Source organism: Calonectris borealis, chromosome 27 (assembly GCF_964195595.1).
Source record: "Calonectris borealis chromosome 27, bCalBor7.hap1.2, whole genome shotgun sequence".
NCBI classification, from domain to species: domain Eukaryota; kingdom Metazoa; phylum Chordata; class Aves; order Procellariiformes; family Procellariidae; genus Calonectris; species Calonectris borealis.
The window spans coordinates 4,888,760-5,119,345 of NC_134338.1; the positions used below are offsets into that span (position 1 = coordinate 4,888,760).

Sequence of the window (230,586 nt, forward strand, 5' to 3'; positions counted from 1 at the left end):
ATAGTATAATTAATGTGGAGCAATACGGATCTATGGAAAAGAGAACTTGTCCAATTAACAGAATAATGAATTTCAGCTTGGTCGATAAATGTAATCATTTGGATGCAATATTCTTTGTCTTTCATAAACTATTTGACCTCACACTAACATGACATTTTGATTAAGGAAAAAAAAACCCAGAAGGATACAAAGCCAAGTTGTCACACATCAAACAGACAAAAACCTAGAAACTGATAGATCCCACAGCAACTGTAAAGAGGGAAAGACGGAGACGATGCATTTCCCGTGGTGCTCCACAGGGACCAGTTCCCAGCCTTCTGCAATCCGGTATTTTGCCAGCAGCCTGAAGAAACTATAAAAATATCACTGGTAAAGTTAGGGAGTGACACAAGCTGGAGGAGCTGGCCGTGAGCTCTCCCCTAACAGCGAGTCCCAGGCTGCTGGGCTGGCCAGCAAACGGGACGCATTTGCATGTGGCTAAAACTGAATTACGCATCTGGGCACAAGCAGCACTGGCCACGCGTGCACGGGAACCCTGCCGCGAAAGGCTGACGCAGGAGGCGTGAGGGTGGGGGATGCTCGGCTGAACGCCCCTGCAGCCGGGGTCCGCACGAGGCCGGAGGCACGGGTGGAGGCAGCCCCCTCTGTCACTGGCCCCGCAGCCGCGGTGGGGCTGCCGCACCCCCGAACCGGGCAGGGCTGCGAGGGACTCAAAGGCTGGAGAAGGAGCAGGACGGCGCCGGGCTCGAGGGGCTCAGCCAGCTGGGCTCGGCAGAGGCCAGGGCAGGCATCCCGGCGACACGTTCCAAGAGATGCTGGTAAGGGAGGGCTCCCCGATCCAGCTGATCAATGTACCACAAGGACCCCAGGGTTAAGGCTTAAACTAAGCAGGTTTAGACTACAATGGGATTTTTTTACAGTCAGGGCAATTAGCTCTGGTTCAAACAGGAATTAATTTAGGGCGATCCTGCAGCCATGAAGATGGGACTAATATCATCACAAGGGTCCTTTCTGCAATCGTGTAATCTCTTGACATAACTTCACACCCCTCCGCTTGCCCTCTTAACCTGACAGCTGCTATTTAAATGAATGTACGTATCTGTACAGCAATAAGTCTTTGGATATTGTGGATGTAAATCGCGTGTGACCACAGCAATGGTTTGGTGCACGCGCATCACACTTGCACGCCCAGGCGATCAGGAAAATGCCGGCAGTGGGGAGGTGGGAGGACAGGGGTCGGCAAGGGAGGCTCCGAGGAGCACGAGGGAGGAGCAGGAGGGCTCGGCTCCAGCATCCCCACTGCAGAGGAGCGAGACCGAGCTGCTGTGCCGGGCTGCGTGAGGTCCAGGCGGCGGCTCTCCCGCCGCCCACCGCATCACTTGAAGACGGACGGAAACGTCGGGCAGTCAGGAGACTTCATCTTCTTCATGAACTTCTTGAACTCTTTGTTCTTCTTGTCCCACTTGTAGATGGCCGTCAGCAGGTACTGGGTCTTCACCTGGCGGCCCATGATGAGGAAGTAGTGGCCGAGGTTGTCCAGCTGATGGCAAGGGCAGTCGGCCCCGTTCTTCAGGAACAGCACCAGCTTCTTCAGGTTCTTCTTCCGGATGGGCCCCAGCTTCAGTGCCTTCCTCTTCCGCGGGACGATCATCTTGTCCCCGTTCTCCTTCTTCACTTCCTTTATGGTCATCTTAAGAGCTGAAAAACAAGCCAGAGAGGGGAAAAACAAAACGACTCCTGAGCAGCCTTTGCTGGCACAAAGCCTTTGCTAAGCGAGGCTGGGGGCGAGGGGGCATCGGTGCCCCCGCCCCAGGATGGCAGCAGCACTCTGCGCAGCTGCAGATGCCCAGCGACCCGCTCCGCACCACTCCCGCGTCCCCCTGCTCCCCTCTCTGCAGCATCGCCCCAGCAATGATGTGGCCCGCTGACGGCGACACGAAAACCCTCGTGCCTGAAGCAGAGCCATCCCCGCGCCTGGGAGAGCATCAGGGTGAAACACTGACGTCTGTTTCCCTTCCCCCCAGCAAAGCACGCCAGGTGCTTTTTATTTGAGAGGGAGATTTGTTCAGCCAGCAATACGCTCTTTGCTAGCAAAACGTTAGCTGAGCAAACAAGGTGATTTCCCTGCTCTAGACGCACGGAGAGACTCTTGGAAGGGCCATTTAAAAGGTCAACTTGGCTTCTCAAGCATTTGTTTGCGGTCACTCCCGGCCCTCAGGAGTTTCTGAGCACTGAGCATCTCCACATTCGAGCGGTGAAGCCCCTAGCAAACAGCCGTGCCTACGGGACCCGCGCGCAGGAGGCAGAGCCGCATGGAGCTGCCACACGCCTGCACCTTCCCCAGGAGAAGGGGAGCTCATCCGATACAACTTCCTCAGAAAAAAAAATTTTCCTCTTTGGGTTCAGCATTTTCCTGAGTTAATCGCAACCCGAATAAAAAAAAAAAATTAATGTTCCTTTACCACGACCATGAAGAGGAATTTAGTATACATGGGAAAAATTATGAAAATGTGTTGTACATTAAAGTATCACTTCTGTGCCATTTGGCTCTGCCTCATTTTTGGGGAAAAGCACATATGGCCAAAAATTACTAACATATTTCCATCATTTGGGAGTTTACTTCAGAGCTGCAGATAAATAGTGCTCAGATAGGTGATTAATTGTCTGCTGTCCCTTCTCATTTGACTCTCAGAGCGTGTGCAGCAGACGGCATGCAGAAGCCTCTGGCTCTGGCAGGGAGAGGGGTCCCCGCAGCATCGTTCCTTGAAGTTTTGCTCTGCTGGAACTTGTAGCAATGAACACACGTTGCTTTCTGGACGGCAGCTCTGCTCACCGTTCCAGACACGAATGGCAGCAGGACAGTGCGATGACAATCCTGAGAAGGCAGCAGAGTCTCTGTATTACCCTCATGCTCCCAGCCACTGCACTAGCAACAGGAGTAATGGTATTTATCTGCCCGTGTGCCAAAAACGCCTGCTGTGTTTGCCAAGAGCCCTGTTGTGTAATACTGTTACTGTACAAGAAAGTAATCCAGGACTGGAAACCTAAGTGAAATTTTCACTCCATCTGCTTTCCAAATTCAGGATGTTTAAGGAGCAAAAGAGACTCAAGCTTTAAGGAGCTAAAGATGCTGAACCAGATCAATTTGCAACAAATCTGGAAAATGAAGCAAGTCGTTTTCAGGCAGCTCTAAGCTCCATAACATTCATTGGGCAGCAGCAGCAGCATCCCTCAATGTGAACCTCAATTTCTTTATCCGTTCTGACTTTGAACTCTTGCACTAAGCACAGTAGTTGCCAGTGCATGAGGAATGGTATAATACCAGTAATAAGAGACTTTTTCAAAATGGCTTGTTTGCAAATTGCTTTGCTGTGATCGCTTCAAGTTTAGAACCTTGTTGCTAGAGGAAAAAAAACAATCTGGCAGCTAGTGGAACTTGCTGTTCTACTCCAAGTATCACAGTCTATGGAAGACAAAGAGGGTCTGGTAATCCTGTGCCGTGGGAGCTCACAGCTGCTCCCTTCCCTGCACAGCAGCAGTTATCTGTTCGCAGGCCAGCAATGAAGGTTCAGGGAGCATGGGAGCTGCCCAGGTGAACCATAAATCCAGATGTGAACTAAAAACTCATCCAAACCTCACTCATGCAAAGCAGCGCACAGAGCCAAGATCAGATAACGCCAAGGAGGACCAAGGAGGAGGCTGACCAGGGGTGGAAATAGTTTGTGTAGAACTCTGCTCTTCCCAGCAACGATGCCCTTCTTGTCATCAGCAGAGAGAGTTTGCAGTGCTACCCAGGTAAAATGCAGCCTGGCTCAAGGACTACCACGTTTCAGCTGCCTTGCTGTGGACCAAGCAGTCACACCAGCAAAAAAAAAGAAGGCATTATAATCACTGCTCAATTTTCACCTCTCTGGCAGTGACCTGGCTCCCCCGGCCCCCCGTGCTCCCCTACTTGGGCAGCGTTCCTTAAGCTCAGACCCGCTTTCCGAGCGAGGCTCCCGGGCACAAAAGGCACGTTTCACAGCAGCGGGGCCGGACACGCAGCTCTGGCCTTTTCCACGCACATCAGAAAAGCGGCGCCTGAGGGCACGTTCGTTCCCGGCTGCACACCCAGCTCTGAGAGCACACCACCACGCAGCGGGAGGCAGCCCCTGGGCTTGTGGCTTTCCTAAAACATAAATGATTTGGCAGGGGGGACCATCGTGCAACTCGCCGCTGCTGCAGCTCGCCTGGCATCCCCCTGGCCCTGGGAACACCTCCACCCCAGCAACTGGCAGGCAGTGGGGGAAAGGCTCGAGCGGGACAGATTGAGTCTTGGCTCCAGGATCCAGCTGAGCTGCCAAGGCAAACAGCTTCCTCCCTGGGAGCCCTGGCCTTTCTGCTCCTGCCACGCCGCACCAAATCTGTCTCAGCACTGAGCGGGAGAAGAGCCGAAATTGCCTCCGAGACCCCAGGACGCGCTTGCTCGCACAGACTAAATCTTCAGCTGTCGCTGCCAGAAAGGAGCTGACCCCAGGAAGAGACCTGGAGGGTTGTTCATAGCGCCTGAGCGTGTGCAGCCTTTCCAGCCCTGCAGCTGCAGCCTGCCTGCACCACGGCTACAGGACTGCCCCAGCATCGGCTGCAGCGCCAACCCATGCCACCCCGCATGCTGCAGTGGCTCTGTGTCGCCGCAGAGGAAGCACGCCAGCCACAAGCTCGTCTTCCCCTTTGCTCTCACATGATACACACATGTTCCAGCACAACCTCTTATCAAACCTGTGCTCCCTCATTAAATTGCAATCACGCCTCCTCACCTAACACACTCAACACCTTCCATTTTCATCCAAGGTCCCATTAATCGAAGCGTCCACCATATTCCTGAAGATGCTGGCTGACACGCTCACACGGAAAAGCCCTCGCTCCCTCCACTGCGAGCACCCGTAGACAGACAGCAGCCTCGGGAGCTGCGGAGAGACCACGGACTTTCCTGTGAAGGGGAGCACCGATGGAACCAGAAGCCGACTCCCAGCCATACGACGAGAGAGACGATGGCAGAGGAGCCCCATTCTCTGCCGTCCCAGCAGCGCTGGTGGCCGGCTGCAGCCAGGACCACCCATAAAACCAGGAAAGCCCTTTCCAGCCAGGCATTGTCTCAGCTCTGCTTGCAACATCGCCAGCACTGCCGAGACGCAGTGCCAAATCCGGCGCAGCATGGTGCCAGGGCTGCAGCCCCTGGGTGCCGGGGCGGGAGGTGAGCCGCATCCCCAGGGATGCTGCACACCCCTCTGGGACATCCAGGCCCACAGGGACAGGGACGACCCTCCCCGCCACGCAGAACTGGCCAAGCGGGAGGCTCACCCCTCCACTCCCCTCCGGCAGCGAATGCGCCCCGGGGCCATGCAGCTGATGGTGCTCAGGGCAGAGGGGGACTCCTGCATGGCACAGGGAGAGGTTTTACTTTCGTGCCACACGTGGTTCCACACCATCCTCCCTGTGAGTGCTGCCGGTACGTCTGCTCGCGGACAAGTCATGGCAGGACACCTCTAGCACAAGCCAGTGTCCAGCCGCCCACTTCAAACGCTCTTCCCAGAAAACACAGAAGTGAAAGCATTACCCAGGCTGGGAGGGAAAAAACAAAACACAACAAAGGCAGATTTCAGGATTTAATTTGGGACTCAAGAGCTCTCAGCCATGTTGTGTTTACAACAGCAGAAATCCTCCTGGGACACTAAACCCACACTTGCCCTTGCTCAACCCCAGCATCAAGAAGCTGATGTCTGCCCAGGCACGAGCCACTCACCAGTGCTTTGCCACGGCCGAGAGAGCTGGCACTGACAGCCCAGCACAGGCATGGACCCTCTTACCAGATCCTGCCCGCTGCCACAGCGAGCTGCCAGCACGAGAATTAGACGTAGCTGCACCGCCCTTGAGCAGTGCAGAGACTCCTGCAAAGAGCCTGCACGCACCAGCCGGCAGACACGACCAGCTTTCCCCCAGTGTCCTTGCTCCTGACGCAACACTGCGGCATCAACCAACCCTTCCTTCTCCCAAGGCGTCATCCAGCAGGACCATGCCACCAGCAACCATCGGAGTCGGGAAGAGAAGGCCAGCATGGGCAGCTTCATCCCCTCCAAGGTCCTCCTCTCCTGTGGCCCCAAGCCACCTTGCACTTCCCTCTGGATTGCTCCGACTCCGGGACGCTCAGAGAGGACACACAAAAGGAACAGTGGCAGCTCTGGATGCGCAGCTGCCCCATCACCAGCCACAGCTGCCATTTGCAGAGGGTCAGACCCTGGCCCGGGGTGATGCACCCCCGTTAGACCAAGCCATGAATTCGGCCCCAACTACAAACGGCTTGTATCAGATGGTAGCATAGCTCTGCTATCTCTAATGCAGAGAGATTAGGGAGTGCTGGAGATATAAAAATGTCTTTTTTTATTTCTACTAATATGAAACAGGGTATATGAAAGTGTTTGCTCACTTGGAGTGAAATTACTCTTGGCAGCAGCAGCTCCAAGAGCAGCAAAGGCCCCGCAGAGCTGGTTGGGGTCCAGCCTGACAAAGCACAACTCGCATGTCATCACTTGAAACAATTCTTATCGACGTCTCTACAGCTCCAGCTTTCCAGTCCCACCCCCAGCATGGGGAAAGAGGAAACCCAGTCTCCCAGGCAAACTGGGAACACCGCATTAGTGCTGCCTGAGAGCGAAGCACCCTCCTTCCCCGACACCAGCACCAGGGCTCAGGTGCCCTCTCCGCATTTCCGACGACTGGTACACCAGGGGCGGCCACAGGCTGAGACGCACGAGCCCCTGCATCCTGCTCACCATCCACCACCATGCACCCACCGTGACTGTGCCCCACAGGCAGCTCCAACCCCTCTTTTTCAGCACGCAGGAGCCTGGGACCGGGACGCCGTCTCTGCTGCTCTCCTGCCTGCACAGGCAGGGGCCCCACTCCAGCACCTCAGGGGCAGGGAAGGGAACGTGAGAGAAAGGAAAGCTCTGCTGTTCCTTCAGCCTCATTGCTCCTTCCTTTAGAAATCACTCAGAAGGAGGAAACCTGCCAGAAGACACATTAGGGCTGTAACAGGAGAAGGCTGCAGGCAAGGAGCTGTCAGTCACGGGGAAAAATAAACAGCATGTATTGATTGTACTGCAGTCTCCAGTGCAGCAAGAGCCCGTTCAGCAGGATCCCCTTAGACCCCAGAGAAAGGGCAGAAACAATAAATAAAATCACCAAGAGAAACAGAGAGAGGAATGAACTCCAGGGCCAGCCCAGCCTTCACGAGGAGCAAGGAACAAACCCTGGCTGCAGCCGAGGGAGGCTGGCGGAGGCAGCTGCAGGGGCACAGGAGGGCAATCTCACACTTCATCATGCATCCGTCGCTGCCCCCAGCACACCAGAGCTGCACCAAAATCTAAACTGCAATTAGCCCACGCATACCTGGCCCAGCCCCCGGAGCTGGTCTGTGCCCCAAGCGAGGGTCCCTGCACCACTTGCTGACACCCTCTGCTCTGCACTCCCACAGCCCCGCTCCAAGCCATGGGTGATGCTTCTGCTGCCTGCTCCCAGCCTTGGCACCCAGGCAGGCAGACGTGGAGCAGCACTCACAGCCAGAGGTGCCACAGGACCTTGCTGCGTACCACAGGGACAGGGGACTGCTGCTACAGCAAGTAACTGAGCAGCAAACCAGGTGCAAAGCTGGGAGCTGCACGCAGAGATGCTGGGTCAAAAAAGTTCTCCCTTTCCTGGAGGCACTTGGCTGGCACTTCCAAGGAGAGAGCTAGGGTGCAGAAGAGGAGGCAGCTCCTGCATGCTGCTGAAATAAAGGAAGGAGAGGCTAATCTCCAAGTGCCTCCAGCAGTGCCGACCCAGGTCCCCTCCGCCTACAGGCAGGATGGCCACAGCAGCAAGCAGACAGGGCCAAACGCTTTGACGGGGGTATGGGAGCATGCACATCGCTCCCACCGTGCGGCTATCGTACGGCGAGCCCCAGCCAGAGCCATGCAGCCAGCAAGATATGCTGCTACCCCAGAGCCATCCTGCTCTTGGAGGAGCTGCCAAGCTGCTGGCAGCCCAGCAGGGAGCAGAGCTGCCTCAATCCAGGACCCAGGAGCGCACATTCCCTGCTGCTCAAACGAATGCAAGCCCAGAGTCCTGCTGGCCCACGAGGCTGCGGTCTCCTGGCACCCCTCCGCGCCCCAGCATCTTGTCCAAGGCCCTCTCCGGGCCCAAGGAAGAAAGGTCCCTTTTCTCTACAGTCTTCCCGTCTTCACAGCTGGATGCAGCTCTCTCCCTTCGCTGTCCTTGAGACCGACATAGCTCCCAGGGCTACCTCCCACCCTGGCACAGCTACACATCAGTGGTGGGCAAAGTGCTCCTCGCATCTTGTCTATAGCGAGCCACTGGGGTGTAAGTGAAACCCACAGTAACGTTACCGCAGGAATCAGTGAGGACCCACCAACAGCTGCCCCATGCAGCATGCCTTAGTTTAAACATTTATTGTACATGTCTGGCTTTGATGAGGATCTGTAACCTGTCAGCTGCCAGTGTTTACCTTGGTGGATGTGCATGAGAAATTTCAGTCTGAAGGGTCGGGAGTTTATTTTAGTGCCAGATAAACAGCTCTCCTTGAGAAATCGCCCCACGACAGCAACCCCCCAAGACTAAACAAAGATCCAAGGGCCACGCACTGTGCTTTGAGAAAACTTCCCAAAGTCAATGCCTCCTCTGCTGGCTCCTCTCCACAACTGGGACATCCCCAGGAGCACCCTGCACTGCCCCCCTTGCAGAGCACAGGTAAGGCCTGCATCGCATCTCTTCCCTTGCTCCAGCTCCCCAGCTGGCTACAGACTGGGCACATCTGGAGGCAGCGCTACGTGCACCCAGGACCCTCCTGGATGGGGAGGAAAAACACAACAGAAGGAAGAAAACACCAAATGCAGCTGCATGAAACCTACACCACTGAAAACCCATGCAAGTGAGCTTCCCACCGCGATTGAGTCTGGTGACAGGGAGGAGCAGGGGAACAAAAGTATATCCAAGACACCACCAGCTTTCCAGTGTGAAGACAGAGTGATGGTTCACATGCAGCAGATGCCAGCTGTGTCCTGCTCAGCTGCCTCTACAGTAGAGAGGTCATCTCGTTTTCAAATGAAAAACCTCTTTCTGAGACAAAAAGAGAAAGCAGGAGTGGGAAGGAGGAGGAATGGGAGCAACCTCAGCATCAGCAACAGCTCTGACATGTTTAAAAAATAAAGTTACATGTTGCAACAAAGAATGATCCCAAATTCCTTGCAATGGTCAGAAAAATCATCAGACTCCGCTTTCGCAGAGAAAACAAACGACTTTATACAAAACTGGAAAAACGTGGTGATCTGGGCGAGTCAGGTGGGTGTGCCGACAGTTGTCATACCTGACATTACAACTAAAGCGATCCCAAGAGGTCACACAAGACGGTTCAAATCTAGCCGCGTTTGTCTAGCGAGCTGCTGTCACCTGGACGTGGGCATAGGGCACTCGGTGACACAACCGAGCTCCCTGACACGGCAGAGAGCAGAGCTCCTCCTGGCGAGCCAAGCCTGCAGAGATAGCTCCCATTTCTCTCCCTCCATGCTGGGACCCCGCACAGCTGGCCTGGGAACAGGGACCCATCCCCACCACCCCAAACCACAGCAGGAGGAAGGCATCTGTGAAAACCTTCACAGCCGTTTTGGATTGATTGAGGGCAGGCATGGGGGCTGAGGTCTCCTCTACTTGCTGCTCCTCTGCTGCTCGCGGTGTACGGTAACACTATATCTGGCCACCAGCCACAGCACTACCCAGGGAGCCGCCTGCCAAGAAATATTTCCATCCTCTGAACGCTGTCACCACAAAATTTCCCAACAACCAACTTACTCTGTGGGCAAGTCAATGGCCCAAGCCGCTCCACCGAGGCCATGAATACTTCTGGTTTGGCCTCTGCTCCCCGTTGTGTAACTGTCCCAGAGCACAGGGAGGATATTTAGCAGCAGTGGCTGATGGCAAGCATGCAGTTAAACTTGTATTTCCCTTCCCAGCACTTGCCCACCAGCAGGATGCCACCTTGGTTTGCTCCTCGCGCGCCTCTGGGGAGGCGACAGGTATCGCAGCAACCCACCAACAACGGAGCTGCCGCTGCCACCCGCCCAGCACCCCTCACTCCTCCTCTGGGATAGAGGTCCCCAAGCCCAGAGCCCCTGGACCGGAGTGATGCCTCTGCGTCACCGCAAACCCAGGCATGTAGCCCCTGCCCAAACCAGGTACGCTGGTCGCAGAGGACGCTTGCTCCCTCCCTGCTGGCTGGGAAGCTCCCTCCAGTCTCTCCCCACAGACGCAGTGGGGCAGGGGAAGCTCCTATTCATCTCTCATCTCATGCCGGCCCTGGGCAGAGCTCAGAGCACTCCGGCTCACCCACCTCCGAGCGCTCAGCCCAACAGTCGGGTGAACAGCACATCCCGCTCCCCAGCCAGGCTGCCGTGCCGAATTCGTGCGTCTGTTACCCAACACAGCTCGAAAGACGCACATTCCTGGGAAACTATTACATGGGTGTTCCCGTTGATGCTTTTGCCTGTTAGAAAAAGTCTGCGCTGAACTTAGAACTTTTGGCATACCAAATCTGCAGGAGAGTTGAGAATTCATTTCCAGCAGAAAGCGTAATACGCCAACATGCAGAGCAGGTTTGGGTTTGCATAGTGTGCTCTGGCACAGGGCACATTCAAGTGCTAATCCCCGAGGAATGCACACCTTGTTCAATATGCCTTTAATAACCTTCCGGGAAAGTTACATATACCAACAAGGATGTCAAAACCAATTAATTCTGGGTTTGATCTGAGAAAGCCAATATTTTTCTCTGCGAGACTTTTTTTTTAAATGAAGTTCTGTTTACCTATGATTGTCTGACTCACTTACTCAGTCATAACATATTTAGGACACAGCTTTCAAGTAGCTCTGCATTTTTAAGCTCACTGCTTGGCCCTAGCTAGACAAGGACTGACTTTGGGTTTTTACACCTAGACTTGACAAGAGCAGTATAACTTTGCTAAAAAGAAACCCAGTGGTACAAGCAGTCTGGGGGAAGAAGGAAGCTGGTTTGCTCCTTCATGACTGCAAGCAGAATAAGGGTCCATCCTATGCATCATTCCTGCAAGCACACAAGAGCACGGGAACACCAGGGTTAAGTTACGAACGCCACCGGGTTCACCAAAGAACAGGCACTGCCACTTCTGCCCCATCCCCAGACTCCAGACCAACACCATCCGGTTCTCTGCTTGCAGCTGGGGCTGACGGCAGCAGTGGGGCCTCGCAGCCTGCAGCATTGCTGCTTCAGCGAGTGATCCCGCGCTTGGGGGCCTCGTCCCACAACACATTTCACCAGGCGGGGCAGGGGAGACGCTCAGCACCGCAGCCAGGGCGATGCAGGAGCGCAGGCACTGCCGCCAGGACCCCGCTGTCCCGGTCCCCGGGCGCGCTCAGCTGCAGGAGCCGGACACGTCCCGGACACGTTCAGTCCCGTCCTGTCCCGCCGCCCGCCTCTGCGTGCCGACACTGACATCTAGAGGCACGCTCGCCTCGCCGCAGGGAAGGACCGCGGTTGCCCGCGGGCAACGGAGCCACACCGGCCGCACCGCTGGCCGCACCACTCTCTTGGCGGGCAGGGAAACGCAGTGGTCCAGGATCCGGCCCACACAGGAGCCGTGCTGCCCTGCACCCCCCAGGGAAGCCTCCCCGTGCCCCCAGCGCTCCTCCTTACCAAACTCGCTGGCACACAGGTGCTCCACGATGGCCTCCGACTTCATCTCGTTGTCACAAGGGGGACACACAGTTGTTCCTGGCAAGAGGAGAGAAGAGGTGGTGAGGAGCCGGCTCAAGCAGCACTGCAGAGCTGGGCTGCCCGTGCTGCCCGATCACTGCCCTCGAGGGGGGCATGCGCTCAGGCACCCTGCCATGGGGTCCCAGGTCCCAGCCCATGGGATGACACCCTGCCAGGGGTCAGGAGCCGTCCACCAACTCACAGGACAGCGCTGGCCGCGGGCAGCCTCCTGCCAGCCCCGCTCCAGCGCTGCCAGCGGCCCCAAGGCCGGGCACAGGCAGGGGCAGGCAGCTGCCAAGAGTGGGAGGACAGTGCTGGCAAAGAGAGGGGTTTTCAGGGCCAGGCACTCAGCTGAGAGGAGCCGCGCGCCGTGGGGCATGGCCCACAGCCCACTGACGTTCCCTCCCCGCGGTGTGCCAAGGCAGGCACGCAGTGCCCAAACCCCGGCACGGCAGGAGGACGGTGCCCAGGGACGGCTCACGTGCCAAGGGGCTGCCCTGGCCAGGAGCCGCCCCGGAGCCAGGCAGGCGGGTTCAGGACTGGCACAGCCCAGCTCAGTGCAGGTTCCCCCTCGGTGCAGGGGAACACCCCGCAGGGTGCCCAGGCATCGCATGGCAAGCCCCTCACCTCCCTCCCTCCCTGCCTGCCCCTGAGCAGCACTGGTTGGTGACGGACCCGCACACCTCTCACGTGCGCCACCCCCCTGCAGAAGCCCCTCCAGCATGACCCCGAGAGCGGACGTCTTCTCATTTTTGTTTTCGGCCTGGCTACACCCTGCAGGCCTGCGGGACAGCCTCGCGGCTCCAGCGGGGGAGAGCTGGCTCTGCTCGCCAGCCGCTGGCGGGAGCCGACATCCTCCTCTTGGGAAACGCCAGACCAGGACATTTCATTGGGATCTGTCCTGGGAGGAAAGCTCACTTCACCCAGAGAATAAAAATCTGTTTCCAGGTTCCTGTCTCCAGCTGGAGCAGAGACCACCCAGAGCACAGACGCAGATTTGTGCTACTGGCGGATGAATTTATTGAGCTGGGAGATGCTGCTTCTGTTCCTGGTCCAGCAGAACGGAGGGCTCTTTCCCACACAAGGGAGTTATTCTCGGGGATGGCGCTGCAGCGAAACATCTGCTGGTCCCTGCGTGCAGACGAAGCACTCGCCCCCTTCCAGCCCTCAGCCAGGCCAGCAAAACCCACAGCGTTGCTGGACAGAAAAAACAGAGAGGTCTCCCAGCAAGAGGGGTGCAGAGCCAGAACGGCTGGTTAGGGAGGCACGGCCACGACGCATGCTGACCACAGGGTCGAGTCTCCTCAGTCATAGAGGCCCCACAGGGTTTCAGGCAAGACATTTGTTTCCTGTGGCTTGTTCTTCCCCTCTCACCCCCCAAAATGTGTTCTGTGCCAAATGCTAATTCCTGGGGTCATGCACCATGTCTTTAATAATCCCACATGGAGAGCAACGGGCCTTCCAATCGCCCCGACGTGCAAGTCACAAGGCAACCTTCACAGCACCCAACAGCTGACTTAACAGTCCCACTCCTGGTACCTCGGCACCTGTGAGAGCCGCCCATGACCTACTGCTACATCAAGAGGGTAACTTCCTCTTCCAAAATCCTCACATGCAATTGCCACTTTTACCTTCTTAACTTAGAGTGACAGAAGCCAGCCTTTGGGGACATGATGATGTCCCCAATACTTTATTTTTAAAATCAGCAGTCAGAATATTTCCATCCAGGCTGCACATTTAATGAGTTCAGGATGAGGGAAAGGGGATGCTGGCGGGAGGGTGACAGCCCCAGCCGTCCGTCTCTGCTGCTGTGCCAAGAGTTAGTTACTGTGCTGGGGACCACCCCCAGGAACAAGAGGGGATACCTGCCATGCATTAGCTCATCTCCGCACGTTCCAGTGTGCAAAGCACTTTGATGTGCCTCAGCAGCCAAAGTGCACGCCAGGAGACTGGCCGAGCCCACACGGCCAGACAAACAACGTGAAAGTCACCTCTGCGTCCACCCTATGAGCTTTCCAGGCAATCAAAGAAAAAAATACCAAAAAATGGAAAATAAGACTCATTGTTCCCTGGTGAAAACACAGGCTTTGTTTTAGCTGTGCTACAGCAGCCCATGGGAACGCTCTGGCACACCCAGGATGGCAGGGACACCCACCTCGCTATGGCCAGGGCCCGGAGCCAGCAGCCATCGTGCGCAGGCTGGGAGCCGCTGCAGCCGCGCTGGGCAGCCCCTTCCCACCCGCGACACAGCGCACGTCTGCCAGCCACGCTGCAGGCATGTCCTGCCAACGCTCCTCTCGCCATGGAGAAGACACTTCCCTGCGGCTTTGCCGATGCCCTGGGCAGGGTGAGCACTGCCAGCCGTCCAATGCAGCACGAGCAGCAGCCTCACCCACACACGCATCCTGCTGCCAGGCTGCCGCATCCTTGCACCAGGGCCAAGCCCCTGGCATGCCACCCTGTGCCGGGAGGACCCCCATGGCCTGGCGAGTGGCAGTGGGCACCCGGTGCTCACCCCAGCTGCGGGCCAGGCAGCTCCACGTGCGGGGACCATCCTCCAGCCCTGCCTCCCGCAGTCCCATCGCAGCACGGATGTGCCTGCAGGGCTGCCAGGGGACACTGTCCCGATGGGACACCCCATCAAGCCAAGGTCAGGAACACGAATGCCAGGGGCCCAAACAGCTCCCGCACAGCTCTGCACCCCAGGAAAACCGCTGTTTCATGGAGCCACAGCTATCCCGAAACTGCCTGCCCTCACACCCATCCCCAGGCACCATGGCCAACGTCTTCCAGCCCACTGCACTGCCCAGGACCTCATCTTCCCCTTCCCGATGATCCCAGGCTGAAGGAGCCAACAAGAAGCCCAGCCATGATTCGGGTCCTCCACCTCAGGCAGTCCTCACTGCAGCGGCCCAGAGGCAGCCATGCCGGCATGTGCCTGGCCAGACTGCACCCCGCGGCACCCCGCCACAGCTCACGGTATTGGGCACAGCCGCCTGCCTCCTAGCCTCCTGCAGTTCGGCTAGGGCCCATCTTCTGCAGTTGACAGCTCTACCCCAAGCACAATCTTAGCCTGCTTCCAGCTCGCTTTTTCCCTGCTGACCATTTTCTAATGCCTGGCTTTAGAGCCAGCTTACTCCAGGGGCAGGAGAAGGAATGTGTAATGCTATATTAATCTGCAACTCCCCTGATGCATCCTGCGGGCCTGCAGGCTTTACCGCCTTATGCTTAAGGAGAAAGGAATTCAGCAGGTCAGCTCTTTGAGAGGCAGAAACAAATTCCAATTTTGAGGTGTTAATGGGGAAAAATACTGAAAGGGCTCATTCTTATTAGTGCCCAGAGAAAAGAGGGGGCACTGGTAGGTTCTGACCCCCTTTGAATCAACAGGAAACACACCTCAGTGCCCGCGACCGAAGGGGCTCCAGGAGCCGGCGCTCACGGAAGACGCAACCAAACTGCAGACAGGGTCTCCCGTGGCAGAGCCCCGGGCAGAGGGAAGGGCCCGGCCCGCACAGGGACGAGGGCTGAACCGCAGCGGCACAAGCGGGCTCACACAGACGCACCCCTCGCCTGCACAAGCTGGCAGCACTGGGCGCCTCGCCGGGTCCGGCCCCTGCCATCACTGCAGGCCACAAGTGGTTCTTCTGCAGAGTGTGGGAGCAGGAGCACCAGCGCAGGAGACCCAGCTGTGTTGGTTTACATTACAGCAGTGGTCACAATTAACTTTAAGTTTGCTCTGTTCACTCTAAGCCGTTCGGGGCAAGAGCGTCCCAGCACACGGCGTATGCGGCACACAGAGCTTCACCAACCGAAGGTTAACCATAGGAGAACACACACCAGATCCCTCTGCCGCAAACCAGCGTTAACGCCATGAAAGCTGGCACACCTACAGGCAGCAGGTCCAGCCCAGCAGATTACCAGGGGCCTGGCCTTCTCATCTTGAAGAAGCGTTTTCTAGCAAGATTGCTTGTCCCCTCACAGAGAAGTGCCCCAGCCGGTGCAATGGGCATTGGGCGCTTGGCCTGACACCTCTGGAGCTGCTGAGGCTCAGCTACAGCACGTGCAAGGGTTTATCTTGAAATACTTTCAAGCAGCCAAGGGATGTGAAGATGGCTGCTTATACTTTTCCACTGAATGCTGAAGAGAGTTCACATTTGCAGGACAATTTTAGAGACTTACTTTCTGTAAACATCCTTGCAAACAACTTGCTCATTTAAAAGTGCTTGGGATGTAAGTTTTGCAAAGCCATTTAGCAGACAGTGGTTTATCTGAGTGGCTGCAATACTTCCTTGCAATACTCACCCAGCTCTGACTTACAGTTCACTCAAAGAACAAGTCAATACACCCTGAAGTGTGCAGAATGAGGCCTCTCTGCATGCCAAACAGGACCAGCAATAGATCCACAAAGGACTCAAACCTGAGCTGATGTAATTCCTCATAATAAAGCCAATTTAGCGATGCCTGTGAACAACAGCATGGTGCCCAAATACTGTGCTGATGGGCATGTTAGCAGCACCAAATGAAAGCGGTAATGTCCCACCCCAATGCCGCTGTCAAAGAGGTGTGAAAGCTGATCAGAAAGTTAGTTGTTAGGGAAAACTTAGCAGACGTTGCTCACCTAGAAGACTGTTCCCAAGTCTTGGGTCACTAATGTTTCTAAAATGAATGACCTGCAAATAGCTCAAACTCTGTTTCAGACCTGGGAAGAGGCAGCTCTATAGCAAGCTGCTCAGACCCAGCTGCCCCAGGAGCACGCTTGGCTGCAAGTCCCCGGGGAATAAAAGCAACCTTTGTTCCCGCAAGACAGGACACGACTGCAGTTTTGACCAAGGGTCTAGGTTCACACAGGACAGATGATTTTAGAGTCTTCCTGGAAAACAAAGAGCTTCCTCCAGCAATCACATCAGTAAGCACAAACCACGGCAAGGAAGCCAGTGTGGCTGCGCTGCTGTTGGCGCCGCACGGGGAGAAGCTGGGTCCCTGGGAGCGAGAGCAGCCAAACCTCACGCCCCGGCGTGGGTACAGGCTTCGCACCGAGACACGACAGCATCTGCCACTGCCGAGACACGACAGTTTCCCTGTACAGCTCCAGCGGGTGTTGAGCTCAGGCGTCCCTCCCTGCCTGCCCCCGGGCGGACTGCCTGCCTGCAGCAACTGCCCTGTCCCGCTCAAGCCATCGCTCTCCGCTTCTTCCGCGTGCCCCCACGCTCCTGGGGACACCCCCAGGTGTCACCCCTCCGCTGCAGGATGCACTCCCTTCCTGCCCCGTAACTGAAGGGCTCCCTGAAGTACGAGTCCCGCTGGGATGAGCGGGATAACGCTGCACAGTCCCCGGCAGGCTGGGTGAGGGCTCCCAGGCAAGCACAACGTAAAGCCTTTGTCTGTAAAGGTAACCGCACACGAGCGGCCGCTGCAAAGGGCGACCTTCCCTCCAGATGAGCTCCAGACACAGTGTGGAAGCCATGGGAATCGCTCAGCCCCATGCACGGCTCCCCCGTCCCTGAGCTCCTCCCGAGTGCCTGCACTATCCCCTCGTGAAATCGGGAGTGCCCGTCCCTTTCAATGAAGCTCTGGACGCAGGAAAGTATTGCGCTCTTTTATAGCCCTCTGCCTTCTCCCTCTAGAAATCTCCCTCCTGCCAGCCTTTCAAAGCACTCCGATGCAGAATGCCAAGGCAACACCAGGATACTTATTTATTTTAAAAGTTTTCAGCAACAAGCCAGACTCATTGCAACTCGCACAAACAAGCCAGCCTGGCACCAAACAGACCTGCCGCACGTAATGGAAACAAACAAAAACCACATCCACATTCCCCAGTCATTTCTTGATAAACCTCTTGCCCCCTCACCAGCACACAGCCCCACCTGAGACGGGAGGGCTGGATTTCCACGGCACACGCAGCCACCAGCTGCCCAGCCTCTCGCCCCAGGACTGCTCGGGAAGTGAGGTATCCCACGAGGATTGCTGTCACCATTTACTCCAGTCAGGCAGTGCTTTCTGCCCTGGGGGACCACGTGTCCTATTGCTGCCAAGAACGGCCCCGCAGGACTTGGGCTTGGGAGAGAAACTGCTGCCAGTGCAGCACCTGGAGGACGGAAGGTCGGAGCCCTGGTCCATCAGGAGCCAGAGCCCGGCCCTGGTGCCTGCGCGGGGATCAGAGCAGCCACACACCCGCCGTGCCCCGGCACCATCTAAGCCTGGGCTCAGCTCCGGGATAGAGGCGAGGAACTGGCAGGGCGTCCTGTCTTCCTCAGGACAGGACCGCCTGGAAGCTGAAGGAGGACTGCTGCCAAGAAGCAGAGTTCAGGTGAGCCTCCTCCTGCTGCAAGACCCCCTTCAGTGCCACACAGCCTCTCCTGGGCTAACACCTGCCCCATCAGCTCAGAGAAAAGCGCCAGGAGCAGGGCCGTGGCACTGGTCACGCCTTACCTTTGGGCCTGGAGACGTCGGTGGCGTTGGGAGCCGTCATGGCAATGCAGACATCGTCCTGAGGAAACTGGTCACACTTGAGCATCTCGGGCCAGAAGAAGCCAAAGAACTGCATGACGGGCTCGCAGGAGTCGCGCACGGCCTCGCAGAGCCAGCGGCATGGGTAGACCGGTCGGTCCAGGCAGACGGGGGCAAAGAGGGAGCAGAGGAAGACCTGGGTGCCCATGTGGCAGTTCTTGTTGAGCAGCGGCACCCAGCTGCTTGCCTGGTGCTTCACCTCGGCCATGGTCTCGTGGTCCAGCAGGTTGGGCAGCACCATCTTGTCGTAGCCCACGCTGTGGCAGAGCCGCAGGTCGGCGGGGATGGCCACGCACTGGTGGGGCTTGGCGTAGAAGCGCCCACCCGGGTAGGGGCCCAGGTCGGACTGGTAGCTGACGTAGTCATACTCGCTGGCCCCGCCGCACGCCAGCAGCCCGGCGGCCAGCGACACCAGCGCCCGCAGGGCGGCCCCGCGGGGCCCCCGCACGCTTCCCATCGCCCCGCCCGCCGACGGCGGCCCCGACGGCGCCGCCCGCCGCTCCCCGCCGGGCGCCCGCTGCCGGCGGCAGCCCCCACCGACGGCCCCCTCTGCTGCGCCCTGCCTGGGGCCCCCCAGCACTGCCCGAGGCGCCGACCCGCCGCCCCCCGCCCGCTGGCGGCAGCCCCCCCCGTCGGACGTCGGGCGGGCGGGCAGCCGAGCCGAGCCGAGCCGAGCCGAGCCGAGCCGAGCCGAGCCGAGCCGAGCCGAGCCGAGCCGAGCCGCCCGCTCCTCCGCCGCCCCGGCCCCGGCCCCGCTCTGGCCCCGCCGCGCCGCGCCGCGGGTTTGTGAGCCCCCGGCAGCCAATCAGGGCGGCGCCGCCCGCCGCGCGTTCGCCTGCCGGTGTCAATCAGCGGCCCCGGGAGCCAATCGGGCTCCGCCCCGGCCCGCCCCGCCCCGCTCCGCCCGGGCGGGCCCCGACGGCGCCGCGCCTCCGCGGCCGGGCGGCAGCTCCGCGGCCGGGGGCGGCCCGGTGCGGGCGCTCGCGCCCGGCGGCGGCTCCGCAGGCTGCGGCACAGCGCCCGGCGCCGCCCCGACGGCGCTGCGCAGCCGGGCTTGCCCCGGCGCGGGAGCGGGCGGTCCCCCGCGCCACCTGCAGCGCGGGCTGCGAGCGGGAGAGGGGCGGCGGAGCCCTGGCCCGACGGGGTGCCGGAGAGGTGCCGTGGGCGGCCGGCGGGGGCGCGGGGGCACCGGGAGATCCCCGGGCCTGGCCGCGTCAGGGAGCCCGTCAACGCCTGGCACCCCGGGAGCCGGAGCCAGGGCAGCTCTGGGAGGCCCCAGCGCTCCTGAGCGGCTGTTCCAAGGTTGCAGATGTTTCTGAGAACCTGGACTGGACCATGCAGACCTCATTTCCCTGTGGACAAATTCCAACAAAAACTATGGTATTTGAAAAAAAAAAAAACACCATGAGCGAAAAAGAGTCGGTCTGTTTCTTAAAGAGGTATCGCGCCTGGAGACTTGGCTCCAGTCCTGCCAGGGGGGCAGAAGCCGTGCAACAGCAGCATCCACTGTTCCCCCAGCAGCAGTGCCAGCACTTCACCAGGCCGTGCAAGAAAAGGGCACGTGTAAAGCAGACCAGCAGTGCTGCCTGCTGCGGGTCTGGAGCTCCGTGGAGCGACTGCTCCCGGCAGCTTTTCAGAGCAGGAGCTAGGCCACAGCAAGCCTGACAGCTTGCAGCCACAGCACGCATCCTGCTCGGGGACAAGCGGGAGATGCTTGGCACGGCACGGCTCTGCTGGGGAGACAACAGGAGCGCAGGCCAGCCCTGTTCCCCGCAGCAGGCAGGCACAGGCTGCTGCGCTCCTGAGGGCCTGCAAAGACTTGCTGCCCTCCAAAGCCAGGAGCTGGACACCTTGAGGTTGGTGGCCGTGAACCTAGCCAGGTTCCAGCGCAGGCACAGAGTCCTACGGCCGCTCTGTGGGCAGAGCAGGGTGCCCCTCAGCGCAAGCCAGGCAGAAGAAGCTGTCTCGGTCCCCATGTGCACAAGACCTGGCCATCGAGCAGCTCTGTCCCCCGTGTGCCCACGCATCCACATCCGAGGGACCTCTTCTGAGCTCCCTCCTCTGCATTCATACAAAGCTCCCGTGACTGCTGCTGCCTTTTTGCTTAAACAGCTTGTGCTATTTAATACAGGAACTACACCTCATTGAGAGGTAAATGGAAGAGGCTCTGCAGCCTGGAAGCGTGAAAGAGCCACTTTCACCTGAGGGCCAACAGAAGAGAGAAGCCAGTTAGCACTGCTAATGAAGTGGAGAATTCAGCAGTAAACAAGAAAAATCTTTACCATAAGGTGCCAGTAGCTGAATGAAAGAGGCAATTGGATGGAGCAGGCCCTCTCCTGCTGCTTGGGCTCAGGAAATTGTAGCAAAGCACTGATCACTGCACCAAGAAACAGCTGCAAAAGGGACTTCTCATCCCTTGGGAAATTCTGACACCCTAGAATTTGCATTTACCAAACATTTTCATTTTGAGAATGTAGAAAATACCACAGCGTCCCAGTAGTGTGCTATAATGCGGTACACAGAACAGGGCACTGATCTGCTCGAGGGCTGTTGGGCTAAATTTCTCTCAAGAACCTTTATTTGCACCCAAGGTTACATCAGGTATGAGTCTCTGGTCCGGAACATGATCCCTGCTCATGTGGGGCACTGGGAACCAAATTGTACAAGTAACTCTCCATTTTCGATTGCAAGATCATAAGAAAGTCTCAGAGCCTCTCCATTTTCAGAGTGGCAATGGGCGTGTTTTACCTGGCAGTGCTGTAATCTTTCTATTCCAGGCTGAGTAGTGTGATAGAAACATTAGAGCTAGGCAGGCAAGATGGGAACTTAAGAAACTCTTGTTCGAAAGTTGGGGAACTCTCCAGAGGCAACAGCAGTAACACTGTGGTAAAACTACAGTCAGGATTCTGGTTATCCCCAGCTCAGCAAATACTACATGGAGCAAGGTAAATGTCCTGCCATGCGCACTCCAGAGATGTGTGCCACCACGTACCTGGAGCATCCCATGCTGAGTACTGGGCTGGTTGCAATCCTGACACACCGTACAATAGTCGCTGAGCTCGAAGCGCTGCCAGCCACAGTTCAGCGCGCTTGATCCAAGCAGGAAGGCTACAAGACAGCATGCCTTGGCTGCTAAATCCATCCACACTCAAAGCCTGGACAGTTCTTGAACTCAGCCCAGGGAAGGTCTTTGCTGGCTCCCTTCTCTCGTCTGTATCTGATACCCACATTCACAGCAGCAGCACCTGTATGGGAATCCAAGAATGAATTGTAAACTGAAATACACTTGCCCAGCAAACCATTTTTTCTTCAAAAAAAAAAAAAAAGGAGAAGGGGGAAAAAAAAGAAAAAGCCAACAGCTCTGGTCTAGGCCACTAAATTGCTTAATACACAGTAAAAGGCCTCTTAAATAGCAGCTGCCCAAGAAGGGCTGCTCTTCCAACAAACCCCTTCCAAATTGTGCATTAACTTTTCTGATTGAAGCCTGTGCAGCCATTTCCATTCATAATTATGTAGCCCACTGCTTCTTAAATCTCTGCATAGTCTCTAATGTCATCATTTAACTTTGCTTTATAGCCATTTATTGCTGCCTGTCCCACAGGGGCTAACATATTCTTATTGAATAATGAGATGCTTTGCAACATGCACAATTTCGGCTATCCCCAGTTCTCTCCTACCCTTTGAAAAGCCCAGCCCAATTAACCGTGCTTATTTCTGGCTCCATTGTTCGTCCCCGCAGCCTGCGGGACCACGCGCTCTGCCCCCCACCGCAGCTTCCTCTGCTTGCTGTGGCTGCTCTCCTCCACAACCAGCCGCAGCGGGCACTCGGCGTCGAAGGGATGGCTCGAGGCTGATGTGCCCCCACGCTGCTGACACCCACCTCGCCTGTTCGCAGCAGTGCCCTCCTGCCCCTTCCTGGCCTCCCTGGCCGCATTGCCCGCTGGGCAGTGCCACGGGGCCGGCAGGGCACGCTCTGTGCCGGCTGCCCGGCACTGGAATGCGCGTTCCCCTCCACGCCACCCCGAGGGAAACAGGCAGGCGTAGGATAATAGAATATATTAGCCCTGAGCCCATTCAGCCCCAGGCTCTTTACGAACAATGCCTGCTAACTGAGCTGATTTTTGCCAAATGACTGGCTTTCGTGCATGAGCAGCAAAGTGGAGCCCCCAAATAGTCCCATGCAACAATCCAGCAAGCGCTATTGCCCAGGGTCCATTGTTTTACTGCTGCGTTTGAGGGCATGGAGGAGTCATGGCCTTGCCTGCCCTGGCATTTCTTCCCCAGTTTCCCACCACTGCGCTAGCCCCGTCTCAGCCCCAACAGAGGCAGCAGCGATGGGGGAGTTGAGACTGGCTGGCCACAGGCATCGCTGTCCCTGCCCCAAGCGGGGCGACACAAAAACCACCAACAGCTGCTCCATGCCAGGGCTTGTGCTGCTCCTCGGTGCCCGTGCCCCCACCGAAGAGGGAATGGGAAGCGCTGGTGGAGGCAGCCCACTCCCCAGGTCCCCGCATGGGGAGCCCACTGAGCTACCCCTGCAGTGGTGCGCGGCTCCTGCACCACCTCCTGCAGCAGGACAGCTCCTGGACACCCCCAGGGAATATTTGCTTTAGATTAGACACCCCCTCGACCAGCTGAGAGCTGATAGCCCCTGCTGGGGTCAGCCTGCCGAGGAGGATGTTAGTTTTGCCATGTTTGTTTTCTGGTTTTCTCAGCGAATAGCTCCACGGTTCCAATAACACAGATGCAGCCAGGAACGCTCCCTCGCCCCGCGACACACGAGGAGGTTTTGCAGCTGTGGCGACCCGCTCCGCCACCCCAGCCTGGTGCCCGGCACCGCCTGGGCTGCAGAGGATGCTTGCACCAAGAGCCAGCCCGCAGCAGGGCCAGGATCAAGGCACGCAACAATTCCAACTGATGTCTCCCGTTAGTGTGAAATTAGCACCATTAAATGCTATAACTAAGCACAATCAACAAAGGGTTTACTAGCTGAGATAACATATAAAGAACTACAACAGCTAATGCCTTCAGCACTGCTGAAACTCTGACCGTCTGCCCCTAGTCCCAGGAGGGAACTGATGGCAAATATTTACAGGAGCTTATAAATATTTATCCTGTAATAACTTGCTGCATTACAGCACATTCTTCTCTATGAGGCTCAGCTTTGCCCTGGACCAGGTGCAGGCTGCTGAGAGGGTCTGTAGCATATATAAAGTTTGTCTGAATAACATACAGCGAGTGCTGGCGTTCAATAAAATAGCCAGCAGCTGAGCTGCTTGCGTGAAATGCACTGCAAGTCATTTCTTACCCAACAAAAGAAAAATGTGGCTGGGGAGCACAGGTGTGCAGGCACCTCAGTGTGGGTGCAAACCCCTTCTGTGTTGCCAGAGTAACCTGGGAAGTGCTGCAAGTCACTGGGGAGCTATAAATCACACCGCTGGGCCGACATGATGGGGGCCTCAGCCCAGGAGCAGCCCCGTGATGACTGAGAACACAGGGACCCTTGGCTGCTTTGGTGAGGACCCCAAAGGAAAGGAGCTGGAAACTTGCCCACCACGAGGAAATGTCTCCTCACGCTTCTCGCTCTGTGGCAATCCTCTCTCCAAGGAATCAACGTACCGGACCCCAAAATCACCAGAGATCACCAAGATCTGCTCTGCATGCAGCCGTTGGGCAGCAGCTCCCCACAGTGCTGCGCCTGGAGGGGTCCTCTCCAGCAGCTGAAACCTGCAACATCAGCAGGAATCACAGAGGGACCAGCCCATCACGCCTCTTCCTTTGGTCTTGCAGACCTGGCAGACCAAACCCCAAGGGGACCACAGGCTCCTTAACAGGCACCCGCATCGGTCACCGGGCGAGTATGTGAGTTATCTGAAGGGTCTGAGAGCTCACCGGGTCTCTCAGCCTCGAAGGAAAGCCGGGCTGTTGGCTGGGGTTTCTGGGAGTTTTTCTTTGGACCCTCCATAACAAAAAAACAGAAAATAAATGGGTTTGTAATTTTTCCCTGACCTTCCCCAAACGAAAGCCCCTCTCTGCTTCTTCCCAGCCCTCCTCTGTGCTGTGTAACGAAGTGCAGATGGTACTGATGCAGGTGTCCAGAGCGCAAGCCTGGAGCTGGCGGCGCGGCAGCACCCCAGGAGTGCCGGCTGCCCATGCCAGGCACTGCCTGACCAGCGCCGCACAACCAGCACCGCGCAGCATCCCTTCCCCAACCTGTGGGGACGATTTCTAGCCCTGGCACGAGCAGTGCACTCTCTTTGTCTGCTGCCTGGTGCAAACTTGACTTGCTCAGCAGTGAAGAGAGCCTGGAACCAGCATTTTGTTGTGTTGTTGTTTCATTTGTTTGGAGGCCAGATATTTATCTTCCCTTTAATAATTTTTTGAGCCATCTGTCCACTATTTAAATCTTTCTCATGCTTAATGATTTGCAAGAGCATAAGCAGCCTGTGGTTTGGAAACCATGCGACAATCTCCGAGCAGCACCAGAGATGGAGTTCTGAACTACTCTCTAACACGAATAAATAAACAGCGTGGAAAGGCTCCATTGTGTATATTCTAGGTTGCTATTTTCTTAACCCTGTCTCATTAAGATGGATGGAGTTTCTGCTTATTAGTAATTTGGCAAGTTCCTCTTTGTGTACACTCTGCACTTCTCACTAATGATGCTTTGCTTCAGTGATTAACAAAAGAGACTTCCAACACAGTCAGTGAAAACACAGCCACGCACTTGGGGCACTGGGACGGAAACCCAATGTTCTGGAGATGTCGTTTGTGGAAGACAAGAAACTGCAGGGAACCCAGAAAAGGAAAAGCTGTTGGTCATAAAACCTTTCCTGACATTCAAATAATTTTGACCTAAGGACATTGGTTCTTTGATTTACATGCACAATTGCAGAGCTGACAGAGCCTATAACAAAGTGATTCAGAGCCCTTACACTGCTGTTCCTAAAACACGTCCCATGGAGATGAAGCTGGCACTGCTACTGCCTGGATTTACAGCTGGCCATTAAAGTATGTTTACAAGCCTTTAGTACAGTGTACACATCTGGTAAATCATTGATTGAACAAATAGCTCCTGGTGTCATGCTCCCTCTGTCAACTTTTTCCACTACCACGTTACCCAGCACAGAATCATCTGCTCCAGACCCTGTTTTCTGTGGTGTCTGCCAGCCCGCGGGCAGGTGTGCGCACACGTGCCCAAGCAAGCAGCCGTGCACATACCCAGATTTGCACATGTAGCCTGGGTTGTCACTGCGATCTAGATGCCGTTGGACACAGACCTACACAAAAAAACCCGCACAGGTCTTTGGCACACCCAGTGATCTATACCTTACCTACAAGCAGGGAAAGTGGTATCACCTGCACAGGACAGAGTCCCAGCTAGCTACGCAATGGCAAGAAATGCAAGGAGGCTGTTTCTTCCTAGGGGTACACATCAGAGAAGAGAAGGCAATCAGGAGTGCCTTCGCCAGCCTGTCGGCTGCCTTCCAGCAAGCTGGCCACCCGGCGCCCGCACGCAGGACGCGCACAGCTCCTCGGCACTGGCCGGTGCCCCAGCTGGCTTCAGGCTGGGCTGGCAGGCACACTCAGCGGGGCAAGGGGGAGGTGAAAAGCAGCAAGAGAGTAATCCTCAACTGGAGACGCTGCAGGCAGACCAAGACCCTGGAGCCTCTCCAGCAGGCAAGATAAAAGTCCTAGATGAAGGCAGACCTAAGAGGACAGCTCTTCTCCGCCTGCAGCCGCACGTCAACCGAGCGACACACACAAACGTCCCGTCAGAGCCAGGCTGCACCAGCAGCACAGGCACTGTCCCCCCCATGCCGGCTGAGAGCTGCCAGATCCACCCCAACACCGAGGGCTCGCACCAAGGAGTGAAAGCCAGGGCTAGCAGGGCCGCGGGATTGCCGCATCAGCACAGGCACAGTGGAAGAAAAGCAGGATGGAGAAGGGGTACAGCACCAAGAATGCGGGGGGAAGCAGCATCCATCTCCCCTGGCACTGGGCATTGCACACAGCCCTCGCGCAGGACCCACACTGAAGTCTTCCTTGCAGCAGGAGAAAAATGCCGTGTTTGGTGTTTCACCAAGCATGCCAGTGCTCAGGGCCGGGGAGCAGGAGGAGCTCCGAGCCCCGCCACGGCTCATCGTGCATTGTGAGAGCATCTGGCCAGCTGTGCAGTGATCTGTGGCCAAACCCCCACTCTCCTGGCCACGGAGCTGGGCAAAGGCCAAAGGGTAAAGGGCAAACCACAGGAGCAGAAACAAAGCTAGATCAGCTCATTCATGCAAACCTTTTCAAGAGCTTTTGGGTGGCTGGACAGACAGACATGGGAGAGCAGGGCTTACCGTCCGTGTGTGAATCACCATGGGGCACACTGGCTGCCAGGTCCCGTGCAGTCACTTTGCAGCAGTTGAAAAGGAGGTGCAGGATCCTGCACGCACAGCGGGCTTTTAAGAAAAATGAGGGTGCAGGGACTGCTCCTAGCTAGAGACAGAGCTCAGGAAAGCCAGGGGAACAGTAAAAACCTGGCGCTCTGCAGGGAAAGGCACTGCATCCAGTCCTGCACACCTGGGGGGCAGCTCCCGCAATCTGCTGCGAGGACAGCTCAGCCCTCCCCGACGCAGCACAAGTCCGTGTTTGCAGGGCCAGCGGGGCATCTGCCAGGGCTCGGCCGGCTACAGATAATGGAAACCACGTGAGGGAAGGGGGAATCGCCACAGACCGAAGGCAGGAGGTGAGGAGAGTCCATGAGGGCAGCTTGGAAAAGGCGAGACAGAAGGCAAGCAGGGGAGAGTTGCCCGCTGCCACCCCACTGCGAGCAGTGACCCAGGGGAACGCAGCCTGGAGCAGCATTTAGCCAGCTTCCACCCTGCCCGGGTCACTCCTGCAGGCAAAGTACCCATTCCCCATCCTAGTCCGTGCCCATGGACACTGGGGGACGTGGGGACCGGGAAAAGCCAGCACAGAGAACTGAGGCAGATTCTCTCCTGGGCGTGTTTGAAATTACATACGGGACAAGCACAGCTGCTACAAACAATTTTAAAACAACAACAAAAAAATGCAGTCAGATTTAATTGTTAGCAATAACCTCTTAAAATAGCAGCTCATTAGCCCGAGTGCAAACAGCTTAAAAGTGTCGGCATGATTTGTGGGATCCTGTGGGGTCTTCTGGGACTTTCTGGAGTTCCTGTAAAACTAATGCAAAGAAGAAACACGGCCCCTGAGTCCTGAAGAGAAAAAGATGGATTTGACTTCACATTAGCACATGAAAAAGCGGCTCTGATACGTGGTAGGCTGCCATTTTGTTGCAAACCCAGAATCTCAAGGGCTGCGGGGACGGCCGTGCAGAAACACCAGCCACCACAAAACAGGGCAGATCCTTTGTGCCGTCCGCGGCGGGTAAGGAGGATCCTGCGGCGCTGGTGACTGCGCCAGGCCCCCCAGGAAAGTGCGAGCTTTCAGCCAGGCGCTCTGCAGCCAGGCGGGAGCACGGGGACGAAGGACCACCTGGCTTAGCCCCCTGCACCCACGTGCTCCTTCCACCCTGCTGACTCCAGCTTCCCTGGGGCAGAGCCACGGGACCTGCCCCGCTTCGCGCCGTCACCCCGCTCAGCCACCCGGGTGCAACGTCCACCGGTGTCTAAATCCTACCGCAGCAGGGAACTTCGGAGCATTGTTGAAGTTAAGGTCTTGCTTAAGTGCCTTCCTGAATAAAAAGTGCCTGCAGGGCAGGAACAGCCCTGCTCCTGCGTCCTCTCTTTAAGGGGTGGGAAAATGTGGTGGCTTTGCCCCGAGGCAGCTGTGCCTTGGGGTGGGAAGGGAAGAGGCTGGGCACTCTCCCTCGAGCCCTGTTGCACCCAGCTGGTGCCGGTGCCGGCTTCTGAGGGAGACTGGGAGATGTTGGCTTGAGGTTGATTTCCTGGGGCACAACAGCCCCTGGATTTCAGCTTTTAATGGGCTGGCAGGGCATCCGGGAGGGAGGAGAGGGAAACAGACTTTTCCTTCCCCAATAAATAATTTTATGGAAGATTTTAAGAGAGATTTAAAGAAGAACCTCTTCCCTCCTTCCCCCCCCTTCTTGACTGTACTGTGCATTTTAAACCATTTGCGGAAGGGAATTAATTAGCACAGGCAGCAGAGCCCAAAGCTCTGCAGCAGCCCATCCTCTGCACAATGGAGATCCTACTTTTTCTCCCCTGCCTGAGAACCACATGCCCAAAATCCAAGTACATAAATTTTTTCTAACCTAATTCATTTTGTAGATTGATGGAGAAAATCCATAACAAATATTTATGACTTTGCAATAAATAACCCTCACAGAAGTTACAAAGAGCTCTGGCGAGTCTCAAGGTAACTTTCAGCGAGTTCCAGGGGTCAGGGCAGATCGGGATACTAAGTCTATAGTGTTTGAGCCTTTGGCTCATCTGTTTTGAATTATTGGTATTACTCAGTTGAGCAGCGCACTCAATGGAGTAGCTGTGCTGTGATTCCATGCCATATTTTATTTCTATGGTGGGAGAGAGGCTTCAATAATTATTAGTTGTACTCTGTTGCAGCCAGCAGTTAGTCCTGCTGGTGTTTGCAGGCTGAGCTGTATCGGCTGGAGGAGGAAGGTGCCCGTGCCTGAGCAAGACCTGCCTGGGACGGGATTCAGGGCTGGACATTGTGCATTTTGCTGCCAGTTCAAAACTTGGACCTGCCGAGATGCTCATGGGTTGTCCGGTGCGAATGGGTCTGGTGCTGCCTAAAAGGTGCTTGTGCAGCCACTGCGTTTGCACGGGCAGTGGCCAATGCTGCCGGCCAGGCTGGCACCAGGCAGAGCTCGGGAGCACCGAGCAGATCTGCCCTGCACAGGCTGAGGTAGCTGTTAGCCCCCACTTAAAGAGATGTTAACGGCGTTCCAGCTGCAGCCTTTGCTGACTGCAGTGATGCCTGCCTAGGGAGATGCTGCACCTCAAAATGCCAAAACCACTGGTCCAAAGCAAAGGGGCTGAGGCACAGCGGTGAGACCGCATAGCCAAGGACCACGTTCCTCAGCCTGTTTCAGCCATGTAGACTTTGCTTTCTGTTTTCCCGTGGGATCCTCACCTTTTCACCTGTGCCAACCCTAAAGCACACCCAGCGCTGTGCTGGGGACCACCGCCCGCCTTCACCGTGGTGGGACAGAGCCATCGCCAGGACTGCACCTCCACAGCCGTGCACGCTTGGGCAGCAGCAGCCGTCCGCCCTGCGGAAGGCAGCCGGGCGACGCATCGGGCACCGCTGGAGCTGGCGAGGGGCAACAGGCACCGCAGGAGAGCTCGCCCTCGCGGCACCGCGTGCTGGCACCTGGCACCGAGCCGCCGCCGAACCCTGGCACCCGCTTCCCGGGAGCCAGGACCGGGGCAAGCAGGGAGCAAGCCCGTCCCCGCTCCTTCTTCGTTAGCTCTTAATCATCACAACGGAAAGAGAAACCGCTGGCAGCGTCACGCTGCTCTCCCGGGTGCAGGCTCCTTTCAGGGCTTTCATAAAACAGGGTCAGACGTGTCTTCTGACCTGTGACCTGTCGCTTCCCTCCTCGCCATAATTATCTAATACAGCGCTCTCCCTGCCAAGTACAATGAAACAATTTGTCACTTCAATTGTCTGTCAGTCAACACTGGGGCCTTTTCAACAGGCCAACACATGTTTTTTGAGAGCTTGTCAGCAAGGGCTGTCTGGCCAGGCACATAACCATGGAAAATGGAACCTTTGTTAATTCTGGTTCTTAGAAAAGTAAATCCATTCACTTGCTTTTTTCAGGCCTTCAGTTTGGAATTTGCACAAGAAGCTGAATTGCCCCTGATCCCTAAATGATTGGTCAGAGGATTTGCATGAGGAAGCAGAAATTAATTATTCTTTTCTTTTCTTTTTATTTTCTGTAATTGTGTGTTTAGAAATGAGATTACATTCTACAGCAGCACGAGGGGCTGGGGGGGGAATTGCTTTGCATTTGTTTAGCTCCTTAGAGTTAAGATCACCTAATCGTTTCAAGCATTTCCTAAGATTCCCTCTCTCTTTTTCTGCTTTAATGACCAAACAAAGATTGTGCTACTTCCCGGGGAACTTTTCTGGCAGCTGAGCTCAGCAGTGGGAGCCAGGGGCTTATCCCTCTGCTGAAATGGTCGTCTTGCTGCTTTGGCTTGCAGGGCACAAAACGCATCCTAGAGCTCACGGGCTTGGAAGCCATGGTGGCTCCTCACGTTGGAGAAAGGGTGAAATGGATTCCCACCAGCCCAGGAGGAAGATGCTGGTTGCTCAAGTTGTGCAGCCGAGCAGCATGAGATGGAGAGCGCAGGCAGCGGTCCTGGCTCGAGGAAGGGTGCTGGGAGCATCTCAGCGGGTTCGCCTGAGCCAGGACTGACAGACCCGCCAGCTCCAAGCCCTGCAGTCAAGCCCCTTTTCAGACCACCACCAAAACGCTGTGGTCCCTCACAATGCTCCGGGGCTCTCCTTCCTCACAGGCAACGGGAGGAGGGAACACTGCCGCGGCTCAGAGGGACTCGGGGGAGATGGTGGAAACCAAATGATCACGAGCTGCCACCAGGTCTGTGTGTGGTTCATGCTGACACATTGGATGCAGCGGGTCCCACGGGACAGAGCGCGCTGGGGATCCATAGGCTGCACGGGCAGAGCAGCGGCCCCGGTCCCCGGGAGCAGTGAAGCGCCAGAACCACGATGGCAGTGGAGCTGGGAGAGTCACCCCGACGTGCGAGGAACATAAGGGAGGAGGGCCGAAATGGAAAAGCTTGTGGTGCGCTGCACTGCCACGCCGTATTTTTGCTGTATGAACTGGTAGAAGGTCTGGTTCTTGGACAGTGGCTGCATTGCACAGAGACAGGAGCAGCCAAAACACAGTCCCTTGGAAACTTCAGATGAAAGTGGCTGCGCCCTTCATATGGCCTGGTGGAGCATCTCCCCTGGTCGACCCTGCAATCTGCCCGATAAAGCTTTTTCACTGCTGAGGTTTCACGGAACAGCTCCGTACAGCTTTTATGTTTTGCACAGACAATAAAACTGATAACCTTGTTAATAGCATAGATACAAACTGGTAGAGAAAAAAAAAATCATTTTTTGGTGCTACTTAGAGCTTTCTTCCTTTTTTTTTCTTTTTAAAGCGGCTCCCTTTGAAATTCCCGCTTTCTCTCTTGATACACATGTGGAATCTTATTCCTAAATACTTAATATGAGAAAGACCTCCATTTTCAGGTATTCATCATTTTCTTAACCATGCGGAAGCTTCATTTTTGGGGCAGACATGGAATATTTTATATGAAAGCATTGCAGAAATGCTAGATGGCCCCTACTCAATTACAAACGCCCTGAGTGAAAACTTCTCCAGATCTAGCTTTCCAGAATATCACTATCCAAACCTAATTCAAACCATACAGGGAGCCCTGACTTAGAATCTTTCAAGCCTATAAAATGAAACAAATTGGCTTTGCAAGCATATCGCCCAATCTAAGCTATGCCTGTAAATTCGATTTGTCCTCTTGGATCTATACTGCATTAGGTGGCCTGAAAGACTCTTTGTTTCAAAGTCCTTCTGTCTCCTACACGAGCCCCGAGTTTCTGCATTTGGTCACGTCAGGCTGGAAGACTCCATGCTCATTAACAGCAAGGACTTGGTGACCCTCCGGGATCTCAGCTTTGCCCGCAGGTCTCGGCAGGAGACGAGCGGGACCATGCAGCCCTGCAGCACGCAGGACCGTTGCCACGAGCACCTCACACGTCAGAGCGGCTGCAGAGGGTGCCTGGGAGCGCCCAGGCACTCTTGGCCGAGGAGACAGCATGTATCGTTGGCTTTTCCTGGAGAGGTCCCTGCCGGAGCAGCGTTAGGGTCAGCACCCGAGTCCGCCAGGCTTTTCTGAGCCTCGGGCTTTTGGCGTCCCAGCTGATCTGCAAAGCTCCTGGCAGCTTCCCCGTTCTCCGAGCTGCTCCCAGAGCAGGTACCGCTGGCTTCCCACGGCAGCACTGCGGCATGGGGCTCCCTGCGGCAGCGCTCCGGCCGGGCTCCAGCAATACCCAGCAAACGGACAGCGGGGGTTAGAGCCAGGGGAGCCCAGCCTGCGGTGACGCAAGGAGAAAAGCATCTGCAGGCAGCAGTGACGTTCGGTGTTTCTCAGAGGCAGGATCTGCAGCCTTCAGATCGCAGCTGGTTTGACTTACAAATAACAAATACAATCCATTTCTTTGCGCTTGTTTTTCCTTTGTAAACACTGAGCGAGATACCCACCGGTACAGGTTCAAATTACCTTCCCCAGGCAGCGCCAGGGTGGGAGCCTTGCTCCCCACACCACCCGTCCCATGGGAAACCTCCCAGAGTGGGGCCAGGGGCTCCTGCCAGCGGGGCTGGGGACGCCCCGCAGCTCTCGGGACCCGAGCGGGGCTGGGGGGGCCATGGGTTTGCTTTGCTGACCTCTGCACACTCCTCCGAGGCGCTTTGCCTCCGCCAGCTCCCTGACCTCTCCCCAGCGCAGGGAATAAGCTGCTGCCCTGTTTCCCTGGCTGTGAAGCAATCATCACGGCACTGGGGGACTGGGGGGGGGCAGTCCCTGAAAAACACCATCACGAGACAGAGGTATGGGCAGGTAGGCTCTCTAGAGCCCCTGGCTTTATGCACTGCTGTTTTCCTTGGAGTTGTGTGAGCTAACACGACTGTTTAAGTTTCCCAATTTGGAAATACACTGCTGCGTGACCTTCACGGGGTGTCCAGGCTGAAAGGCCTGGGTTCGGTACAAGCGCAAGACAGGGTTTCCCTTCCCTCTGTTTGCAGCAGCGGTGCAGGTTCCCAAAGGTGCAGCCCTCGAAAGCACCGTGGTTTTGTTGGAAGGGGCTGAGCCACTTCGGGTTGGCTGACGGTGTGCAGCTTAGAGACAGAGCCTGGTTCTCTCTCTTTAAAGAAGTAATTTACTACCTTTCTTTATGATTTCATGTACACTTGCTATATAATTTTAACAGGCTTATTCTAATTCACCATCTTTAAATAGGAATAGGCCTGTTAAAATTATGAACTACTTATGCATGGAATCATAAAATGCTGTAAGGCAATACATGGATCTTTCAGAAATGGACAGATTACATGATCAATATTTCCATGCTTAGCCTTCATGTTCACATGGCAATCCTAGAAGATTCCCAGTGATTACAGTGTTTGCCGTCTTTTCTATTCCAAACCCACAACAGTAGATGTTGTTAAATGAACATCCATTAAATTCCATTTATCTCCTTTCTTGATTCAGGTTTTCAGTTAAGCCAGGGAAGAAATATATTCTCACTTAACATCTCCGGAAGCCTGCCTACAAGAGGCTGCAGTCGCCATGCAGGATAAGAGAGATCTATTCTTACACTTGCTGGGAGATAAGCTAAGCAACCTAGTCCATTGAAAAGTTGCCCTGAGCTCTTAAGTACTTTTTTAGTATCTGATTCAAATCCATTTAGGTCTGCAGAAGCCAAGCCTTTAGCCCCCGACAGAAAGCAAAAGAAGGTTTTGGTGCAGAGATGGAACATATTTATTATTAACTGTCCCTACGTTAATTGTTTTCAGAGGTGACCAGATACGGGACTGAAGAATTAGCACATTTACCTAATCATAAAAATTCCAGAGACATGTACCATATAGTAGCAATTATATTCCACTGCAAGAGCTCCAGAGTTTACTATGAAGGCCAGAAGCATCTCAGACACCCTGAAAACATATTTTTTATGTTTTTATAAACTCTAGTAAAATTGTAATTGGATAAAACCTTGCATTCAAAAGCACATTCTTTGAGAATATTTTATATGCACATAAAACATCTGAGAAAATGTTAACATTATGATCTTAACTGTTTGCACATTGGAACCAGCAAAAGGTTAGGAAAATGCAGTCCATCTGGTACAGTATTTTAAACAGAATATTTCTGAGTGCATTTCCTTCAGCGCTTGGGTTCATAATACTGTACAAACCCAGCTACGACAGACTGCAGATGTATTGTGACGCACAGGCCAAGATGCTGATCACAGCGTTCGCAGGAAGAATGAGCCCAATTTGTCTTCACCACACTTACGACCCCGGTCCCCAAAGAAGGGACAACACCTGACGGCATCACAGGGTTTCTGCAGCTTGCACTACGCTATGCTTGCTGGAATACGCAGCCCTGCAGCCTGCCTGGAGCTTGTCCCCAACAGCTCCTGGTCAGGGCAGAGCGGGGAAGGTCTGCCCAGCACCGCGCTTGTGCTAGGAGCAAAAGTCCTGCTGAAAGCACAGCGCCCTGCCAACAAAGCTGCACGGCTTTTGGAGAAGAGCTGGCTGCCACCCAGCCGGCTGGCAGCGCCCTGCAGGGCGGAGGTCCCTCCGCCGCGAGGGGACCGAGCCCTGCGGCTGGCGGTGGCGAGCGGGGCCGGGAAGGACCAGCTCTGGAGAAAGCCACAGGCACTAGGGCGGCAAGCAAGGCAACTCTGACCAGGCAAGGCTGCGAGAGGAGCAACTGCAGGTCTGCAGGGCTGGCAGCACTCTCGACTGACAGTTGGCGCAGCAGGAACCCCCTCTGGAGCAGGAGAAGCCCGGCCGGCGCGGGGAGCCCAGCTGCGAGCAGCCCAGGCGCAGCGGGACCGGGCTGGGGGATCTCCGGCTCAGGTGTGCGGGAGGGGAGAGCCGGGGGCAGCCCCAGCCCTGCGCTCCCTGGTCTTCCCCCACACCACGCCATGGGACTCGGGGTTTCCTATGGCCTGTGCGGAGGTTGTTTGTTCAAGCAAACCCATTAGGTGTTTATTAGCCTTCATTATGGAGTGCTAGAGGGTTAATTAGTTCAGGCTGTTCCTGTGGGAGGGGGTGGGGGGCAGAAAGGTGAGGCAAGATCAGCAGCAGCCAATATCGAGGTTCCTACAGCAGCTCACCACTTAACCTGGTTTCTTTATTGTCTTTTTTCTCCCTCTTTATCTCTTCCCTAAGCAAATTAGGAGTGTCATTATCACATCTGCAAACTGCTTAGCACAAGAAAGAGTGGCTGGGCAAGAGGAGGCTGGGGTGCCCAGCTCCTCTCAAAGCCAGGGAGCAGGGGACGCGCAGGCAGCCTGGCTCCATCTCCCACTGGGGTGGTCCGGAGGCACGCAGGCAGGCAGGGCAGCAAGGGTCCGTAGCCAGGTTGCAGGCTTGAGCCTGGCTCTGGCTGCCAAAAGCCTCACAGGGCCCAGCTGGCCATGGCCATGGCCAGCCAACTTCTGACAACCTTTGAGGATGGCAAGAACCTCTCCTAGAGGTGATGCCTGAGCAACCAGGCTGTCTTTCAAAGGTGTCCCCTCCCTGGTTTGCAGCAAAGCCCAGCCTCCGCCAGCCGGGGCACAGGCTCGGGAGACCTCCCAGGGAGCTGGCTGGCACTCATGAGTCCCTGGAGCATGTGTTTGGGGACAGTGACAGCATTGTTTATCATATTATATTATTGCAAAATTGCTGCTTTTGTCCAAAGCATGACATGGAGGCTGCTTATTATATTCTGTAAAAACTAAACTAAATAAATCATTCTTGTGTTTATTTCTTCCCTGTTGAATTGTGGTGCAGGGGACAACAAATGATTCATCAGTCTCAGCACGGGACAGGATGTAAGGATGTTGAACCCTTGCAGATCAGAGAGCCCACGCAGGGCTCCCGCACTGACCCACCACTTACAGCCTCTCAGCCTGGAAATAGGGAGACAAGGGGTGATGGAGAATGCTTGCTGGCCACCAGCAGGCTCTTTCGACATTTAATCACCCTTCCATTAAAGCCTGTGTTCATCTGCCTTCTGCTTCCAGCTGCCCTCAGTATATGTACATTTTTGTCTGTTTTTATCAGAAACCTACTCTCTCTGTAAATACTTACAGACCATGGGAGAGGGATCACTTGTAGCCTCACAAATCCAAATCAGCCATGCTATCCTGACACCTGCAAGCCCTTGTGCCAACTCTTGGCTGGGCATAACAGAATCCATCCTTTCTCCCTAGGGAAGGCTGAAATCGATTTGCAACAGTGGAGAGAAATCCAAACCCAGAACTGATTTGCTAGAAGGACAAGCCTGGGTTCTTCTTCCTTGCTTACAATAGGGGGTAGCCCATCACTAGCTGCGCCTTGCCGCTCTCTGAGGCTGCTGGTGCTGGACACTGGTGGGGCAGCAGGTCTGGAAAAAGTGTCCCTGAGCCTGAGACCATGCAGCCCGGGCTGTCCCAGTCCTCACACGTGGACAACCAAGGGGGAAGCTGCAGACCCCTCCCTGGCAACAGGGAGTCCTGCCACCCCGACCAGGGTCCTCTTACTGCTCGGTGGCCACCCTAGCAGAGGATTAAGGGTTAATGTTTCCTGCTGCTCCACTGGCATTGAATTCATCTTGGCCATCAAAAGTCCTCTTGCAGAGGAAGGACAATGCTGCACCAGACTCTGGTGTGATGTGAATGAAGCAGCCCGGCTCGGCAAATGTGCAAAGGGAAATTGCAAATGCTAAAAACGTAGCGTTCATGGAAGTCTTAGAAACTCCCAGGCTGGGCCCCCCAGCTCTCTCAAGCCGTGCTCAGCATATGACGAGAGAGGGATGGTGATATCCACCCTTGCTGGATGCATCCCCTCCCAGTAGCCTTCCCAGCCTCCCAGATGAATTAGAGCAGTTTCCAGTTCAAGAGCAAAAAGACAAAGGTTAAATGCAAACAGAAAAATGTATTTTTAAAATGGTGGTGTGCTGCTTCCTTTCCATAGGCACCCAGACACCCACAGGCCCAGTCTGCCACCCCTCCGTATATTCTCTGTTTAGCCTTGTAGCCACTCCTGGGACTTATTTGCCCACAAACTCCACAGACTGAGTTGGGGTACAAGAGCAGCTCCTCTGAAAACAGACTTCTATATCCCTTGTGATGGGAGGAGCAAACATTATCAGCTTTTTAGCAAAAGACAATGAAAAACTAGCAGACGAGCACAATGAAGTAATCCCTGCCAGACTGAACTCTGGCAATCAGGTAAAGATAACAATGGCTGTGGCCCTACTTAATTATTTCTGCTCCACCTGATTGTGAAAAAACAGTCATTTCCACTTAAAAGACACTCTGTGTGATCTTTAGGGGGGTGATTCCCCTGTGGAGCTGCAGCTTCCACAGGGGAGTCACAGCCGCAGCCCCACGAGGGCTTTGAAGAGGGATTCCCTGGAGGGTGGGCATTAGGCATTAGCATTTTCCAATTACTGTGTGGAGAAGTCCATCTCGGCAGGAACTCTGCCCTGAAATCAAACCGCTGCTGTCCCGTACCCGGAGAGCTGCCGGCAGGAAGGGAGTCACGCTGCAATTGGACCCGGGCACCATCGGGTCTGGGATCAGTATGTCTCGCTTGGAGTGCCCTGGTGGGGGGTCTCGGAGTCCCAGGACCTCCCTGAAAAACTCCCATGGGTCTCGAGAGGGCTGGTCCAGACCTTGCTAATTGTACAGCTATTATGCACGCAATGTGCAAGTGCTCAGGGATCCAGCTCTCCTGATACTTCCAGCACGAAGTTTAGAAACAGCATCTGCATGTTCAGGAGTTTAAAGGAAATGAAGCTCCCAAGGGGATGTCCACAGAAAGTCCAAACTGTCTGCTCTTCTCTCCAAACCCCAGCACTGCAAACCCAGCTCCCAGCACATGGCCAAAGCACAGTCCCCTCCGGCTCCCTCCTCCCCTCGCTGGGGGTGTTCAGAGGTTTATCCTCCTAGAAGGGATGAGGATGATACCTCAAGGCCATTTACAGCACTGCCTCCCGATGAATGTAAGAAAGCCCGGCACCTACTCACCTTGTGTTGCAACACACTTTCTCCCACTGCTGTGTTGTATTTTTAAACAGTGAGTACAAGCTGAGTTGCCGTGGTCCTGCAGGCAAAAGCTGAGCTCAGGTAACCTGAGATTTACCATTGCTACGTGTGTCCAAATTTGTAACCAGTTTACATAAATCCTGCGGGAAGACAAAGCGGTTTTTGGCAGGTGTGAAAAACCAGAAGATGTCCTGGGAAGCTGGATGTCAGTTCCCTGCACATCATGGCATGGCTGCAGTCTCCATTCCAGGGTGGCACTAGGGGACACATAGCAAGGACAAAAACCATCTGTGTTGACAGGAAATAAAGTTAGTCCTGGTTAGTCCCAGTCTGATGTCTGGGATCTCCGTAGCCTCCACACCCAGAGAGACCTATTACCTGTTGTTTCCCCACATGACCAAAATGCGCTGACCTGTTGATCTGGCACTGCTGATGCTCCACGCTCATCTTTTCTCATCAGCCAGCTGCCTACAATAGCCATGTGCTGCAACCACCTGCACCACAGTACCTGCCTTCACTGTCTTTATCAAATCTGTGCTTTCTGGGGCTGTTCAGCCCTTTCCCTTGGGATGATTTACAGTAGCTACAGCTAGAGATAAAGCCACATGCAAAAGTCTGGGCTAGGTCAAGCTTTTCCAAATAGTTGCAGAGCTGAGAGGCGATCGTCACTGAAGGTAAATATGATCAAATGATTTTCCTCTCGCAGCCCTGAGCCAGGGAAGGCCGTCTCACACCATGGGGGGAGAGACGTTTCAGCTGGTCTGGGACTGAAAAGGCATCAGCATCCCTCTGGGCTGCCAGAGCACTAGTGGTAGTACCGAATGTGAAATGGCACCTCGAGAAAAGGCTTGCTTGAAGCACACAAAGGAAACAAGCAGTGAACAGTGGGGGATAGAAGAGCCCTGAATATGCTGCCGTTATTCTTCTTCCAGCACTGGCCACTGACGTCTGTGCACGTGCCCGCACCCGAGGGCTCCCGAGCCCTTTGCTCTGCTGCGCACGCATCTGCCCAGTTCTGCAAGCTGTTGGTTTATTACCTTCGTAAAACAAGTACAACATTGATTTGATGTGCTTACAATCTCATTCTTAGCCATAAAAATGTACAAAAGTATGTTCAGCAAAGGGATAAAGTTGAACCCTACAGTCAGATGCCGCGGCTGCTTCTAAACAGGGGCCAGCCTGTGGAAAAACACACAGCCGCACTAAGCCAGGCCAGGTTACCCAGCCAGGAGCATTTTCTGTCTCTAAGAGCATGAATTAGAGACCACATTTTACTACCAACATCTGGAATTTCAAATGCCCTTGCAATAGATAGCATCTGGATTGAATTCTCCTTCTATTTTTTATTTAATAAATAATAACAGTTTACTACTGCACTGTAAAATTTCATAATCCTTTTCTCAGCAAGAATGAAAAACATTCAGAAAAAAACAGAAAGTGCTTTAAACAGGATGATGCCAAGAACTAAGGAAGACAGAGCATTTCCTAAAGAGAGATGGGTCAACTCATTCTTGCATTCATGGCACTCAGCTCCGTGTACATTTGCAGATGTGCCAACAAGTGCACCAACAATTCCTAATAAAATCTTGGCTCACATCAGTTCAGAATGGCAGAACATGCTCCACGCCTGCTCTGCTGCAGGACTGTACAGGCTGGGTTGCCTCCAAATGCATCTCTCACGCAGACGTGCTCAAGAGGGCCTCACAAGCAAGTTTTGAAACATCAGACATTTTTTATTTATTTCCCCATTTGTAATCATTTCAGATCCACACTGAGAGTTGTTAACAGAGCTCCCATCAACTGAGACAACAAGAGTTTTGGAGGTAAAACGTAAGACTGATTTAACCAGTGAAATGATATCTTTTCTCCCAGGCCTTACTCCCCTGCTTTACCGGAAAGCTTCGCTCTCTGGAGGTGTGCCCCGTCCCTTACCAGGCACAGGCACGTCTCTGTCTCGCTCCGCAGCTGGTAGTACTGCTGTGAGAAGGAGCAGGCAGAGCAGTGCTGTGGCTTATGAGAGCCCGGTCCTGCAGCCAGCGAGCCTAGCAACCCACCTCCCTCCCCACACAGCGTCCTGCAGGTCCCGCACAGCCGTGGCACACGGCCTGGCAGCATGTCCTCCCTGCTGAGGTCCAGGGACGCCTCTCCGTCTGGCACAGCAGCCTCAGTGCCCAGGTTCGTGGGAAGCAGGTCAGGCCCTCCGGTCTGCTCTGACACTGACCCGGTAGAGATGGAACGTGGCCCAAGCCAGCGTGTCTGCACTGGAGTTCATTCCTCCTTGGGATGCCTGGGAACTCTTCTCCTGTATATCATCTTCTAAGTGGAAGCTTCAGCAGACTGAGAAGGAGCAGCTGCAGTAAGCAAATAATGAAACTCAATGTCCCAAATGCTTTGCTTCCCTTTACTTTTTGTTCACCAAGTGATGGTTTCCAATAATTGTTTAAATAAACATGTCACTGATTAGCTAACCTCTGAACCTTGGAACAGTATCCTCCAATCATCTATGATTTCACAACTTCCAGATGAGAAAAAGTCTCAGGAATGCTGAAGGCAAGAGATCAGCTTCATTTGCACAAGTCACAGAATCAGGAACAAGGATTACACAGGCAGGATCCAACCAAGACGTGTTTCCTAATTCTGGCTGATGGTGTGTCTGTAAGACTTCGTTGCCACTGGACCTCAAGCTCCTGCAGTACATCTGTGAAGTACTTCATGAATTAACGCATATACTAAACTCACTGACGGCTTTTGCAGAAAGGCTTGCTCCTAGTATCTCTCATGTGTGACCTCAGAAAATACTTGCTGAGGACTGTGCTGCAGCCCAGGCTCAGTAATTGTGGCCGTATATTAGTGTCAGCTTTTTTCTTGATCCTGTGGGCACAGCTCGCCATAGAGACCTCAGAAATCTTCAATTAGTTGTATCATTCTCCAGTTCCCCTGGTTTCTGAATTGGCTGAAAGGGTGCTGTAATTTTTCAGGGGTTTTGTGGAGGCCATGGCACTTGTTATACTGAACAGTATTCCACCTCCCGAGGAGGTTCACCTTCACCTTATGTTTTTGTTCATTTAAAATGTTTTTAAATAATGCCATTAGATCCAGAGGTCATTTAGCTGCAGCATGTGAATTTTCCCAATGCCTAAAGAGTTTTCAAACTAAACTGTCTCTTTGCAAATCTGATGTCCTGTTGCCCACAACACACCCCGCTGGGCTCCCAAAGGCTCTGGAAAACGCAGGGTGCCTTTCAAGCCCATCACTGCAGCTCTGAAGCTGCTCAGCAATGCAATGCTCTACACGCAATGGGAAAAGACCTCAGCAGAGGGGTGCTGCTCACGGAGTCCCCATCTTGCTGCTCAACACCTCGGATCCATGAGTCCAGCCCTGTCCCATGTAGGCCCCAGTTAGAACAAAGCAGCTTCATACAGTGTTGCACTGAGACAAGCAGGAGGAGGCAGCGAAACTCCATGGTGAGCCCCAAGAAGCAGGACATCACCCCAAAACGGCGTTCAGCCTGGAGGCCCAGGTTAACGTGCCAGCTCCTGTACAGCCCTGCAGCCCCTTCCCGAGCCCCAGCCGACAGCAACCCAGCAGGGACCCTCTCAGCCTGCCCATGCCCAGAGCCGGCGGGGCTGGGGACAACCCAGGCTCAGGGTGGCAGGCTGCCTCTGCGGGGTGCCGGAATCAGCAGCAGGGCCATCCAGCTCAGCCGCACACCAGGCTGTTTCCCCAACCAACTGCCCCCACGTCTGACGACGACATGCCTCGGGGAAGGACAGAGAAGGCACAAAATTCTGGTTTGAGATTGTCAACAACTCCCCTTGCTGCTCGCCTGGCTTTGCTAAGAATGGGTTTCAGGTTTTCCTTAAACTAAACGATTTTTGACCTCGCTTACGCATTGCAGGAGCAGGACTCCCAAGGCCGAACGTTAACGGGCCTGGGAACGACCCTACGTTTATCAGCAGAACCAGCCGGGACTGAAGCTGGCGCGACGGCCCCTCTGCTCCCGCGGACCGAGTTCCTAAGAAAGCACCCTGAAGTAACTCGCGGGCAGTGAAGGCCGAGGGAGCTGTTATTTTCTCAGGCTGCCCGGCAGCCCGAGCGCCAGCTTCGCGGGCGTGCTTGCGGCTGCCACCGCCGCGGCCGACGCCGTGGGCGGCGCGGGGAGACCGCGGGACCGGCGCGGCCCCGGGGCCATTCGTACGCCGGGCCGCAAACTCCCGGCCGAGCGTCTGGGGAGGCGGCGTGCCAGCCCCGGCGGGGGCCGCGGGGCCCGGGGTCCGCCCGCACGGCGGGGCCCGCAGCCCGCCCGGGGCCCGGCCGCGAGGGCGGGGCTGTACCATCTCTGCGCGTGGGGGGCAGGACTGTACCGTATGTTCGGGGGGGGGCGTCACGCGGGCTGTACCACGTGACCTGTGATGGGCGGGGGAGTCACCACGCAGCCAATGGGAGGCAGGCGGTGTGCACACATGCGTGGGCCCTGCCGCTCAGCTTCCTCGCGGAACTGCGCCTGCGCAGTGCCGCTTCCCGCGGGTCGGCGAGGTGGCGGCGCCTGCGCCTGCGCCAGACGGCACTTCCGCCCTTTCCCCAGCCCGGAGTCGTCCCGGCACTTTTGCGACAGCCGTAAGTGAACGGCGGCGCCCGGCGGCGCGGAGGGAGGAGCGGCGCGGAGCAGGCGGCGGCGGCGCGATGAGGCCGCAGCAGGCGCCCGTGTCGGGCAAGGTGTTCATCCAGCGCGACTACAGCGGCGGGACGCGGTGCCAGTTCCAGAGCAAGTTCCCGGCCGAGCTGGAGAACAGGGTAAGGCGGGGCGGGCCTGCTCGAGCCCTCCGGGCAGCCCGGGGCCGGCCCCCGCCGCCCGCCTCGCCGCGGCCGGTGGGGCTCGCAGCCCGCGCCGAGCGCGGCGGGAGCGGCGCGTTCCAGCGCGCTGGGCGGCGGGGAAGGGAAAGGGCTGGACCCCGCGGCCGTTGGGCGCCAGGGACCGGCTGGCGCCCGGGCGGCGTCCACGAGTGACCTGACAGGCTCGCATGGCCGTCAGCCGGTTCTGCGTCTTTCCGGAGCGCGTGGTCGGTCTCTTGCACAAACCTCCGCTCCTTTACCCAAAGCCGTCCTTTTAGGTGTAGGAGGGAGGCGGGATTCTCCCCCGCGACCCTGTCCTGGGAACAGCTCTCCCTCCGGCGCACCCACGGGTGCTAAGGTCTCGTATCTGTCTTTAAGGATGCTGGCGCTTTCTAATCCTTTCTTTTTGTTACAACCCTATGCATAGTGTGAGAGAGGCATGACTTTAAAGCTTAAAGGCGTATCCTGCTTTGGATATTGTTTATTTTTTGACATAAAAGCGTTGTTTGTTGTCCAAATGGCATTTCTGATCGATTGTGGTAAGAAAATACTTTTAATTTGCAGTGAAAAGCCACGTGAAAAATAGTTAAAAATGCTTCTCTTCGGCGTTTATGAAATGCTGTTGTTTTGTGCTTTCTTCAATCCCGGGGAAGACAGCTGGCTTTTGTAGCAGTGAAATAGTATGTGTTCATTACGCTGGTGAGAATAAAGCGTGCGTTGTTGTACTGTGGTGCATTATCACTGTCCTCTCCTGTGGAGACCAGCCAGTTCTGCTGAGCATGTTCAGTAGCCTCACAAGTACTGTCTCAAGTACTTTCATTTTGTTTAATGCTGTCAGATGTAATATCTTCAACTGATAACAAAACAAACACTTTTTGCTAACTCTTTCTCACTGCACTTTTCTTCTCTTCCCCTTATTTTGTATTGTTTAATTGACAGCTTGTTTGACCGGCACTGCAGCAGCAGCAAAGCATTATTGATATTAAGAGTTAGGTCTGTCAATCCACTCCCTAACTGCTCTTTTTAATCTAGCAGATCTCTTTTTGTGTGAATTAAGCTTCGCGCTCCGCCCCCCAGTTGAATTGCACATTGGTTTTATTATGTTACTCGTTTTGTGTTCACATCATATTGGAATTCAGACTTGGTCTAATCACTTGGCAGATATTTAACCAAGAACTACAGATCTGTAACTCAAAGTGTCCTTCAGACTTTGGCCCTAAACATAGCGGCTGCAAGTGTGGGAGTGCAAATAAGCAATAAATGAAGGTAGATATCTGATGATACCGGTGAGTTCTGAAATGTGCAGGGCATGAGACCTAAACTTGACTTCTCTTGCAGATTGATAGGCAGCAGTTTGAAGAGACTGTCCGAACACTGAATAACCTCTATGCAGAAGCTGAAAAACTTGGGGGCCAATCTTACCTTGAAGGGTGTCTCGCCTGTCTGACTGCCTATACCATCTTCTTGTGCATGGAAACACATTATGAAAAGGTGCACTTCTCTTGTTTACCTTGTTACTTGGAAGGCAGTATGTCTCATAGACCTTCAGTCTAAGACTTATTTCTTGGTAGGATTTCTGTGACTTGCACCATTGTCGTACAAACTCCATATAGACTCTGGATCTTACTGCAGAGTGATTTCACATATACATCAGACAGACTTGTCTATATTAGTCAATTTGAGTAACATAATGATTGCTTGTACTTCAGAGGAATCATGCAAGTTCTGTCTCTAGTTGTGTGCTAGGCTCTCCTAACGTTGCTATATCTGTGATGTTGCTGGGCCTCTGACTCTAACATAGGGAAACCTGATTAAGGAACTGTGACTTCTGTGCTGTTCTATTACCAGGTTCTAAAGAAAATTGCCAAGTTCATTCAGGAACAGAATGAGAAGATCTATGCTCCTCAGGGCCTCCTTCTGACAGACCCCATTGAAAGAGGACTAAGAGTTGTATCCTTCTGTGGTTTCTTAGCCTGTCTCCTGGTTTGTCCATCTATGATGTGCTATCTGTTTATCTCAGTATGGCACTCTCTGGTCATGCTTGATCTGAGGTGCGGCAGAATATGTGATTAGTCTTGTTACTCTCCATTGCGTACTGTTCTCTGGGCAGATTTTAGTACATTAGGATTTGTCACATCAAAAAACAATGAAAATGCAATATTGGAATCTGTCCTTTGAGACTTCCTTGAAAATGCAGTATGTATGAACAGAGTACTTCCAACACTTTAGATGCTTCCTCTATTTTGGTGACCTCTACAAATCCAGTTTGTCCGATTGGAAAAAAGTGACCAACTTGGTAGGATAGAAATTGGTAACATGCAAGCAAGACATGGCTGTTTAATTTGCAACCCTCAGCTTCAGGTTCTGAAGATTTCGCCATATGACATCACTTAAGTTGATACCAGCCTAGCACTTGCTCTTGGTTCTAGCTTGGCTTATTTTAACCTTTTTTTTTTTTCCAGCTCTTGAACCACACTGCAGGCATTTTATCTAGTTATTACCTTAGCAGTTGTAAAGACGTTGCATAGCAAATCTAGGGGTAGAATGAGTAACACGTATCATTTTTTGAGAATGTTGAAACCAAAGCAACTTGAAACACAGAATGCCAATTAAATGCATGGTAAGGCTAATTCCTTGCAGTTGGGTTATCTCTGTATTTCTGTAAATAGTTTATAGCTGTCACCTACGTGACTTCATTATTCTCAATATGTTTTCCACATTTTTCTATGCATACACCTCCTGGAAAAAAAAACATTCAACTTGAGTAAAAGCATTTTCAGTTTGGTTAGTGACTTAGTAGCTGAACTGTAGAACTGTTAACTTTTGTCTAGTGCATAGCTGTTCCTGAAATTTAACAGAAGGTGGCAAGGCTCACAGACCGTCCAAGCACAGCATCTTGTGTTCTTGTCAGAAAAGTCCTGGGCTGGATAGACCACTGATCTGACCTGATAAGGGGCATGTCTTATGTGTACTGTTCGGTTTGCTTTGTAGCCTGAAGCTAGCCTTGAAACAGCAGGTATGAAGCAGAAAGATCCAAAGTTCTAATATCTTAATGTTTTTCCACTTTTTTTGTTCATGTTCATAATCTTTTTATAGTATGTTTTCTTAACAGCTTTTCTGTGCAGATTGAAATTACCATTTATGAAGACAGAGGTATGACCAGCGGAAGATAAAACTGTGGAGTCTCAGGTACAATGTTAACCTTATATTAGGTCAATCTCAACCTGTTTTCTGTGCTCAGAGGGGTAGATTCTGTCATACTGAGACAGAATATTTATCCCACCACTGTATATAATCAAAGGCTGTTCACATGTATCTTGTGTGGACTAGGTTTTCTGAATAAGTAGGAATATCAATACTTGGCATTATGCAACTGAATGTTAATACAGATCAGATGATACCAGATTTACCTTCAGAGAAATTCAGGTCTGGATTGTGTAAATAAGCATTAAACCTGTATTATGCTGTATTATGTCCAAAATTGTTCTCTGTTCTGTAGATAAAAATCTCTTATTCTCTTGAAGTTTTTCTGTCTTAAGGTTCCAAGCAGACAAACTTAAGACTAACCCTTAAATCTGGACTTTAAAATAGGTTACTATTTAAATGCTTATTTTGGATCTCCAAACAGTTTTCAGACTAATAGCATGAGAGAGTAATATTCAAGAAAAATCGTTGATGGTGCTTTACTGGCACCTGCTCTTCCTATACTGCTGTGAAAGATACAGCTTTTCCTTTTGAATGTTTTCCGTGGTACCTCAGACGAGGGTCTATTTTAAAAGCTTCCATGTTTCAAGCACTTGTGCAATCAAGGTCATAACCACAGCATGTTAAGGATCCCCTTGTATTTTGCCTAGAATTCAATGTTATTAGCCCCAGAATCCTGAACAAATCAATGTGAGTAATTACATTTTGCCTTCTTGGTTCTAAGTATATAGTAGATTCACTTCTATATACTGTTGAATGGCAGCTTTTCTGTTCCAGAAGGGACTGAACAGAGAGCTACTGTTGCCTGGGGTGACACTTTGGTTTCATGTGCCAAGTGGTGGGATTCTTTCAAACCTCTTCTGCTCAGAAACATTTGATAAGATATACTATATTTATACAGTATATCTTATCTGCTGTGCTGAATCTTGGAATATGGCATATTCTAAGAGTCAAATCTTACACAGCCTAAAGGGAAAATGCAAGTAACTTACTTGGTAGTATTACTAAATTCTTTCAGTGCTTTTTCTTACATGCCTCTGCTACATGTCTCCAGGATTTCTCTTTTGGTGGTCCACTTATGATTGACCCATATTTACACTGCATGTAAACCAGCTTAATCTCCTGCAAGCTGGAGCAAACCATGACAAGAAGTTCTGGTAAAGCAAAATGGTGAAGATTCTTGCCGATGCATACTTGTTTCTAAACAACTCTGGCTTGTCAACTTGGCATTGCTTGTAGATGCCAATTCTGTCTCAAAATATCCTTCTTTATCTGGTTATTAGCACTTGAGAATCTGTTGTATTGCATGGCACTTGCGTTCTGCTGCTGAAATAAGTTTGTGCTTTATCAACTGCATCTGCATATATTTGGTACAAGCCATTTGTCATGACTCATGTCACAGCAATTATTGCAGGGTGTTTTTGTAGGTGATGTGGGTTTTGAGCGATTACTTAAAAGCTAGTTCTGTCAGTGTCCAAACAACTGAAATTTCTAAAATGAAGAAAGACTTGTATCATGAAGTTCTGGATAGTTTGATGAATTGCAAATATTTGTGGTTGGTGAACGTCTGTTTTGAAAGCAGTATGAGTACCCCAGTAAGCCTGATCTGGAACTGGAACTTTATTAGGTATTTATCTGCTCAACTGTAACCTAGTCATTTGGAGCCTGCACACTATCCTGGATGATCTGTTCATGAATGCAGCCTACATGGGCTCTACAAAATGTGGACTGTCTTTCTATCCTGTGTAGTGGGAGAGGATATGACTCTGGCTAGGAACAGGTGGCATATCTTAGGACTTCTAATGGTCTCTGCAACACCTGCGTGTAAATTCAGAGGAACTCTTGAGTTCTGCTACTGCATTTGAGATCTTAACCTACCCAATCATTTTAAGTGGAAAAATCTTTGCATGACTATGTCCCTGAGTGTATTCTAGCATACAAAAACTTTTTATTGCAGTTTTTCAGCTGGATGCTATTCCAGTTTTCACTGCGGTATCTTTACTCGTTATCCTTTCAGTTAAGAGTGGCCAGCAACCTCTAGCTTTGGTAGCTTTAACTGGAAAAAGTCGCTGAAAGGCACTTAGTTTTCACGATACTGGGTGGCAGAGTCACAAAGTGAAAAGAGTGCTCAGAGTACTTGAAAGAGAGAGGCTAAAATAAAGGATCATGCTAATTGCATGCAGTATAGAACTGCAAAATTACCATCCCTGGGTTTCCAAAATGAAACTATTGAAGTTTCATTAAGCTTTGCTTTTGAAAAGTTCAAATTTGAACTGGCTCCCCTGTCTCAGGTACTCTGCAGATCCTGGGATCGTAGTGTAAGTCTAGGTTGTTGGCAATGTGTGCAGAAAAAAGATTGGAAATATTTATGCCTGTTATGCAGAAAGAAACAAAGAAGTAAAGGTCTTTATCCAGACTGTTGGCTTCTGTTCTGCTACTCTCATCACAGCACATGGAATCCTACCTTTCCTGCTACATACCTTCTAAGATAACAAATATAGCTATGTAAAGGTTTGTATAGGGTTTTGTTTGTTATATTTAGTAATAGTTTCTAATAATATGAACTTCTTTTCTAGCAGATAGCTCAACAGTGGACTTGCTGTATCGAAGTTCCCCTACCTCCTACTTTAAAGCATCATTCCTTTCTCTGCTGCCAGATCCACAGTGCCATCTACTAAAAGGACTAACTTCCTAAAACTGCTCCACATGGGGTGACCTAGCTGGGGGTCAGCATCCATTTTGTGGCAACATTTTAAGCAATGAGATCACTTTTTAGGTTTTGGGTTTTTTTTTTTCCTTCTTCAAGAAAAAGCAGAAGTGGTAAAGCTACGTACTCTTCTGAAAGAAGTCTAGTTTTAGTCACGTAAGTGCAGTGCTGTTCCTCCCTAGTTCTTAAACCCTCCTGTACATCAATCAGGCTTTGGAAAGCTACAAGTCAGAGCTGGGAATTTTCCAGAAATGAGGCCTTCCCTCCAGTTCAGCATTGGAGTGAGGGGATACACAGTGCCTCTGCCTGGCAAGAAGTGACTCAAGGCAATGAGTGTTTTACGTTTCCTGTGCTGATTCTTGTGGAAAACCAGAAGGCAAAGTGTTACTTGTTTTGATGTTTTGGTTGTTCCTAGAAGGGGGAGGAATAGCCGGACTTTAATACTGGTGTTTTTTGTACTACTGTATCTGTGCTGTTATTGCATCTGTCAATGCTCACCAGAAGAGGGGGTCTATTCACTCATAAAACAGTAAGTACAATAAAATGGATGCTGAACCAATAAACATAACAATTCCTACCCTACTCTGATTAATGTGAAGTGTAAAACTGTTTCTTTATGGATTTATTATATATAATTTATAGGAAAACATTGATTTGACAAACTGTTAGATGTTGTGTAAGATGGTTTCTTCATTCTATCTGCTGGCACACTATTGAAAAGTAGAACTGTGCATTATTTAGTATCCCCCATGCATCGACACTCCTCAGCAATACCTGCAAAAGTAAAGTTCCTACAAACCAAGCCGGCTTAAAATTTTTCTCCTGTAACCTTTTCCCTTATCAAAGCAAGAATGTCCTGGTTTAGGTTCTGAGTGTCATTGTCCAATTGTAGAAGGAATTCAAGAATTTAGAAAAGACGACCAATGCAGAACAGATCAAGTGTTTCGGCTTTTGGTGGTACTGTAGGTGCTAATACTGGATCTGAAATTCCAGGCTTATTACTCAGCCACTGATAATTTTTTTTTGAGATTTGTTTAGTATTTTAACTGTATAAAACTTGTTTTTTCTAAACTGTAACAGTGTTTGCCTTTCACATCTGTTGCAATATTGGTAGAAGTACTAATGGATTAGTAAATTTTTTCTTAAACTGTGTCTGTGTCATATTTGATAGCACTGCTTTGCATAAAGTAGCACTATCCCTGAGATTTTTACTCCTACGGTAGCAGGGTCTTAGTTGTGAACAAACAGAGCTAGCATCGTTTCAAGATCAGTTGCTAAGCCGCAACGGCGTTGTGCGCTTTTAATACAGCTTTGTTTTCCAGCAGCCTTTCACGGCTCCTGGCCGGACAGAGCTCTGCCGGGGCTCTCCACGCCGACGCTCGCCACAGCCCCGCCATTTTCTTCGGCCGCACGGGGCGCCTGCGCAGTGGGGTCCCTTGGGCCGCGCGGGGCGCCTGCGCAATGGGCTGGGGCGCGCATGCGCGGAGGGCTGTAGCTGTTGGCGGGAGGCGGTGGCGGCATGGCGGCAGCGAGCGGTGGGGGGACGGAGGCGGACTCGGATGGGGGCAGTGAGGAACTGGTGCTCACCCCGGCGCAGCTCATCCGCAGCCTGGAGCAGGTAGTGTGGGCTGGGGAGAGCGGCTGAGGGCCGCGCCTCTGGGCTCACTGGGGAGATCTGGGGGCGACTGAAAGCTGGGCCCCGGGCTCTCTGGGGAAGATCTGGGGCGGCTGGGGGCCAGGCCCCTGGGCTTGCCGCAAGAGGTGGGGAGGGCTGAGTTTCTGGCCTCTGTGGGGGCTGGGGCGTATAGCAGGTGCGTTCCTCGCTTCTACTTACAGTGTGCCTTCTTTTCAGGCCTGGCTGAATGAGAAGTTTGCCCCAGAGCTGCTGGAGAGCAAACCTGAGATCATTGAGTGTGTTGTGGAGCAGCTGGACCATATGGTAGGTTCTGCTGGCGAAGGCGGTGGTATGGGCAGGCCCTGGTTGCCTGGCCTGGCAGATACATGCTTGGGTCCCTCCCTTGCCAGGATTGTCTGCTTCTCTGTCCCTGAGATGAGGCTGTTCTGAGTACCTTCTTTGAGCTTATCTTGGAGAGGGGACTGAGAGATATAAGGAAACAGTGTGCTTTGTGTCACCAAAAGCAGCTGCAGACTGTTTTTGTGGGCCCTGTGTACAAGACCTATCTTCCTCTCTGTTTCTTCTTGTTTGATATTTCAACTATTTAATTTCCCTTTGCCTTTCCTTGCAGGAGGCAAACCTGAAACGGGCAAAGAGAGGAGACTTGAAGGTCAGCGTTCACCGCATGGAGATTGAAAGGATCCGTTACGTGCTCAGCAGCTACTTGCGGTGTAGGCTTGTGAAGGTAATACTTGCTTGTGCTGCCCAGGGGATGAAAGAGGGTGACTTCAGGAGTGATTTTTACCCATACAAGGCCTCCTGCTTCAGGAAGGCACTTAGTTAAAGCATGCTCTCTTTCTCTGTGTCGTCCAAAGTGCAACCTGAAGGAATTCATTCCTTGGACATACTTTTCTGTTATGATGAGGCAGGATCACAGCATTGCTATGAGTGTTTTCTTATCTCATCTAAGCCCAGGATGGCACAACTGAATGCTGGCATGTTCTGCCTGGGTCCTGCCACGTATACAGATGGTTGTGCAGATCCCAGCTGACCATACTGCTGTTAATTCAGGAGCAGGTATTTGGGCAGGCCTGTGGCTGCTGCATACACCTGTACAGCAGTGCACCGCTGCTTATAGGGGAAGCCTCTGGGGCGTGGGTATTGTAGGCACTGAACTACTGGGAGAGGTCTGTTACAATCTTTGGGATTTTGTTCCAATATCAGATAGAGAAGTTTTTCCCCCATGTCCTGGAGAAGGAGAAGTCTCGAGCCGAAGGGGAACCTTCCATTCTATCACCAGAGGAGTTTGCCTTTGCTAAAGAGTGAGTAGGTTTTGGATGCATCTCCCTCCCTTCTTGTAGGTTATAGAACTCACCCGTGTGTTACGCTGAACAGTTCTGTTCAGCCTTACTGTTAGCCTTAGACAGACTTGCAGTAAGAATCACGGGTCTTACTGGGAGGTTTCCTTATGGACAAGGAAAGAGGTGAAATAAAACAACTCTGCTAACTCTGAGCCAATTACCAGGGCAAACCATTAGGCTTGTCTCTGACCATGCCTGTGGGACCAGGAGATGTCGCTTGCTGGCGTTTTGAGTCAAGATCTCCCTGCAAATTTGTATTTGATTAAACCAGTAAATGCTCCAATGATTTGTTTCAGGTACATGGCAAACACAGAGACTTATCTGAAAAACATGGCCCTAAAACACATGCCGCCCAACCTGCAGAAAGTCTCTCTCCTAAAATCAGGTGAGTACATCCAGATTCCAGGGTAATCTGAAAATTATAGCAGCAGGGGTATGGGGAAAGCTCTGGGGGGCACGCAGTGTTAAGGGCTAGTCCTCCAGCTGGTGCTCAGTAGAAGCAGAGATGATGTGACAACAATGTCGTAACGCTGCTCTGCTGCATGGTACATGGCTTGATGCTGCTGTCCCGCGGTGCTGCTGTCAGAGGGTCGTGCTGGCCCCTGCCATCGAGTCTTCTCTAGTGTGCACTTGAGGCAGTGCACACTACATCTGATCAGAAGTGTCTAGCATTCCCTTTACTGGCCATGAGTTTGCTGTCCCTTGTACCCCTCTGTTAGCTCAGTGTCCTGCAGAGGAACATAAGCGAGTGCTGAGCTTGTGCTCTGGATCTGTTGTCTGCAGTTCCAAAGCCCAACCTGGATTCCTTTGTGTTCCTGAGGGTGTTGGAGCGTCAGGAGAATATCCTGGTCGAGCCAGAGAGGGATGAGCAGAGGTAGGTGGGTGCTTCCCCACGCGGTGCACGTAAATAAGTTAGTTTCGCAGAAGTGTGGGTTAAAGCGAAACAGGAGAGGCAGCTTAACTTCCGTCTCTGGCAGAGAGTACACCATCGACCTGGAGGAGGGCTCGCAGCACCTGATCCGGTACAAGACCATTGCCCCACTGGTGGCCTCGGGAGCGGTGCAGCTCATATGAGGGGGAGCGGTAAGTGCAGGGGCCGGGGGACTGGGGGCCCAGCCGCTGCAGCCCCCGCGCCGTCCCGCGGCCGGCAGGTGGCGCCGGGGCGGCATGGCGGAGCTCGCCGTGGGGCCGGGCCGTGGGGCTGCCCGGGCCGTGTCCCCTTCGCACGTGGCGTGGCTGGGCAGGGCAGCAGCGGTGCTGGAAGGGGTACCCTTGAAAGCATGCAAATAAAGCAGCAGGACATCTCTCCCTCTGCTGGTGTAGAGGGGCTTATTGCCCCCACAGCTCATCAAACTCGTAATTGCTTATGACATGCCTGGAATACAGCCAGACTCCTTTCTCTGGTGCTCCTGAATGAGGGCAGTCTGTGTCACAGCACTCCCTCCACCAAGGCTTTGCAGCAGCCTTGCCACAGTCCCCTTGGATTCCCGAGGGAAGGACGAGTGTTGCTACTGCCTCTCCAGATCCTAGGCTGGCTTGACAGCAGATGTGGACAGAGCGCATCTATCCTCAAAGGCAAATACAGCCTTTGTAATAGCAGGGAGTTCTCTTTTTAAACGTGCAGCTGTATGTTCATTCCTGTTACAGTTTAGCACTGTTCTTTAAATTAGGCTATCGGGTGGAAACTGACTGACCGAATGGTGTGGCAACCAGCTATGTAAACTCCACCTTCCCCCATCAGCTTTGATCTCGTCAGGTCTGTGCAACCCTGCATGTTGTGCAAGTGGCCAGTTGCTCTGAGGTGAACCAGGGGGATACTTCTGCACCATCTTTGCCACATGATCCATTAAGGAAAAAAAAAACACACGTAAAGGTATTTGCTGGCAGAGCAAATCTTGGTTCTTGCAGAAGGAGCTGGAGGGATTGGGAACATGTTAAGGATGGAAACTGCAGTTCAGAGCAAAGGGAATCTCATGGGCAAGTGGGGGAGAGCCATAGGGTCCTGTGTGGGGTGTAAGGAGCACCAGCTCCTTACCTGCAGTGAGAAGGGCGGGCGAAGAGTTTACCAAATTTGTTCCCTTTGTCTTTCTGACAATATCAGCTGGGAGATGGCGATGAGCTTAGGAATTCAGGGTTTCTACGTGCTTCAAGTTTCTCCCCTGAAGCATTGTTATGCAAGCCAAACAGCAAGTCTGTCCTTCCTTGGAAAGGCCCTGCCTTTGGGGAAGGCAGGCTGCACAAGCTTTGTTCTGCCTATGCAGCTTGTGTCCCAGTGTGGATGCATTTGTGTCAGTACAGCCCCTTCTAATATGGCCAGAGAGGAGTTGTGCTGCGTTTTCCTGGCATTTTGGTAATAATAGCACTATCTTTGTAAAATACCCACCCTTGCCATTACAGGTATCTGAATTTGCCTGCAGAGTAGGCCTGGATTTGGAATTGCTACCTGGACCTTGTGCTCATAATGGCATTTCTTGCCCTGGGCCAAGGAGTGAGTGCCTCCAGAAGCCACGGGCAGCTGTGTTTTCTCTGATCAGATTGTGAATGATGCAATCCTGATCAAAGCTTTGGAAATGTCAGGCAGCATTTGTAGGTTTGTCACAAACCTCTTCTTAACCAGAGCAACTGGTTCACACTCAGGGTGTTTGTGCCAGAACCATGGGGTCTTCATACCGTTTCGATCTGTGGTTCTGCTACGTGCACAGACTTTGCGTAAAGCCAACACCAGAGCAGATCCTGCACAGAGGATTTAAGTGCTGCTATTTCACCTCTTGATATTCTGCATGTAGATCAAGTCCAGCAAGAGGGGTGAGAGGCCTTGCTGCTTTTCCAGCCTTTTCCAACCTACTTCCTTGGACTGGCTGACTTCAGGGAGATTGCGTCACTATTGCAGCTAATCCTTAAGCTCAAGGCTGCCTTGGTCAGTGAAGTCCAGAGCAAGTAGGGCCTTTATACAGGATGGTCTGCATGATCAGCAGCTGAGCACTGTGGAAGAGCTCTGAGGAATTTCTAGGGGCTTGTGGTGCCTTCATGTTGTTTAGAAAGATATTGGACATGAGGCTGGCAGAGCTTTCCCAGAATGGTCTCTTGCTGCAGGATGAGAATAGGAGTCTTGTTTTTGCCTCACCTTCTATGCTTTGTGTGTTATTTGTGCTGCTTCCTATCAGGCCAGCATTCTGTATTTGATTTCTGCAGCAGAGCATTCTGCTGCATCCCTTGTGCAGGGAGACTTGGATCAATAGAACAAATGCAAAGTGCTGAGCCAGAGGGCATTTTCTGGAAAGCTTCAGTGTGTAGCTGCTGGGATGCCTTAAGACCAGTGGCGGCCAGTTTCACTAAAACGGGACAACTGGAATCATGGGCTCAGGAGAAAGCAGCTTTCTGCTATGTGTGATCTGAAGACCCTCCCTCCACAGAGTGAGGGGTTCTGGTACAGCTGATTGCGGTTGTGAGGATAGGAAATGTCAAACTCCCTTCTACTGAAACAGCTGCTGGGGCAAAGGGATCAAGCAATTCCTTTGTGCTCATCACGCAGAGGAAAAGCTCCTCTGGTCCTGTTGACCTGTGCATGCCTCTTCTAGCTGGAGGAGAAGCCAGGGTGTCTCGTGCTACCTCAGCTCAGTGCCTGTTAGGTGCGTGGACAGACAGTGGCTTGTGCTCCTTCACGGCAGGGTGTTCCCTGCATGGTGGTCTGTTTGAGGAACAGCCTGGTGCTGCTCTGACACTCCCATTCCTCTGCCAGGCTGGGGGTGACACAGTGCATCTTGTAGTGTGAGTGGCTTTGCATGTGTGGTTTGTAGTATTCCTAATGAATCCATTCAGGTAAAGAAGATTCTTTTAAGTATAGACGTTAAGAGGAGGCTGGTTTTAATCCTTAGGAATTATGCACATACCCCTGCACAGCCCCTCAGGAAGGGCTGTGGATTGTCCCCTGCCTATATCTCCAGCCCAGGCAGCTTCACAGAGGTGACTAAAGCTCCCAGCCAAAGTCGTCGTTAATCCGCTGCTGCAGAAGCGTGCTATAGAAGAGCTGCTTGGAGAATGTCTAGGTGGCACGTCTGGCAGACTTTCTCCTTGGCCCTATTAAGTTTGACTGAACAATTGTCCAGACAGCTAGTACTTGCCTCACCGCTGCATCTCGCGTGGCTGCAGCAATGTGAGCATAAGGGGTGCCTGTCCTCTTCTAGCAGTTGAATCTTAAGTGGATCTGATTCTTTCCAGAGTGCTTTCACTACAGCTCCTCTCTGGAGTCTTGACAGCTGGCACGTGGCTGCATCATCACAGGCTGTGCAGGATTTTTGAGATGGCTAGTAGGCTGAAATCAGTCAGGCTAATAGTGAGATTCAGTTTTGTCATACCTGAAAATACTACTGTCTCCTTTTTGTGTCCTTCTGTGACTAGATACCGAGACACTTCTGGGACTGGATACTGCCTCACTGCTAACACTGTGCCTCTCTTCTGTCTGTGTTGGGGGAAGGGGAAGCATCCACAACTTTGTCGAGGAAGTGATGCTTTTGGCTTGTACTTTTAGATGGAGGAGAAGACCCAGCCGTCCATCCGCCTTAATCTGTGCCTCTGGAAGAATATGCAGAGCAGGAGCAGCTTTTTCAGCTTCCATGGGGTCTGCTGTAAGGCTTGAGCTCAAATACATCCCCTGTTCTCTGCTCCCTCCAAGGTGGAGATAGCTTGGGTTTACTGACAGATTAGCTCTAAACACAAAGTAGGTGGATGGTGAAAGAGGTCGTAAGGAGGGCACTGATGGTGAGCTGTGATTTCCCAGCCTGAGCCGGATCTGCTTTCCTGAGTGCAGGAGAAAGATGGGGCAAGTGGTTTCATTGCTAGGAAGCCTCTTTCACGTGTGTGTTGACTCCCCCAAGCCACTGAGGTGGCGGGGAAACGCGCGGTCAACCTGTGAGGATGTGATGAAAGGATGGTTCTCGGAAAGCAACTGCTGAAAATTGACTCATTGCCTGCATTGTATGTGCTGGAGGGCATCTGTGCTTGTAAGCATGTCGGGTCCTCTAGTACGCCACCCATCACAACAGTGCACAGGGGGACTGTCTTCCCTTGGGCCCCAGTCGTGTGTGAAATGTAGAGTGTGGAAAACCTGTCCCTGGTATTTTTCTGTGGGCTTTCTCTTCCACTGCCCTGGTTAACCCTGGCTGTAGGCTGCTGTGCTTCTGGGTGACAGCAGCTTTCCCAGAATTGAGAAATACCTGCATTAGAGCTGGTAGCAAGGGAGTTGTTCCTCTGGAAGTCCTGTCTAGGAAAAGTAATCCAAAAATGATTCTATTTCTTTTTTCCTAGCTATGTACAGGAAAATGACCTCAAATAACATGTGATTCAGTGAGGATGATTATTCCTTAGTAGCAGTAACTACCTACACAAACTTTCCTACATAGTAGGGAAAAAAATGGAAATTCTGCGGGAAAAAATTTCAAGTATTCAAAGGTTCAAAAGCAGACAACTTGCAAGACCATGAGCAAGAGCCCTTAGTTCAGAGAAAAGGGGGGCAGTTCGCTGTCACGACCTTGGGAGGTGTCGCTTGGGTTTGTAACTTGGGCAGTTGCAGCCACAGTTAAACCTCGTAGGGGTGAGTACACTGCAGCCAATGCTCCAGCTGGCCTCTGTGGAAGGATGTGGCGCTGCCTGTCTCGGAGACCAGCCTCAGGAATGGGGAGCGCTGCTTCCAGCCCGGACCTGAGCATGGTCACCAGCCAGGGCTTCAGTCGAGGCTTCTGGCGCAGCATGTCAGCTGCGTGCTGACAGCAGGAGGCCTGGCCTAGCCCCAGCGGACGGATCTGCTCTGATGCTGGCCAGGCTGGGGGCTGGTACACAGGAGCACTGGGCAACAGCAGACACCTCCAGCTCCTGCAGGCCCAGCCAGACGAGTGCATCTGGCTCCTGGTCACCCACAAAGATCGCTGTCCTGCTCCTCCCCAGGCAGGAGTGTCTGGCCAGCAGTGACGCCAGTGCCACACGTCCTTCTAGGGGATGGTGCCGCTTTGACTCTCCTGCTGCTTTTTCTGATGTTTTTGCTGACTGAGGCCAGGGCTGAACTGCAGATTTTTGCCAGCCAGGTGCTGGGTTCAAGCTCCCTTCTCCTGGCCATATTAGAGAGGTGTCTTGCATTGTGCTGGAGACATTCAGACACAGTGGGGATGGAAAGCCATGTATGAATACTGATAGGTAGGTTGTGTCATGAGCTGATGAAAATCTGTGCTGTCAGCAGGAACAATCAGGGCTACTTAACATAAATGGCTAGACAGCTCTGGAGAGATTAGCAGGTAGTACAGGGCAGGGGTGATCTGATTTAGGTGACAGTCTTTTCTGTCAGGGAGTCACATGCGAGCTAAACAGTGAAGGTGATTTTGAATATAAATGTCAGGCACACCACAGTGTCTCTTGCCTGCTCAGGTGTGAGTGAATTTCTTTTTCAGGGCAAGGAACTGCGGTAAGAAACTTGAGTTAGATTCACTTTTGATAGAGGATGAGTCTAGAGCCTGGGATTTTCTTTGCGCTTAAACACCCTGGAAATAGCTGGTTTTGAACAAGCACCTGAAAAGGGATGCATAAAACCAGTTCAAACCTTGCACCGCTAAAGACAACGTGAGAGGAACACGTTCCTCTCCTTCCTGTAGCTTCCTCTGGGCGTTGGTAGTTCAGTAAACGTTCATCTTCTAGAAGCACCCGTGTTTTTCTGGCATTAGGGGCTTTTTCTGTGCTGCTCCTCCTGTTAGCCCGCTTCATAGCTGAGCTCGGCAGCGGGAAGCTGGGCTCCCGAGGAGAAAGCCGCAGCCAGGAGCGTTACCCGGCAGGGAGAGAATGGTCCCGCGTCGCTGGGCTGGCTCGGTGTCTGTGCCCCCTTCCCTCGCGGGCTTTGCCGGCCCGGCCCGGCCCCGTTAATGGGCCTCGCTCAAGAGGGCTCCTTTGCGGCACAGCATGGGGGGCAGCGCCGCCCCCCCTCCCCCCCCCGCTGTCCGGGGAGGTGCGGGGCTGGCGGGCAGAGGCCGGCTGCGGCGGGAGCAAACGGGGCGGGGGTGGCCGGGGGAGACCCAGGGGCGTGTGCTCAGCCCGGCGGGGCGGGGCAGCCCCGAGCCCCTATTGGCCGCTCCCGGGCGTGTCTCCGGCGCTGATTGGCTGCCGCCGCGGCCGCGGGGTGCCCCGGCCGCTGGCGCTCCCACGGCTCCATTGACAGCGCGGAGCCGCCGGCGGCGGGACCGGAGCGGGTGGGACGCGATGAGCTGCGGCGAGTGAGCGCGGGGCGGGGGCGGACAGAGGGGAGGGGGGCCACTGGCCGGAGCCAGAGGCCCGGCAGTCGGGGGTACGCCGCCTGACCCCCCCCTTCGCCTCTAGGCTTTTCCAGGTGTATAGCGCAAGGGCTATCGCCCCCCCAGCCATGCCCGTGGACCTGGCCATGCGGCTCTGCCTGAGCCACTCGCCCCCCATCCGCAAGCTGCTGAACTCCTATGAGGAGCTGCGGGGCAACCGGGGGCGCAAACCCCTCCGGTCCTGTCTCAACCAGAAGCTGAGCGCAGAACCTGAGCCCGAGCGGCGAGATAGCACCAAGAGCTCCAAGGGCCAGAAGAAGAAGAGAGTCGTCTTTGCTGACATGAAGGGGCTCTCGCTGACGGCTGTCCGCTTCTTCTCAAAGATTGAGGAGGACCTCTGTGACTTGCAGCACGCCCTGTCTGACCTTGCCTGCTTCCGACCTAGACTGCGGGACTCATGCCCGGAAGTGTGCAGGTATGTGCTGGACTTCCCACAGCCCTCTGCGGACTACATGACTTTCCGCAGCCGCCTACACAGCAACCATGTCTGTCTGGAGAACTGTCTGATCCAGGACCGTACCCTGTCAGGGACAGTGAAGGTCAGAAACATCGAGTATGAGAAGAAAGTGATGGTCCGCATCACCTTCGATGGCTGGAAGAGCTTCCGGGACATCGCTTGCCAGTACATGCATAGCACATATGGCTCGTCGGACACAGACACCTTCTCTTTTGAGCTTGCTCTGCCCAAGCCGTCTGTTTCCCGCAGGGCCACAGAGTTCTGCATCTCCTTCCAGTGCGGACAGAAGACCCACTGGGACAACAACCACGGGAGGAACTACAAGATCTGCCACGTGGGCATGATCTGCCCTCCCCCCCATGCTGTGAGGCGTGCCAGCGGGGCCTGGGAGCACCTTGGCACCTCTCGAGCTGCCACCCTGGTCCTTTCTCACCTACAGACATGGCGGCGCTCAGAGACCCAGGCTCCTTACTGGTAGGAGAGCAGTGTGTGGAGAGGTGTAGGTCCCTGCCATGTCCTGACTGTGGCACAAGGGTCTTTGGGGAGTGGTCAGCTGCAAAAGACGCTGCTCACAGTTTTGTCAGCTCCTCTGTGTGTCTGGCCTGCTGCTGTACAAGCAGCTGCCGGTCTCCGTGGAAGCTTCTTCACTGCTGGCTCCTGGAAGCTGCTGCTTGGTGTGACTCCTGCCTGTAGGTTCTCGAGGCAACACTATTGCAAGAGAAGGGGAGCAACAACGGAACAGCTGTGGCCCGTGGGCCGCGTCCACATCTGTCGGCCGCTTCGGGTGGGAGCCAGCCACACAAGCTGCGGGTGTCCTGGTGCTGCCCAAGTGCCTTGTGCAGAGCTGCTGGGGAGGAGGCGCGCACCCGCGCGGGGCGGGGGGGCCTCCGCAGAGCTCGCGCTCCCGCGCTGCGACAGCGGCGTGGCAGCAGCCGCCAGCGCTGCCCTGCCGGCCTCCCGCTGCGGGCGCTTCCCGAGCCGCGGTCCCGAGGAGGGCTCACCGCGGGGGAGACCGGGCGCGGCGGGGGGCGGGGGGCGCCTGTGGTCGTTGCTGCTGTAACGGGGAGTTAATAAAGCGACGGCGCTTCGTGAGTCCTGCCTCTGCCTGCGCTACGGGGGCGGGGGGGGCGTCCGCGGTCGTTGCTGCTGTAACGACGAGTTAATAAAGCCTCTGCCTGAGCGGGGGCGCGGGGCGGGGCCGGGGGCGCCGGCGGTCGTCGCTGTACGGGCAGCGATGAGGCGGCGGCGGCTGGCGGCTCCTGCCTCTGCTCACAGGGCGCCCTCTGCCGGCAGCGCGAGGCCGCCGTGCGCTCCTGCGGGCGCGGCCCCGCGGGCGGCGTGCTGACGTCAGCGCACGCAGCGCGGGGCGGAAGCGCGCACGGCACGTGGCGGGGGCGGAGCCGGGGCCCGGCGGCAGTGGCGGCAGGTGAGTGCGTGACCGGCCCGGCGCGGCGCGGCGCCCTCCTCCTCCCCGCCTCCCCGCACGGGCCTGGGGCCACCGCCCCCCGCTGCGCCCGGCGGGGTCGGGGCGCCCGGGCAGGGCCCGGCCCGGCCGCGGACCGTTAGCCGGCGCCCGCCTCGGGGAGCGCGGCCTCCCCGCCGTGGTGCGGGCCGCGCCGCAGCGCCCCCCCGCGCCGGATGTGGCCCGGCCCGGCGCGCGGCTGCGCCGCAGCGCCCCCGCCCCTGGTGCCACAGCCCGGTCCCCGCCGCTCGGCCCGGGGCCGAGCCAGCCGTCCCCGCCCGGCGCGCCGGGGCGCCTCCCCGGCACGGCGGGCCGCGGGCTGCCGGCGGGCACACGCCGAGGCCGAAGGTCGCCGGCCCTGCCCCGGTTCGCTGCGCTCGTGGGCCATGTCCCGGTGAATGAAGCTGGGAACGACGCTCGCCGCTGCCGCCGGCCTCGCTGCAGCCGCGCCCGGCCCTGGGAGCGCTGCTGGGCGGATCTGCGGTTCGCGTGGAAGGGGTTCACCCGCCGCCGCCGGGTGCTGAATCTGAAGCTGCAGCCCGGAGGCAGCCGGCGCGGAATGCGATCGCTGTGCCCGCTGGGCCGCGGCGCCGGCAGCCGGGTTCTGCCTCTGCCCCGGGGCGTCAGAGCGGTGGGGCCGGACAGGCGTCCTGCCAGCCCGGGGGCGTCAGCAGCGTCGTCCTGGCGTGAGCCCCAGAGGTTGTAGCCAGCAGGCAGGGCTGCCTGCGCTTGCCCGGGGTTCATCACACGTGGCTGCTGGCCGTGCATGCTGCCTGGTGCGTGGCCTGCCCTGACGGGCCGCAACTGGGTGACACAGTGAAGGAATGCAGTAACTGACCCCTCTTAGGGCAGCGGCTGCCAGCTCAGAAGGCCGGTCTGACCAGTTTGCCAGCACAAGTCCTGGTTCAGACGGGTGACAGCTCTGGTGTAATGGGCAGTTACACGCGTGGCTGTAGAGCTGCCTCTCCCAGGACATGGTTTACGCAGGCGTGCATGTTCCTTTGAAGCAGTAACAATATTCTTAGCATTACTGTGCTAAGCCAGCAGCTGGAACACACTGTACAGGGCAGCAAGAGGATCTTCCCAGACTCTGCTCTGTTCCTGTGTGCTTGTCAGGTACCTGTTAAATCCCATCCTCGGGTTGACACTCCGTAGCCAGTGAAGGTAGTATCCGGAGGGAAGTCTCCCCCGAGCAGACTCGTCTCTTTTTACTAGCCTCCATTGGCCTTGTGCATACCCATGCAGCGCAGGGCATCCTCCCCCAGAAGGGCTGTAGTGCCGGGTGTTTGACCTTTGACTGGTCCCCGTGCCCCACAAGTTCCACTTTGGCTAATCATCAGCAATAATTCTCCCCTTGGGCTAACTTCCTGTCCTGTGAAGCTGCCCTGTGTGACCGGGGGCGAGATGTGTGTACAGGAGTAGAGGAAGTGATTCCTTCCCAGGAATCTGGGTACCTGGCTGGCTCAGTGCTCTCGGATGCCTCTGAAATGAGAGAGGCGATAAGATCTTTGTCACGAGGAAAGGTTTTCTGTCACTCCATTGGCTCCTTTCCTGTACTTGGGACCTGATTGCAGCGTCCTGTGTTCTAGGCGTGGTTCTGGACGAGTCTGCTCAACCTGAGGTGTGAATGGTATGAAAATACAGGACAAGTGGCAGCAGGGGGTGATTCCCAAGTCTGTGACAGTGCCAGGCAGTAGCTGGAATGCCAGTCCGAGTCTGCTGTGTCTTAGGAGCTGCTCTGAGTGATGTGACCTCAGCCCAAGCACTGCCTTCCAGGTTTCAGAGCCCACTGTCCCTGGCATCCTGCCACCCTCTCTGAGTCGATGTCTCTCCGAGCTGCGTGACTTGCCTGACTTCGGTTTCTTTTTCCTCCTCTAGTGCTGGTGGCATGTGAGTGCCTCGTCTGCCAAGAAGCCAACTCACTGTTTGAAGAGCTTTCCAGGGACGCAGGCTTCATTCGTGTCTGTAACGACCCGTCAGCGTGAGTGGATGCCAGCAACTTCTGGAATTAAAGTTGTTCCAGCCGTCATGCAAGGATCTGCGTTAGTGCCTGTGTCCTCACGGAAAGAACAATAATAGCTCCACATACGGTAGGCTCCTGCAAGTGCCAACTCCCTCTATCTCCTCCAATGCAGGCTCAGGGATGGACTCCACCTTGTCCCTGTGAAGAGACTCTGCATGCTCTCAGCAGCCAGAAGGGGATTCTGCTGCCAGCTTCTTCACAAGCTGCCCCGCAGCAGGACTTGCTCAGCGGCGCCTTGGGAGGATATCCATTCACGCAGTTGTGTCACTGCGGTGCCCACTGCACACCCATGGAGGAGCCTGTGTGCGTGTTCCGTCTTCTTTGAGCTCCTCAGCCCACACTGTCTGAACTCACCTGGGCTCCTGGCAGACTGTTTGCTTGTTTTCCCAACTGCTCTCCCTGATCCTGTTGCGTTCCCTCTCTCACAGAGCCCAAAAAGGATGTGAACTTTGGAATGGGGTCTGTGAGCAGGCTGTGGACTCAGTGCATGTGTGAGACTGTGGCCGAATAACAGGAGGACTGGTTAATTGCTGCGGGCAGCCTTTCTGTCTGGCTGCAGGGCACCAGCCTTGCCTGGGCCCTTCACCATGTTCCTCCTGCTCCCCTTTGACAGCCTGGTTGTTAATCTCTTGGGGATTTCCATAACTGTCCTCTTCACTCTGCTTCTGGTTTTCATCATTGTGCCAGCAATTTTTGGAGTCTCCTTTGGCATCCGCAAGGTTTACATGAAAACATTATTAAAGATTTTTCAGGTAAGTCATGTTTTTGGAATTTTCTGTGTGTTTACAGGGATCTTGTCAAGCATGGTCGTGCTAGGAAGAGAGGCTTTTGCCCCTCAGCAGAGCATTGCAGATGACTGGGGTGGGATGTGGGTTTGTTGGTGACATGTGCTGGTGCCAGATGACCCGTTTGGGTCATTTCAGCCAAATGCAGTTTACTAGACCTTTGTTCATGGGCTGTTTTCTCCCTGTAATTAATCCAGTAAGTCTTCAAGTAAAGTAGTAGGATAGTGTAGCCTGTAAGTATGCAATAGTACAGTAGGATCTGTAGATGTGCTGAGAGAAGCTGTGTGCTTGGATGGGTTAATGTCCCAGACAAGGCAGAGTGCTGTTACAGTTCGATGTGGAAAGAAGCCAGAAGGGGTGTAGGGTGTGATGGGGAGGGACAAGGCAGCAGTCAGCAGGCTGCTCCTCTCCAGCACATGTTTGGATGAAGCAAAAGCAGGAGGTAAGGCAGGACTTTCTGTACTGCAAGCCCCGAGTGGTCTGTGGCCAGAACCCAGAGCTCTCAACACCCTTCTGTCCCCGAGTGCCACCTGCTTATCTGCTGAGCCCAGCAGCCATGTCTGGACCTGCAGCCTCTGAGGACGATCAGCAGCCCTTAATGACCCTCTTGGCACAGAGAGGCCAAGTGGAATTTTCCAGCTTGGGGTCATGCTGTTCCCTTGCCTGCCTTTGGCAGACTAATTTTATGGGCTGTCTCACGGCCAATGCCTCTCCTTGAAGCAAGTCCCTGGTGAGACCAGAATTTTTACCAAACTCCTAGTAGATAAAGCCTACACGACCCTACCCTGGCAACCCAAGCAAAAGGAAGAGGGGTGCCCTGTGCTTGATAGGGAGGTTGTAGGCTCTTAAATGTGGCATTCAAGCTGCTAAAGGATTTATGGTTCAGCTGTTTAAACAGGACTGATCTTCCCCAGGAGTATCTCTGTACTGGCTGGCTTGGGAAGGCAGCCCTGGAGCTTGCAATGTTCAGCTCTTTAAACTCTTGAGTCCTCCCAAAAGCCCGAGTTGTGAATGGGAAGACCCTGGGCTTTGTGAGGTGCTTCGTTAACACAGACGTCTGAAGACCTGACTTCAAATTTAGTGACTGAACTGGGAGAAAAAATTAATAAGAAGTTTGGTTTATCTGAAATGGAACTTTTCACCTTGGGATTTTTCTTTTTTTCTTTCTCCAATTCAGGAACGTTTAATCTCAACACCTATTTTGGTGTTTAATTTCGAAACTATTTTTCTGAAAAGACTTTGAAGTCTATTTCAGCTTTTATCAAAGAATCTTTCCGGTGAGAGAGAGGAGCACTCTGGCAGAACTGCTCACAGATTTGGTGGAAATTTAACTCACTAGGTTTGGTCATTCAGAATTGTATTTTGGGGAGCGTTATTTGCCCGAAAGATTTTCCCAGCTCTAGAAGCCAGTGTTGCAAACCTAGCCTGGAGGGGCAGCACTCGAGTCTGGCAACCCGTGGGACCCAGCCAGAGCTGCGGGGCCTGGGGTGGTGGCTGCACATCTCTGTTGGTTGAGGGAGACCTGCCTGGTGCTTCCCAGGTGGCAGTCTGGGTTTTCTGCTACTGCAGTCAGGGTAGAGACATGCTGGGCTTGCGAGGAATGCCTTCTCCATAGGCTGCCCAGCTCCTGCTGGGTCAAAGCTCCTCTTCTGACTTCTCCTGGGGTGGCAGTGTCTAGACAATCTTCTGCAATCCTGCAGTTCCTTCTGCTAGCAGAGGAGGCTGCTAGATGAGCCAGACACTCCATATGCAATTAGCATTCCCACATCGCTGTCTCCTCATCTGATGCTGGCATGGGCTGAGACTGGGATGCCAGGAGCTCCCAGCGGCTTCCCCTTCTTCACAGATCCCTGATGGAGCAGCTGGCCTGGAGCAATAAGCACATTGTACGAGTCCTCCTTCAGAAGCGTGTTCTCCTAACAAGAGTGTGAGGGTGAGAGGGTTCCTTGGAGGGCAGGCAGGAAGACTGGCCAGAGATCCAGCCTGCAGTTTTTGTTGGTGCCCTTGAGAATTAGCTGAGGGAGATTTCTGTGGATAACAGGTAGTCTGGGCATGGGATTTGGCAGCTAGCTGTCAGAGAGCTGTCTGAGGGTGCTTGCTGCTGCTGGTTTGGACTGACTGGTGAGCTGAGAAGCAGCAGCAGCTGTTAGCTGAATCGGGGAGGGAAGGATCCCATCCCATCATCTGCCTGATGTTTTTAGCAGCAGCCTGAAAACACAGTCTCTGCTTTGAGCTTGGAAGAAATGAGGGTTGAAAAATAGCACCGGTCCCATGATCGGCTTCCTGTGCTGTGATGCGGACCACCCCAGCAGGATGCACGGTCCGCCCAGAGGCTGTGCAGTGGCAACCACAGGCCAGGTGCAACAGAGCCTACAGGACACGGAGGCTGCAGAAAATCTTGATGTGCCATCTCAGCACTGAGCACTCTTCTTCCCTCTGGCACTCCCTGCTTCCCACTGGGGCTCTGCTGTGCAGAGTGGCACACAGTGGGTGCATATCATGGCTGTCCTATGCCTGTGCTAGTCACCTCCCCATCAGTCCTCTTGTCCCATTGCAGGCAGATCTCTGCTGTAAAAATGTTCCTCCCAGGCCAGTCGCTGCTTACACCTCGGTTCATTTGTTTCATCGCTCTTCCAGTTCTGTATAGAAGCCTTCTGCTTTAGCCCCATCTTTTCCCCTTAACCATGGTCTTCCCTGAAAGTCGACTGTAAAACGGGGGTAGTATGAAGTGGAGCTACAGGCCTTGCGAATCTTGCTTGTCATGTGTGTCTCTTGCAGTGGGCAACACTGAGGATAGAGCGTGGTGCCAAGGAGAAGAACCATCCATTATACAAGCCCTATGTCAATGGTAAGATCCTGCCCTGCATGGGTACATATGACGTTTAAAATTCTTTATGGGAGATGGGGTAAATGTGGTGTCTCTGAGCAGCTGAGGTATGCTGAGAAGCCCTTTCCATGTAGATGGATTGGAGGGAGATATGAAGAGGTCCATTTCATGAGGAAGGGGGGGAGGGAAGCACCCAGGGAGTGCTTCATTTCTAGATAGTTGGGAGGATTGGTTTATGCCTGTCTGGACTGGAGAAAGGAAGGGGTCCCTGTGAAGGGCAGGCAAATAAGGGCCCTGGTTCTCAGCTCTCTTTGAGTGGGCAGGTGCACTTTGCTCAGAGCTGCCTGCTGCATGTTGCAGGTATCATTGCAAAGGAGCCAACGTCACTGGAAGAGGAGATCAAGGAGATCCGCCGGAGTGGCAGCGGCAAAGCCCTGGACACCCCTGAGTTTGAGCTCTCAGATATCTTCTATTTCTGCCGCAAAGGCATCGAGACCATCATGGACGATGAAGTGACCAAGAGGTTCTCAGCTGAAGAGCTGGAGTCCTGGAACCTGCTCAGCAGGACCAACTACAACTTCCAGTATATCAGCCTGCGCCTCACTGTACTCTGGGGACTGGGTGTGCTCATCCGCTACTGCTTCCTTTTGCCCCTCAGGTGAGTGCTGCTGCGGGACCTGCCTGCCAAGATGGTGCTGATGGCCTGTTCCCACTGCAGCAAGTGCAACTGGTCTCCAAGCTCCACGGACCCTGTTCGACATGATCAGGAGAGACAGGCTGCTTGATGAGTAGGGCCTGTGGCCTGGTTTTGCTAGCGTGTAGCTTCCCTCTTTCTGCAGGATAGCCCTGGCGTTTACTGGCATCAGCTTGTTGGTGACTGGTACTACAGTGGTGGGATATTTGCCAAATGGAAGGTGAGTTCGTCTTTGAGGGAAGAGGGGATGGGGAGCTCCCTGTGCAGTTTGAGACCTGATAATCCTGAAGTTTTCCTGCAAGGCCTGTCTGTTCTGCCTACTGCAGACAAGGCAGGTGGTCCTGGCATCCTCTCAGGAACAGACACCCTGTAATTTTAAACAAAGGGCTTAGATGGGAGCACTAAGCCTGTGGCAGAGCGCTCAGCCCTGGGCTCTGAAAGGAATAAGAACATGAAAGAACCAAGGCCAAAGTTTGATTCTCATCAGCTAAGAATCAGTGGTCATAAGCTGACGGCAAAACCCAGGACGGGATGTGTTTCTATGGGAGAGATGTGAAGTCTCGGTTGGATCTCATGGCCGGGGGCAGCCGGGCTGAGTGACACTGTTACAGGGGAGATTGTAGAACTGGGGGGTGATGGTCTCTGTCCTGGGCTGCAGGTGCAAGGAGTTCCTGAGCAAGCATGTCCACCTGATGTGTTATCGGATCTGTGTGCGTGCCCTCACAGCCATCATCACCTACCACGACCGGTAAGGAGGCACTGTCTGCTGCAGGGTGTCTTTTCTCACTAGCTGCTCCATGCCGTGCCTCTTGCAGGCCTCACGCTTTGTTCCTCTGTCCTCATCTGTATCTTTGTTTTGCATTTAGAGAAAACAGACCCCGAAATGGAGGCATCTGCGTGGCCAATCACACATCTCCCATTGATGTGATCATCTTGGCCAGTGATGGCTACTACGCGATGGTAAGGTCTGCACCCCAGCCCCAGCCCCCAGCCCCAGCTCTGCCTGTCAGGGCCTGGCCTCATGGGTGGTGGGAGCAGCAAGCATATTGCATGGGAGGAGGAGTAGGCAGCAAGAGGCTTTTGAGCATGCAGAACTACTTTTCTCTGCATGATGTTGCAGGGCACTCTCAGGCCCTGTGCACAGATACCCTGTTGTGCGTGGCTTTCCAGCAAGCTTGGCCTGGGACTCAGAGCACCAGGGGTCTCTGGGCACTGCTTTGCAAGTAGAGCTCTGGGCTTTGCTATCCATGGCAGAGCAAAGCACTTCTCCAGCTGGACCTCCTGCAATGTGGAAAGCGCTTGGGGCTTGCTACATCTGTCCATTCGGTCAGAACCTGGGACTTTTCCCCTCAGCCTTTCCAGGGCGGGGGTAGAAGGATGAACCTCAGCTTGGCTGTGAAGCTAGGAGCTGCCTTGGCCTTCCATGTGCCCACAGGTGGTGTAATTTGTGTCTTCTTGCCCTGTTCAGGTGGGTCAGATCCATGGAGGGCTCATGGGTGTGATACAGAGAGCCATGGTGAAAGCTTGCCCCCACGTCTGGTTTGAACGCTCTGAGGTCAAAGATCGTCACCTCGTCGCCAAAAGGTGTGACAGTTGCTAGCTGCAGGGGGAGGACTGGAGGCTGGGAAAAGGGTGGGGGCTGCCCACTTCCCTTGGGTGAGGACGCTGCCTTGCCTCGTGGGTGTTGGGAGACTGTGTCACTGTTGCTGGCACCCAGATAGTCCCCAGTGACTGCAGGATAAGGACTGTATGCTGTGTGGATTGCTAGTGATAGTTTCTGTGCCCTGTGCTAATTGGTGACACTCTTGTGTTTAGGCTCACAGAACATGTCCAGGACAAGAGCAAACTGCCTATTCTTATCTTTCCGGAAGGTGAGTTGTGGAGCAAGGCCAGACAAGCACCTGGTGGAGAGGGCACACTGGGACAGCACCACATCTCTGTTCCTTCCCTTATGCAGCCAAGGGCCTTGAGACCCTTCACTGAGACAAACGGGACATGGCATCTTTAGAGCTGACTGAACCCAGAATGTGGAGGTCAGATATAAGATGTCCCAGTGACACATCCTTTGCGCAGAGAACAGGGTTTGGAGTGAGTGTTAGGGGGCAGTTGCTGGGTGCCTGTGGCCTAGCCATTAGGTGTATAGCTTAGACTTCTGAACTGATGTGCAAAGGGAAGTTGAGAAGACTGTGCTTGCCTCTTACAGGAACCTGCATCAACAACACATCTGTGATGATGTTCAAAAAGGGGAGCTTTGAAATTGGAGCCACGGTTTATCCTGTAGCCATCAAGGTATGAGAAGGCAAACATTCTGACAGCACAAGTAGCTCTCTGCGTGAGAGTTCAGTCTTGGCAGCCCAGTCTTGGCACTGCTGGGTCAACAGCCTGGTCTGGGGGCGTGGGCAAGCTGAGGTCGCTCCATGTAGTGCTCTGGGAGGGCTGGCCTGTAGCTGGGCTTGGGGTGGAACTTGGAGCCTCAGGAAGGCTGCAACCACTGCCTGACTTTCATGAGGTCTTCTGCCTCTAGTATGACCCGCAGTTTGGAGATGCCTTTTGGAACAGCAGCAAGTATGGCATGGTAACCTACCTCCTTAGGATGATGACCAGCTGGGCCATTGTCTGCAGTGTCTGGTACTTACCCCCAATGACCAGGCAGGTAAGTAAGTTGAACCTGGCCTATCTGACCTGCTACCTGTTTGGCCCTTTGCTCCTGCTGAACAGTGTTATTTTGCCACAGCCCGAAGAGGACGCTGTCCAGTTTGCCAATCGAGTGAAGTCAGCCATTGCCAGGCAGGGGGGTCTTGTGGATCTGCTCTGGTGAGTCCAGGCAGGTTTCTCTCTTCCTGGTGCCCGGGTTCCTTGTTCCTGGGTCCTGGTGTGTGCTTGTGGGCTGTAGAGTTAAGTTTGTGTCTTGTGTTGGGCAGAGTAGGCCTATGGAGAAATGGAGATACATCTTGCCTGTGACCTCCAAAATTACTCTTCTGTAGCAGGGACCAAAGTCTTTGCTTCTGCTGTGTGCGTTGGGCACCAGGGCTTCATTCTGTGATTCCAGCTTGCACTGGGATGCCCTGGTTCTGACTTGATGCTGCTCAGCAAAGTGGGTTGAGCTTGGGAACTTCCTTTTTCAGGCACTGAGATCTTCAGAGCCTGGGAGGCAGAGGGACTCTACAGGCAGTCTACTGTATGGTATCAGAGCAGCTCACACTTCTGACAGAGCTGCCATGTTGAGCACAGTGTGGGGTCATGGGTGCAGCTCCTGGCAGAGCAAGCTGTGAAAGTAACTCCCCTTGGGGACAGTTGGTCGGCAGTGTGCCCTGGCAACATAATGTACAAGTGTAGCTGTCCGGCTGTTGCGGGAGCTCTGAGCAGCCCCAGCTGAAGTTTCAGAGAGTGCACGCCTGTAGCTCCTCTGATGATATGACTCTCTCCCCAGGGATGGAGGACTGAAGAGGGAGAAGGTGAAAGACACATTCAAGGAGGAGCAACAGAAACTCTACAGCAAAATGATTGTAGGCAACCACGAAGACCGGAGCCGCTCCTGAGCTCTCTGCCTCCAGCGCTGTTACTGGGCCTGGCCAGAGCCCTCTGCCTCCAGCATGAGCCAGGGTTTGTCTGAAGCAGCTCTGGATCTTTGGACTTTGGCTACTCCAGGGTTGCTTGGACTTGCTCGCTCATCCTCTGGCTGTTCTTTCCCAGAGGCACTATTACTGCCTAGAGTCTTTAGGCCCTGGGCAGCTCTTGGCAAAGATGCCTTCTTCTTACTGTTACAGTGAAGCCCCTTGCAGGGGTAATATTAAATGAAACACTTATGGTGTCATATGCTTCCATATGGTGTTACAGGCCCAGGGGGAGGACTGGTGTGTTGATGTGCATGTGTGTCAGTCACAAGTCTCCCACGGCACAGAAACTGGTGAGCTGCACTGAAATTAGCTGCCTTGACAACCAAGGGAGTCTTCATGAGCCTGTGCCTCTCACGTCTGCACCATAAAGCCCTTAGGAGCAGTATGTGGTCTCTCAGGCCATTTCCAGCTTTACTTCCACAAGAAGAAACCTTTCCTTTCCCTTTCGCCACCCTCCTGTCATAGCCTGATCCAGACCATTGCTTCTCCAGCATCTGAATGGAGGATCATCCTCCTTGGAAGCCTCCCTCTGTCCCCTGGAACTAGAGGTTGCCAGGCAATTATCACTGGTGTGGCAGGTGGGGCTCTTGAGGAATCCTTATGTGCTATGGTGGGAGTCCAGGGTGGGTGGGAGAGTCTGAGACTCCATGGCTGGGGTAGGAGATCCCCTTTCAAATGTCTCCTGAGGGAAACGGTGGGATTTGATCTTGTTATGCACCAATGTGCACATACATAATCTCAGCTTGTTGCAAGGAAGCTGAAATCTTGTGCTGGAGGTGGTACACCTTTCCCTTTCAGCTCTGCAAGTATATTATTCAGTAAAACAACTTGCATTTGAGCATTCATCCCATGTACTTTCCAATTTTCCTTACGTGCCTACAAACTTTAGCACTTTCATTGGGTCCTCTGCCTGCTCTTATAAGCAGATGCTGTTTCGCTGCTACCTGCGGAAGCCTGCTTGCATTTTCTACAACGCTAGAGAAGGCAACACTTAAGTGCCTCCTTTGTACCCCAAATGTTGTTTGTTGGGGGAGGGCATCTGTGACCCCCCCAGGTCAGGACAGCTATTCTGTGTAAGCGTCCTTAAATTTGAATATCCCTGCACTAGCTACCAACATGGATTCGAGATAGTTTACTTCCTGCTTGTTTTTATTTGGGTAAAACGCCATTATATCAACAGAGATGGAGAAAAGAAAGCAATGCAGAGAAAGAAAGTCCAGAAACTCCCCTTATGTTTCCCAAGAGACGTAATGCACAACACCTCACTTACATTACTCAGTTCTGTGCAGTCTCCCTGCTTCACATTGTTAGTGGCTTCAAAACCCTTCTTTTGGGTCAGTTAGGTCGTCTTTACCTGCGCGAGACAATGCGCAAGCAGGGTATGCACAACTTATCTTCGTAGTTGAGGAACCCCATTTTCCACGGTCTGCTATTTTGCACCTACCCCAGGACCATCAACTTATGCACAAATAAACTAAACTGTTCCCAGTACAATACCTGAGAGGGGACAGTCTTCCTTATTCACAGTGATGTAAAGCTACACTTAATAGCATATGATCTGTTAACGTACAGTTATGGGAAATATTTCTATACTGAATTGATTTACCTTTGCTTTGTGTAGTTCTCAAAATGTGATCCTTTATAAATATACACACAGAGACACATTACCTACACAAACATTTCATTCAATTATCAGTGATCTGTTACATATGATCACCATTAACATCCAGCCTCACCAAGAGAAACCAGGCTGTTCTTGTTTGGTGATGGAGACACCCTTATTGGCGCCATGCTTTTCACTGTTACCCCTATTTCTTTTTCTTCTTTTCTGCTCAACTTCAGCTGTAGCAATTAATCTAGGGGGAAAAAAAAGAAAAAGAAGCAAAGCCTGCTATCTTTTCCATTCCACCTAAGAACAAAACAAAAGAAGCTGAAGCCAAGTGGGAGATAGTTAACGACATCTACAGGATTGAAGTGTATTGCTTACGCTCCTGTGCTACCAATAGAAGACAAAACAACTGCTTATTACTAATAGGTATCTCAGTTACCCAGGCTAGGACCTAACCCTTCATTAGGAGTTTATTATGGCATTAAGGGTCTATTCACCAGCATTTTGGTTTACTTATTCTACCCAACTTACTATGTACAGCTCCTAACACCAGTTCACCAATTCTCCATCCATGTCTGTTAACCAATGGAGCTGTTGCTTTGCTACTCAAAAAAAAAAAAAAAAAAAAAAAGGAAAGAAAAGAAAAGTGCAACCCTTACCTCCTTGGCAGTTGTTACATTTATGCAGAGTTTTTGACCATCATCTTCAAGTTGTATAAGAAATGCTGGGTATAGCAGCTGCCTTATGGGAGTTAACATGTAGCATCGTTAAGCTTCACTTACCAAGCAGGTGTGTGTTACCCTGTAGTACTTGCCTATACCATTTAATCATAACATTTTACGAGCTGTATTTGCTCCAGCTCCTGCTTGAGTCACATGCTTACCCAAAAAGCTATTGCTGACCTCCATGGCAGCCCTGGCAGCCTCTAGCCGGGGATGACGGCCTCATCCAGCTCCAGTTTTGCTGATCTGGCCCCAAGGCTTACAAAGCTTTTTCCTTGCTCAGGGGGCTGTTTGGACTAAGCCCCCCATGCCGTGCCAAGGTCTGGCCGGCTCTGGAGGGTGCCTCAGCCCCAGAGAGCTGTGGTGTGCCCAGGCAGTGCCGCGCTCATTGGGTCCTGTGGGACCACCTTCTCCCTGTGCTGAGCTGCACCCAGGGGACATGGCACTGGGCTGGAGACGTGGGCATCGCTGCCTGCCTGCCTGTCCCTGGGCAGGGGCTCCAGGCTCTCCTTTGCCTTTCCCCAGCCAGCAGCATGCCCCAGCATCACCCACACCATTCCTGTCAGCCAGGGCTGGGCACCCAGAGCTCTCGTCTCTGGCCAGGTACGGGCATTGACTTCAGGCCATGCAAACACTGCTCCACAGCCCCTGCAAGCTTGGGCAGGGGCTCTCCCCAGGCCAGGCCTCACGCACACTCTGGTGCCTGCAGCAGCACCCCAGGCTGCTCGGACCTGGCTGCAGGTGCCCACAAGTCTTCTGCCCACAGCTTGCTCCCGCCGGCCCCTGTCACAGATGCTGTGGTGATGTGCAGGAGCCTTCCCCTGCCTCCCCAGCTCTGAGGGACCTCCAACCGCCCTGCCGTGCTGGGGGACCATCCCCGGCAGCCCCGCTGCTGCCAGGATGCTCTGCAGCAGGCAGGGAGCTGGCTGGACAGGTTAGGAGGCACACATCCATCTTTCCTCGGCTCCCCCTCCCCATACCCCCAGTCAATATGTCTCTCTCCGATGGGAAAGTTAATAAATTTAGCTCTAGATTAAAAGTATCGATCATTTCATTTGTAAGCAATAAATAATCGGGGGGAGCGCTGGGCGGCCCACGGGGTAGGGGCTGCTGGCTCTTGCTGCAGCAGCCATGCAGCCCACTGGGGCCGGGGGCCCTCATATGCATTCTGCCCGGATGCTGGCATTGATTTGCTATTAGTCTCCCCGCACCACCCAGTAGCACATCATTCCCGGAGCTGCTATTAATGGCCTTTTGATAAATAATCACTTGTAAGTCAATAAATTTTTATTAAACAGTGTGGTGCTTTGATTTATGAAAATCCGACGGGGTTTGTCTGGGAGAAAAGGGATGCAGAATTGAAGCGGAGCTGCTATCCATCTGCCTGCCAGGCTGCCCTGCCTGCACTCGCACCCCACACGCCCCCGGAGCAGCTGGCCCCACGCTCTGCCGCGCACTTGGCAGGAGCCTGCATGCCCCAGGGCTGCCCAGTCCCTGGCAGGCTCCAGCCACGGGGCACAAGGCGGGTTTGGGGAGGGCAGAGCTGGTGCTCGCCGTTGGCCAGGCTCTGCGTGCCCTGTCGAGACCCCAGTGCTGGCGGGGGACTGCTCTGCTGCAGCAAGCTGCAGCAGCAAGTGGCCAGTGCCGTCTGCGTGGGAAGTAGGACCCCAGGAACAGCAGTGGGCAGAGCAGGCAGGAGAGGAGGGTGGTCCTGACCACTGCCCCGGGGCCTGCGCAGAGCAGCGCTGCTCGGAGGATCTGTCCGGCTGCAGGGACGCACGGGGCAGCCAGCCTGTGGCTGTGATTTGTCACTCTCCCCGGCTGCAGCAGGCCCTTTGCCACCTGCTTTATTTGTCTCCCAGCCCTGACGTGGCATCAGACAGGTGTTAAACTACTTAATCACTTTAAAATTGTTTTAATTTTCTGTTTTGTATTGATCTCCACCGCACCAATTAATCAGCTCACTGGACCAGGCAGTTAGTACATTAAAAATTGTCAGCCACGCTGGGCAGCTTAGAAAATGTCAAAAAAATATCCCAACAGCAGCCCCGCACTTCTCCTGCTGTGCGGAGCCTGCTCCTGCTGAGCACTGGCTCGGCCCACGGATGGTGACGTGGCTCTCCCAGACCTGCCATGGGAGTAGGGCGCATGGGGCACGCAGCCTCCACCCCAGCCCTGTGAACCGCGCTGTCCATGGGACCTGGCCTGCCACCTCCTTGCGAAGGGTCCGTCACCTCTGCCACCTGGCATTTGTCCCATCGAGGCAGCAGAGGGGCTGCATGGCTGAGGCGGAAGCGTTATGAGCCCCACACTCGCTGGGGGGCTGGACAGGGACCTATGGGGGAGATGGGTCTTCCCTAAGCCCTGGGAAAGTGCTGCCGAGTGATCAGGGCTCCTTGCAAAGTCCCCCCAGCCCAGCACATGGTGGAAAGTGATAGATTGGAGAGTACTTGAAGCGAAATGTGGGCCTTGGGGCCTGGGCAGATGGGTCGCACAGTGACGGTCTGCAGCCCCACACCACAGCTCCCCACCACGAGGCTGGTGCTCGGGGCTGCTGCAAAGCCCCAGTGCTTTGGGGACTTTCACCATCCCGAGGAGTGGACTTGGCCACCAGCCTGTACTCAGATGCTGCCTGCAGCCAAAGGGGAGGGCAGCTTGGGTTGCAGCCCCCAGCACCCCCTCCCTGCCTGTGCCATGCTGCTAATCAGTGTATGATGGGCCGGCAGCACCTTATCTCCTATCGATTTCCTCCCAGGACACAGCCGGTCTGTTTGCTCACACCTGGCTGGCACTTAGTTGGCTCTCAGCTGAACAACTGCCGAGCTTGCTGGGCCCCCAGCAGTGTGCCTGTGCCAGCAGGAGTCCCTTTGGCACCCTGAGCAGATGGGGACAGACAGCCCTATGCGGCACCCACCATTGGTGTGCAAGGGCTGAGCCATGGGGAGCCAGAGCAGGGGGCGTGCAAGACCTACACGCATGTGTGTGCAACCCCTGCCGCCGGGGGTGCAGCATGGGGGGAGGCCCACCAGGTTGGCAGCAAACACACCAGGGCTATTGATGCCACATCAATCCTGCAGCCCCGACAGCTGAATGGGCTCTCACTCACACCGTTAAGATAAATGATATTTATTTGCTGCTAATAGGTTCCAACAAGAGGCCCCAACGAGTGACTTTTGAACCAGCACTTCTTACTGCCGGTGCACGCCCAAACTGGGGAAAACCCTGGGAAACATCCCCAGGGCTGCCCTGCTCCTGTGGACTCTTTCTGCCCCACACACAGCACCACAGCCACGGCCCCTTCCCCTGCCTGGCTCACAGACCCTGTCCCATATGTGCTATCCCAGCCCCTTCTCCGGCCTAGCCTCATGAGGGCACCCTGGACCGCACGCCCGCAAAGCAAGCGCTGGGACTTGGCTGGGGCTGGGACCTTTATTTCATCAATGCCGACAGCACGGCCACGCCTGACACTGCACAGGCGTGCTGCTCCCAGCCCTGCGAGCCATGATCCCTGGGCAGGAGCCACCAGGAGGGGGACGGCAGCTGCCCCATCCCCACAGCCGGGCATCTGCTTGGGGGTCACCCCCCTGGCAGGAAGCAGGTGGCCGGGCCAGGCGCCCCATGGCCCAGAGGGGTGGGCTGTGCCAGCCCTCAGCCGCTGTGCGTGCCCAAGCCCAGCACCGAGAAGGCCGCACGGTGCTTCCTCAGCAGCAGCCGAATCTTCTCGTCATCCGAGTCAGGGTCCAGGGGCTTGTTGTACTCGTCGTCCTCAGTCTCAGAGGCTGCCCGCTCTCCGCCAGAGCCCCCCGCCCGCTGCGAGGACGAGGAGGGCTCCAGGGCGCTTTTTTTCCTCCATTTGGTCCGTCGGTTCTGGAACCAGACCTGCCGCCCCACGGGACCGGCTCGGTTAGCAGTCACCACGCCACGCACCCCATGCCACGCGGGGACCCACACTCACCTTCACCTGGGACTCAGTCATGCCAAGGGAATAGGCCAGCCGTGCTCTCTCCGGACCTGCCAGGTATTTGGTCTGCTCAAAAGTCTTCTCCAGAGCGAAGATCTGGTGCCCCGTGAAGGTTGGGCGTGTGTGCTTCTTCTTGTGGATGCTGTCTGCCAGATGAGCAGGGGCTGCGGGAGAGGAGGAGGGAGGCGGGTGAGCACCTGGGCTCTCTGCATTGCATGGCTCTGGGCAGCTCTCCCCTTCCTGGACACGGCACCAGCACACCCGCCAGCCCTCAGTGCCCACAGAGTCCCTCCACGCTGGCTCCCCTCCAAATTAAAACCGTATTCTGGCTTCAAGGCTTCAGCCCCATCCCAGGAGGGCTGAGCTGCCCTCTGTGCAGGCCCCACGGAGCCAGAGCCGGGCTGTGCACCTCCTGCTCAGGGACAGCGCTAATTTGTTGTGCTGAGAGGGAAAGGGTCGTTAGCAGCAGTGCATGACCCCAGAGCCACGCACTGGGAACACTGTGCTCCCATGCCCCACACCTTGCAGGATGCATGATGGGAAGGCAGGCAGAGCTGGTCGGCTCATAGCTGTGCCGGGAGTGGATAGCCAAGCTGCCTGACCCATCTGCTCCGAGAGCATCACCTAGAGAGGGGGGAAGGGGACCACAGCTGCAGGTGCTGAGCAGCTGCACCCAGCCCCTGGCCCAGAGCCTCCCGGGGCTCCCCAAGGGACAGTGGGTGCACCCATCCCACCCACCCTCTGGCACGGCAGCAACATGCTCTGCAATCCCCCTGCCAGCTCTCCACCAGGCAGGCAGCGCTGCCAGCCCGGGGCCGGCCATCCTGCCGGTCTCTGCCGTGAGCTGGGCCAGGCACTGATCCCAGTGAAGCTGCCAGAGGGACGGGGGATCTCTGGGGCGGTGGGCTCTGCCTGTCCTTGCCAGCTGTAGCTGGTCTGGGGGGCTAAGCAAAGAGTTAATCTCTGCCATTGGAGCTGCCCCTGCTCTTGAGCCGAAACCTCTGCGGCACATTGAGGTCCGGCAGCTCTGGCGCTGGGGCCATTCCCACTGTCCTGGGGCAGCCTGCAGGGTGACCAGCCGTGCCTCGTGCAGGGTGATGGAGAAGATGCGGCCTGGGCAGCTGCCCCACGTCCCTGCCCGGTGCCGATGGGTCGGGGCTCTGTGGAGTGCCTGCCGCCTGTGGCACCCACCCGCCACCCACCCGCCCCGGCCCCACTGTACTTACGGCCACCGCACTGCCGGCTGCCCCGCCAGTCTGGGGCCGCCTCTGCCCAGCAGCTCCGGCCCCGCGGCAGGTACTCGCCACTGGCCTTGGGGAGGGCCCCCACCTGGGGCCCGTAATAGACGCCCGGGGAGCTCAGTCCGTTAAATCCGCCCGCGTGCGGGTAGCCGGGGAGGAGGCTGCTGTTCGGTGTCGCCGCAGGCCGGCTGAGGATGTCGGAGATGCCGTGGGGGGTGCCGGCGGCCAGCTGGGCACCAAGCCCGGGGGGGCCCAGCTTGTAGAAGGAGCTCTGCACTGAGTACTGGCAGACGGGCGCCTTGGCCTCGGGGAAGGGGCCCAGCGAGGGACCGTTGAGCAGGAAGGTGCCCGGCAGGTTGGTGTCCATGGCTTCAGCGCCGAGGCGGCCCTCAGAGCCCGGCTCCCCAGGGGTGCAACGGCTAGCCCATCCCCACCAGCCCAGGGGCTACTGGGCCCTGGTGTCCGCCCTGGCCGGCGGGCACCTGGGTGGCCCTGGGACCCTGGCAGGCTGGCCGGGGGGCCACGTCCTGGGCAGGCAGGCGGCCACAGGCAGGGCCAGGGTGAGCGGCCCCGGCTGACCCCGCCGAGGTGGCCCCAGCACCGGACCCTCAACTTGGGCTTGGGAAGAGCCAACATTTCTCTGATAAAGCTGAGGTCCATTAGAATACACGGCCCCCATTGGCCGGGCGGCTGCAGGTGGCGCTCCCATTGGCCGGGTCTCCGCGGCCTCGGCCGCCATTGGCTGCGCCGCAGGGCCAGCCCGGGATTGGCCCGGCCCAGACAAATTGCGCTTTGAAAGCCGGCGGCGGGGGGACGCGGCGGGCGCTGGACAGCGCCGGGCGGGGCGGGGCGGGGCGGGGCGGGGCGGGGCGGCGGGGACGCTGGACAGCGCGGCCGGGCCGGGCCGGGCCGGGCCGGGCTGCGGCGCGACGCGGGGCCGCGATGGGGCGGGCCGGGCCGGGCCGGGCCGGGACGCGGGGGCGCCGCGGGCGCTGAACAGCGCCGGGCGGGGCTCTCGGCGGGTGGGGCACAGCAGCGCCGCTGCCCCCGATGCGGCCAGGAGACTCCCCCCGCCGACGCCCCCCGCAGCAGCACAGGCCGCCGGTGGCACCGGCTGGGCAGCCGCTTCCCCGCCCGTCCCGGGAGAGGCTGCTGCCGGATCAGCCCCGAGACCTGCTCGGGGGTGCGCACGTTTCGGCACCCTTTGGCCTCGCCCATGAATGGGGGCACAAACAGCTGCCGGCCCCCTGCCTGCCTCCTGGCAACGGGGTATGGGCAGAGGGGAACCCCACCTGGCCACGCACCCCGGAGCCTCAGTCTTCTCCACACCCTTGGAAAAGCAGAGATGAGACACGGTCTGTGTTGGTTTCTTTATTAATTCATAGTCTGATAGCTGGTGTACAGGGAAATGATCTATACATCAGGGGCTAAGATAGGGAGATCCAAAAGGCTTGTTTCCATAACAATTAAAAAAAGGAAATAAAAGTAATTTTTAAAACTTCTAAAAAGCTTCTAGTGTGCAGATTGCAGCATTCCCTAGGCTCAACGTCGGGTGCAGCCTCCCCCTACCAGCCCTACAAGCAGTCTGAGCGCAAAGCAATGTCACTGCAGGTGCCTGGCACAGTTGCAGCACAGCACATTCCCTAAGGCGTATACAAGGCCAAAGCACAGGACCCACACACAACTCTACAGCGATGCTACGGAATCAGCTGTCGCAGTGGGTCTAGGGAGGTTATTGTACACAGCAAGGGTGATGGATGGTGAGTCTGTGCCTATATGGCTCAACTTTGGGGTGGGGAAGGGGTTGCTTTGCTTTCCAAGGCTAAGCTGGGTCATTTGCTTCGCTGCTAGGCTAGCAGCGAAGAAGCTAGGCTTCTTCCCGACTGCAGGAGAGCCAGGGGCTTTCCCGGCAGATGTGTACCCACTGCGAGACAGGGCTACCCTGCCAGGGCCACCAGCCTGAGGCTGGAGGTAGGCTCTTTCTGCACGTGGCCACAGAGAGCAAACTCAGACCCTGTGAAACAGGTCCATGGCCACCTCCAGGGGAAAGAGCAGGGGCTCCGCACGCCACTATGCTACAGAGACCAGGCCCCCACATTGGTTAGGTAAAGGACAGAGTCGGGGACATGGGACCTACTGCCACTACCTGCATCCGGCCATCCTGGGGTCAAGTATCGCAGCAGATTCAACCTACTGCACACTTCAGAGTTACCTGGGCAGCTCTGTCCATCACTGCTCTCCTGTTAGAGCAGCTGGCCCCAGGGCTGCCCTAGCTCCCAGGGTGACTGCTTGGTCCAGGCTGCTGCAGCAGGGCATTTCACCTGGCCAAAGTGCAGCCACTGGGGGAGCAGCCCCTGGCCAAAGTGCAGCCACTGGGGGAGCAGCCCCCCATGTCTCTGGGGTTGGTCCTGGGACCCCAGCATCCACGGGGTCAACGTGCTCATTTGTGCCCTCACAGGGAGGCCAGGGGACCTTGCGAAGCCCTTGCATGAGGTGCGTAGTGCAGGGCTGCTGGCTCCTGCCAGCTCTGGGCTCATCTCCTGAGCAGATATTGTGCTGAGTAGAGCTAGGCACAACCCCGAGTGTGGCACAAGCATCCCCTGCTCTGTCACACCACCCATTGTCCCTGGGCCCCAAGCACCTCAGCGCAGGCCTACACCCAAGCATCCCAGCTGGAGCCAACACAAACTGGAGTTTGCACCATGGACAGGCCCATGGGACTGTACCTATGGGCCCCTCTCTGCAGGCCAGGAAGAGACCAGGCTCAGCTGGAGGGGCACAGAGCAGGGGCAGTCTGCTGCCCTTTTACTCCTATAGCCTCCCAGCTCCCTTCACCAGAGCTGCTCACGTACTCCAAAGGTTTTGCCTGTCCTGCAGCCTGAAGAGGTATTTGGGAGAGGAGCTGTTAGTGCTTTGTATATACTGCTAGAGTGTCCCTAGGGGTTTGCATAGTATTTATTGGTTCATATACACAAGGCTGATTGCTGTACAGTTTACACTTTCAACACAAGCAACGAGCTCAGTGGTCAGCCCAGAGCCCTGCCCTGGTGGGAGACGTTGCATGTGCTGGGGAGAGGAAGGGCAGCCCTGCACCAGCCCCTCTGCCCAGGGCAGTTGTGCTCCCTGCAACCCTCACCTGACACACTCCCTGGCAACTGCTGCCCTCCCCATAACCCAACACTCACTGAGAGGGATGAGAAGTGAGTCCAGCAGAGGCAACACGGGCAACAGGGGGTCGAGCCCCTCTCCTTCCATGGTGAGCAGTGCTGTGCTGCCCCAGCTTCCCTCTTGCAGCTGGAGCACGGGCGTGGGGATGCATTTACACACGCAAATGCATGAGGGTGGAGTCTCCTTCCCTCTTGTTTTCTGCCAGTCCAGTTCTTGCCTCCCAGAGGAGCTGAGAGGATGCCCCTGGTGCATGCTGCTGTCTCTGGGCTCCTGGCAGCAGCGCGGCAGGGACGGAGGCCCCTCCGTCAGTTTTAAGTACTGTAGCTCATGCGTCTTGCAGTCAGTCAGTCATGCGAATAGGACGGTAAGTATGTCTCATACAGAAATCATGCCATTAGCCTATAGAAACATGTACAGCCAGCCCTGCTCCCCTCCATTCTCTGCTTTCCTCTCCTCTCTTCTCAGGTATGTGTCAGAACGTGTGTGGAGTTCAGTGGTTTGGTGTTGAGGTGAGATCCTGGAGAGACACAGAGCGAGACAGGTGGGGTTACCAGGCATTCATGGTGGCACAGCCAGGAGAAAGGGTGGGGGCAGCTAGGTATGTGGCAGTCCCAGTCCCCTCCACAGCCTGTGCTTGTCCCACACGCACCCATCCTGCCCAGCTACCACAAGACAAGTTTTGGGGGGTGTCAGAGAGACAGTGACAGAGCACCAATAAGTGCCCTGCCTGGAACCAGCAGCAATGGCATAGATGGTATTGGTGGTGCTGTCCCAGCTGCAGAGAGCAGCCACAAGCAGGAGCTGAGCTGTGCCAAAGGCAATGTGGCACTGGGAAAGAGCTGGGAGGGCTGCTGTAGGCTCTGGGATAGAGGAGGCCAGCCCTAAGCCTCTAGCCTCAGCTAGGGTGACTGACTGCACCTCACTCTCACAGCAGTGGGTAAGACCTCATACATTCCTAATGCACACCCTGGGCCACTTTTGCATGCTACGGAAAACAGCAAGAGCAAAGCAGCAGGAGCACTGCCCCAGAGAGAGGCAGACCCAGGGACTGTCTGGGGAGTAGGGCAGGCAGTAGGTGTGGGGACACGGTCTGCATGAACATATGACCACAAGCACAAGCCTCTTGACTGTCATGCGCTCACAGAGAGCCCACTAACACAGTGGAGAGAGTAGGGAGAGAGAGGACAGACAGACACAGCCGTGCATGTACAGCAGAGGCCAGACGACCGACCACCCCTGCTTGGCAGCCTCCTCCCTGGCTCAGGCAGCGCCTGGCAGCTGGGGAGCATGTGTGCAGCACCTTCCCCCAAGTGCTGCACTGCCAGCCCAGCAGCGAGCGTGCAGAGAACAACGATGCAGCTGGGTCCAAGTGTGCTGTGCCAAGGACCCTGCCTTGAGCCTGGTCTAGTCCCACCCAAGGGGTGGCAGGGGGAGCAGGGAATGCACAAGACTCAAGGGATGATCCAGAGCTCACACTGGGGATCAATGGAAGAAATGTCCTGGGCCAAAGACAGGCCCCCTGCCCTCAACGGCTACAAGCATCATGTTCCTGCACCCTGCCACTCCTGAATCCCTGCTGCCCTGATGTCCACCAGCAGCACCATGCCATGGCCTGCAACCCCTTCCCTGGCCCAGGAGCTTCAGCAGACCTCACTGCCGCCCTCTCGTGCCACGATGCGTGGCTGCCAGTGACAGCCGCTTGCATCTCCCAGCAGGAGTGCTGCGAGCAGAGGCAGCAGGCCATGGCCCAGCAGAACTGTGACATCCCTCTTCTGGCTCACGGCTCTGCCGGTGCCTGGCTGCACCCCGTGGGAAGGGAAGGCAGGGGCACCAGCCTCCAAGGGCTGGTCTTGTCTGCCACAAGGCTGCACAGTTAATGCTCGTGGATGAAGGGGACAGCTCTGCTCAAACTCCATGCAAATGCTATCCTCTCCCTGGAGCGGTTTTGGACAAAGACCATCCCTCTGCTGTAGCCCAGCACAACCAGGATTAACAACCCTGTGGCCCTGTTACTGGGGAGCACTACCCTGAGTACCCAAGATGCTGTGACCGCAGTAGCAGCCCCTCTGCTGAGCGCAGAGGCTGACCCAGTACCAGCAGGGCTGGAGGATCGCTGCAGAGCGGGGCACCCCATGCCCATTGCACCCAGGCCCTGGGCCCAGGAGCGCATTAGCAGCAGGGGCACACCGCTGCCCACCCTCAGCATTTTGCTGCAGTACAGCAACCCCTCTCTGCAGGCCGAGAGCTGGGCACAGCCCTGTTACCGTTTCCCCAGGAGGATGTGCATGATCAGCAGCTAAGTGCAGGCAGCAGCATGGGGAGCTGGGATAGAAGGAAGAGCAAAGATGGGGTTACCTCAAAAGAGGCCATTTGAGGGGTCACTGCTTCCCCCTTTTCAGGCTGGCTCGTTTCACTATCTGAGCCCCCATCCTGCCCCCAGAGACCTCCGGTTTCGGGACACGCACTCGCACCTCCTCCTGAGGAAGCCGCAGGGGCGGGAAGCAGGACATCACCCAGGTGAACAGACAGACATACAGAAGAGGACAGGAGAAGGAGAGGGAAAGGCAGAGTCAGTTGGCAGAAGACACTGTGCAAGAAGACTGGTGCAGTGGGCAGGAGCTGCCCCTGGAAGCCTTAGAGGGGAAACAGGAGAGGAGAGCAGGGCAGAAGAAAGGATAGAGGGTGGCGGAGCCCCAGAGCCAGTGAGTCCTGCAGCGGTATTGCTGGCCCCGGGCAGGGTGCCTGCAAGGCAGGGCTATAAGCCACACTGTACCTTGGTCCCCAGACCGTCCCGGTGCAGGATGGAGTATTTCATGAAGTGATCATCCTCAGCTTCCAGGGCTTGGGGATCCTGCAGGGAACCCTCCAGAATCAGGTCCTCCTGCTCCTGCCTGTCATCTGTGTCACCAGGGCCCAGCTGACGCACTACCTTCCGGATGACCTGTGGAGACCCGCACAGCCACGCATGACAGCTAGCCCCCAGGCACCATGCCTCCCTCCTCACCCAGTCTGGCCCTGAACTGCACGTGGCGTGCAGCCTCTGTCCCATGCACAGGGTCTGGCCGGAGAAGTTCCGTGACCGTAACCGAAGACAGTGGGACGCGGGTGCCCTGCATGGGCCCCTGGGCTGCAGGGAGGAGCAGGGCAGCCGGGCAGAGGGGAGAGGAGAAAGGCTGCGGCATGCCCTTGTCCACACCGTGCCCTTGATCACTCACCTTCTTGGTGATGATATTGCCTTGATCATCTGTGAACTGCTCCTCAGTCACCTGCTCTCCAGGGAGATGAAGGACTTCGTTCCCCTGCAATGACAGGAGGGACATCAGGACATTTCAGGGGGGGGAGGGGAGCCCCTTTGCAGGCAGAACAGTACACGTGACATGCACCCCACAGCCTCTGTCTCCCACCCTGCCCCATCCATTCACTGCTCTCCTCTGCATCTGCCCTGGGGCTGGTCTCTCAGCTCCCTGCTCATTACCTTCACAAGGACACGCCGACGGACAACCCTGGTGGAGAGAGCCTCCTCGTCATCCGCCAGCCCCTGGCTCTCCCCGAGCTCCTTGTCCAGCTCGCGGTGGGCATGTTTGAGCAGGAAGCGGACAGAGCCCCTGACGATGTGCATGACATTCTGGCAGCTCACCAGGAAGAAGGCCAGCAGCACCAGGGCGATCAGCAACTGGGCCAGGAAAGCCCACATCCTGCCTCAGCGCGCGCAGCTGCACGCGTGCCCCACGGGTCTGAGTCTGCCGCTCAGTGCCTGGCCATGCTATCCGGCTGGGGCGGGCAAAGCCCCCAGGGCAGGAGCAGCCCTCCAGGTCTGCAGCCTGCCCAGCGTGGTGCCCTGGCTCTGTGGGAGGACCGCTGTAATCCTAGCTGCCGCAGCTCAGCTGGCTGTGGGCGGCGAGAAGGGAGAGGGCAGGTGGGGCGTCCTTTGCGCTCACAGCTTCTGTCAAAGTCATGGGGCCAGGACTGCGACAGCACCACCTGTCCCCAGCCAGGCAGTAACCAGGACAGCCCTGTCCCCCTTCTCTGTCAGGTCGCCAACAACCTGTCTTTCTGGCTGTGGTGGGAAGGCAGCGTGCAGTCCTCCGTCACAGGACAAATGAAGCTCCAGGCAGGAGCCAGGAGTTCAGGGTGTGACTGGAATTGCACGTGACTCAGGAGACATGCACTGCAGAGCTGAGCAACCATCTCCGAGCATGGTCGTGCTGCCAGGATGGCTGTGCGTGCTCTGGCCGGGGAAAGGTGCTTGCCCTCACCTTGTACCTGCCACTCCATGTGGCTGTGGCAAGATGACCACCACCCAGTCTGGCCCCCAGACTAGCTCTATTTCTGGCTCCAGCAGGCTGTTGGGCCAGTGGCCAGGGCAGATACTCAATAAGGAAGCAGGCAGGGAGGCTGGCTGGGTTATAAATGGAGAGCAAGAGCTCAGGTATCAAGCACAGCAGGCTATTCTGGGCTGAGAGGCACCCCCAGGGGCAGGGGGCAGGAAGCGTGCCAGGAGACTTGTGCCTCCGCTAGCACCCATTCTGCCCGGCTGGTCTCGCGGCAGGCTTAGGAAAGGGCTGTCCATAGGGTCTCTACCTCCTGTGGGGCTGGGTCCCCCTGCTCTTACCCTCACCTGCCCAAAAAAGCAGCTGTCTGCCTCCTCCTGCCAGCCGCCTGTGAGGTGCTGGGGCTGCCAGTCGCTGTCCTCTGTGGAGCTGACCCGCATCAGCTCCACAGCCGGCACCAGGACCTGCTCTTGCTCCTGGCCCTGTGCCCCAGAGGCCGTGGTGTGCTTCGGAAGCAGCCTTCGGGTGACCCCCTCCTGCCAGGAGCCCGCTGTCAGGTCCTGTAGGCAGGAGATAAAGGAGCCTTCTGCATTCCAGTCCCTCAGCCTGGGCACCGGAGAGGGACAGGGACAGGGAGAGAGAGACAGAGAGAGAGAGGCAGTCAGCTTTGCCATGGAGTGCTGCACCCTGAGCACCAGCCTACCTCCGGCAGGCATGCTGGTGCAGCCTGCACCCCGCCAGGCGCTGGGCTCCCCGGCTCACGGCACTGCCGGGCGCCCAGCACAAGCAGCACAAAATGCAGATGCACAAAGGGCACAGGCCTCCTCCCTGCCACGCTCCCTGCCCACCCCACAGCCTCATGGCCTGGCTGTGAGGGTCTAAGACAATGCTGTGGAGCATCACTGGACTCTGCCAGGGACCTCACAGGACTGGTGCCACTGGGAACACGGGAGGACGCAGCCCAGGCTGAGATGGCTCTGGTAAGCACAACCTACATGCAGGGCCTGGCTGTCTGCCTGGGATCCCTCCCAGGTGCTCTGCAAGGAGCCCCCCACAGCATCTCCAGAGGGGTGCAAGGCACTCGGCCCAAGCCACTGCTCTGTCTGCCGGGGATGCCCAGGCTCCAGAGCTGGAGACCAGCAGAGAAGCAAGCAAAGCTGGGAGATTATTGCAGCTGGCCCAGCACAGGGCAATAGCTGGCAAAGCAGTTCTGCTCCCCGCCCACAGCCATCCCGGCGCCCCAGGCTGCAGTACCTGTCTGTGCTCTTCTCCACGATGTGGCTAATGGTAGGTGATGCCGTGATCCTGGCTTGCACCTTCTGCTGAACTGAAACAAAAGAGACTTCACTCTCCGGGTCCTGCTCCCCAGTCCCTGGCTGGCGATCACCGGCTTGCATCTTCGCCTCTGGTCTCTGCCCTTCCTCCTGCTCTAGAAGGTCAATCAGGCCATTCATGGCATCTGAGTCCACTGTGTCATCCTCAACCAGGTCCATAGAGCCCATGTGGTCTGGGCCGTGCACGTCTGCGAGAAGCTGCCCCGGGAACCGGCCTTCGCTTGTGGCGTCTGAGTCCTCGGCCTTGCTGCACTCCAGAGAGGAGTCCTCAGCAGTCACCAGCGAGGGGGTGAGCCCTGAGGACCACACCTGCATGTCGGACATCTCCATCAGGGCGTCCTGCTCGGTGGCAGCCATGGGGATAGCATCCATGATGGCCACCTCATTCCAGTACTGGTCGGCACGCAGTGGGGATGGCAGCGTGTAATGCAGGGAGGCAGGGGACAGCAGCTCGTCCTGCAGCGAAGCGTAACCTATATGGGCAGACAGAGGCAACATCTCCAGCAGCCGTCTCATGCACGCACAAGCACAGTGGGGTGAGAAGGGAAACAGCCTCCGGGAGGGTGCCTGCCCCAAGGATAGCAAAGGTCATGCCACAGACCCCAGTGGCTGGCCTGAGCAGGGTTGTGCTCACAGCAGCTGCTGCCTTTGCATGGTCCCTCCAAGTGCTGCCATGCCTCCCTTCGAGTCCTGGGGCTGGTTCAGGCAGGCCCTGGGGCTGCCCGCTCCCTGCAGGGAGGACTGGCCTGGGGTCCACACGCTGCCCGATCCACAACTGCGGGACACAGTGCCCTCTTTGCTACCCTGCTCCATCAGCCCCCAGGTCCCTGCCCACAACCCCCATCCAGCATTAGCTGGCTGACAGTCAGCCTGAAGTTCAGGTGGCCAAGTCTGGCAGGCACTGACTCCTAAAGTCAACCCCTCTCCACAGCCCAGAAGAGCAGGCTGGAAGTAGTACCATGAGCAGGGAAGGATGGCCCTGGTACATGTCATGCAACCCCAAGGCCCTGTGGGATGGAGCCAGGGCCCTACAATCCCGTTGGTGCCTCCAGGACTACAAGCAGTTGTCATGTCCTCATCACCCAGGGCCACATGCACAGCCCAGGCACACGGATACGGACTACAGCCAAGCCAGGCACCCCCACCTACACAGATGGCTTTGCTCAGCCTTTTTCAGCTCTGAGCCACTAGCCCCTTTTCCACCCCCGGAAATCAGTGGCAAACCCATTCTGCTCCCCAGGCAGCCAGGCATTGCTAGCCACAGCTGAGGCATCTGGGACAGCTGGGACCCCCAGCACAGAAAAGGCACCTCTCCCCTGCGGCTGGCTGGCCGGGGGAAAGCAGTGCAGGACCAGCGAGGGAAGGAGCACAGGGCAGTGCAGGAGAAGGTCTGGGGTGGCCGCCTGCAAGCACGACAGCCATGAGAGGGGCAGTCCCTGGTGACAAGCAGTCGCTGGAGCAGGACACGGCTCCCGGAGGGCTCAGCTGAGGTGGTGACAGTGGAGACAGGCAGTGGAGGAAGATGATAGAAGGAGAGGCCAGGATGAGCTCAGAGGAGAGAGGTGACAAGAAGTGACACACAGGAGTGCCCGCACCTGACGGCGCTATGTGGCATGTTTGAGAGAGCAGAACAAGGGAAGAGACAGAGAGGGAGAGAGCGATGAGCCAGTGCTGCATGGGCAGCACCACAGTGCAGGGCTGCAGCAGCACAAAGCCCTGTCCCTGCCTGGTGCACTGGCTCCCCAATGGCACATACTGCAGCTGACCCCGGCTGTGTCCCCGCACCCAGGCACTCTCTGCCTGGGACCCAGCCCGGGCGCACTACCACAGCCAGACAGCCAGGACTCTGAACTCCCTGGCCATTGCTCAGCTCACACAGCCAGAGGTACCTCTCACTGGCATGTCGGGATAAGGAACGTGTGTCCACCCCACCTGGAGAGCTTCTGAGAAGGCAGTATGGCAGGGCCAACCCTGGTCAGGCAAGATATCAGCCCCGATCTGTCTGCATGGACTCTGCCCCCAGGGCCCTCCTGCAGTCGCTGCCAGAAGCCAGGACTCACCATTCATCTGGGATGGCGAGAGGGAGTAGTCTCTGTCCATGTAGCGCCAGCTGCCCTTCAGGCTGCGGCTCTGCCGGCCAGAGCCCTCCAGCGTGTTGACAATCTCGCTGCGGTCGATGTTCCTCAGCGCCGTGTACAGACTCTCCACTGCAGGGGGAAGCCAGTGTCAGCAAACTGGTCACTGGGGGAACACAGCCACACCCCAGACACCCTCCAGGCGGGCAGGTGTGCACGAACCAGCAGTGTAAAGCCAGCCAGTGACCTCTGAGCATGCATGTGCTGCTCTGCGCAGCCGGCCCTCTACCTCCACGCCTGTAACAGGGCACTGCAGATACTCACTCTTGACACTCTTGCCCTCGCGGCTGACCCAGAGGTTGAGTAAGGCTATGCTCTGCTCTAGCAGGGAGTTGGGGTTCTCCACACGTATCCTGTTGATGTCGTCCACCCCAAACTGCAGCTCGCGTGCCAGCTCTGGGGGAGACACCACATCTCAGCACCACACCGTCCGGCGCCCACCGCCAGCTCCCAAGCCAAAAAGGCTAGGAATGTTGTGAAGGGCTCAGCCAGACCCAGCACAGAATCCCCCATGTCACATACAACTGAACATGGCAGAACATGCAGGAGCAGGAGTTGGGACAGGGCAGAGGTTGAAGCCCCTCTGCCCAGGCTGGCTGTGACCAGCGTAGCAGTGTCTCATGCTAAGGAGAAGCATGGGTACTGCCGTTGGGTGTGTGGCTGCAACGACAGTGCTGAGCCTCCACGAACAGCAGCAATACGTACGACTTAGAACAAAACCCTAGCCTGTTATCTGTGCACATGCGTGTGAATGCAGGCACAGATGCAAGAAAGTTCATTTCGGTGCCATAGTATGCTCACAGTTTAGCAGAAGTTCTGGGAGGCAAGGCCAGCCTGCCAGAGGAGCTAATACAGACTGCATGCATACCAACTGCATTAGGACCCAGCTCCCTGGACAGCGTAAAGCATATTCACTCCACCCTGCAGCGTGTTTCCAGCCCTCCTAAGTGTCAGCTTTCTGAGGAGTGTTGTGCGTCCTCAGAGCTGTCAGATGTGGACTCACCAGCCCAGCTGAGGCCCAGCTGTTCTGCTATGTCGACCATCTTCTGGTCTGCCTTGTCTGTGCTGCTCAGAGAGCCTGGAGGAGAAGAGGAAGTTACACCTTTAGCTGTGCAGGACCCTGCACTGGGGTGGGGAGGGGAAAGGGGTGCTGGCTCTGGGGGTCTCGCAGACCCATAGGTATGGCACTGCCCTGCAGGCAGGACTAAGGAAACCCTCAGGGAAAGGGAAGCTGCCACGAGCGCGAGTACGACAGGGTCAGCCCAAGCCTTTCTATTGGGCTTGGGCATCCCAAGCGCAGGTGGTGAGTGGGCTTGAACGGTCCCAGCAGGCTGTATACCGAAACTTGTCTCGCTTAGGATGCTGTATCGCTCCCGCAGAGACAACGGGGTCAGTGTCCTTCTCCGCTCCTCACTGCCGCTTCCCTGTGAGAGTGGGGACAAACCAAGGGGTCACCAGCTTGAAAAGAGGGGTGCCTGCCCTGGCACCACTGGTTCTCCCACAGCCCCAGAGTGGCATGGCATGGCCACATGGAGCATCTGAGAAAGAAAAGCTGACAGCGAGCGCTGTCTCCTGCACTGGGGGAGGGATGGGCCCCCGCCGCCCCTGCCAGAGGTGCCGGAGACCCGGCACTGACCTTGGTGCAGGGTGGTATGCTGATGTTCAGGTGGCAGAGCACATGCTGGAGGTCCTCATATTTCATGGCCTTGCGCAAGAAAGACAGGGAGCCACTGGCTTCCCGGCTGCTGTCCCGAACCTGAGCACCGAAAGCCCGGTTAGGTGGCCTGGCACAGCGCAGGTGCAGGGGCCCCAGCTGCAGCCCAGCCCTGAACCCTGCCATTACCTTGATGGGGACTGCGAGACGATTCTCCCGGAAGGACTGGAAGAGGAAAGTGCGAGGCTGAGTGGCCTTCTTGACAGGCACCAGGTTCCCTGAGAGTTCAACGTGCAAAGGCATCCCCTCTACCACCTGGCAGGGAGCAGAAAACAGGCTCAGACCCTGTGCAGAGCTGCTTCTCCTGCCCCTGGACAGGGCGGGTAACCCCGACTCTCCTCCCCCGCCAGGGCCAGACCCCTCCACTGGCATCAGTCTCCCCTCACTTGGACAGCCCTCTCCCTGCTGCCCCCCACGCATGCTGCTGGGGACAAACCTCAATGTCCCTGCTGCGGGCCACCTCAGTGAAGTTTTCATGCTGCTCTAAAGTCTTGTCAACCTTGTCATCAGTCATGCAGTAGCAGCGCAGCCGGCCTTCCCGTGCATCATTCATTTTGGCAAACACCACGAATTTAGCCATGTAGGGCACGGCCGTCAGCTCCTTGTAGAGCATTGTGGCAAAGTGCATGGCCTCGGCTGTGCGTGGGCAGTCGGCCAGCCAGAACCTGTGGGAGGGCTGGGTTGGGACGCTGCTGGGCAAGTCCCCCAGTGGCACCAGGAGAGCTGCCCCCCCCCAACAGCAAACTGCATCACAGAGGGTGCAAGAGCTCTGGGTACAGGAGCAGCCCCATCTGTGATGGGGACCCACCCAACCACAAAGAATGACCCCTTCCCTCTGTGCACCCAGTTGTTGTGAGTGTTTCCTGATGTGTGCTGAGGCAGCATGGGGGTCTCAAGGCTGGAGGCAACTGCCCTGCACGTGGGAATGGGGCAGCACCCCCATGCCCCAATAAGCACAGGGGTGGGAGGCTCCTCCTGGCACAGGCTGCACCCCCAAGAGGGCCCAAGGAGCAGCAGATGTCCCCAGATGAGCACATGCTCGCCTAGGACTCACCTGGCAGACACATTAGTGGTAAAGTTAGCACACTCATTTTCATAGACCAGCTTTGTGGTGCCTGTTATATCTTCCCACCGGGCTTGGGCTGTCCCTCCTGCAGCAGAAAGCAAGGGTGAGCACGCTGCCTTTCCATAAGCCTGGGGTCTGCATCCCCCAGGCATTTGCTCTCTCCACCGCCATCACCTGTCCTTAGCTCCCAGGAGCTGCATCCCACTGAGGCGGCCCAGCCTGTCCCCACCAGAGAGCATGCTCATCTGCACAGCAGAGGTTGGCAGCCTTACCGATCACACTGCAGAGCAGGCGCAGGCTGGTGGTGTCACCCTCGCCGCTGTCTCGGGGATTGTCCTTCCAGGATGGTGGCAGTGGGATGCGGAGGCCAATGGGGCGGTGGAACTTCCTCCGGCGCGGCTCCACCGTGACGATGGGGCTGAAGGTTGCCTGGTTCCCCAGCAGCTTAGTCACCAGCTCGTCTGGCACAGGCTGCGCCTGCGGGCAGCACAACCACGGGCATCAGAGCCGGTTTCTCCCAGTCTGGGGCACAGCCTGGACCTGCTGCCTACCCCTGCCTGCAGGAGCCCAGCTGGGCCCCGGGCCAGGCTCTATGGGGCTCACCTGTAGGGCCAGCCTCACTCTCTTGGTGACAGCGGTGTCTGGGAAGGTGGCCTGTACCATAGGCACCAGTGTGCTTTTCAAACACCCTCCCTCAGGGCCGATCAGATCGCAGTCCTGGCAAATCCGGGACATGACCACGAAGTAGAGAGGGAAGTCGGTGGTGATGATGCGGCAGACTCTCTTCTTCTCCAGCTCCTCCAGGCTCTCCAGCTCTGCAAGGGCAGCACAGCCATCAATGCTTACACACCAAGCCCGCAGCTGTCACCCACCACCCCCTCCAAGCTGCACTGATCACACCACGCTCAGCCCCATCCCACCACGCAGGCCAGCCACAGCCCTGTCTGTGGGGAGCTGCATGGTGCTGAGCCCCCCCCTTGCCTGGCACACTCACCCTCATCCATGCCATTGAGCAGCTGGTCTATGTAGCTCTCCTCATAGCGGTTGCGATGCTCCTTCCAGACAGAGCCATTCTCGCTGCGCAACACAACCAGCTCGCGGTCTCCACGCCCATACGAGGCAAAGTGTGGGATCTCCACAATGACGGGGCTGTAGACAGCAGAGGAAGGGTGCTTGCACCCATGCGCTGTCACCAGGACAAGCAGGCAGCAGGGTGGCCCTGGGCAGAGCACCTGCCCATGCTGTACAGCCGCCGGAGGAGGAAGGCAGGGCTGCTCGCACCCCTCTCTCTGAGAAACGGGGCTCTGTGCCCGGCGGGACCGTACTGGTCAGGGCTTTTCCTACCACAGCACAGCCACTGTTCTGTTATGCTGGAATGACCCACCCCAGAAACGTGCTGCGCCTGGCCAGAGGCGGGATCTCTCCTGCACCAGACCCCCAGAAGGAGAGATGGACAGAGGTCTTGCCCCAGCTGGAAAAGACGCCAGAGGAGCCCGCATCCGTCCCCAGCCCTGAGCGATGGTCCCTGTGTGGGCAGCCCCATCCGCTCTGTTCCCAGCTGTGCTCACCTGAGGAACTGGGCACCGGCAGGCCCCAGGGCAATGATCCGGCTGGCCAGACCCTCCTCCTCAGCCAGCGGTGGGGGAGCAGGCAGCTTTTGAGGCTTCACCAGGCGGCAGGTGATGCGGGTCGGTGCGGCGCAGGCGCGGGATGGGATGACCACACGCAGTCCATGGTGTCGGCTGCCCCGCATGGAGCCGCCGCGGGCATCCACCATGAAGCTCACCAGGAACCTGGAGTGGGCAGAGGCACGGGCAGGTGGGCATCTTGCAGCCAGCTCACGCGCAGAGCGTGCATGTGCTGCATGGGCTGGGCACTCACCCTGTGTGCACGGGGCTGGCCACCGGGCTGATGTTATCCGAGGTCTCGGTGGCGGGGCTGCTGGGGATCAGGGAGTCCTCGTCGAACTCCTTGGAGGGCTGTGTAAGGCAGGGAAGAGCCCTCATGGGCACAGGGTCCTATTTGGGGGTGCTGAGCCTACCCACTCCTCTACAGTCTCACAACCCTCCCTGGGCAGTCCCGTAGTACCAGGTCCATCCCAACCACCCACCCGTTTCGGCTCTGTGGTGATGGGGGGGCTCCCCCCAGCAGGAAATGCCTGGGGGGGCCACGGCAGGCTGTGTCCCATGCTCACCTCCTGTGGGGACACCAAGGATGCATGCAGCAGGCTGACTTGCTCAGCTTCTGTTTCCACAGGTCCTACCTGCTCAGTCTCCTCCGCTCTGGTCACCACAGTCTCAGGTGGGACGCAGGGGACCTGCAGGACAGCTGGAGACTCCACCCTGGCAGGAGAGGGCAATGACAGCCACTGCAGTGGCAGGCCTGGGCCTCTCAGCCCCTGGCTATCCCCAAGGAGTCCCAGGGCTGCTGGATGAAGGCAAACTCAGCAGCAGACCTATGTCCTGGTGCAGGAATAACACCAGCTAGCTTTGCCTGCTATGCTAGCTGGTGGGGGCTCAGTGATCCATTCCTTGCACAGAGCTGTCCCTGCCCTGCTGGCATCCCAGCCCAGCACCAGGCTGGCCCCATGCCCCGTACCCACTACTTCCCCACCATCCAGTGCCTCTTACGTTTGCTCCAGTGTCATTGTGGTCACAAACTCCAGCATCTCCCCCTTGCCTTCCTGGTCCCTGGGATCAGGTGTCCTGGGCTTTGGTGCAATTAGCTCCTCCTCTGAAACCGAGAGCTGGCTCAGCATGCAGAAAGGCAGAAGGACAAGGGAGCACAGATGTCCAGCCCTTGCCCCATCCCTCTTCAGGGCTGGAGCCAGGGCCCACTTCTGCTCCCACTGCTGGCCACACACACTCGTCCCCTGGGTCTCAGTCAGCCACGGCGCGGTTTTGCCCCCTGTCAGATGGGGTCTGCTGGGAGGGGCAAGGCCCGCGCTGCGGGTCAGTGGGACAGGAGCTGTGGTAGCTGCCAGGAGCCTCGGCTGCTAGCCGATGCCTCTCCCACAGCACCAAGCACAGAGCAGAGCCTGCCAGGATACCCTGCCATTGGATGCTAGGGACAGGAGTGTAGGCAGGGCTGGGGATGTGGGAAGGGTGCCCTAACACTGCCGAGTGCATCCGCGCACCCCCCTTGGAGGCACAAGCCCAGCCAGCACTGCCTGCTGGCCCAATTAACACCTGCTAAGGAGTTCACCAGGGTTCGGCTCTCACCAATGCCCTATGGGAGGGAGTCCAGCACCTCCCAAAGCAGGGAGAGAGCCCCAGTGATGGGGAGGGGACTGTAGCAGCACGGACCCTCGAGCACTCAGGTTCATCCCTGCCCTGGCCAGGACGGCACGGGGTGGTTGTGGAGGGGCACTGGAATTTGTCACAGAACCAGGCTCTTCCGCCTACTGGGGACAGGGCCTGGGGCCGACAGGGAGCCAGGGCTCCCCCCACGCAGGGGGATGGCCCCATTCATGCAGTCACACCATAGCAAGCAGCACGGACACAGATGGGCAGGGCGCAATGGCAGGGCCTGCGCTGGATAGCACCAGCCCAGCAGCAAGGCTCAGCAGATGGATGTGGCATGTGGATGGTTAGTGGCCATGGGGTGAAATGGGCCATTGAGCTGGGGCAGGGGGACACATTTCATACCCATTACTGTGACATGAGCAGTGCCTGCAAAGTAAGAAGAGGCAAAGGTGAGGTCTTGGTGGGAGGGAGCAGGAGAGGACCAGCTGCAGCTGAGCTGGGAGCTGGTACCAGCCCACGGAGCAGGGGATGGTGAGGGGCTCTGCATGCCCAAAGGCTCTCTGCACACTGTCCGTGGGGCATGGGACCATGGAGAGGTCCAGGCATATCCCTCCTGCATAGCACAGGGAAGCACCCGAGCCAGGACGTGCAACCCCAGGAGTCTGCTGGGCTCCCCTCAGCGGAGGGGAGTGGCAGAGCCACTTGCTGGCCACACAGCTCCCCCACACTGGCCGTCAGGAACACCAGTGCCCGTCCCCAGGGGATGCTGCCTGCCACACTGGCCCAGCCGGCAGATCTCTGGGATGGTGCGACCCAGCTCCGGCCCCTCACCTTCATCCTCTGACACGTCCAGAATCTCATCTACGGTCTCCGGGAAGCTCATGCGGTGCTTGTCACCGACTGACTGCGGGAGCAGAGCAGAGTCAGAGGAGGCCAGCCCTTCACTGCGCAGCCACCTGCAGCCCCCTCCTCACGCCCGGGCTGGGCACCCAGCTGTCAGCGCTGGCCCTGCCCAGCTGCGCTCAGCGGACCTTTGCCTGGCTGCTCCCAGCCCCAACCCTCCTCCACAGGGTCCTGGTCCCAGTCCCCAGGGGCTCACCGGGATGTCGGTTTCCTCTGTGACAATCTTGAGCACGTCTGTGACGGAAATGTAGCCAAGCCGCTTTGCGATGGCCAGGGGAGTGGTGCCATTCTGCGCGAGGAGGAAGGACTGGGTCAGCAGCAGCCACAGGGAAGCCCGGGCAGGCGCCCGAGCTTGCCACGGGGCAAGGAGGTGCACGCGAGTGCTGTACTCACTGTGCTGATCTCATTGGGAGAGGCACCATGCTTCAGCAGCAGTGTCACAACGTCCGTGTGGCCCTGCTGCGCCGCTTGGTGCAGAGGGGTGTAGCCCAGCTGCAGGGGAGGACAAAGGCCATCAGTTTGGGGAGTCTGCTGCCCCAGAAATGCCCCCAGGCCTCACACTGTGCTTCATGCCTGGAGCACGAGGGTGACTCCCTCCTTTCCAGGGTAAGCAAAGGGCTCTGCAGAACCCAGCACTTGCCCAGGGCTGTAGCTAGATTACAGCAGCTTCCAGCCATGGAGACAGGAGGGCTTGGAGCAATGTGGGGGGGAGAAGTGGAAGCAGGGAGGGAGGCTAAGCCTTCCCCATCAACCTGCATGCTGTTGCCTTGGAGCAGAAGGGTCCTTGGAGCACAGGACATCTCTGTACCTTAGTCTTGGCATTGACATCAGCCTGGTGCTGCAGCAAAAACTTCACCAGCTTGATGTTCCCATAGTGGCTGGCCACATGCAGCGGGGTATAGCCCATCTGAAAGATGAGATCAGGTCTCAGCCTGCCCTCAATGGCGTTTCCCGCCCTTCTGGCTTGGGTATGCTCATCCCATGGGCAAGCCCCCATGGATGAAGGATGGGGCACGTGTGCGGGTGCTGCCCGAGAGCCCAGGACCAGGGCAGAGGGCACACTGCAGACCACACCACATTGTGTCAAGGGGTACAGGCATGAGCTGTGGGAGCAGGCAAGAATCATCCCTCCAGGGAGGTGGGGGGGAAGAGAAAGAAGAGTCCCCAAGACACAGACAAGATGGTAAGGATGCCTGCGAGAAGGGAGACTTTTGCACAAAGAAAAAGAAAAGCAACGCTCTTCCTGGAGCAGGCAGGTAGTTCCCCCACATGTTTTTCACCACAGCCATGGTCAATGCACTACTTTACCCTGGTCGTTGCATCCACTGTGACGCCGTGTTTCACCAGAACATCAGCAACCAGCACATGCCCCTCTTGGGCCACGAGATGGAGAGGAGTCAGGCCACTCTGCAAACAGAGGAGGTCTCAGCACAGTGGCAATGCCATCACTGCAGCTCTATCAGCAGAGACTCTAAGTCAGGTTGCCAACCTGGCAAATTGACTGACACTGTCCTGTTGGCCAGCACACTGCTGCCCGAATGCAGGGAGGCTCTGGGGCCTGGACTACCACCCTGTCTGCTACTGCCTGCCAGGGTGTTCGCCTCCAGCCTGGCAGGACACGCCGGGAGAACTTACCTTGTTGCCTAGGTCGCCGTTGGCTTGTTTGGAGAAAAGCAGAGCCACCATGTCTGCATGCCCCTCCTGGGAAGCCAGGTGTAGGGGGGTGACTCCCTGCACAGACTCTGCATTTGCAGAAGCCCCGTACTGCAGCAAGCTGCTGGCCACCTCCGTCTGGTTTTGCTTGGCAGCAATGTGCAGGGGAGTGTACCCATTCTGCAGGGAGAGAGGCTCATTGCAGCGCTCAGCCTCTGCTGAGCAGACCAGCAGGGACAGAAGGTGCCACCTTGCCTCTCCAGGCCAGGTCTGCCCTTCCTAGTCACCTACAGAGCTCAGGGATGCAGGCTCACACGAGAACCATCTCCCTGAGAGCAACTAGCCCTGACGCTGAGGCCAAATCCCACTCTTCCAGCCAAGTCAGCACAGGGGTTTCAGAGACCACCTGCTTCAGGTTTGACTGGCATTGGCTGTCCTGGAGTTTTCCACACATGAATTTCTACAGCAGTATTCAGTCACCTGCAGCTGTGAGATGCCAGGGCAGACAGACACCTCCTAGAACATGTCTGGCTGAGGTGTGGAGCAAAACTCACAATATGCAGGATTAGTATTCAGGCAGAGACTGCACGGCCTTGAGCACTGCCTTTGCTGCCACGCTGCACGAGCAAAGCAGCTGGCAGACACCCGCTGCCCAGGGTGACGCGCAGGCTGTCAGTGACGCAGACCAACAGGGGATTGGCGCCGGTACCGGCTGCTCCCGATGCCTGCCCAGCAAGTCTGCTGGCAGCCTGCGCAGGGGGAGAGGGGAGTGCCAGATGGGGAGGGCCGGCACCAGCAGCCGCTTCTCTGTTCTGAGGATGCAGCTTCTGCAAACAATGTGGAAACCGAGGCTGCTAGTCTGCTCTCTGGGGAGATGTTCCCCATGCTCAGGCAGAGCAGGGCGACTCTCACAAGCTCGTGGGTATTCTGACTCACTGCTTCATAGCTGCATGCAAACATTCATGTGTGGTTTCCCAAACTGCCAGACCACAGCGCTGCTCCGCAGGGCTTGCCACGGAAACATGTCCCCAAGCAACAGCTACAACGCTGCCAGCAGGGACTATCCCTGACATAGCCTGCCTCCAGGAACAGGACAACTGCCCAGAATCCCTGCCTGCCCCACGTGCTGGTGCAAGGGACAGGCAGGCATGAGCAGCAAGCATGGAGAGTGGCTGGTGGTGATCGGTCCCTTGTACACTCCGTAAGTGTCAGGGTTGAGGGGCAATGCTGGCCCCAGGCTGGCATGCATCGGACACACAACACATCCCCGGGGACACCCAGTCCAGCCTTACCCAGGCTGAGCTGTGCGGGGAGCTCCCCTTGGGAAGCAGCAGCTTGACAATCTCCAGGTTGTTGTGGTGCACAGCCACGTGCAGCGGGGTCAGGCCGTTCTGGGGAGGGGGAGAGGGCACAGACAGGTGAGACAGAGCCTCTCCCCATACCACACCACTCCTCCCACTGCCACAGGAGCAGCACTCACCTTCCCTGCGGCATTGGGGTGAGCGTCACGTGCTAGCAGCAGCTCTGCCACATCCACCTTCCCGTACTTGGCTGCAACGTGGAGAGGGGTAAATCCTTTCTGAGGAGAAAGGCAGCCCATCACAGGGTGTACAGGGATGAGGAGGAGAGCACTGGCGCATGCTGCAGCACAGGAGGAGGCTGTCCTTCCTGTGACAGGGACACTGTGCCACCAGCCTGCCCAGCCAGGCCATGCCTTCAGCGGCAGTGGCCACAGCAGCCTACCTTGGTCATGCAGGTCTGTGAGGCGCCCTTCTCCAGCAGGGCCAGGGCCGTGTCCACATGCCCCTCTCTGGCAGTGATGTGCAGGGGTGTGTGCCCTGCTGTTGTGGCCAGGTTGGGGTTGGCATTGTTCTCCAGCAGGAGTTTGACCATGCCAGTGTGGCCGATGCGTGCAGCACAGTGCAGAGGAGTCTGGTCATCCTGTAAGGGAGGCAGAGAAGCTGTTTTGGCAGACCTGGACCAGTTCCTTGCTTGCCATGCCATGCGGGGCCCCAGCCCTGCTCCTGCTGTTGCACAGGCCCTGGCAGGCTGGGCTCTGGGCAGGCGCGAGCGAAGAAACGAGCACTGGCTGTTCCCAGAGCTGGACTATCACACGGGTTCTCTGTACCTACCTTGGCCTTGGCATTGGCTTTGGCTTTGTTCTGCAGCAGATACTTTGCCACATCCATGTGCCCAGCTCTGGCTGCCATGTGTAGGGGCGTCTCCACTTTCTGCACCAAGGACAGGATAAAGTGGTGAGGCCGTAGGAGGGGATATGCCTTCCTGCAGTTGTTCCTCCCGTCTGAGCACAGGAGAGCAGTGCCCACAACCTTTTCTGGGCCCTACCGGTTCCTCCTGCCAGCACAAAGCAGGGGGGCACCAGGGATTGCTCAGGAGAGCAGGGAGAGCAGGGCTTGGGCAATCCCCACCTCCTGCTGGACCCCACCATGCTGGAGCCCCAGCCCCAGTCAGGGTGGGACTCACCACATTGGACACATTAGGAGAGGCTCCACGCTGCAGCAGGGTCTTGACGATGGGCAGGTGCCCCATGAAGGCGGCCACATGCAGGGGGGTCAGGCCGGACTGTGGAGAGAAAGGGGCCAGGGGCCAAGATGGGGGCTGACGGCCTTGCCAACATCTCTTCCTGCCCCCTCCTTCCCCTCCCCAGGGCACACTCCAGCACAGAGGCAAACTCTGGGTCCCCAGCCTGGCCCCAGCAGCCTGGCAGGTGAGCTGAGGGGAACACGGAGAGCTGCTGCCTCCCCTGCAGTCCCCCTGTAGGGAGCAGACTGTGGGGAGATGCTGCCAAGCTCAACAGGTCCTGAGCTGCAAAGAGCTCTAAGCCACAATGAAGAAGGTGCCTGGAGACCAGCAGAGGCAACAGGGTCATCATCCCCTGCAGCGCTGCCTGCTCTGCACAGGCAGCAGCAGGAGAGCTGGGGCTGGGCTGTAGCCCACCTACCTCCGTGACGGCATCAATGGAGGCACCTGTCTTCAGCAGCAGCTCCATCACCCGGATGTGGTTCTTCTTGCAGGCGATATGGAGGGGTGTGAAGCCATTCTGCAGATGAACAGATGGACAGTCATTTGTGAGAACACTCTCCCTCTCCCCCACCCCAGCCCTGCCTGCCCCTCCTCACTCACCAGGGCTCGGGAGTTGGGCTTGGCCCCCTTCTCCACCAGCAGCTTGGCCACCCGGTGATGCCCGCAGTGCGCAGCCACATGCAGCGGCGTTAGGTGATCCAGGGTGATGTCGTCAATCTCGGCGCTGTACTGCAGCAGCAGGCGCACGCAGTCCAGGTGGTCGCCCTGCGCTGCCATGTGGATCGGCGACAAGCCATTCTGCAACCGCGGAGCGGGGCCTCAAGGCTGGGCCAGGAGCGGGACCAGGTATCCCACACAGCCCATGCCTCGCTCTCCTGGTCACAGGATGTTCCCCAGCTACCAGAGAGGAGCCCTGAAATCCCTCAGAGGAGCAATGCTGAGCAGAAGGCAGGGCCTGAAGAGCTGCGGCCATGGGGCAGGCTGTCTGCAGGCCATCCCCTTCTCAGAGCTGGGCCCTTTCAAGCATGCAGCCCTGAGGCAAAGGGCTCCAGCTAGGGCCAAGGAGGAGGTCAGGAAGCTCCTTGCCCCTTGGCAGGCCAAAAAATCAGCCCCAGCCCAGCCATGGGTGGCATTCAGCAACTGTGCACAGCTTGTTAACCCCCTGTGCTGCCCTGGGACTTGGCACCAAGCACAACCCCGCAGAGTCCCATGGGTACCTTGGTTTTGGCTTGAATGGGAGCCCCGTGGTCCAGCAGGATCTCTGCAATTCGCACATGTCCATTGCGAGCTGCACAGTGGAGAGGGGTCAGCTCATCCTGTGGAGAGAGAAGAGTTCAAGGGCTCAGCACGGGCAAGGAAGGGCAGGGCTCCCCTCAGGCAGGAGAGTACCAGGAACTTTGGACTTGTTGCAAAATAAGGCAAAACTGAGCCTGCCCTCAGCCCCCAGGGCACACCCATTGTAGCCATGCAGCCTCCTCTCACCTCTACATGCACTAGCGAAAAACCTGGTCCACCCCCTTAGTGCACAAGGGACCTTCCCTCACACACCCAGAAAATGTTCACAGGGTATGCACTGGGCAGTGCAGCACGGCAGTGCTCCCTGGACACAAGGAGCTTGGGGAGGGAGACGGCCCGTTTACTGGCTGGTGATTCAGAAGCGGTCTCACCTTGGTCCTTGTCTCTATCTGGGCCCCACGATCCAGCAGCAGCCGTACCATGATGATGTTGCCCCGGCGAGAGGCTATGTGCAGGGGAGTAATCCCGTTCTGACAGAAGGAACAGCAGTCTGTTAGAGGGAGCAACCCCTTCTCTTTTCCCGGCGGGGCTGTAAGGAGGCATAGGGCTAACAAAGGACAGAGGGCAGCGGAGACCTAAATCCCTGCCCAGGGACGGTGCAGGGGAACAGCTTGTTTCACAGGGCTGGGAGAGAGGGTGAGCACTTGCTCCTGTCTGCAGGTAAAGGCTGTGGACAGAAACTGCACAGAGCTCGCAGGAAAGCGCCAGCTCACAGATTTGGCTGCACCCGTGGGACTGGAAGAGGCACGCCAACTGCAGGGGCTATAAGCTCTGCCCTGCAGCGACAACACCAGCTTTCCCTCAGCCTGGACACAAAGTCCCAAGAGCTTCCAAGGATGCATGGCTGCATCCGGCTGAGGGGAGACATAGTAGAAAAGGCCCATGCTGGTTATTAATGGCAACTCCCCAGATACGCATCAGTGTGTGCTACCTTCTGCATGGTGCCACCTCACCAGCGTACCCTGGCAGCTGCTGCTGCACCTATATGGAAAGGAGGCACAGCATCCTCCTCTGGTGCTGAAGCAACACTAGTCCCAGCAGCCTTCCCACTTTGCACTCACCTGGGGTGTGAAGTTGACACTGGCTCCACGGTTCAGCAGTAACTGGGCGACACTGAGATTCTCATAGTGGGCTGCAATGTGCAAGGGGGTAAATCCAGTCTAGGGGAAAGAAGGAGAGATCAGCCCAGCCAGACACATGCTCTCTGCTGAAAGGATGGATAAATACAGCATACCAAGCTGCTGTTCTCCCTGGGGATGTGGGAAAGCTCCCAGAGACAGGATGGGAAAGTCACACACCTTGGAGAGGACATCAGCATTGGGGTCATTCTGCAACAGCACGGCAGCTGTGCGAGTGTCATCGTTGCGGGCTGCAATGTGAAGGGCAGGCAGGCGGACCTTACCCTTTGTCCCATAGTTAATAAGGTGAGCAACCACGTTCTCATGCCCTTGCTGCAGAGCCACAGCTAGTGGCGTGAAGCCGTCCTGCCAAAGAGAGGCAGGTGAAAGGGGGAGAGCCAAGGAGCCATGGCAGCACCTGGCACATCCAACAGCATCCCCAACAAGCAGGACCCTAGGGTCCTCCCCAAGGATCTCACCTCTGTGGCTACATTCTGGTTGGCTCCATTTTCCAGCAAGAACTTGACAACTTCAAGGTGGTTTTCCTGTGCTGCCATGTAGAGGGGTGTGAAGCCTTTCTGCAAACACAGGGCCATGCACATGAACACAAGTCTTCCTCAAGTTTCTCAAGCTCCTTGCAGACCTACACCCCATCAACACGCACATCCCCAGCTCATTGAACTGGGGCAAAAGCTTACACAGTGTGGATGGGAAAAAGGAAAAAACTGGCAACGGTGCAGCAGTCACAGAGAACTGGAGCGCAAGGCTCCCCATATCCAGAAAGAACCAGGGGATGCTTCACAACAACAGTCAACTCAGGAGATACTGCCTTCCACTCACTGCCACTACTCTCCCTTGTTTCAGGGACGTTTTTCCCATCAGGCAAAAGCTGAAGAGCTTGCAGCCCCACCAGGCCCAAGAAAGACAGAAGGAAGGAGGCACAGTGTGCAGAGCTGCAGGGTTGCTGGAGACCTCATTGCTGTGCCAGGGAGGTATCGGCCATGAGTCCTCCCAGGATGAGTTCAGCATGCTTGTGTGTGCTGCCAGGGACTCCCTCAGCAGACAGACATGCTGGTCTCCCCACACCCTCAAGACTCCCTCCCCACCATTCGCACACTCATCTTCTCTCAGGAGTCTGGCAGAGCATTCCTGGCCCCTGAACAGGACTGGAGAAAAACTGTAAAGGGCTGCTGAAGTGCCCATGCTGGGCATAGTTCCCACCATATGGACCACGAGGTGCTTTTCCCACCCCAGCCCAGGTCACTCTACCTGTGACTGCACATTGACGTTGGCCCCGTAGTTCACCAGTTCCCGGACCACGTCCTGTTGTCCAGCCAGGGCAGCAATGTGCAGGGCTGTGTTTCCCTTCTGAAAGACACCACAGGGCAGTGCTCAGGGGCTAGTGCAGCCCAGAACGCCGGAGAATGATGGGCCTGACATATGCTAACACACATGCAAACAGAGCAGCTGGCCAGGGGAAGCCTGTGGGGCCATGAAGGCCTTGCTCCATGCCCCACCCCTGCTATAGACCAGGCAGCTACCCTTCACATTTGCTGGCCAGGGAAGAGAATGATTTCATCCCTCCCATGAAGTTACTGGCAGCAAAAGCTATATGCATTGTCAGGCTCTGTGTATCTCCAGCACCAAGAGATGAGGAGGGGAGGGAGAATGGGGGAGCTAAGCTGGCAGTCTTCAGGCAAAACTGCAGTGTGCACCCTGGTAGCCAAGGCATCCCAGCAGAGCTAAGGGATGATAAGCAGGCTGGAAAATGCAGACACAGGCTCTTCTGACTTGTGCCTTTGGGTGGTGTGGCAGAATGCCAGACTCTGCTCCGTGCCCTGAGCCCTGCCAGAGCACTGGGAAGGTGGCAAGCCAGAACCCCTCCTGCTCTCACAGCCCTTCAGATGGTGCTGGAGGCTGTTCATTTGTCAGTTCTGCTTGCTTGTGCCGTTGTCTCGCTTGTCGCCGAGCAAGAACCACACCCCGCTGTGGTGATGCAAGGAGAGAATAATATGTTATTTACGGAGCACCAGAGCTCTCCAGGCTTGCGACAATGGCACGAAGGCCATCTCAGTTGCAGCACAAAGGGGCTGCCCTGGGGCGAAGGCTGACTTGAGCTGACAGCCAGTGCTGGGAGGAGATGTGAGTAAAGACAGCACTAGGCACATGTTGGGGCTTCTGTTACTCCCCTCCTGAGCTCACAGTGGCCCCCATGGCCCCCATGGGGAGAGGCATGGGTAGAGAGGAACCTCCCACCCACCTGGAGGTGCCCAGCACGGGTTCAACTGTGCTGAAATCAGAGCCTGGTGCCCATGCCCCAGCCCAGCAGCACTGCCACCAGCACAGCCTTTCCAGGGGCTCAAAGCAAACAGCGTGATTCACTGCTCAGCTACTGCTGGTGTGTCTGGCAGCAATGGCAGGGTGCGGAGTTGTGACTAATATGACCAGACTCCCTTTCCTCACCTTGGTCGTTGTCTCCAAAACGATCTCCTTGTGCAGCAGCTCCACCACCATTTTCACATGGCCCTCCTTGGAGGCGAGGTGCAAGGCGTTCAGCCCGTTCTGGAGGGAGCAAAGGTCGGAAAGGAGCATTAGTCACCTACTGGGGCTGGGGCTCTCCGGGGAACCCCTTACTCTGAGCTCCTGTGCAGACACGACTGTGGGCACTTGGACCACACTGGAGAAAGTTCAGGCTGGTGGGAGCGGGAGCCGTTTCCTTGCTGACTAATGCTGGAGGTTTCTCCATGAGCAAAACATGCAGCCCCCGTAAATGATTTACTACATATGGGTGGCACCACAGCTCAGCGTGTGTCTTTGGCACCACAGACACTGTTTCAGTCCTCCCTGCTCATGACATATCCCTGATGTCAACTCCTGTCTTTGCTCAAGTGACTTTCCTTGGGGTGCCCCTCCCCGTGACTGCCTGCCTGCACTCAGGCTTTTCAAACCTAAAGCACAGAGCTGAGCTTTGTGTATGGCCCAGAGTGAGGAGGCACCAGAGCTGCTGTGTAAGTGCGCATACAAACCTTAAAGTTTAACATTTACACAGACAGAAGTGCAGTGAGAAGCTCTGCCTGGGACAATGATTTTATCAAGCAGCAGTGGCCAAATTTAATTCACAACAGTTCAGGAGCTTCCAGTCCAGGAGCTGGCTTCTTCCTGGCTTTGCAAACCGCCCACCGACAGCCACATCCTGCAGCCCATGCTCAGCAGAGGGTCAGCTTTGCTCCCTCAGAGTTTAGCTACAGCAAAGGGTGCAGAGAAAGTGTTGGCTGTGCCACTGCTAAATTCTACCAGTTCCAGGAAGCTCCCAAACAACTGAAGTGACTTCTCAGGAACATCTCTGCATGTGCCCCAGTTTAGCTCACCTTCTTCCTACACATGGAACCTGAGTACTAGGAGCAAAGGGCTGGCCAGTGCCCTTTTAGCATCCTGGGCTGCAGAAGGAGGTGTTAGGCCGGTCAGCACCCTAGAGGCTGCTAAGACAGCTTCTGCTCCATTATTTCTGACACCCTCTTACGCTTCCCAGATGTGAACAAAAGGGCTGGGATATTTGCTGGCAAAGAGGTTAAATACTTGCAGGCAATTTCAGATGTCACTTTTTCTCCATAAGGCAAACTTCCCTTGTCCCTCACTTTTCCCAGGTGGATGCACTATGTTTACTCACCCCTACGCAATGCTGTCACGTGGCAGAGAGACACCAGCTCCCTGGGAGCACACAGTCCTGCCCAAGTACTCCACCTCCCAACCATCTGTTTTGGCTCCTGTAGAGTACTGGAAGGTCACTTCACAGAATTGGTTCATCCCCACCCGAATATAGGTAGGGGAGCAGAAGATGCCCAGGGAGGCTCTAGTTCCAGCCCTCAATACTCCAGTTAAACTTAGAGCAGATTCAAGAGTGCTATCCTACTGGAAAAAGGTTTTCCATCCGCTCTCACTCAAAGCACCAGCTATCCAGGATCATAGTTGAAGAGTCACAGATTCTTTTGCTCACCTCTGATTACAGCACAAAGTGCAAAAATCTAAAAATCCACAGGCTTCCTCAGCACGCCAACTCCAAAGTCCCCTAGAGCCCCAAGCACAAAAGGCCTGCTTCCAAGGGAAAATGAAGTGGGAATGCTGCAATACCCACAGAACAGAGCCACCGAAAGGAAATGCTCCCCAACTAGGCCTGGCTACACTGAGCCCATCGCCTCAGTCAAACCCAGCCTTTTTGACTAAGAAACACCTACACAACCCCATACAGACGGTCACTGACACCCTTACCCTCGTGAGCTCACAAGTTGGATACGTCGTCACAGACACACATGCTTTTTCTCGGTTACGCTTATGCAAGAAACGCCTGGAGTGCAAGACCACAGATGCTCGGTTGCTCTCCTCAGCACATATGCCCTTTTACGCAAGGGGTTCATAAATAACCTTTTGAATGCTGAAAACCTGTGAGAAATCATTATTCTCTGGCTTTACAGCAATAAGCGCAATGTTTGCAGAAGATCGTTTCCCAGCGGCCCATCGATATTTCTGCTCCAGGAACAATATGGGCTGTTTTGCACATTTGCTTTGGCTTGACAGCTCATCTGACCCAAAACCGCCACAGGATGTGCTTAATTTGAAAGGTGCTGTATTCTCCTCACTAAGTGCTGCAAACGTTTCCCAGAAATCCCAGTTGCTGGCTGTCAATGTGACAAACACAGCCCTACAGAAAAACACAAAAGGCAGGACTTTGCACTTAGCCTGTACCAAAGCAGGGTCCTGCCCTGGACTGCCCATCAGGACTGTGACTGGCCACCCCAACAGAGACTATTTCTTGGCACCCGTGTGCTAGCACAGTGCTGTTCCCTGCTGGTGAGGGTCCTGGCAGCAAGCTGTGCTCATCCTCAGGCCGCCAGTTCCTCATGGATGAGATGGGAGCATGCAGGAATTCGAAACACAAGAGAGGTGAATGATGAAGACAGTGATGCAGATGGCAGCAATGAAGGGGATGAAATCGGCGGGATGAAGATCAGATGGCATGTGAAGGTCTCTGCACTTGAGTAAGAATACAGGGCCTGTGGGATAGGTCTGACCACATATATCCCTCTTTATTCTATACAGGACATGTGAGGTTGGACCTTTCCCACAGGTCTGATATTCCTCAGAAGGAAACCCCCAAAGTGCCATCTAACCTCAGGGAGATGGCAGGAACCAGTGCAAAGACATCACTGAAAGAAGTGCCTCATACTGTTGTAGCCACGTGCTCCCCATCAAGGTGTTAAATCCCCTCACCAGCACCAGAAATCTGGCTGGAAACAGGACTCGCAGCCAGTCAGTGGAGACAGCTGATGACTGACTCTCTGGGTGAGGAAGACGTTCAAAGCCATTGTCTTTAGCTTGTGGCTAGGTCTCCCCATTTTAATTCTTTGCAGAGCCCTCTCCATGAACCACACACTCCTCTGTACTAGAGTGGTACAGGAGCAGTGGACATAGAAATCCTCCCTCTGCTTTTAGGCTTGTTGTCGGAAATGAGTGAACATCTGTGGCATGCTCTGCTTGTGAAGTCTCCCATTTCAGAAGGCATGGGCCAGCGTGGCCAAACACAGCCCCCCACCTACTCTTGCCCCTCTCCTCCAGACACCCACAGAAAATGGCAGGAGGGAATTCTCTGAGCCACTTGTGAACAGGCAAAGTAAGATGATTTTCCCTGCCAGGCTCTGCCCCAGCCTCTGCACACACAGGGCATACACGAATGTACCACACATGGCAGCATCCCTAGTCCTTCCTGGAGAGGAGAGCAGCACAGACGTCAGCAGCAGGATCTCCCTGTTCCTTGTGACTTGCTTTCCCAGAGGCCTGTAAGGGAGCAGTGGGTGCATTAAACACCTATGTGTCTGTGCTCATTTGTAGCTAAGCGCTTGGAAGCAGGAGCAGTGTGACTGCTTCCAGTGACTGGCCCGCTACTGTGGCTGAATTACATGGGCTTCTGCTCCCCCAAGAGACACTAAGGGAGAAGCAGTTGTGTTTAACGACTGGGCCAAATTCTGAAATGAAGCACAGCAACTTTGAAGATCCTGCCAGGTGCACGCACACGATCTGCTCACTGCTGAGTGCAGGGCAAGTCCTGCAGCCCAGTGCTAAGAGCATGTCACATGGCCTCTCCTCTTCTCAAACCCTGTACATCTCCAAAATGGTTATGGGGTCAGAGCCTCTAACCCACCAACAGGACCCCATGGAAAAGCTCATCTTCAAAGGACGCAAACTGAAAATTTTCTACCCCTTCTCCCTACAAGACCTCTCTGATCTAAATGCCATATGTCCCCACACAGCCCCAGGATAGAAGTCTTTGAGTATCTGGATGCTGATTACGAACTAATAATCCACATAATACAGTGATGAATAAAATGAGCATCTCCTGAGCTTTCCCCAAACCTCATCTACTGTCCCAGAGAGGAGAATGCAAGCTGCAGTGTGCCCCAGGGGCCTGCAGAAGCCCAACATCCCTGCACGGTACCATCAGTCAGAAAAGAAAAGGAGACATTTCCTGGGGGAACCTCTCTGCAGTAACTGCACTGGCCACTGCAGTGCACAAATCGGTAGGTCTGAACTATGCTTGGTTTGGGGACTTGATACTGAACCAGGTGAATATACATTTGAGCTACCTGCTGAGTCAGCCTCCCCAGCATCACTAATGCTGTGGAAAGCAGCCGACAGCACAGACTGTCTGTCCCCACTGCTCAGCCCAGGCCCTCTGAGTCTCTCCCTACAGCACCTACCCCAATTCAGGCTGAGCCATTTGCATTTTGGCATTGGCAGCTACACAGATACAAAATGTTCTGTTGATTATATGCAAACAATTCCTCTGTGCCTGCAGCTCTCCTTTCCTGGGGCAGACCTGTTTCTGCTCTGGGCTAGGAGGGGCTCCACCTGCCCAACACCTCCCAAGCCACCAAGACTGGCATTTTGCAAACATCCCCTGCTTGTGTTAAGCTGCAGCTTCCGGGTATCTGAAAGCCTGAGCATTGAAGGCAAGAGTGATTCCTGCGACGTCCCAGCCACTGTGCTACACCCTTCACAGCTATCTGCTGTGGTAAGCAGCTGAGCCCCTTCCAGCTGTCCCAGTTGCTTGTCACCCTAAAGGAGCCTCAGATCTCCCTCTCTGCTTACCCATTAATGCCCTTTGCTACGCTCCAGCCAGTACTGCCACGCTCCCCATAGCTATTGCTGCCCTCCCTGCCCCAAAGACAACTGGTCCAGATCTGCCTTCTGGTCAGCCCTTTTCCTCCCCGGCATAGGATCTCTTTCTACCCAGCTCAGCTATGGAAGCCTCCCCAAGCAAGGGACCGCTCTCATGCTGCAGTCTGCCCTGCGTGGCCTCTCCCCTGAGCTCAATTCTGGTTAGGAGCTCCTGTGCCAGCTGCCTGGCACAGGCAGGAACAAGGGGCTGCAGGTTGCCTGGAGCCTGGCAAGGGGTGGTGCAGGTGAGAGGAGGATGGGGTCTGCCAGGACACTCAACTCCGCGCTCCAGGGATCCTCCCACCGCACTGGCAGTCATGGCTCCATGCTCTGCCAAGGTGGTGCGCACCTACCCCTCAGCCGGACATGCCACAGCTCTGGAGACACGTGCCTGGAGACTGCACAATGCCTTTGCAGAGCAGATCACCCCCAGGAAATCACCTCCGCAGAGCAAAGTTGCCGTTGCACTCCACCTAACACAGCACCTCTTTTGTCTCAGCCCCAGACATTTCATCAGGAGCCAGGCACATGAGGCACAGGAGGGCAGTGAGGTCAGGACAGGCAGCCTCTCCCACAAAGTTTTTAAACTTCCTCTGCCAGGCAACTTATTACCAGCCAACTTACACTCTGCTCCATGGCAGGTAGGACTGTGGGATCAGGGCAGGTGCTCCCAATCAGCTACACTGAGCAGAGCAAGTGAGCAGCCATGGGGAACCTCCCTGCCTCCATCCTACGGGAGCAGTGTAAGGAAGGGGTGCAGTGACTGTCACTGGGCCTGGGGGAGCCACCATGTGGCACATTTTCACATGAACTAGAGATGGTATCAGAAGCCCTGTGGATTTCACCTACCTGGTTACAAGTGTTAATATCTACCCCATTCCTGAGGTGATCCAAGGCTTTGTCCAGATTCCCAGATCTTGCAGCTCTCAAGAAACTGGTTGCAGCATCGGCCTTGGGGAAAAAAAGAAAAAGCATGAGACTCAGAGTCCCCCTGTTCTCCCCCACCACCAGCACAGGGCCAGGTCTTCACTCGGTTGCAGAGAACATGACTACAGAGACCAGGCAGAAAAGGCAGAGGCCGGGCAGGTCAAGGTGGGAACTGCTGGGACAGACTGAGGTGCCGCAAATCAGACAGGAAGAAGCAGGGCTGAGACCTGGACTTAAGAGTGAAGAGCATCCAGATGATGGGGCAGGAGAGCCACGTGAGGTGGCAGCTCTTCCCAGCACTGCAGGCGGGGTAGGGAGGAAGCTCTAAGGGGACTCCTGCAACCATGGCAGCCTCCCCTGGCCCAGGAAACGCCTCTGTGTCCTGGCTGAGAGACTGCAGCGATGGACGAGGCCTAGACTACAGCTATGGTGAGCCCACCCCTGCTGTCCTCCAGAAACCGCTGGGTAGCCGCAGCGGTGAGTTCAAGTACTGGCACCAGGGACAATGACCCTGGCTGACCACCCCGCAGCCAGGAAAGTCGCAACTCTCTCTTCCGACAGAAACAAGGCAGTGCCTCCCTGCACCGTTAAAACGCAGCCACCCCAGGCAAGGCACAGCAGTACTGCAAGCAACACTATTTAGCAGTGTAAGGCAGCAAATGAAGACCGTGGGATGGCTTACTAGAAGCTGGAGAACAACAGGAAATGCAGTGATGTGGCTCTATGAGGCTGGGTAACTATGTGTTAACTTGACCGGTAACTATGAGCTGGTGCCTGCCTGCTAGGTCCACCCCAAAGGGCTCTCTGCAGCAAAGAGCTGTGAGACATCGATGGCAAGGGTGCAGGAAACACTCCTCTGCCTTCAGTTCCAATAGAAAATCAGAACCCCTCTTGTACCACTCACGTTGGGACTGACCAAGGGACCTCCTGTGCTATGAGAGCCTACATCCTGCCATCCCAGGCCATCCTGTAGTGCCCACAGCCTGGCTGTGGAGGAGCACCCAGGATTAGGAAGCTCCTGGGCAGGAGCTGGAAGCAGCACTGGAGGCAGACCTAGGCAGGATGATGCACCACACGGGTTCAGGGTTCCTCTCTTCCTTTCTCTTTGCAGCCTCAGACATTCGAATTTGGATGTTGGAGCACCACAACTTGGCTGCCTTCTGCTCTCCTCCATCTGCCTCCCCCATCCTTTCTGCCCGACCCTCCTATCACAGAGACACGTAGCCATGTCCTGGGCCCATTGCCCTGCTGCCCCCTGCAGAAGGAAGGCCCACAGACAGGGTGTCCTGGTCCCCACTGTGCTGGGCACACCCAGCAGAACTCAGCCCAGGCTCCCGCAGCAGTGGCCGGGTGCCATGGCCCCTTCTGGGGCAGCCCACAGGGTCAGAGGGACAGGTGGTGGAGGGCAGCACCACCATGCCCTGTCCTGGTGCGCAGCCTCCGCATGCGGGGGGAACACGTGCTGATCGCATGACCTCCTGCGCCAGCTGGCTCCACTTGCTACTACCTCAGAGGAGAGCCCTGTCCATCTGGGAAGAGCCCCCCGATTCACAGCAGAGCTGCCGGCTTTGTGGAGGGCTGTGAGCACAGCGGAGACACAACGTGGCGCCTCAGTGCTCTGCTCATACAGGATGATCTACTGTAAGAGGCACAAGGCAGGACTGGCACTGTGCTTAGAAGTGCATGTTTGCGCTCTGAGCCCTGCCTGCTGTCTGGGGTCTAGCGAGGAAACACCGACAGCTTCAAGCAACAGGTTGAATGCAAAGAGCTTTTCCAACTCCAGACCCTGCTAGAAGCCTCTGCATCTCAGCTCAGGATCAATGGCAGGGCAGCACCTCAGCTATGCTGCCGGCATGCCAGCGACAGCACAGACCTTCGACAGCAAACCCCTTGGAAAGTCAAAGCACAGCTCAGCCAAGCTCTCCCACCCATGGGACACACATGGAGCTGCGAAGATTAAAATGGTAAAACTCTACAGGCTCCAGCAGCAAAGGGGCTCACAAAGCCCCAGCATGCCCCGCAGCAGAGACTACAGGCAGAAAGCAAGCAGAAAAGCAAAGTGGAGGTCTCTGTGGACAAGAAGAAGTGTATTGTATACTCACAGCCACGTCTGGACCGGACCTGCCCTTTCGTGCTGCCATAGTCCGGCACTTCAGCTGAAACCTGAGCCTGGTGTCCCCTCTCTCCCTCCTTGGTTATCTACTCCCCAGCTTTGAGAGAGCCAGTAAGTTACATTGCATTCTATCTAAAAATACAGGCTCCCTCCTTGCTCCAACGCAGACCCTGCAGGGATCGCCAGCTGCTAATGGAATTTGTTCATTTTCTCTCCATTATTGTGTCAGACAGGATATTTAATACCCAGCCGCCTCCGGAAAGCAGATGACTGCTGCCAAGTGCAGGGAGCGGGTCAGAGCTGCAGGTACCAGCAGAGAAAGAGCAGCCCCACAGACATGCCCAGGAGCCTGGCATTTCACAGGTAACATCTGCCACAGAGAAGAGGGGTCGTGGTTCCCTCCTGACCCTCTGGATGCTGGGGGCTAGAGCCTTGGAGAATGAGGCCTGAGTGCTTCAGAGGTACTGCCCTTCTGCTCCTCTGAGGAGGGCTCAGCACGCACCTTTCAGAGATGCACAGAGAGATGCAGGACATCAGACACCAGCAGTCAGAAAACACATGCAGCCAGAGAAGAAGGGATAGCTCGGCTCAAATGGTAAAAGCAGAGGAAATAGATCTACAGTCATATTGCCCTTCTGATGCCAGTGTGCATGTTGGGACTGCCTACCTATCACTCAGGGGGCATTCGTTCACAACAGCTCGCTTTACTTTGGGGTGTCACAGAGATCAAGACAACACTAGATTAGCCAGGGAACTGAAGTACGGATTGGGTCACTGCCATCTCCTGAATTTCAGTAAAAAGAAGCAGTGACAGCAAGAAATGCAGAGACCGTGTGGACACAACTAGATGTGCATATCAAAAAGATACACAAACACCCCCCCAGTCAGCACAACACCAACATACCTGAACACAGACACACACACATTGCACAGTTACCACCCACTAATAAGCACAAAGCATAGCATGGGCATGCTACATGCACCCTCCAGTATTTGTACGCACACACAGTCACTTGCTAACCATGTGCCCCAGAATATACAGCAACTGCTCCCAGATGCAGAGACTGCCTTTACTGGTTTTCCTTTCTTTGGAGTTTGCAGTGTTTCTTTCCATTCTCCTTTGCCGCCTTAGCAATTTTCCAGGAAGGAGTTATTCCAGGGGAGAAAAAAAACTGCCTCACTTGCCATTGTGTACCTCTTACACTCTCACACGGCTGCTAAATTCTACACACAGGTGTTGCGTTCCACAGACTTGTGGACATTCAAGCTGTGAAGTGTCATGAGGCTGCTGCCAGCAATTCCCCGAGGGAGAAGCCTCAGATCTGGACTTTGCAAAGTGCTCCAAGACCTTCTAAAGTAAAAAACATAGCACAGCACATGGGACTGCACCTCTATTCTCCTTCCCTTTCTTTTATTTCAGGAAAAAGCTCCCCTTGTCTGCTGACAATCTAAATTTTTCCCTCTCCCTCTCCTGGCCCTGGTTAGTGGCTTCCTCTGTTCCTATTCACAGGTGTCTTCCTGCTCTCACAGCCTCGCCCCATAAAGCATTACTGCCACTTGATGAATGTCCTAGCCCCTTCACCCCAACATGAGAAGCCTGGACCTGACCAAGTCCATTGCATTGTAGCCATGGCTAAGGCAATAAGCAAAGGGGAAGTTCTGCCAAACCAGAGGCTCAGGCTGGATTTCAAGGGCTGCAGTCAGAGGTTCAGTAATCCTGCTCTGCCTTCTGGCTGTGGTCTAATCTCTTCCAGCAGTGCCTTGCTCTCACTCCCATCCAGGGAGGAGCTCCCACCAGCTCCTTCTGCACATCACTGATAAAGAAAGGGAGGGTCTCAACATTGCCTCCTTCTGTGAAAGGTGGCCGCATTCGTCAGGAGCCCACTCTGTAAAGCTGCTAAATGCTGCAAGTAGTTGATTCCCAAGTACAAATGAGTTCAGGGACTTGTGCTGATCTCACAGTGTTTTCTGGGACATAAAGACAGGCAAGAAGCAAGTCGCCACACTGTTCCAGACTGGCAAAAGGCACACATGTATCCTGCCACACTGCCCTCTTTACCCTATCTGCCCACTTGTCTCTTCCATCTGCAGGTCTTCTGCTGGAGCAACGAGGCAGCCTGAGCAAGGGCTGCAACTCCTTTGTTGTTTATACGGCACCCGGCATGAGGAAGGGCTGAGCTGGCTTCTTGCTGAGGTGCTCCAGAGGAGGTGCAAGGATGTGCACACAGGTCTGTGGGACTGCCTGGGAACATGTCCTGCTATAGACAGGGCCAAAGATGCCAAAATAAAGGGACCGGGTACCCTTTCCAACAAGTCTCTGACTCCAGCAGTCCCTGGAGAGCAGCCCTGCCCGTGCTGCACAACCACAGGCCACAATACAGGCAGGTGAGGGGCAGCACACCCAGTCAGAAGCTGTTAGCATCTGCTAGACCTTCTCACTGCCTGCAGAAACAAAGTGTTTTGATGCTTGAAACCAGCTGATTCCCTGCTCCACTGGAAGAGCTGCAAGGAGTAGTTACAGAGAGGGAAGAGTGGGGGAGCTTGCGGTCACTGTGAGGTTTTTTTTAAATGGGCTGTATTTTGTTCACTCCCTACCCAAAGGTATCACACAGCCAGAGCTGCCCTGCAATTGAAACATGCAGTGCTACAGGGAATTTCCAGAGTCTCTATCCTCAGTCATATCATTCAGCCCCTGCCTTTCTCCTTGCCTGGTCTCTGCCGCATTATCTTCAGAGTCTCTGGTCTCACTGAAGAACAGTGCTGCTCTTACACCAGAGAAGAGGAATTGCAATGCAGACTTTCAAATAACAATTACTTCCCATGCCTTGGGGAGCAAAATGCTTTCTGCCAAACAGCAGTCAGACCCAGTGGCCAGGAAGTTTGGGTCTGCTCTGCTGCTGAGCCACACGGCTGACTCCTGCATGGGAAGAGAGGGAAGCTGGCTGTGTGGCAGTTTTGGACTGGGACTGTGTGGCAGTCCCTGCATGCCAGAGGCAGAAGGATGCAGACCAGGCCCATGTACACCATCCTTAGGGCAGGCACCCTCCTGCTAGCCCTGGCACTCGTTCAGTTTTGTTTCTTCCAGGCCTAGCTACTGGAAAACATTGCCAGTGCGGAGCAGCAGGATTTGCTGCTTGAAAAGCTTCCTATGGCTGCTCTATAGCAAAGACCTTGAAAGCAATTACACCCAATTACACCACTACACAGGTTTCTTGTTGTCTCATGAGTTTTGCCAGTAATGATAACTCTGCATCTTCAAACTCTTTTGTCTCTTTTGTATTCTTTGGAAGCCATGTGCTCCGTCCAGCAAGGAGCTTAGCAGCTCCTGCTCTGCACACTGCAGGCGTCTGTTTGCAGCTCCATTGTTCTAACACTCTCTCGAAACCCCTTATCAGGAGCAACATTTGCCACCCTTTCTCTGGGATACATTAGGAGCAAAGTCAGCTGAGGCATCCTGCAAACTGGGATGTGCAAAGTGTGTGAACAGCAGAGAAACAGCAACAGGAGGGCCACAATCCCTTCCGAGAGTCATGTACTTGCTGCTAAGGGGAAGGTACAGTTTTACCATTGGCCCTACCTGGGGGAGGCAGCAGCGGCTTTCGGCCTGGCCAAGCAGACACACTTCCTTCTGTACATGGCCAGCCTGCCAGTGAACAGGGGGAAACAGAGCCAGACTGACATGGGCTCATGGAGCAGAGGACAGAGGAGGTCCAGCAAGGAAACACCTGGCAGGCTGGGCAACACACAATCACCCCAACAACCAAAGAGCCCCAGGACCAGCAGCCAGATGCAAACCTGAATCCTGGCACCAAAGCCATGTATTGCTATGGGTATCCTACCTAGACGGTGTGGAAAGGTCCAACTCACATCTAGGAGGTCATCCAGTCACTTCCAGTTGCTAGTGCCAGGGTGCTGGAACCTAAGGTCAGTACTGCCAGCTGGGGAGGTAGCGCAATAAACCTTGCAACAGTCCTTGACGTTTGCTTTGACATTTCTTTGCTCATGTGGGCTTGTGGCCAGTAGTGGGCATGACCCTAACCTTTGAGGCACTATTTCCAGCAGAGACAGCAAAACCTTACATCAGTGTAGTTGTTTACTTTTAAGCAATTGCCCGACCTAGGGATTTCTCTGGAGCCTCCCTGCCTTGCATCAAGTGCCCAGGTGATAAGTCTGCAGGTGATAACCTCTCTCATCAGATGAGAAAAATATGTTGGTCCTCGAAACACACTAAAAAGCTTCTAAGATTAAGAGCAATCAAAGATGGCACCTAGGGTCTCTCTAAGATGATCAGGGAAGATCAGGAAAATTGAATCGGAATTTCAATTCAAAATGCCGAGAAACAGAAAACACACTGTCCACCTTACAGGAACTTTCCTATCCGTAGTCACAGAAACTTGACATTCTCAGTGATCCCTGCAGTGGAAACAAAACCTACTGGCAGTTTCTGCCTTCTGAGTAGAAGACAGCATTCAGCAGAGCACAGCATCTCCAGAGAGGCCATAGTAGCAAAGCCTCAGGCAGGCAGCCAGCGGAGCACAGAGAACAAGCTACCAAGCACATACTACAAACCCAGATGAAAGAGAAAAGCAAAAGCATCGGGAATATTCATCGGATGAAGGGATAAATCCATATGCCCAGATTCTATTCTCTCATCATCCTCATCCTTGCCCACATGATTAAGACAGAAAAATCCATATGCCCAGGTTCTATTCTCCAATGATCCTCACCTCTGCCCACATGATTTAGGACTGATGAGAGTCAAGGCGCAAAAGGTCATCTCTGGAAGGTATCTGCCAAACAAGTTTGTTCTCATTTCATGCACCAGCCTGAGTAAGCCCTTTGTCCATGCTCCTTTCTGCTGAGTGGAGATTTCACAATAACCCTAGGCCTCCCCAAGGCATGTGCTGCAGAGGCCGATGGCTTATATGACCAGCAGAGATCCCCAGACCAGAGTGCAAGGGGGAGCCCAACCATCTTGCAGCAGATGAATCAGAGCATGCAGGAAATGCAAGATCTGCTCACGTTCCTGTGGCAAGGGGCTGTTAGAGCTGGAAGAGAACTCAGCACAACTGGCAGAGGAGAAAACCCAACAAGAAGGAGGGCCCCTGGCAGGTTTGTGGGAAGGGGAGCAACTTGTCAATTAGCGTTTTGAAAGTACTGAAGAGGGCGCAAGCTTTCAGGCGCAGGCATCGGACTGGTCCCTCCATCATGCGCAATCCTCCATCGTTACATAATCATGAGTAACTAGCTTTCGGAAAGCCCATTTTTACGCACTCTTAACATGAGAGCTAGTTCTGGACTGTCACTGGTCATGCAGTTCAGGGCCAAGGTTAACTCGGTCCCTGCTGAGCATTATTCAGATACGGACAGCATCTGCATGGCCATGTGGCTCCTCCCTTTCCCCCTCACAGGTCCCCTTTGCTAGCTGCTGAACCTGGAACAGGTTCAGGACTGTGAGGCGGGTGGATATCAGACACAGCTTAATCTGCATTGAGCAAGGACTTGGGAGCTGCCCCTCCACAGCAGACTGATCCTTCTGATAAGGATCCCCTGAGTCTACAGCTCTATGAAAGCTTGCCTCTGTCAGTTCCCACCTGCTACTAATGGATTTTCTAAGTAGTAGCACCAAGATCTTGTTCTGTCTTTTGCAAACCATCACTTCCCCAATGAAGTACAGTGCTGGGTCCAGCAGCAATGCGTGGAGAGAGGAACAGGAGCTGGTCCAGAGGTCTGAACAGGGAGCTGGAGACCAGAACATTGTTCCTTTCACACAGAGCCAAAGGCAGGCAAGAATTAACACAGCTACTGCTCCTGCCAGCTAAGGCCACGCACACCCAGGGGAAAGCTGTCACTCTCCTTTGATGTTAGCAGGAGCCTCTGCTCTCTGCATATCCTGGAAAAGAAAAGCTATTTTCACCTCACCAGAAAATATATAGAGTGTGACTGAAGACATACACGAGAGCTTTTCACTCAGGCACTACACCTCTTCTAACATAACAGGGTTTACAGCTGCTGAGAGAGATGCAGCAGCACTGTAGCTGCTTTTTATCTCCTACTTTCCTAATGCACTTCCTTCCTTGAACCATGACATGGCTCAGGCAGGTGTCTGCAATGAACACTGGGGAGTTGAGAGGGCTCTAGCAGGTTGCAGTGAAAGGGGAAAGCAGAGACATGCTCTGAGACTGCCTGATGCAAGCCGGAGAATAAGGCACACCTTGCAGGCCAGCCTCTGGCCTGCCCTGGGCTCTGGGCAGTGCCCTTGCACTCAGGACAGGCGCTGGAGTCCAGACCATGCCATCAAGGTCTGCCCCAGTGCCTTATGGAGAAACTTCCTTCTCTTTTCTAGTGATGCTTATAAACTGCTCCTAATTTCTGCAGTCTGTTCTGACTCATTCTCTACCTCTGCTTCAGCAGGGCTAATCCACACCTGCTTTGCCTGCCTGCACAAGCAAAAGTGCTGAGAAGGGGGCTTTCTGCTAGGATCTGCACGCTGTGAGGAATCGCAGTACAGTCCCTGTGCCATGGCTGCAATAGATTTACTGCTAGCAGCGTTCAGCCAGGCTGGTCTGGCCAGCACTCAGGGTACAGCCTCCGGAAGCCATGCAGGGAAGAAAGCATTGACAGGAAAGCACCTGAAGCACAGGCCTGGCAAAATATCTCTGCCAGCTGATCCCTGGTGAGGACATGCGACCAAAGCCGTAGCAGCACAGCCACCTGCTCCTCAGCAGAGCTAGTGCAGCACTGTGCCTAGAAAAAACGTCATCCTGTGCACCTGTCCCAGAGCTTCGGGGGGGTGAAGTAAGAAAGATGATAACACAGAAATCAATATTTACCATTACAATAGCACAAAAAAACAACACTTGGGGGTACCTCCCTTCTGCCAACAAAGCAGCGGTGAGGATGAGGTGAGTACAGCACCGGGGGACCTAGCCATTCTAGATTTAACGCCAGGCTCTGCCACTGGCTTCCAGCATGACCATAGGCAAGTTCCCAGTGATCTAAAAAGGGCAGCAAACCCTTCCTGCCATTCTATGGTCCATTTAGCTGCAATCTTCTGGGGACAAGGGCCGTTTTCTCTGGACCAGGCTTAAGTCCATGTTACTGGCCAGGATATACCTGAACTCCCGCGTGCAAGCCAACACCCTGAGAACTGACCTGATTCCTCTCCCCCTAGTGCTGCCCAGCGAGCCCCTTACCATGCCCAAGTACTCACCCTCAAGTAATGCAGGCATGGCATCGCTGCAGGAGAAAGTCAGCTCACCCGGGACAGCCAGGGTCTGCAACTCTGATCAGCCCACTTACACTGAATGCCGCAGCCAAACCAAGTGTGAGCAGCCAGTCTGGAAGAAGTTTATCAGCAGCAGGACTGCACCCTATCACCACTCACACTTGCCTGCCTGCATGCCGGCACAACGGGGAGGCTCCTGCCTGGAGTCTGGAGATTACGGGTTGTCCCACGTCAGGGGCTTGGGGAGAGCTGCCAGGCTGGACACGGAGTGTTTAGTGAGTGTCATGCCTGAGGCACACTTCATAAACATATCTGTGAGCTGTAAACAGGGAGGAGCCCACGTGCACGAACCCTGCTCTTCAAACAGTACAAGGTAAGATGAAACTTCAGAAATACAAAGCAAAATGAAACAGCTCTGTGGCTAGAACCACACTGTCTCCTGGTTTGTGCTGCACAAAGCAGGCTGGGCCAGAGGCAGTTAGCAGAAGACCCCAGATTGTTCGCTGGTCTCTGCAGACCTTGGCTGGGCACAGTCCGAAATGAAGGACACTGAGATGGAACTGAAGTGGCAAATGAGGTCTAGTGACAGCAGCTCCAGGCCCTTTGTAGGGCCTGGAGCCTACTGCAATACAACGAACGCGCCCCTTCCCCCCTTCTACCTGCACAGCAGACTCCTGCTCCAGCATCCCTTCAGGAGATCCTTGCTTGCAGCAAGAAGGCAAGGGGTCCACAGTGGTTGGTGCATGCCCTCTCTGAAAGACACGCAAGGGAGTCACACCAATTGTTCAAAGGAACAGACCTCCTGGAGACCGCTCCCATCCCACCCTCTCCTCATGCTCAAGCTGACACACTGCAGAGTGATGCTCACCTGGCACTCCTGGCTGGCAGGAGGCATCCTTCTGCTAGTGTTTTGCTAACCCCATCTTGGATCCAGACACTAAATTGGGGCCATCTTGACAAAGCACTAGGGGACGGCAGGGGAGCCGCACAGCTTGGTTTCTATTTCTAGCTACCATTCTGTCCTTTTTGCCAATTGCATGTTCAAGAAGGCCAAGGCATTTCCTCCCAGGCACTGGGGCCAAACCAGTGGAAGGCCATGAGGTGATCTCACCTGGAAAGGCCTGGGCAGCATACAGATAAATACAGCTTGTGACACTTGCAGCTTCAGAGAGAAAAAACAACAGCTCTGCCAGCTCTATCTCCCTCGGGAATTCCTATAAAACAGCCCAGCCCACCACTGGGAAAGCTTTATCAGCTGAGAGGCAGGAAAAGTAGGTCAAGAGAACCTGTTAGGATGGAAAAATGCTTTGTGTTACATAGAAATTGAGATTTTTATACTGAGCAAAGGCCACGTTGAAGCATTAGAGCAAAGCAGAGTCCTTACCTCAGTCTATGGAAAACACCTTCCCCTTGTCCAGTGCAATTCAGCACCTCCCTGTAAGTCTGGGATCCCTCTGGTATTTAAGCTATAACAGACTCCATCTCCAGTTCAGGTAGAGCTCAAATGTTAATTGTCAGAAGGATGGGCACTGCAACTGCTGGCTGGCACACTACATTTGCTCTAAAAAGTGTGGCTGCTCTGAACCTACAGAGCAACATCATCAATGTCTCAGATCCTGTTCCCTCCCTCCCTCCCTCCCCCCCCGCATAACTGCATGTCATGAATGCAAATATGAATCCTCTCTACCCTGAAGACAGGGCCTTACCAACCAGAGCTTATGAGCCTATTCAGAGTTGCTGTCTCAGCATCATGCAAACTTTCTCCAGGTCCTGCAGCCACCAGGATAATATACACACTTCACAAAGCCCTAGAAGGAAGACCTGTGCTCTCCAATCCATTTGGGGTTACCCTCAGGGAAAGCAATGTAAAAGTGTCTGTGAGATTGCTCCACCTGTTTGCTGAATGGGTGCTCCCCCACTTCTACAGGAAGAGCTCTCTCAGGCAGGGACTAGGATTTAGCTTTGATTTGTGCAGCCTCCGGCAACAGTAAGCACCAGCAGCGGTGACTTTTACAAACCCACAAACCTCTCAGGGGTGGAATAATCTCTGGGGTGGCAAACCCTTTGGCTGCAAGGGATGAGCAGTCTCAGATTGGCTCAGTCCTCCAGATTTCTAGCTATCCCCTGATGCCACGGCCTCCCCATGAGGATGGAGAGGTGAGCCCTGCACAGTACAGGAGGGGACAAGGCGCTCACCTTTTGGCTCCAGCCCAGGATTCCCTCATGCACATCATACACCCACAGCCACAGCATGGCTGAGGGAAGGAAACTCTGTGACTGTGTGCAGAGCAGGAAATAGCTGTGGTTACTGTGGGGTACTGTAATGGTAACCGCAGGGTGCTTTGGCACATGCCTGCAGGCTATGTGGTGGGTGGTGAGAACGAATTGCCCCAGGTCCCCACCACTGAGGCAGAGCCTTTCTGCAGCTGTGAGAAATGAGAAAAGTGCCTAAATTCAAGAGCCCCTGACAGGGATGTTTGCAGGCCAGAGCTCCTCTGAGGGACAGAGAAACATTACCACCAGGCAAGGTCCTGGCAAGCCTGGCCAAGCCACGAAGCCTTTGCTCCCCCACCGAGACCTGGATTTTTGCCTGCAAACAGCCCTCCAGCGAGTTCTCCATACCTTAGAGGAGGCAGCAAGAGCTCAGGTCACTGAGGTACCCCAGGCTATCGGTGACATCCACATGGGCTGGCAGGTACTGGACTGTAGCAGACCCCATGGATCAGCAGCTGAGGCAGATGGGCGTATCAGAGAGCACTAGATATCTGTCTCGAGGCAACTCTATGGAGCTCACAGGGTTAACTCTACTATCAGTCACATTTCTATAGCTCTAAAAGTGAAGGCGATTGCAGGAGCATGAGTGAACAGGGTCCTGTGAGGTGGCAGGTACGAGCTTGCTTCCTCCCTTCCCTGAAGAAGGGGAGAACAGAGCACTTTGCCTTTAAGTATGTAATACATTAACAACCATGTCTTTCCTTGGCTGTTTGTGGAGCTGGTGCAGGCTCCATCTCTAAGGGAAATGGTCTCTTTGCTACATTAATTGCTGTCCCTTGTTAATCATATTTTCCTGAACACTTCCCACTGATCTCTCTACTAGGTCTCATTCACTCATTACCACCTCACCTGAGGAATCTCTGAAGTTCCCCCTATTTATCTGCAGACAGGTGAGTTGCATGTATAAGTGCTGAAAACTAATACCCTAGGAGCAACTTGCTTTACTAGCATTTTGTCATCGTTATCTTGCCTGTTATACCTAACAGTAGCATCTTTGACACAGCTTGCAGTTCTGGAGAAACCAACAGTATGGGCACAATCCTGTTTGAGAAATCAGAGCCTGGGAGAGATTGAAAAATAACAAATACAGCTCTAATAAATGAATAGTTTTTAATCCCAAGAGGTCTTTCCAATTTCCATGCAAACACCTCAAAAGACTAAGGTCTCAGGCAGTTCCTTAACACTTACCTGTTTCCAGACCCTGAACTGAGATTGTCTGGGTTGCTCATTCCTTAAGATTTTATACTGTGTCCTCTCCTTAGGGACATCTGAGCATATGAATGTCTCTTTAAAAGCCTCTGAGATTGTACAGATCAGTGTCATGTTGCACCCACAAAAGCTAACACAGGGTTAAATTGCAGCTCTGCAAAGGGAAATGATTTACAATGGACACAACAGGAATACTGTATAAGAAAAAGCAAACTCATGTTGCAAAAAAGTGGCCAAGAGTTACAGCAAATAATAGCTGTCAACTCCCACTTAAGCCACTCTGCACCCCGTGGGCTTCAGGGGATTTTTGCGAGCCAGGGTTCCAGTATTGTCTTAAGTGCTGTTCCCTGGATGCTATAATATCTATCATACCCACAGGAAGAATAATTTCTCCCTCTGCTGTCCTGAGATGGCTCCTGGGATGAGACTCAGCAGCCCTGGTGCCTCAGTGCTGCCACTGCATTCCAGGTTTACACCTGAGATAAAAACATTGAATTCCAGCAGCAACTGCAGTCAGAGTCGGTGGGGCAGAGAGAAGCTATCTGTCAGAAATTCAGAAGGAAGAGGAGGTCTCTAAAGAAAACTACTCCTTCAGCTGCAAAGAGTTTTGTTTTTTCAAGATACAAAGTTCTGCCTCTGACCTTTGGAGAAACTCTTCAACTGCACTATGATGTAGCTGTGAAGGAATGCAAGGCTCCTTCCTCTGTGTTGTTATCTTCCATGTAACTAGAGAAGTGATCTCCCAGCACTAGACGCTTCGCTGGCTGCTGCTAGTCTGTCCTCAGCTGTTCTTTTCCTTTCATTTAAGGGAATGGGGAGTGTAGTGTGTGCAGCAGAGAACCTTAAACACATTACCCTGGAGAAGAGTAAAGAGCTTTCTTTAACAGTGGGCATCAATATTTTGAGGAAACTGCGTGTGCTTTTGCTCAGGGAATGAAGTGCAGCCCTTCCTGCATTCAGCAGTTTGACAGGATGGGTGCAGGGCTGAAGTCGCTGAAGAAGAGCTCTTCCTCTCTGAGCGCTCACTGTGCCCTCCTGGTACAAGGACAAGGGTACGCTCAGGGTTCACCTTACTCCAGCATGTCCCCTTTCTGCTTACAGAGGAAAACACTCCCTGTGCTCCTGTCACCTGCTGAGGCTCCAAGGAGCAGCCAGGCTCCCTAGTTCTGGTCAACAAGCTGTTATCTTAGGAAACGTGAATGCAGTTTTAAAGCTGAGTCAGCAACAGAAGCTGAATAATTCAAATCCTTAGCAATTCTGCTACTGCTGCCTAGCCATGGATAACAGAAGGTACTCAGATTCACGCAAGGAGAGAGCTGGAATGAAAAACAGTGCCGCTGTCAGGCTGCTTTCTCCTGTTAAGAGAGAACAGCAGTGATGTAGGCATAAATAAGCAGATAACAATGCTCTGCAGTGCTGAACTAGGCACTCTGCTGCTCAGAGCAGGCAGTCCTCTGAGCACAGCAAGGCTGAAGCTTGCTTTTCTTTGTCATTTGTGCTTTCTGGCAAGGTAATCCAATAATTTCACAGGAAGTCCATAGGAGCTGCTGGTGCCTCACCTTTCAGATGGCTAATCCCTCAGCTTCCAAAACACTGGAATCATGAGCCATGAGCAACAGAGGAAGCGTGTGAAAGGTCCACACCAACACTTGCTCTTCAGCTTTCTGTCAGAGGAGGAGCTCTGCAATGTTATGTGGTGAGAGGGGGACAAAGAAGTGCTATGCACAGATTTTCCAGCCCTTGCTCTCTCTCTAGTTGCTTCTCCATCTCGTTTATTGCACGGGGGGGTGGGGGGAGCCAATTTACAAGTACTTCTCCCCAAATCAGTCTAAAAACCAGCACCCAAAATCATGGGTCAAATGAAAACTTGCAAGAAATCCAATGGACTGGGTTTGTAAATTTCAGCAGCTAATAGACATAAGAAATCTCTCCCCATCATACCCCCGATTTAAGAAACCATTTCATGGTCATCCATCAGTTCAGAACTATTTGAGCTGTGAGACTCCCAATGGAAATCCGGAAATACAAATTGAATAGATGTTCTCCGGGTTGCGTTTCTTGAACTGTGCACTGTTGCCTCCAAAGGCATGATTTTGGAGATGAGGCAGCCTGCTCTCTTACTCCAAGAGACAGCTGCCTTGTGCCAGCATAACCACAGTTTAGTTCCTGGAGAGGAAGCAGTCTGAGCCCAAAATCGGGACATTTAGGCAGCCCTTTGCCCCTCCCTGCACGCATACTGAGCAGACAGACAGCTTCATAGCATGTGCCTCTCTGGCATCTTGTAACATGAGTCATAAGGTGTTCTTTTTGCTCACCATTTGGATGAGCCAGGCAATGCAACTGAAAATTTGATCACACCAATTTATCTTATTTATACTCATTCAGGCACTCAGGAAGTCAGGTTCAAAGAGTGAAGACATGAAAGAGTTGCAGAGCTCCCAAAGGAAAGGAATATTCACGGCCCATTATTTATGCTATAGCTTAGTTCTGTGCTATCCTGGCTGCAAAGAAGATTTCTGCACAGATAGAAAGTGCTTAGCAACCTCTACATGCAGCTCTCCTATCCTGTGAACCAGAAGACATCTCGCCCACAGGATTAACATCCACTGGTTTTCCCCCTGTTAGAGACCAGGCACTTCTGAGAGCAAAATAACTCAGCTTGAATCTGAAAAATCCCAGTTCTGGGAACTCAGAGTTTGGCATTATGCCCACAATATGGGCCAAGGGCAAATCACTTCTTAATTACTGCTTATGGTGCAGATTTCTGCTTTCACTCAGGCAGGTACCAATCTGAAAGACGTAACAAGACCCTTATCAGGCTGCAGTTAATCCACGCCAGCTATTGATCCTATTGGATCCACTGGTCCTGCTGTAACTGCAAGATTACAGATCCACCGAGATGCCTAAATGTTTTGCCTATTTGGGGATCTCGAGATGGAGAGATATCCAGCACTTGGCTGTAGTGCATGCCTGGAGGCAGAGCAGACTGACCTCCTGCGAGAGCAGATGAATGCATAGTCCCCACTTGGCAGGCTGCACTCTGCTCCTCTTGGAAAGAAATCTTCTGCTCTGCTGCTGAGCATCGAGCAGGAGAGCAAGAACTCAGATCTCACCCCACACTTTCAAGGTACCTTTATTCTCAGCAGTCACCTGGTCTCTGAGGCCTGCAACATACCTAGATGCCATGATCTGCACCAAGATCTTCTTGCTCAGTCATGTTAGTTCAGGCAGTTTGGCAAGAACTTAGAAACCATTTCTGTAAACCTCTTCTCTTCAGGTTTGTCAAAGTATTTTCTTCTGGGCTTAGACCAGCAAGAAAAGCCTTCAACCTCCAGGCCCTCTGTGAGGTATGCAATCCTGTCACCTCCTTCTCTAGCAGACCTACCAGGTTTCCAGAGTTCTGCACGGAGCCCACAGAGGAGAGGAGGAAGTCTCTATTTTAATATTCATAGCAAGAAACAAAACGAGCTGTACACCTGTGATTTGACACAGACATTCTCTGGAGTTTGATGAAGAGCTCAGATATCAATAACAAGGCAGGAAGGTTTGCACCAAAAATGAAATTAATTCCAATTGACGTTCACACCACAGTCGGCTGCAATTCATTCTGCTTTTTCCTCTGGACAGACCTGGCATGCAGCTGGGCAGAATTAACAAAATGAGGAGGATCAGCAAGAAGCTTGGTGGAATTGTAAGTGCAGCCCAGTCATTTGTAGGCAACACCTGTGACAGTGGCAGTGCTGTGCTGAAGGTTACCATGAATTTGTGGTCACAGAGTCAAGGTACAATGAAAGGAAAACAAGTCATGAGAAGTCTCCATTCTCTGCATATCTCTAATTGATCTGGGTCTTTAGACATCCCCCTCTGGGAGCTGGATAAGCAACAACAACTGGGTTACGCCATCAACAACAAAGTCCATAATAGGCATTGCAAAAAATATGTGTGAAAACTATAAAGTGCTAGCAAAACCCATGTGTCACTAATATTTGCTCCTGGGGATTGTTCAGAGAAAGTAATTGAGATTATGATGAAATATTTATACTGCAGCAGCTCACAGAGCAGGACTTGTTCCTGCTCTTCTGGCTCCCATGCAAAAAAAAAAAACACTAAAAAACCAAACAAACAAAAAACAAAACCAAAACAAACAAAGCACTAACTCTTGTCCCAGGAGCTCAGAGCTTCAGGTTCCACCAAAAGCAATCACCACATTCACAAGGTCACTCATCTCTCTCTTCTAGAGGTGATGTCTAAAGGGATCGTGATAAGGTTAGTACACTCATACTGGCACAGAACTGCCCTACATAAGCAATCCCGTGCCCCAGTAACCAGCTTGCAATGTGTATAGAACTGCCCCTGTGCATAAGGGCCTCCTTAACCAAACCCACTTGAGAAGAGACTTCGACGAGAGACCACTGTTGTCTGGGCTGGAGTGGTGCCAGGGAGAAGAGTTTCAAGGAGTGGAAATTGGACCCTGAGCAGTAATCAGACCTGAATACTGCTTCTGCTTGTGGAAGAGACAGAGTGCCAAGGACAGGCCCTCCACAGCCAGAGATACAGAAAATAAAAGCTGCAGATTGTGTCTTGGCCCCTACAAGACAGAAGTCTGGGACAGGGTCCCCATCTCCCATTATCTTCCTTCCAGTGCTATTTGCATGCTTTACTATTGAGCAGAAGCATTGCCATGTGTGTGGTTGTTTTTACCCAGATGCGATTAATACTTGAACAGAATGAAGTCCAACTTAATGAGACTTTTGAGAGGGATGAAGGTGGAAAAACATTGGGTTTTTACTGTTTCCCAGACTATAATTGAAGCACTTTATATGTAACTATCTGAGCTCAAGGCCATGTTTTAAACCACCACAGGATGTTGCAAATGAAGGAAGCAGTCAGAGAAATTTTCATGGTCAGTGCCATACACCTACTGATTACACACCTTGCAATCAGCAGGAGTAGGTGTCAGCTGTGTCGCAGTGGGCAAGGCACACATACAGCTACCTGCAGTGTTTGGCTCAGAGAAAGGCAGTTTCTGCTAGGGTGGAACAGCTGACTAAGCTGCTTCTCTCCACCAAGAAATCCACTCAGAGCAGTAATCCAACTCCTGAGTGACTGTGCATGACATGACAGCAAGGCACACTGACCAGCATAACAAATACTGCAATATTAACAGGACCCAAAGATGCAATTGTTTGCAGAGAGCAGCTCTGCAACACATTTCCAGCCTCTCAATCATGCTATCCTTGCTCTTCCTGAAGGCTTAATCCAAGCCTTCTGAATGGAAGAGTTAATGCCCTGAGGTCTCGAGTGCAACTGCACATTCCTACTCCTTCCCAGAGTCCAATCCCATACAGACATCTAAGACCTTGGAAGCCTGTGCCTTTGTTCATCACCTTGCTGAACAAGCAGAGGAGCCAAATGCTTTCTTGGATGCATATCCATCCATATTCCGATGACTACATGCAACTTTTCGTCATGATTAGCTCTTCCGGATACCATTGATTAATTTATTTCTTGAGCACCCTTGGCATGCCTGGACAACCTGATATGAACATTACAGCAAGAACAACAGTCCACGCTACTGTAACCATCCCTCTCACAGTACAACAGCCTGCACCTTTCTCCAGTTACTGCAATGCTCTGAAGAATAGTTTGGCAGATCTGCAGAAAATCCACTTGAAACCCATGAGTTCCATTTAAGGGTAATTAATGAATGATTCAGAAAAGATGTGAACATTTCTGTGGTATGCCCACAGCCCTGCTCTCGCTGATCAGCATTTAGGATGATTTCATCGCACAGTAGCTTTTCCTAAGGTCTAATTCAATTACATAAGATGCCTCTGGATGAGAGGAGCAGAGTCCCAGAGTCCCAGAAATACTCTCATACGCTACTTTGGAAAGTGAGCAATTCTGCAGAATAGGAGTGAGGATACAGCTCCACTGACCTAGCAGAGCTAATGGGAGTCTCACTATTGTTCTAAAATTGAAGGAGATCAAGTATTTTATTTTTCCCAGTGGACCTTTTTCACTGAATGTCTGCAGTATCAGCACTTTCCCCAGCCTCAGCAGCAAAAAATTTGGGAACAAAGCCTTCCTGGAACCTGCCCCTCAAAGCTCTGTCAGCTACCATACAGGAGATGTGGGGGTGTTTGCTGCTGAAAATGAACTTTCCTTGCCACCTGCAAAACACCAGTGCAACTCCTCCTCTTCACAGCCTAGACGAATCCTTTTCTGGAGAATGGGAGCTGAACAAATCATACTCTCTCCAGCTCTGCTCTTAAAGGTGCCCACCAGACACCTGCAACTTGAAATCTCCCAGCAGGACAAAGCTTTTAGCAGTCACCATCACTACAGCACAGGTACAGACAAAACTGTCCTATCACTGGACACATCAACTGTGCACTCTGCAACATAGCAGCCATGAACCAGCCCTGATACATTTGCAACAGCTTCACCATGGCTCATTTATCTGCTTCTCAGGATAACATAAGACGCTACACCAGGAAAGCTGAACCTCTGTGCTGCAGCACTTAGGTACCCACACCAGTGCTAACTTCCCCATGCCACAGAGGTCTTTTCCAAAATCTCTCCCACAAACCTACCTACCCTATGAGCCTCACTTAGGCAACTCTTGTTTAGAAGTCACAGAGCTCCCACACAAACAGTATCTCTTACCACTGTTTCTCTAACCCAGTCCTCACCATTCCTTCCCCAACATGTACTGTAAAAATGCAGCACCACAGTGTGGGGACACTTAGGACACGGCACTAAGGCCAAAGAAAATAGGGGAGACTCTTCCCATAGCTCATTTAGCAAATGATTTACTGTTCTCTTCTTCAAATGTCATCCAAATGCTGGAAAACAAGCTCTGGGCTTCTGGAACAGCAACCTTTTTTCCTGCAACATCAGGCAAATGCTTTTGAACTCACCAGCAGTATAGTGGGGCCATTTGCAGGCTCAGCCCAGACAGCAACATGAAACAGAGAAGAAATTCCGTGTTTTACTTCAGAGGAAAAGGTCAGGGATCACCAACATCAGGAAAGAGCTCTCTGAACAAGAGATGGATGCTGTGAGCCCGATACGGCAAGGACCTCGTGGTACAGGGACTGCATATCTGACCTCCAAAAGGGGCCAGGGGTCAAGTTCAGAAAAAGGCACAACAATGATGAGAAGTTGGAGGAATCCCAACAACATGCGTACTTACGCATCACGCAGAAACTCACATAACCCTTCTTAACCAAGGAGTCAAACAGGCCTCTGCAAAGCGAGCCCCTCTGTGGCCTTTCCCAAGGCAGCCTGCTTGGTGTTCACACTTGCCCTGCAGCCTAATGTGCCTATAAAAGCATACATACAGAGATGGGAACAAGCTTTCAGATTTCCGGGCACACTGCCTTTGTCCACATCCCCCATTGCTACCCCAGGCAAGATTCAGACCTTTTGCAGTTCATTGCAAAGAGATCATGCATCAGACAGACCAGGACATGTCCTGAAGTCTCCTTGCTGTGGGGAGTTCAGGACAGCAGGCTTGGCTCTTGGAGTCATGCTTGCTTGAAATTTCCTCCGGCTGAGACATTCAGCAAGTCTAATTCAGCATCTACAGAGGCTAAGCCAGCTTCCCAGAGTTATCAGCACTGCTGTACTGAGGCCCTTCCAACTGCTCCAGTAAGTGCGTTAGGCTTGCCTACCCAGCAGGATGCGGGGTAGCAGCAAGGACACAGCAGCACACAGGAGGTAGCCTGAAGACACCTGTTCATTCCCCTTCACTGCTCTCCCAGTTGTGAGATATTGTCAGCACAGCAATGGGGAGCAGGCTGCTCTCAGGGCTGGCAGGAGCCGGTCCCCGTGCTTTGCCCATCCTTCCAGAACGCGCTGAAACCCACTGGCCTGGCATCAGATTGTAACCCTTGCGGAGAGTCACCCCAGCACTACGTGTAAATGAAGGATGCCTCAATGGAGGGTGGCGAGGAAGGACATCACACACTCTCTCACATTTTAATCTGCTCCTGAGCCAGTAGAGTAGTACAGTCTGAATATATTCACTCAGCTACCCCCATTTTGCCCAGAGAGATTGTGGATGCCCCATCACTGGAAGCGTTCAAGGTCAGGCTGGACAGGGCTTTGAGCAAACTGATCTAGTAAAGATGTTCCTACCCACGGCAGGGGGGTTGGACTAGATGATCTTTAAATGTTCCTTCCAACCCAAACCATTCTGTGATTCCATGATTCTATGATTTTAGAGACAGGGAACTAAAGCACAGGTGGAAGTGAAAGGGAGCAAAAATGGGACCAGATAATAGTGGTTCCTGGATCAGCTTACCCTGATCTAAACTCTGGAAAACTTGTGCATGTCAGCAGTGGATGACAGTTCTTGCTCTCAGTCCAGCATCCAATTCTGCATTGCAGAGCAGGACCAGGCAGGACTGGCAAGTTACCACCCAGGCAGCAGTGGAGAACCCCAAAGTGCTCCTATGAATCCCTGCTACAGAACAAGTCAGGTTTTGTTCTCCCACAGGTCTCCTGCAGCCTGGCAGCAAAATCAGCTCAGAGTTACTTCAGGGTAAATGCACAGAGAGAAAATTGAATTTATTATCATGACTTTCACGGTCTTTGCTCCACTCCTGTCAACAACATCCTTTTGCCTGCCTTCCTACTTCACTGATGTGCACCCCAGCTCCTTGGTCTTGCACCTGCAGGCGCAGGTCAGAACTGTGACAATGTAAATACAGTCTGGGAAAATACTGTGACATGCTGCAATAAGTAGCTCCTGAGAGTGGACCCACACACACAGACCAGACATACCCCAGACCCTCAGTTAGACCTTCTGCAAGAAATTGCTGTTGCAAAAGCCCAATCATGCCCTAAGACAAGCCTGTTTTATAGGCCACAGCTAGTGCTATGGAAGCCCTCTGGAGACAGGAACTTTACCTGATTCTCAGAGATGGGCAACAGAAGTGCACTTTTTTGCACTTACTATAGAATCATAGAATGGTTTGGGTTGGAAGGGACCTTAAAGATCATCTAGTTCCAACCCCCCTGCCATGGGCAGGGATACCTTCCACTTCGAGAGCGTAATTTCAGAGATATTACAAAGAAAATAGATACATCTGTTGGAATGCCTCTGCCTGTAAAAGCACTGGGTCCCCAGCCCCATTAGGGAGTCTAGCCTAGCCTAGCCTTGGGGAAGCAAAGAAGTTAATTCTGCGTACATGGAGGCAATGAAAATAGAAAGCACCTTTCGTTGTAGATGAGTTTGCAAGTCAGGCAATTGCATAGAAACTTGACAGTTTGCCACACTCACCACAAGCCGTGGTACAGCATATTACTACCACCTCATCATCTCCTTTAATCTGCAGTGGCCAACAGCACTGAGGCCACAAGACTGACAGTTGGATGTCTACGCTGTGGCAGCACAAGGAGCAGGCAGGATGCTCAAAATTACCTGCTTCCCTTCATCAAACTACCCAGCTGTTCCTGAGTGCCCACCACAACACCCCCAAAGGACATGTGCTATGTGCATGTCAGAGTAAGTCACACATGTGCCTGCCCCCTCAGCAGACATTGGCTGGAGATGCCAGGATCACCCAAAAGAGAAATGTTCGCAAACAGCACTGAATTCCCAGGGGCAATTTCAGAGCACACAATAAGGAGAATAGGGCATTTTGCCAAGGAAACACAGCTTGACAGACTAATAGTGAGGGCCAGCAGCAGACCCCTTGATCATGCTGCTGTACCATGCTGCCCAGCCAGACCAATGTCATATTTTCACAGTGTTTAAAGCTCAGCTTTGTATTCACTCCTGAAATCCACTGCATCCAGCGGAGCTGCAGGGGACAGAAGAGGCACCCGAGGCAGACATCCCAAGGGCTGGCTCACCGTAACAGTGTTAGGCACCTACAGAATCAACACTTGAAGCAGGGCTTGCTGTCTCGGCTCCCTTGAGAGCCAGTGGAGAGAAACAAGCACTTCTAAGGGTATAATTCAGCTGACCTACTTCCACGTGCGGTGCAGCATGGGAAGGACTCCCTCCTTCTCTCCCAGACTAGAGGGAGCTGAGGTGAGCGGTTCAGATGCAGAGGTCTGCATCACAGCACTCCTAAACTGGGGCAGACCGTCCCATTACACAGCAAGAGATCCACATGCCACTGGCAGCACCAGGCATGCTCGTGTCCATGATGACACCGGATGGTGGTGTGTGGAGAGCAGCCCTGCTCTGCCCCAACACACCCAGCCACACAGTCCCATCCCAGAAACATCCAAATCCTCTCAGCTGCTGCTGCCATGGCAACGCCAGAGAGAGGATCCACCAGCCTTTGATATGCTGATCTGTTTAAAGCATGCAAAATGCCATTCAGGAGCTGGGGAGCTGCGTGGAGGAGCACCTGACTGCCCTGAAGATGGAAGAGTCTCCAAGGAGCAAGGATTAATGCACACTGGCAGGCACCGCTGCCATCTCCTGCCACAGCAAGTCATTACCAGCATGCTGTTGTTTCTGTGCTCTGGCTCACCCACTTAGTGGAGTTTAATATTTAACATCAGACAAGCTGCTGTTTCATGGGGTAATTTGGGTTATTAATAAAAAATTCCCCTTCCCCCCCCAATGATTCAAAAATAAGATGCTGTTACTCCAGGTTATCTGCGCTGGCAGCAAGTGCTGGGAGGTGAGCACCACAAGAGTGCCAGCCACAGAGCAGTTAATGGGGAATCAGGAAGGGCTGTTACAGGCCACAGAAAAGCCAGCAGAGCCAAGTAACATGCAGCATAATACTGTCCCCATCTCCCATTGCATCGAGGCGGAGGAGGAGGAAGTAATTCCAAATGACAAACAGGCTGTGTAAACCACAGGAAGAGCAGGCTGTTTGATCCCCTCTCCAGCAGCTCTCAGAGATCCCCTGCATTGCAAGGATACCTCCAAGCTCAGAAGGACTGCGCAATTGCTTACCTTCAAAGAGGAATACTCTTGTAGCATTTAGCACTAGGATTCCCTGAGGCTTTGCAAAAAAACAATGCTGTCAGTGCCAGGAAGTGCTAGACGCTGACCCCTGCATACCATGTGCCCTTACTGAGCTACCGGGTTAGGGTGGTTCAATACAATCAAGAAGCTCCGAAATGTGAGGGCACAGAGGAAGATTTGAAACATTTGAGGGGGTTTTATGCTAGACTTCTGACAGAATTTGCTTTACAATATGAAACACAGAAACCTGAAGTAGTCTCTGACAGAGAAAACATCCATGTGCTGCGCTCTGCCATTTCCACCACTTTCATTTCAAGACTCAGCCTACTCCACAATTGCAAGTTTCCCCTATATTCATTCTCCCTCTCGCTAAACTAGTGTTCCCATACCCAGAGTAAGAGGAGGCAGCCTTCAGCAGACCACAAAAATGCTACAGAGAACTCACGCAACTGGAGAAACAAAGGACTTGAAGGAAGCAGAATGCAATTACCTGAGAAAGATTTTGGCTGAACAGAGGAGTCAATTCACACACATGCACATGCGCACATATGCGCACACACACACAAACACACACTTTCTTGGGAAAAGCATCACAGGATCTTTCACAGCAACTATAGAGGATGCTGAATACCAGGCTCACAAAGGTAGTTCAACCTAAAACCTTTAGATTTCCTCCTTTTAACTTCTTGGAGTATACCTGCTTTACAGTGAATACTCTGGCTGTGCAGGCCTGTGAATGGAATTAAACAGTAAAGAAAATCCTATTAATTATTTCCTCTTTTGGCTTCCTCAAGTTCTTTTCAAAAGAAAAGAGGACCCACTTTCACCTGCCAGCAGGTAGAGGTTGAGAAACCTCTGGCCAGGATGCCCATTGTGGCAGAGACATGAGAGCACGCTGGTTTCATTACAGCTGCTTTGCTGCATTACCTGCTGACTGTGTTTTGGAATGTGGGCCTGCTGGAACCTCCAGCATTGTAGTCTGTTCTCCTACCTCTTTGCAACCCTTAGTGCCTCTTCAGAGGCACATCCTCCTCCAAACAACATGTTTGAATGCATGTTTGTTCATGCTGGTCTTTGAAAACATAGCCAAAATTAGGTCCTTATTTTCATGGCTGGGCACCCAAAGAGATTCCTTGAATCTCTGTTGTTTCCTGGCAGCTCTCAATCACATTACTGGCGTGTCATGTACCTCTTTTAATTTAAACGTAAAAATGACAGATGCATATTTTCCAGGCACTTTTCATCATTGAACAAGCCTAGCATTATCCCAGTAACCTGCTGGCAAAGCTCGGCAGTAAACAGCAGTTAGCTGGGGAGCTAACTGCAGTGGCTGCAGCTCCAGAAAGAGGACAAAAAGCACGTTACTTGCTTTGGGGTTTTTTTTTCCCCCCCAAAATCTCATAAGAACAATAAAGGAAACTCTGAAGCTTCCTCCTCTGCTAAGCTCTTTTTTTTTCCCCAGTATGTTACAATAGATTCTTTCTTTCAAGAACAAACTACACGTTCTTATGTTATTATGGGGCACCCTCCATTCTGTTCCTCTGTGTGCAATGCTGCATTTATTTCTAGCAAAATGGACAAAAAACACCACCTCTGCAGAGACGAAGTCTGTTCAGACTAAAACTCCCAATATGCAGTGCCCCTTCCCAGTGAATGGACCTTATCTCCAAGCTTCATGAGGAAGTTGGTTCACTATTGCAGCTGTAAGCAGAGACTCTGGATCGGCTTGCTCCAAGTGTCCTCACAGTACTTTTAGCTCTAAAGCATGACTTTAAAGGAAAGTGAATGAGTGAAAGATGCCAGCTACTCTGCCCAAATATCTGCAATTTACCCACAGTGTCTGTGGCAGTACAAGAAAGGCAGCATAAACGTCCCTCACGTGACCCCTCTGCTACTGCTGGTGCCATGTAGTGTGTTGAGAGGCCCCATAGAAAGGTGCTGCTGATCCCTGCTGAAATGTGGTCAGGAGACAGTGAATGCTGCTGCCTCACATTTCGGATGGAGAGAGAGTGATCTTGTCTATGCCCTACTGAGCTGCTGCTGGCCTTGGAGAACTCTTCTGGCAGGTCCGAGAGGCATATCTCACCATTGGCGGGGATAAGATCACAAGTTTTGAGGAGTTTTGCTGATACAGTACTGATGGACAAGCAGATATTTTATACTTTTGTCCTGTGATCCTGCAGCTCCTCTTACTGCAATCTCAGCTCCGCAATCATTTGACAGCGGGCTTGACAGGAAGCATTTTTCCCAGCACTCACAGAAAGGGGGTCAGCCTGCTGACCGTCATGTTGCTTTTTAACAGGAGCATGTTGCTATGCATCAGTGCGGTGGTACGTCCAAGCTGCGTGTAAAGAGAGCTGCCATGCCATGCTCTGCTGAGCAATTCTTGCTTGGACCAAATCTACTGTCACTGTGAGCTGAGATGATTCTGCCAGAAAAAGAGCTGAAGAATGAAAAAGCTTAGAAAATTATAGCCTGCAGGCCAAATACAGACCCCACACAGGCATCTCCTAGAGCTGAAATACCCCCATGCCAGAGACAGTGGCCCACAGATACAACTTCTGTTTCAGCATTAAAGATGGGAGGCAGAACCATAACACTCCCCACTGCAGTAAAAGCAAGTCCAACATCAAAAGCCAATTAGGTAAGTTTTCCCTTTCTGATAACTCTCTAGCACACCACCACCCCACACTCCACTCCCCATGTCCACTGCCAGCTTGAGTACTTTCATCCACCACAAGGCAAATGGAGGGAGGAAAGAAAGAGGGGAAGGAACGGAAGAAAAAGAAAGAAAAAGAAAAAAAAAACAACACCCCAAACCAAGAGAAACTCCATGCAGAGACTCACAAGTCAGGGACACTGGATTATTAGCATCTTATTTAAGAACACACTATTTACTCCTATAACCAAATCCATGGAAATAATTTATAGTAGAACGTTATTGATTCAAATAGCAAAGTAAGAACCTAGAAAAGGAAGAGGTGTGCAGATAATTACAGCACACGGTAAAAGTTCACACTTCAGTCATCAACAGAGTACAGCTGATTCTCAGGCAGACCAAAGGAAGATCCCTTTTACTCTCTCCCCTCCCCATTCAGATGAATGGAGGAAAGAGCTTGGTTGGCATCTCATCTCTGCCTAAAGCTCTGACAGATGCTATCCAGTGGAAGCCCAAGGTACAGACCAAAGCAGCCATTTCTCTGCTTCATCACTACAGCTTGCGTGACACCTGCAAAAAGAGGAACAACTGACTTGTAAGAATTTGCCTTGTGTTGCAATGTATTTTCACAGTTTTGGTATGTTGCATGTTGAGATTGTGCTTCTCCCAGCCAACTAATAGGAGGTGTTAAAAAGGCTGGTAGTTTCTGAATCTTTCCACATGCTGATAACACCAGCTTAACTTTGGTTTTAAAAGATTATAGAGAACAATGGAGTGAAAGGGACTGGCTTGTTTTGGATTCTCCAGTTCCAACAGCAAAGCCAATCACGTTCAATGTGCATCCAAAGCACCAGCACAAGAATCTCTTTCTTTGCAAAATCCTAAGTCAGAGAGACCAGGCACGCAGCAGAGCAGACTATAGCACCTCCAGCAGCACGGCCAAGGCATACTCCAGGAAACAGCGTGACAACCTCACCACAAGAACCTCACCAGCACTTTACCCAGAAGGCTGCTAGACAAGAAGAGCTAGCAGGTTGATGGTACATACCTTATGAAATTGCCCAGGACCCTCTGAATTTGCAGAACAGATTCCAAGGTCTCCGAGTGCCATTCACAACAGCTAACCTGTAAATGACAACTTAAAGCTGGGCTATGGAAGAAACTAGCATCTATTGCTCAGCAGAACGGTTTTTCCAAGCAGAGCAATGTATGCATGCTGGGACACAGCCCTCAGGCCTGAGAGGCAGTGCCTGCAGAGGGGACAGAGGAAGGAGAGCAAGCTGCTGAAGTACCTGAGAAGACATTGAGTTTAATAGCAGCATGTTTGGAGATGGAAGAGTCAAATGCTTGGAAAGCGTAGTACAGCTTTTCCCACAACACTCGCTCAAAGCAAGGCTCTGAGACCCTGTGTGACCACAGGCTGGTTCAGTCAATCAGAGAGCTGAGCAGACAGCTTAGTCCCTGTGCAGTGACAGCACAGACACTATTCTCTTCTCTTTCCCAGTATGTCCCTTAAAATAGATGACAGACTCTCGGACTACATCACATCCAGTGCATTAGGATGCTGGGCATCTGTACTACCTCAGGGTCCATGAAAGTGCCAGATAACATGGGGGTAAAATTCGAATGAGGTCTAGATGGAGCAGTCACACTGATAGGTCAGTGTCTTTGCTGCCCATGGCCAGCAGTCAGATATCTGCACAGTGCTCATGGGGGCATCCACAGAAAGGGGCAGTATCTTTCCTGTGTTCAGACATGCTTTGTGCAAGTCAGGAAGTACGCTGTTAAAGCTGAAACTGTCCTTAGCTCACCCCACACCTGTCTGTCTCACCAACCAAAACAGCACATTCTCATAGCATTTATCTTATTCTTTGCTTTGTGCTGTAATCAGCAAGTCCTGGGAAAGACACAATGCTCCCCATTCCAGGCATGGCATCATGATAGAACTAAATGGACTCTGAATACACTATGCATTTCCTGCAGAGTATCTGGGACCCTTAGTTTTCTGGACAAATGACACTGTAAAAAGGTGAAAATATTTATTATTCCTTTGCAGAGACCATCAGATTAGTTAAAAATCTAACATAGTTTATACTGTGCAAAGGGTTTCAGCACTCTAGTCTCTGCATTTCCTATTTAAAAGGTCCAACATATGCACGTGAATGTACCCTACAAGCCCTGAAAAGTCCTGTCACCACAGTGCAGTGAAGGACCATAGCCTTCATTTCTGCTTGCTGTCTTGCTGCAGTATCTTTTTGCTTAAATAGGAGTCTTCTCAGTGACCTGGACGCACGTGCACACATGCACACACACAAACACGCACGTGCACGCACACTCTCTCCTTCTTTCCTCATCTCTGTATAAATATAGAAACCTCATCTGTTTTGTAAATGCTCTCCTGCTGCTGCATTCTCTCCCTCTGCCTACCAAGACACTTCGGTGAATACCTGCTGCTTTGTTTCTGCTGTAGATTTTTCACTGAGGCTGCAACATTTTGAAGCTGTAGATTCAACATAGTTCCCTACCTTTGCAGCCCCTACACAGAAACGTAAGGCTCTGGCTTAATGTTTCACCCAGTCAGCAAAATTTGGTTTGCAAATGGGAAGGGAGCTTGAATTTTGCTACCGTTTGCAGCATTGTGGCTCAAAACATGACATAGTTCAGCTGTGAAAGGAAATGTGAATTTTCAGATGGTTCTGCCATACTGAGCAGTCCCCTTATAGAGAGAAGGTGTCAGGAACTTCCGTGCACCCAGGAGGCTGCCCATCTACCCTCATGGCATTTTGAGAGCTGGAGGTGAGGACTGCTAGAGAGATCTAAATAGGGCAAGGAACAAAGAAATCTCTGCAATCCTTGACCCATCCTTCTATCACACCCCCAGTGATGCTGCACCTTTCCAGACCAGTACAGAGAGGGTACCTTTCTTAAGAACCTTGACATACTTAGACAATTAAAACAAATCGGCATAATTCAGACTGAACTTCTAATTTTAGCACTCTGTAAAGCTGCTTTCCTTTGAGCTGAGATCTAGCTTGCTGTACCTCAGCTTCAGCACACTACAGGCGGCTTCCTATTGCGAGTAAACTGAGCCCCATAGGCTGTCAAGCACAGGACTTTCAAAAAAGGGCACTGTCCTTTGCTTCTTATCCTCCTAAAGGCGCTTGCTCTAGACAGGGCTCACTCCCTGTACACAGCAAGTGCCCTGCTTGGGCATACACCTTGGCCAAGGGACCAGGTGCTGAGGATAGGGCACAGTTTGAAAGAACTTGCTCCCAAAACAGATTTCTGAATGCTACAAGTTTTCAAATGATGCTCACCTCATTCCAGTACCTTGATAACTGGTAGGCTCACCAAGCACATATAGATGGCATTATTACCTGAATAATTTAAGAGCCTGCAGAGCAGCAGTGCAGAATGGCACCAGCTTCCCCTCAGTGCCTCCTCCCCCATCAGCGAGTCCCTGCAGCAGCAGGTCTGCTCTGACCTGACATCCCTCACATCCAGATGCCTGTATTGTGCTTGTGTTCTGCCCACCAGCCACTCCCACTCCCATCATGGTGCTGCATTTCTCTCCTGCCTGGAAATGTCAGGAAAGGATGCAGGCACAGGCTCTAAAATGCCTTGCTAGCTAAGTACTGTACAAGCTGTTCTTCACTTACAACTGACTTTAGTATTTGTGGACAACTATTTACTGGGAAAAGGATGGACTTCCCAAGCCAAACACGGTTCGTTATATATTAGCTCACATTATCTGAGCGACTAGGCTCTCTTGGCACCACATCTTGCAAAGGGCAATGCAGACAGTGAAAGAAGAAAAAAGTAAACACCAGAGAAGAACTGCTATCACATAAATGTTCTGATTTTCTAACTGGGCCATTTTGAGAGAGCTCTTGGTCTGTGCCCATTGCAACAAACCATCCTCAGCCAGATACTCCTGTAACCTCCCCACTGTGAAGGAACATTGAGATCAGTATAATTTCTGCATTGCCATTTTCCTTCCTGTACACAAATATGCCGTGCACTGTCCTCTGCCATCCCTCCCCCATACTTAATGCAAACACTGGCAAGAAAATACAAATGCTGGGAGCACAGATGCTCCCATTGTAACCAGTGCATGCTGCATGGCAACCTAATAGAAAAATGCTAGAGGGTGATTGTGAGCAGCGGCGAGTGAAATGGGACAGAGTTTAGTCAAAGGTAAGTTTGAAACAGCCTCTTCCTCCTGCTGACTCCGTACCAGAGAGACACAGAGAGAGATGGAGTGGAAACCTTAGTGGGTTGTGAGAAAAATTCCCCCTTTATACGCCTCAGACAGCAGAGCAGTACAATACAGCGTAGCACTGATTTTTTTTAAATCCTGACAGCATTTCCATTTATACAGGACTCCAGTGGCAGGTCAGATAAACAGCATCAGAGGAAGTCATCGTCACACACAGCCTCTCTACTTCCCAACCCAGCCTAAAGCAAAAACTAAATATTTATTAAGCTTCTATGAATCAGAGGTCTGAATCTCCTGACAGTGCAGCCAGCTGACGTAATCCTCCCCAAATCCTGATGGGACTTGCTTCTCCAACAACCTTGACAGAGCTTGGAGGGTCACAGTTACCTTGTAGTCACACAAAGCAGTTCCACGTTGGCACACTGGGCAGAGGTGGGGTGCAAATCCTCCACAATTGCTCCATCCCTTAGTGCACCGGATCACCTGTAAAGGAGCTCATGCTTTGCCCCAATTTGCCAGCAGCTGTGTATACAAAACACCTTAGCAGCTTTACACACTGCACATTTACAGCAGAAAATATTCAACACTGTACTGCTGCTTTGAACCTAGCACACACACCACTCACAGAAAAATTTAAGATGGCCCTCTGATTTGCAAAATCCTTTTGAAAGCCTACATAATAGCTAGATAGCTAACGATTGAGCCCATTGTTTACACTGTCCCTCTGGTTATGTCCAGAGTGGTAAAAGCTAGGGCTTCCTTGAGTCTCAAAGACTTTGGCTTTCCTGATATCCCATGCCCTTTCTCCCTGCCACTGCACAGTAGCATCATGTTCCAGGCAGGATACCAATTCCTTTGCAGAAAAAGTGCCTCAGACAGAGAGTACTGGAGTCCAGACACCCAAACCTGGCTGCAAAGAGCTGCTGCCAATAGCTGGAGCCTGGCTGGAGCATCTGGTGTCCTCATGGCCTCACCTAGTGCTGATCTCACATGGTCCTAAAGGTGCCTTCTTCAATGCTGTGCCATACCACAAGCTGGTTAACTTCTCAGGGAAGGTGCCTGCATAGTCATTGCTCTTGCAATGCAAGGAGAGGCAGGAGGAGTTTTGGCTGATGGAGCCAACAAAACTTGCAGTGGGAGACAATGGAAGTTGCAGCTGGAGCTGTTGCCCTAGGAGCAGGCAGAGAAAGGAGACAAAGCAGCTTTGTGCTCTGAGACTCTGCAGGTGGCATGGTCCTTTCTCTTTGCTGATAAGCTCCAGCTTGTGGGTTGGATACCAACACAACTCCCAGCAGCCAGTGAAGCCCTGGGTGGCTGACAGCCATGTCACATCTTTGGCAGGATCTATTGCCACTGAATGCAAGAATCCAGGTAGCCCAATCCAGCAACTGTACCAGGCCAGACATCCATGGGAGGAGTGCACAATGGCGCTCCAGTCCAGTTATCCTGGGGATGTTCTGAGCTGGCTGCAGCCCAGGTCTGCTGAAATCCTTTGCCCTCCTTCTGTCCATCACCCTCTTCTCTGCAGCCCCTCTAAACCCAGTGCAAGCTGAAGGCTGCTGCTTAGTGACAGCCCTTGGAAAGGATGGCAGGCAAGCAGAGAGAATAGCCCCAGTGGCTTCTCCTTGGCAGCACTCCAGGAGCGATTTCTCACCCCAGTTTCTCATGTGCTTATTGCATAATTCTGACAGAGGTGTCTGGATTTTCCATCTCAGGGATCCTAAGCTTGGACTTAAGTTCCACCCTGATACAGCTCATCAGTGAACAGCAGGTGAGTGAGCTCTTTTGCTTGTCACACAGCAAGTACAAGCCTGTCACCCTATGTGACCGTTCGATTGTCCTACTACGGAATCATCTGTAATTGCTCCTCTGTCTGATTGAGCTTGTGACTGTTATTCCAAACCCTACCTGACTTGTTCTACTTCCCGCATTTCCCTTCCTAAGCATGCAAAATTTCTTTCATGCAAAAGCATTCTCATTAGCATCCTCCATGTCACCTCAATCTTCTCAGAGCTGCCCATCGAGGATCTAGCCTGTCTCGCAACTGACCTCACACACCTCAGCTTGGAGTTTCTCCTGACAGTTGATGTCGGCTGGTTATGTTCACATTTATTCCTTAACCACGCTTGAGAATACAAAGGGGGCCAATTCAATCCTCTGTGCTCCCTTTGCCCTCTCCCATCATTTCATTCTAGCCAGTGGAAGAGCTTTCTCTGCCACAGCTCCTGCCAAATGGAAACACCTCTCTCTCTCTTTCCCACTTATTTCAAACCCTGTCTAACAAATTTCTTGTCTCCCTTCTCTGAAGCACCCTCCCAGCCTCTCCTGCTGGGATGTATTTCAGTGTGTAATAGTGAGTACTAAAATATTTCCTGCTGCAGTGTGCAGAAGAAACACTGCACCAAGCATGGATGCCAGCCTATACTGTGGAGAGTCATGAACCCCCAAACTGGTCTGTGTGCTGTTTCCAGGAAATGGACAACTAGAAAAAAGGCAAGGAGATTTATGCAGAGAGTTTCTTATTAGAAATCATTTTCTTCTACCATTCAAGACTGCATTGTGTGACATGCTCTACAAATCCATAACAAGAGACTGTCTTACCCTTGGACACTTGCGAGACAAAGAAACTAGACAGGAAAGAGAAAAGCGGTTTGTTCCTCATTATCCCCCCTTTCCCCCACCCCCACAAAAAAAAGAAGGAAAAAAAAAGTAAATTCAGGCAGCCTTGTCCTCTATTCTTTAGATGCCCAAGCAAAACTTACTCTGAATGTACTGAGATGTATCACATCTTTCATACTAATAATTTATCATTTAAACATTGATAGCAATTATCATAGGAATTTCCTTCTGAGCTTTTGGTTAGATTGTTATTTAATCCAGTAGCCACAGTTATGCTGCACACAGACTGCACATGCTCTCACACGTGCAGTTGAGGAGTTCTCTGGACATTATTAGCATTGATGAATAATTACTGAAGTGCTGTCGATCTTATTTGCTGCATAGCACTCTTGTCATAGATGTTTTAGAGGTTCCAGTGTCCTGCTCCATGAATCCCGCATGCCCACTTGCCAACAGAGGAGCATAGCTGGTATCTGCCTCTTCGTACTCCTCAGATGGAGGTCTCTACCCCTCTTCATGCTTGACTGGATGTTTGGCTGAATTTGGTACCAGAATAAGTATACTTCAATAGGAAGAATTATTTTCATAAAGTATTAACTTTTTTTTATTTATTAGTCTCAGTCAAAGCTTGTCAGGTGGCAAGGCACTGCAGGCACTAGCAACCTATCTTGGGGGCATTTGGTACAGCTACAAGTTGCTTGTAGATGCATGTTTGAAACAAAGGGTGAGCCAAGTACTTTGGGCCCCAGTTTGGGGGTTAGACATTTTGGGCACTTTCTAACAACCCGTTTGGTGAGCTCTGCTAATGCTTTCAGAATTCCTGGAAAGGGATTTTGTCCATTTTTTACCTTTAATATATAACCACAACAACAAGCCACATGCAACTCAAAAAGGACTCTATAACAGTGTGTTCACATAACAAGTTACAGACCTGCCTCATAAATTGCGTCAAAACATCACATTCTCAGAATGTGTTGTGCTGCTCCCCCCTAATCCTGCAGAAGGCAGGACTGTATCTTTTAAGTGCTCTGTGTGACTTCCAAGTGAGAACTTTCTGCCTCTCGAGGTAGCCTGACCACAGCATACCTGCAGTGAAAGGAAGGAAGAGTTCTTGACCATCACTACCTTCCAGAACCGCAAAAAAAAGACAGATAGCTGCATCCAAAGCACAGATATTGCCACTGTCGGTCACCACTTGCCTGTCAGTGCAGCTGGCCACATCAGCGACTCCACATGCAGCCCAGCAGCTGTCATTGAGTGGCTCTGGTCCTCTGTGAACTGGTCATCTAAGCAAAATGCACAGAGATTTGAAGCTAGGATAGTGTGGCAGGAATAGCAAGAAAGCAACCCAGATGATGCTTGGCAAATTCTCTAATGGCAGTGAACTTCTATTATTCAATTCACACCCTCCTTTGCTCACGGGCTGCTCTCTGTCACACCTGCCTGTCTGCAGGGCACCCTCAGAAGCCACCAACACATTATGCTAGACCTCACAATTCCTCACATTTCAGCACTTGCACTAAATATGGGAATGAATTGAAAGCTTGCTCCCTGGGGTCTTCCTCAGACTGAGGCAACCTCCAGCCATGCTGCAGAGACCACAGAGCAGGAGCAATCTTCAGGACATGTCTGGCTGTTTAATGGACAGCTTGGCCCAAAACACAAGTGTGGCCAAGCTGCACAGAGAGCAAGGGTGAGTGACAAGATACCATTCCTTAAATCCTTGATGCAGCCCCTGTCAAATGAAACATCAACTCTTATCGTCTGAGTTACAAAGGTTGGGGGCGGGGAATACTGGAGGAGTGACAAGGTTATACACCTGGACTGTCCCTGTGCTGAGAGACAAATGAGAGGTGTACAACACGAAAATGGGCAGTACAAGGTCAATCAGGTTCTCGTTACATGCACTTAATACAAAAGCCAAGAAATTGCCATGGAAACTAAAAAGCAACAGATATAATCATGGTCCAAGGAGAAGGGTTTTGGGCAACACAGCATTAAATAACAGAACTCACTGCCTCCAGGTATCACAGGAGACAAGGTTCTTGCAGGATTTAACTGTGCAGTTCATGGGACACACACAACCACACAAAAATGGCTGGAAACGCTAAAGGATACAAAGCTCTCATGCCCCAAGACGTAACATCAGCTTGCATGAGATGAGAAGCAACTTGTTCTGGGGCCTTGTTCATCTCCTTCCTCTGGCCATCTCCACTGCATCGTGTCATGCTAGCACTTCCTTGGATCATAGGTTACCCCTCTACTAATAACTTGCATTGCAGTGGTGCATGGTGGGCTCAGTCATAAATCAAGACACTGATACGCTGCACTGTACAAACACAGAGCAAATAAACAGCCTCTGCTCAAAAGAACCTATATCTGTATATGAAGCAACAGACAACAGGCAGGCACAGGCGCAGGAGCAGAAGGACCCAGTGACACAACAGTGGTTTCAGTCCATTCCAGTGGCCAGTGCAGGATCCCTTTGAAAGAGAGGCCTTTTGCATGACATGACACAAGTCCCATGCAGACTCACAGGGCACTGACACCCAGGCTAGCACAGATTAAACCCCCACAACTGTTGCAGCAAAACACAATGAGAAACTCCAACACATTGCAGTAGACCTCAGCTTGGCCCCAAGGAGACTTGTACAATAAACCACTACCAGTAGAGACACTCAGGCTTTGGGGGCAGGGGATAAGAAGAGAGAGCTGGCCCAGTAGCAAGATCTCCTGGTTTGGTGGTTCTTCACACCAGAACCCCTTTACAGCCCTCTGGCAACGTAAGAGACAAGCTGCTCTGTCAGCCTCGAGTAAAAGGGGCCCTGCAGGGAAAAGCCTTGGGCCTGCACGCAGTAAGCAGTTATCACTGAAGGAGGCAGCCTTTGACACGTTGGCATGGCAGCTGAAAGACCCCACACCCAACTTCCTAGCTGCTGTCTGCAGGCTTCACATCTGTCCTGACTGTGTCCACTGATCTCCCCCTGATTAGCTGCTCTCTGCAGACACCCACCCCTCCTGTGCTGCCCTGGTCAGATGGCCTGGTATTAAGAAAAGCAAACATTACACCAGCTTTAGTCCCAAGAGGAACAGGAGCGTGAACAGGGGCTCTGCCCCACCCTGACCATAGTCACTGAGCTGGGAGGCAGGCAGGCCTCCCCTGCCAGCGCGTTGCCTGGATTCGCCACTCAGGAAGGTGAAGATTAACTCCTCCTCAGCACGCCAGGGCCCTGCTGATTTCTGCAAGGAGACCTTGCCCCGTGCTCCCCGTGCTGAGACAATCCCAAATAGTATACTACAAAAGGCTTGTTTATCGCTGCAAGGTCTATCCCATCCCAGGGAAGCAGACCCCTTTGGGTGTATTCGGGTGTGCTTCTCCAGCTCCGTCGCTTGCGTCATAGTGTGTCTTGGCAGCAAGTGCAAGTCGGGTGTCTCACAAGGAGCTGGCGAGAAGGTGCCCTCTCTAGTACCTTCCACATGAGGAAGTCCAGACACTTTGCAGGTATCTTTGGATCTACCAACCCATCACCAAGACACATGCGCACTGTGCTTCTTGGGGGGGGGGGGCGAGCAGAAGGGATGGTTTTCTCAAAGACTCACGGAGTGAGCCTTCACCAGAAACAGGGATGAATGAAATCTAGGAATTCCAGTGTCCAGGACTAGCCCAGACAGCCTGAACCGGCAGTTGTCCAACAGTGTGGCAAGAAGAATAAAGGCCCGAAGGCTGGTTAGTGGTGCCTGTCCCCAGCATCTCAGCAAGACTCTTCTCAGGACTCTCAGGGCATAGCTATTGAGATGCTCCAAGCAGCAGAGCTCTGCTGTGAGGCTCTTGCTCAGAGGGGGCACATGGAAGTCTCCAAGTCTTTTGCTAAAGGCAGACGAGAAGCCCACCTAAGACATCCCTGTATTGCAACCTCCTCTCACATATATCCTTGATTACCCTTGGTTTCACCTCTCTCCTCACTGCCTCTCTGCATCGGTGCATAGCACATACACCCTCAGGCCCTGCTGTGAGAAGAACATTCAGTTCAAGAGGTCTTCAAGGGGCAGCAAAGCTATCTTAGCAGCATGCCTGCTCCTGCAGGAAGCTGGTGGCAAGAAAAAACTGGCACTGACTTTCCAGAGAGGAGCTACAGCTTGGAACAGAACCCAAGGCTCCAGCATGTCGGTGTCAGCAGAGGGGAAAGACACCTCTTCTTGCTCCTGACCCCCCACTCACCTGCTGCCAGCAAGTAACATGCCTTTGCTGGGAGGGATGACCTGTGTCCCACTCACAAATACAGCCTGCCCTAAGCAGCAGCAGAGCTCACAGTCCCCTGCACAAAACTGCTTTTTCTGTTAAGTCGTCTGCTCCCGCTGTACCCTGGTTTCAGTGTTGTGGCAGAGATCAAGCAGAGCATGGAGTCAACATCAAAACTGCTTCTTCACTAGAGAAAGGGGTGGGGGTCTCCTGCCCCTTTGCTCTGCAGGCACAGAGCAACTCTGAGAAACTGCATGAAGCTAGAAGCCAGCAATTTTATCTTAGAGATCAAATCTGTAACTGGGCTGAGTGAGTGTCTTTAGCTGCCTTGACAAACCCCTCACTTCCTTTCTCCCTTTACTAGGCTTTTTTAATATCCCCCCCCGCCCCTACAAGCTGTCAGGGCAAACAGCAGATTCCTGGCCCCAAAAGTTGTCCTGTTTAGCAGACCGTTTCTTGTGCTGACTGCACATATATTTGTACAGGGACCAGACTGCCCCTCTGTCATCTCTCCCCTCCCGGCCCCAAAACGCAAACAGCACTCACTGCCACAAGCACAGGCATCTGGATATAGGGCTGCTTGCCCCAGTGCCACTGACCTTTTTCTTCCGGTCCCGAGAGCGGTTCCTGCGCTTGCGATTGGATTCTTCCTTCTCCTTCTGCTCCTGCAGAGCCTGAGCCTCAATATCTTTGATTTTCTTCAGCTGCTTAGCTGCTTGAGCCATGGCCAGTCAGACTGCAGTTCCCTCCAGATCTCACACCTGCACTTTCCACACAGCACCCTCCAATTCCTGGCCAAGAAAGTCCCTTCCCCTAGCTCAAATGCTGTCGACCCAGATGAGTGTGAAACCAGTAATGAGAGGAAAATAGAAAGCAGTCAGCAAACCCCACAGGGCAGCCAATGTTTCCAGCTAATTGCTAGATGGAGCCTGGGACACCTTTATAAAGCATTAATAATCCTAAATCCAGCTGTTCCAGAGGTTCTGTGCACCATTGCAGCAGCCCCTGACTGCACTGGCACATCATGCAGAATCCTCCTTGTGGGACAGGACACCAGGCTGGTGCTGTGCTCTCTCCTTCACTGTCTTTCCTGCAGTATGAGAAGAGATGCAGGCAGTCAGCCACAGGAAGGAAAATAACTCTCAGCAATTAATGCATGATGACAATAGAGAAGCAGTGAAAAAGGAGGCTGATGCATTTCATCCCGACTTCTGGGTTCTCTGTAGCAATGCATAAAGAACAGTAACCTGCACGTAGTCAGCCAGTGGCTTTACCACTGCAGTGCTGCTGAGGCAGGCACATATTCCAGTCTCTCCAATTTTCTTCCTCTCAGTCACTCTCTGTGCAGCAGCCGCATCACTTGCTTACTCTCTGGGTTATGATTCCAGTTCCTTTCAAGGGGAGCAATAGGGAATTGCTGCATTGGTTAGGAGGCAGGCAGCATCTCCGCTCAGAAAACAGCCGATACTGCAAAGGATGTGCCAAGTACTGGAGCAAAGTGCAGCTTAACAGCATCCTGTCCTCCTCGCATCTCTCCACTGAGTGAGCAGCAAGGGGAGGGGAGGGATCTTGGCTGTGAATGGGAGACAGAAACCAAGGGCTCAGTCTGCTCTTTGACTACACAGCACCAGAAAAGTAAACCAGAGCCACCAGCTCCTGCCCATCCAGGCATCACCAGAGCTCAAGTCCTCTGAGGATCCCGATTGAAGGCTCCTGGAGAGTCAGCCACCCCTTCTCCACACACATCCATACATTTCACCTGCAGCTGCCTTCCAAAAGCACAAACAATTTCATGTTGGAAGCCAGGGGTCAGGCCTGGAGGTGTAACTTTGGTTCCTGCACACGGCACCAGTGTTTGAGGGGGCCAGGATAAAACTGGGGTGGACTCTTGACCTGCATGTTACCTGGTGGTAACATGACCTGCAGCAAAGTATGCTTTACTATTCAGGCACTTCTGAGCAGCCCTGCCTTTATCAGCTCAATTTTTGTCCCTCAGAAAAACTGTCCCCTATATGCAAACCCATGGGCAAAGCATTGGGAAAATTATTTGCCCAGGTGGAAGCCCTGCACGTGCTGCACTTTTCTGGCACAGCCCCCCCAATTCTAGGAAGAAAGGGTCCTTTTTGTGTCAAAAGATGGTGAAGCAGGGATTAATGTCCATTTCTCAGCGACTGCTTGACAGTCACTTACAGGTTATTTAGACTGGCAAGAAGCTGAGATGCAGACTTAACTGTACAGACACCATAGGTCGCTTTTCTGTCTGACCAAGTTTTCCTGCATTTCTTTTTGCCTTTGAAGTTCCTCCAATTCTGTTGCTTCACCCACAGACCAAAGAGGGTGATAAAAACAGGAAAAAGACTGGCGTATCATATGGTTTTTAAAGAATATGATGGCTGAGAATATAGAGAAGGTCCTAAAAAAATATGAAGAACAGGAAATCATCAAATTTTACAAGGCTTTTCCAAAGACAACTTTAGTTCTGTGTATTGTGCCCATATGGATAAATAATACACTCAAGTCTAGATACAGCTGCACATCTTTATATAGCAACATCCTATGAACGCCCATGGAAAAAAAATTACAAAATTAAATAGAAGCTGCATAGTGAAAGGTCCCACAGATAGGAGATGCCAGGAGCACAGCTGCACTAGTCACCCTAATTGCGCCTCTTCCACACAAGCACTTTGCAGGCCAAATGAGGCAGAGGCCAAACAAAAAAAAATGACCTGTGGTCAACAATAGGCAACACAGGAGGCAAAACAATTGTCACAACAATTAACAATTGTTAATCATAACACGCTGAGAGCTCCTCACTTCTGTATGCTTGACTTTGCATCCTAATAAACCAGCTCTCTGCTAGTTTAGAATTCTTTCTGAGGAATTTCCTAATTTTTCAAAACAGGGAACTCAGGAATGAAACCAAGTTCTGCTATATACAACAGCATCAGTTCCCACCACATGTACTCACTAGTGTTTGGGCACCAATCTTTCAGTGCTGTGGGGCACACTGAGCTCCCAGCATGGCTAGCAAGGCTGTAGCGAGGCACTGCTGTGACTTTACGTCTCATCCCTAACCTAAGTCCTGCCTTCCAGGTTCCAAGACTTCCCACCTGGGTCAGACTTCAGAAACCCAGCCCTGCCACGTGGCAGGGTCTGCACAGTTGCACTCAAGGGATAGCTGTGCTACACTCCAGACTTTGGCATAGGCATCCATTTTTTTCCTGATGCAACAAAGCATCCGCTATAGACATAGCTAAATGGCATCAGGCAGTGGCAGTACCAGTCAGTCTTCGCCTGTATGCCTGTAGGACAGTGCCGCCTCCTACAAACAGTGCCACCTCTTAACTTCTTATAAGCCAGAACAGAGTGAGCACAGGACAAGAGCAGTAATCATCAAGGGAGAATCGGGATATAGGGAAAACAGACACAGGAATGAGTGGAGTCACGCTTTTGCTGGTCCAGGGGACAAACCAGAAAAGCACCTTCCTGAAACTGTCTAAAAAACCTGCTTCCCCCTCAGTGGCACACAGGAGGAAGGAGATCCAGTCTCATAGAAGGAACAAGAACGTTTTCATGAGCTCCTCAATTCTGAATTCAGGATTCTGTCTTGACATATTACAGCCCACAGGCTGAACTCCTCCATCATAGTCAACCAGGTAGTTAGCAGAGCCAATTCACTGCAGATCCCCTTACATCCTACCTACTGTTTTCCTGCAACAGTCTTTGTGGATGCCCCATATTTGCCACTGACTACATAAAGCTGCAGTCAGGAAAGAGAGACGGGGTCAGAGAGGGCAGGCAAGGCGCTGGGACCTTGCTATCTCTCCTAGGTTTACCAGAAGTTACACGTTTTTTCATACATTTCTCAAAAGCCCTTGATTTTGAAATCAGAACAATGTAAGTTCTTCAAAAATGGCTTCAAACCCTTAATGATTGCAGAGAAAAGCTGAAAAGCATGGGTTGGATGGAACCCACAAGATGAAGAGCCAACTGCTCATCCCAAAACTTCTTACCATGGAATCATTCTTGTATCTTAAAGAGAATCCTTATCAGGACCTGGGGCAATTCTCCAAAGCTGGTGAATGAGCCTGCCACATATGATCCCAGGCAAACAAGGAAGGGGCACACATATTCTCTCCCCCTTTCCCTCCACTCAGCCTCAGAAACATTGTTCACCTTCTTTCGCTTCCCATGTACACTGGCTTTATTCTATACTTCAGGCAAAAGCTCAAGGATCAACAAGCACAATCTTTAGATTGGTCTTTACCAGTGAGGACTAGATGTAGTCTTTACCAGTGAGGACCATCATCAGAGCTTGTGGAGCAGGCATGATATTTTTCCCAAGGCAGAGGCAGAGAGCTTCTGTGGTCTGCACAGCTCTGGCCTATCGCAAAAATTACCCATGCAGCTTGCTGGTATCAGAAGATGGTATAACAACACTAAGAAATGTCTGGATATGACAGCAATTAGCAATGGCTACAGGAGAAAGATGCTGCACAGAATGATTCAAGAGGCTTCTGGAGAAGAAAGAAGGGAGGACGTTAATCCTGTATTGATTCAACTCTTCAGAGCACTGAGAGATCAGATTTGAGACTGTTTCTGCAACAACTGTGCCTGCTTCCCATGAACAGTTTAAAACACAAGAGAGGGTGAGCACAAGGTTGCTGCAGCCACTACTGTCTACGAAGGCCCTGCTGCAGAGAAAGGCACAGAGCCATGCCAGTTAGCTGAGTTCTCCCTCGCTCCAGCCCTGTTTTCACAGCAGGCCCTGGCTGCCCAAGCACAGCCTGCTCCTGCAATCACTGAGCAGCCAGATTGTCACCAATGAGACCACACGGAGACCAACGGTCCTAGCTGGTATCTGCTTGGTTGAACGACATCCTACAGCCTACACTTTACAGTACTGCTCCCTATGAGATCAAAGCAGCAATCTGGAGGGTTACAATGACTACAGAGCAATTCCACAATGCATCACTGCCGTTCCAGCAGCAGAAAGTCACCTCAGCTTGTTTCAGTTGAGAGCTAGTTACAAATCTCACTGAGAGCCCCGGCACTAACACAGGGACAAGAATTAACCACAACTTAACATAGCACAAATCCGATGTTTGTGCAGTAAGACAGACATCAGGGGATGCTCAGCAGCTACAGCATGAACCCAGGCACTAGCACCAGTAGTGAATCATCCTACAACCTGAGGCTGGCAGGCAGCATGCACAGTTACAGCACACACCAGCCGTGGCATGAGCCCTGACCCCAGAGCATAAGACCAAGTGTCCTAACATGCAGTCTGCACAGCAGTGCAAGCCCTAACACTAATGCTCGTGAGTCAACAGCATGTTGTCATTGGGCTGGCAGTATGAACTGAGGGTCTCATGCTTGATCAGGAGAGAAATGGACTCTGGAGACTCAGCAGGAGTAATGGCTCAAGCTGCTGGTGTCAGAACAGTGAAACTCAAAATTTCTTTCTATAGCGCTTGTCCCAAGTTTTTCCTTCACTCGCAAATAACCTGGGACTGATGAATGACATGCTGAGGCAAGTCAGCCTGTGCACGCCCACAGCTGCAGAGGACATTGCCTAGCTCTGAGGAGATGCCTCTCAGCTGCTGAAAAGGAAAATTCCCAAGTCTGCTCTGGGAAAAGGGGCAGGGCAGCCTGCCACCAGCTCTGGGCAGCACATGAGGGAAAGGCCTGCCCTGCTCCCACACCTGCTTGCAACACTGTCCATTCAAGGAAAGGGGATGGAGAAGGTGCTAGCTAGGGCATGACTCTTGTGGCGACCAAGGAAGGACCATGCAGCAGAAGAGCTAAGAACCCTTACCTCGACCAGTTTGTTGAGCCTAGGAGTCTCTTGGAAAGCTTTTTATTTTGTTACTGCTGCTTTTAACCTGCTAACCCATTTGCTGGCTTGTGCATCAGGCACTGTGTTCTTTCTTTTTCCACCCAGTGAGAAACCTGTGAAGGAGAATGTGTGAGACCTCAGTTGTCTATTTCTCTTTTCCTCTTCCAGGCAGCTTTAGGCAGTGTTGCCAGATGCTACAAAGGGCTGTTTTGCTCAAAAAAAGCAGCAGCATTAAAGAATAGGGACATCTAATGAACTCAGATGGTAGAATTCTAAAAGCCATCTAAGAAACAAGTTATTATTAACAAAACAGGCCTGGGACATACTATTACAAGCTAACATCACAGCTCAGAACTTAGTAGGGCTCAGGAGAACTCGGAGATATACATGCAAGTGCTTGGAGTGACCATAAGGGAGAAATTTTTCAGAGAAGGTGCAAGTCCCATTAACATAGGTGTAATTAGCTGCCAAGTCAAAGAAGGCCTTACACTGTGGGCAGGCTATTCTGCAAGTGCAGACTGTAACAACTAGTTGAGTGGCCATTCTTGGGGCCTGGATAGGCTTAGGCATAGCTATCCTAATGTTCTTCACCTTGGCCTGCAGGCTTACACCTGATAATGCCTCCAGACACCTTTCTTTGGATGCTCAGCTGCCATTCTGTTTAATGCAGAATAAAGCACGCATTCAAATAAAAATAGGCAAAAGATGCTAATGATTCTATGAAGATACATGAAGTGCTTATAGCGAGGCTGGAAGGAATCTCTCAAGTACTGGCAGGCAGGCAGTTTAGGAGGCAGCTCTGCCAAGCACCACAGAATTGTTCTAGGATTGTCTGCACTTCGCTTTAGGTGACGCCCGCTTTAGGTTGGACCAGATGACTTCCAGAGTCTGCAATTCTGTGATACAAGAAGGGACAGCACATACTAGCACAGAATCTCCAGACTGGAAGAAAGGTGATAAAGGAGCATAGAAACTGTGACTGATACAGATAACACACAAAATAATAAAAAAAAAATTCCCTATTTCACACAAAATCATAGAATAGTTTGGGTTGGAAGGGACCTTTAAAGGTCATCTAGTCCAACCCCCCTGCTATGGGCAGGGACATCTTCAACCATATCAGGTTGCTCAGAGCCCCGTCCAACCTGACCTTGAATGTTTCCAGAGATGGGGCATCTACCACCTCCCTGGGCAACCTGTGCCAGTGTTTCACCACCCTCATTGTAAAAAATTTCTTCTTTATATCTAGTCTGAATCTACCCTCTTTTAGTTTAAAGCCATTACCCCTTGTCCTATCACAACAGGCCCTACTAAAAAGTCTGTCCCCATCTTTCTTACAAGCCCCCTTTAAGTACTGAAAGGCTGCAATAAGGTCTCCTCAGAGCCTTCTCTTCTCCAGGCTGAACAACCCCAACTCTCTCAGCATTTCTTCATAGGAGAGGTGTTCCATCCCCCTGATCATTTCTGTGGCCCTCCTCTGGACCCGCTCCGGCAGGTCCGTGCCTTTCCTGTGCTGAGGGCCCCAGAGCTGGACGCAGCACTGCAGGTGGGGTCTCACCGGAGCAGAGTGGAGGGGCAGAATCCCCTCCCTCGACCTGCTGGCTATGCTTCTTTTGATGCAGCCCAGGATACGGTTGGCCTTCTGGGCTGCGAGCGCACATTGCCGGCTCATGTCCAGCTTTGCATCCACCAGTACCCCCCAAGTCCTTCTCGGCAGGGCTGCTCTCAATCCCTTCATCCCCCCGCCTGTATTGATACCGGGGGTTGCCCCGACCCAGATGCAGGACCTTGCACTTGGCCTTGTTGAACCTCATGAGGGCCCATTTCTCGAGCTTGTCCAGGTCCCTCTGGATGGCATCCCCTTGGGCATGTCGACTGCACCACTCAGCTTGGCGTTGTCTGCAAACTTGCTGAGGGTGCACTCGATCCCACTGTCCATGTCATTGATGAAGATATTAAACAGTACTGGTCCCAATACGGACCCCTGCGTGGCACCACAAGAAGAATCAAAGGCAGCATATTTAAAATAACTAAAAAACCTCATATTCTTTCTGCTCAACGTAAAAATGAACTGTGGAATTCACTGCTATGGGATGCTGTGAACACCAAGCCATACATAAGTTAGATAAATTTGGAAAGGATAGGTCCGTCCCAGACTATTGAACATGATGGTTTGGGCCCAGTCTCCTTCTCTGGAGGCCCTTAAAGCACAGCTTGATTAGAGTACTGGGAAGGGATGCTAAAAGGAAGGTGAGATGCAGAGAACTTTTCAAAAGACTGTTCCTGGCCATAGCATTTGTCCTAAAACCCCCTCCCTATTGCCCTATGCATTACTGCATGACTGATCATGACTGGAAAACCACTAGACACATGAATTGCAAAAACCCCCTAGTTTCTGCCTGCCCACAAAGCAAAGCAGAGAAGTATCTAGCAAGACTCCAGACAGCCCCAGCTTCAGACTCCATCTGTAAGTCTGAGGGATTATTGATCTAAAACCCTTTAGGTACACCCTGAAGGGTACCGAAGGCATCATCTGCCATCCCCAGTAGGAAGGGTGCCCTTGAGCAGGTGAATTGTTTTTACTACTGCAGCTGAGAAGGATACTTGCGCTTTTCCAAGGCCAGAAATGTTTTCCTGTTCAAACTCATTTTCCTCACCACCTTTATCCAGAGTAATATTGTACTCTTCAGACCCTGACTATAGCACAGTGATCCGCAGCTGTACGTACACTGTCAGAGCCTCCAGACAGTGCTACCCCATAACATCACAATTCTTTTTCTACCTTCCCCCTGCACCAACATTTGCTGCTTGGACTCACCGAGCCCTGTGCAGTATTTGTGATGAAGGTTCTTGAGGACAATGGTCATGTTTCCTAGCAGATCAAAGGGCCTGTCTCACAGCTGGATAGATAGAGAGATGATCAAGGATGTCTGTGATGGCCTCTGAAGATGCTGTTTTTGCGGTGTTTTCCTTTGTCCCCAGTCTTTCAACCATCACCTGCTGACCGCTTGCTGTATATGCCCAGGCAGTTCTGATCACTTTCTGAGGACCAAATTCTGCAATTTGCTTTGGTCTCAAGAGCATGCTCACTAACACAAACCAAAGGAGGACAAGGACACTCCTAAAGCAACTGCAGTCTTGCCTACTTCACACTGCAGAAGATTTTTATCAGAAGGGAACACAAAGCAACGTGAACCTGCTGCTCTGGAGAATAGCTCCTCCCAGCAGAATTGACTGAAGCCCTGGTTCAGGAAATCGTCTGTCCAGTAACAATTCAGTTCTTCCTATGTGACACCTTTTTCCCTTTCCCCTCAAGATACCAGGGAGAATTTCATCCCTATTGAACTCTAGGTCCAGAGCTATTGTCCTGGTACAACCCTAGCTCCTAGCATTTGAAGTTATATTTAGCTCTCTAACTTGAGGGGGAGTGGCATGCCTATCAAATGGTCTTTGGAGTCAGTGGTGGTTGTTTTTGAAACACCTGTCTTGAATTTTGACAGCATGATTTAAAAGTCTGAGTTAACTGGTATTATGTATCTCTGCCATACACATAAGATTGTTCTTTGCAGGGGCTTACGCTCATGATGTTCTAAGTTATGAAGCATTTGGCCTATGACTGATATCAAACTTTTATGTGCTGTAGGTGTATGGTTGATAGAAAGGGACCTTAAAGATCTGCTGTACATGAAGAGAAGCTCATCTTCACCATTTGTGCTATTTCAGCAAGGACTCAGGACAGGACAAGTGGGAAATGGACTTAGTAGTAATTTCACTTAACTCACCACATAATTTTTTTGTCCAACAGTGATTTTTCTCTTCTTTGGAGAAGTTGTTTGGGAAATATCTGGAACAGTAGATGTGTCATATGTTGTTGCTGCTTGTTCCTATTGGATAAAATGGGGAAACAGAGGACGACAGAATTTCATTAAACAGACTTCCTCTTTTAGCTGAAAGGTACCATATGCATGTACTAGCCAACATGTTAGTAGAAAAGAAACTTCTCAAGAACCTTATTTAATTTTTTGGCACAGAGCACCATATTTTCCTTGAAAACAGATTATTTGTGCTATGATAACTCTTTGGTACCTCAATCACAGACTGGGATTCTACCATGCAACACAAATGACAAACAATCCAACAACGGAGTCCCTGTTCCAAAGAATTCACAGGGTAAAGTATTTGGCAAGGGAGAACAAATAGGGGATATTATGATAGGGGAACCCTTAGGAAAATAATCACACAAAATGAGAAAGGTCATTATATGCCAATTCCACATACAGAGCTGTCCTCCACAATAGAACCTCCTATAGGGAAGGAACCAGAGAAACAAATTCCTGACTCTGTCTGCAAGGTATTGTAGCTGTTTCAAGAGATTAAACATGTAGCTGGAGTCCTGCCCTGCTATAGGTGAAGATCAATGTTTGGTGAAGTTGCTGAGATTCTCTATGTTAGGGGCAAAAGGATTTTACATTCAAAGCTCAACTTCAGGCAGCTATTTTTAGGTAAATTATTCTGGCTGACAAGCTGTGAAGATAAAAGATGCTGCAGGCCCCACCTCAGCTGCTGTAAACTTAGTCTGCCTCAGTCTATCTGCATTCCTCTATTACTGCAGAGATAGGATGTCAGCAAGGAGCTCTCTCCCCGAGTTGGGAACCTAATTAAGATGGTTCTGTTCTTTTTACTATTTTCTTAATTATCTCACTGATGAGCTTTCAGAACTCATTTAAGACCATTCTCCTTTCAGTTAGCCTCTTTCAAAATCACAACACTAGTCTCCCAGGCAGTAGTTTGTATGTTGCTCTGGGTTGCATTCAAACTCTTCCCTGCATATTGGGCATTGGTAACAGACGTTTTGGTCCACATATCAACTGATTTAGAGCAAACCTGACAGTGCTGAATGGAACAACTCTCACCATGTCCACAGTGTGATATCTGGCTGTGGCAATGCAGAGCCTGCAGCAGCAGCTGTCCACACCATGCTATAAGGTTCTAAAGGTCCTTGCACTTCAAGACAGTCTGATTTCAACCCTGTTCTAGCTTGGCAACTTTCTCTCTCAAAAAAAAAACCCCACAAAACAATAAAAAAACCTCCCCTATTTAGTCATTCTCCAACGGTAGGATTTGATAGTTTGTATGACAAGATTCTAAAAAAGAGGTCACCTTGTTCATGGCTCTTAAATGTAGTTATCATCAAGTTAGCCCACACAAACAGGTTTTCTTTTTTTTTTTTTAAAAAAAAAAAAACAAATAAGCAGAGGCTATTAACAGTGCAGCCTATTTGATCAAATAATGTCTTTTATAAACATTTAAGTAGCAGTTACTGTTTATCAGCTCATTAACTCTGGAATCACATTTCCATGATCTTGTTCATAGATTTCCATAAACACTTACCTTTGTTCCTTGTCCCACAAAGCTAGAAAGTTGTTATAAATCGTTCTGTTCCTATCTAGACATTTGCTTTTTCTTCTTGAAATAGTTTCAACTACCTTAAGAACTGAGAAATGCACAAGAAGTTTAATTTTAATTATTATTAGCATTGGTCCTGCTCACCCCTAGCTTGACAGCTTGTGATTAAGTGTTGCAAAGATAAACAATTATTTGCAAAGCATTTCATATCACCATGTGTAACCATAATTTGGTGTCGGGTCATCGGATAATGAGTTTGAATTGCCCTACTCGTCCGTTTATGATACAAACACTTTACTAGAACATAACTGTATGCTGTTATTCCATGGAAGTGATTTGCCATAAACAATTTCAAATTCTACTGTTATCTAAAGCAGTAGAATTATACTCTAGTCTAATCACTTAGCACATTAATTTTGGAAGTCAAAGCCATTTTGAATTGCTGGAGGACATGCAACTGTTCTCCATTGGTATTTTACTTTTAAAACCCATATCGTATCCTAAAAATGAGAGATGTTTCTGAAAATTGGTAATAAATAAAAGCTGACTCCAACAGTATCGTTGTTAGATAACAATTCAAGCCGAGCACTTTTTAATGGTCAAATCAAATCTACTAAATTCAGTGTATACAGAAAATAACAAGCAAAACCCAAAAGACCCCAAACCACGATTGTTTAAGCATGGAAAAAACATGGCATGCTGGGGTGGCACCCACCACTTTGCTACTGGACAGTGCCAAAGCTTCCTTTAATGAACAACTTAAAAAAATTAAAAGTAAGCTATGAGCAATTGAACACAGCTTTCTAGCACAGAATGGTTAATTCAGTCTTAACTCCAGCACTGACTATGGGGAAGTAATACACATGCAAACACACAGGATGCACATCTACTGCCATCCTGATGACTCTTACCTGCTGATGTACTCACTGTAATTCACAAGTGATTAAAGTAGTGAAAAGCTTAATCACAGGTCACCCTCTCTCTCTCTCCTTCATGCTTGAATAACCTAAAAGCTGTTGTGAGAATAAATGAACGAATCACACAGGAGCACGCCCGTACGATTAACTTCTATCTGTATCTTGACATGTTTGATCTGAAAATTCAGGTGCCTCAGTAAAACAACTATAATGAGTCCAATGAAAAATAGACCAGCTTAAAGGAAGATGCAGCATCATCCTCACCTTACATAAACTTATGTTCTATCTTGGCGAGGACTGGAGATATGAAAACCGCGTCAAACTTAATTTTACTAGTTCTCAAGGTCCTTTTCACTTATTTACTATGACACACAAACACAGTTTGCTTACTTGAAGACATACTTGTGACAGCACATCTGCTGAAAAGCCTCTGGAAGATTCCTGTGGCCACTTGGCCCTTTGCCACGCTTCCCCACGTTCTGCTCCCTGGAGCCCCTGCCAGGCTGCAGCGGGGCAGGCACCCTGGGGATGGTTAGGCACCAGAAACAATGGGCAGTCTGCTCTTGAATTATTGCCACAACATTTATCATGGGGAAACTTTGGCAATGATCACACACTCGCTGGAACTTGGCTTCCATCTAGCGTTTTGAAAGTTGTGAGCTTGCAGAGGAGAACTCTGCACAGCGACAGAACAAGCGGGACAGCTCCACAAAGCTTGAAACTGATCCAATTCTGCTTTGCAGCTGCAGGGTAAACTTTGCTAGGTAAAATTTCTAATTCTCCTATCCAAAGTGCTCATTATAAAGATGAGAGAGCAATTGAAATGGGGGGGGGGGAAGCTTCAAACACATATTGCAATTTTTTAAGTGCGCAAGCCAAAACTCTCAAGTGATTGTACAAACAAGAAGCGGACAAAAACCAGCTAACACACTTTGCTTAGGCTTTGGGCAGCCCTTGCAGAGAGCAATTTAAAGGGGATGATTTCTGGAGCAGCTTTCAAGTTTTTGGGTTTTCTTCCTATTTTTAATCTTTCTCTGATTAGAAGCTGTAGATAAAAATTAACATGGACAAAGATCTCGTAAGTAAATTCCAAGTACCACCTCTCTTCCAGAACAAAAGGCCAACAGGGAATCATATTCCCAGGACCAAGGATCAGTGACAGAGTTCACTGCTCAAATGGAAGAAAAAAAAATCCGCATGCACAACTGACATCCAAAATGGCTCAACATAATTTATTTTTTATGTTAAAATGTACAGAGTTCTTTTGAAAGTACTTGCTAGAAAGGGAAAAAAAAGTGATATTACATACAAGGAGAGGAAGGGAGACCATCCAGCCAGGAGCGTATGACATGGAGAATTACAAAGGCATCTAGGCACCCCTTCCCCTTAGCTTACAAGTCACCATGAACAAAGTACAAAGAGGTTACAAAACAGGAAAAGCAAATATAAACAGACAGGAATAGACTCAGCTTCATTTGTACATGCGGCTTTTAGAGGCATCTGGAGCTCCTATTCACACACTCTAGAGATCTCTTTAAAGAGAATTTTTATCTTTCTTAAAATAGTTTTTAATATTCTACAACAAAGATAAAAAATTTTAAAGATGGAATGAAATGAAAAAGCTCTTATTTTTAAAAGGCATCAAAGTTACTAACAGTGAGATTTTTTTTTAATTTCTTTTAGAAGATTACCCAAGTTATCTTGCTAAAAATACATTTTTTTTTTTTTTTTTTTAACAGAAGTGAAAAAATGGTAGGTACCAATATTACTGCGTTGGATAATTTCTTTTTATATATAGAAAAGAACATTTTTTTTTCTACAATAGTTCTACAGTCACAAAGGCTTGTGGAAAAGGGAGCTGCCCAATTGATAAAAAAAACATACAAAACCAAACCAAACAGAACGGCAAACAAACTAAATTCACAGCCCTCATTTCAACAGCTTCTCCTCCTGTCTCAGGCCCCCACCCACCCCCCTACCCAGCCCACCCCCAGCCATCAGGAAGCAGTGACACAGCTGAAGATCTAGGAAGGAGAGGGCAGCACAGTGCGCTTTCTACATGGGTTATTTGGAACTGGAATAGTATATACAGAGAAATGGGGTCCTACACAGCCTTGTACATGCTCAAAACTAAACAGAAATAAAAAGTGGAAGTCCTTTGAATTCTGCCTTTTATGGTTAGCAGTTATTGGAGGAAAGTCCATTTTAGTGCATCTGAAGAAACCCCAACTTTCTTTTAGACTCTTTTGGTTTAAAAACAAAAGAAATTAGTCTCATTAATGTGCCTGTATTTCTACTTCATATACAATAAAAAAAAAGACCTTTACATTAAAGGGTGTCCCTTTTTGTATTGGGTGACATGCCAGCAGCTTAGCCAAAAAGAATGTAAATTGGATTATGCAGTAATAAACAGCAAAATCCTGCTGCCTGCATCCTACTATGGTGTTTGGACTGTTTCACTCCTATAGAACAGGCCGATTCCCTTCTTTTCCCACACTAGATGGAAAGTGTGGCTATTCCTATAAAATGGGTCTCAAACATAGTGGGAGAATCAGGAAACACATCACTGACTCCCTCAGAGCGCAGCACATTCAGCAACTTCCTACCCCATACCAGGAATGGAAGAGTGACAAGGACACCACACGGTTCTCATCAAGTCACTTAAAACGTACACTTTATCTTCCAAGATTACCTAAGTAAAGAGATTAAGAGGCAGACCACTGGAAACAGCTGCTTTTGAGCTCAGCCTGACTCAAAGGCTCAGAACCAAGACCCTCAGCATTTCGAAGTACATACTAAAGCAGAGTTTGGGATCTTGGAGTTGTGGCTGACTTGCAGTTCACCATAAGAGCCTGCAACCGTTTTCTTGTCCTAATAGACCAATAACCACCCTATCCTCCTCATGACTGCATAAGGGATACAAACAGTTCTCTCTTGAGATGCTTCCAGTAGTTCAGAGTGAAAAACATGTGTGCATGCATGCACATGTGTGCGCACATGCATGTCTGGGTGGTGAATGGGATCATTTTAAGATTACATTATATTTTCAGCATGAAACATACAATTTCAATTAACTCATCTACAAAAACACCAATGTGAATAGTTTATCGTTTACACGTAACTCCAAATTTTACTGAGGGCAAGGGAGTCAGGGAAAATTAAAGATTAAAAATTTTTCCTGACTTGCAGAAATAAAGAGCTTCATTTATCCTCTGTGTCCCCTTCCAAGTCTCCCAATAAGTGCCTCCCGCTAGAAGTAGGAAATGCTAGGTGGGGTTTAGAGAGAAGGGTTGTTATTATTCAAGATGTCAAACATTTTACATGATTGCAGCACTAGAAACTGCATACAGAGGGGCACGGGCGGGAGAAGGACATACATTTGAAAAAAAAATTTAGAAAGATGATTTCACTGTTACACATATTCTGTCCACATTGTCAGCAAAGTAAGGCTCTTTTTAAATTATGAAAAGATTTTGTGCATGTTTTCCCCTCTAAAAAACATCTGTAAATGATTTTAGCTGTAAAATGTTTCAGGATTGTGAAGAAAACAAAAACGCAAAACAAAAAAAAAAATCCAAAAAATAAAGACCAGGCTTCCTAAAAAATAAAATAAACCAAAGAAAATCCCTCTAAATCTACAGCAATATTTTAACTGGAAAAAGGTCCATTTTCTCTGGTTCGTCAGTATAAAAGGTTCCTTTATTTATATATATTTCAGTTTTTAGGATGCAAGTTCATCTTGCTCATCTTCTCATGTATGGTCCATTGAGAGACTGCTTGGGCACCCCAGCAGCATTCATGTAGCTGTGATGGGAGGGGCCAGTGTACATCATGTTTCCATGAGGATTTGGCTGCATAGGCTGCTGGGTATAGGCCTGGCTCCCCATCATTCCCATCTGCATCTGCATAGGATACTGTGCTGTCTGGTTCATGTAGGCAGGGTTACTATGGTAACTGCTGTTCATCATAGGCTGTGTCATTCTGTAGCTGTTCATGGCATTCAGGGTGTTCATATTCATGGAATTAACATTGTAAGGGGTGGTTGGCATTAGGTTGACTCCCATGTTCATACCCCGTTGAACAGCTAACGTACGAGGACCAGCCTGCATGGCAACTGCGGGTGGGCTGCGGCCATAGAGCTGCTGCTGGTGTGCAGTTGCAGAGGGCAGTGGTGCTGATTTAGAGCGAATGGAAATATGCCCTTTGACTGGCATTTGCCCCTGCAACCTCTGTGTATGTGGAATACCAATATTGGTAGCAGACATATTACACTGAAGCAGAGGTGACGTGAGGTTCATGGTGGTGGACGCCAGGTTTGGTGGAGGTGTCATAGTGGCTTGTGCTTGTGGTGTGCCTGCTAACGGATGAGAAGGAGCTAGCTGAGCCAATCCTGTGTTGGACAGAGAAACACTGGTTGCATAGGAAGTCACAGCAGGAGAATGGCTATAAGGCATGGCATGAGGGTCCATAATGGTGTTTGTCAGCTGCTGCAACTTGGCTAAACTGAATGTGGCTGATGGTTGTGAATAGCTCCCAGCACCAAAATCTCCTGGAATCCTCTCATAGATACTTATGTTACCAGTGCTTCCTGATTCGGGTATTTCCATGATCATAGGTGCTGGGGTGAAGCTGTTGTTCATGCTACACTGAGACAGTGGAGGTTGCTGCTGGGGTGGAGGTGGGGGCTGTGGCTGCTGTGACTGAGGCTGTTGCTGTTGTGGCTGCGTTGTTGGTTGCTGGTTACTTGGAGGCCTTTCTACTACACAGCTCTGAGGTGACTTGATATTGCAGTTTGCTGCAGGCTGGACAGTGTTTTGCTGCATCATGCTGCAACTGCTGCCAATGTTTGCCATTTGCTGAGTGACAACACAACTGTTCTGAGTGAGGCTGCTAGAAGAGGACAGTCCCCCATATGAACAGCTGCTCTGGGAAGAGTTATTTCCACAAATGCTGCCTCCCATAGTGGAGTCATAGCTGCTGGGGTTTTCATAATTCTCTGTAGTGCTCTCAATGCTGCCAAGGTCACTGAAGCCACTATCCACCACCTGCTGAGAGTGGTCCGATACTGAAGGCACATCCATCATGGGGCTGGTCTCCATGTTCTGCATAGAGGGTGCGGACAGGGATCCTTGTTCAGGACTTATCTGGGTGTAACTGCTCTCCAGAGCAGGCACATTTGGGCTGCTGACAGAACGTACAGACTGGCTGGGGTGGGACTGAACAGAGGATATTGGACTGTTGTGTTCTGAGGCCTGGCAATCTTCAACCATTGATATCTGAGGATCCTCCTCAGTCTGGGTGTAACTTTGCAAAGTCTGACAAGCTGCAAGAGTTTCTTCACAGTCCTGGTAAGCTACATCATGCTCATTGCTTTCCTCCTGTGTCAAGGACTGGACTGCTTGAACAGTTTCAAGATCTAGTTCACTATGAGGAATCTCTTCCTCTTCCTTTAATTCAATTAACCCTTCTTTATTGCTTTGCTCTTCTTCATGATCATCTTCAGACCCAGGGACGTGCTCTGAGCCCACCGATGTCTCATTGGAAGCCTGCTCTTCCTCAGAATCTGCCTCTGCTTCATCTTTTTCTTTTGCATCTTCCCTACTGCTTGGTATGCTTGTTTCTAAAAAACATTCTTGCACCTGAGGCTCCTCCTTCACCCCTTCTCTAACAGGCTGCTCCTCCAATTCTTTTTTCTTCACAGAGTCCAGATGACCGTCATCTTCATCGTCAGCATCATGATCTTCATTTTGATTTGTCACTACTGCAACTTCCTCTTCTTCCTCATGGTCATGCTCAGGTTCATCTAGTTCTTGCTGTTCTTCTTCTGATTGCCTTTGCTCTTCTAAAACCCGTGGCTTCTCCTCTACCTCCTCTTCTATCTCAGGCTCTTTTACTTCTGGCACTGGACTGCTGTTGCTGTCCACAGGAGAAACTGGTCTTACTTCAGTGCTTGCTATATCTTCCTCTTCTCCCTCTCCTACCTCTTCTGCTTCCATATTCACATCTTCCTCTTTCCTTTCCTCAATAAGAGGCAGCTCTTCTTTCTGCTCAACACTTTCTTCTTTATCTGAAATTTTGGGCTTACGCCCAGGTTTTGAATTAGCTACCACTGCATCAACTCCGTCATCCTGAACTGATGGTGGCACTTTTTCCCGGTTCAGTTTAAAACCTGGTTTTCGACCAGGTCTTTTCTTCCAGTGGACTGGTTTTCGGCTTTTCCCTTTTGGCCATCCCTTCTTCTTTTTCATGGGTGTAGAAGTATCTGGCTCAAGTAAAGAATCCTTTCCTTCACATTTTCTCAGCATAGATAATGGTTTCAGAGTTGGGTTACCTGAAAACACAAATTGAAAGACACTGTTCAAACATTTTTGTTTGACCTGAGCATTCACGGAAGCTTTTCCAAGCATTCCCATCATGTTTATCAACTCTATGTATCAGTACTAGCTTAGAGATTTATTGTGAAGAGTAACAAGAAGGATCAAGGATCTGCTCATTAGCAATCACAATGCACATTACATTTTCAAAGAACACCAATGCTTTCAAGACTTTGCATGGTCAAAGCTCTGAGCCTTTCATACACAATTCAGATTAAACACTAGGCTATACGATAAAGTCCTGGAAAGACTCAGCACCCTTTAAAATTTTATTTATACAATATGTTCACAAATGAAAATGTTCCAGTGTAGGGGAACACATGAAGTTGCAATAAAAGCGTGTTTCCATTTAGATCTGTATTTTGTGCATCTGCTGAAGAAAGGAAATATTTCCACTTTTTTCACGGCTTATGCTTTTAAATACCAACAGAAATACACAGATGACTGAATTTGGCCACTTTTTTTTTTTTTTTTTTTAATTTGAGAAATCATTAAAAGGACGCTGAATTCCTCTCTCATCTGACTTTTATTTGATGAAGCAAGTTTTGCATTTCAGTGACTTTCCAAACACTAGAATAGGTTCAGAGCTTATACAGCCAGAAAGGAATGTCATCATTTACTGAGAACTTACAGAATACTGTAAAGCATTCCCTGAATTAATTTTGTTTTGAATCTGTCAATTAGGATAGTCAGTGACATTTTACACAACTGTTGGTAAACTAGTACCACAGTTATTCGTTGACACTAGTTGATATTCACACTTTACCATCTGGGTTTCTGTCTTCAGACACTGAATTTACTTAATCTGCTTTTGTATTAGTTTTCCTTTTATCTGCTAGGCAGAAAATCTCTTACCAAGTAACAGTTCTCACCTAAGTAATTTGTAAATTTATCAAGTCACTCTTTTGTCTCTGCTTTCTTTGAATCTATCATTACAGAACATTTGTTCTAGTGTCTTAATCAGCCCACAACTGTTCTTTGAACAATTCCAGTTTATCAATACTCTTATCAAGTGTGAATTACTGAGTAAAGATGGTTGTAGTAGTTTCACCAAAGCTAAATAAAGAGATGACAGAATGTCTCTACTCCACTTGAGATTCCCCTGTTCATATATTTAAGGATCATCTGAATCTCTTTGGCTTTGAGCTAGAAAACCATGCTAATACTGGACATGACCTTCAAATACTCTCTCATAAACTTTTTCAGTGAATTGCCCTTCACTTCATTTACCAAATCCCCTCTTTTTCTGTCAGCTGCCACATTATTTTTTAATTTATCCATAAAATAGCAGTACAGACAGACACATGACCCAGACCAATCTCCCTTAGAATAGAACAGAATAGTTATGTTGGATGGGACCTACAACAATCATCTAGTCCAAGTGCCTTGCACCCCACTAATAAAAAAGCTGCTTAATTACTCCCTGTTTGCAGCTTGATTTATTTAATATGTATTAGCTCGATTCTGTAACATTTCAGCTTAAGCAAATGGTTTTGATTAAGTCAAATACCTCTCAAAACACTAAGTAGATAACAGCAATTACTCTTATTAACCAAGCTGTAGTCTTGTAAAAATATATCATTGTCTGACAAATACATTTTTCACGTACCAGTGTTCATTGGTATTGAGCAAATAACCCTCCCTGGACTTTCTACGGAGTAATACGCCTGTCATCCTACTATTTAAATCAGGATGAATGTCACACTGATGGGCCTGTAATTAGGCTGATCATCCCACTATATGGATATAAGATCAATTTCCCCCCCAATATTCAGAGTACGTTTATTCACATTTCTGCCCTTTCTACCATCTTAAAAAATGTTATTGATTCCACACTATGAATTTCCCAAGAAGAGCTGTTTTAAGTCCACAGTTATGCAATGAAGGTAAAACTAAATAATGTGTTCCTAGTAGTTCACAAACGCTTCTTAAAACCTAATCATAGGTCAGCTGAGTTACTCTTGCCCTTTGCTCACACAGGCATTTACTCTAAATATCTCCAATGAGAAGCATTCTGAAAAAATTCTGGGTATTAAAAAATGAATTTAAAACAAATATTGCATTCAAAATTCAACAACTCCTTGAAGTCATCCATAAAAGAAATATTTGGAATGTGAATAAAGGAAAGAAGGGATCTGCCACAGTCAGCATATCATTGGGCAGGAATAAGGAAACACTACTTTCAGAGTATTTGTTAAAAGCATTAACACTTAAGCCCTTCAAAAAAAAAAAAATCCACCTCTTAAAAAAAAAATTTAGAAATTCACTATTTCTCTTCCCCTTCTTTCACATTTCCTATCTACTACAGAAGATTAGATTTACCACCTCTTAGGTAAAGACCCTTTGCTTTTATCTGTACTGTCATGGATTTAATATTTTTAAGAATGAAAAAAAAAAAGTAAATGATCTTATGATGGCAGGCTCCCCTTATAATAATGTAATATTAAAGGTGTCCAGTCTGGGCTCCCCAGTACAAAACAGACATGGAGCTACTGGAGAGAGCCCAGCAAAGGGCCACTAAGATCCCTAAGAGACTGGAGCATCTCTCTGATGAGGAAAGGCTGAGAGAGCTGGATAGAAGGCTCAGGGGGGGTCTTATCAATGCGTACAAGTATCTTAAGGGAGGGTATAAAGAAGATGGAGCCAGACTCTCTTCAGTGGTGCCCAGGGCCAGGACCAGAAGCAATGGGCACAAACTGAAACACAGGAGGTTCCATCTGAGCAACAGGAAACAGTTCTTTACTGTAACTGAGCAGTGGAACAGGCTGCCCAGAGAGGTTGTGGAGTCTCCCTCCTTGGAGATATTCAAAAGCCATCAGGACATGGTCCCGAGCAACTGGCTCTTGGTGGCCTTGCTTAAGCAGCAGGGCTGGACAAAACGACCTCCAGAGGTCCTTTCCACTCTCAAGGGACCGCGATTCCATGATTTTTACCATATGCACTTGACACCGTCTTCACAAAAGAATACAGATCTGATGACCACTCAAGATTTCACATGCATCATTTTTTAGGATACTGAGAAACATATGTTTCAATATGCTCATTCAGTTGCACTTCGTTAAACGTCAGTGCCCACGCAAGCTTGAACAGAAGATCCTTACAGTATTCACACTCACAGTAAAACTTACAGATAGAACTAGGAGAAGCAAAATAATACAGCCCAGCCTATTACAGAGCTCCACCTTCCCCCACGCAACACTAATCAAGTTGCACAGAATTGGCAGAACATAGAGAGACAAGCTTTATTTGTTTTCTACACCACAGAACACACTCTGTCTTCCAGAATGCCTAACGCTTATTAAATACTGGCCTCAAATCACCATACCACACTATCCATTCTCACTGTAGCCCTGACAGCAATCAGAACCAATTCAAATTCTCATCAGACACCAAATTTAAGAGACTGCAATGTTACATTTCAGGGAAATCATAAAACACTTTCAATGCATTGCCTCAGCTAGAGATTAAGTTCTCAGGGAAAAATCTAACCCAAACCACCCATAGTCAGAAAGTTGTTTTTTTTTTTTTTTTAAAAAAAAAAAAAAGAAATTACAAGCAGGTTTCTGATGGGAAAACTTCCAAAAAATCTAAGCTTCCTATAAGCATTCCTAACTCACAGTTATGATTAAAATAGTCTAAATCTGAACCAAATATTAATGACTCCAATACTGTATTTCTGAATTGTCATAAGGCAGTGCTGTTCCCCTCCACCCAGGTTAATTTTTTATCAAAAAAGCCAGCTGTTTATGATGATTATCCCTGTGGGCTAACATGTTTAGGTAATTGAAAGTACATTGTATTTTCTCTAAGATCATTACAGTTTTACTATGTATATGCAAAGGCACCTGCATTCAGGTGCACTGATGTCAGGAGCAGCAATACCCTGAAATAGTATGCTTACTACTTCATTATTTCAGAGGTTCTGAAAAATTTGCAGAAGTTCAGGAAAAAAAGCAACAGAAGTGACACAAGGGAACAGAAAGCACTAAAGTACAAGTGGGGAGTAAGGAACTGAAGTATTTATAAAGTAGGTGAGCAAGAAATTTATCATTGTAGTATATAACGAGTGTGAGTTAAAACAGTGGCTTTCCAAATACCATTTGTGAACCCTGGGCACTCTATAGACTATTTGTAGTCGCAAAAGATGGTTAAAAATCACTGATATATTTTATAAAGCAATATATGTGTGTGGAATCTCTACAGGGATCTGCATCTCCACCAGAAAACATTCGGAAGAGCACAAATGAAAAAGACTGAAAAACACTTATCTAACAGATCTTCTCCCAACTCTATAGTCTTATTAATGGTGCTGGAGTACCATAAAAATTTATTTCATGAATAACCTGATCACAATAGAATTAAAAAAACAATGGTATAAACTGACTGTGCATATATTCCCGCTAAGCAAGCTTAATGCTGGATCAACATGTGTTTGCACTAAATTTGCATAGTTATATGCTGCTATAAGGATTTAAGAGTAACTGATGCTAAATGGATAGTATACATGGCTATAATCATATTGATGCTTTCAGAATTTAAGTACTTTTAAAGAAAGATTCTCCTCGCTAACCAAAGGCTAGTTGAAAGCCATAAATTAATGAGTTCGTTCCCATAACGATTTTTTATTGTGGGATAACGGCACCATACTTCTCTTTCACTCAGTTCTTTTGTTTTTATTTGGCTGACTGCCTTGCACTATGTAGACCATCAAGAGAACAGAACACATAACAGCCATAATGAAGATTACTAATGGAGCATCTGAATGACAGATGCTTCTTTTGAATTGTCAGTGCACTCTAAGTAACCAGATCCAACCAAATAATTTTATTTTATGAACTGAAGGTTCAGAGAACTTTAAGGCGATATGAGAAGCTGAGAGGTAGAACATGCAATGTGATGAAGAACAGGATGTCAAAAGAGACAATTTATTATTTCTCTTTGTTACGGAAAACTGAGGGCTCTCCAATTCATTTCTGTTTTATTTCTGTAAGTGACCCTGCTGCATAGGTTTTTCCACAATCACAGATACCAGTTCCACTAGGAAAGCTGAATCAATCACAGGGATACCCTGTGATCAGGTCATTGCTAATAAGATAGTTAAAAGCACGCACCACATTTTCATAAGACTTGGGAATGTTTGAGGCTGGTTTGACTGGTAATTTATGCCTAACCCTACATTTTGCCTAGAAGTTACAAGGTAAGGTAAGCAACTTGTTCCATCATGAGCTAGCATCATCTAACACTCGCTGACACACTATCTATATCAAACTTTCAACAGCATACCGCCAAACATACCATTAGTATCATCAGACTCCTCCTCATCTTTGGACTTCCTCTTAGAAGAGGGTCTATGCCTGAGTGTGTCTGGTGGGGCTAAGTGCCGGAAGTATCCACTGGGCAAAAGCTCATTCTCCTCCTCTTCGTCCTCCTCCTCCTCTTCCTCCTCCTCAATCTCGAATGTAGGCTCTAATCGGGGCATTGGTCGTTCAGAGTCTGAGTCCTCAAATGGTTCATCCAGCACTTCTGTCGTCTCCGAGATTGTTTCAGTGACAACACTGCTATTGTGGTGCTTACGCTTGCGGACTCGCCTCTTCCGATGAAGAATTGGTTTCTGAACGTGGAAGGTGGGAGAAAAGAATACAATTTACCACATCCAGTAGAAGTAAAACACTGACAAATAGAAAACATGAACAGCAGAGTTCAACAGTCTAAGCAGGACCAGAGGGCTCCCTTCCGGAATCCAGACTTCACTAGAAATACTGACCGGCACCTGCCTTCAGTTAGTTGTCAAATACAATGCAAGACGACCAACTTCCATGCACATTGCTAGATTGACTATTGTGTAATACTATAAACCATTTAAACAGCTGAAGTTAACAGCCCATCCATAACAGCTGAAAGTTCAGAGACACTACAACATAGATGTGAATAGCTTAGAATGAGCTGCAAAGATGATATAGAAGAGAATTTTTTAGTGCAGCATCCTACAAAGAGAGGATTTTCTTGGTCACGTTGATAGAATTCACATCTCCATGGTAAATTATTCCAAAGACTTTATGCTGTGATTTTAGTTTTTTAGATAGCATTTGTGTTTTGCAAGCTTCTTTTAAAAGTAGGACCATATCTGTTTCTATTTTGTGTGACTGAATAAAACTTTAATAACCAAGGTGGAAAAATCAAAATCACATGGCAGAAGTTAGAATAAAAAAAAAAAACAACCCTTTCCCCTGATTCAACAAAAACCACCACTACAAAAAGGTAGCAGAAAGCACCCTCCAGACAGAGTTCTGGAACACTGAGCAGATGCTACCTGTACGCTTAATACGTACCTCATGAGTTGCACGATCCTTCAGAAAGCACCAACATACTGACAAAATAGACCGCATGATATAGTCAGAGACAACAAGAAATAAGGGACACACCTTTCGTTTTAATGTTGGCTTGGTGAGAACAGGTGGAGAGCTTGATCGAGGACTCACAGGCTCATCATCTTCCTCTTCACTACTCTCACTAAAACACCTCAGAATTGCCCTATCACTATCACTGTAGCGGCGGGGTAATCTGTCGCAGTCCTCTGGGAATCTACACTTCAGTGGCTCCATGTTCTTTTTCAACTGCCCTCTCCACCTTTCCATACCTTCACTGTACCGCCGACGGGGAATTGCAGATTTTTCACCTTTGCCATACTGTCCCTGGGAAACTGCGGATTTTTCCTCATCTTCAGCATACAGGCCTCTTGAGGCTGGAGACTTCTCCTCACATTCACCACATCTTCCTTGCACGGCCGCCGACTTCTCCTCACAGTCACTGCACCGGCCTCGTGAGGCTGCTGATTTCTCCTCACATTCACTGCATCGCCCACTGGGAACTGCTGTTTTGTCCTCAATAGGCAATATTGGCTCCTTCTCACAAAAGGGTTCCCGAAGTTTTTTGCCCTTGCGGTTCCATCGACCTCTTCGTGATGGCTGACTGTTGGCAGGTAGACTATCCAGGGGAAAAATGTGCTTGTTTGGCCGTGCAGAATTGGCTGGAGCAACAATGTCTGGCTTTTTTTCACTCTCTGTAGGTGAGTAAGGCTCTTGCTCTTTCTTCTCCCATGACACAGATTTTACCATCTGATTTAAATAAAAACAAATAGATTTCAGACTTCCTATTTAAGCATGCATGTCTATCCTGAATTCGATTCCATAAAAGCTTTTGAGCAGGAATTCAGAAAAGTTTAACAAGAATGACTTTTAAGAATCTGAGAATAACGAAAGAATTGACCTTTCCGAGATTCTAATAGCGCTAACTGCTACTCCTTTCCTCCCAGGTGATAATATACCTCAATTAGCTTCCTGACAAGTGACTTCAGTCAGCAGCAGCCATCCAGTGGCCTGCTGGAATGCAAACATCATCTTGCTACATTCAAACACAGTATTTGTGTAATTTTCAAGAAAAAAGCGAGACAAACTTGAAGCTGTTTTTCCATTAAAATGTACAATTAGTTTAATGTAAATACAGTAACAGCGCATAATTTGCCTCTTAGTATTCTAGTCAGTGCTCATCACCTGATGTGAGAGTGCAACTCTTCAAAGAGAGCAGCCTAGATTTCAGAAACCTTCACTGCTCTCTAGGCAGTAATTCTAAAGCTATTAATGGTTTTGCAAAAGTACACAGCAAAAACCTTTCATGAAATATGTTAGAAGTTTTTGTTGATTCATTTCCATTTATGCTATTTGTCACTTACAGAAATACTGGGTCCTTCAAACCTAAATCCATTTCAATAATTTGATGAGAGACCAGGTTGCTTGAGAGTGGGAGGCAGGTTGTTTGGTTTTGGTGGTGTTTTTTTTTTTTTAATACTGTCCCCCTACCCCCCAAAATCATTAAGGGTAGAAAGAGCCTTTTTACTCTTTTCAGAGATAGTCTTTAACCTTTCTCTAGACTATGCCTCAATGTTTTCCCTATTTTTAGTTTCTAACCTGAAACTATAAAGATACATAAACTAATCATGACTGCATTGCTTTTTACGATTATGCGAAATGCCCAAGCTTGGCATTTGAAATCTTGTTAGCATTGCCTGCAAAAGCACCGAGTGTAAACTATATGCCACACAGAAGTAACAGATTCACCCTTACGCTGGTCTCTGGATCCTTTTCTTTCTGCTGTTGTTGCTCTTCATTTTCCCCATCCTCTGTCTCCTCCTCTTCATCTTCAGAGACAACTGAGTTGGAAACTATAACAGGTGTCCAACGCAGACACTCTGCATCCACATCTATAGGTCGGACATTAGTTCTAAGCTTTGCCATATGTTCCTGGATAAGTTTCTCCCGACGAATGATCACAAATCTAAACAGTAATAATACTCTGATCAACAACAGGCTACATACTGTACATGTTGTCATGTGAAACAGATATAAGATATTACAGAAAAACCTCTGTACTCTCAATCAGTCCTGCCATGAGTAACTTCAGAGAGGACAGAAAGCTCATTAAAATTGTACAATTTGCAGTACTGTCAGACAACCAGAGAAAGCATCTTAAAACTGAGAAAACGTTGTTAAATTCTTGCCACTTCTTGTTAATGGTGAAGCCATTATCCTTCCATGGGTAACATTCAACTGTGGAGTATCACTTTTATTATGTGTTAAATGGACAAGGGGTATGACATTTGGGGAACAGGCAACATGAGGTGAAAGATACTGAATGGTAATAAAAAGACTGCTTTAAAAAGTTACAGTCCCACTACCAGAGTGCATTTTATTCAGGGGGCTGGGAGTAATATCACTGATTAAAGTATACTGTGAAATGAGGACATAAAACTGTTCTCAATAACTTCAAGTTTTCCAAATAAGTTCCAAGTTTAACACAAAACACAACAGAATACAACCCCAGTCCCAAAACTGCTATGGTCTAAATCAAGAATAATTCCCAGTATTTCACTTGACTTGTACACTCAGCTGGGCAAGCAGACTACCTCTATTCTATATCCACACACCTCCTTTCTCCCAGTGATCTATCCCACTGATCAAGCATCCCATGTTAATCCACACAATTAATGGCATCTTTGAGGCACAGAGAAAAGGGGGGAAACAACTGTCTGCTCAGTGACTGGAAAAAGGAACAGATTTCCCTCTGGAGAAGGGAAGTTGCTGTTCTTTGCTCTGTTTTGCAAGTATGTTAGTGGACACTTAAGTCTTAAATAAAATCAAGCGTATTAGATGTAACTTGTCTCCAAACATCATTAAATTTCATTCAAATACATCTGAAGCCATTTGGAAATACAACAGGACTCCTGTACTCACTGATCGCTACGGAAGTCAAGCATTCGTAGGTGATGTAGAGTGGAAGTGATATCTTGAGGGCAGATTCCAGTCAGCTTACTCAATTTCTTAATGCTTAATTGCTTGTCACGTTGATGATAAAGGCACTCCAATATTACACTTTTCCAATAAGCCATATATGAGAGGCGCCCCAGGTCTGACAGGGGTTTCTCTGGTGATCCTGCTTGACCCTCACGCTTCGAAAGCAAATAGCCTAAAGATATACCAGAAAAAAATTTCAGAAAATTAGCATATATAGCTTCTGTTTCCACCCCAACTTCTACAAAGGCTTTTTTCCAGAAAGTAGCTGAATGCTGCCTACAAGATATAGATTATAATTTTGAAGGATACACTGAGTGGTCTGGCCGATTTTTTTTTGTTGTTTGTTTAAACTCCTGTATTCAATGATGATGAGATTTCTAAACCACGTTGCCATCAGACATTGGCTATGGGCAATGCCACGAGATGGCAGCAGTTGCCCACCTAGAAACTATACTAAGCCTAAAGTACACAAACAGTCTGCTGAGTATCTTCCAATTGCAACAGCAATTTTGAAGATGACGGAGGGAAAACATATTTTAGCCATTTAAAACTAATATGGCAAACAATTTTCTTGAAAATTCTCTACTGTCAAAATTCAGGGCAACACTGGAGAGTACCAAGCTCTATCTGCAGAGACTTAATTAATTTAAGACTGTGATACACTGCACAGGTTCAATAAAATCCGAGAGGTTATATCCTCCCCAGTATGACAAAGGGGGGAGGGGGGAACCCTCTGACAAATGTGTCTTCTCACTGCTGCTCTAATATAGCCCACATTTGTTGATTTCTCAAGGTACATCATTGAGATCCTTTGTTTCACCAGTATTTTCAGGAGAACAACAACTTATTACACAAGGATATTTACCAGCAAAGTCATTCTAATATAATTATACCAGTAGGGCTTTTCCTCTGGACATTAACTCCAAAATTAGCATGTCCACAGGGAGGGCTATATTAGATTGCACTCAGCATAATAAGAGATATAGTTACAGTGGCAAGTTTCCCCATGAACTTGCTGAGATCTATGTATGAATCTGCGAACTGTTTGAGTATTCAGAGCCTAAGTATGTTTGGTTTTGTTGCTCTCAAAGCTACATTAAAACGTAACTATGACTACCTTTTCCTTAAGTCACTCATTCACTTAATCAAGCTGCTGAAGGTTTCAACAGACCATGCAGTTTTAGGGTTGGCTTTCTGTAGAAAGAACTACATGCACAAGGTAAGCTTTTGCTAAAAACACTATACTGACACATGCCTATAGCTTCCACTGTAAGTTGCTTACACAGGAAACATGAGAATTAGGGGAAAAATGATCAATTTGTCTTTAGAATTGAAGCCTTCCAACAATAAGAGTAAATTGTGAAGTTCAGATGATTTTGTGAGCTTTAAAATCCTTTGTCCCGAGATGTTTTTTAATTTGAAAAATATCCTCTTCCACAGTTAAGCCTTTCTGTAAAACGTGAAAAGACAAAGACTAAAAAAAGTGAAGAAAAAGTTCCTTACTGAAGTCAATTAGGAACCTGCCATAGCCCTTACGCTGGTATTGTGGAAGAATCATTATACAGGAAACATTGTACTTCTGTTGGCAGTGTTTTTCCTGTTGGGGAAAAAAGCAGCAAATTTAAAGGGGAGGGGGAAAAAAAAAAAAGAGACCATTAGAAAGAGTAGAGGTTGTTCTGTACAAGTCCCTAATTACTTCTATAGCAAAAACTGAGATAGAAAGCCACAGTCAAAGTTTCTTAGGAACAACAATGTATATGAGCCAAGGAAAGACTTTAAAAGAGAGAATAATATTAAAACTCTATTACCATCATTTCAGTTCAGAAAAACAAAAAGAACGAAACCTTGACATAACTACCAGCTTCTGCTTAGATAAAATAAAGAACATGGGCTGCATAGCAGATAAAGTTCAAAGCATAAATCTGAAGGCAGCTAAATTCACTGAAAAAGATTGCAGTATTCCAGTGTATCTTTAAACGTTATAACCATAACATACTAAAATCCAATCTCAAATCTGCTGTTCTGAAGACTGAAAGGAAAAGCTTCAATTAGAGCTATTTAAAAATAAGTAAAACAATTACAGATAAAAATCTTAAGAAAAGGCCTATCTGAAATCTTGGCCCTGTTCCGTCAAAAAAATAAAAGGTTTCAAATGAGGTGCAAAATCACCAAACTTTTTTGGAAAACAATGTATTTACAGAAAGAAAGATGAGATAGAACTACTTGGTAACAATATTTGTCTCACAAACAGTACTACCCATCACCACCAAGAGTGGGAAGTCATTTGAAGAGTTGGGTTTTTTTCAGCTACTAGCTGCAGTACAAATTCCTTAGAGAAAATATGCTATTCCACATTATGAAGAAACTTGGTTTTATTAGTTGGTGTGGTTGGTGGTCTCTGAATGTAACATAAATAAAATCTGGTTGCAATAGATGTCTATACCTATATTACGTAATGTATTATATAAAATGCAAGAGCCTAAATTACAACAATTTAAAGACTCTGAAGCAGCATTTTCACCATAGCAAATGCAGTTCCAAATCTGAAGTACTCAAATACTTGCCTTGGAAAAGTAGCCAACAAGGTGACAGCCCTTGACATCATTCTGTGTCAGCACGTAGAAAAGAAATGGCTCCACATCATAATAGAGGGTCTTATGGTCCAGGAAGAGTTTGGCTAACAAGCACAAATTCTGGCAGTAGATAGTGCTGACATTGCCATCAACCTTACAAAAATGAGGAAAAGTTTTGTCACTCCATTTGCTCTCATGCAAGGACATGCTTCATCTGGGTATCCCTGTACGTTTGAAATGTCTAACATGAAAGGAAGACTTCTCTGTCACAGGTAGCATCTCAAAGGACTTAAACTTCCACAGCATAAAGGCTGCAGCCAAGTCACTGGTACATTCATTAGCTTAAGAGAGAACTTAAAATTCATTTTCCTAAAATGAAAAAGCATTTTTACAACTTCTCATATGTTTTATGGATGAATAATCTATACGCGAGAACTGCTTGCTTGTAGTTCTTCACTCTTAGCAACTGAATGCTTCAAGAATGAGGATCTTTAGGGCTATGAAGTGTATGCTATCCTGCTGCAAACATGTGACCTGTTAGGTCTTATTTGACTGCAGTATTACAAGTTAGACATCATAGCAGCTGAGTCTACAGACTACTCTGCAGAGGGACCTGGACAGGCTGGATCGATGGGCCGAGGCCAACTGTATGAGATTCAACAAGGCCAAGTGCCGGGTCCTGCACTTCGGCCACAACAACCCCAGGCAACGCTACAGGCTTGGGGAAGAGCAGCTGGAAAGCTGCCCAGAGGAAAAGGACCTGGGGGTGCTGATTGACAGCCGGCAGTGTGCTCAGGTGGCCAAGAAGGCCAACGGCATCCTGGCCTGTATCAGAAATAGTGTGGCCAGCAGGAGTAGGGAGGTGATCGTGCCCCTGTACTCGGCACTGGTGAGGCCGCACCTCGAATACTGTGTTTTGGGCCCCTCACTACAAGAAGGACATGGAGGTGCTGGAGCGTGTCCAGAGGAGGGCAACGAAGCTGGTGAAGGGCCTGGAGCACAAGTCTGATGAGGAGCGGCTGAGGGAACTGGGGTTGTTTAGCCTGGAGAAGAGGAGGCTGAGGGGAGACCTCATCGCGCTCTACAACTACCTGAAAGGAGGTTGTAGCGAGGTGGGTGTTGGTCTCTTCTGCCAAGTAACTAGCGATAGGACAAGAGGAAATGGCCTCAAGTTGCACCAAGGGAGGTTTAGATTGAACATTAGGAGAAATTTCTTTACTGAAAGAGTGGTCAGGCCTTGGAACAGGCTGCCCAGGGAAGTGGTGGAGTCACCATCCCTGGAGGTATTTAAAAGACGTGTAGATGAGGCCCTTAGGGACATGGTGTAGTGGGCATGGTGTGTTGGGTTGATGGTTGGACACGATGATCTTGGAGGTCTTTTCCAACCTGTATGATTCTATGATTCTATGATTCTATGATTCTTATCACATGATTGGGTGCTAAAGACCCTGTTTTGTACATAAAAGTGAGTGGCTTAGTTTTCTAACTTACCTCAAAGACTGAAATACTGTTTTTTCTGTAAATTTCATTGGCTGGAGGATGAAACCAGCCACATTTTTTCATATGCTGTTGGAGAATAGTTCTGCTTTTCATATACTTTAGACAGAATTCACAAAGGTACAACTTGGGTAGCCTGTAAGGAAAGATAAAGAAAGATCAAAGACTGAAGATAGAGACTGTTGTATAAAATTCCTCACTCCTGCAGATAGAGAACTTGATGAAAACAAACCCAGTATATACTGACCTTGTGTAAGTGCTAATCAGGGCAAAATCACCCTACCACACTTAAAGTCATGGCACTTACTTATTCTGTAATGATTGCATATTAAAAAATGTGTTTAATGTCCTGTATAATTACTTTTACATTAAGTTATGTCAGAAAAAATACATGAATTGATTAAAATCCTAGAAAAAATAGCAAACCCCGCCCCCCAGTTTTGCGCTAGTGACACTAGGATGGATTAGATAAATAGTTCCTATTCTCTCCCTTCCCTCCTTATAACAGACAGCTGTATGTACCCCTGAGCAATGGGTCACAACACTATCTATCTATTTGCTTTAAAACCATTTTACATACTATGTTGACATGAACAATTTGAATGCAAGTGTCCCAATATTATTGTGATTTAACTCCATTTACATACTGTAGCTTCTCGCAGAGCGAGAGTAATTCCTCATGACAGATCACATGTTCTTATGAAATAGTAGAAGAGTTTTATTTAATTTTGTTTCTCTAGCTATGACCCTTAGAAATTATTCCTCTTTCTGAATCAAGTTAAAGTTCAGAGAGTTTGCAGTTTAGACAGTTTGCAAAGTTCTTAAGCAAGAGAACATCAAAACAACTATACGTGCATCAGAGCAGAACAATGTTTCAGATACCAAAACATGTAACATTAAACATTTCTTCTTTAGCTGTGTTAAACTACATACAGCATAAAAATCATACATCAAAGTAATTCCTGTGAAATTTCTATTTATTTTTCTCTTTCGACTCCCATAGATAGTATACAGCCATTTCTAATCAAATAATTTAATACACAGTTAACTGCCTATTCCCTAAACAAATTTATTATTTTTTATCATGAGGAGTGCTGCAGTTGATTCACTGGAGGGAAGGGATGGCATTCAGAGGGACCTTGACAGGCTGGAGGAGCGGGCCCATGCGAACCTCATGAAGTTCAACAAAGCAAAGTGTAAGGTCCTGCACCTGAGTGGGGGCAATCCCTGGTATCAATACCAGCTGGGGGATGAATGGATTGAGAGCAGCCCTGCCAAGAAGGACTTGGAGGTACTGGTGGATGGAAAATTGGACATGAGTCAGCAATGTGTGCTTGCAGCCCAGGCAGCCAATCGTATCCTGGGCTGCATCCAAAGAAGTGTGGCCAGCAGGTTGAGGGAGGCGATTCTCCCACTCTACTCCACTCATGTAAGACCCCACCTGGAGTACTGCATCCCGCTCTGGGGTCCTCAGTACAAGACACAGACCTGTTAGACTGAGTCCAGAGGACAGCCAGAAAAATGATCCAACGCTGAAACACCCCTCCTATGAGGAAAGGCTGAGAGAGTTGGGGTTGCTCAGCCTGGAGAAGAGAAGGCTCCAGGGAGACCTTATTGCAGCCTTTCAATATATAAAGGGGGCTTATAAGAAAGATCGAGAGAGACTTTTTACCAGGGCCTGTAGTGATGGGACAAGGGGCAATGGTTTTAAACTGAAAGAGGGCAGATTTAGATTGGACAGAAGGAAGACATTTTTTACGATAGGGGTGGTTAGACACTGGAACAGGCTGCCCAGAGAAACTGCGGATGCCCCATCATTGGAAGTGTTCAAGATCAGGCTGGACGGGCTTATAAGCAACCTGATCTAGTGAAAGATGTCCCTGCCCACAGCAGGGGGCTTGGACTAGATGGTCTTTAAAGGTCCGTTCCAACCTAAACGATTCTGTGATACCATATGTAAAGAACCAATGTACTCCAAGAGTCGGATCACTTACATGCTTAATAACAGCCCAGCACCATGTCATTTAGCTGAGGCTGCTCGCTCCTCAGAGCGTGGAATATGTCAGCTCTTTGGGAATCCATCTAAACATATATTCCTGTGGCAGTTCGAATGCCCACAGCATAGGCAAGTTGTTGCAGAGAGCTTATCAACTTTTTGACTCAGCCTAAAAAGACCTTAAGACATCTATTAACTACCATGAAAAGTATCTGGATTATGTGTATTTTACTTCTGTCCTACATTCAGATAGAATCTTCCTAAGATTTCTACGCCTGCTGGAGTACAGCTTTCCCATAAACACTGAAGCAGAACAAAGGAGAAGAATGTTCAGTCATACCTCGAGTATTCCTGTGGATATGGGGAGGAGTACCAGGTCTGGATTTCATACTTGCCAAATTCGATGACAGAAGGGCATCGGACTTGTGGATCAGGAGGCCCAGTCACCCCTACTTTCTATGCAAGGGGAAAAAAAAAAAAATTTTTGTGAATTTCCAAGTGAAGGGCTCCTAAGCTGAAATAAATGAAAACATTCTTCTCTACACAGTCCATCCTACTCAAATTCACAGAGAATTAGAAAGATGCAGATTTTGCTTTCTGACACTAAAAACCAGTAGCAGTCACACTTCAAGCAAGCATGTGATTCACAAAAAGGAAGAATTAGTAAGCATTGTCACACCACATACCTCCACTACCTTTCACACTGTTGCATGTCGTAGTTTTAAATACAAATTAGTACACAGCAAAATTTAATACAATCATTTTTCAGTCCCATTGCTATTTCCTTTCTTGTTATTTCAACAGCCAAGAACAGAAACACACAAACTGCTCCTGCAGTTAAGATCTACAATATTCAGGTATCTAACATAACACATCAGTATCTTCCCAGTTCTGACACCGTATGTACTACTGTGAAAGTAGTATCTACCAAAACAATATTCAGGGTACTGCTACCTGCTTATCATCACGAGTGCAGAAGACTTAAAGAAAAACCTCAAATTATTTATTAGAAGAAAAAAAACAGAAATACAATATTTTAAAATAACTTATACAACCTTTACTTCCCCCGTCTCTCTGATAATAACTGTGCATTTTATGGGAATTAAAAATAAGGAAAATAAATGCTCTGGTTTCAAGAAAAACAATTCCCACTGGCCTTGTATTATCATATGAACCACCTGGACTGCAAAGCTATTAATAAATGAGATAAATAAATAAATGTTTCATGGAGGAGGTCAGAAACTAATGTAAAGAGTACCAGTGAACTACCTATATGAAAGTTTATGCTAGCAGAATTAAACAGCTATACCCAGGACTATGATTTAGGGTTTGAAAGGGTAACGTTCAAAATTAACATTTTTCTAAGTTTCCTAAGTGGGACTGGTGTAGGCAGAAGTCACCTCAGATTCTAATCATAGGCATACACATTTTAAGGAGCTCTATCTAGATGAAAAAGGACACTAATCTCCTATGAAAATCCAAGAGCTCCAAATAAAGCCATCAATAACTGATTCATGTTTCCTTCTATTCTTACTCAGAAGATAAACAGAATATTTCAATAGTCAGTCAAATAAAGTCTCAGAGCTTACTACCTGCATATGATCCACAACCACTTAATTATTATTTTTAATTCCCATCAGTTTATGGATTTATTCCTTAGGCTTCTCCTTTCATCTTAGGCTACCTACTAGGACGGAAACTAGATAAGACAGTCAATTTATCTTACTTCAACTCAAAAGCTAGATTTAACAAGAACAAACTCCCAAGTATTTAAGAAAAAGAATTAAGACAATACTATTAAATAAGCACCATCTTGGGTGCTAAAAGCTTTTGCTATTTGTGAGAATTCCATGAGAAAGGAAAGCACAACCTCTGCATTTTTGGTAACTGATACAAGGTTGCACACAACACAAGAATTGCACTCCTTGGCAGAACAAATAACCAAAAGAGCAGTTTATGAAGGCAGCTCTTTATAGCTATGATAATCTACAGTTAAGCACCTCCTGCACTGTAGTTTTAAAGGAATCACTATTATCACCCAGTACAAACACAATTATCACAGGCATCTGACAAGTCTTAAGGAAAACAGAGTAACATGCACCTGCACAATGAGTTCTGCACCTGTGCCTTCTTTTCAGCAACGAACCCCTCCTCCAAACAAATGCCCAACACCAATGTACAGACCCAGCTCCCATACAACTGTTTACACAACACAGTCATTAGAAGAAAGCCTTCAACAGCAGACTACTGCTTCAGCCTCTATGCTAGCTGCAGATAGCTCTGAGTAACTTTCTTCTTGAACATTTAACATGCAGTATCTTCTCCTCAGCTCACTCAAAAGCCTTTGATACGTCACTCTGTATTTCCATTGTCTTCGGTGAGGCAGTTAGCTCAGTGTACACGCACAGGGCCCCTGTATCAGCTGCATCACAACTCTGGTCAACCCTTTCCACACCAAAACCAGCCAACTAGGCACCTTAAATTTAAAGTATTTAATCTACAACAAGTATTTTCCCCACACAAGGGAAAAATAAATAAATAAATAAATATCTCCAAACTTGCTCCTTTTTCTAAGCAGATGTTTGGAGATTAGTATTTTCTCTATTCGGATATATTTCCATAGATTTAATTTCAGATCTTCAGTTATTTTTCTAAAACACAATTATGGTCACAAGCCATAGTCTCATATGTGATATGCTCAATGATGCACACGCTGAGTTTTTTTAAAACTAATCCTGTGACAAAGTTTGAAATAAGCAGTGTTATACAGTAGTGTTGTATTTGCACCTCAATAAAAGAGTTAACTGCACTTCATCTTAGTCTGCTTTATCACACACATAGTGTAGTTCAGTCTTATTACAAGTCATTGTTCATTAACTCTTTTGGTACAGAGACTCTATTTAGTATAGTGGAATTAAACCAGTCTGTGACAGAATCATAGGTAAATAAACAGAAGTCAAATACCTGAAGAAGTTTAAAAGGACAGTTATACTTAGTGAAGCATTTTCAGGGAAGTCACTGCATAAATTCAATTGACCCCTTTGGCTTCAGAAGGAGTTAAGTCACAAGACCATTCAAGTTATAGAAATGTACAGGTAGAAAGATACACGCACACACACTACACACATATCTGTGCATATAGACACACAGAGTAATGCCCTATCCTGTTCCATAAGGAGTTAAAGTATCTAGAAAAAGAACGTTTTAATTAGCCCTATGTGACCCACGCTGCTAGCAAAGAGTCCCATATTTTGTTTTAATAGTCCACACATTTTCCCAGCTATTTAACAGCTCTATGTTCTGACACAACTAAAGCCACAGCCCTCAAGGCCTTTTAGATGCCCACCTTAACCTCTGATGCTCTTATGCTCACTTCTACATTATCCTTCAGCTCTCTTGAGGGCAGTTCTCCATTACTCTCAAGAAGCAGAAACCAAACATGTTAGCTTCTATAACAGACTGACTTATCTGGAGTCTGTATTTCTTGTTGTTTTTTGTTGTTGGGTTGGGGTGGGGTTTGTTTAAATTTCTTTTACAGATTTCATACTTACTGCCAGACTCTGAAAATTTAACTTTACCTGCAGTGCTTGTTCCTGAATATCTCTAAACAACTCCATGTCTTTTTCAGTTAAAACATCCTGGCTCCCAAAAAAACGCTCCTCATTTTCCTGTTTTCCATCCCAGCCATCCTGATTGTCTATAAATGAGAGAGAAAATTGTCTTCACCTACATTTGCAAAGGAGTACTTGCTTTTTAGTGCAGCGACAAACATCATCTGGCTGTATTCAGACATCGTGCCAGGGTTTTTTTGATGGGATTTTCTATTCAGATTTGGGACCACAAAGAAAGAACAAGTTCTGGATTTGCAACCATGTAAGAAGTATTGTCATATATTTAACCAGGTCCAAAACTCACCACTTAGACATTCACAGTATCATGAAGGCATTCGTAACAATGAGGCAATTTTGGATAAATGGCTTACCACTATACCCGTTTCTCACAAAGATCACAACTACTTAAATGCTGCATCTGGTGCAAGTGAAACCAGGACACTTATATTCAATACCCAAGAAACACTACTCCTACAAAAAAAGCAAACAAAGCCCACAAGACGCTTCACCACACCCCCAAAGCATTAAGATACATTATTGTTCTTCCACCACCAGCCAGGCTAATGCACATAACTATTCTAAAGCTGTAAACCTTGTATGTTATTGTGGAATATTCTCCACTGCTTGCTTAGAAACAATTCAAGCTATGAAACTATTCAACAAGACTGTAAAGATCTGAATATACAGATTAAATCAAGGTCCAATCATAGATTAATGTCTTAAGCTAGAAAAGAAAACAAGGAAAGCAGAACTGTATTCAAAAGAAGGGACGCTCTCCAGCAAGAAGGTGCCAAACTGCATGAAGCAGGCTCCTCTATGGCTGAGAAAATTAATAAACATTTGCACGCAAGCCTATATCATAAGATCAGAAACTCATGGGTCTGTCAGACTGGTTTTAGTTATCTGTTTCCCATTTCATACTTCCATCTTGATGTTCTTATTTTCATTCACCACTCCCTTCGTTACTTCTTTCAAATGTGACGTTATTTAGCACATTTCCTAGGACTATCTGCAAGCCCCTCATTACCAAAGGGTATTTTACCTCACAGTTATCATTTAATCCCTCATCACACCTTGCCATCATAAATAAAGAGGCAAAGGTCTTTAAGATCGCTTCCTTTTTCCAACTGGTATTCTACCTCAATGCACCAAAGATAACTTTCAGCTCAAAGCTTCCAGCCTCTAACAATTCTAGTCACTTCAACATCCTAGCCTTTGAACATTTTCTTGGTGTACAGGATACTTACATTGGCAGGGTGAAAAATCTTTACCTGTGGGCCATTCTGAAGTGCTAGATTTCCTGGTACCCTTTTTCCTGATCCTATACTGCTGAGAATAGTCTACCACTTCCCCTCGAGCTTTTCGTCCATCAGGGGAGGGAGTGAAGAATTTAGTAAGGCCATCTATAAGCCCTTTGGTTTTCTTGTTAAATTTCAAGGTGGTGCTGCCATCTCTGCAGAAGTCCAAGACGTCTGTCTGCTCCAGGTATCCCCCTTCTGATGATGCTGACTGGCTGGACAGAGCAATCTTTCGCTTCCGACCCCGACCAGGGCCAGTTCGAACTTTGCTGAAAGGGCCTTTTGATCTATAGAAGGAGAAGGGGAAAGATAGGTCAGAAGATCTGGTAAGGTGGTTTATTTTGGGTTGCAGAGTGGACTACCAACTTCCCTATTTATTTATCAAACACACAGAAGCTGAACGTGAACTGAAGAATTTAATTATAAAGGAGTAGTCAAGAACCTGCGTACCGTAGAGGAGTCAGGATTCTAAACATCGCAGTAGAAGTACTGTACTATTTTTCTCCACATTGAACATTATGTGCAATTGAGTATAAACAATAGATTTTCACCAAATTTAATACAACATTAAATTTTAAAATCAGTAGCCAGAATGAATACATTGCACAGAAGGTTTCAATTTACGCAGTCATTAAACATTTACACTTGTCATTTGTCAAAGTTTTCGTACTGATAGGAAATTGTCATAAGAACTACACAGAAAGTTAATGCATGCAGGACGCACATTAGCTAAGAACCTATACCACTAATGAGCAGAAAACAGTGTTGGTCTCCAACCAGCTGCCATCTTTCAGGCTGGAAATTTTCAATTTTCAAACTCTATTGAGATAAGTGAGTATTTAACACTTCTCAGAGGGATTGCATTAGACCGACTGCTGTTTCAGGAAGCTGACTGTTTTTAGCTACAATCTTTGCAGCTACAGAGCATAGAAATAGGCTGCTTTTTCCTAAAAAGACAAACTAAGCATCTGTGCATGATTCTGTGGATATATTTTGCAAGTCAAATGATGGAACAAAGGCAAAAAAATTGTGAATAAATCATGAAATAAAAACTAAAAGAGACAAAACAGCAATAGCAGATAGCTAGCTTTCCTTTTGCGCCTCTGAATTATATCAGGAGTTCCTCTAAGCAAAGGTATCACACAGACTGAAAAAAATTAGGACATTTAAGAGAGACATTCCCTCTATGTTTTTATAAGCATTAAACTTCATAAGGTTTTTTTCCAGAACATCCTTTGGTGCTATTGGTTAGAATCAAGTGGTAGTTCAACTTTTTTTTTTTTTTAAGCTGATCTGAGGCCCAAAACAGAAGTTCTCATGACATGCTCCTTTATTGTTTTGTCCCCTGCACAGTCAATAGTGCTGCATCACAACAAGCACTGCACAGCAATCTTGATTCAAGGAAATTGCTCTGGCTGAACAGTTATTCAAAGAATTCCCGCCCACCCAAATCCAATTCCCTGACAACTGGCTGCCCCACAACAACCATGACAAGGCCACACAATCTGTCCCAGCACAATAGAGTGCTCCACCAATGCAGAAACATGTGGAATGGAAGCAGAAAGGGGCCAAATATTTTCTGGTAGCAGTGTCAGATTAAATATATGTCAAACAACCACCTCACATGCTTTATTGTAGATTACTTAGTTTCTCTAAACATCAGAAAGGGTTCTCGAGAAATGCAAAGCAAAACAATTATGCTGGAAGAAGCAGCCATCCAGCAACACAGACTTCACACAAACAGCAAAATTCATCTATGACTATAAGGAATAGTTCAAAACTAGATAGTAAGTTATTACAAAGAGTCAAAAATCTAGGCAAAAAGAAGCACTGAGATTACTTCCAGTCTTTCACAACACTCTTCAGAAGTTCTGTATTAAAGAGTAACAAAAAGCTCTTCGTTGTAAAAGAAATCCTCTCACAGAGTAGACCAGACATTTCAGAAATACCCACTGCCCTATAGAATCTCACACCTTACTCCTCCTTATAGAGACTTACGTTGTATTTTGATTCTTTAACCTGTTTTTGGGACGTCCTATTGGGTTAGCATAGCGTCGTTTTATCTGTGCTGCCTTCTTGTGTAAAAGTTTTCTTCCTTTCTTCCGTGGCCGACATATTTGACATATCCACATACCTATAAGAGACAAGTCCCTATCACTGAATGCAAGGGACATCTATATAGGATAAAAAGGAGAGCTACAGGCCCCAGGCCTTCCAACAGAAAGGGTAGGAACAGTACCAAAGCCCCAATTATTACACATACACATGTAAGAAAAATTATGTATATGTTCCAGCAATCTAAACTCAAGTCCGGTTAATATCCACCCCCACCCCCCAATACACTTCCCACAACCATGCAGGAAGTCTCTTTAATTTGTAGCACATTATCAGAAAACCATAAAAAAGTAACACAATTAGTTATCCCATATTCTGCTTCTGACTACACTACTTCCAACTACCTTCTATAGGAAAATTTTCTTCTAACTGCCAAGGAAGAATCTTCCATAGATAACCTGTGTTCTGACAGAAAAGAGACATTTGGTTGTACTCCAGGATTCTCTACTGTCCAAATGGATATGACTTCAAAAACTTAGAAGCCCAAGTCCTTCTTTTGTACAAGGTTATTCATTCAAATGGAAGCTGATCATTTTAATCTGCAAGGATCAATTCTATTCCCTCAAACCTCAAAGATTTTTTCCAAAACCCTTCACAGACAGTAACATACAGGAAGCAGGAGACAGTGGAAAATCCACATGTGAAGCTCTGACCCTTCTCTAGTTTCTAATACCTGAAAAGCAATGCTGTAAAGAACAAGTTAAATGTAGCTAAAAGAGGACCAAATATTTCTACCCACTGATCTCTTCCAACAGCATCTTAAATTACCGTTTTCATCAAAGTCCTCACCTTTTGGCATCCTGGTAAGAGGGGGGTCACAGCACTCCATGTGAAAGCCACGGTCACATGAGTCACAAAAGAGCATGTTATCCTGTTGAAGACAGATAAAAGTTAATCTCTCTTTAGATATGCGTCAGCATCAAGACCTCCATTAATTTGTCACCATCTCAGAGCACACGCACATAATTTACAACTACAGACCTATCATGGTATTTCACAGGTCTCGGAAAAACTACCAGACTCAAACAAAAGCTGCAAATATTTGACTCTAGAATGATTTTATTTTATAGTTTAACAGAACATCCACAAGACTGATATAGTCTTCATTCAGTCCACATTCCACTGTACTCACAGCATTTTTGCCCTGATCTCGACAGGAACTGCATGTTTTGCACTCAATACACTGCCATCGCAAGGCTTTCACTCGAACTGTCAACTCTGGAGAGAACTTCAAACAGGACGGATGACCTACAGAAAAAAGAGAAAATTATACCAGTAAAACCATTCCACTGCTGTTAATGCTTACAGATAACTCACAGAGAGATTACTTTATCAATTACGTATTCCCATGCAGAACTTTGGTTATCCAGATACTCCTATTTTTAGGTGCTTCTATTCTTATCTACTTGTAACACAAAAACAATACCCTAGATAGCAAGTGGCAGGCCCACATACAAAAGAACGCCAAGATAATTTTTCATAACTGAATTGAGAAACATGATAAAACTGGTCATCATTCCCACATTTTTAAAGAAACTTCCAGGACCCAAATGAACTAGTTGTGTCAACTTAACTGTCTCCCCTCTGGAAGCATGAGATTCAACGGGACTAACTGTATTATATGCCATAGATGCAAACTCCTCATATGTATGGGTCAGGAGTAGTCACTATACTAGACTTCTCTGTCTCAAGTGGCAAGGTTATTATTAGATGCATACTCCTCATATGTATGGGTCAGTAGCAGTCACTATACCAAGCTCTTCTGTCTCAAGTGGAGGGGTTATGACTAGCAGCACTGTAAATGGTCACCTACCACTGTTGCCACAATCAGCACAAGAGATGAGCTCTTCAGGTTTCTTCTCCCGATTTTGTTCTTTTGTACCAAGGCAGAAACTGCAGATTGGAATTGGTTCAGCAACCGGCTGTGAGGAAAACAGACAATAAAAGCACTGAATATATCAAGGGAGCAAATCATAGTACACAAAATCACACAGACATTTATATCACATGTAAACAGTATGTAATATATACCATGTCTCTCAGATTTTAGTTGGTTCTCACCACACAATACTGCATTAATTGTAACCTGAATAGAAGTTAGAACTCCAAAGACAAGAGACATAACCCCAGGTACAAAGGAGAAAAGAATGGAATTCCAGAGCTAGAGGAAGCTTGGAAAAACAAGCTGGGAAAGAGGGCTATAAATTAATACATAACTGAATGCAAAGTTAGAGAGAGTTGGTGCCTTAATTTGTCAACAATGAGCTATGACGTGACGCAGTTATGGAAAAAAGGCACAGACGATCCCAGAACGCAGTAGTCTTAGAAATTCCCACCAGGTACCCAGAAAGCAGTAGTGCAATCGTCAAAAGCACTTGCAATACATTACCTGGAACAAAACGTATTATAGAACAAGTACAACAACTGTACAACTATTAACATGGTTATGAAAATGAAAATAAGAGAAAATTCTCTTGTAAGAAATTATGTGAGTATGCTGTTTAGCACTCAAAAGCAGCAGACGAAAAGGTTTGCTCTTTCTGAAGAAGTTCAGGGGGGGTTTAACGTCATATAGGGAAAAAGATGTATTTAAGATGAGGCACAACACTAGCAAAATAACAAATAGATATTAACTAGCCAACAATACATTTGGCCTGGAATAAGCAGGAGGTTTTTAAACCAAAGGACTGACATTCTACAACAGTCTCCTCAAAGAAGTAACAAGTGCAATAACTGATTGTTCTAAAGTGGCACTTGATCAACCAATGAGAGGGAAAGGATAGCCTTATCTCCAGTAACATTAAGTGCTGGATTTCATAATCTAGCAAATTCTTTCTAATCCAATTCTGCATTTTCCAAGACAAGTCTGTGATTTATAGTTTTCAGAGCAAAGATGTAAGCAAAATTCAATTTAAAAATATGCTAAAATCACATTTAAAACACTGGAAACACAAAAAATGTTAGATTATGGTAAGTTTTGAGACACATTCTTTGTATAGCTGTATCATGTTACAGTTAATGATTTTACACATACCTTTTTCAGAGTATATTATGCTGCTACATATGCACATACTGTTAATTATTGTATGGAAGCATACTCCAGAAGAACTTCAAGGAATCTTTACTCTGGCTAAGCCAAAGCAAAAGCTATATCCAGAATAGTTTCTTGCAGAAATCAGGCTGCTTTATATTACAGTAATATAGAAACTGGAAGTTTCAAACTGTATCTTTACTTTGGTGTACAGATCCAGTATACTTACAGACTGAGGCGTGTTCCTTAAAACATCCACTAGATGGCAACAATCAGAACACCTTAGCAAATTTGCTATTTCAAAATTAAGCCACACAAAGTGGAATGACTACTTGGGAATGAAAGCCTAACATTCCTCATCCTGAAGACAAGTATTTATCTTAGCCTTTGGGTAAATCCCAGATGATGTGGAAGTGTAAACTAATATGAAGTCAACTGCTCATCAAACTATTTCAGTCTGAAACACATTCACAGGTTTAGTTAATTGAAGGATTCCATTTTCTGCTCCTTTTGAGAAAGGGAGAAAACAAGACAATTGTAGATAGTTATGCCAAGCATACAAATTGTTAATATCCAAGTGGGAGGGGGAAACTAGCATCTTCACTTCCACAGGAAGCCAGGAAGTATCCTTCCAGCTATAGTCACCATAGTAATGTTGGCTAAAATCAGCTATGTAGGGATCCCCCATCCTCTTTTAACACAGAGAGGGGACTGACTGTACACAAATTGTTCTCTTTTTGTTCATGACTGGACTCCAGGTGCCAGACAGCTAGCTGCTTCCAGTCAGTATGAGGTTTACTGGGCGGAAAAACTGTGTATTAAGAGTCTGTCAGTGCTTTAATTTCTTTGGAATCAAGATTTCAGGAATTACTTTTACCTTCTACCTTCTGAGAAACATTCACTTGTCTTCTTACCTTCAATCCCTTCTTCCTGAGGAATACTTACTACTTCCTGGAACAAGTTATTATTAACTAACCTTCATCTTTCCCATACAAATAATAACTGGTTCTTTTTTTGCCTTTTTTTTTCACATTTCAATACTACACAAAATAGCACCATTATTCCCATTTTCAGATAAGAAAATGCTCAGAGAAAATTCCTTGAGTAATGTCAATAAGCAGATCAGCATGAGAACTAAAGAATGCAGTGATCCCTGTCTAGGCATCTGCTAGTCCTCTCTGAAAGAAATGAGATGATCTTGATCCACCACAAAGTTGCAGTAAAAAGGTTTAGAATCCTTTAGAATCCAATTTGGCATGTTCATTCATCCTTTATATTTGGTCATATATTAGCTCAGTCAGTTAAAATAAAAATAAAGAAAATTACAATAAAATTTTACAAAACTCTTTAGCTTCTTTTAAATAAAGCAAATTGTAACTTCCACAATATGACAAGCGCAGTTTTGCCAGAAATGGACTCAGTGAACATAATTTCACATCCCAGAATCATTCGGTTTCCTCTCATTTCAGTCTGACGTTATGATAATGTTTCATAGAGAATCTCAACTACATTGTAATAGTCTTTCAGACAGAAGGTAAAAAGGAACATTTATTCTTTCTAATAGTTAAACTTTAATGTGACTGAACATTTGACAGCATCAATTTCCCTGCATGTATGGCTAAATCTTACTTTCTGACACAAACAGTTTACTGATTTTTAAGTCATAGTTAAAAGCCAATGTGATATTAAAGTTGCACTATGGAATGCTGAGGTTTACATCTAGTATTAAAAAAAAAGCAATGAAGCAGAAGAAGGGTTAAGAATGAAAACCAAGCTATGACAAAAACATTTATATTACTTCACACACTTCTGTTAGCTTTGAAGTTACCAATTCAAAGCAGAAATAATTAAGTAAATGAAGACTGCCAAAAATACAAAAAAAACCATGATCCAAAACCCCAGCACTTCCTTGCTCTGAATATAGAATAATCTCAGTGATACTGTAACAGAACAGAACAAGCACAAAATGTTGTTTTTCTTAATACAAAAGGGACAATATACTTTCAGAACTGAAATCTGCACCAAATTTCAATCTAAATCACTTCAATCTAAACTGTATCTCAAGAAAACACGTTCAAAGGGCTGTAAAATGATGAGTTAATTCAGAGACTTGACACAAGCCTAAAATGCCTACTCTGCAAATCTGGATATATAGAATCGAGCTGCTAAAGATAAGTACTCAGAAATGTTGTCAACATATAGTACAATTAAGCAACCAGAAGAATTTCATTTTCCACTATGTATGTAATCACAGTAGCACTTGGAGAGACTACTTATTTATGGAGAATGGCTGTACCCCAACATCACAAGACAAAGAAACCAGGCAAATCATATTTGCGATCAGAGAGTAAGAATTGATGTCTTTACCATCCCTTACAGATTACATCAACAATGCATTTGGTCTAACATCTGCAAGCGTAGTGAAATGGACTTAATTACACAGTCACACCTTATTAACTGTATTACTAAATTGCAGTATAACCACAGATAAGACCTTCAAACTTTTGGCACCACTTAAAGAACACATAAACACCACTTGGTAATTATATTTCTCTTTTTTTTTTTGCGAAATGAAGGAGAATAGCTTTACTACTTCTGAAAGGGTCATATGCTACAGCCCCTGACAAAGTGATGTAGTTTGAAAAACTGAACCCCTCACAAAGCATGAAGTATTAAAGGGGATTTCTTCCCTCTGGTCAACGTCACAGCAGACACCATGGAATGAGTTAAATCATGTGAAAGAAGACAAGAAGATTGCAAGATTTTTGCCAGCAGTATTAGGCGTACATGAAAGATACAGGAAGAATTAACAAATTATTATTGGGCAGCAAGTGAGAAAAATAAAGAGAACAGAACAACCTACAAGAAGGGGAAGGGAGAAACGAATGGCAAAAGGCTCCTTGCAAGGAGCAGATGATAAAAATGTAAATGATGCAAAGAAGGAATAAATATTTCCTATCAATTTTTGCTTTATATGTTTAAATATTACAGACAAATACAAGAAGAATATAAAATAGGAATTAGATTATTGAGACTATTATTAAGATTGTATGTCTAGCTCCAATATTCACATAACAGCAGGACATGGAAATAATTTTCAAAGGACAGGCAATAAAATTATTTAAGAATAGATGACCTACACAAATTAAGATACTCAGGAATGACTGAGAAATTAATGGGACAGTAAATATAAGTATTTATACATGGAAAAAAAATAAACATACTAACATATTAATATAGAGCAACCTTTCTGACAAAGCAATAGCAGATGAACCAATTCCTGACAGTTAGATAGGCACAGTCTTAAAATAAACTATTATTTTCTATATGCAAGTCAAGTAATAAAGATAAAACAAGAGAAACCCATAGCCAGCAGATGTATAGATAATAAGAAGCTCTTTTAAATGTATTATGGGTAAAGAATCCTAAGCACAGCTTGTCTTACAAAACATCATAGAATTATTACTGAAAACATAAGAAAGGCAGAAATATTCCATAAATATTTGTTCTTTGTTTTGGGAAAAAGCTAGTGAGGTAATCCTACCACAGGACGCCAATAAGACATGCCCTCCTGGGCAACCCTAAGTACTTCCCATTTAAAAATACCCCAAAGTTACAGTTCATATGCCAACAGCTGATACTACTAACACTTCAAGCCTTTATGATGCTTACTAAAGATCTCTTTCTGTACATCTTCCTAAGAAACAATTAAAACCTTAGATGCATTAAATATATCCTTTCTGCCAATACCTTCTTACCTAATGGGAAATCTTGTGGTATTGAAGGTCCTATATACTTATACTGCAGTCCTATATACTTATTAATCAAAGAACAATAGGACAGTAAAAGAAATTTAAAAATTGACTGCTTAAATGTATTATAAAGAAATATTGTGCATTTAAGCCTACTGTATACTTCAAGCAATATTTACTACACTACATCAAAATTCACCTGTTGGCCCAAACTCATATGTTAGCCTCTACCATGAATACTGTTTGATAATAGTTTTAGATGACTTACACATGTCCACACATTTGAATCTCTTACCAAGCACATGCAATTCATTCATACAAGAGTGGACATTTCACAGGTGACAGCAGACATTTCTGGATACCAGTGATACTGTTATCCATTGAAGGTATCAATCTATTTGACATCAACTGCATATTCACATCTTGCTGGTCCCAATGCTGCATTTAGTTTTTGTAGAAGTCATTTTAAAATATCAGCTTGCTAAACTGCATGCAGAGCACATTGGAATAGTTTTTGCAGAGCAGAATAGGACTGATGGCAATTTCACTCTTTTTGGCATAGAAAAGCCAGCAGCAATGAACAGTGATATCACCCACTACATTGTAAAGGAACATATAAGTGACATGTCAATCAATGTAATTTCTGGAAGCAATCTGATCAAAGGTCTGATAGACATCCGAGTTCAGAAGACATTGTAGATGGCTATACCTCTTTGAACAGTATTTAGAGCTACCACCTTTCTCCTGATGGCAAAAACCACTAACATCACCACACCCCAAAAAGAGCACCAAGCAAACATCAATTCAACAGTGCAAGCTACATTATTAGCATCAGTGAATGTTGTTGGGACCTCCACTCTGACTTTTTGATCTGAGAGACTACAATATTTTTTTTCCCCAGGAGGAGACCATACACTTTGACCTATTGTTTCTTTTTATCTGCCTCAAACCCATGACTTTTTTTTTTTGTGCAATCCCCTGTAAGAAACTGCCATGGTTCTTGGAAATCAAAATGTAGGAGTTAAACCACTTACATAATCTGACACACTTTAAAGAAGTCTAGTACATTAATGAGGCAGTTTGCCGTTGGAAAAAAAAATAGACTACTATACCAGATTTATAAAAGTATCTTTTATAAACATATCTTTATTCAATCAATGGATTGCTGTCAGAATGAAAACTTCCTGAGCTGCAGTCCTACATTTTTTCAAATATGTAAAACACCTGCTACTCTCCAAGCCTTTTAGCTGAAGGTTTTACCACCACATCCTAAAGAACGTGTCCACTTCCTGCTCCTTTAATTTGCTCCCTCACTTTCCATGAGAAAGGGTAGTACAGGAAGAGACAGAGCAGAAAAAAAATCCAGAACTTCAAGCAGAAGTCAAGTCCTTGGTTTTTATTTTAAATAAGAAGTGCTCTACAAAGTTAATACTTTATAATATACAGTCAGCAACATGGCAATCTCAGAGATGCTTCCTGACAAAAGTCTGTCAGAGCATGAATTATGTAATCTTCTAACCAAGGAATTATATTTTCCTTTGGAGCAAGAGCTTACTCCAGGCAGCAGTACCCCAAACTGTACTCACTCTTCTTCCTGGCCAGCAAGGACACCTCCGCCTAATCAACAATGACAACAATAATGTCCACTTGTCTTTGCTTTGATTTACTTGGCTGTAAAAAGGAAACAGCATTTCCCTTTCTCAAATTCTGATATTAGAGTTCAATTTCAACACAGCAGTTACACTGAAACGGAACAACTCCAGTGTTTTCATTGTCATTTCAGCTACTTTCATTCAACTGTGTGTATGCACTACTACTGGATGTTAACTGGTATGAGTAAGGGAAAAATTATTTCTCTTATCTGTTTGACTTGAAGGGAAAACTTGGAGCAATTGTGCAATCCAGGATAGCTGATCATTTTACTGAAATGTTTTAGAATTTGATTATAATGTAACAACAACATGGCACTAAAGAGCAGAGAGCATGAAAAAACAGGTACAACCAAGTAAGCTCGTGTCTGATATATTTCATCAGACTGCCATATTGCTTCACTAAGGATAAGCCTCAAAATTACTTTCCTAGTCCACGCACTTTCACGCTTTTCTTTTGCTCATGTCTACACTACATTTGTATTTGCAAATCACTTAATATCATTAAACTGCACTTAACTATGCTTCTATTCACCTTGTACATGCTTCTATCCAACTTCACCTCCAAAATCCTCATGTAGCTGCAGCAAAATATATGACATTAACCAGAAGAAACCTAATTTGTAGGAAAAGATGACTTACAAATAAAGTTCATTCAAGTAATCAAGGAACCAAACTTTAATGATACTCCCATGACTGCCACACGATGTTGCATCAACGAGTCTTCTGTGACTCTGTTTCTCTAGTTGTAGTGTAATATACTTTGTTCTTGCATCAAAAAAAAGCAGCACTACTACAGCCCCTGCAGACTTGTACAAAAGTTATGGGGAATTTATTGTATTAGCAGTTCACATCTGAATTGTTTCAGATTCAATGATAGCTTTGTATGATTACATATGCTTTCCAGCTACGTGACTGAGGTAGTTGCAAAATGCTTATATTACCATAATAGCTGCAAATTCCTCATGAAACATTAGAAGACATGAACAATTGTATTTGTTATAGTTCTCCTTATCTCTTATTTTTCCTATAGGTTATTGACTAGTAAAGCTTAGCACTGAATTTCATTAGCTGTTTTGCAATTTATTTTTTTCTTGAATAGAAATACTTTTCTGTGAACAGGAGGAGCAGAAAGTATATACCATTTCACTGAAAAAAAATTCCCCAAACACAGCTGGCCTCATCTAACAGTGGCTATCCTATATAATTCGTGAAAGCAACCTTGTGAAAGCAAAGCTGGAACGTTCATGCAACTTTTCAGGGAAGAAGTAAACTATTTCATGTATCCTCTGCAGGAAGTTCATGAGCAATTTATTTAATCAAAGAGAATTTTATGGGAACCTCTGTACAGTTAACAGTCTAAGACAGCCTTTCTTATCTCTTCTAGCCAGTATTTGTGCACATCTGCTTCATCCCCATAGTGCTTCAAATTTGGACGTCCACATGTAAACACTGTCTAGCTTTAGAAGAACCAGATCAAATTCTTCACAGCTTCAATGTTTCCTGTATTTACCACCTCTGACTAACCGCAAACAAACACTTAACGACATTTTCAAAAACAAATCAGCTAAATTCAGTTTGGGGAGGATAAAGAATAACATCCTACTAGAATTCAAAAAGTTTTAGAATCATTTATTAAATTGGAATAACTTTGAATGTGGAGATCAGGCTACTCCTCCAAAGCTTCTGTGTGAGACTGTGTTATGCTAAGTATGGAGAGATTTCACTGCTGCTGTGTTTGTTCAGCAAAGAACATCCTGGCAAGTGAAAAATGTAAGCACACAATGAAAGATTCGCGAAAACAAGACTGGAAGCAGCCAGCTCAGTTTCATACTGCAAATTTTTGGCAGACATTCAACTCCTTCTGCTGTTTTTCTCGCAAGCACATCTATCTATGTGATGTCACCAGATTCAGCGAGGGAGGGAGCCAGAACAAATTGGACTGACAGTGTCTCAGAGCCTGCCAGCCTCTCAGCACATGTTGTTACTATACAAAGGATGTCTAGAAACCAAACGTGCTCTACAGATTCACAGACCGTACCCCCTCCTAAAGGCGACTACGGAGAAGTGGCTATGGATAAAGTTGCGGGGGGGGGGGGGGGGGGGGGGGGCAATCCATCTGCTTTGTAGTCTTCTTAATTTAGGAAAAGCGAGGAAGCAAACTCCTCAAAACTCACAGCCAACTCTATAGCCCACACTGTCACAGCGTCACTGTCAGTAACCTGAATGCACTTTATTTCCTGCAGACATTTTAATACCATCAGAGGCTCACTAGATACCAGGACTGTCTTTGCCCCATCATTGCACATCTGCTTGTAGCAGTCATTGTGGTTGGAATCAAGTAGGTGTAAAATTAAAGCTAGTGTAAAAGAAACACATACACTCACACCAAATTTTTTTCTTCCTTTGCTCTTTAAGACATCCTGAATGTGAGCTCTCCAGAGAGAAAATCTACTCCAACTAGTATTTACAGAACCATCCACACTACAGTACCTTTGTTTCTTAGCTAGGAAGTTATCAACCAGGAGCACTGATAGATGGCTTCTGAGAATTCATAGTAGGTAATGTTTTTTTGTGTGTCTGTTTTTAAACAAGTGACAAACCATTACTCCTCACTTCAAATAGCCCATGCTGTTGCAAAGGTCTGCCTCAAATGCTGAAGCTACTGGAAAGAGTAGATGAACCAGAAAAGCCAGAGGGGAAGTACAACCTACACGACGTGAAGAAAACGATTTAGGACATGAGGAAACATGTTTCAGTGAGCAGGGCATCACAAAGCCTGGATTCCATGCCTTTTGGATCAGGGGCTGGGGAAGAAAACCGCTTCAGTTCCATGCCTCAATAAAATCAGAACTAATGAATTTTATATTACCAAAGTAATTTTACAAATAATGGTTTTTTTGTTGTATATAGGGAAAACAGCATAATTTGGGAAATACTATTCAGTAATATCAACTTGTGGCAGCAATAGGTTCAGTTTTTTTAACCTGGTGAACGACTCACCCTTCTTCTATCCGAGTTACCAAATCACAATTCTTAACGTTCTCTCCAGACAGTATGGTGAAGAAAAAATATGAAGCAACTGAGAGTAAAAACAGAAATTCCTTAAAATACTCTCTGTGCTCAAAAAAACAATGCTAAATATATTTTAATAGACACATGAAAAACTATTACAATAACACATGTATTTAGGTTTGCCTGTGTCAATCGATATTTTGTCTCCAGTTCACTTAGTTGAGACTCACTTGAAAGGAAGAAGCATATTTGTATGGCAGAATGATGGCCTAAAACATGAGGCTACATTAAAACAAGTGTAAGGGAGAAAAGATAAAAAAGTACACAGAAGAAACAACAAGCATGAAATACATTACCTCTTCCTAAGAGAAACATAAAAGGGTCATTTAAAAAGAAAAATCAAAGGACATTCAAAATAAGTGCTGCTGTTTGAGGAAGGACTATTAAAATGGAGAGAACATCTGAAATGCTGCTACAAGAGTAAAGTGAAGTGTCAAGGTTAATAGCTTAGATATTGGTGCAGTATATACAGGCTGAATTCTATGCAGTGGTTATGACACCTGGAAACCTATGAAAAAAAGCAATGTGGATACTACTTGGGGCTGACATGCAAACTGAAGAAACTGCCTTATTATTAGACATGCACATAAGAACTTTACAGAATGTCAACTGGAAATATTTAGACAGTTAATCGTTAAATAACCTTCCCAGAGCTAAGAAGTCCTCCAATCAGAGGATTAAAACAATTCAAGATTTGTACGTCACAATGAGAATCACATGCCAAGACTTCCTGCCTACAAACTCGGGGCGGGGGTGGTGGGGCGGGAGGGAAGGGAGGCTCAAATTTCTTTATTTGCAGTATAAAGAAACTCCCTTCATTTGACACTGATTCAGAAACCTGGCAGTTCAAGTTACTGAAGTTTTCTTTACTCAAACTTATATCCTGTAAGCTCTCTCCTATACTTTGTCCCAGCTTCCCAATTTTCAAGAAAATAAAGGATGCTGGCTTAGGATCAACAGATGATTATATCACTCAATTTTAGGTGAAATAATATTTCTAAGAAGTCATGGACTTCCACAGCTGCAAAAGCAAAACACACCCCTCAAATCAACAGCAAACTAAAATCTTAACTCCTCTCATTGGAAACAGTTTGCATTCCATGATACTTCAGTTTTCACAAAAAATAAGGAACTTCAGTACTGACTTTGATGTCTAAAAATAACAAATTACTTTGGGGAAGAGACTTTTGTAAACACCTAAGTAATTTCTGTGCATATAGGTAATTATTACATCTTTAAATACTGCACACCACTTTCCTTCAACATAACCTGCACCCCTAAAAAAAAGGAAAATACTTCAGTTAGAAAACAAAAATGAATGAACAAAAATTAACACAATGCAAGGGCCCACATAAACACGATAACAGAGAAGGCACAAAAGGAATTGTGGATGAGAATTTAGTGCACGTTAAAAATATCTGATTCAAGGCTGCTATTTGTAGTTTACTTAGGATACCCACACAAGTGCAACTATGGGACCAAATCCTACTCATTTTTTGAAGCTCTACGATCTTGAACACAAGATTGAAGAAAAAAAAGAAAATAAACACTCTGCATATAATTCTTCATTATCAAAATCCACTGCCCAATATAACACTCTTGACAGTAAGATTTAACAAAGTCCCGTGTTCTTGACCCACAGTCCTAATTCAGTGCTGCTCTCCCTCCCCGTACCCTGCACAGACTGCTCAAACATTGATCATTCCCACATGAGCAGCCTTATACAGCAAGTGTGGCAAAAACCCAAACAGGAGCAGATAAAACCTTTTCCAAACAGGTCTGCTGCTGAGAGACTGCCCATACAAAGGTACCCTGAATTTGCAAAGCCAGGTGAAGTCTGTGCTGACGTAAGGCAGTCAGTCACTGTATTCTTACGGATGCACATTTAAAAAAAAAAAAATTGGTAGCAGCACAAAGTGAGTGCATCTACTGTCTCCTGAGATTGCTTTAAAAATTTTGCATGCATCTTAATGATTAGCAGCTTCTGAAGCTTAGTCATTGTAACATTGACCAGCAGAATAGCTTTCTTTCCTTCCACACGCACCTTCAAGGAATTCACTATGAGTCCAGACAAGTTCAGAGATCCAACACTCCAATCAAAACACCTCCTTACTAAATATCCAGGATTGAGTCTCAAAGACTGAGGAGAAACCTAATGCCTGGGAGAGGCTGTATATTGTTGAAGAATTATAAATGAAGTCAAACCTACACACACACACCCCTAATAGCTGTATCCATCACCGATTTTTCTGGACTTTTAAGATTAGATGGAACAGTTATAAAAGAAATAGGGAGAAACGTGTAGAAACGGTGATTTCCTTTATAATTCAGAATACCTTTAGTTCTGACATAATTTCCATTTTACACATGGATAAAAGGAGACAGAATGGTGACTCAACTTGCTGATAAAGATTTAAAAGCAAAGATTCTAGAAAAGGAAGAGCTCCATTCTCATATTTTTAATAATACTTGTGCAGGTATTTAGCTGTGTACCAAGATCCATAATTTGTTCTATCCAATTTTCAGAAATATAGCGAACTGATAGAGGTATTGATAATTAAAAGTTTTAGTAATTCATAGGTCTTCATAGAAACGTGCTTGGAAGATTCAGTATTTTCAACCCAGAATTCATTGCTCATGCATGGGTCTACAGACTGGTTAACTGGCCTTCAAAAGTAACTCAAAACAAGCAAATACATTATCAATGGGATTCTGTTTACTATGCAAGGGTCGTTCTTTTTGGACACCCTTCTCCCTCCTTTCTTTTCAATCTCACTACAAGTCCAAATTTACTACAATAGCAGTAACAATGGAAAGACTGCCAGATGTTTGGACAATGAAACAAGCAATGAGCTACAATTTCTCATCTAATGCCTGAAGCAGTATTAGTAGCTGTTCCAAGGAAAGGTGTTCACACAGTCAGAAAAGATTGGTGAGGACAGAAAAATTAAGTCAGATTTACACAACAAATAAAGAGAAAACCTAAATAGGTCGAACAAAGACTAACATGACTTATCACAACTCATTAGGATAAATTTAGTTTGAAACCCTTTAACGAGGCAAGTAGGAGTAAAACATTTCTACCCACCTACTCCACAGCAGACAGAGGTCAAAGGACTCAGCAGTCTGTCACACATAGGATTTGTTTACCAGATTTTCTGTGGATTGCATATTTGTACTTAGTTTAAGAACATAGAACGTATCTTTCAAGTAAAATGACTTTACTTCATTTAATATTTATACCTTTTTAACTGTTTTTCCTGCCACCACTATGTCTTAAGATAAAATTGTTGGGAAACTAGGGGAAGGGCAGGGACAGGATTACATGCCTTCATTCTCTCTGCTGTTTCTTCCCTTGCTACGTAACAAAGCTAGCACTGGAATCAAGATGGTGTTTATTTAGCAACGTTCTCCACCATCCACCCTCTTCCCTGTCTGACTATAAAGCTCTGTAGTTAATAAGGTCCCTTTATTAACCAAACTTCAGAGATGTGTCATTCCATATCCGTCAAAAATCTCCAGGACAGAAAGGACTAACAACAGGGATCCAGCCAACACATTGGACTAGTCTCCTCTTTTTTAACCCGCTATCCTATACTCAGCTTCTGCTGAAACTGTGTCAGAGAATGCCGTTAAAAACTTCCTCCACAGTAGTACCCCATTGACGTAGGTACTCATCACAACATCTGATGTCTTCCCACAGTCACAAACTTTGCCTTTAAGTTATCATTACTCCAAATACTGCCAGAGCCCCTCTTGGTATCATTCCGCACCATTTCAGCCTAAATGCACCATCTCACAGCATCCATTCATAGCTGTCCATGACAGTAACATTTCTGACATCCTTACGTTTACTCTATTACTAAGAGCTACTTCACCTGTTCACTAATCAAGTGAATCAAGTTCGAAGTAATTTTTTAGCACTCAAGTTTCCAGAGTTACACAGAGTACAGATGGAGGCCATCTGTTATCAACCATGACTTTTTTTAGACAGAACTACAGCCTTCTCTTCCACAGAACCAGCTGGAAGAGAGTGAATCTTAATCCAGCTGGGAGCCAAAGCTTGAAGAGCACCCTTGGACAGCAAGGGTGAGCTCTCAAAATGTAATTACAATGCTCTGGTTGCAGATCATTTACATACTCCACCCAAAACAAACCAATCCACAAATAACTTCCTTACCAGTAACGGCACAGTCCTTTGCTTTAAGACATGGAATTAACAGTTATTAACCTAAACCAGGCACAATATAGCAATAGCTATTGTATGCTTAAAGGCCTTCAAAACAACTATGATGCCCTCAAAGCATATGAACTTTCTAAAAAGATACAAGAAGTTTGGCTTCGTATGATAAATACAAGTGCACACTGGGATCTAGAGCTATTATTTGCAAGAGGGAAGGCCTAAAGGATGCTGCATGTATAATAACCTAGTTAAAGCAACTGATAAGTACCAACAGATATAAATAGCAACACAAAACTAGGCAACAGACATGCCGTAAATAACACATGTGAGACAGCTTTAAATACTCCTCCTATTTTTCAGCCACAAAAGTTTCCACCATTTTTCTTTCAGGAAGCGCTTTCAGAATACACTCTCAGTTGTACTGCAGGACAATATTAAGATATTTACTTAGAGGTTGCTACAGCCATATCCAGTTTTAACTGACATAAAAGACAGTTTCAAGGAGAGTGCAAATGGAGATCAATTAATACCATCTGTATTTTCCTTTTAATTGTGGAAGAAACAGTCCTACTATTGTCCTGAGATCAAATTTCAAATACTCTGGAAACATCCAACATATACATCAATTATTTCAACTCCTCTTTCAGTTAGCTGATGTATCAACATTTTTTTTTTAAATAATAACAATTTTACAAAAATTCTTACAGCCTTTTAACCCGAGTTCTGTAACAAGCATCAAAAAAACAAAAGCAGAGCAAGCTGTCTTTATCTAGAGCTTCCTGCCTTAAGACCTGCATCTTACTATAGCTTAGTTCTGCACAATGTACCAGAAAGAGCTCTTTGCTCTTAAACAGTACTAAATATTACTGATTGCAGTAGTCTTGTACTAGTGCAGTAATTCTTGCATTGTAGTAATACTATATTAACTATTAAACAGCACTTGTTAATTGTAGTCATACTGCAAAAAAATCATGCATAGTGTGATTTTTAGTTTATTTTAGATTACCATTTAGTAATTTTAGATTACCATTTAGTAATGGTAAATTTATGGTAAAATGGTAAATTTAATTCCTATTTGTTATATACATTATTACTATTTTTGTTGACAGTGAATTGATAAACAGAACATGCAGGGTAGTGAAACAATGCACTTCAGCATTCTGGGGATAACAGCTTTAGCATTTATCAAAAACTGCTGTATTAATAAGGTAACACAGTTTGCCTGGAGTTTTATACAAGTACTACATTCTGATCTCCACATCTGCATTGGTTTTTCACTAAAGCTACTATTCAAGCTGTGGCTGGGTTCCTCCTTCTAGCCTGACCGTCATACTACACAATTTTAAAATCATGCTAAATGATTCCAAAGGAAGACATACCCTGCAGTAAGTACTGATTCCAATGGAAAACATACCCTGCAGTAAGTACTGCCATAATACACAGGCATAATTTTTTGTAATCTCAAAACCATGAATGCATTTGTTTTGTAATGACTAAAAGATATGATTAAAATTTTCAGCATGTAGCTAATATACCATGATATTTATTTGTTACATAGATAGTATTATCTTGTGCTCTGTCTCTCATCAGTATTGTCTTATTTCACACTAAATGCCAACTTTCTAAAACAAGATGCTTTTCAGTTACACTTTCATACAGTGCCAACACAACAGGACTTGAACTACTAGGTACCATAGCCCTACAAATAAAGGCTACTGTACCAATGAGAACTGTTCAGGAAGACAGCCCAGGGCTTTCCACATCAACGTAAGTTCAGTGGGCTCTTCTGCTTCAATAAAACAGAAAAAAAAAAAAAAGCAAAAGAAAAAAAAAAGGCAAAGTTACCTATTTCAAAGTTTCTGATCAAAAGAGACTCTTGAAGTATTGCAATCTGCAACCCCTTCCCCCAGCATTCTAAAGATGCAGCACACAACTGCATAAGAAGTTTCTCACAATTAAATACGTAATATGCATTTGATAGCCATACATAAGCGTCAGATACTCCGGCTTCAAATGCACAAATAGAGTATTTCAAACTAAGTGCCTATAAGAGAGAGAAATCAGTCTTTCTTGTCTGGCAAATCCAACCCATCTTTTGTGCCAAAAAGCAAGCAAAGAAATAAAGGTATTAATGGTACAGATAAAACAAAGGTATAGCAGGTTGCGTGGTCAACTCAATAACATGCAACCAAGGCCTCTGATGATATGACAGTTCACAATAGAGATTATTAAAGAGGCTACCACCCTGTGCTGCCCCCTCTGTCCCTTCATCGGAGATTCTCTCCCTCCAGCAGCAGCTGAATTTCACAATACAGAACATTAACTTAAACCAACAATTTCAGTTAATAGTAATAAACTGGTCTACAAACTGCAGCAGCTGAGGAGCGAAACACCACTTGCCTTATCTTTGCAATGGCTGTGGTAACCTCTGGCAGAGATGCAAGGTGTCAGTACGAATAAGATTAACCTCCTAAATCATCTCTACAGCACCTGCTCCAATCATGAACAAAAAAAACCGTAATCACCCAAAACCAAAAACACATTCAAGTGGTGAAATATCCCAGCAAATTTAACCAAGATACTCTCTAAGTTTTTTCTGCATACTCGTGTCAAGCCTTTCTATTCCCAAAGACATCTCAATAGCCAGTATATGTTAAAACAGTATCATTGTTTATTCTGTTTAGCTTTTATAAAGATGACAAAAAAAATTTTGCCCTCAGCTATATAAAGGTACATGGCATTCATTTGAAGATAAGTTACGGTTTCCAAAGCAGCATCAAAGAATTTTTTCTCCCACCTCAGAAAAAGCATTTTTTAAAATAATTAGTAGGAAGTTTCAAGAAATAAAACTGTTCTCTGAACGTATACTGACATACAGCAATTTTTCCTCATGAAAAAAACAACTTTAAAAAGTAAAAATCCTGTTTCAGCCTGCAAGTATACTAATTACACGTGAAACAGAAGTGACAGTTATACTTTAAAGAAATCTTTCATGCATATTTAATCAGGGCTTCACTGTAGAAATTGCACTGTAACAGTGGGATTACCTATTTTAGAGTCTAGCTTGCACAGTATTGCTCATTCCCTCCAGATGTCACTGATGGATGGTGGACGCAGCGCCAAATGTTCTTTGCTCCACGCTTATCACCTCTTTGGCTGACCTAATGTGGGAGGCCTGACATCTACACTTCCTCACTTCCAGCTATGTTGAAGGGATAGTGCTTGCCTGATACTTACCCAAGAGGCAGCAACTCAACCATCTTCTCTTTCATTACAATTTCAGTATGAACTCCCTTTACTTTTAGGTATTGCAACAATTTACCACCACCCACCCCCCCTTCCTCCTTTCCACAACAGGGGTAGGTATTGCGAATCTTACAGTCTGTCACCTATCATAGAAACAACACCAAAGTCAAGACCAGCATTTAGTCCAAAAGGTCACAAGGAATGCAAAAATAGCTCTTAACTGCAATTCCCATTTTAGCTTCTAAACTACAGGAGACTGAAAAGAAAGAAAAGGCCACTTCCATAAAGCCTATACATAAGTGAAGGCACACATAGCACTTAAAACTGAAATTAAAGACAACTCTTCTGTCAGCCATTGTCACTAACAGATAAGCAAATTTCAGCACTGAGCTCTGCCCATCAGCAGGTTTTTTTTTTTCCTGTTTGCTTGTTTTCATCCAAATAGTGTTTTTAGGCCAGGGATTTCAAAACCGTAAGGTCAGCAGCACGTCATTACTACCTGGTAAACCATGATAACTTGCCAGGTTTTTTGCCCTGGAACGCTGGAATCTGGTATTCACAGAACACTGAGATAAAAAATAAGATCTGAAAAAAAGCAAATAATATTTACTAAACAAAGCTTCTGTAGTGCTACTTTATGTTTATTTTGTTTAAAAAAATCTAAACCTCAACTTTCATAGACCTCCTGCAAAGTACTCAGTTTCATAATACACAGGAAAATATCCAGAATTGAATGTTCACTTCTAGGCATCTAAATATAGTGACACTACTATCAAACAGACAGGTAAGCACTCGCAGCTGAGTGGAAGCTACATTTAGGCAAACGAAAGGAAGAAATATTACACCTTTAAGATTCATAAATTTGGACCATATGATACATGGAGAGTTCTTAAATGGATGTTAAAGACCAAATAGTGCAAGGATAAAAGATTAACAACAGCAAACAAAAGACAGGTCATTAGGATTTCTCAGGTTTGGGAGGTTGAGCTTTTGTTCATGTTGTTGCCAAGGCTCTTCTAAGAATCAAGAGAAACATTGTCACAATTCTCCCAGAGAAACTGTGCTCAATAATTCCATTAAAGAGAAAAAGGAAAAAAACCAAAACAACAACCACCACCAAGAAAAAAAAAAATCCCTCACCCTCTCAAGCACCCAATAAGTCAAGAAAATTACTACAGCATAGTAAGCCTTTTGCACCTGCATAACTGGTTGAGATTTAACACAAAACAGTAGAGTGAGGGAAGATTATCACATAGTGTTTGCCATTAACACAAATAACAAAAAACAAACTGTTTTAAAAATCCTGTAGAATAGGAACTGGTATTTTGGTTTCCACTGACTTTAAAGTCAATTAATGCTGGCAGAATCTACATAGATGTTTTAATATTGTATCTTCAAAACAACTTAAGAAACTAGTATGAAACTCAGCATGGGTTACACAGCACTGAGATGGTACATGAAGAGCAGAAATCTAAGATGTTAGTTTAAAACACACAAAAAGAAAAAAAAATCAAAAGAATTTATTGCAAAATTTCTACTATAGCTACTGTGTATTCTAATGTTACTAACAATCCTTTTAGTGTTCAAGCTGCTCGGACCAGAGCAGGTGGAAAGGAATTAGGGAGCATATCTAACAGCCCAAAACTCACATACATATACATGTGTTTATATTTATGCACATATGCACACACAAGAACTTGATACACATATTTTTCCAGGGGACAAAAGACAAACCCCAGACCAAATTCAGTATTTATAGCAGCTCATATTACCATTCACCACTCTGATATGTCCCATTTTAAGAAAACCCCAGGGAACACTTCATCTGAAAGAGTATCAAGCTAGTCCTGAGTTTTGGCACATTACAAGAAGACTGAATAGGCTGCAAAACATACCATGTTAATAATAATATGCACAGATAATATTTTCCACTGTTACTACCACTCTCAATCCAGCTGCCTCATGTACCAAGATTGTTTACATCCAGTTTTCATACCATTTTACAGCTATACTGATTTCATTACAGATATAGTTGGAGAAGTACATAGGAAACATTTGTAGACAGAAACACTTGAAAAAAGGATAGAGGAAGCATAGTAATACTTATTTCCTACATTCCATCAGCCCACAACACAACGCTCTGACTAGTTAAGTACTGTGTCCACAGTAGAGTTCCTACAATTAAATTAGAATACTGGTGATAAAGCAGCTGCGCAGATGGATTTTTTTAGGAAAAAGACTCCTACAGTAGCTTTAAGTCTTCAAACTCTAATAGATCATAAAGCAGCCCTCTCACCAGAGTGAAGCTGACTTGAAAAAACATGAGCAGCACACACTCGAAGAACCCATTCCTGAAGAGGATACTTACAACAACCAAAAATTTCCAACACTGCTGAAAAATGTATCTATTATGGACAGAAAAAATAATTTTCACATTCTGAAAGTCCTGGAGACTAGCAGTGCAAAGATGTGAATTACTGGCAAATTGGTTTTCAATAAACAGACTTCCGTTCTACTCTGCTTTCACAGTAGCACAAGGACAGGAAAGATACTGTCTGGGTATGAATTTCACTCTAACAACTTCATCTTGAGGTTGGAGTGGAGGGTCAAAGACCTTAGGCATGCACAAAGATGGAAGAAAGGAGGGGAAAAAAAGCATAAAAATAAGAGAAAACAATAGAAAAATACTTCAGTTTGTATAACGAACTATATTTAAGAAGGGTGGGGAGGGGCACACAAAAGGGAACAGAAGTCCATGAGTATTCATTCCAGCATTTCCATGCTCTCTGTATCCTCTGATTTCACTCTTCTTTTCAACTGCTATATCCTATATACCTTTTCTTCCTATTTCACAACAAAGCTGTTCTGGGACAGAATGTAATTTTTTCATTGTGAAAAAAGAAAGCCTCTACGACAGCATTAGGTGGCAATTGCTAATCAGCGCTTCACTATGTTATCTGTATTCAAACAAGAAGCTGAACTGGCAGTCAAATAAAAATGTGAAAATATGAGATGATCTCAAGTTTGCTTGGCAAATCCACCTCACCTTAAAGTGAGGAGGCTTACTTCCTATGTTTTGCTAACATAACTATAATAAGCCTGTTATCATAAATTCAATTCTGCTGTACAGAAGCGTTAAGAAGTAAATTCCCCACAGTAGTTCATTTGCAGTTTTCAGGTCCAAAGTACAAATTACAATCTATTACGCTTCCTCTGACTGCACTTAGAAATTTGGACACAGTAGGATCCTAAATGAACATTAGTCATTTCTAACTTACAAGATGCAAGTTAAACAAATCATTGACCTCAAATTGCGACTCTGTATTGACACATTTCATCAATCACAAGAAAATGCCTATGCAAACTGGGTCTTACCTTATCCTTTTCATGGGGAAGGAGACACACTGGAGGGAGACAGGAAAGAGACTCAAAACTCTCCTTCCCATCAGCATTAGTGGTTGCTTTAGTGTTGAGTTGGTACAGAGGTCCATCTTTAAGGAGCCTACCATGGCCAACAGCACGTTTGACAGCTAATCGTAATTGCTGGTGAAAAATGGAGGCAGCGCTACCTCCAAATAATGCAGACACATCTTTCTGACCTTTCAGAAAGCGCTCGATGTTCTTCAAGGATGAGCCACTAGACTCAGCCAAGCCCTCAATTGCCCGTTTGATAAGTTTATTCCAGTCCACGTTTGGTTTACCATCCAACTTGCCATGGTTCCGAGGCTTTGGAAGTGCTATTCTCCCAGGATTATCAGGATCCTTGTAGGAGTTGAGACCCTTGTTGGAGACTTTTAAAATAGTTCCATCTTTAACACTCAACTCTAACTGTTCCAGAACAGTTTTGCGGTCCAAACCATGCGAAGACGACACTGCATTGCATATCCTCTCCTCTGAAGGACGCTGTTTTTGCTTCTTTACCTTTTTGATTGCCTCCAAAATCCACTCTGTATACAGCGGGTTGGCGAGTTTTACCATGATGAAAAATTCTGTATATCCATAGAGTCGTTATCCTTTATCCCGATGCTGAACAAGTTTCACACGATGAGAAAACAGATTCTCGAATGATGGGAACCAGCTAACCATAGCATACACGTTTTCTGTTCTGAATTACTCCTCCTTTCTCAAACATTATTGTTTTCACTCTGAAGAGAGGAAAGCAAAACAATTATTCTTTCTATATAAATCCCGTAGCAGCTTCAGAGAAAGTTTTTCCACAAAGGTATAAAGATTTCAGCATATCTCACCTCAGCTTCTGGTCTGCACACTCACAGTAAGAAGAACTGTAACATTAGGCCTGGAAGAAGACAAGAAGAGAGAGATTTCCAAAGAACAGTTAGAAAAAAAAGAAAAAAAAAATTAGCAGCCAACATTAACTCATTAAACACAGAGCAGAGTTTTAATCCACTACTACAGTTCTGAAACACTGAAGTAATATTTAAGGTTTTATCTTCACTACTAATAAAAGCATACTTTAACACTAAAATAATTCCATACAACCTAGAGAAAAAAGTGTGCCCTTTTTATTTCAATCCATTAGTCAGTATAAATTCTATACCAAGTTTTATATCATTGCTGAGCACAACTTAAATTAATATTTGGGGGGGGGGGGAGGAACCCACAACAAAGATCTTAAAAAAGCAGCAGCTCTCTTCATCTTTGCACATGGAAGACACTGCCTGAAACTTCAATAGAAAGCAGTAGGAATAGCCAAGAGTCTTGAGCAAATAGCAAGAAACTTTCAGCTCTTCCAGGAGCATAATCATAGGTCTGATTCCCTCCTGCTAAGAAAAGCTATGACAATTGTTCCATCAAGAAAAAAAGTGAAGAAAAGTGAAGAAACACAGCTGGAGATTGTAATTAAATGTTCCACTTCCAGAGACCATAGAAAAGAAGAATGCAACATTATAATCTTCAGTATAGATGAGGCACACTGAAAACACTTGAGGACAAAGTAACAGGTGACCATACACAATGAAGAAGGAATGCTTATGACACTGCTAATTAAAGATGCAGGTGGAAGGGTACGAGGCTATACTTCACAGCCTTTAGTTGTCTTTAACAAAGACTTTTTCCAAGTGTGATAACAGTATCCTGTGCTGAAGTTCTACTGCAAAAGTACACTAACCGAGAATTTATAAACTGTTTATTACAAGGAATAACGATTTTCTGCAAGGGAAGTTTTAGTCACGAGCTAGTTGTGAACACAGTTCTCCCATTCTGCTTTCTAGTGAGTATGAAGAATTTATCAACACACAGAACACATTTGCACACAGACATCAGACTCAATTGCACAGCTCCATACAGCCAGTACTGAACTACTGTTCAGAGCAGAAAGGATGCAGTGTTTGCCTAGAGTTCTTTTACCCCGCAAACAACAGATGTAAAAGGAAATATGGTCCCCGAGACCTGCCTGCCTGGCAAAGCGAAGCTGTGCTCCCGGAGTGCCCCAGCACACTAGGATTCCGGGGCCAAGGAGGACGCAGCGCTCTGTCCTCAACAGAGCTCCGTGCGCAGGACGTTACGTAACCGCCCGGCCAGGCTGGGGCGATACCGGGACGGTCCCAACGCCAGGTCGCTCACTCGCTATCTGCGTGACAAGCGGCCCCTGCACCTGCTACCGCTCGTCCCCATCCCCATCCCCATCCCGGACAGGCCCCGCACGCGACGCTCCGAGGGGCGCACGCCCTCAGTCGAGGGCCTCGCACCAGCGGAATGAGGAGAAACGGGGCGCAGGCCGCAGCCCCGACAGCTAGCCGGGCCCCACACCGTTCTTCACCCCCGCGGAAACGGGTAGTGCAGCCCGGCTCCTCGTACCGGTTCGGCCGGGCCCGCGCCCGCCTCAGCCGCGCTCTCTCGCGCTAGAGACAGAGACGAGCTCAGCCCGCGACCCCCCGGCCTGCACCGCCTCATCCGCGCCGTGCCGTGGCCGCCGCCTCCCCAGGGTGTAGGCCCGGCGGGCCCCAGGGGAGCGGGCGGCCGGGTCCGGGCCTGGCGCAGAGCGGCGGCGGGGCCGGAACAGGCCGCGAGCCTGGAGCGCCCAGCAGGCCTTCCCCTTCCCCAGGCCACGGAGCTCGCCAACCGCCTGTCCCCAAGTTCCCCAGCACCGGGCACCCGAGCCGGGGTGGTCCCGCCAGGGCTACTTACCGAGGCCTGCGAGAGACGGGAACCGAGAAGCAAAGGCCGGACGGCGGCGAAGCCCGAAACTGACACGGCGGCCATCTTGGGTCCGGAGCTCTGCGGCGGGGGGAGGGGGCGTAGGAGGGGAACAGCCCGCGGCGGGCGGGGGCGCGCGCGGAGAACAGCGCGGCGGGGCGGGAGCGGCCGCCGCCGGGAAGAGCTGCGGCAGACCGGGCTCTTGCCTCCCTTGGCGGGAGCGCGCGACGGTGGGAGGCGGGGCCGCTCCTAGGGTATCCGGAGTGGCCAGGCCGCCGCCCCGGGGTCAGCTGCCGAGGGCAGCCTGCGGCGCCATGCGGGTAGAATGTGCGGGGCCGGGGCGGGAGGGCGGCGGCGCTCGGTGAAGGCTGACTGGAAACAGCAGAGCCGCGAGAGCGGCTGCCGGCGGAGACGTCTCGCTGCTGCTGTGGGGAACCCTCTGCGCTCCGAAACCGCGAGGCTGCGACCGAGGGTATGGCTACCGGCTGCTCCGACCGCCGAGAACCGGGCGGGAACGGCTGAGCGGCGGGAGGGCTTGGGCTAACGATCGTACTCTGGTAATGGATGGTTATAACCTGTAAGGTAGGAAATCCATCTCTTAGGCTTAATTAAGCTTGCGTTTAGAACAGTGACTCTGGGTTTTTCTGACTTAAAGGTACCGAAGTGATGTAGAATTATGAAATAACGGTACCATTTAGCTTGGAGAGCTGATACGTTTAAAGACTGCTCTATCCTTGGGCATCTTTGTGAGGTAATTTGTGTAACTTTCTGACATCTTTGATACATTTTAGTTTGTAAAGTAAAAATATGCAGCCAAAACATTAGCTGTTCTACACAGAAATAACTCAGGAGCTATCTAGGTGCTTTGGTCTTGGCTCTGCAGAGCTGGCTGTTTGTCACTGAAATCAAAAGGGGTCTGTCTGAGAACACAGGTCCACCCTTGGCTAATTCATAGAACAGCATGGTTCTCTTCTGCTCTGCAGAGGTATAATGTTGGACTAGCATGTGCTGAAAGTTGGCAGAAATGAGCAAAGAGCAAATTCTCATTTTACAGCATTTTCTCCTAGGTTATATTTGATTGAAAGAATCTCATTTTGTTATCCATCGTGAATGGCTATGTGCTGCATGCAATTCTCTAACCTTTTCTAACCTCTGGCTCAGTTTACCAGTTGTGTGTACACACATTATAAAGTAGCCATTTTTCACCATTTCCCTTTTTAGAAAAGAAAAAATAAAATCTTGAAACGTTATGGAGACAGAGTTGATAAAGAAAACTTGTGATGTTTTCTGAATGGCTTTGTTTAGTGTCTTGAGGTGAGAAATTTCTCTTTTGAGCAAAAGGAATGCTTTTGATGTTTTAACAGAATAGGTTTTTCAGTGCGAAAGCATTCTCACTGAGAATAAATTGGCTTATTACTTGAAGCCAATGGTGTTTGAGATGCTATTGTACAAGGTACTGTACAAACAGTTCTGTTTCTGCCATGTAGGCTATAGAGGTCTGGCCTTGTCTTGTCAGAGTTGGATTTTCCCTACAAATTAATCTCTTCTTCCACCCCTTCCTGAGTCTTCAAAATTTGGGTGGTTCTGTGCTGCATGGCTTCCAGTGCCTTAAATTATAAGGCTGTGGTGCTATATTCAGAAAAGCTAGTGGAGATACAAATGTAATTTCCAGATAAGAAAGTAAAGCAAGACTAAGAGGATTCAGCACATAACAGTGAAACCCAGTTGTGTTCCTGCAACACAGAGTATTAGTCTGTAGACTCTATTCGGTTTCAAAATTGGCAGTAGGTTATTATTAGCACCCTTGCAAAATTAATTGTTTTTGTTGACTATTATAAATTTAAAAATGGCCTGTTTTCTTCTACTCTCTTTTTTATTTTCACAGCACAGGCTAACAGTTAAATCATCAGAATTCCTGCATATGGCAAACTACAAATGGTAAGGAATTGTTTTATCATAAAGCCAGTGCACAATTTGGCAACACCATTTTGTAGCACTGCTCTTTGACTGTGCTCAGGTTTCTCTGAGGGTTCATGTAGTGTAACTGAAGTATAGTACCCTTCAATGAGCAGTTTGCAGGCTGTCAGTAAATTAACCAGCAAAATGAAATTCTGTTCTGGCAGCATCTGCCATGTTCTCCTTTTAGGTTCTAGTTTATATAAGCTCCCGAGCCACTGTGGAGACTGACTTCAGAACAAAACATGATCTTTGTGCTAACAGTTTGGAAGCAGCCAGGCAGCATTTCTGCAGCAGTAAACTGGTGTAACTGCAAACTGTTCTCTGCAGGTGCCAGCAAGATACTTCAATAAACCTGTCTGATTTTAAAGCAGAAACCTATTTCCCCTTTTCCCTCATCAACCTTTTCTTTTGGTGTGCAGAAATAATTACTTACCCTATGGTTGCTTTTGTATTGGCACCAATGTTCTTGATGGCTAAAGAAACTGAAGTAACCGTAGCAAAAATACAGAAGTGACAACCTCATGAATTGGGTAAAATACTAACAATTTTGATGATGGGTACAAGCAGTCAGAGGGAAATGGCAGTTTTTAAACAATGTATAATACAGTCAAAACTGAATTGTGTTTCATGAGACAAAAAAATAAAAGTGTATTGAAAAGACATATCCCATGACTGTTGATTTTAAGGTCCAGGTTAAAAACAGAAAAGTTTGAGTTTCTCGGAGAACCAAATGTATAAAGGCCTTACGTTGTTGGTCAATTTAACTATGTGCTGCTGCTTTCTGTCTGTGATACCTATATGACTCCCATTAATACAGTCTCCAAGAGTCTCATAGACTGATACAATAATCTTTACAATACTTTTGTGTTAAAAGTAAAGTGATTACATTAAAATCATAAATAATTATTTTAAATTTAGAAGTGCTGCAATTAAATGACAACTTATTACCCCTTTGTTGCTCTTAAATGTGTAATTCATTACATTAATTTGAATTAGACATTTTAAAAATATTATTTGATGTTTAAAAAACACATTTGATACAAATCATGACCGTAAAAGAGAAATTAATGTATAGGTCATTTCTACTTCATTATTTTCTGCTATAGTAAAAAGCTCATCTAGTGCATGTTGAATTATCTAATCCTTTAAATAAGGATGTATGCATACAGTATTAGTGAAAGGTAATGTCACAGTAAATAAACTGACCTCCGCCCCATTTTTGGGGAAAAAGAGCCACAACATATCAATAGAAAATAAGACTAATATAAACTCTGAACTGTGCAGTTTTGCGTTCTGACATAATCAGTCTATTCAGCTCACTCATCTTCCAGACTCGGTGATACCACTGCTTAAAAGATTTGCCCACAATCATGGAGCACAGTCAGGTGTAAAACCTCAGACCCGAGTCTTTCAGTGCTTATGCAGCAGTCCTAACCAGTAGGTAGTCGCCTTCCTTCCCATGTAATAAAGGTTGTATCCTTAGGCAGCTTATTTAATGAGATAGAAGAAACTTCTTTTTTGTTGTTCTTCTATTTATGTTTGTTCCCGGCAGAGCAGTAAAATTGGAAAATTATTTGTAATGGCATCTGCCTGACTTAGAAGTCCAGAAATCTGCTTTATGAACATGAAACACCTGTTCTAATTATGCAAAGGAATCACTTGGCATAGAGTTTAGATGCATTTTGCATGACAATTGTCATTTTCATGCCAGCTGGGTTGTGTTTTCAGTAGTGTTATTACTCTGCGGTGAACGAGCCAGCAAAACAGTACAGTGGAAAACATTCGACTAGCTGCTCCTCACTGTAGAAACAGGGTTACTTAACACATTTTATAGACTGTGCTAAGATGTCTACCCTAACAAAGGGTACCTTTAAAAAAAAATTAGAAGCAGGCATCGCTTTTGAGGCCGCAGGCTCTGTTATTTCCAACGTGGAGTGGAGCGCAGTTCTGACCACGCCATCTGGAAAGCCTGGGCGAGCACCTCAAATCGGGGAGAAGGGGGACGTGCAGCAGCCTCCCCGTGCGAGGAGCCGGGACTGTTAACTCTCCCGAGCAGTCGGAAGTTTGTGACAGCGCGGGGAGGAGAGCGAGGGCCGAGCGGGCTCGGCCCGGCCTGGCCGGCGGCAGGCGGGGCGAGGCGCAGCCAACCCCCCACCGCAGTTCCAGCCCGGGAGGTCCCCGCGCGGGCGTGCCCCGCGGCGCCCCCTGCTGGGCCGCGGCGGGTGACGTGTGCTGTTTGTGAGCGGGGGGCGGGGCTCGCTGCGCGCGCTCTGGGGCGACCCGCCCCTTCCGGGGCCCTCAGCTGGTGGGGCGTTGCTGGCCGCGTTCCCGAACTCGTCTGCAGCACGGTCAGGCTGCTGCCCCAATCGAAGCTGACCGCAGCGTGCCGTTCTTCTGCGTCATCATCCGCACGCCTCTCCTCGGCCTATCGGGCGTGGTTGTTAGTGGGTCACCCAATCAGAGAGCTCGCTGCCAAACCCCGCCTGGAGGGGTTAGGGGGAGATTTTCGCGCTGCCAATCCGCGCGCCGGGGGGTGGAGCTTGTGGCAGCAAGGACGCGAGCGCGAGGGGGTGGGGCCTGTGAGGCAGCGCGGGCGCGCAGCGGAGGCCTGGCTCCCGCTCCCGCCGCAGGACGGCCCTGTCGTGTGGCCCGCCCGCCGCAGTCATGATCCACAGCCTGTTCCTGATCAACGCTTCGGGGGACATCTTCCTGGAAAAGCACTGGAAGAGCGTCGTCAGCCGCTCCGTCTGTGACTACTTCTTCGAGGCGCAGGAGAGGGCCTCGGAGGCGGAGAACGTGCCGCCGGTGATCCCCACGCCGCACCACTACCTCCTCAGCGTCTACCGCCACAAGATTTTCTTCGTGGCCGTTATCCAGAGCGAGGTGCCGCCTCTCTTCGTCATCGAGTTCCTGCACCGCGTCGTCGATACCTTCCAGGTACGGCCCGCGCGGCCGAGCAGGGGGAGCTGCTTCTGCTGTAGCTGAAGGGTTAGTTAACGTGTGCCGAGGAGGTTGGGTGAGGAGGAGCCCCAGGTCACTGCCGTGTTGTAAAGGAGAACGGGGCGGAAGGGAGAAAAGGGAGCCCTTCAGGTTAGCAGCGATTAGTTTTCTCTTTTTCTTGTCTCTTAATTCTCATCCTGTACCTGCGAGGATCCAGAGTGGGTCTCGAGGGTTTGTGGTGGTTAGGAATGTACTGCCTAGGATGACGATGGATTCGAGATCAGCCTGTGCTCACAGAAAGGACCGTTCAGCAGTCAAGAGTTATATTTCTGTTTTGCAGCCTTGTCTCTTCTAGGAGCTGTGAAGTAAGACTAAGCTGGCCTTGTCTCACGAGGCGTTTTTGCGATTCATAGCCATGTGCTTTAATCAGTTAGTGATAACCTACCTATGTGCTTACATCTACTGATATTTCTTGGAAACGTATTTGCTTCCTAAAGAAGTGAGTCACAGGAGTTGCCCCAGAGCAGCCATATTCCCTCTGTGCTATGGCTGACATGACTGCCAGCCAGTTCAGGGAAATAGTGAAGATGTCTGTCTTCTGCCTGCTAGTAACAGGATTGTGTAGTCTGGATTTGAAATGTCTTGTGACTAGCATCCTACCAGAATACAGGAAATGTGGGTGCTTGGTCAAACAAGTATCATGTGAGCTTTTGCTTCCAGGTGCCAAGCAGAACATGACTGTAAGCTGAGTTACGTCTCACTGAGTTCAGGGACTGGATTGGCTGTTCAGGCTGAAAATGTACTGTCAGTCATTTAGGTCTTGTTTTTTGTGAGGGGATGAGGCTTGGCCGTATGTTAAAATCCGGTATGTCTGAAAAAGAAACAGCTTTGTGCAGAATGCCTGATCTCTTTAATTGCTCTAAGTAACTAGAAGCTCAGGTTTGTGTTTGCTTGCGTGCGTGCGCGCGCTCGCTCGCTCTCCAGAAGGATGCATGAAGTCCCCATAGAATAAAACTATGAACAAATTAAATGTTCAATTTTAAAAATTGCTGAATTATTGGGACTACTTCCTATAACATATGCTGAATCTTGAAAGATCTCCACTTAGTTTTCTATATCTACTTTGTGTTACAGATTTACTATTTTGACGTCGTATATTTTTACTGCAAACTTTAATATTGCTAATTATTGTTTTGGAGTAGGAGCTGAAGAAACAGTAGAGGAATCAAGCTGGGGAATAAACTGGTCTGTGGACCTTTTATGAGTCATGTTCTGAGGTTCTGCTTTATACGCCTCAAATTATGAGGAAGGAGAGTTTTGTTACATGGATAGAATTATTTTTCAGACTTTTCAGAATACTGGACTTCTGCTATTAGCCTAATACATCTTGGGATGTGTAAGCAGTCTGTACACCCCAAGCAGTATCAGAATGAAAAAACTTCAGAAATGTTCTCCTGTAAAACAAACATGGACTTAGGCAGAATATGCAGAGAGGTTGAAGCTTACTTCCCCTATATTCCACATAAAAATAAATTCTAAAAAAAATTTACAGAATTGAAGTTAATAATTGTATTATTGCCTATATGTATGTGAGAGTTATAACAAAAGTAAATGAAAAGCTTTGATGAGGAGAGGATGAATTCCTCACACAGCAGTGCTGCATAGTTAAAATATTGAGAGTACTGTAGGTAAAGACTAGGGCAGCTGAAGAAGGATATATAATACTGGAGTCTAATGAAAGGCATCACTGCACGCAAGTCAGTAGTGGCCCCAGGGAGTAAGTTTTTCTTATTAATATTGCTGCTTAATAGGTTGCAATTGAGCCACTTTCAAGCGCCAATTAAAAAATCTCTTAGCTATCAGGGGGAATCTTGTTATATAGAAAGGAAATAAGAGCATATGATGATGCGGTGATTTGCCAGCTTGCTGGGGCAGTGGCAGAGGTATGCTCAGAGTTGCACATGTCTGTTGGAGTGGTCAGTCTCTCTGCTGTGCTTGTACTAATACATGGAGTTTCAGTGTTGTTTCACCTCCTCCAAGAAGAGGCTTGATTTATTTCTGTATGGGAGGACACTGAACTGAATGATCACCAAGACTCTCTTTCAGAGATTGTTGAGTAGTTATTTCTTTTGCACAGGATTATTTTGGTGTCTGTTCAGAGGTGATGATCAAGGACAATGTTGTGGTGGTTTATGAGGTGCTGGAGGAGATGCTGGACAATGGCTTTCCATTGGCAACAGAGTCTAATATTCTTAAGGAACTGATAAAACCTCCCACTATCCTGCGAACAGTTGTCAACACCATCACAGGTACAGGGAAACAAAAACTAGATAAACTGGGGAGGCTGTGTGGCAATATTCCTATATAAGTAAATTAGGACACGGGTGAAGAAAATTTGTGTTGTCCCATACCATTCTAAACCCCAGCATAGGTGTATTTACAGAGTCCCGTGTTAATGCTTTGCTTTGAGGTTCCTTCCAGTTCCAGCACCAGCTGCACTTCCCGCCCCTCCCTTCCCCCTCCTCCCCCCCCCCAAAAAAAAAACCAAACTGCAGACATTAATTTCCAGTTACAGCCATGACATAACTTCCTGGATGAGTTAGTTTTTGTTGGGGTGGCTTTTTGTTGTGTTTTTTAGTTACACTTCCCCATGCCTTATTGTGGTATGTTTTAGAGTTGAATGTAAGAGAGATGTAAATTGTAGAATACAAATGGTGAGTCTGGAGGAGTAATTGCTCTCCTACAAAAAGATAGAGGTTCTTGGGGATTAATTACAATTAAGTTATATGAGGCCAAGGAACTTGCTCTGGAGCATTGTCTAACTTTTGTGGTGGTTGTGATTGCCTTTCTTTTTCCAGGAAGTACTAATGTGGGTGACCAGCTTCCTACTGGACAGCTATCAGTGGTGCCTTGGAGACGTACTGGTGTAAAATATACCAACAATGAGGCGTATTTTGATGTGATTGAGGAGATAGATGCAATCATTGACAAATCAGGTATGGAAGTTGCTTCTGGCTAAGATGAGGGTAACTTGTCCTGATAGTGCCTGAAGAGAGATTTAGGTTTTCAAAGAGGAGCTCCCTCATCTAAGTGTGGGAAGTTCTATTCCTATTCTTACTCTGGAATGTTGCCAACTTGTAGGTGCTATTCAGTCAAAAATTTTAGAGAGGTACCAAGGTTTTCACTTGTCCTTGTTCCTGAGGTCTTGTAAGCAATTCTATATTGTGAAAATAGAATGTGAGTGAAAATTGTACATAGTACTATCTCCTTAGTTTTTGTGCACCTTAGTCTTGTTAGAGTTGGGAGCTATTGTCGTTGTCCATTAAAATGAACACTGCTGGTGTCAGTGGTTCTTGTTTGTATGCGTCTTGTCTAGAATTCATTGGGAATGAGAAAAATGTTGAGCGGGCAACATAATGAGCCAAGACATTTCATAAAGATAATAAATTTCCTTCCTCCCCATTGATAGTTTTTCCACATTGGGATTTTTTTTGGTCAGGTTCACATAACCTCCCATGTTTACTTTATTGTTGCAGGTTCTACAATTACTGCTGAAATCCAAGGGGTGATTGATGCTTGTGTCAAGCTGACTGGGATGCCAGACCTTACTCTCTCCTTTATGGTAAAGCTCAAGGCCATATCTTTACTTAAGTATTTTGAAAAGAGTTTCTCAGCACTGCTACTAGGATCTCAGTCTCACGCTGATGGATTCCAGTAGATCAGAACCTGGGTATGCCAAACAAAAAGAGAAGGAACTGACAATGGAAACTCATGGTGAACTTCAGCAACTTTGAGCCTAAAGGTTTTATTTTGATAGATTCTTTGTTAAAAGTACTGTTAGTGTGTGCTGTGACTAAGTTTCTGAGATACAGTGGTGCTTTAGGCAGATATCCTATCTTTTTTTTATGAATATGCATCAATGTCGTGCAGAGAGGAAATTAGAAAGGCAAAAGCCCGGCTAGAACTCAACCTGGCCACTGTCGTGAGAGACAACAAAAAATGCTTTTATAAGTATGTTAATGACAAAAGGAGAGCCAAGGAGAATCTCCATCCTCTATTGGATGTGGGGGGGAACGTTGCCACCAAGGACGAGGAAAAGGCGGAGGTACTCAACGCCTTCTTTGCCTCAGTCTTTAGTAGTCAGAGTGGTTATCCCCAGGGTACTCAGCCCCCTGAGCTGGAAGACAAGGACGACGAGCAGGATAAACCCCCCATAATTCAAGAGGATGAAGTTAATGACCTGCTATGCCACCTGGACGTTCACAAGTCTATGGGGCCGGATGGGATCCACCCGAGGGTACTGAGGGAGCTGGCGGAGGAGCTTGCCGAGCCGCTCTCCATCATTTACCAGCAGTCCTGGTTAACTGGGGAGGTCCCGGACGACTGGAGGCTCGCCAGTGTGACTCCCATCTACAAGAAGGGCCGGAGGGAGGATCCGGGGAACTACAGACCGGTCAGCCTGACCTCGGTGCCGGGGAAGATCATGGAGCGGTTGGTTTTGAGGGTGCTCACGAGCCATGTCCGGGACAACCAGGGGATCAGGCCCAGCCAGCACGGGTTCATGGAAGGCAGGTCCTGCTTGACCAACCTGATCTCCTTCTATGACCAGGTGACCCGCCTAGTGGATGAGGGAAAGGCAGTGGATGTGGTCTACTTGGACTTCAGTAAAGCCTTTGACACTGTCTCCCACAGCATTCTCCTAGAGAAGCTGGCGGCTCACGGCCTAGACAGGTACACTCTTCGCTGGGTAAAAAACTGGCTGGACGGCCGAGCCCAGAGAGTTGTGGTCAACGGAGTTAAATCCAGTTGGCGGCCGGTCACGAGCGGTGTTCCCCAGGGCTCAGTACTGGGGCCGGTCCTGTTCAATATCTTCATCAATGATCTGGACGAGGGGATCGAGTGCTCCCTCAGTAAGTTTGCAGATGACACCAAGTTGGGCGGGAGTGTTGATCTGTTCGAGGGTAGGAAGGCTCTGCAGAGGGACCTGGACAGGCTGGATCGATGGGCCGAGGCCAACTGTATGAGGTTCAACAAGGCCAAGTGCCGGGTCCTGCACTTCGGCCACAACAACCCCAGGCAACGCTACAGGCTTGGGGAAGAGTGGCTGGAAAGCTGACCTGGGGGTGCTGATTGACAGCCGGCTGAACATGAGCCGGCAGTGTGCTCAGGTGGCCAAGAAGGCCAACGGCATCCTGGCCTGTATCAGAAATAGTGTGGCCAGCAGGAGTAGGGAGGTGATCGTGCCCCTGTACTCGGCACTGGTGAGGCCGCACCTCGAATACTGTGTTCAGTTTTGGGCCCCTCACTACAAGAAGGACATGGAGGTGCTGGAGCGTGTCCAGAGGAGGGCAACGAAGCTGGTGAAGGGCCTGGAGCACAAGCCTTATGAGGAGCGGCTGAGGGAACTGGGGTTGTTTAGCCTGGAGAAGAGGAGGCTGAGGGGAGACCTCATCGCGCTCTACAACTACCTGAAAGGAGGTTGTAGCAAGGTGGGTGTTGGTCTCTTCTGCCAAGTAACTAGCGATAGGACAAGAGGAAATGGCCTCAAGTTGCACCAAGGGAGGTTTAGATTGAACGTTAGGAGAAATTTCTTTACTGAAAGAGTGGTCAGGCCTTGGAACAGGCTGCCCAGGGAAGTGGTTGAGTCACCATCCCTGGAGGTATTTAAAAGACGTGTAGATGAGGCCCTTAGGGACATGGTGTAGTGGACATGGTGTGTTGGGTTGACGGTTGGACACGATGATCTTGGAGGTCTTTTCCAACCTGTATGATTCTATGATTCTAATGTAATTACTTGACATGACTGAATTTTCTAAAATAGAATAGAAGTTATTGAGTACTGCTATCGCACAGATGTAACAGCATCAAATAGCTTAACATGTCTGAATGTAGATACCTTCAAGTGGGCAGAGTGCATCGAATGGTAGGCCCTTCATGGATAGAAGATTGAGAAGAAGAGGTTATTTTAAGTAGTACTGCCTTCACTAACCTTGTGACTTTCTTTTCTTTCAGAACCCTCGGTTATTGGATGATGTCAGCTTTCATCCATGTGTGCGTTTTAAGCGCTGGGAGTCAGAGAGAATACTCTCCTTCATTCCACCTGATGGAAATTTTCGCTTGCTCTCCTATCATGTCAGTGCTCAGAAGTAGGTGATGAATATAGTGCTGTGAATTACGAAATTTGGATCTTCCTGGCTAGGGAAAAAAAAAAAAAAGGATTTGCTTTTAAAGATCAGGTGGCATGTGCCAAATGAAGTAGAGCTGCATGGTACCTTGCACTTTTCCTTTTTTAAAACACGTTTTCTCCTTGTTTGGTGCAATGATTCTGTCATTTCTTTTTGGTCAGCCAGCATTTTTCAAAGACTAGTAGCAGATGAACAAACTAGAGAGGGAAAGAATTAGGCAGTATGGAGTAATCAAGCTGTTGATTTCCTATGTTTATAAAAAACTTTAAGAATAAAACACAATAGTTTGATAATCTTGTTGGTTTTTTGACATCTCTCTTAATAGAACTACAAGTTTTTGTCCACTGTTTGCGCTCTTTTCTAGAGGCAGTTTACCAAGTACTAATAGGGGTTACAGATGCTAAAGCATTTTGTTAGACTTTGTCAGACTTAGATAGGTGAAAAGGAGTGGCAAATCCAACCGAAAGCACAAACATGAAGTTCAAGTGCTACTGCGCTGTCTGGAACTACTTGCCAGCTTGGTTGTGACATGCAAAAACATTCCTCATCCTTTGCTCAAGTCTCCTGTTATACTGGATGTAGTTACCTGTTCTGTAGAGAGGTAGAAAACTAAGATACGGCAAGCTTGATTAAAAAAAGCATAATTAAGACTTGAAAACAGGATTCTGACTTCACTCTTAGATGAAACAAATGGGCATAGGATTTCTATCTCTTTTAAGGAGATTGCTTTACAATGTTTTCAGTGTAGAAGGCAAGGACTGCATCAGGAAAAAAAAGATGAAGGTGAGAGATTGACAAGGATTTTCTGTTCCTGTCTTTATTCTAGTCTTGTGGCAATACCTGTCTACGTTAAACACAACATCAGTTTCCGTGATAGCAGCTCATTGGGACGTTTTGAGATCACAGTGGGGCCGAAGCAGACTATGGGGAAGACTGTAGAGGGAGTGATGGTCACTAGCCAGATGCCAAAAGGTGTCTTAAATATGACCCTCACACCCTCTCAGGGAACACATATCTTCGATCCAGTTACAAAGGTGAGAGGAAAGAGAGAAATTAGGATGTTTTTTTTTTTAATCTTCCTTATTTCAGCAAATGAAGTTGAGCTGTTCATGCTTACATGAACATTTCCTTGAACACTGCTTTTCTGAAGGCAGTATCTTTTCTTGGGGTGAGAACTTGGGATGACAATTGTATACTAGAAGTTGTCTTAATCCCCACAACAAATAGCTCAGTGTCTGAGTGGATTGTAGTTCTGGTTGCTTGGTGTGTGCAGAAAATCCAAGAACTGGTATTGTATGATGAGGCATTAATCTGGTGGATGCTTTACAGACTTCTGCATATCTAGTTGTCATGCCTAGTACTGCACATTAGACTTAGTCCTTTGCAGACACTGAGGATTTGGGTTGGTTAGTCTGGTTTCGTCGTTTGGTCGTTGCTCTCCCCTGCCTTCCCGCCCCTCCCCCCCCCCCCAAGTTAACTTTTTCCTATTGCAAACCTAAATTTGATGGTTTACTCACAGTAGAGCCTCAAGCAACACTGCTTCAGCCACTTGGAAAGGAGGCAATTCTGCATTATTTTGTCACTGTTACACATAGAAAATGGGACCTGTAGCACAAGTAGTGGAAGTATCATTCATAGTAGGCTTTTGGGGAACCTCATGGAAAGAGAGAGGGAGAACAAAGGTCCGAGGCAGCTGCTCCTTAAGCCTGTACTGTGTCTGTCCAATATGAAAGGCAAGATACTAAGAAAAGACCTTTTCCATAAAGAAACATTAAAAGCTGTCATTGGAAGGGGACTCTTCTTTAGAGAGAGTGTTAGAGCATTACTGTTTCACTGCTGCATTTTCTGTTCCTTGAAGTTGCTGTCATGGGATGTGGGGAAAATAAACCCCCAGAAGCTGCCAAGCCTGAAGGGGAGCGTGACCCTGCAAGCTGGCACATCAAAACCAGATGAAAACCCCACCATTAACCTGCAGTTTAAAATTCAGCAGCTGGCTATATCTGGTAAGTGACTGTCATGTAAAGAAGCTGAATATTCTCTGCTATGTCAGTGCTCGCTCTGCACGTAGCTGAAGTAGCTCTGCAGGCCTTCTGAAGTACATTCTATCTGAAACATGTTCTTCAAGTAAAAAAATCGTGTGCTTTAACTACAGATACATGGATTTGTTCTCTCTGATGCTCTGTGAAACAGCCTATCTACATTTCCTTGCATTTCATGCTTACAGACCTATAAAGAATTTTAGGGTATGGATGTGTTTGTAAAGAACGATTATGACAATTAGCAGTTGTCAGCTTTTCTTTGTTCTGTTTACTGCTTGCTAAAACTTTCCCTATGCTTTCTGCACCTGTCGTATGATCTTCTGTTCCTTTATCCTGAAGGCCTGTCTGCTTTGTGGCAGCAGTCTTACGCTGTGTTTGTTTGCCTTTAGGACTGAAGGTGAATCGCTTGGACATGTATGGGGAGAAGTACAAGCCCTTCAAGGGGATAAAATACATGACTAAGGCTGGCAAGTTCCAAGTCCGAACCTAGAGGATCCTGATAGTGAGGAAGAGCACTTTCCTGTTTCTCCTGTCTCTGCTGTTGGATGCAGCCTCTTACCCCATCCATCTGTTTAGGGTTGCTCCCTTGCCTGTAGTAGCATGAGCAGGAGAGCCAGTGCTTAGGGTGCTGGGGAGCAGGGAGAAGTAAGGTTGACCTGAAACCATCTCATCCCTAGCTGAGTCTGAAGTATTTGGAACAGTGGCAGATGGGAGAGGTGTTCAGGTCCCTTGGGATTAGTGAGTTAGCTATGTAAGCTTGTATCACCTTCATTTTGCTGTCTTAAAGGAAATTCTAGGGATTTATTGCCTTTTGTACTCCTCTTCCTTATATTTTGGTTGGCTTTTATCCCTTTGTAGATGATACAAAGTTGAATTTCCACAAACTTCAATTCCAGTGTGATGGTCTGGCATCTGCCCTTCTCCATCACTGGGTGTTAGGGTGGAGACCTCTTGGCAGCAGAGAGATCATTTAGCCATTCTGCCTCAAAGGGACGGTAAGAAGAGGAAAGGTAGATTATCCCACCCAGGATGGGAAGTTAAGAAGCCTGAGATTGGGGATGGTGCCACAGAGGGAGGAAGGGAAGAAGTGGCTACTTTTTCTAGATATTTCATAAGCCATTTTGGTCATCAAGTATCTTGAATATCTGTAGATAAACTGGAAACCCGTCCAAATCTTAGTATGGTATCTTATGAAGGGATGACTGTAGCACATGTGATCTTGTAACTGATGGGTGGTGAATGTAATTCTGCTTCTCTTCTTATTTCATCAGTATTTGAAGGTAGGGATTCTCCTAGCTTCTTTGGAGAGTCGGGGAAGAGACAGAGAGGCAGGAGAATTTTTGTGGAGACATAGCACTCTGATGGAAACTGAAGTTGTGGCTAAATGAAGACGATCACTATCTTAGTAACTTGTTGGAACCTCTTTTTGTCTCTGCCTGCCTATTACAAATGAAGATGATACTGCTGTTCTTCTGCTCACTGATGTCTGTCTTTGAGATAATTGTGTCCTGGTACCTTTGTAGTGTTTCTGGCTGTCCTACCTCGTTTCAGTTCCTGTATCAATCAGATGCTGTGCAGGTGGATTCAAGCCTACGCTGGATTTTTTACTGGGACCATCTCTTCTGCAGGAGCTGTTGCTGCATCTGCCCATTCCAGTCCGTGCTGCATCTCTCTATACAGCATAAATATGAAATGAGAGGCATCTGCACTGTTTCGTATTGTCTGTAATGTGCTCTTTGGCCACTAGATGCCAATATGTTTTCTCTGCGACAGCAGAACCTGTCCCTAAGCTGCTGTACATGTGACTACAGCATCTGTCAGGTGGCTGTGGAGTCCAGCATGTACAGTTCATGCTTGTGAACAGAACAAGGTGACCCTAAACGAAGGATAACATACATTCTGGTTTGCATGTGATGGATACCTGCAGTGGATGAGTGGCATCTTGCTTGTAGAATTGCAAGTTCCAGTGCAACTGATGAATGCCATAGCAGGTGGCCTTACTGCTGAGCATGTTCAGTGCAACCTTCAGCAAGGGCATCAATAAAATTCATTTTTACATGTCATCAGTGTCATTTCAGAGTGGTTTGTCTGGGCTTTACAAGAAAGATAGTTGGTATTTGAGGAGGAAGGTAAATTATGCTAATTGGATTGTGGATAGTGGGTGCCTTAGGGAGATAAATGTCTATGCAATTGGGATTGTAAGCTTGGGACTAAGTCACTTTCTGAAAAGCTAAAATTAATTACTTTATTGGTAATTTTTCTTAGTGTTTCCCAGAAAGAGTGCTGAGCTCTTCCTAGAACCTCAGTGAAACTGTCTTTAGGAATGCAGCTGAACCATTTTTGTTTACTAGGTAGGGTTTTGGGTAGCCAGCTAAGGGCTGTGCTTTAATTATGCAGACAATGAAATACCTCTTCACCTTCCTGCTCCTCAAGTACTGATATTGTCCTTTAGCTTTGTAGCTTTGTTTTTTAAAGTATCTTTTCTTTCCTGCTGAAGTGATTCATGTTACTCGAGATCTTGAAAAGCTGCTTCTATGCATAAGGGTGTCTGGCCCTTATGACAAGCTTTCTCTATCAGTCTGAGACGGCTGCAAGTTCCTACGGAATGAAAGATGAAGCAGGGCAGAAGGGGGAAACAGGGAGCAAAATCAGTGAGAGAACTTGGTAGATGATGATATAAAGAGTTTTGGGGGGAAATGTGAGGTGTAGCTGTGTACTTCAGTTACAATAAATGCTGATGCTGA

General features: G+C 49.4%; 9 protein-coding genes and 1 long non-coding RNA gene across 29 annotated transcripts; 6 read left to right on the plus strand and 4 right to left on the minus strand.

Moving 5' to 3' along the window:
• Positions 1–844: 844 nt before the first annotated feature.
• Positions 845–18,779, minus strand: SFRP1 (secreted frizzled related protein 1). Its single transcript, XM_075174687.1, has 3 exons — positions 18,245–18,779; positions 11,756–11,833; positions 845–1,698 (listed from the first exon to the last, which is right to left on the minus strand). The coding sequence occupies exons 1-3, from the start codon at positions 18,777–18,779 to the stop codon at positions 1,376–1,378; spliced, it is 936 nt and encodes a 311-aa protein (XP_075030788.1). The 3' UTR covers positions 845–1,375.
• A 23,941-nt stretch (positions 18,780–42,720) lies between these two features.
• On the plus strand, positions 42,721–50,015 carry GOLGA7 (golgin A7). 2 transcript variants are annotated; one of them, XM_075174952.1, is made up of 5 exons: positions 42,721–42,913; positions 44,291–44,443; positions 44,801–44,902; positions 46,078–46,141; positions 48,736–50,015. In XM_075174952.1, exons 1-4 carry the CDS (start codon positions 42,803–42,805, stop codon positions 46,123–46,125), a joined length of 414 nt encoding a protein of 137 aa, XP_075031053.1. In that variant the 5' UTR covers positions 42,721–42,802; the 3' UTR covers positions 46,126–46,141; positions 48,736–50,015. The 2 variants fall into 2 exon arrangements, with proteins under 2 accessions (XP_075031053.1, XP_075031054.1); XM_075174953.1 differs by having other exon boundaries at positions 42,726–42,913; positions 48,733–50,015.
• Positions 50,016–50,103: 88 nt separating this feature from the next.
• GINS4 (GINS complex subunit 4) lies at positions 50,104–52,913 on the plus strand. The gene is made up of 7 exons (XM_075174946.1): positions 50,104–50,481; positions 50,716–50,802; positions 51,110–51,223; positions 51,703–51,800; positions 52,136–52,224; positions 52,623–52,713; positions 52,817–52,913. The coding sequence occupies exons 1-7, from the start codon at positions 50,383–50,385 to the stop codon at positions 52,911–52,913; spliced, it is 675 nt and encodes a 224-aa protein (XP_075031047.1). The 5' UTR covers positions 50,104–50,382.
• Positions 52,914–59,235: 6,322 nt separating this feature from the next.
• On the plus strand, positions 59,236–60,716 carry LOC142093601 (protein phosphatase 1 regulatory subunit 3C-like). Its single transcript, XM_075174942.1, has one exon. The coding sequence runs from the start codon at positions 59,236–59,238 to the stop codon at positions 60,100–60,102; it is 867 nt and encodes a 288-aa protein (XP_075031043.1). The 3' UTR covers positions 60,103–60,716.
• Positions 60,717–60,982: 266 nt separating this feature from the next.
• GPAT4 (glycerol-3-phosphate acyltransferase 4) lies at positions 60,983–71,229 on the plus strand. Of its 2 annotated transcripts, XM_075174934.1 has the most exons (14): positions 61,036–61,050; positions 62,676–62,862; positions 62,965–63,861; positions 66,673–66,742; positions 67,082–67,379; positions 67,561–67,635; positions 68,074–68,163; positions 68,282–68,375; positions 68,884–68,999; positions 69,231–69,286; positions 69,619–69,704; positions 69,940–70,068; positions 70,150–70,229; positions 70,846–71,229. In XM_075174934.1, exons 3-14 carry the CDS (start codon positions 63,697–63,699, stop codon positions 70,952–70,954), a joined length of 1,368 nt encoding a protein of 455 aa, XP_075031035.1. In that variant the 5' UTR covers positions 61,036–61,050; positions 62,676–62,862; positions 62,965–63,696; the 3' UTR covers positions 70,955–71,229. The 2 variants fall into 2 exon arrangements, with proteins under 2 accessions (XP_075031034.1, XP_075031035.1); XM_075174933.1 differs by lacking the exon at positions 62,676–62,862 and having other exon boundaries at positions 60,983–61,050.
• A 5,221-nt stretch (positions 71,230–76,450) lies between these two features.
• Positions 76,451–79,106, minus strand: NKX6-3 (NK6 homeobox 3). The gene is made up of 3 exons (XM_075174943.1): positions 78,551–79,106; positions 77,319–77,488; positions 76,451–77,242 (listed from the first exon to the last, which is right to left on the minus strand). The coding sequence occupies exons 1-3, from the start codon at positions 78,930–78,932 to the stop codon at positions 77,012–77,014; spliced, it is 783 nt and encodes a 260-aa protein (XP_075031044.1). The 5' UTR covers positions 78,933–79,106; the 3' UTR covers positions 76,451–77,011.
• An 815-nt stretch (positions 79,107–79,921) lies between these two features.
• Positions 79,922–149,394, minus strand: ANK1 (ankyrin 1). Of its 13 annotated transcripts, XR_012677478.1 has the most exons (45): positions 149,254–149,394; positions 121,149–121,241; positions 111,071–111,172; positions 105,476–105,574; positions 104,282–104,380; positions 103,492–103,590; positions 103,193–103,378; positions 102,956–103,054; positions 102,266–102,364; positions 101,816–101,914; positions 101,199–101,396; positions 101,017–101,115; positions 100,539–100,637; positions 100,187–100,285; positions 99,798–99,995; positions 99,535–99,633; positions 99,347–99,445; positions 98,037–98,234; positions 97,710–97,808; positions 97,210–97,308; positions 96,795–96,893; positions 96,598–96,690; positions 96,330–96,402; positions 95,901–95,924; positions 94,884–94,986; positions 94,448–94,595; positions 94,135–94,232; positions 93,822–94,046; positions 93,248–93,402; positions 92,857–93,068; positions 92,526–92,730; positions 92,242–92,338; positions 91,624–91,852; positions 91,317–91,442; positions 91,110–91,229; positions 90,813–90,897; positions 90,477–90,551; positions 89,738–89,869; positions 89,399–89,545; positions 87,259–87,811; positions 86,352–86,610; positions 84,949–85,032; positions 84,507–84,674; positions 80,939–82,250; positions 79,922–80,904 (listed from the first exon to the last, which is right to left on the minus strand). XR_012677478.1 is itself a non-coding variant. In XM_075174908.1 (44 exons), exons 1-44 carry the CDS (start codon positions 149,377–149,379, stop codon positions 82,224–82,226), a joined length of 5,925 nt encoding a protein of 1,974 aa, XP_075031009.1. In that variant the 5' UTR covers positions 149,380–149,394; the 3' UTR covers positions 79,922–82,223. The 13 variants fall into 13 exon arrangements, 10 of the variants coding, with proteins under 10 accessions (XP_075031009.1, XP_075031011.1, XP_075031013.1 ...); XR_012677480.1 differs by having other exon boundaries at positions 79,922–82,250; positions 86,352–86,564; XM_075174908.1 differs by having other exon boundaries at positions 79,922–82,250.
• Positions 120,703–128,137, plus strand: LOC142093613 (uncharacterized). Of its 2 annotated transcripts, none has more exons than XR_012677482.1 (3): positions 120,703–120,862; positions 123,587–123,653; positions 123,767–128,137. It is a non-coding gene; the product is annotated as an uncharacterized LOC142093613 (long non-coding RNA). The 2 variants fall into 2 exon arrangements; XR_012677483.1 differs by having other exon boundaries at positions 124,351–128,137.
• Positions 149,395–162,027: 12,633 nt separating the features above from the next.
• On the minus strand, positions 162,028–214,833 carry KAT6A (lysine acetyltransferase 6A). Of its 3 annotated transcripts, none has more exons than XM_075174905.1 (18): positions 214,711–214,833; positions 212,811–212,860; positions 211,939–212,708; positions 191,441–191,549; positions 190,760–190,875; positions 190,417–190,498; positions 189,511–189,646; positions 187,462–187,799; positions 186,182–186,300; positions 182,944–183,059; positions 180,602–180,743; positions 179,102–179,263; positions 178,041–178,134; positions 176,478–176,709; positions 175,311–175,521; positions 173,613–174,305; positions 172,486–172,801; positions 162,028–167,147 (listed from the first exon to the last, which is right to left on the minus strand). In XM_075174905.1, the coding sequence occupies exons 3-18, from the start codon at positions 212,539–212,541 to the stop codon at positions 164,560–164,562; spliced, it is 6,057 nt and encodes a 2,018-aa protein (XP_075031006.1). In that variant the 5' UTR covers positions 212,542–212,708; positions 212,811–212,860; positions 214,711–214,833; the 3' UTR covers positions 162,028–164,559. The 3 variants fall into 3 exon arrangements, with proteins under 3 accessions (XP_075031006.1, XP_075031007.1, XP_075031008.1); XM_075174906.1 differs by having other exon boundaries at positions 187,486–187,799; positions 214,711–214,832; XM_075174907.1 differs by lacking the exons at positions 212,811–212,860; positions 214,711–214,833 and adding an exon at positions 209,063–209,148.
• A 112-nt stretch (positions 214,834–214,945) lies between these two features.
• AP3M2 (adaptor related protein complex 3 subunit mu 2) lies at positions 214,946–229,905 on the plus strand. Of its 3 annotated transcripts, none has more exons than XM_075174930.1 (10): positions 214,946–215,191; positions 216,605–216,657; positions 219,309–219,615; positions 221,756–221,927; positions 222,477–222,614; positions 223,155–223,240; positions 225,631–225,764; positions 226,630–226,837; positions 227,662–227,806; positions 228,232–229,905. In XM_075174930.1, exons 1-10 carry the CDS (start codon positions 215,045–215,047, stop codon positions 228,330–228,332), a joined length of 1,491 nt encoding a protein of 496 aa, XP_075031031.1. In that variant the 5' UTR covers positions 214,946–215,044; the 3' UTR covers positions 228,333–229,905. The 3 variants fall into 3 exon arrangements, with proteins under 3 accessions (XP_075031031.1, XP_075031033.1, XP_075031032.1); XM_075174932.1 differs by having other exon boundaries at positions 215,065–215,470; XM_075174931.1 differs by having other exon boundaries at positions 215,065–215,301.
• Positions 229,906–230,586: the final 681 nt, after the last annotated feature.

Excerpts from the sequence above, each read along its gene's own strand:
- SFRP1 (XM_075174687.1), bottom strand. The coding sequence starts at position 18,779 with ATGGGAAGCGTGCGGGGGCCCCGCGGGGCCGCCCTGCGGGCGCTGGTG. Across the intron at positions 11,834-18,244 it reads CGACGTCTCCAGGCCCAAAG|GAACAACTGTGTGTCCCCCT; the intron begins GTAAGGCGTGAC and ends TCCTCTTGCCAG. Across the intron at positions 1,699-11,755 it reads CCTGTGTGCCAGCGAGTTTG|CTCTTAAGATGACCATAAAG; the intron begins GTAAGGAGGAGC and ends CTTGTTTTTCAG.
- GOLGA7 (XM_075174952.1), top strand. The coding sequence starts at position 42,803 with ATGAGGCCGCAGCAGGCGCCCGTGTCGGGCAAGGTGTTCATCCAGCGC. Across the intron at positions 44,444-44,800 it reads TGGAAACACATTATGAAAAG|GTTCTAAAGAAAATTGCCAA; the intron begins GTGCACTTCTCT and ends TTCTATTACCAG. Across the intron at positions 44,903-46,077 it reads TTGAAAGAGGACTAAGAGTT|ATTGAAATTACCATTTATGA; the intron begins GTATCCTTCTGT and ends TTTTCTGTGCAG.
- GINS4 (XM_075174946.1), top strand. The coding sequence starts at position 50,383 with ATGGCGGCAGCGAGCGGTGGGGGGACGGAGGCGGACTCGGATGGGGGC. Across the intron at positions 51,801-52,135 it reads GAGTTTGCCTTTGCTAAAGA|GTACATGGCAAACACAGAGA; the intron begins GTGAGTAGGTTT and ends GATTTGTTTCAG. Across the intron at positions 52,714-52,816 it reads CCAGAGAGGGATGAGCAGAG|AGAGTACACCATCGACCTGG; the intron begins GTAGGTGGGTGC and ends CGTCTCTGGCAG.
- LOC142093601 (XM_075174942.1), top strand. The coding sequence starts at position 59,236 with ATGCCCGTGGACCTGGCCATGCGGCTCTGCCTGAGCCACTCGCCCCCC.
- GPAT4 (XM_075174933.1), top strand. The coding sequence starts at position 63,697 with ATGTTCCTCCTGCTCCCCTTTGACAGCCTGGTTGTTAATCTCTTGGGG. Across the intron at positions 69,000-69,230 it reads CGTCACCTCGTCGCCAAAAG|GCTCACAGAACATGTCCAGG; the intron begins GTGTGACAGTTG and ends TCTTGTGTTTAG. Across the intron at positions 69,705-69,939 it reads TTTATCCTGTAGCCATCAAG|TATGACCCGCAGTTTGGAGA; the intron begins GTATGAGAAGGC and ends TTCTGCCTCTAG.
- NKX6-3 (XM_075174943.1), bottom strand. The coding sequence starts at position 78,932 with ATGGACACCAACCTGCCGGGCACCTTCCTGCTCAACGGTCCCTCGCTG. Across the intron at positions 77,489-78,550 it reads CAGCCGGCAGTGCGGTGGCC|CCCCTGCTCATCTGGCAGAC; the intron begins GTAAGTACAGTG and ends CCTCTCCCGCAG. Across the intron at positions 77,243-77,318 it reads TGACTGAGTCCCAGGTGAAG|GTCTGGTTCCAGAACCGACG; the intron begins GTGAGTGTGGGT and ends GTGGGGCGGCAG.
- ANK1 (XM_075174908.1), bottom strand. The coding sequence starts at position 149,379 with ATGGCTCAAGCAGCTAAGCAGCTGAAGAAAATCAAAGATATTGAGGCT. Across the intron at positions 103,379-103,491 it reads ACCAGAATGTAGCCACAGAG|GACGGCTTCACGCCACTAGC; the intron begins GTGAGATCCTTG and ends TCTCTTTGGCAG. Across the intron at positions 96,403-96,597 it reads CAGAGGAAACCGACATCCCG|TCAGTCGGTGACAAGCACCG; the intron begins GTGAGCCCCTGG and ends CTGCTCCCGCAG.
- KAT6A (XM_075174905.1), bottom strand. The coding sequence starts at position 212,541 with ATGGTAAAACTCGCCAACCCGCTGTATACAGAGTGGATTTTGGAGGCA. Across the intron at positions 191,550-211,938 it reads TTCCCCATGAAAAGGATAAG|CCGGTTGCTGAACCAATTCC; the intron begins GTAAGACCCAGT and ends TTTTCCTCACAG. Across the intron at positions 172,802-173,612 it reads AGCCAACATTAAAACGAAAG|AAACCAATTCTTCATCGGAA; the intron begins GTGTGTCCCTTA and ends TTCCACGTTCAG.
- AP3M2 (XM_075174930.1), top strand. The coding sequence starts at position 215,045 with ATGTGCGGGGCCGGGGCGGGAGGGCGGCGGCGCTCGGTGAAGGCTGAC. Across the intron at positions 223,241-225,630 it reads ACCTTACTCTCTCCTTTATG|AACCCTCGGTTATTGGATGA; the intron begins GTAAAGCTCAAG and ends CTTTTCTTTCAG. Across the intron at positions 225,765-226,629 it reads TATCATGTCAGTGCTCAGAA|TCTTGTGGCAATACCTGTCT; the intron begins GTAGGTGATGAA and ends TCTTTATTCTAG.